This window comes from Lepidochelys olivacea (genome assembly GCF_965140295.1).
Source record: "Lepidochelys olivacea isolate rLepOli2 genome assembly, chromosome: 20".
Lineage (NCBI taxonomy): Eukaryota > Metazoa > Chordata > Testudines > Cheloniidae > Lepidochelys > Lepidochelys olivacea.
In genome coordinates, this window is record NC_140430.1 from 18,981,640 (window position 1) to 19,224,357 (window position 242,718).

At 59.9% G+C, this 242,718-nt stretch overlaps 14 protein-coding genes across 22 annotated transcripts; 9 read left to right on the forward strand and 5 right to left on the reverse strand.

Moving 5' to 3' along the window:
- Window positions 1–20,608: 20,608 nt before the first annotated feature.
- Window positions 20,609–31,553, forward strand: FARSA (phenylalanyl-tRNA synthetase subunit alpha). Of its 2 annotated transcripts, none has more exons than XM_084610407.1 (13): window positions 20,609–20,784; window positions 23,556–23,693; window positions 24,039–24,137; window positions 24,483–24,601; window positions 25,273–25,365; window positions 26,708–26,836; window positions 27,414–27,529; window positions 28,006–28,090; window positions 28,738–28,837; window positions 29,158–29,326; window positions 29,775–29,852; window positions 30,480–30,594; window positions 31,210–31,553. In XM_084610407.1, exons 1-13 carry the CDS (start codon window positions 20,653–20,655, stop codon window positions 31,313–31,315), a joined length of 1,479 nt encoding a protein of 492 aa, XP_084466533.1. In that variant the 5' UTR covers window positions 20,609–20,652; the 3' UTR covers window positions 31,316–31,553. The 2 variants fall into 2 exon arrangements, with proteins under 2 accessions (XP_084466533.1, XP_084466532.1); XM_084610406.1 differs by having other exon boundaries at window positions 20,610–20,820.
- A 522-nt stretch (window positions 31,554–32,075) lies between these two features.
- Window positions 32,076–34,226, reverse strand: LOC311510498 (uncharacterized protein). The gene is made up of 2 exons (XM_084610192.1): window positions 34,051–34,226; window positions 32,076–32,934 (listed from the first exon to the last, which is right to left on the reverse strand). Exons 1-2 carry the CDS (start codon window positions 34,127–34,129, stop codon window positions 32,771–32,773), a joined length of 243 nt encoding a protein of 80 aa, XP_084466318.1. The 5' UTR covers window positions 34,130–34,226; the 3' UTR covers window positions 32,076–32,770.
- Window positions 34,227–47,993: 13,767 nt separating this feature from the next.
- Window positions 47,994–56,161, forward strand: SYCE2 (synaptonemal complex central element protein 2). 2 transcript variants are annotated; one of them, XM_084610722.1, is made up of 4 exons: window positions 47,994–48,079; window positions 49,841–49,959; window positions 52,356–52,566; window positions 55,144–56,161. In XM_084610722.1, exons 2-4 carry the CDS (start codon window positions 49,847–49,849, stop codon window positions 55,336–55,338), a joined length of 519 nt encoding a protein of 172 aa, XP_084466848.1. In that variant the 5' UTR covers window positions 47,994–48,079; window positions 49,841–49,846; the 3' UTR covers window positions 55,339–56,161. The 2 variants fall into 2 exon arrangements, with proteins under 2 accessions (XP_084466848.1, XP_084466847.1); XM_084610721.1 differs by lacking the exon at window positions 47,994–48,079 and adding an exon at window positions 48,235–48,319.
- Window positions 56,162–57,475: 1,314 nt separating this feature from the next.
- Window positions 57,476–68,696, reverse strand: GCDH (glutaryl-CoA dehydrogenase). Of its 2 annotated transcripts, XM_084610719.1 has the most exons (12): window positions 68,559–68,696; window positions 67,586–67,846; window positions 67,175–67,210; window positions 66,504–66,647; window positions 65,796–65,858; window positions 64,740–64,910; window positions 63,696–63,825; window positions 63,017–63,233; window positions 62,175–62,278; window positions 61,285–61,410; window positions 59,525–59,685; window positions 57,476–58,527 (listed from the first exon to the last, which is right to left on the reverse strand). In XM_084610719.1, exons 2-12 carry the CDS (start codon window positions 67,686–67,688, stop codon window positions 58,454–58,456), a joined length of 1,329 nt encoding a protein of 442 aa, XP_084466845.1. In that variant the 5' UTR covers window positions 67,689–67,846; window positions 68,559–68,696; the 3' UTR covers window positions 57,476–58,453. The 2 variants fall into 2 exon arrangements, with proteins under 2 accessions (XP_084466845.1, XP_084466846.1); XM_084610720.1 differs by lacking the exon at window positions 66,504–66,647.
- A 6,172-nt stretch (window positions 68,697–74,868) lies between these two features.
- KLF1 (KLF transcription factor 1) lies at window positions 74,869–79,530 on the forward strand. Of its 2 annotated transcripts, XR_014709128.1 has the most exons (4): window positions 74,869–75,086; window positions 76,277–77,108; window positions 78,063–78,303; window positions 78,987–79,530. XR_014709128.1 is itself a non-coding variant. In XM_084610675.1 (3 exons), exons 1-3 carry the CDS (start codon window positions 75,000–75,002, stop codon window positions 78,236–78,238), a joined length of 1,095 nt encoding a protein of 364 aa, XP_084466801.1. In that variant the 5' UTR covers window positions 74,869–74,999; the 3' UTR covers window positions 78,239–78,650. The 2 variants fall into 2 exon arrangements, 1 of the variants encoding a protein (XP_084466801.1); XM_084610675.1 differs by lacking the exon at window positions 78,987–79,530 and having other exon boundaries at window positions 78,063–78,650.
- A 2,994-nt stretch (window positions 79,531–82,524) lies between these two features.
- On the forward strand, window positions 82,525–88,022 carry LOC311510464 (uncharacterized protein; the record flags this gene model as incomplete). Its single annotated transcript, XM_084610126.1, has 11 exons — window positions 82,525–82,559; window positions 83,129–83,263; window positions 83,420–83,531; window positions 83,874–83,984; window positions 84,240–84,317; window positions 84,819–84,875; window positions 85,528–85,587; window positions 86,269–86,333; window positions 86,932–87,013; window positions 87,450–87,508; window positions 87,808–88,022. The coding sequence occupies 11 exons, from the start codon at window positions 82,525–82,527 to the stop codon at window positions 87,974–87,976; spliced, it is 963 nt and encodes a 320-aa protein (XP_084466252.1). The 3' UTR covers window positions 87,977–88,022.
- A 1,095-nt stretch (window positions 88,023–89,117) lies between these two features.
- DNASE2 (deoxyribonuclease 2, lysosomal) lies at window positions 89,118–95,272 on the forward strand. 2 transcript variants are annotated; one of them, XM_084610861.1, is made up of 7 exons: window positions 89,118–89,211; window positions 91,760–91,898; window positions 92,223–92,397; window positions 92,906–92,990; window positions 93,364–93,525; window positions 94,129–94,326; window positions 94,656–95,272. In XM_084610861.1, the coding sequence occupies exons 2-7, from the start codon at window positions 91,807–91,809 to the stop codon at window positions 94,991–94,993; spliced, it is 1,050 nt and encodes a 349-aa protein (XP_084466987.1). In that variant the 5' UTR covers window positions 89,118–89,211; window positions 91,760–91,806; the 3' UTR covers window positions 94,994–95,272. The 2 variants fall into 2 exon arrangements, with proteins under 2 accessions (XP_084466987.1, XP_084466988.1); XM_084610862.1 differs by having other exon boundaries at window positions 89,135–89,211; window positions 91,702–91,898.
- Window positions 95,273–100,670: 5,398 nt separating this feature from the next.
- On the forward strand, window positions 100,671–106,948 carry LOC311510333 (uncharacterized protein). Its single transcript, XM_084609922.1, has 3 exons — window positions 100,671–100,726; window positions 101,520–101,703; window positions 105,682–106,948. Exons 1-3 carry the CDS (start codon window positions 100,724–100,726, stop codon window positions 106,695–106,697), a joined length of 1,203 nt encoding a protein of 400 aa, XP_084466048.1. The 5' UTR covers window positions 100,671–100,723; the 3' UTR covers window positions 106,698–106,948.
- Window positions 106,949–115,101: 8,153 nt separating this feature from the next.
- Window positions 115,102–126,912, forward strand: LOC311510610 (uncharacterized protein). 2 transcript variants are annotated; one of them, XM_084610408.1, is made up of 2 exons: window positions 115,102–115,258; window positions 123,705–126,912. In XM_084610408.1, the coding sequence occupies exon 2, from the start codon at window positions 124,894–124,896 to the stop codon at window positions 126,229–126,231; it is 1,338 nt and encodes a 445-aa protein (XP_084466534.1). In that variant the 5' UTR covers window positions 115,102–115,258; window positions 123,705–124,893; the 3' UTR covers window positions 126,232–126,912. The 2 variants fall into 2 exon arrangements, with proteins under 2 accessions (XP_084466534.1, XP_084466535.1); XM_084610409.1 differs by lacking the exon at window positions 115,102–115,258 and adding an exon at window positions 121,660–121,817.
- Window positions 126,913–131,504: 4,592 nt separating this feature from the next.
- On the reverse strand, window positions 131,505–174,965 carry MAST1 (microtubule associated serine/threonine kinase 1). Of its 2 annotated transcripts, XM_084609911.1 has the most exons (27): window positions 174,894–174,965; window positions 166,571–166,602; window positions 158,444–158,532; window positions 157,042–157,117; window positions 155,759–155,837; window positions 155,265–155,425; window positions 154,713–154,788; window positions 153,584–153,793; window positions 153,135–153,236; window positions 151,177–151,309; window positions 150,024–150,091; window positions 148,443–148,528; window positions 147,783–147,991; window positions 145,411–145,549; window positions 144,968–145,100; window positions 144,568–144,733; window positions 144,120–144,221; window positions 143,297–143,419; window positions 142,456–142,565; window positions 140,570–140,733; window positions 139,660–139,910; window positions 139,008–139,211; window positions 138,337–138,566; window positions 137,280–137,402; window positions 136,535–136,671; window positions 135,612–135,799; window positions 131,505–134,306 (listed from the first exon to the last, which is right to left on the reverse strand). In XM_084609911.1, the coding sequence occupies exons 1-27, from the start codon at window positions 174,930–174,932 to the stop codon at window positions 133,153–133,155; spliced, it is 4,584 nt and encodes a 1,527-aa protein (XP_084466037.1). In that variant the 5' UTR covers window positions 174,933–174,965; the 3' UTR covers window positions 131,505–133,152. The 2 variants fall into 2 exon arrangements, with proteins under 2 accessions (XP_084466037.1, XP_084466036.1); XM_084609910.1 differs by lacking the exons at window positions 166,571–166,602; window positions 174,894–174,965 and adding an exon at window positions 164,559–164,702.
- Window positions 174,966–182,457: 7,492 nt separating this feature from the next.
- On the forward strand, window positions 182,458–191,768 carry RTBDN (retbindin). Its single transcript, XM_084609923.1, has 6 exons — window positions 182,458–182,760; window positions 187,272–187,439; window positions 187,825–187,924; window positions 188,522–188,650; window positions 189,191–189,299; window positions 190,177–191,768. Exons 2-6 carry the CDS (start codon window positions 187,277–187,279, stop codon window positions 190,474–190,476), a joined length of 801 nt encoding a protein of 266 aa, XP_084466049.1. The 5' UTR covers window positions 182,458–182,760; window positions 187,272–187,276; the 3' UTR covers window positions 190,477–191,768.
- Window positions 191,769–191,923: 155 nt separating this feature from the next.
- On the reverse strand, window positions 191,924–196,604 carry RNASEH2A (ribonuclease H2 subunit A). Its single transcript, XM_084610723.1, has 8 exons — window positions 196,447–196,604; window positions 195,873–195,944; window positions 195,388–195,514; window positions 194,990–195,077; window positions 194,543–194,680; window positions 194,058–194,145; window positions 193,265–193,388; window positions 191,924–192,357 (listed from the first exon to the last, which is right to left on the reverse strand). The coding sequence occupies exons 1-8, from the start codon at window positions 196,571–196,573 to the stop codon at window positions 192,222–192,224; spliced, it is 900 nt and encodes a 299-aa protein (XP_084466849.1). The 5' UTR covers window positions 196,574–196,604; the 3' UTR covers window positions 191,924–192,221.
- A 1,172-nt stretch (window positions 196,605–197,776) lies between these two features.
- Window positions 197,777–204,905, forward strand: PRDX2 (peroxiredoxin 2). The gene is made up of 6 exons (XM_084609981.1): window positions 197,777–197,934; window positions 200,491–200,596; window positions 201,880–202,033; window positions 203,262–203,384; window positions 204,006–204,136; window positions 204,649–204,905. The coding sequence occupies exons 1-6, from the start codon at window positions 197,806–197,808 to the stop codon at window positions 204,732–204,734; spliced, it is 729 nt and encodes a 242-aa protein (XP_084466107.1). The 5' UTR covers window positions 197,777–197,805; the 3' UTR covers window positions 204,735–204,905.
- Window positions 204,906–212,464: 7,559 nt separating this feature from the next.
- Window positions 212,465–214,516, reverse strand: JUNB (JunB proto-oncogene, AP-1 transcription factor subunit). 2 transcript variants are annotated; one of them, XM_084610299.1, is made up of 2 exons: window positions 214,425–214,516; window positions 212,465–213,980 (listed from the first exon to the last, which is right to left on the reverse strand). In XM_084610299.1, the coding sequence occupies exon 2, from the start codon at window positions 213,937–213,939 to the stop codon at window positions 213,088–213,090; it is 852 nt and encodes a 283-aa protein (XP_084466425.1). In that variant the 5' UTR covers window positions 213,940–213,980; window positions 214,425–214,516; the 3' UTR covers window positions 212,465–213,087. The 2 variants fall into 2 exon arrangements, with proteins under 2 accessions (XP_084466425.1, XP_084466424.1); XM_084610298.1 differs by having other exon boundaries at window positions 212,465–214,513.
- Window positions 214,517–242,718: the final 28,202 nt, after the last annotated feature.

A 242,718-nucleotide genomic window follows, 5' to 3' on the forward strand; every position in this document is an offset into this window, starting at 1 on the left:
TCTTCCTGGAGCTCTAGGAGAAAACAGAATTAATAAGACACATGCACCTCTAGATACACTACTGATTACATACAAGTTAACAATATTTTCCACATTTCAGGGACGATTTTAACCAGTTGATTCTGGGAAACTTTCACAGGAGACGGCGTCAGCCACTTCGTTAGAAGCTCCTGAGATGTGCTGTATTTCAAAATCAAAATCTTGGAGAGCTAAACTCCACGAAAGAAGTTTTTTGTTATCATCCTTGATGGTAGGAAGCCACTTCAGCACAGCATGGTTGGTTTGTAGGTGGAAACGCTGTCCCCAAATGTATGGGCGTAGCTTTTCCGGAGCGTAGACAATGGCATAACATTCCTTTTTGCTGATTGACCAGGGGCTTTCCCTCTCAGACAGCTTCTTGCTGAGAAACACGATAGGATGGAATTCTTGATCCAGTCCTTCCTGCATTAAAACTGCCCTGTAAAGGTTTGGACTCACCCCTGCGGCGCCTCCTGCTGGTAGTCGTCGGGAATTAGCTCGTCCAGCCCCCAGAGCGCCCTCTGCAGACCAGTGATCTGCCTTACCGCCAGCCCCCATGTCCCTCCCAGGACCCGGTGACCCTTTCTTTGGGGTGCTGCCCCCCCTGGCAGGACCCCCACACTCTCAGGTTCTGGGTCTCCCCACCCAGGGGGACCCCCACTCTCTAACCCCCCCACACCTCACCTCAGTCTGGGCTACTGCCAGTCCCCACTTAGCCCTTTGTATTGGGGGCAGACTGCAGTGTGTATACCACTCATCACAGGCAAGGGGGTTTTGGACCTGCTGCCTCTGCCTACCCGTGGACTGCCCCTCTGCAACCCTGCGCCTATTCAGGCTGTAGTCAGGCCTGCAGCCTGAGGCTTTCCAGGCCGGAGCTCCCAGCTCCTCTGGCTCTTCCCCGGCCCTGGTACAATCTAGATGTCCTGCTCGGCACCTTGCAGCCAGGCCTTTTTCCCTCTTCAGGCAGAGGGAAACTGACTGGGCTCCTGGCTCACAGCCTCTTATAGGGGCCAGCTGGGCCTGATGGACCTGGCCACAGCTGCGGCTGTTCCCTTAATCCGGCTGGGCTTTGCCCCACAGCCCCAGCCCTCTCCCTGGGCTGGCATCAGCCCTGTCAGGGCTGGAGCGGGTAACCACCCCGCTACATGCCCCCACACCACGCTCAGACGCATCTGTGGTTACTAGGAACAGTTTGTCAAAGTCTGGGGCCCTTAGCACTGGGTCAGTCAGACATGAGTGTCGCTTTAAGCTGGTTAAAGGCCTTCTGACGCTCTTCAGCCCACTGCACTGCATTTGGCTGTTTCTTTTTGGTTAGGTCTGTCAGTGGGGCGGCGATTTAGCTGTAGTGTGGTACAAATCGCCTGTAATACCCGGCCAAGCCTAAGAAGGATAGGACCTGTTTCTTTGACTTTGGGACAGGCCACTTTTGGATAGCATCCACTTTGGCCTGTAGGGGGTTGATAGTTTCTTGACCCACCTGGTGTCCAAGGTAAGTCACTCTGTTTAGGCCTATTTGACGCTTTTTAGCCTTAACAGTTAGTCCCGCCTCCCTAATGTGCTCAAAGACTTTTTTCAGATGCTCCAGGTGTTCTTCCGATGAATCAGAAAAGATGGCCACATCATCAATGTAGGCGACTGCAGATTCTCCCAATCCCGCTAGGAGACTATCTAACAGTTTTTGGAAAGTGGCGGGTGCATTTCATAACCCGAAAGGGAGCTCATTAAATTCATACACCCCTACATGGGTGATGAAGGCTGACCTTTCCTTGGCAGATTCATCCAGCGGTACCTGCCAGTACCCCTTGGTTAAATCCAAGGTAGAGATGAACTAGGCACGTCCCAGTTTCTCTAATAGCTCATCTCTGCGTGGCATTGGATAGTTGTCTGGGCGAGTTACAGCATTTAACTTACGGTAGTCCATGCAAAAGCGTATCTCCCCATCTGGTTTGGGAACTAGAACCACTGGAGATGCCCATGCACTGTTAGAGGGGCGGATTACACCCATCTGTAGCATGTCCTGGATCTCCTATTCTATAGTAGTTTTGGCTTGAGGAGACATCCGGTAAGGTTGGGCTCTAATTGGGTGAGCATTACCTGTATCAATGGAGTGGTATGCCCATGGTCCGTCCTGGGGTGGCTGAGAACATTGGCGCAAAGCTAGTGCACAGCTCCTTGATCTGCTGTCACTGCATACGTCCAAGGGTCATGGAGAGGTTCACCTCTTCCACACCACCGTCACTTTTTCCTTTGTAGTAGACACCTTCAGGCCACTCAGGGTCATCTCCTCCCTGGGCTGTAAACTGACAAACCTTTAATTCTCTGGAATAAAAGGGCTTTAGAGAATTAACATAGTACACTTTAGGCTTTAGGTTTGAAGTGGGGGATGCTATGAGACAGTTAACAGCTCCCAGGTGCTCTTGGACCGTGAATGGCCCTTCCCACAACACTTCCATCTTCTGGGCCTGGAGCACCTTCAAGACCATGACCTGGTCCCCTACTTTGAAGGAACACTCTCTGGCATGTTTATCATACCAGGCTTTTTGCTCTTCCTGAGCATTTTTTAGGTTTTCTCTAGCAAGAGCTAAAGAGGTTTGGAGGGTGTTTTGTAGGTTGTTTACAAAGTCCAGAATGTTAGTTCCTGGAGAAGGCGTAAACCCCTCCCATTGCTGTTTCACCAACTGTAATGGCCCCTTAACCTCGCAGACATACACAAGTTCAAATGGTGAAAACCCTAAACTGGGATGTGGTACAGCTCTGTAGGGAAAGAGCAACTGCTGCAAAACTAGGTCCCAATCACTGGAGTGCTCATTTATGAATTTACATATCATGGCCCCCAAAGTTCCATTAAACTTCTCCACCAGGCCATTTGTTTGATGGTGGTAAGGGTTGGCAACCAAGTGGTTCACCCCATGAGCTTCCCACAGGCTTTTCATGGTCCCTGCCAGGAAATTAGTTCTCAAATCTGTAAGGATGTTGGAGGACCAACCTACCCTGGCAAAAATGTCTGTTAGTGCCTGGCACACACTTTTAGCTCTGGTGTTGCTTAGAGCTACTGCTTCCGGCCCTCGGATGGCAAAATACATGAAAGTCAGTATGTACTGCTTTCCTCTGGGTGTCTTTTTTGGAAAAGGACCCAGAATATCCACAACTACTTGCTGAAATGGGACCTCCATGATGGGGAGTGGCTGGAGAGGGGCTTTGATCTGGTCTTGGGGTTTTCCCACTCTTTGGCACACCTCACAAGTAGAAACATCCTTGCCCATTTCCTCCCAGTGGAATAACCTCCCCAAATGGTCTTTGGTCCTGTTCACCCCAGCATGGCCACTAGGGTGATCATGGGCTAAGCTCAAGAGCTTTTCCTGGTACTTAGTTGGAACTACCAACTGTCTCTGTGATTCCAGTTCTCCTGGTGCCTCCCAGAAAGAGTTTCCTTGTATAAAAGTCCTCTGTCTACCACAAACCGGGATTGGTTAGAAGAGTTGAGAGGGGGTGGGTTGCTCCATGCCGCCGTCCAAGCTCCCTGGAGGCTTTTATCTGCTTCCTGTTTGGCCTGGAACTGTTCCCTTGATGCTGGGGACATCAGTTCCTCACTGGATAGTGGACCTGGGCTTGGTCCCTTGGGAAGCAACGCGGGGGATGGGGATGGTTCCAGGGACAGTGACCCGCTCTCTGCGGGTGCGCTAGGTTGCGGTTCAGGCTCCAGTTGACCCTCTTGTGCAGGTTTAGCTGCTGCTGTCAAGGCAGGTTCGGTGGTGCCCTCTGGCGTTGGAGCTGCAGACGGGGTTGGAAGCGCTGGACTCAGGGCTGGCAACGGTTCTGGTGCTGGTTGCTCCGCCAGTTCTGGTTCTGGGACTGGCTCTGGCTGGATCTCTGCGACTGGATCCATGACCGCTGTCACAGACGTTGGCCTGGGGTCCGATTCCACCACCTCAGTCTGGGTCTCTGGTAACACAGACGGGGCCCTGGTAGAAGTTTCCAGAACAGAGCTAAGTGTGACAGCTTGCTTAGCCTGGCTGCGGGTGACCATTCTCACCCTCTTGGCTAGCTTTACATGGTTGGCCAAGTCTTCCTCCAGCAGCATGGGAATGGGATAATCGTCATAGACCGCAAAAGTCCACATTCCTGACCAGCCCTTGTACTGGACAGGCAACTTGGCTGTAGGCAAGTCAGAAGAGTTTGACTTGAAGGGTTGAATCATCACTTGTGCTTCTGGGTTGATGAATTTGGGGTCCACTAAGGAGTGGTGGATAGCTGACACCTGTGCTCCAGTGTCCCTCCATGTGATAACCTTCTTCCCGCCCACACTCACAGTGTCTCTTCGCTCTGAGGATATCTGGGAGGCATCTGGGCCTGAGGACCTTTGGTGGGACCTCGGTGCAATGAACTGTAATCTTTTGGGGTTCTTCGGGCAGCTGGCCTTTACATGCCCCAGATTATTACATTTAAAACATCGCCCAGCTGACTGGTTACTGGGGCGAGGTGGGTTGCTGGAGAATGGTGTGGTGGGACGATAAGGTGTTGGGGGTTTTCCTTGGGGTTTAGTTGGGGCTTTGGGCTGCCCCCGGTGGTACGGTGTGGTCTCAGGGTGTCCTTTCTGGTATCTGCCCAAACCGCGACCAGGGTTTTTCCTCTCTGCTACCTCTACCCGTTTGGTTCCGATTTGCCCCACCTCCCTGACGGTCTGGGACTGCTCATATTGATCAGCATAAGAAGTAAGACTTTCTGCTGAGTCCATTTTCTGATCCCATTAACACTGTTTTATATCATCGTTGGTCAAAATCAGGAACTGCTCTTGTATAACCAAATCACACATCCCTTCAAAGCTAGTTACACCCCTTCCTTTGACCCATTTATCTAACAGATGCTTCATCTGGTTTACATAAGCCGCATTACTTAGTCCAGGCCCTCTCTTAAGGGCTCTAAATTTTACTCTGTACGTTTCACGTGTAATTTGAAATTGTTTGAAAACCAAATCCTTAAATTTACCATAATCAGAAGCATCCTCAATAGGCATCTTGCTGAATATGCCAAGAGCTCTGCCAGTCAATTTTGCTACCAATGTGGTCATCTTGTGATCGTCAGGAATTGCATGGAGTGTGCACAGTCTCTCAAAGGTGATGAAATATTCAACAATATCACTGGATTCATCATACTGTGGACACAGTCACTCCCATTTGTGGATTTTTGGGGAAGGATTGTTAGGGTTATTGCTTCAGCGCTAACACTGCCTCCAAGCGTTTTGCTTCCATTTCCGTCTCCAAGCATTTTGTCTCTGCCTCCGCTTCCAAGCGCTTTAAGGCCATCTGCCTTTCATGTTCTTTCTGTCTCTCTTCAGCTTCAAATCTGGCTAATTCTAGTTTTCTCTGGACATCACTTTCTGTCATCCTAGCCTTCCTGTGCTTAGCCTAGCCTAAACCCGAGAGCTAAAAAGAAAAAAAAAAGAAAAGAAAAAAACAGCTTGTGAATTCCGTTGCTGTAACTCAACTCCTCTGCCTTCAGGCAAAATAAAAAAAAACTCCAGTTGCTTTCAGCTTTTAAAAAAAAAGAAAAAAGAATCACCTCTGTAAAGTCAGAATGGAAGGTAACTTTACAGGGTAACAAAAGATTTAAAACAGAGGAATTCCCCTCTAGGTTTAACTTCAAAAGTTACAAAAAACAGGAATACATCTCCCTCTAGCAAAAGGAAAATTCACAAACTAAAACAAAAGATAACCTAACGCGCTTTGCCTTGTTTACTTACACTTTTTGTAATATCAGAGACTTGTTTCAGGATTGTTTGGAGAAAATGGATTTCCCTGACCTGGTGCCTCTCTGCCTCCCCAGAGAACACAAAGAAACACAAAAACAAAAACCTTCTCCCACAGATTTGAAAGTATCTTCTCCCCTTATTGGTCCTTTTGGTCAGGTGCCAACCAGGTTATCTGAGCTTCTTAACCCTTTACAAATAAAGGAGGGATTTTATGATACCCTTAGCTGTATGTTTATGACAGCAGCTAAAACAGTTATATAACAAATAGAAGAAAGGGAAGTTGATAGTAATGTAAATCAGAAGCTAGGGATTGTAGAAAACTGATAAGGAAAGTCAAGGGGCACAAGGAGAAATCTATGGCTAGCAGAATTAAGAACAATAAGAAGGAGTTTTATTAAGTATGTTAGGAACAAAAATAATTCTATCAACAGTAATGGTCCACTACTAGATGGAAATGGTAGACGTGTCAATAATAATTAAGAAAAGGCAGAAGTGTTCAATAAATATTTCTGTTCTCTAATAGGGAAAAAACAGATGATGTATTCATCATATGATGATGATAACACTCTAACATCCTCAAGAGATACTAGTGGAATGGAAAAATAGCAGCTACTAACGTCAGACATTTTTAAATCAGCAGGTCCAGACAACTTGCATCCAAGAGTTTTAAAAGAGCTGGCTGAAGAGCTCACAGGACCATTGATATTGATTTTCATTTAGTCTTGGAACACTGGGGAAGTTCCAGAAGACTGGGGAAAAAAAGCTAATGTTGTGCCCACATTTTAAAAGGGCCAGCGGGATGACCTGGGTAATTATATTCCTGTCAGTCTGACATCAATCCCAGGCAAGATAATGGAGCGGCTGATATGGGACTTGATTAGTAAAGAATTAAAGGAGGGTAATACACTTAATGCCAATCAACATGAGTTAATGGAAAATAGACCCTGTCAAACTAAATGATTCTTTTTTATTCTATTACAAGTTTGGTTGATAAAGGTAATAATGTTGATGTAATATACTAGGCTTCTGTAAGGCACTGGACTTGGTATTGCACAACATTGTGATTAAAACCTAAGAATGATACAAAATTAATATGACACATTAAATAGACAAAAAGCTGGCTCAAAACTTAACTGTAAATGGAGAAGCATCGAGTAGGTATGTTTATAGTGGAGTCCCACACAGATCTGTTCTTGGTCCTACGCCATTAAACATTTCATCAATGACCTTGAAGAAAACATAAAATCACCTCGGATAACGTTTGCAGATGACACAAAAAGAGTGAGCGGTAAATAATGAAGAGGACAGGTCAGTAATACAGAGCCATCTCAAACGGTTGGTAAACTGTCACATCTCTACTCAAGTAGCAATAGAGAGGTTCTTTTATCTCTGTATTTGGCACAGGTGCAACCACTGCTGGACTCCAACGTCCAGTTCTGGTGTCCCCTGTTCAAGAAGGATGTTGATAAATTGGAGAGGGATCAGAAAAGAGCCACAAGAATGATGGAAGGATTAGAAAACCTGCCTTACAGTGAGAGACTCACGGAGCTCAATCTATTTATCCTAACACAGAGGTTAAGGGGGGACTTGATCACAGTCTATCAGTACCTACATGGGAAACAAATATTTAATAATAGGCTCTTCAGTCTAGCAGAGAAAGGTCTAACACAATCCAATGGCTGGGAGTTGAAGTTAGACAAATTTGGATTAGACATGAGGCATACATTTTTAACATTGAGGGTAATTAACCATTGGAACGATTTACCAAGGTTATGGTGGATTCTCCATCACTGGCCATTTTAAAATCCAGATTGGATCTTTTTTCTAAAAGATCTGCCCTAGGTATTATTTAGGGGAAGATCTCTGGCCTGTGTTATACAGGTCAGTCGAGGAGATCACAGCGGTCCCGTCTGGCCTTGGAATCTATGAAAAGCGTTATCTTCATTGCCGGTCAGGGATCTAGCTTCCCTGACTGTCTCTTTGCCTTTTGAACAGCCTGGCAAAGAACCCTAAACAAGAGAAATATCCAGCACCTGTGCTCTGTGCTGGATCATTGAGCTAAAAATACTAACATGGAGCTAGTAGTTCTAATAACAGGGCCTCCCCATTTCTACAGTCTCTTTCATCCTACAGAATCACAAAGGTTTTGCAAGCTGTGTGGACAGAGATCACTGAAATGCAGCCACCCTGGCCGTGGGTAACTGTTTATCCCGGATTCCTGCACCCACCACTAATATGCAGCACCTTCTGGGGTGGGGCACAGCAACTGTTTATACAGGGATCCTTCGCCCAATGCTGAGGTGTAGCTGTCTCTGGACTGGGGGAGGGACTGTCTCTGGACTGGGAGCACACAGGGGCTGTTTATACAAGGATCCCTCGCCGAGCGCAAAGATGCAGGCACCTTGTGGGTGGGGCTGGCTATCTGTTTAACAGCTCAGAACAACACTGTTCAAAATGTCTGATAAAAAAAACAACCCAAACGGAAACAGTTCTGGGATGTTATCCATACCCAGCAAATACTGAGGCACGTGGCTGGCCAACCTGTGCCCAGGCTACTAGTGAGGAGGGGGCCTGTGCGCCAGGCCAGTTCAGGACCCCACAATTAGGTAATTCTGAGGTAGTTACTCTATTAAAACCTTCTCTCTCCCCAAATACATGCTCTGTCCAGCCATCCCTTCACACACCCACTACCCATCCATCCCCATATACACCCTCCCATCCTCACACACCCCTCTATCCCCCTACACACCCCACTATCCAGCCATCCATTTATCCCATACACCCCCTCCATCCAAACGCATACACACCCCACTATTTATCCATCCATCCCTCCATCAATCCCCATATGCACCCCTCTCTCCTTCCACCTATCTCCATACACATCTTCCAGCCCCATACTCACCCGCCCATCCACCCAAACCCATACACACCCCACTAGTCATCCCTCCATTCCCATATGCACCCCTCCCCGATACTCATCGCTCCATCCACCCATCCTATACACGTGCATCCCTCTATCCATCCCCATATGTACCCCTCCATGCACCCCCCATACACACTCATCTATCTGTGGATTTTTGCTAGTGCCTATCACCTTGGGCACCTATGAACACAGATGTCCTTGCTATCTTACCATCCTATGGCTGGCATCATTTACAAAACAGACAGGCTATCCGACCTCACCCACCCTTGGAGTCTGTTGTGCCATAAGATGTCAATTACACAAGCTCCTGAGCCCATGAGGCGAGGTTGCCACACAAACGGATTTTATTTTGCAATCCAAACGGCTTCGCTGGCAACCAGGCCAGAGAAAGATGGCAGAGGGAAAAGGCAGGGCATCCCAGAGAGATAAGAAAGGGAGGAAAAGAAAGAGGGAAGTAGCTGGCGTATCTGGAAGGCTGGGCCAGCCAGGTGGTTGGACTCACTGAGTTTCTCATTATTACAAATCCCAAGCGCCTGGTCTCTCCCCTTACCCAGAGCACCTCGCAGGAGAGAATTCGAGATAAGCAGCAGCTGTCGTGTTCTGAGCTGGTGGGACCTTAACTTCCCCACAGGACTGCCCATGCCGACGCCGTGCCGCTGGTCTCAGTTCAGAGGCCGGGAGCTAGGCTGGGTGGGCAATCACTGAGCCAAATCCTAGGTCGCTTCTGCAAGGGGCTTTTGGCAACTCAGCAGTATGTGTCTCTCGAGTCAGGGCCGAGCCCCCGGCTCCATCGGGTGCCGCATTACAGGAGGGGTCTTAGGTCTTGCCAGGTTGTGGCCATTAAAGACCCCCCAGCCTTTTTCACAGGACTGGAGGTGGCAATGCCAGAGTCCTGCCCGGGGCAGAGCCAGGCTTTGCACCAGGCAGGGCGATGGGTCATTGGCAGGAAAGCAAGTCCACCCAGCACCCACCTAGCAGCGGCGGCTTCTGTCCTGTGGGGCTGGGCCCGGTTCCCCATTCCGGGTGTTGAGACCTGGCATTCTTCCTTTTGTCAATCAGATAATATGTTTGAAAAGGTGCCACACGTACACCAAAATGCTGCCGGGGGGTAGAGGTAGGGGAGGGGTTGTGACCCCTTGGTACAGCTAGCAGAGGGCACAGGCATGCATAGGATTACAGGGATCCCGTGGGTCTGATATCTACATTATAACGTGCCAGAGGGTGGCACGTGAGGTCTCTACCCACAGCCAGCAATGCATGGGGACGGCATGACGAAGGCAAAACGTACATACAGATGATATTTAAGGAGCTATGTCTCTATACTGAACATTATGGTCTTAGCCCTGGTCTACACTAGGACTTTAGGTCGAATTTAGCAGCGTTAAATCGATGTAAACCTGCACCCGTCCACACGATGAAGCCTTTTATTTCGACTTAAAGGGCTCTTAAAATCGATTTCCTTACTCCATCTCTGACAAGTGGATTGGCGCTTAAATCGGCCTTGCCGGGTCGAATTTGGGGTACTGTGGACACAATTCAACGGTATTGGCCTCCGGGAGCTATCCCAGAGTGTTCCATTGTGACCGCTCTGGACAGCACTCTCAACTCAGATGCACTGGCCAGGTAGACAGGAAAAGAACCGCGAACTTTTGAATCTCATTTCCTGTTTGGCAAGCTGCAGGTGACCATGCAGAGCTCATCAGCAGAGGTGACCATGCAGAGCTCATCAGCAGAGGTGACCATGATGGAATCTCAGAATCACAAAAGAGCTCCAGCATGGACTGAACGGGAGGTACGGGATCTGATTGCTGTATGGGGAGAGGAATCCGTGCTATCAGAACTCCGTTCCAGTTTTCGAAATGCCAAAACCTTTGTCAAAATCTCCCAGGGCATGAAGGACAAAGGCCATAACAGGGACCCGAAGCAGTACCGCGTGAAACTTAAGGAGCTGAGGCAAGCCTACCAGAAAACCAGAGAGGCGAACGGCCGCTCCGGGTCAGAGCCCCAAACATGCCGCTTCTGTGATGAGCTGCATGCCGTTTTAGGGGGTTCAGCCACACCTACCCCAGCCATGTTGTTTGACTCCTTCAATGGAGAGGGAGGCAACACGGAAGCAGGTTTTGGGGACGAAGAAGATGATGAGGAGGAGGAGGAGGTTGTAGATAGCTCATAGCAAGCAAGCGGAGAAACTGGTTTTCCCGACAGCCAGGAATGGTTTCTCACCCTGGACCTGGAGCCACTACCCCCCGAACCCACCCAAGGCTGCCTCCTGGACCCGGCAGGTGGAGAAGGGACCTCCAGTGAGTGTACCTTTTAAAATACTATACATGGTTTAAAAGCAAGCATGTGAAAGGATTAATTTGCCCTGGCATTTGCGGCTCTCCTGGATGTACTCCCAAAGCCTTTGCAAAAGGTTTCTGGGGAGGGCAGCCTTATTGCGTCCTCCATGGTAGGACACTTTACCACTCCAGGCCAGTAACACGTACTCGGGAATCATTGTATAACAAAGCATTGCAGTGTATGTTTGCTGGCGTTCAAACAACATCCATTCTTTATCTCTCTGTGTTATCCTCAGGAGAGTGAGATATCATTCATGGTCACCTGATTGAAATAGGGTGCTTTTCTTCAGGGGACACTCAGAGGTGCCCGTTCCTGCTGGGCTGTTTGCCTGTGGCTGAACAGAAATGTTCCCCGCTGTTAGCCACGGGGAGGGGGGAGGGTTGAGGGGGTAGCAACGCGGTGTGGGGTGGCAAAATGCGACCTTGGAACCAAAGCACATATGCTACGTATGTAATGTTAACAGCAAGGTTTACCCTGAAAGAGTGTAGCCACTGTTTTATAAAATGTGTCTTTTTAAATACCACTGTCCCTTTTTTTTTCTCCACCAGCTGCATGTGTTTCAATGATCACAGGATCTTCTCCTTCCCAGAGGCTAGTGAAGATTAGAAAGAAAAAAAAATGCACTCGTGATGAAATGTTCTCTGAGCTCATGCTGTCCTCCCACACTGACAGAGCACAGACGAATGCATGGAGGCAAATAATGTCAGAGTGCAGGAAAGCACAAAATGACCGGGAGGAGAGGTGGCGGGCTGAAGAGAGTAAGTGGCGGGCTGAAGACAGGGCTGAAGCTCAAATGTGGTGGCAGCGTGATGAGAGGAGCCAGGATTCAATGCTGAGGCTGCTGGAGGATCAAACCAGTATGCTCCAGTGTATGGCTGAGCTGCAGCAAAGGCAGCTGGAGCACAGACCCCCGCTACAGCCCCTGTGTAACCAACCACCCTCCTCCCCAAGTTCCATAGCCTCCACACCCAGATGCCCAAGAACGCGGTGGGGGGGCTCCAGCCAACCAGCCACTCCACCATAGAGGATTGCCCAAAAAACAGAAGGCTGGCATTCAATAAAATTTAAAGTTGTAAACTTTTAAAGTGCTGTGTGGCATTTTCCTTCCCTCCTCCACCACCCCTCCTGGGCTACCTTGGTAGTCATCCCCCTATTTGTGTGATGAATGAATAAAGAATGCATGAATGTGAAGCAACAATGACTTTATTGCCTCTGCAAGCGGTGATCGAAGGGAGGAGGGGAGAGTGGTTAGCTTACAGGGAAGTAGAGTGAACCAAGGGTTTCAAGGAGTTTCATCAAGGAGAAACAAACAGAACTTTCACACCGTAGCCTGGCCAGTCATGAAACTGGTTTTCAAAGCTTCTCTGATGCGCACCGAGCCCTCCTGTGCTCTTCTAACTGCCCTGGTGTCTGGATGCGTGTAACCAGCAGTCAGGTGATTTGCCTCAACCTCCCACCCCGCCATAAACGTCTCCCCCTTACTCTCACAGATATTGTGGAGCACACAGCAAGCAGTAATAACAATGGGAATATTGGTTTCGCTGAGGTCTAAGCGAGTCAGTAAACTGCGCCAGCGCGCCTTTAAACATCCAAATGCACATTCTTCCACCATTCTGCATTTGCTCAGCCTGTAGTTGAACAACTCCTGACTACTGTCCAGGCTGCCTGTGTATGGCTTCATGAGCCATGGCATTAAGGGGTAGGCTGGGTCCCCAAGGATAACTATAGGCATTTCAACATCCCCAACAGTTATTTTCTGGTCTGGGAATAAAGTCCCTTCCTGCAGCTTTTGAAACAGACCAGAGTTCCTGAAGATGCGAGTGTCATGTACCTTTCCCGGCCATCCCATGTTGACGTTGGTGAAATGTCCCTTGTTATCCACCAGAGCTTGCAGCACTATTGAAAAGTACCCCTTGCGATTTATGTACTCGCCGGCTTCGTGCTCCGGTGCCAAGATAGGGATATGGGTTCCGTCTATGGCCCCACCACAGTTAGGGAATCCCATTGCAGCAAAGCCATCCACTATGACCTGCACATTTCCTAGGATCACTACCCTTGATATCAGCAGATCTTTGATTGCGTGGGCTACTTGCATCGCAACTGACCGGTAGCTTTCTGGCGTTGCAAGCTTCCACAGGGCTGTCACCACTCGCTTCTCAACTGTGAGGGCTGCTCTCATCTTGGTATTCATGCGCTTCAGGGCAGGGGAAAGCGAGTCACAAAGTTCCATGAAAGTGCCCTTACGCATGCGAAAGTTTCGCAGCCACTGGGAATCGTCCCAGACCTGCAACACTATGCGGTCCCACCAGTCTGTGCTTGTTTCCCGAGCCCAGAATCGGCGTTCCAGAGCATGAACCTGCCCTATTAGCACCATGATACATGCATTGGCAGGGTCCATGCTTTCAGAGAAATCTGTGTCCATGTCCTGATCACTCACGTGACCGCGCTGACGTCGCTTCCTCGCCCGGTATCGCTCTGCCAGGTTCTGGTGCTGCATATACTGCTGGATAATGTGTGTGGTGTTTAATGTGCTCCTAATTGCCAAAGTGAGCTGAGCGGCCTCCATGCTTGCCTTGGTATGGCGTCCACACAGAAAAAAGGTGCGGAACGCTTGTCTGCCGTTGCTCTGACGGAGGGAGGGGCGACTGACGACATGGCTTACAGGGTTGGCTTACAGGGAATTAAAATCAACAAAGGGGGTGGCTTTACATCAATGAGTATTTCAGGCAGAACTTCACGGAGGGTTCCAATAAGAAATGGTGCACCTAAGTAATTGTTCTTATTGGAACAAGCAGGTTGGTCTGGCCTCTGATTGATACATGGCTAGATTTACCTTGCTGCACCTTGTCTGTGAGTGACTGCAGTGTGACCTAGAGGAATGAGTCCCCTAGACGGGGGACGGGGGGAAGCAAATGAGTACAAAACAAATCTGGTCTATTTCTTGTTTTGATCCACTCCATCTATCTTTTACATCTTTGGCTGGCAGCAGACGGTGCAGAAGGACTGCAAGCCATCCACATCTCATGGCTGCTCGGCAGAAGACGGTGCAGTAGGACTGCTAGCCATCCTCATCTCTTGCCTGCCTGGCAGAAGATAGTACAGTAGGACTGCTAGCAATCTGTATCGCCTGCCTGCTCACCATAAGATGGTTCAATAGGACTGACTGCAGGACTAAAGAGAATGACCTGGTCAAGTCACTCCGAATTTAGTCCCTGCGCCCATGTCTGCCCAGGCGCTCCTGGCCTGACGATGACGGCTACCAGTCGTACTGTACCGTCTGCTGCCACAAGGCAATGGGTTGATGCTGCTTGTAGCAATGCAGTACCACGTCTGCCAGCACCCAGGAGATATACGGTGACAGTTACCTGAGCGGGCTCCATGCTTGCCATGGTATGGCGTCTGCACAGGTAACTCAGGAAAAAAGGCGCGAAACGATTGTCTGCCCTTGCTTTCATGGAGGGAGGGAGGGAAGGGGGGCCTGACGATATGTACCCAGAACCACTCACGACAATGTTTTAGCCCCATCAGGCATTGGGATCTCAACCCAGAATTCCAATGGGCAGTGGAGACTGCAGGAACTGTGGGATAGCTACCCACAGTGCAACACTCCGGAAGTCGACTCTAGCCTCGGTACTGTGGAAGCACTCCGCCGAGTTAATGCACTTAATGCACTTAGAGCATTTTCTGTGGGGACACACACACTCGAATATATAAAACCGATTTCTAAAAAAACGACTTCTATAAATTCAACCTAATTTCGTACTGTAGACATACCCTTAAGGTCTGTGAGGTAAAGCAGGTCCCCAGGCAGAAGGGAACAGACACTTATCCCTGTCTGTCTGGGCTGGGCACATGTATATTGCATGCCCCAGGGCTAACTCAGTCAGCATATAAAACAACGGACACCCACAAGACAAGCTACCTTTGCTGTCCGGGCCAGGGGCGGGCTGGAGGATTTGCAAAGACAGAAGACCCCACGATGAGTCTCTGAAGGGGGGGCCTCTTGGGGGAAGGGATCTTATTCCATAGCTACATAACAGAAGAGGAGAGGGGATGAGGTTTGATCTTTCATTTAGGAACTAGGCTGCCAGCTCAGGGGTACCTATCGCTAACCTGTGGAGGGACAGTGGTTGAGAGGGGCTCTCAGCCCCACCTATAGCTAGTGGAGTTGGGGAGCCTGGCAGCCACAGACGCAGGCTTCCTCAAGCTAAGGGCAGGTGGTAGCGAGGGGCCTTGCAACTCTGGGTACCCCCGGGAGATTTACCCCCACGCTTCCCTATCAGCTCTGCCACTGGTCCCCACCAAATCCCAGTGGCCGTGATCTCCTTTTCACTCACTTGGTTTTTATACCGTTCCCATCTGATACCCTCTACTGGTACCAGAGTGCTTGGGGGATTCTTTGGAGGAGGAACGTTGCGGGACACTGACCAGCTGAGGTGTTCCACTCCAGAGGGGGCTTTGGCGTGTGACATGGTCCCTATATACGTGTACCAAGGCAAAGAAACCTAAATTAAGATGCGATTAAGATGAAGAGTCCAGATCAGTAACCGAAGGGTAAAAACAGGACAGGGATATTGTACACCAGGACTTTCATAGTGAAAGTGACACTTAAAAGACATCCAATCATGTTAAGGCTGGAAACCAACAGTTAAGGCACCCAAACAACCTTAACTCTGCCCATGCAATGACCAAAACTTTATCCATAGAGATTAAGGAGAGAAGGGACCACTATGAGTCTGACCTAATTGCGCAGGCCATCACGCTTCACCCAGTTACCCTGCACTGAGCCCAAGTGACTCGTGTTTGCCTAAAGCCGCTTCCAGAACAGGCCTCATGTGTGGACGGGAAGCCATCAAGTTCTGCGGATTCCATCCCTGCCCCTGGCCGTTTGTCCCATGGGCAAGCAGCCTGATTTAAACATTGGTGCCTCATTTCTCATTTGGGTTCAGCTTCCAGCCATTGTTGTTTGTTCTGCCTGTCTCTGCTAGAATGAAGAGCCAGGATTTTCTCCCTGAGATGCTGCTGAAACAGCCACCTCATCACCTCGCTAGCTTTCGGCTAAGCTCAACAGCTCCAGCTCTTTCAGCCTCACAGTCAGGCGTTTCCTCCAGCCTGGGGGTCCTTTTTGTGGCTCTCTAGGTGGGCTCTGGTCCTGGCCCCAGACTCCCCAGTTGTGACTTAACAATTCTGACCAAGGCACCTCAGGCTGTGCTCTGCGCAGAGTTTTCATGCAGTATAATTATTGCTAGACCTGTGACTTTGTACAGAGACAGTTCTACCTGTACAACGCCTGGTGTGAATGCACTTATATCAGCATACAGGTGCCTTATGGGACACCTCTCCCCTCCCAGAGCTGAGACTAGAACCCAGGAATCCTGCCTCCCAGTCCCCTCTAAACCTGCTCTAACTACTGGACCCTGCTACCAGTAGCCAGACGGGTCAGTTTTACCTCCTGGGACGGGAGTTGCAGGGGCTGGATTTTAAAGAGGGTGTGCCTTTAGTTTGTCGCTTTTACTGTGCAAGAGAGTTATAACCCATGAAAACACATGCCCTGAACATCCTGTTCTACAGGCAGAGTAAGGTGTTTTTGTTGAGACTCCAACTCAGCCCATACTTGGTTTGGGCTCAGGACAGGAATGATGGTGCAGGGGAGGGGGACAGTATCCAGGGAGAGGAGTGGCTAGTGGTCTGAGCAGACGCTCATGCGATGAACTCCGGGCCTCTCGTCCTTGGGAAGGAGTGGGGGCTAGCAGTCAGAGCAGGGGAAGGGAAATGGGAGTCAGGATATGGTTTTATTCCCAGTTGTGGCGGTGAGAGCAGAGGGGCAAAGCTAGGAATCAGGACTCCTGGCTTCAATTCCCAGCTCTAGGAGGGGACTAGGAGTCAGGTTCTACTCCCAGCTCTGAAAAGAGCCTGGGGGATAAGCAGGAATGGAGGACTCCTGGCTCTAGTCCCAGCCCTGGGAGAGGTCTACCTGTTCTGCCACTGACCTGTATATTTTATGTAGCTCCAGGAGAACAGAACATCCTCTATCGGCTGGTCCTGCTTTGCCACTAAAGCTCAAAGCCTCTTTCCGGGTAGCCAGCAAGTGTTACTGTCCATTCCTCTCGCTGGGGTTGCACTAAGGAAGTTACAGTGAATCCAGACCACCTGCCCCAGCTCCACACCCTGGTAGCAACCCAAAAGCAAGCACCTCCCAGGCTGTAATTAGTCCATTATCCCCCTTTAACAGATGGGAACCTGAAGCCCAGATCCTCAAAGGTATTTAGGCTCCTAACTTCCACTGAAATCAATGGAATGAGGGGAAGGGAAGTGAATCAAGAGAATGAATTCAGTGAGTCCTGATACCCTGTTCCTATCACTAGACCCCACTCCCCTCCCAAACCTGGAAATAGAACTCAGGAGTCCTGGGTCCCAGTACCCCTGCTCTAACGCTATACACGATTCCCTTCCCAGAGTCGTGGATTGAACCCAGTAGTGCTGGCTCCCTGCTCCACCCTTCTCTAATCCATTAGGCTCCTCTCTCCCCACAGTGCTGGGCATAGAACCCAGGAGTCCGGATTTCCAGCCCCCTGCTCTAATCTGTAGCCTCCCCTCCTAGAAAAGAGCTTGCACGCCCCCTGTTTTAAATCTAGTTACCAGAGAATCTGGAAATACAGGAGGGCAACTCCTAGAGCCAAAGAAACTGCAAGTGTGTAGGATGGGGACTCCTTGGCAGGTGGGACCTAATTACCAGGGTGTCAATTAATGCCCTGACTTTTAGGACAATACCGCAGCATCCGTGCTGACCACCAGGAGGCAGGGCCTCACTTCTCAAATACTGTATACCTTTTGCCGTTTACAGTCTCTTCCATTCATTCAGAGCTTCAGGGGGCTGCTCTTGAGATTCTTCTTGAAACCTTTTATCAGCTGGAAGGTGCCCAGCTGAGCCAGGGGAACTGCCCACTCGCTCCTCCACAGCGACCCCTCTCCTGCCCCCAGGATCCTGGAGAACAAAACATCACAGACCAACTGTCAATCGCAGTTGACTTCCCAGGCCCACCTGGGGGCTGATGGCTGTGTCTGGGCTGAGTGATTAGGGATCAAGCAAGGGGAGCCCTCAGCATCTTGCACCCAACTCACAAATCCAGGGAGGAGGCAAAATAAGCAGCTGGCATCTCAAATGAGTTTGGATGCCGTGCAGATGAGCTCTTGAGATCCAGAGTCCTCTGCTGGGGTCAGCTGCTCCACTAACGAGGAACGGAAAGGCTCATTAGATCCTGCACCCAGATTCCTGTCCCCTTGCAGTCTATTCTTGCCTGTTCCTAGCTTTAAGTGTCCTCTGAGTGATGGGGCTCCTACCGTTCTTTGGGGAGACTCCCCCCACACCCATCACTGCAGGGTTTAGGGGCAGTCTCCGCAGTCAGCCACTGTCAGCCCCCACAGGATCTCGCAGAGGACACACTGTTTGGGTTCATCTCTGGCAGCGCTGTAGATATGTCTTCATTGAGATATCAAGCGCTCTGTGACATGACTGAAGGGTTTTTTTTAGGGGTCTGTAAGGTTTAGGGCAGGTATTCCCAACCTTTCTGGGACCATTTCCACACACCCCTCCTGCTCAATATGGGAAGGGCAAGGTGGTCACAGCATCTCCACAGCCCCTGTCATGACCCCCAGCTGGAGAACCCCAGACTTAGGGGAAAGGCATTCAGAGCCTTTCACGTCTACGCTGCCACTTCAGATCCAGCCCAGTAGCGATCAGAACCCATTCCCATCTGATGCCCCCACCATGTGATACGAGTTTGCTGGGGCTCAGCCAAATTGCTAGTGGGACAGGTGCCCACAACACCCAAAAAGGCAGTCTATTTAGCACAAACCTGCTCCCAGTTTAGCAGTGTTGGCAGAGGGCATGGCGACCAAGTGAGCTCTCTTCCCTCTGAGATAGGGCAGCGGCACCTTGGTAGGGGGCACTGAATCGTGCCCTGCCAATGGCTGGGCTGCACCTGGTTTGTGGCTAAGAGGATTCACTTTCTATTGCTGGAACTCATTAGCTAGCTTTGCCCATAAGCAAACAAGCTGTGTTTAGCCAGCAGGAGGAAGTTGTAATTACAACTACCAGGAGGCCCCAGGTGGATTAAAAGTCCATGGAGCCTACATTGCATTGCTGCATGCTGCCCAGCTGTGGTTTCCATCTGTCACGGTGCGGTGGGGGGTGTCTGGCACACCCCCTGCCTGGTATTTAACAAACAGATTTTCTTTCCATGATGATCCAACACCCACCATTGTCCTGACAATTTCTAGGGCTACCCATAGAGAGGAACTGCTGTTCATCTTTGTGTCTGGGTTGCCGTTTTAGGTGATTTTATCACAAGTCTCATGATCTTTGGGGTTTGTCTTAAAGCGCCAGCTCCCAGAGTCGTGGGTTTACAGGAGAACTGCAGCTTTCGTTGAAAGAGAGTTTCTTGACCTTGTAGTTGTGGAGAAAAGCTTGAAAATGTGACCTGTATGCGGCCGAAAGGCTCAGACATGAGAAGGCAAAGGAAAAGAACCCAAAATGTATTATTTTTTTTAAAAAATATTATTTTTAAGCCAATCTCATGATTTTCGAGGCCTGACTCGTGATTTTTGGATGCTTGGAGTTGACAAAGCTGTGTTCCCCCTGCTGGCACACGTGAATAAGCAGCCCTCCGTTTTCAAGAGCACCTGATGTTTCGCACGCTTGGTGCACACACAGGGCCGCCGGAATGCAGCCACCTCTGGGCTGGAGAGCACCAGGCCGAGTTGCACAGCAGAAAGGGGAGGAGTCTCAGTCCAGATGCATGGTCACGTCCACCCATGGCAGCTGTGCTGTAATATCCTGAGGCAACAACCAGGGCGAATAGCCTGTGCCCATCGCCATGGTAACCAGGTGCCTTGGCATGGAACTTGGGCCCATCACCATGGCAATAGAGGGCGGCCTCACAGCATGGCCTCGTGGCGCCTCAGAAGGTGGGATACGCATGTTGTCATGGTAACCAAGCGCCTCATGCCATCCTCACAGGTGGGATGGGCCCATCGCCACGGTAACCAAATGCCGCCCCATGCCCCCACCTGATGTCACAGCCACCCAGGTGGGTGGGATGGGCCTGTTGCTGTGGTAGCCAAGCCCCTCATGACATCATCCTCAGGCCCTGTCATGTCTGGGGAGGCCCCAGTGACCCCCTGAATGCAGCCACCTGCACAAGCCTGCCCTGTCTTCCCCCTCCAGGCCCCACACCCACCCCACAGCTGGGGATGAGGCCTCATGGGAGAGGTGCTGCCACACTCAAGATGGCACCTCCTCCCACGTTCAGGGGTGGCGGCCGCGGGGCTTTAGCAGTCGCCCTTGTATGCCACACTCAAGATGGCAGACACTAGGCGGCCCTCCCGATGTTGCCCTTATTGCCACACTCAACATGGCGTCCGCCCGCTCGTCGATCGGTTCGTGCCACGCCCAAGATGACGCCCGCGTTGGGCCGCTCCTCGTGTGCCACACGAAAAATGGCGGCCACCGGGCGGTAATGAGAAAAATTCCATACCCCCGGAAGTGGGGGGTGGTTTTCGAGAGCACTTCCGGGGCGAGAGGTCACCCGGTGTTTTGCCCGCCCCGCCCCCTCCGGCAGGCATGTCCCCCGCCATGGCGACGGACGGGCCCGCGCTGGCCGAGCTGCTGCTGCAGCGGCTGGAGCGGGCCGGGGGCAGCGGCCTGGGCAGTCTGGAGGCGGCCGCGGCGCTGGGCCTGGAGCACCAGCAGCTGGTGGGGGCGGTGAAGAGCCTGCAGGCGCTGGGGGAGGTAGGGCCGGGGGTGGGGCAGTGGGGAGGTGGGGGTTCCCGGGGGACGGGCGTGGGGCAGTGGGGGCCAGCAGCGGCATGGGTGTGGGGCAGTGGGAGATGCAGGCTCCAGGGGGAGGGGCAGTAGGGCGTGGGGGCCAGCAGGGGGATGGGCGTGGGGAGGTGGGGGTTCCTGGGGGATGGGCGTGGGGCAGTGGGGGCCAGCAGCGGCATGGGTGTGGGGCAGTGGGAGATGCAGGCTCCAGGGGGAGGGGCAGTAGGGCGTGGGGGCCAGCAGGGGGAGGGGCAGTGGGGGATGGGGGTTCCCGGGGGATGGGCGTGGGGCAGTGGGGGCCAGCAGCGGCATGGGTGTGGGGCAGTGGGAGATGCAGGCTCCAGGGGGAGGGGCAGTAGGGCGTGGGGGCCAGCAGGGGGAGGGGCGTGGGGAGGTGGGGGTTCCTGGGGGATGGGCGTGGGGCAGTGGGGGCCAGCAGCGGCATGGGTGTGGGGCAGTGGGAGATGCAGGCTCCCGGGGGAGGGACAGTGGGGAGTGGGGGCCAGCAGGGGGATGGGCGTGGGGAGGTGGGGGCTCCCGGGGGAGGGGTGTGGGGGATGGGCGTGGGGCAGTGGGAGGTGGGGGTTCCCAGGGGAGGGGGCCTGCCGGGGGGTGGGGAACGGGACTGTTGAGCCTGAGGAGAGGTGAACAGATGGGCTGGAGGGAGCAGGGGGGAGGGGAGGCTCCTAGGGAAAAGGGAGTGGGGGTGTTGAGGGCCATGTTGAGGTGTCCTTCACGATAGCAGCTTCTCTCCCCCACCCTTACAAAAGGACCCCTTCTGTATCTCTCTTTACCCCGATACCCCTTCCACGCACCCACTGCTTCTGAAATCCCTCCTTGATCCTGTCTCCCCAAACTATTCTCCTTGTCCCCTGTCCCATCCCTTTGTGCCCCCAGTCTTTCCCAGTATCTCTTTGATCCTTGCAGGAGCTCCCTGTGCTTCTCACCCTGCCCTTCTGGAGCAGCCATGGAATTGTGCCAGTCCCGGCCGGCCTGGAGTAGGCTGAGCTGTGGCAGTTGAAGTATCCATGGTATCCCTATAATCACTCACTGTCTTTTTAATCTTGCTCTGTTGGTCTCAACGATGTCCGGTGGCAGCAAGTCCCACAGACTTTTCACTTGGTACATACATACATAACCTGTGGAACTCCCTGCTACAGGATGTTGAGATTGATGAGATTACTGGTTCCGTGGAAGAAGGTAAAGCAGTGGATGTATTGTATCTTGTATTGTATCTTGACTTTAGCAAAGCGTTTGACACGGTCTCCCACAGTATTCTTGTCAGCAAGTTAAAGAAGTATGGGCTGGATGAATGCACTATAAGGTGGGTAGAAAGTTGGCTAGATTGTCGGGCTCAACGGGTAGTGATCAATGGCTCCATGTCTAGTTGGCAGCCGGTGTCAAGTGGAGTGCCCCAGGGGTCGGTCCTGGGGCCGGTTTTGTTCAATATCTTCATAAACGATCTGGAGGATGGTGTGGATTGCACTCAGCAAATTTGCAGATGATACTAAACTGGGAGGAGTGGTAGATACGCTGGAGGGCAGGGATAGGATACAGAGGGACCTAGACAAATTGGAGGATTGGGCCAAAAGAAATCTGATGAGGTTCAACAAGGATAAGTGCAGGGTCCTGCACTTAGGACGGAAGAACCCAATGCACAGCTACAGACTAGGGACCGAATGGCTAGGCAGCAGTTCTGCGGAAAAGGACCTAGGGGTGACAGTGGACGAGAAGCTGGATATGAGTCAGCAGTGTGCCTTTGTTGCCAAGAAGGCCAATGGCATTTTGGGATGTATAAGTAGGGGCATAGCGAGCAGATCGAGGGACGTGATCATCCCCCTCTATTCGACATTGGTGAGGCCTCATCTGGAGTACTGTGTCCAGTTTTGGGCCCCACACTACAAGAAAGATGTGGATAAATTGGAAAGAGTCCAGCGAAGGGCAACAAAAATGATTAGGGGTCTGGAACACATGACTTATGAGGAGAGGTTGAGGGAACTGGGATTGTTTAGTCTGCGGAAGAGAAGAATGAGGGGGGATTTGATAGCTGCTTTCAACTACCTGAGAGGTGGTTTCAGAGAGGATGGTTCTCGACTATTCTCAGTGGTGGAAGAGGACAGGACAAGGAGTAATGGTCTCAAGTTGCAGTGGGGGAGGTTTAGGTTGGATATTAGGAAAAACTTTTTCACTAGGAGGGTGGTGAAACACTGGAATGCGTTGCCTAGAGAGGTGGTGGAATCTCCTTCCTTAGAAGTTTTTAAGATCAGGCTTGACAAAGCCCTGGCTGGGATGATTTAATTGGGAAAGGGTCCTGCTTTTGAGCAGGGGGTTGGACTAGATGACCTACTGAGGTCCCTTCCAACCCTGATATTCTATGATTCTATGTTGCTGTGTTCAAGAGCTCATCAAGATTCAAAGCGGAATAGCAGAAATATCCTGAATGGTGATTGCTGATGCTAAAATAAGAGTCCCAGAAGGGATAAAAACACTTCATTCTGCCCAATCAATCTATGAGGGAATAGGAGGAGACCTTCATGAGGGAAAATTATTCCTCCCTGCCTGCGGTGTGGCTTTCATGCCTTCCTCTGAAGCACTTGGTACTGATCACTGTCAGAGACAGGATACTGCACTTAAATGGGCCTTGGGTCTGATCCAGTGTGATGGTCCCTGTATTTCACAGCCCCCCTGTGTGTTCCCCTCAGGTCATCGAGGCTGAACAGCGATCCTCTAAACGCTGGGAGCTGACGTCCGAGGGGAAGGAGATCATCCAGGAGGGAAGCCATGAGGCGCGTGTCTTTGACAGCATCCCTGCTGAAGGGCTGCCCCAGAGCAAGCTGATGGTGAGGCTGGCTTCCCATCCCTCACATCTTCAGTGTCTCATCTCCTGCCAGAACTTCGCTGTTCTTCTACATTCTGCAGCCTGGGAGTCAGGACTCCTGGGTTCACTTCCTGACTCTGGGAGGGGAGTGGGGCTGGGAGTCAGGAAGCCAGGGTCCCGTTGTAAAATTGGGATAACTCTGGCCTTCCCCATGAGGGTGGTTGTGATGCTTGACCAAGTGCCTGTAAACATTTCTGAGCCCTGGGAGGGAGGGCAGAATATCCTGCTTGTCCCCCTTTCCCCTGCGGGTGTTTCTTTTCTTTTTTGCTCCGCCTGGATCTGAAATCTCCCTTGTCTCTTGTTGCAGAATCTGCCGAGTGGGAAAGTGGGGTTCAGCAAGGCCATGTCCAACAAGTGGGTGCGGCTGGACAAGAACGCGGATGGGGGTCCGCGCATCTTCCGGGCTGTGAGTGTTTTGTGGCGGGGCTTTCGTCAGAAGGGAGATTTCCAAGCTGGGCCCTCCTGGCCCCCGAATCCCCCTTTGAATCTCGCTGGGCCGAGCAGAGACCCTTTAGCTCTCGCAGGTCAGTCGGTGGGCACCGAGCGGGTGGTTGGACCCCTGAGGTGAAAGGCACTACGGAAATGAACAAGCTTATTCCACCCTCCACCATTAGGAATGGCACAGTGCTGTCACAGCTCGAGCTTACTGAGTCCCTGGCTTACTCTGGGTGAAGCTGCCTGGGGCACCTCAGGGGTGGGGGAATGCTCCCACACCCAGGGGGGTGCTCACTGCTGGTCTCCTGTCCCCCAGGTGGAGAGCGTGCAGGACTCTGTGCGGGAGAAGCTGCAGCTGGTGCAGCAGGGAGAGGCTGAGAGCCTGGAGGAAAAAGACAGGAACGAACTGAAGAAACGGAAACTCCTGACGGAAGTGTGAGTTGAGTGCCCCCCATCCCCTCCACCGGCTTGAATCCCTCTGCTGCTGCAGCACGGTCAGGAGTTAGGGATTCTCCCCAGCAGTAATGTGGGGTGCTGGGGCTCCCCTGTGCTCAGGAAGCAGGCATGGGTCTGATTGTACCTTTGGGGTGCACATTTTCCTCTCCCCACTAGAGGGCAGCAGCTGGTGGGTCCATTTCCCTGCTGCATCTGTGCAGTGTCCCCTGCTTCTGGTCTCTCCTTTGGTGGTGGGGAAGCTCCCATGTCTAACAGCCTGCGCGTGCGTGCACACCCACCCCCACACCCCTACCTCCCTGCCCCTCCAGGCTGTACTGCTTAGCCAGCCTGGCTGCCGGGCACCCAGCCGGGCCGTCCAGTCCCGCTGAGGGTCGTCGGTGTCCTGGCTCGTGGACTGGTGCAGCCGGCTCAGACTACAGCTCCCAGCATGCATGGCTTGGGTGAAGACAGACTGGGCCATGCTGGGATTTGTCGTCTAGATGAGCTGTGCCGCCACTGTAAAGGCCAGTAGAAGTCCCAAGGGCCCGATGTGGTTCGTTAGGCAAATGGGCTGCCTGGTTCTGCTGTGCCCTTCTCCCAGTCCCAAGCCATGATCTTTGGCACTAGGCTTCCCACTGGGGTCACCTCTCTGCCTCCCTTCTTGTGTACAGGGTCATCAAGACCTACTGGATCCGGAAAGGCAGCGCCTTCTCCACCACGGTCACCAAGCAGGAGACGGACCTCACGCCAGAGATGATCGCCAGGTGAGGCGCATGCTGCCTCCGGCAGAGTCTGCGTCCTTGCTCTCCGCCCTGCGCTAGGACCATGGGGGAGCCGCAGCCGCGCACATGTAAATGTGGCTCTTCGGAATCCCTCTGCAAACGGCCAAGGCCTGCCTGCCTGTGGACGCCCCTGCCCCCTGTCAGGGCTCTGTGGTTTCTGCGATGGCAGATGGGGGCACCCCCAGCGTGCGCGTATGCTATTTAAAAGGCCACGAACGAGGCTGTAAGAACATCGTGAGCTGTGGTTTTGTTGCAGAAACTTGGGCCGGTGGGGGGTTATGGCTTCCGCACATGTGAGTGGTGTGGCCCCGCGTGCCAGGTTTGGCCCAGCCTCCCCTTCAGGCCAGATTTGAGTGGCATTTTGTCCTGGCATGTGGGGTCACTACACCACTCAAAAAAATGCTTTTCTATGGTTTTGGGTGGGGGGGGTTAAACGTGGGGTTTTATGGTGCTGGAACCGACCTCACCAAAACTGCAACGTTAACAACCACGACCACAACTTTTGAACTAAAACCTCTCGGCTTCCTTACAGCCTTCGCTCTTACCCAATGTCTAGACCCTAGAGTCGCTCCTGGGTGGACAGGGGGCTGGAGGTGAGGGGATACTAGTGTCCTCTGAGCAGCTTGGAGTGCCGGTACTACAGGGCCCATGGGGCGGGTATCCCGATGAATAGGCAGCCATGGGTCAGCTGAGCAGGTGGGTGTGGGGGGTACAGAATGTGTGGGCATCTTCCCCAGTGCCTCAGGCAGAGCTTGTTTCCCCACTTGACGAGGTGGGTGGGGCTGGGGGCTGTTGGCTCAGGAAGCAGCTGGAGTTGCTCTGTGCTTGCTGACTGGTCATGAAGGGGTTGGGAGTGTGAAACGGATGACACCCGATTCTCCAGGCATCAGCTGGGACGGTAGGCCTCCTTCCTGCCTCGGCAGCTCCCACTTTACCTGCTTCCAGCTATGGCTGAAATGTCGACCCAGCCCCGATCTCTGGGCTCCAAGTGCCAGGTTTTCCTCCACGTTCACTGTGGGTTCATATCCCCCCTGGGGTCCCCTCCCTCCACCGGTAGATGTGTAAAGCCCATGTGGCTCAGCCTCGTGGGTCTTTCAGACGAGCCCTGCCCACTCTGCAGGGACAGTGACAGGCTTGTGGCCTGGGTCCTCTTGTCCCCACTGTTACGTACTGGCTGGCTGTTGCCCTCCACCCCAGAGGTGGCTGCATTTCAGTGGCACCATGGACTATAGGTGGGTGGAAGGTGCTGTACAAAGCCTGTTACTTGCTCAGTCAGTTCCACAGGGCTCGCCCCCTGTGACCTTTCCCCACCCTTCGTCCACAGCGGCTCGTGGCGTGACCTGAAGTTCAAGGCGTACAACTTCGAGGCGCTGGGGATCATGCCTGAGAGCGGGCACCTCCACCCGCTGCTCAAGGTCCGCACCCAGTTCAGACAGATCTTCCTCGAGATGGGGTGAGTAGCCACATGTGCCCCTGCAGTCTCTACCCTGGCGGTTGGCGGGGGCATCTGCCCGGGGGCCTGCGGTACAGAATGCAGACCATGTCCTGCAGTGGCGAGTACCGGCTGGGGTCTGCACAGCTGCTGCCAGCCCTCTTGTTTGGGAGGGGCAGGGAGACAGAGAGCACCCTAGGTTCCAGCCAGCCCGGCCCAAGGTTCTGGGATGGGACTGTTCCCTTCAGCATGATCTCCAGTGTTGGGAGCCAGGACTCCTGGGTTCTCTCCATGGTTCAGGGAGGGGAGGAGATGTAGGAGCTAGAGTGGGGGAGTTGGGAGTCCTGGCTCAGCTGTTCCTTTGCTGTGTAGCTTTGGGCAAGTCACTCCCCTCTCTGTGCCCAGTGGGGCTACCCGGTGCCGTCCCCCAGGGGGATGGGTGTGTGTGGAAGCTGCTCTGGGCTCCTCTTGTGACCTCTCCTCTCACCATCCAGAGGCCTTGTGCCCCTGCCCATGTGGATGGCAGTGCCCGCACAGTGCCAGGATTGCCCTGCGCTCTCTGGAACGGGGGTGCTCACTGGTCCCGTGTCTCGCTCAGTTTCACAGAAATGCCCACCAATAACTTCATCGAGAGCTCCTTCTGGAACTTCGATGCCCTCTTCCAGCCACAGCAGCACCCAGCCCGCGATCAGCACGACACCTTCTTCCTGCAGGGTCAGTCATCCGCCAGCCCCTGCTGCCAGCAGGCCTATCTGCTGCTGTGGGGAGCACAGCAAAGAGTGGGCCTTTCCCCTCTAGGGGGCGCCGCCTGCGCCCCAGGGCTGGCTCAGGGCGCGGGAATGGCTTCTGTGTGAGCTTGCAGGGTGTCCACCAGTCCCTACCTGGCCAGGTCTCCTTATCTCAATGGTGCTGGCAGAGGTGCTGTGGGGAGTGACCAGAGTCCCAACCCCCCGCTGGGCTGGGGTGCAGTGAGGGGTGGGTTGCTCACCCAGGCCTGTGGCTAAATGGGGGGCATCAGGCTGGGGGGGTGCAGCATCTTCTATGCACATTAGCCCCACTTGCCACCCCTGCTGCCCCTCTGGCTCCCCGCTGCTCCTTGGGCCCCCTCCCAGACCATTTAGCATCCCCGGGTTCCTGGTGGGTCAGGGGGAGTCACTCCAGCCCCCTTTGCACCCCCTGGATTCCCCCAGATCCTGCCAAAGCCACGGATTTCCCCATGGACTATCTGAAGAGAGTGAAGAAGATCCACTCGCAAGGAGGCTACGGTTCCCAGGGGTGAGTGTCCCCAGCTGTCGAGCTGGGCTTGGAGCCCAGAGGAACAGGCTGATCTCGGGGTGGGGGTGGGAAATAGGACATGGGGCCTTTCCCCACTTGGGGGCGCTAGCTCTGATCTGGACCGGGGGCTGGCTGGCTCAGGGTGGTGGGGAATGGGGACACGGGGCCTTTCCCCTGTAGAGGGCACTGGCTCCAAACCGGCCCCAGGGGTGGGGGGGACTGGCTGGCTCAGAGTGGCGGGGAAGGGGACATGAGGCCTTTCTTCCCTAGGGGACGCTGGCTCTGATCCAGCCCAGGCTGGGAGGGCTGCCTGGCTTGTGGGGGGGCAGGGAATGGGATTTGGGGCCCCTCCACTCTAGGCTGCTCCTTTGGTCTGGGGCAGCTCCTGTCCCCCATTGCTGCTTGGGGAACCTACCTGTTCCGGGGGCACCGCTTAACCCTTTGGCGCCTGGACTGGGGGGGACTTTGGGGTGTGTGGGGGGGATGTTCCACCCTCCCCTTCCCCCAGCGATTTGCCCGCAGCAGCCTGGTGCCATGGGGAGCTCTCCCCGCCCATCCGGGGATTGCTCTGCTGCGCTCCTGCCCCACCCCCATGCCCAGCGTGTGTCGGATCTCACACCTCCGTACCCCCCCCGCCCCCCCCCCAGGTACAAATACGACTGGACGCTGGAGGAGGCGCGGAAGAACATCCTGCGGACGCACACCACGGCTGTCAGCGCCCGCATGCTCTACCGGCTGGCCCAGCAGGTAGGAGGTGCCACGCCCCCCCCCCCCCAGCTGTGCTCCCCCCCACAACTCTGAGCCCTGGCTGCAGCTGCCCCTCAGCCAGACCCAGGGCCCCACCCTGACTGTGTGTGTGTGGGGAAGGGGAATGGGAGATGCCGGGGCGCAGGAGGAGCTGGGGGGCAGGGCTCTGCTGCCCCCAGTGGCTGGGGCTCAAGGGGCTGGGGGTGAATCTGGCCTGGGGCTGGGATCCCATGCTGCAGTGGCCTGGTGGGTGGAGTCCAGGGGATGGGCTGGGGCTATGATTGACACCTCTCTTCCCTGCCCCCCCCCCCCCCCCCCAGGAGAAGTTCACCCCAGCCAAGTATTTCTCCATTGACCGGGTCTTCCGGAACGAGACGCTGGACGCCACCCACCTGGCCGAGTTCCACCAGATCGAGGGGGTGGTGGCCGACTACGGGCTGACGCTGGGGGACCTCATGGGCACCCTCAGGGAGTTCTTCACCAAGCTGGGTACGTGCCAGCTGCCCGCCGACAGGGGGACAGACAGCGCCATGTGCGGAAGAGCGGGAAAGCCGACCTCTGCGAGGAGCTGGCAGGATGGGGGAAGCCGGGATGGAGGTCCCTGATAGGGGAGGATTTGGGGCGCTCTGCAGTATCTGCTGCCAGCAAACACCCTGGACAAAGCCCAATCCAGGGCTGAGCTTCTGCCACCAGCAGGCTCCAGAGGAGGGTCCTAGCAGGAAGGGGCGGGGGCCAGGCAGGGTGGGGGTGCAGGAGAGGACACAGGGTCTGGCAGGCTATGGGGTGGGTTCAGGATGGAGGGCCAGGCAGGGTGTGGGGTGCAGGAGGGGACATGGGTCTGGTAGGATGTGCAGGGAGGAGGGGGCCTGGCGGTCCATGGGGTGGCTGCAGGGGGCCTAGCAGGGCCGCATGCTCTCACTGGCCTGTGTCTCGGCAGGGATCAGCCAGCTGCGTTTCAAGCCGGCCTACAACCCCTACACGGAGCCCAGCATGGAGGTGTTCAGCTACCACCAAGGTGAGGGGGCGCCAGCCCCTCGCAGCCAGATCAGCCCCTTCTCCCCTGAGCAGCACACGCTGGGCCTGCCGGCTGCGGGGGGCAGGGCAGCTTCAGGGTCTCGGATGAGGGAGTTGCAGGTTGGGGTGGCATGTGCCCCCCAGCCAGGATTAGCTGTGGTGCCCGCTGCAGCGTCTGCCAGCCCCCCGGAAATCAAGGTGCTCCCTGATCCTGAGCCAGCACTGGGCGGCGAAAGACCTGAAGTCAGGCCCTGGGGTCAGCAGAGGGGGTCCCCTTCCCCCTGGCAGGCTGGCACTGCGGGGCTCCTGCTCTCCAGTCATGCCCTGCACATCCATGCCTGGCCGAGCAGCAGCAGCCAGGCCAGGGACCTGCTGGGTCCAGCCCAGGGATCCCCAAGCTCACAACGCCCCCATCCAATCCCATAGGGACAAAGGGGTCAGGGTTTGGGGTGGGGGCTGGCCCGGCAGTCCTGGCCCCATGGCAGGGCCTTGGATCCCACTCAGAACAGAACCGTCTGCTCCAGTCGCTTCTCTAGATGCCCGGAAGCGTCTCTCCCCCGGCTCCCTAGCCCTGCTTAGGGGTGCCCGACCGAGACTAACCGAGCTGCCATCTCCCTTCCCGTTGCAGGGCTCCAGAAGTGGGTGGAGGTGGGTAATTCGGGGATCTTCCGCCCAGAGATGCTGCTGCCGATGGGCCTGCCGGAGGGCGTGTCGGTCATCGCCTGGGGCCTCTCTCTGGAGCGGTGAGGAGGATGCTGTGGGAGGGGGTGGGCACACAGGCTCACAGGGGGTGGGCTCACAGGCGGCCTTGAGGGTGCCAGTGGAGGCAGTCAGGGCCCCTTACAGCTCCTGCTAATGTGGGGGGCCATAGGGCTGGCCATGCTGGGAAGGGGATGGAGACGCCCAGCGTGTGCCATGGCTGTAGGGCAGCTCCCAACTCCTCTTCCTGTGCCTGCCTGACACCCGGCACTGCCCGTAGATGGTAACGACTTGTGCTAATCCCCATGTAATCCTGCGCCTGTGGGAGGGGGTGTCTGCACAGCCCGGGCAGAGCTCTGGGGACCAGCACCCCTCTCAGCCGGGGTGACTCAGAGCCAGGGGGTTTCCAGCCAGCAACAGCCATGCTCTCTGGGTCTGGATTGAGGGGCACTGGCAGAGCTATGGGGCGGGAGCCCAGGGCTGGGCTAGCAGGGGGCTGCGGGTCGGGACTGAGGGGCACCGGCAGAGTTTGGGCAAGGGGTTGGCGACGTGGGGTTGGCGACGTGCTTGCCCTGTGCCCTCTGTTGCCCAGTGGAGGGTCCGTTACGGGTGGGTCAGCAGCAGGGCCGCACTCCCCTAACACCCGCCTTCTCCTCCAGCCCCACCATGATCAAATACGGCATCAACAACATCCGGGAGCTGGTTGGGCACAAGGTGAACCTGCAGATGGTGTACGACGGCCCGCTCTGCCGCCTCGACGCGTAGGGTCCTGCCGCTGGGCCAGCCCCGTATTTATTAGTGCCCTCTCCAGGGGGCTCCCCTCCCCCTCTGCAGCTGGGCTGGGGCTGCCCCGCTTCCTGGGCAGAGGGCTGGCAGGGCGCCCTTGGCCCCCTTCCGTCCAGCCCCCTGCTCTGCCCTCCCCGCTGGGGGACATGGCAGAGCTGCCCAGGCCAGTGCCGGCACCTGCAGCCTGTTGCGCCTCAATAAAGGGCTAGTGTCTGGGCTGGAGACTCTGCTCTGTTTGGAATGGGGAGGGGGTGGGGCGCACTCCTGGTGGGCTGTGGGCTTTGGGGGGGGGGGGAGGACTCCTGGGTCCTGTTCCAGGCTTGGGGGCGTGGTGGGGGTGGGAGTCATGACTATAGGTTCTTCCCCCAGCTGTGGGTGGGCAGTGGGGTGTAAAGGCTAGTGCAGAGACCTGGGTTCTCTCCCTCCCAGCCCTGTTCGTATGTGGGGTGACTGCACCCCATATGATGGGGGCGGGGCCTGCACCACAGCTGCGAAGAGAGGGGCAGCATGTTGGGGAGTGATTTCCTGACCCCCACCATCTGCTCGGGGTGTGTGCTGGGGGCTTTGTTCAAAGGGGGGTGGGGGCAGCACTGAGCCTGTGGCCCCAGGGCACAGAGCTGGGGGGAGCCTCATGGCCCCTTCCTCTGCAGGGCTGGATGGGGGGGAATGGGAGTGAAATCTCCACCTCAGCCCTGGGGCTGGGAGTGAGGGGGGCTGATCTTGGGGCTCTTTCAAGAGCCCCCTCTGGCACGTGGGGCTCGGGGCTCTGTGAACCAACGACTGGAGCCAGGGGAATTTTCTGAGTCCATATTTTATTTAACAAACCGATCCCAGTCCCTTGTGCTGCCAGAGCCCTGGGGGGGTCCCTCCTCCACAGGCACCTCGGGGCAGGGGCCGTGTCCAGAGCGAAGTGTTCCCTGTCCCTGTGGTGCAGCGGGGCTTCTGGCTGGGGCGGAGCACCCCTTCCAGCTGGGGGAAATGGCCCCCACTGTGACCCCCAGTCAGAGCAGCCCGTAGGCAGTAACTGCCCTTCCCTTCTCCAGGCCTCGGCTCGCTCAGCCCCCCAGCACAGACCCGCCCTCCTCGGTCCAGGCACTGTTGGCGCAGCCAGCCTCCTGGGGGGTTACAGCTGCAGGGCCAGGAGGAATCTCTGCTGGTGCGGGGGCTCGCTAGCCACTGGAGCTCCCCCCGTCACAGGGACCCCAGCCGGGATGCTGGCGTCGGGTGAAGGACGCGAAGTGACAGGGACGGGAGGGAACAGCAGTCCCCCCGATGTCTGCGGTGGGGGTCTTGCCTGCCCTCGGGCACCGTCCGTCCCGGCTGGGGCTCTGGGCTGTGCGGTGTGTTGGGCTGGTGGCCGGCACAGCCTGCTGGTGGTCTCTGGGTGCGCCCGCCGGCTCAGCCCCTCCTGTCCATGGCTGGGTGGGGCCTGCCCTACGTGGGCTGGGCCGCCCCCTGTAGCATGATGTGCACCTCGCCGGGGCTGTGGGGCTCGGCTATGGGGGGCTGCGCACGGTAGAACCCTGAGGGGGGTGCGGGTGCGGCGTCCGAGTTGTTCTCCTTGTTGGGCGCATCAGGCTGTGGCCCCAGCAGCCAATCTGGGGGGAGATGGGACAGCAGTGAGCGGGGGGACGTCGCCCTGACCCCCAGCTGCACCCCGTGTCATGACCCTCAACCATGCACTCTGAGCCTCTCAGGTGCTCTTGGTCTACATCTCTGTGGGGAAACTGAGGCACAGAAGCGACTGACCTGAGGTCACTCAAAGCTGGGAACAGAGGCGAGGAATTCTGACCCCACCCTGCTCCTATTTAGGACTCTTGGGTTCTAGCCTGGCTCTGGGAGGGGAGTGGAGTCTAGTGGTTAGAGCAAGGGCTTAGGTGCCCAGTTCTCCAAGTGTCTTCTCCTTCCCCTCTCTGGGGGCAGCTTGGATGGTTCTGAGCCTGTTGGGGGTTCCCCTGGGTCACAGCCAGGCAGGGTCCCCATCCCAGGGAGAAGGATTCTTCTCTCCCCAAGTGGGGGTAGAAATGGGGGGCTCCTAGCAGGAGGAGCGGGGGCTCATTCTCCATGGCCCAGTCATCCGCTGGCTTCAAGCTGCTGGCAATCAGCCCACCTGGCCACAGAAGGCTTTTTTTGGGGGGGGCCCACTGGAAACCTAAAAGCCTTCAACCTTCCCTCCCCCCCCTCTTTTTTCAAGTTTCTAAAAACTCTTGAGTTTTAACGGCAGCTTTTGGAAACTCGGCTGGTGGTTTTTCCAGGTGTGAATAACGCCCCGCCCTGAGTGACGTCCGTGCTGTTGCCAGCGCTGTCCACGCCGGCACTTCTGTCCGTGTGAGAGCTCCAGTCGCTTGTGGCGGTGGGTTTATTAAGCCGACGGGAGAACTCTCTCCCATCGGCCAGCCTGCAGTGTGACCTTGGACAGGTCGCTGCCCTGCTCTGTGCCTCGGTTTGCCCTTCTGTGAAATGGGGCTAATGCTGCTGCTCTTGTAGTGCTTAGGGGCTGCCTGAGGAGAAGCACGGGATAAGAGCGGTTATGACCTACAGGAATCGCCCTGCTGCTGCGCAGCCACCTCTGGGGTGGAACGTGGCTGCTGTTTAACACCCCACACCACCAGCATCGCAGGGAAGTCGCGGCTGCCCTAGTGCTCCAACCTGGCAGCAAGAGATGATGATTTACCGCTCGTGCCCCTCCGTCCATCTCTCCCACCCCGACTCACCTATGAGGTCATGGGCCAGGTCCTTGATGAGGTGCCCCACGATGGCGTAGGCCACGCCCACCACCACGAGGGCGGCCATGAGGAGGTAGAGCACGGCCTTGGGCAGGGGGATGAGGTCGCGGACGGGCGGCTTGTACTCGCTGTACAGGGGCTGCTCGTTGGCGGACGAGTGCGGGGACAGGAGCCCCACTGCTTCGGTGCGATTGAGGCTGGTCAAGTTCATGAGCTGCAGGGCGGACACGGCTTCCATGCCCTGGTGCGGGGGGCGGGGAGGCGCCCGGACGCCTGGGGCGGGAGCTTCAGGGTGGGTGGAGATGGCCTGCAGCATGGGGACAAAGGTCTCATCCCTGTTATGGATGGGGAAACTGAGGCAAGGGGCGGGGCTAGGCTCATGGGGTGAGTCAGTGATGGCTGGGAATTGAACCCTGGCATCCTACCTCCTACCCCCTCCTTTTATCTGCTTCATTGCAAAACTTCCTGCTTCAGGGAGAAAAATCCAGTCTCTGCCCCACTTCTAACACTCCCTTCAAGGAATTAGGATGGGAACCCAGGAGTCCTGGCTCCCAGCCCTCTCCTGCCGCTCTAACCCACTAGCTCCCACTCCTCTCCCAGAGCTTGGGATGGAACCCAGGAGTCCTGGCTTCCTGTCCTCTGCTCTAACCACCTGACCCTACTCCCCTCCCCAAGCTGGCAACAGAGGGAAGGTGAGTCATGACTCCTGGGTCTAACTGCTTCATTCTACAACTTCCAGGCTAAGAACCCAGGAGTCCTGATGCTCCATGTCTAACTGCTAGACAACACTCCCTTCCCAGAGGTGGGGTAAGAACCTGACCCCCAGTCCATTTCCTGACCCCCAGTCCATTTCCCTCCTGCCCTGCTGGAGCTGGGGATAGGACCCAGGAGTCCTGGCTCCTACTTCCCTGCTCTGACAAGGTGGTCGAACCCATGTATCCCGCTTCCATATGCCTCGCTGTAACCAGGGGGCCTGCTCCCCTCACCCAGCCTGGGGGCAGACAGGCGGAGGGAGGGGGGCTGAAGCTTCGGCCCTCTGGGCTCTGGTGTGGAGCAGGCAGAGTTTAACCCTGCACTTGCTGGTCGGGCCCTTTGTCATTTTCCTTGCACTCTGGATCTTAGTCTCACTAGGCGGAGCTGGAAATCACTCCAGGTTCCTGAGCCCTCCGCCCTGGCAGGACCGTTCCCCACGGCACTCCCCATGCCTACTGCAGGCTTCCCCTGCTGCACCCTGCGGTGTGCCGGCCAGGTGTGCTCGGGTCCGGGCTCAGCAGCTGGGCTTAAGCCTGACCTGTCACCCCTTTGGCTGATTCCCCACTTGCTGCTGGTTAGCCACAGAGCGATGTGGGGCAGGGGCTGGGAGCTCCGGAGGGCGGGCGTGGCTCAGAGGGGAAGCTCACACTCCCGCAGTGTGGCGGGGTTTGCCCATTGGGAGCTGAAGGGGCTAATTTGGAGCAATACATATTTTGCATTCTAGTCGTGACTGGAGTCCTCAGCCAAGGTCAGACTCTGTTGTGCCAGGGGCTGCACAGACCCGATCCCAAGATTGGGGTCCCCATGATGCTGGGGGCCAGACAGACCCCCTGAGATCTGGGCCCCCACTGGGGGCCACAGAGAGCCCCCCCAAGATTGAGGGCCCCATTAGGCCAGGCGCTGCCCACATGCAGAGCGAGAGCTCATGAGCTAATCGGCCAAGGCAGAACCGTTATCCTCACTTTACTGACGGGGGAAACTGAGGCCCAGATTGACCAAATGGCTTGCCTGAGGTCAGCCAGGCTGCTTGTGGGACTCTCCTCCCTGAGGGCAGCACAATCCAGTCACCAAGGCAAAGCTGGGTTCTGCTGTCAGCTCTGCCCCCGTGGCCAAACCTTTCCTCCCCATCCCCTCGGCTGCGGGTTCCCCTCCCAGTGTCCCTGGAGACAGCGAGCTCTGGGGCAGGGGCTGGCTCTCGGTTGGTTAGAACAGAGGACAGGGAGCCAGAGCAAACGGGGCCCCTGATCAATCTGTGCCTCCAGTGTTTCTGGAACACAAGCAGCCCTAACTCAAACCAGTTGTGTCCTGGGGGGAGGGTGCCTGCTGGGGGGGGCCAGCCCAGGCCCGCTTTCTAGGAAAGTCCAGTGACGTCAAAGCAGCTAAACCCCCACCCAGGCAATTGATCACGCTGCTCTGCTGGGGTCAGCCCCCCCCATCTCCCCCCTCCCCAGGAGCGTTACTGGGGTCTCAGGGCTTGTGTGGGGCCCTGGCCCTGTCCTGCTGGAAGAACCCAGCAGCTTTGTCCCTGGCACTAGGGTAATTTCACTTTTATTCCCTTTTGCTGCTCCAGGTCTCCCCTGGCTTCGGGGGGAGCCCCCACCCCAGTGGGTGGCCGCCAGGTCCCAGAACACCCCTCCCCTGTGCGGTTCTCCAGGCGATGCTTCTGCTAAAAGCAGCAGAACTACTCCCCCCTCACTAGCCATCCTGGGGGAACCAAGGGTTCAGCTCGGCCCCCTAGTGAGAGACCAGCCCTGCCCCTCAAAAACCTCCTTTACCAAACGTGGCTCCGATCCTGGCAGGACCCCTCCCCCATGAAGTGCACCCATCTGGCTCTGCCAGCCTCTGCCCTCTCTTGGGCTGTCTCAGGAGGGGTTTGCCTGCAGGTGCCAACCCCCAGGCTCAAAAATCATGAGCCCCCCAAATCTCGAGCCTGGGTCGCAAACCCTGAGCTCAGCCGACTACCGCACAGTGGGGGCTGGTTATCTGCCTCCGGGGGCATTTCGGGGTCGCAGTGCCCAGCTTGTCTCCACAGTAGAGAGTTCACAGCTCCCTCTTTGTGCAGCACTCTTGCCCTACGGCAAATAGCCCAACCCGAACTCCAGCTATTGCCAGCATTACCACCCTGACAACGGCGGGCACCCACCCAGGGCTGACATGGGGCTGTAGGACCTCCTGCAGCCAGAGCTGTGTTAAGTCTCCGGGGGGGCTCAGGTCTCGGCCCACGCAGTCAGTAGCAGGAGCGGGCCCTGCATGGTTCAGTTCAGTGGTGGGCCTGGCTGCCATCACTCTCCTGCTCCAAGGGGTTTCATCGGGGTTCAGAACTGAGCCCTACATTTGCACACGCCCTGCAGGCGAGGCAGCCCCTGGTCTCTGTGCATCTGCAAAGCAGGGAGAACAGGCCCAGCTTCCTTTGGCCCAGCTGGCTTCAGGACTGTCTCTCACCACATAGAATCATAGAATATCAGGGTTGGGAGGGACCTCAGGAGGTCATCTAGTCCAACCCCCTGCTCAAAGCAGGACCAATCCCCCATTTTTGCCCCCGATCCCTAAATGGCCCCCTCAAGGATTGAACTCACAACCGTGGGTTGAACAGGCCAATGCTCAAACCACTGAGCTATCCCTCCCCTGCAGCACCTGGCACCATGGGCATCCCCTGACCTCAGCCAGGGGTCTGTGCAGCTCCTGGCATCATGGGGGGCCCTGATCTCAGCTGGGGGATCCATACAGCCCCTGGTACCATGAGGGTCCTCCCCACCCCCAGGATTTCAGCTGGAGCCTCGTTGTGCTGCCATAATACAAATAATAGAAGTGTCCTTACTCTGACTTTTTTGGTCAACTCCAGGGTCTTGGCTGGGGCGAGCAAGCCCTAAGCCCAGAAAACAAGCCATGGGTGTTCGAGCAGGTCTGGGCTATAAAGGCCGGATGGGAGCACTGTGCCCTCTAGCCTGTCCTGCTCAGCCCAGCCCAGGGCTCCCTCCCAGCCAGTCCTGCATCCAGGCCAGTAACTTCCCAGCTAGAAAGTCGCCGAGGCTCGATTTGGTGACTCCCCAGTGCCACAGACCCCACCTTGGAGAGTCAGTTCAAGGGTCAATTCCCTGCCCTGTTAATGGGCTCCTTCCTAGGAGGGGCCCCCAGAAGAGCCAGAGGCGTGGGGGTTCCCCACTGGGCAGCAGGCTAATTCCCTTTGCGCAACAGTCTGGGCTGGGAGCCAAGGGCTTTGCCGAACGCTGAGACTGGGCCCAAGCTTTCCAAGGAGTCACAGATTTATGAGGCTTAAAATAACTCCCCTGTCGCACAGGGCATGGAGCTAACACCAGGGGCAGCAGAGGGGAAGGGGCAACACAGCCGCTGGGCAAGGACGTCTGGAGAGCTCTCGATTCAACTGTTAACTGTCCATCTGCTGCGACCCCGCCTCCAGGAACAGGATGTAGGAGTCCTGACTCCCAGTCTCCCTTGAGCCCCTTGCAGCTCTGAGCCCACTCCTGGGACCAGAGAGAGAACCCAGGAATCCTGGCTCCCAGTGCTCTAACCAATAGACCCAGCTCCCCTCCCTGAGCCATGGTTAGAACCCAGGAGTCCTGGCTCCCAGTGATCTAACCATTAGACCCCACTCCCTTCCCAGAGCCAGGGATAGAACCCAGGAGTCCTGACTCTCAGTGCTCTAACCACTCGACCCAGCTCCCCTTTCTCACCTGGGCTGCGTGGATTCTGTCTGCTCTGTTGCTTGATGGTGCATCTGTTCCCACTTGGTGGCTTCACCCAGGCGGTGAATGGGACAGGCCCAGCCAGGAGCGCTGTCCGGGAGGTGGGGAGCTGGGCGTCCCTGGAGCGATGAGCCACAGTCGGACCCTCTGGAACGATCAGAGCAGACAGCTGGAGGTGAGCATTAAGGGAGAGGCTCCACCCACACAGTTATGTCATTACCAGGGCTGTGGGTGATTGGCTGTCTGGGACTGTTCAATAGGGGGCATTGCAAAGGGGAGACCTAGGCTGTGGGGTTTGTTGTGTGAAATTATGCTCTGGACACCTGGGTTCTATTTCTAGCTCTTGGAGGGGAGCGGAGACTAGTGGTTAAAGCAGGAGGGCTGGGAGTCAAGACTCCTGGGTTGTATTCTGGGCCTGGGGAGGGGAGTGAGGACTAGTGGTTAGAGTAGGAGGGGGGAGGAAGGCTGTGGGTCAGGACTTCTGGGTTCTATCACCAATTCACACAAGGTCCTAAGCTGGCAGTTCTTAACCAGGACACAGGACAGAGCACAGACAGACTCCAGTCTGGGAAATCGTTAAATCTTGCTTTCCTAAAGGCCCTTGGCAGCTTCTGTTCCATACCGCGTTCTTCCTCACGTCCAGTTCCAAACTGCAGGTCAGCCGCGATCACCTTCCACCCGAGGCACAGCTGTGTTAGATGAAGTGATGAAAATGAGGAGGGATCCCCCCCAAGGTGTGATGTAACTATAAGGTAAAATACATTACAGTGAAATGGGATCCGTCCCTCAGGCCAAAGGATATCAGCATGCTTTGTGCTCTGAATCTGCTGTTCAAACGCTAACAAGTACAGGGATTATTTGCCCACCAGTGAAATGGAGCCACCTCTGGGGTGGACCGTGGCAGCTATTTATATGGGGGGATCGCTCACACAGCACTGAAATGCAGCCACTTCTGAGGTGTAGCGTGGCAGTTGTTTAACAGCACAGCAAGGCTGCAAAGCAGTTCAGGACAGGAGAATTTAGCTAGCTTGTGGTTTCTGGCTGTCTAGCCGCCATTCAAGGAAGCTAACCATGGGAGTCGTGGTCTGGGAGTTTTCTTTGCAACCCTAAGACCCTTCATTATTTATTTTAATGAAAGCCTGACATCTGCAAAGCCCGCTAATGCAGCTCTTGTGTTGCTCGTTTGGGTGCAGCCCCGCACCTCCATTCCAGTGAAGGGGACAGGGGATAAGTAGGTCTAGAAAGAGGTAGCCTGGTTTATTGGCTAGGGCACTGCACAAGGACTCAGGACTCCTGGGTTCTATTTCCCATCCTGCTGTCTGACCTTGAGCAAATCCGTTCCTCAGTTTCCCCTCCCAGTCGGTGTCTACTGAGACAGTGTACACCCAGCACCGTGCGACCCTGGACTCGGAGTGGGGCCTGAGGAATACAGGAATACACATAAGATGTGACTACAGGTGCGTGGGGTAATTTTCAGACTTGTCTTCCTACGATGAGCTGAATCTGGGAGTCGCTGCATAGGCAGAACACAGTGTGGGCAGGTTTCTATCTCCCAGCCCTTCCCCGAAAGGGGTGAAGCCGGGATCACTAGCTCCAGCGCACAATTTCCAGCTGGGAGCAGTAAGGAGCCTCTGTCCTTTGCCCTGGGGACACAGACTGTGAAGGCAAGGATGGCAATCTCCCAGGGCAATCTGTGAGGCCAGGGCAGTTGTGGGCACAGGATGGGCCCCGCTGTTCTTCCTCACTTCACCATTCCTCCTGCTTCCCCCCTCCGGCTGCTCAGGAAGATGACGAGCTGGGAGTGCGAAGAGCAAAGGGGTGTTAACAAGATAGTGTCAACGCCGGGTGGAGTGCTGGTGTGAAGCACTGAGTGCAGTGTGTCGGGCCTCTCTCTGCAGGCCTGGTGGCATGGAGCTCTCCTGGCAGGAGACGTGGGAGCTGACGTGATCCAGCACAGAATGAAGCAGGGGCCTGATCCTGGAGCTCTAGCCGATGTAGGGATTCGACGGGGCAGGGCCCAGTGGGCTGTGGGAGGGTGTTTGCTGCCGATTCACTCGGGTGCATTCCAGCTGCCAAGGTTCCACCCAACAGCGATTCCCACGGTGTCTAACTGTCCTGAGGAAAGTGGGAGGGAAGGAAACAGGGAAACCACAGGAGGTCTGATGATATGGAGGAGAAAGAGAGCCAGAGGGAACCGCCGGGTTGGCTCTGTCCAGCAGCCTCTTTGAAGTGTAGACCAAGCTTTTGCCACCAGGGTGGCAGAATTCCCTGCAAATAAAGGAGTGGGGCATATGAGAGAGAGAGAGCCATCTCGGGTCAACCAGAAGGCAATGGACTAGCTGATCAGATGGATCTGATCTGATTGGAGTCCAGCAGCCTGAACTGCAAGGGAACCGACCCTCTTGTCAATGTGACCTGGTTCTGCAGTGCTGAGGGCGACCTGCTGCTAATGGTATTTAGGTGACAAGGTGAGAAGCTGAGACATCAGATGTTGGCACCTCCACTACTATAAATATCACCCTGCTGCTCCCTGCACAGATGCCAGGCTCAGAAGAGAAGCTTCCGATCTGGATCCCCACACGTGGGACATTAGCCCTGGTACACTTGACATGAGGGAAATGAACACCTGCTGAACTTGACAAGTTCAAGAAAGGAGCTGATGGGAGGTGCCTCTAAACTTGAATCTTTCTCCTTCAGATTTGGGCCAAGAGCCTGTTGAGTGCCTGGACAAGCAAGGGGCTTGAGGTGCTGGAAAGCAGAGGGGGCAGAGAGAGCAAGACAGATCTTGATGTGGATACGGTCGTCCAGATGCAGAAGTGATGTGTAAAGTGGTGTGAGCCCCCCTTTCACTCAGACTCTAGCCATGTGTGAAAGGGTCTAATGCTGCTGCAATATACACACCTCGGGGCTGGAAGAAAGTTTACGTTAAACAAGGCCTTTTCCTACCTCAACTTACACCCTAGGGTTGGGCAGGACGGGGGCAGGAGAATTCCATGCAAAGCCAATGGCTCAAGAGGAGCTGATTACGACATTTCCCCTTCAATGCTGTGGGAAGTGACTAAGGCGGGTGCAGGGATCGGAATTGGCAGCAAGTTACTTCCCCATCCAGTCCTGCTGAGCAAGCCGATTGCACGGCCCTGTGAGACAAAGCAGGGCCTCAGTCTGGTCAGTCACTCATCATTCCTGCCTTGGTCGCTAAACCCATTTGCATGGAGCCCAGTTAGCCACAGCAGCATTGCTGTCAACTTTGAAACGGCATGTCTAAGAGAGAGGCTGATCCAAACACCCCACATCGTACACCGCGAAGCTCATCTCTGAACATGACTCCCCTCTCTGCCAACTCTTCGCTCAGATGCCCTGGCCTCCATCTCCAAGATTACCATGCTGCCATCCCACCCCGGTCTTTGTTGGGCCATTTGCTGCATTTCTCATGCTCTGCTCCTCCAGGGTCAATTTCAGCATATTCTTTCTGGCCCACGCATGCAGGCGGTGTGGATTTTTCATTCTTGAGTGGCACAGTTTCCAGATCTTAAATTCTCTCTGGGAAGGGGGAAAAAGCAACCAACCACCAAACCCTGTTTCATGAGGTGGAAGGTGCTGCTATTCCAGGCATCAATGGATTACAAGTGTAAAAATAACACGAGCTGGAAGAACTAGCCTGTGATGTCACCCAAATCCCAGATGGGAACCATTCACAAGTTCTCACAGAGCAGGGATCACACTGAACTTCTCAGTCCCAAACCTGTGAAATTCGATATTTGCCACAAAATGTTTGTTTACAAAATGTTCCTTTCTTGTCCAACAATCCCTGGAGTGAGATGAGCTGTCAGATAAGGTCAGGGGAAGTGTCTATTTTATGATCAGAAAGACAGTAAACGTTATTAGTCCTCTTGCTGCCATAGTTTCTTGTTGAGTCCCTAGAACTGTTAAAGCTGCCAGAATACCTGCTTCCTGTAAAACATCTGGACTTTTGTGGAGATTTTCGGAGGCTACTGACTACACTACAAGCACTACCGTGGCACTGGGATTTTTTTCTCATCAAAGTAGTTGGCTCACTATTCTGAGGTAGTAGCTAGATCAAGGGTGGTACATTGTGTCTACCCTGGAGGTTAGGTTGACCTAACTATGGCATCTTTGGGCGCAATTTTTTTCAGGGCCCTGAGCGACGTAACTAGGTCAATCTAATTTTTTTGTGTAGACCAGGCCTGAGTTGCCTTATTGGAAGAAGGCACTAGTCTCCTACTGAATTTCAGTGGGGTCTAAACACCTATTTGGAAATCCCAGCCTTCTTCAGTGGACTGTTTTTTAAATGGTTTCAGAGTAACAGCCGTGTTAGTCTGTATTCGCAAAAAGAAAAGGAGTACTTGTGGCACCTTAGAGACTAACCAATTTATTAGAGCATAAGCTTTCGTGAGCTACAGCTCACTTCCTCAGATGCATATCGTGGAAACTGCAGCAGGCTTTATATATACACAGAGAATATGAAACTATACCTACTCCCACCCCACTGTCCTGCTGGTAATAGCTTATCTAAAGTGATCATCAGGTGGGCCATTTCCAGCACAAATCCAGGTTTTCTCACCCTCCACCCCCCCACACAAATTCACTCTCCTGCTGGTGATAGCCCATCCAAAGTGACAACTCTTTACACAATGTGCATGACAATCAAGTTGGGCTATTTCCTGCACAAATCCAGGTTTTCTCACATCCCCCCCACCCCCATACACACACAAACTCACTCTCCTGCTGGTAATAGCTCATCCAAACTGACCACTCTTCAAGTTTAAATCCAAGTTAAACCAGAACATCTGGGGGGGGGGTAGGAAAAAACAAGAGGAAACAGGCTACCTTGCATAATGACTTAGCCACTCCCAGTCTCTATTTAAGCCTAAATTAATAGTATCCAATTTGCAAATGAATTCCAATTCAGCAGTTTCTCGCTGGAGTCTGGATTTGAAGTTTTTTTGTTTTAAGATAGCGACCTTCATGTCTGTGATCGCGTGACCAGAGAGATTGAAGTGTTCTCCGACTGGTTTATGAATGTTATAATTCTTGACATCTGATTTGTGTCCATTTATTCTTTTACGTAGAGACTGTCCAGTTTGACCAATGTATATGGCAGAGGGGCATTGCTGGCACATGATGGCATATATCACATTGGTGGATGTGCAGGTGAACGAGCCTCTGATAGTGTGGCTGATGTTATTAGGCCCTGTGATGGTGTCCCCTGAATAGATATGTGGGCACAATTGGCAACGGGCTTTGTTGCAAGGATAAGTTCCTGGGTTAGTGGTTCTGTTGTGTGGTATGTGGTTGTTGGTGAGTATTTGCTTCAGGTTGCGGGGCTGTCTGTAGGCAAGGACTGGCCTGTCTCCCAAGATTTGTGAGAGTGTTGGGTCATCCTTTAGGATAGGTTGTAGATCCTTAATAATGCGTTGGAGGGGTTTTAGTTGGGGGCTGAAGGTGACGGCTAGCGGCGTTCTGTTATTTTCTTTGTTAGGCCTGTCCTGTAGTAGGTAACTTCTGGGAACTCTTCTGGCTCTATCAATCTGTTTCTTTACTTCTGCAGGTGGGTATTGTAGTTGTAAGAAAGCTTGACAGAGATCTTGTAGGTGTTTGTCTCTGTCTGAGGGGTTGGAGCAAATGCGGTTGTATCGCAGAGCTTGGCTGTAGACGATGGATCGTGTGGTGTGGTCAGGGTGAAAGCTGGAGGCATGCAGGTAGGAATAGCGGTCAGTAGGTTTCCGGTATAGGGTGGTGTTTATGTGACCATTGTTTATTAGCACTGTAGTGTCCAGGAAGTGGATCTCTTGTGTGGACTGGACCAGGCTGAGGTTGGTGGTGGGATGGAAATTGTTGAAATCATGGTGGAATTCCTCAAGGGCTTCTTTTCCATGGGTCCAGATGATGAAGATGTCATCAATATAGCGCAAGTAGAGTAGGGGCTTTAGGGGACAAGAGCTGAGGAAGCGTTGTTCTAAATCAGCCATAAAAATGTTGGCATACTGTGGGGCCATGCGGGTACCCATAGCAGTGCCGCTGATCTGAAGGTATACATTGTCCCCAAATGTGAAGTAGTTATGGGTAAGGACAAAGTCACAAAGTTCAGCTACCAGGTTAGCCGTGACAGTATCGGGGATAGTGTTCTTGACGGCTTGTAGTCCATCTTTGTGTGGAATGTTGGTGTAGAGGGCTTCTACATCCATAGTGGCCAGGATGGTGTTATCAGGAAGATCACCGATGGATTGAAGTTTCCTCAGGAAGTCAGTGGTGTCTCGAAGGTAGCTGGGAGTGCTGGTAGCGTAGGGCCTGAGGAGGGAGTCTACATAGCCAGACAATCCTGCTGTCAGGGTGCCAATGCCTGAGATGATGGGGCGCCCAGGATTTCCAGGTTTATGGATCTTGGGTAGTAGATAGAATATCCCAGGTCAAGTACTCCTTTTGTTTTTTAAATGATTCTTATTAGAAGTGAAGTCATCAGGCAAACAGAATGAAGGCAATGACACATACATGTGAGGCATCCCTTGTTCTTAAATACTGGATCTTTGATCAATCTGAAATGGTTATTCCTGGACAGGGACTTCCTGTGTGGAACTGAGGATGGACTACCCTTAACAAGAGAGGAGCCAGGAAGTGACACAAGCCTTTTGTTCAGATGTCCATTTGTGTGTAGATAGCATGACGCCCGCGTGGCCATTCAATGGGGTCGATTCTCAGTCACACTAATGGTAGCATAAAGGAGGCTTAAGGTGGGTCAAAATGGTTCCAGAATACAGGCCCAGTGGGGGCCACTGGCAGCAGAGTATAAACTAGAGCAACCTCAAAGACACTGTAATTTACAGGGACCTGCACAGCCTCAGAATATGGAAAAAGAAAAGGAGTACTTGTGGCACCTTAGAGACTAACAAATTTATTTGAGCTTAAGCTTTCGTGAGCTGTAGTCTCTAAGGTGCCACAAGTACTCCTTTTCTTTTTGCAAATACAGACGAACACGGCTGCTACTCTGAAACCTGTCAGAATATGGAGACAGTCAAATTGTCTTAAAGGACCCATCCTCACAAAGGAAATGAGAATTATATCCCAAGTTCTAACTTTGACTCTGCTGCACATCACTCCAATTCCTTGTGTGTTTCCCCAGCTCTAAAATGGGATAGCACTTTTAGATCCAAGGATTAAAAGAGAAATGCATGGATCCCTCTGAGCAGGAGGATTAATATAATTTTAACTAGCCTTTGAAATGCAAGCATTGAATAATGTGAATCGCCGTAAATAGGAGAAGTTACGTAGAACAAATCTACGAATTTTTATTAAGCAGTTCCAGACAGCGGTGGGGAGGGCTGGGAATGCAACTTTGCTTCCTTAATACAAGAAGGCATTCAAAGCAAAGCCAAGATGGTTTAACCATCTCTTGCTGGTTTCCAGCTACTTCCCTTATACAAGATTGGATTGGGATAGGGGGAGAACCGGACTCTAAAAAGCAGCAGACAAATACATCTCTGAAGAAGTTGCATCCCCTGGTTGGACACAATCATGCAAATTTGTATTAAAGAGCCCTCTCGCCATGAAACCAAGAATGCCTCTGTCTGTAGTGTTTTCTTTAATAATTGTGTTTTCAACACCGCTGGCAACTACCAGTTTATTTTCATTTTTTACTGTTTGGAACCTGTTGCATTCACATAGGCATGAAGAACACCAGGGAGGTGCATACACAGTGAGATGAGGGGATGCTTTAGATCCTGCGCTTCTGAGCCACAGAAACCAAAATCTCCTAGGGGCTAAAGCAACAAGTGAGGGTAGATGATGTTCATGCTTCTCCAAATTGCTCTCCAGGTGCACCTGAAACCTGCCAGAAATCTGTGACTATCTAGGATTTCTTTGTCATTCCTGTCCTATGGCCACCTCGGATTGAATGGAGAAAATGGGGACGAGTGAGCAAAACCCTTCCACACCACGAGTAACCCATAGTTCTACAGCTATTTAGTCCTGGACTACCCATCCCCCAGAGCTCTGCTAATGTCCTTCAGTCTCAATCCCCACCTGCAACAGGAGTGTAAACAATGCTGGGGGGGGGGGGGCTAGCTTCTGTTCCAAACTCAGTGCTTCCTTTATTAATGCAAGCTCTAGATTTGGGGGGATGAAAATCCCCCCAACACTGCAGTGCTCTACACCCAGGCTCCCTGCTAGTCCAGCTGTCTTTTGTGCAACTAATTCTGCCAAACTATGTTGGATGTGCCGCCCCACCCCCCAGCCTGGACCCCTCAGCCCTGCCCCTTCCCCCAGCTTTGCCTCCCCCCCCCCCAGCCCGGTCCCCCCAGCTCAGCCCCCCTCCCCCAACCTGGAGCCCTCAGCCCTGTCCCCTTCCCCCAGCCTGGTTCCCACCACCTCCGCCTTCCCCAGCCTGGACTCCCCCTCACTCCCCGCTTTCATGCCCCCTCGACTTCTCATTGGAGGAGCTGAGGGCGGGGAGGGCGCTGATTGGCTAGCAGGGCTGGCATTCTCCGGCCCAGGCCCGGCCCACCCCTCTTCTCCGCGGGGCCGTTAAGGGGCAGGGAAGTGGCGGGAAAAGCTGCGGGGAGGGGGGAGGGGCGCTGGGAGCCCCGATCCAGCCCAATCTCTGGGGTGAGCCGCCCCCCAGGCCCCACCGAGAGGCTTGCAATAACAGAGGGGCCACATATATATGGGAGCCTTATACAGGCCTCCCCAGTTCTATATGGGCCCCCCTGGGAGCCCCAATACAGCCCCCCCAGTTCTGTAGGGTCCCCCTGAGAGCCCTAATATAGCGCCCCCAGTTCTATATGAAATCCACCTGGTGAGCCCTGATATCGGGTCCTCATCCATCTACAGGCTGCTCACCCCCCTATGGGGTCTCCCGCACTGTGAGCCTGGGTACAGCTGTCCCATGTGGGGGTCCTTTCCCCTAGGGGCTCCTCACACCGGCCCATTGGGGATCCCCCCAGCCTTGCTATAGGGCACCACATGCTCCTATGGGGCAATACAGGAGCCCCTTCACCCTTAGGAGGGAACAAAACAAGCACCCCACCCTACAGAATTAAATCAAATTAGAGGGGTTTATATACACACACACACACACTGGTAGGATTCACCGATCTATTTATCTAGCAGGCAAAACACACACCCATCTAGCTATCCATCTCCTCTAATTTGATTGAATTGACTAATTTCAATGTATTTAACGCTTACCATCAGTATTCAGACACAGTGGGAATTCTTTTAGGCCCTTTTTGAGCATGAGAAAATCTTTGATCAATTGATTTTTTTAAAGCAAATATTAAGAGTCATAATACTGCCAACCCAAAAAAATCCAACCCCAAATTCTAAAAAAATCATGGCTTAAAAATAATCAATAGACAAATAAATTTGGGTTGTCAGATTACGATGACAGATTATTTGCTATCTTTAGGGGGGTCATGATTTCAAGCATTTATTCTCATCCACAAAATTTAGGAATGACTTCTTTCATTTTTTGTTTTTAATGAAAACTGAGATGCTCACATGATCCCAGGAGCTGGGTCTTTAAGAAAAACAGCAATGTCTCAGAGGTGGGAATCCTGAAGTCAGATTTTTCCCAGTAAAATTTATCTAATTATATAAAAGAGGGAGGATGTGGAGTGGAATTGTAGTGATTGGTCAACAGCTAGCTTCCTGCAACATTTCAGTTTAGTAAATGATGTGAATTTAACAAACATTGTATGTACTTATCTCTCCTTTTCAAAATTAAATTCCTATAGAGTTTTGAAGATCTTGGTTGAGGTCAGACAAGGTTACACTTTCAAATCCAGGTAACCAGTGTAGGTTCTAGGTGTTTTATTATTAATTATTATTATCATTATTTCTATTTTAGTAATTGCTAGAACCTCTTGACTGGGGATAGAAAAGGAGTACTTATGGCACCTTAGAGACTAACCAATTTATTTGAACATAAGCTTTTGTGAGCTACAGCTCACTTCATCGGATGCATTCAGTGGAAAATACAGAAGATGTTTTTATACACACAAACCATGAAAAAATGGGTGTTTATCACTACAAAAGGTTTTCTCTCCCTCCACCCCACTCTCCTGCTGGTAATAGCTTATCTAAAGTGATCATTCTCCTTACAATGTGTATGATAATCAAGGTGGGCCATTTCCAGCACAAATCCAGTGGGGACAGTGTTAGATGTGGTACATACACACATAACAAAAAGACAGTCCTTATCTCACAGAATTTACAATCTAGGTAAATACAATTGACTTATACAGCTAGAAAGCTAAAAATGTTTCTAGATCGATGCAATTTTGTAGTTCTCTAACAGAGGTTAGAGTTGCAGTGTCTTTATATTTATATATATATCCTCAGTGTTTTAACAGTTTTTCTTAGCAAATTTTGTTCTATAGTACATCTAATAAAATACAGACTATTTCAAACTCTCCAAGCAAAATCAAGTCAGAGATAAAAATAGCGTATTTTGTCCAGCTCTCTAGGTAAATTGGGAGTAACTCCAGTGAAGTTATATCAGTGTAAAACTAGTGTAGAAGAGAAGCAGATTCAATATTAGAGCTGGTCAGGAAATGGATTTCCCATTCTATGACAAATTTTGAGAGTTTGACTTTTTTCCTGGTTCCAAATAGGGACGAAGAGCCAAAGTCTCAAAATTTTTCATAAACTGAAACACTGAAAAAAATGATTTGGGGTAAATTGAAATATTTCCTTTCCATTAATTCAATATGTTGTGTTTCAGTTTTGACCTTTTTTATTTTAAAAACATTTTAAAATATAAAATAACATAGATTTTTAAACAAAAAGTAGTTTTGAACTGAAAATTCCAAATGTTTAATTATGAAAATGTCAAAACTGGCTGTTTTGATATTTTTCAAAAAATTCTTTTTCAAAACAAAAAAATAATTGAAACTGACATGGTCCCATGGGAAGATTCAGTTAGGAGGAATCAGCATTTTCCAATCCCCCATAAATGTCATCAAAAGTTCCTATCAAGCTCTACTGGATATGAGTTTAAAACTCTCAGTTTGATTTGGTAGCTCATGTAGGTCAGTGATTATTCTGTTATTCTTATTAATTATATGTGTTACTATAGAGACTAGAGGCTGCAACAAGACCAGGGCCCCATTTTGCTAAGAGTTGTACAAATACTTTGTAAGAGACAGTCCCTGCCCTGGAGAGCTTCAACTCTAAATAGACAAGGTAGAAGGGAAGTGACTTGCTCAGGTCACACAGCAAATTAGTGGCAGAGCCAAAGGCTAGAATGAGTCCCAGTGGAGTGCCTGATCCATGCAGCCTCTGAAAAATCTCTCTAATTTTTAAAGGTTACAATGTCTAATCAGGAATGTGAAAGTCCAGAGCCAGAAGAGGAGCAGGCTAAACCGGACAGCCCGTTCTTTGATGATATAGAAAGACGTGAATTACATAGTGAGATCCTGTCCAGGTGAGGCGTTTTGCACAGACTTCTGTCTAATATTTGCTGAGAGCCAGAGAAAGGGGAGAAAATGCTTTGCCTTGTGCCAGGAATATGTCAACAGAAACTTCCCAAAGAAGAAATGTGTTTTTAATAAATATATAGTTGGGAATGCCTTGGTTGTTCATGTTAATTGTAGCAATTTCCCAGCCTGTATTCAGATTAGGTTTTCTAATTAATATAATTGGGTATGGACAATGTTTCTAATTGCATTCTTAAGTTAAAAAGTTAGTTTGGAGGCAGTATTTCCCAATGGATAGAGAACTGGAATGGCACTCAGGAGACCTAGGTTCAATTCCTGGCTCTGCCACTAGTTTGCTGGGTGACTTTGGGCAAGTAATGGCCCGTGCCTCAGTTTTCCCAGCTGTAAAATGAGGGTAATGATGCTGACCTCTTTTGTAAAGTGCTTTGAGATCTCCTGATGCAAAGTGCTGTCTAATTAATGACTCACACATTCTCTTGTGTTGAGCACAGGCAGAATTACTCATTTTAAGTCCTATAAAGTGGTTCCCAGGACATCTACTGCTTTTAAAGAGGTGGTGACAGGCAGTGCATTTACGCCTACTCTCAACATAGGCTTTGAACCAATGTAATTATTTCAGTTGGGGTATGATTAGATATTAGTTTAGTATAGTTACATTGGGATACCCCTAGTGTGTGAATACAATGACATATGCTACACTGAAAAAAAAAGACACTGTCCGACGAGACTAAGAGTTATAACCATATTGGTTTCATTTTCCCGAGACAAGACCTACATGTAGCTAACAGTGCCCACACTAGAGGGTTGTACTGCTTTATACTGGTTCATAGGTGCTGGAACTAGGGGTGATGTCGCACCCACTGGCTCGGAGTGGATTCCACTATATACAGGGTTTACAGTTTGGTTCGTGAGCTTTCGTGAGCTACAGCTCACTTCATCGGAGACAAATGCATCCGATGAAGTGAGCTGTAGCTCACGAAAGCTCACGCTCAAATCAATGGGTTCGTCTCTAAGGTGCCACAAGTCCTCCTGTTCTTTTTGCGAATACAGACTAACACGGCTGTTACTCTGAAACCAGTTTGGTTCAATGACTCTCAGCACTTCCACTATACAAATTGTTCCAGCACCCCTGTACTGGTTTGAAACTGATACAAAAGCTGTGTGCAGACAACCCTTTGGATGGGAGCAGTTATGCTAGGCAGTTTGTCTTTCAGCTCCTCTCTATAGGACTTAAATGGCCCCCCAGCACCTGACACTTCTAGTGTATTTATTTAGAACCCAGATCTCCTGCCTCCCAGGGCAGTGGCCAATCCAGCGGGCCACACTGCCTCTCTTGTAGTAGCTGTGTACATACAGCGCACTGACTGTATACAAAGCCACCTGGCATGGGGGTTGTTAACTTGTATTTCTGTATAAGAGGACAGAGCTAATCAACAGCAGGTGTCTCTGGCTTTTAATTCCATCACTGAGCTGCTTCACCTTGGCAGATGGCTTGGTTTATTTAGACCCATTTCCTCCACGCCTCCTCAGGACCAAATGCCAACATAAGGCAACATAAGGCAAGGTTAAGAAACATTGATGTAGGCGTGCCAGCCAATAGCATCAGGAGTTGAGCGGGAATCCTGATCAGTACAGTATATAATGTGCTAATGCAATAATGTACCCAGAAGGCTGATCCTAAGCACACTGCCTTCCATAGGCAAGGGTACTGATTTAGAACCTGAGGCTGCTCATCATGTGTGTCATTCCCCCCCACCCCCCCCATCAAATGGAATTAGATGTCAATTTTGCTAGCATTGCAGAAATAGTTTCACAAACAAGTCTGCCAACAGGGACTCTGTATTTCCTTTATAAAATAGAATTAGCTAACACAGGAGCTGTCAAGTTTGTGATTAATGGATTCTGGTTAATAAGCTGCTTTAATTATTGGATACACAAATGTAAAGGACTAAAATTCCCACAAGAGAGAAATTAACAAAATAGCTGGGACCAGTTTTCTTTGGCATCTGATTTTGCTCGATAACTTTGGCTCTAGTCTTTGTAATTTTTCTTCATGTATTGAATTGTGATGGTAGTTTTGTATAGCTGCAGCCTTCTTACATGCATACAGGCACCAGTGACCAGGGGAGGATCTGACCTTCGCTGTTTGGTTTTAAAATGCTCCCTTACTTTAGGAGTGACAGCAAGGGAAAGGATGGGAAGTTTACCTTTTCCACAGAGCAGGTAAACTTCCCCCCTTGCTTCAGATATGTCAGTTACTCTTATCTGGAAACAAAGTGAATGCTTTCACGAGTCCTCAAACTCACCTAAGTTTTGGCCTTTGAGTGTAAGTTGGGGTACAGGTGAATACAACACACGTTCATTTATTTCAATTTAAATGCAGGAAGGAATCGCCCAGCACATCTCTGCTCTGCCCCACTGCAGATGTACCTGTAACAGCATTGGATGGCAAGTCATCCAATTATTTCGCAGCCCTGGATTCAAACATTGAAAATCTGCAGAAAAGAACGCAGCAGCTGATTGAGAAGATCAACGAGAACCGGAAGAAAGACCACACTGTCATGAGCAATTTCAGGGAGAGCCTCCTGCTGAAGGTGAAGTGGATAGTGAGATGGCTATATGCAAGGGCTCGAGGGTGGAAGCCAAAGGAAGGAAGAGAAGTTAGCTAGCTTGGTGAAGGAGGAGGGGTTTTAATGCTGAGCAAAGGAAAATGTGTGTGTGGGGAAGTGCTATATATCGGGGGGGTGGATTGTCCCCTTCCATGGTATAAACCCCATGTCATTCCAGCACAGAGGCAGGGTTTGCCCCAGGCTGGAACAGGCAGCAGGACCCACCATATATCCCAGGGGATTGGCCTGAGACCGGAGACATCTGCATGAAAGCCCTTTGCTTCTGATGCATCGCCCCCTCTCACACACACCCTGGAGTCTCCCTAGAAGGCCCTCCCAAGCAGGAGCTGCACTAGGGCCCCTCCTCAGAGGGATAGGTCACACAGCACGGGCTGGGAAAGGTAATACAGCCCAGAACTGTGTTCTCTTTTCCTTTTGAACTTCACTGGGTGCAGCGTTCTCCAACCCACACGCCTCCTCCAACAGTCATGCTCCTATGCTCCTCTCCCCCACCACCCCCCCCAGATCCCAAGACAACTGGGCCAAGGGGAGGGATGGCTGAGCCCTCCATTTTCATGGGAGTGGGAAAAGCCGTGTGAGGAAGGTCTTCTTCTCGCATGGGTCTTCTTCCCAGGGACCCATACTGGGTTATGGAATCATCTCCCCAAGGAAAGTTGGGGGAGTTTCACCGTATAGAGCATTTAAAAGTAGATCGGACAGAACAAAAGAGGGGAGCAGCAGCTAGACTCTACTTGAAAGGAGATGGACTAGAGGGGCCCTGTCAGTCTCCATGTTCTCCAATTCTCTGCTACGTTGCAGCGAATCAGTACAGAGCTTGTTTTTAATGTAAAACCACTTTACCTGCCAACATCAGTGAAATCCCAACATCACGCCTCACCCACTAACTTGAATCCCTGTGACATGCAGCAACCCCCATTGCCTCGCTAATCTCCTCTCCACTCTGACTGCACACACATTAAAGATTGTGCACTCACAGAATGTTTATTTAAATGTATTTTAATCATGTTAATCAGTCACAGATCACCCGCCTGAATGTCCTCCTTGCCTCCAAGGCATTAAATCAGATGCTTTGGAGCATACTTTTACATACATGTAAAGAAAAATAATGCAACAGTGGGGCGCTTTCCATTATAAAATCAGCTACAGACGCTAACTTGTAATATATAGAACGCCTGGCTCTTATCTAGCACTTTTCATTCATAGATCTCAAAGCACCTTACAAAAAGTCAGAATTGTTGTAAAATGGGGAAACCGAGGCACAGCAGGTCAATATGACTTGTCCAAGCTCACCCAGCAGGCCCGTGGAAGATCTGGGAATAGAACCCAGGTCTCCCAAGTGCTATACGAGAGTGAGATATTTATTAATTATTATTAAGAGAGGCAGTGTGGCTTATAGGATACAGTACTGGACTAGGACCCAGGAGACCAAGGTTCTATTCTTGGCTCTGCAACTGGCTTGCTGGGTGACCTTGGACAAATCACTTCACCTCTTTGTGCCTCAATTTCCCCAGGGGGATAATGGTACTGACCTCCTTTGTGAAGTACTTTGAGATCTACTGATAAAAACTAGGGATTATTATGCAAAAGGAATAACAAACCAAAGCTTCATTTTATGCCAGTGACTTCAAAGCATGGAACTAAGTTAAGAGGAAAGTCATTCGAATTCTTTACCACCTTCTGATCGCTGTGGTCTAATGCACTCCAACTTGCCATAAGGCTTCCACTTCCATCTCCAACAGATGCAGAAACCAACATGTCTCCCATTTCACACTCGCCCTCGCAAAACCTTCATCATGGCCTCTACCAGGAGCAGCTCAGCACATCTCCGGTCACACATTCCATGCACTTGGGAAGTTATTTCCGCCTTACCATTGCTGAGGCGGTCATTAAAGCTTTGGGCCAGATTTTCAAAAGTATTTAGGAGCCCTAAAAATGCAGCTTGGGGCTTTTGAAAATCATGCTAGCCACCTAACTCCTGGGAGAGCTGGAAATAGAACCCAGGTGTCCTGAATTGCAGTCCAGTGCCCTGATCTCTGGGGCACATGGCCGCTAGTAGGCTAGAATCCTCTTGTGTGCCATATTGCTGTTTCCCATGAAGATCCCACTCCTGCATTCAGATCCATGCAGGCAGATCCTCATGGAGTTGCACTGAAGTGCTGCATGGACCAGTTGTAGGGCTGGGGTCTGCATAGGAATAAGGAATTGCCAGCCTGGCCCAGGCTAGCAGTCCCTGGAGTCAGTATCCTGGCTCCCACATGGCCAGCCCCAGATGCTTTCAGAAGATGGTATAAGAAGCCTGCAGTAAGCATTTACATTTATGCAGAGATCAGTTTTGGTCTACTCTGTCTAAAACTCATGAAAAAAGTCACACTTAGGGCAAGACTCAGCCCCATCCCAACATGGCAGAGCACCCACTGAAATCAATGATAGTTGCATCCCGTTACTCTGGGAGTGGGGGGATAATGCAACCCTTAATATTCAAGCCATCAGCCTCTGATCCATTTTAATTCCTAAGGCCTGTCTTTCCTTGCACTGCAAAAGGTTTCGAGTTTGGCAGAGAAGCTGGAGGAAATGATGTTTCTCATTTACGATCGCCATAACAAGCAAATGCAGGATAAGCTCCAAGAGCTCTCGGAGATAATGGAGAGGATCAGCCAGATCCAAACGGAGCTCAGACAAGTCTGCCACACTGTGGAGGCAGCTTATAAAGACTTGTGCGTGCAGCCAGAGGTGTGAGAACACTGGGAAGAAGGGCCAGCTGGAATCAAAAGCCCAAAGGAACCACTCAAACCATCGTGTAGCTACTATTCTGATGCAAAAGGAAAAATAAGACTACAGGTCAGATAAGGGCCCCTTTTTCTATTCCTGTTGCAGTTTGTTTAATTGTTAAAGTTGTTTTAAAAACTCCTAAACTTTCAAGCTCTGATAGTGTCCTAAAGGGCATGAAGCCAGACAGGTTAAAAACCACAGCTGGCAAGAGTCAGTCTTCATAAAAGTGGGAATAAGTCTTATCTACGTGGGAGGGAATGTTGAGATGTCATTAAAGCCCACTGAAGATACGAAAGGATCATGCAATGGCCAGTGGCTGTTGTCAAACTTCTGCACCCTGCTGCCTTTGAAATGTCTTTCTTCCAGTGTGGCAGGGGGAGATGGTTGTCGCTAACTCTCTCCTAGCGCTGTTTATTGTAAAAGGCATTTTATAAAGATCACATGAATGTTACATTCCACTTTGTTGGTTTATCAATAGCTGTAAACATGTCTCCTTCAGTGACTTGCCTGTTCGTTATTTCCAACCGCTGTCTGTGCTGATATGAAAAACACAATGGGATTTAAAGCAAAAACATAAGATTCTGTCGCTCAGTTTCTTTACAGGAGAACAGAGTTTAAGCTGCTGTTCCTGATAAGCCCTTATTATTCTCAAACGCAGAGAACAAAAAGACAACTTACACATGCAGGGGCTGAAAACAGAACCTGTTCTGCTGCACATCAGACCTACAGGAAAGGAACAAAAAGTCCTAGCCAAGCGGGGGTGTGTGGGGAAAAGGGCAGGGAGCACTGCACTTTCTGTCCTAAGAAGCCACTTCCACCCATCAGTCACAGCCAGCAGATCAGAAAACCGGCAAGTTATTTTTATATACCGTTCCTGTTGCCCAATGCTGGACACGGCTATTTTATAATTCCTGGGGCAGCCCCAATTGTCTTAGCACATGTAGGTGGGCTGGGACTTTTTGCCACAGTCATGGAACCTGAAGCGGTGTGGAGGAGAAGGGTCGTTTCAGGTGGATCAATCCAGAGAAACCACCCTGGTTGTTAAAGAGTTTTCAAGCAAGGATGGCTCAGCTGTCTAATCCCCTTGATAAGGGCACATCTCCTACTCTTGGTCTAATGTCCATTTCACATAACGAACAGTACAGACCAGATTGTCAAAGTTGGGTGTTGAGCACTTTGAAAAAAATCTGGAGCTACATGTAGTCATAGGCCATGGCAGTTGCCTGTATGAAACTTTGCTTTCTTGTAACCTATTTGCCAGAGATTAGGGGCTCAATCCACCTGCCTCAGCTAGGATTGAATTTAGCTCCAGCTGTTCAGCAAGTTGAACACTGCTGGCAGAGAGACTACAGTACAATTCTGGTATTGAACATACTGGTTCTTGTGCAGAGATGGACTGTGCACTGAAAACTCAACCGCCAGCACATCACTAGAGCTAGGGCAGCTATTCTGCGTAGGTTCTGATACCACCCCATCACTGTCATAGCTGAGTGCTTGAGCGAAACACCTTGGAAAAAAAGGCAGGCCCGAGGGCCAGAAGTTTCAAGAGAATTCAGCATCCACCATCGGACCTAGATCAAGGAAAGAGCTCAGGGCATCAGGCGTTGATATCTCTCGGAAATCTGGCTTCAATTGTGGGGGCCAAGCACTTGAAAAATCTGGCCCTGGTTTCTTTGGAAAACTTTTCCCTGAAGGAAGTCAAGTTGTGCACCCAGAGCTCCCATGACTGCATCTCACATACACAACCCAAGGGACACATTTCCAATCCTTCTGCCCTGATGATTGTGGGAGCATTACAGTGAGTTACTGAACATCTTGATCTGTGCTCAGCCACTCTTCAACTGCTCAGACTTCACCACTCACCCCCAAGCCCTACAATCCGAGAGGTTTCAACAACCTTCCCAAGTCAAGAAAGTTACCTTTGAGTGAAGGGATGTGAAATTTGAACACAGCCTATTGCTGGTCATTTTCTTCTGTTTTGCAATGGCCAGGGCAACCAGCCACCAAATGTTAACAGTTTACACAGTTCAGCGGCTCTGATTCTATCCAGCAGCGGGTTGCAAGGTACACAAACAACTAACCACCGCAAACCAAAAAAGCAAGATACCATATATTTTAAAATTTATTCATGTAAGTAACAGAAGGGATATGAGATCAGCTGGGTTCAACTGTGGGATACTGTGAAAGAGAAATTTGGTAACAGGAATGCTAAATGTGTCTTCTGTGGGTCTTACAGCTGGGGAAACTGAGGCATAGAGTTGCCTGCAGTAAGTCCGTGGCAGAACCAGGAATTTAACCCCATTCTGACCCCCAGCCCTGTACAGCATTGCTTCACCTTGGTAACAACGTTTAGCTCAGTAGCTACATTGTGCAGATGCCCGTTTGACACGTCCCATGACCTGGCTGTGTGAGAAGATTCAGGTTTTACGGCTTCAACACAGCTTTGTAAAGAGCAGAGAGTTCTCCCAGCATGCAATAGTGCCTCCATTCAGATAATTCTGAGAAGCAAGTTAGCTGAACTTGGACACCCAGTGGAAGGAGAGGTGAACCACTGATGATTGACAGTGCATTCCCGCCCTGTTGAAACAGGCGGGCTTTCCCACACAGCTCCTGAATTTACAATCAAGGAGAAAGCAAGCAAGCCAGCTCCATGCATCAAGCAGCCAATCCAACATCACAAATCCACTGACTTTTGTTACATGACAATCCACTTCACAGAAGTTTCGCTAATTGCACCCTCTCCCATACCCCCAAAATACAAATGCAATGCTGGCAAAGATGGTCCGCTACTGAGCCTCTCTCCTTGATCCTTTACGGCAAACAGAGTGGAAGATGACCTCCCAGATCCTTGAGCTTGAAAACCAACTAGCTGATTTGGGGGGGAAATTGTATTGCAAAGTAAGAGAGAATCTAGGAGTCAGCCCGAAGAACTACATTCAGATTCTGTATCACAGCAGCAGCCTCTGGCTTGTGACTTATTATCTTGAGAAAGAAAAATCAAAAATCTTTGTATACAAAACAATCATTCTTCTGATGTAGTGAATTTAAGGCAAAGGTGATATAGGCCTCCTCCATATTGGATTTATTTGCTGACGGTGAAGGATTGAAGTCCGGTGATTGCTCTGCCAAGGATGAGAGCATGGATATCATGCGTGCCTGTGGAGTGAAGAGAAACGGGAACAAAGATCTCACTGGGTGATGTTTAGGATAACCGGAAGTCACCAATTTGCATGCGGTATGTCTCAGTTCCATGGAACTGCCTCTCCGGAGCTAGCAAGGACAGATTTTGGCTGCTTTGTTGCAGAGAGGATGGTTTGCATCATAACAACCGTGGGAGAATATGGATCCCTTTGTAAGGAAACAAACCCCAAACCTTTCCCCCCAGCAGCATGGCTTTTGTAGCACGAAACCCAGGAGACTAGAAAAGGTAAAACTGAAATCCAGTGAAAGAGGAACGAATACAAGGTCTTGGCTACATACAGAAGTTTAACTAGACTGGCATGGCTAAAACGGTTCCAGTGGTACAACCATTATCTGTGTGGACACAGTTGTACTGGTGCTACATACCAGTGAAGTTCCTGACATATGGGAAGGGGAATATACCATATAAGGCACCTTTATTCCCCTTCTATCATGTCCACACCAGTGGTTGTAGTCATGTAACTATATTGGTAAATGAAAGTCACCCCCTGCCCCCCCAACAAACACCATTATCTGGGGGTAAAACCTGTGTATAGACCAGGCGTAAATCATCAGATGCTACAGGGATGAGCATGTTCCAAGATTATCCATCAAACAGTGGCAGGGGTTGCTTCCCCCGGAAGGTGAAAAAAGACTATATTAGCGACGAGCGAAGCAAATCACTAACATGCAGCCACCTCTGGGGTGGAACATGGCAGCTGTTTCAGCAGCATACAGCAAGAACATCATATTCAGTTGGAGCTCTAAGCCTCAACGTGACACAGGGAGATTAGATTGGAGGGGAGGATGCCTCCTACTGAGGCCCACCCTGCTCCCTGAAGCACAGCACCCCTGAGCATCCTGCTTTCTATCCCTTACCTCCACTGTCCCGAAGGAGCTGGGAAATCCTAGGAACCTTCATGACATTTGATACAGAGGTGTATGGAGTGGGGGGGGGGGGGGGGAGATTTACCTTCATAGGTGTTCACAGCCTCCAGGTTCATGACGTGTCGGATGACATGATATTCGTCGGCGATGCCGTTGCCCCCCAGCATGTCCCTGGCCTGGCGGGCAATATCCAGGGCTTTGCCGCAGGAGTTCCGCTTCAGCATGGAGATCATCTCGGGGGCAGCCCTGCAGCAACAGCAGCAATCAAGGGGACTAGGGTGGAAGGACGAGCTCCCCGGTAGAGCCAGGGTTTGTGCCATGTTGGCACCAGGCTTAGACCCAGCAGCCTCGTTTCATACTGGGGAGACCTAGCGGCTTGGTCAAAGGGGAACAGCCTGTTTTTCTCTAATCACGTGGTCTGGATCAGAACCAACGCTCCTAGAGGGGAATAGGACCCCCTTCCCCACCTGCATGAGCCAGGCAGTCCCCAAATTTGGGGCTGGATTGGAGCCATTGCCCCTTAGAAGGAAAAGGCCCTGTATGTCACACATACAAATTGGGGAATGACTGCCTAGGAAAGAGTACTGCGGAAAGGGATCTGGGGGTCACAGTGGATCATAAGCTAAATATGAGTCAACAGTGTAATCCTGTTGCAAAAAAAGCAAACAATTCTGGGCTGTATTAGCAGGAGTGTTGTAAGCAAGACACAAGAAGTAATTCTTCCACTCTACTCCGCACTGATTAGGCCTCAACTGGAGTATTGTGTCCAGTTCTGGGCGCCACATGTCAGGAAAGATGTGGACAAACTGGAGAGAGTCCAGAGAACAGCAACAAAAAATGATTAAAGGTCTAGAAAACATGACCTATGAGGGAAGATTGAAAAAAAAAATTGGGTTTGTTTAGTCTGGAGAAGAGAAGACTGAGAGGGGACATGAGAACAGTCTTCAAGTACATAAAAGGTTGTTACAAGGAGGCGGGAGAAGAATTGTTCTTCTTAATCTCTGTGGACAGGACAAGAAGCAATGGGCTTAAATTGCAGCAAGGGCGGTTTAGGTTGGACATTAGGAAAAACTTCCTAACTGTTAGGGCAGTTAAGCACTGGAATAAATTGCCTCGGGAGGTTGTGGAATCTCCATCATTGGGGATTTTTAAGAGCAGGTTGGACAAAACACCTGTCAGGGATGGTATAGATCAGGGACAACCAACCCGCGCCTGAGAAGGAGCCAGAATTGACCTATGTACGTTGCTGAAGAGCCACAGTAATACGTCAGCAGTCCCCCCGCCTGCCAGCAGCCCTGCTGATCAGTGCCTCCCCCTCCTTCCCCATGCCTCCTGCAGCATGCAGGAGGCTCTGGGAGGAGGGGGAGAAGTGAGGGCATGGCAGGCTCAGGGAAGGAGGCAGGAAGGAGAGGGGCCTTGGGTGAAGTAGGGGCAGGGCCTGTGGCAGAGCCAGGGGTTAAGCAGCGAGCACCCTCCCCCCCGGCACATTGGAAAGTCGGTGCTTGTAGCTTCAGCCCCAGAGCCGGTGTCTAGACAAGGAGCCGCATATTAACTTCTGAAGAGCCACATGAGGCTCCGGAGCCCCAGGTTGGCCACCCCTGGTCTAGAGAATACTGAGTCCTGCCTTGAGTGCAGGGGACTTCCAATTTTATGATTCTATGTCATTCCACAATGCCTTACGCCACCAGTCCCACCCCCCAGCCTGGGGCTGGATCAGAGCCTGTGTTCCCTGGAAGGATAAGACCCTGGATCCCATTCCCCACCCCTGAGCCAGCCAAACCCCTTCTAGCTTTGCAGTCTAACCCACAGAATAATATTTTTTAGTTAAGAAAGGCAGGTACATACTTGTCTTCATCCTTTAGCCTCCCCAGCTGCAGGCAAGCCTGTAAGCCAATGGTGATCTCGGTGAGCATATCAGCCAGCTTCTTCTGGACCAGCTGGTTCCTAGCCAGCGGCACCCCAAACTGGATCCTAGGGGTGGACAACTTAGTTAGGAGACTGAGGAGCAAAAGTCACTTAAAACTCCTGGGGCAGATCCGCCTCTGGTGACTGACTTTAACTGGCATGGAGTATTATACTAGGTGTATTAGGTAGAGCCTAAAGGCCCCATCCAAAATCCACATTGTGCTGGGTGCTCTCCTGATAAGCTCACGTGGTGGGAGGGGAAAACCAAGGCCCAGAGATAGGAAGGGACAGCAGAATCAGGGACAGAACCTAGGTGTCCAAGTCACAGTTCAGTGTCTTATGCACTACACCGTCCTTGCTTCTCATTTGACCTGATCTCTGCTCAGCGACAAAGAGTTCCATTGGACGCTCTACAACGGACAGTTCTTCTGAGAGCTAGAACGCTTCATATATACTGCATGTAATCGGCTGGCAGCACAACTGGACTGGAAAGAGCTAGTGAGCCCCATGAAAGCCCTTCACTGCTGGACTCCACCATGTTCTCCCACAGCTAACCGCTGGCATTCACCCTGGTGGGTTAGGGAAGGGGGCTGGGAGTCAGGACTCTTGGGTCCCATTCCCAGCTCTGCTACTGATCCACTCTGCGACCTTGGTCAAGTCCCTTCACCTCTCTCCCTCAGTTTCCCCTCCTGTCAAGGACTCTCCCATGAGGTCTGAATGAATCAGTGCCTTTAAGAAGAGGCAGGCAGGGATCCCCCAAACCTACGTGGGGCTTCCACCCACCCCAGGCACAAAGAATTCTTCCCCCCGACCCCACATGCAGTCATTACCTGTCCAAGGCATACTGCCTAGCTGTCTCCAAGCAGAATTCAGCAGCGCCGAGCGCTCCCCAGGCAATGCCATACCTGGCATTGTTCAGACAGCCAAACGGACCCTGGCAGGACACGAGACAGAGCCTTGATCATTAACCTCCAGGCAACGTTGCCAAGGAAGAGCACATGACCTCTGCTCCCGCCAGCCCCCTGCATTAACAGGGCAACAGGATCCTGGCTTCGTGCCATTGTCTCTCTCTGCCCAGAAGGATTTGGGGACCACATTTCTAAGCACAAGTTCATTGGCATTCATCAAAACTGACCACAGGAACGGCTCATCTCTCCAACGGAACGCCCCTGGACAGTGGGGGCTGTTTTATACAGCGATCACTCACCCCCTGAGGAAATGCAGTTGTCTCTGGAGTGGAGAACAGCAGCTACTTATCCAGGGATCACTTGGCCCTGTGCTGAAATGCAGCTGCTTCTGGGGTTGGGGCGGGGCACAGCAGCTGTTTTCATCAACCACACAGCAACCATACCCAAGACAGGAAGCAAAGAAGAATCCAGCAGTCGATTGCTTCCTATGGTTTGGGAAGCTGAAGGCAATTGCCAAGGTGAGGATCAGGCCAGGACACCTGGATTAACATCCCTTGGTTTAAAGGCCATTCTCCTGCAGCACAGTGCCCCCTAGCACCGCACTGGAATCAGCACTGGCTCTATGGGGAAAGCATCCGCTGCTGGCCCACCTCCCCACGGCAGCTGGAGTCTCTCCTCCTAGCAGTGTCCCCAGCCAACCCTGCTTAGGCTGTGAGATCATGGGGAACCGAAGAATCGGCTGGTGGGAAAGAGGCTGGACTTACCGCAAGCCCGGAGACATGTGGCAGCAGGTTCTCCTCCGGCACCTCCACATCCTCCATCAGGATCATGCCGGTGGTGGAGGCCCGCAGGGAGAACTTGCCCTCGATCCTGGGTGTCGACAGGCCCTTCATCCCCCTCTCCAGAAGGAAGCCCCGGATTCTCCCGTCCTCACACACAGCCCACACCACGCAGAGATCCGCCAGTGGGGAGTTGGTGATCCTGGGAGGAGGAGATGTGAGACCCCGCTCATTTCGGAGCCTCCCAGAGCTCCCTCCTCAAAGGAGGCAGGATGGTACCAACCAGACAGGGAAAACGAGCTAGAGGGGAGATGTGAAATGCTCCAGCAACTCAGTAACGGAGCCGGGGATAGAACCCAGGAGTCCTGGCTCCCTGCTCTAACCACTGGACCCCACTCCCACCCTAGAGCTTGGGATAGAACCCAGGAGTCCTGGAGAGGCCCAGGATTGGCTGAGCCATGGGGAGCAACAAGGCAGGGCCAAGGTTATCGGGGTACAGCAGTTGTCTGGGAAGAGGGGGCTTGCCCAGCTCTGGGGCCCCAGAGGATCTGGTCTCAGGACAGGGTTTCAGTGAGACCAAGGGCCTGGAGCGTGGGTGGCTGCTGAGAGCCGAGGGCAGGGCTAGCGGCCGGGCTGCCGGGGCCTGGCTCTGTCTCTGTCTCACCAGGTCTTGGAGCCGTTGAGCGTGTAGGTCTTGCTGGCCGGGTGGTAGCGAGCCCTTGTCTCCATGCCCCCGGGGTCGCTGCCGTGGTTGGGCTCAGTCAGCCCAAAGCAGCCCAGCAGCTCCCCTGTGGCTGAGGACAGGAAGCCAGTGGGCTTGGGCTTGAGCCACTGCCCCAACCCTCCCCCCAGGTCCTGCCCCCCCCCCCCAAGGTCCTGCCGCCTCCCCCACCTCCCATCCCCGAGACACCCTCCCCCACGGCCCAGGTCCTGCACCGACCCCTCCCTCCACCAATTCCCACCTCTCTTGTGACCCTCCCACCAGGTTCCTGCACCGCCTCTCCCCCATCAATTCCCACCCCCCATCTCATCCCTGCCCCAGCTCCTGCACTGCCCCTCAACCACCAGGCAGTGCCCGTCCCCCCGCCCATCTGCTGCCCCCAAGCACTTTTCTCCTAGGTTCCCCCCAGCTCCCAAGCCCCTACTCACCCCAATGCCCTCCCCCTGCCCACCCCACTGAAGGCCCCTCTCCCTCCCCCAATTCTGCCCCCAACACCCTCCCCATGGGTCCTGCCCCTCCAACCTAGTTCCCACCCTCCAGACAATACCCAATCCCACAGTTGCCACCCCTCCCGCCATGGCTCTCACGTCACCCAGGCCCAATACCTGCCCTGCCCCCGACTTCTGCATCCTCCCTCCCCCGACATTCTCCTCATGGCTCCTTCGCCACCAGTGGCCACCCCCCACTCCCTGTATGCCTGCCCCCACAGACCTTCCCCACCCTGTGCTCCCTCCCAGCAGCCCGCCTCAGGGGGGCAGGGGGCAGTTCCTTCCCCCTCCCGCCAACCCCCACTCCTTCCAGGTTATCCCAGCAGAGAGCATTGTGGGAAAGAACCATCCCAGCATCCTCCCTGCTCTGCCAGCTGGCCAGACAGCCGGGGCCTGGCTACAGGGGACGTCTACCAGCTCCGGAGCCAGCAGCCTCCCGGGTGGATCCACGCTCCCCGCTCCTAGCCAGGGAGAGCCCCCACCCGCGCCTCTCGCTCACCCAGACGGGGCAGGTATTTCTGCTTCTGCTGCTCCGTGCCGTAGGCGTTGATGGGGTGCATCACCAGGGACGACTGGACGCTCAGGACTGAACGGTAGCTGCTGTCCACTCGCTCGATCTCCCGAGCCAGCAGCCCGTAGGCCACATACGTGGTTCCGGCACAGCCATAACCTGAGATGGGCAGAGAATGTGGACAGGACACACATCAGCAGCAGCACGGGTCCGAACCCCGCCCTGGGTCGGTCAAGACAAGAACCCCCTCCCCACCTGAGGACAGCTGGGGAACGGCTCCCCTCAGCACCTGCTACCTCATGTGCCAAGGACTGATGGGGGCCATGCAGGCAGAGTGGATGGAGGAGCTCAGAAGGGCTGAGACATGCCAGTAGGGGGCATCGTGTGCACTGGGGATAGTCCATGGGCACCTGCCGCCTTCCCAAACGGAGCCACAGGGCCTGCATCGCCCGGGCACAAAGCCACAGGGTTTGAGATGCCACAGCAGCCACTGGAAAATTGGTCCCTAGATACCGGGGGGCCCAATTCAGCACAGCCGTGTGACCCCTTTTTGCCACCCAGGCTGGTGTAAAAGGGCCTTGGGACTGGTGTAACCCCTCCCCCTCACAGGACAGGAGCTGTTGTACCCCCCTCAGCCACAGGGGGCATCCCAGGTGGGGCAGAGGTGGGCATGGCCAAGGCAGGAGGCGGCATGACTGGGGTGATCTTGAAGGCAAGGAGGGGCATGTCAAAGGGGGGCCGTGGCCATTACACGGTCCCAGGTGAGCACAGGTCAGATCAGCTCTCAGGACTGTCCATAGGGGTATCCAGCGTGCTTCAGGAGAGCTCTCAGGGGCTTCACCACCCATGGTGCCCATCCGTCAGCTGCTGCTGCTCTCGCCCACCATCCCTCTGCCCCGTGTCAGCTGGTGAGATCCCTCCCCGTGGCGTGCCAGCCCCTCCCTCCATGGGACGCACTGTCCTCGAACTGAGATCCACTCCACGTCCCGGCCAGTGACCCTCCCAGCCATGGCCGGAGGGGAATCCCTCCTGGATCCAGCTCACCTTTGATGGTGGAGCCCAGGATTCCCAGCTCCCCCAGCTCCGACACGATGTCCCGGTGAAAGACTGGAAAGAGGAGACACCAAAGTGTGTCTGTGAGTGCAAAAGGCAGAGTCACTGCCCTCTGCCTCCTCCCCCGGACACGGGGATCCCCAAACCAGATCAGGACTGGAGCTCCAGCCATGCAGCCCACTTGGCTCTCCCCGACAGCAATGCACGATCTCTGCAGCCCCACCAGCGGGTTTAATCTGCAGTTCCCTCCCCCAAATGCCTTTAATTCAGGCATCCACCAGGCCCTGAAGGAGGCTACAGACATACAGGCACGTTCCGATCTCAGTGAGCCCTGGGTAAATCTGGAGTCACTCCCTGACTACAATGGGGTCAGGGCCGGATTCTGATCTCGGAGCCCCTGGGGCCAATTCCAGAGTCACCCACTGAATTTAAAAGAGGAAGCTGGAAGAACAGCGGGCGGCATCTGGGTCTGTAAATCACCCCCAAGCACCTCTGGTTTGCATGCAGCCATGGCACGTGGATCTCTGGGACGGGCGGGTCTGGGCAACGCTGCCGCAGACTGGACGCAATCGGACAGCTCCCGGTGCTAGCGGCTGCAGTCAGCATCTAAACCCGAAAGAGCTACTGGGGGCTCCGGGGACAGGGACATGGGTTTTTGGAACAGTCACGGGTTCTATCCCTGGTGCTGGCTTCAGGCACCTTCATTCCGGTTGGCCATGACAATTCGTGGCATCAACTTCTCCTGGCAGTAGGTGCGGAAGGAATCCCGGATCATGAGCTCCTCCTGGGTTAGCTGCCCCTCCAGCTGCAGGGGATCTCGCCAGTCAAACTGGGCTCCCGGGGCTGGAGGAAGACAGTCCGAGCTAGATGCACACCTCACAGCTTCGGCGCCAACCCCTACCCCTACCCACGCAGGGAGAGGGGAAATGACAAGCCAGGTACCTCGTCTTCTCAACCCAACCTCCCTCGGGCTGGAGGCAGATCACAAAGGGGAACATTAATCCCAAAAGTAAAGCGTGAGGGTATTGGCTGCGGGGTGGGGGGCCCAGGGCTGGAATAGCAGGGGCGGCGGGTCAGAATTGAGGGGCATGGGATGGAAGCCATTCATTAAAGCCGATTCCTGCCCAGCCTTTACTGGAATCTAATTAGTAATTAATAATAGACCTAGTTCAGGCCAATGCTTTAAACCCCTGATTTACAGACACTGGGAACCCCTTGTTGTAAAAAACCCCAAGCGCTGCCTTCTGGCTGTTTCACTTTCTGCTACTGATGGATTCGTAGAGGCACTCCGACCCTGTTCTCTTCAGTTTCTCCAGCTGTCCAAGGGTCAAAAAGTCATTTCCAATGGGAGCTGGAGGGCGGGCAGTTACCTTTCCGGGGCTTCTCTTGGGCCTTCGTTTCTTTTTCTAGAAAAGCAGAGAAGAAGCCGGGCAGGTGGGTTATTTTATCCCTGCTCTGCTGAGGACGCAAAGCGGGAATCACTGGATCAGATCTCTACCCTGTGCCACGCTGAAGGGACCCCTTCTGGGCATCCCATTACCCGTGCCAGCTTCTTAGCCCTGCGGAGCTAAAAAGCCAGGGATACGGAGGTGGGGCTGTGACAGACTCAGACCCTCCGTGGTTGGGGGACTTGTGACACCAGTGGGTCCATGGTGATGGAGGCCTGTACTTCCCCCATAGCTCCAGCCCTCCACCCCCACCCCCCCCTTTAAAAAAAACCCCAACATTTAGGGGGGCTGGCTTGGGGGGTGTTGGGAGGGGCCGCACCTGCTCCTACTCACCCTTCTGTGCCGCTATGGTGCCCTGGAGCCGGCTGGCGCCTATCCCTGCCGCACAGCAGCGGCTCCGTTTTAGCAGCCTGGTCGTGGTGAGTCTCAGAGCCATCTGGGGTTGCTGCTCGTCGGGAAGGGAGACGAGAGAGAGGCTGCTTGGGGGCGACCGCCAGACTCACTGATAAATCACTCTCACGATGCAGGGCGTAGACAGGCCCCGCTGATCTTGTAAGCCTGTTTCCCCGATGTGTCCCCTGGATGTTGTTCTGTCTACATGACAAGGCAGGGCGGCGTTTTAATGACACTAGGGAAGCTGTATTGCAGCCGGGACCCTCCCATGGGTTCTGCTGTGTAGACAAGACCCACAGCACCCTTTGTTGTTTGCGAAGGGGCAGGAATTGCCCAGACACACAGTCCACACTGGATCTCTGAGCCAAGCCCCACCTCTGGGTGGGGAGTGGGGTCTAGTAGTTAGAGCAGGGGGCTGGAAGCCAGGATTCCTGGGTTCTCTCCCGAGCTCCCGGTGGAGGGGGGAGGAAGGCAAGCGCAGCTGGGAGCCAGGACTCCTGGGTTCTATTCTTGGCTCTGAGTCTCCTCCCAGTGCAGCTCCCCACGGATTCGGGAGGGCTCTGCTAATGGACCCAACTCCAGGATCGGGGCCTTCGTTAGGTTACAAGCCCCGGTGGTTCAAAACCTTTATAAACCCGCCTTCCCGCGGCGGCACAAACCCCTGTGCATTAACCCCCTGGCTGCCAGCCCCTTTGCTTTAGCTGCCGGGGGAGGGGAGAGGGCCAGGCATCGCCCAGCTGCGGGAGCCCGACCAAGCCCAAGGCACCACGGGGGCCTCTGCAACTGGGCCCCGGGAGCGGAGCTGAGCTAAGCAACCCCCCCCCCCCACGGAGAGCCCCCCCTAGGCCTGCCGCTCCCCCAAGCTACCCCGAGCAAAGAGACCGACCCCCACCCCCAGCACAGAGCGACTCACCTGGGGGAGGTTCTGAAACTGACCCGGGGGCAACACGGGAGACCCTGGGGTGACGTCAGCAGGAATGGGGGCGGGGCGGCATTTTGAGTGTGGCGGAAGAGAGAGAGATTAACTCCTTGCTGTCCCTCTGGCTCAGCAGCGAGGCCGCAGCGGGGGGGGGGGGCATGCCACATGCCGGTACCGCGGTGCGGGCACATATTGCCTGTAACAGACCGCATCATGCGAGCTTGCACGTGGCTGCACGGGACACGCCAGTGGACGCTGCATGCAACCCCTGTGTGGCGGCCACTTCACCTTGCAGCTACGCGTGGGTGAATCATCTGTCTGGGTGTGCAAACGCTGCAAGCATGCAACCTCACGGCGCATGCAACGCTCACGCGCGGCATTTGCAGACACGCAGGGGGAGAAATCATGCATGCCTGCAGCAGGCGCATGCCGGCCCCCTCCGCCTGCAGCAGCCGCGCACTTGTGAAAGCGGCGTGCAACCCCTGGGTGCCTGCAGCGTTTGCATGCAGAATCTGCAAACACGGGGAGGAGGAGATTGTGCATGCATGCAACAGGCGCTCGCCGGCCGCCCCTGCCAGCCGTAACCGCCTGCTTGCAAAGGCCGCTTGCCACTATAAGAGGCACACTGCGTTTGTTTGCAATATCTGCATGCATGCAGCATCTCCTGGCTGCTAACTGCTCCTGCAAACGCTGGATCCTTCTCTGCCTGCAGCTGGGCTGCCCCGGGGGTGAAGAGATTTGGGGGTTAAAAAAACCGGTGAGAGAAATTATCAAAGGGGAGGAGGGACGAGAAAGGGAGCGCACCCCGCCTTTCACCGGGGGGGGCGTGGTTGACAAGCCTCCGTCCGTGATTGGCCACCGAGAGGGGGCGTGCGAAGGATCTTGAGCAACGCAGCCGGGGGGGGGGAGCCCGTGGTGCAGAAACAGCCCCGCCCCCGCTGTCAACGTGGGCCGCACACAGATAAAGTGCATGGGGGGGGATATCAATATTAAATGTCCCCCCAAACTCCGCCCCCCAGAGCAGGTGGGGGCTGTGATTGGGTGAATAGGCAGACCCCCCCCCAACCTCTGCAGTCAGGGCGGGTTAAGACAGCTTCGGAAATGGGACCCCACTTCCCTCAGTGGGGGCGGGGGTGTGACATTGGTAAAGTGGGGGGGGGGGGGAATGCCTGGCAACCCAAACCAGCCGGTCCCTTCCAGCCAGAGCGCCCCCCCCGCAGCTGGTCCCTTCCAACTAGAGCTCCCCCCCCCAGCCCCAGCTGCAGATTCTAGCCCGGGGCATCTGGCCCACTGGATCCCTGCATCAAATGGGTGGGGGCCCCATTGATGCTTTTCTCTCTCTCTCTCTCTGATACACACTCACACAGAGCCTGCCCCCCCCCCCCGGCGAGCCTGGACACCCCAGTCTGTGAAATGCAGTTGTCAGGACGCAGGCATGGGCTAGGTGCGGCCAGCAGAGGGCCCCACTGGCCATGGATTGTGGGCCCTCCCCCCAGCAAACACCTTGAGATCCCTGTGCTCCATGGGCCGGGGGTGGGAGCAAAATAGGAGAAAGGAGTCGGGAGGGGTTTGTGGTGCCCCTCACTCCCAAGCCGCAGCCCCCTGCTGTCCCAGCCCTGAGCTCCCCCCACCGCAGACAGCTGTGACAATGCACCTTGAGGAAGGGGCCTGGGAGTTAGCTCTCCCCCTGGGTTCTATTCCCAGTTCCAGGAGGGGAGAGGGGTCTAGTGATTACACCGCGGGGGCTGGGAGTCCTGGACTCCTGGGTTCTGCTACCACCTTTGCCACTGACTCACTGGGTGACCTTGGGCAAATGACTTTCCCCACTCTGTGCCTCAGTTTCCCCAGGGAGATGACACCAATCCCTCTCCTGGGAGCGCAGGGAAGGCATTTGGCAGTGGAAGCCCTGAGTGGGAGGGGAGCGGCCCTGGGTCTCCACCCCCGAGTGCAGAGGTAAGAAGGGGTTTCTCAGAAAAACCCTTGAGGTTGTAATGTGGAAAGAGCGCAACAGGCCCCACTTCCCCAAATTGCTGCGGGAGGATGGGCAGACGACGCAAACAGCTCGATAAGGGAGGTGAAAAGGTCCCTGTGACATGATGCCACCAGCCTGGGAGGTCACAGGCCGGGCAGGTCGTGCCCTAAACCACCCCAACTCTCTCCTTGTTTATTTACTATCTGTGAAATGGGCACATCTGCAACCAGCCCCATTGTACCAGGCTCTGCACAGACCGCAAGCAAGATTAGGGCCCCATTGTGCCAGATGCTGCCAGACCCTGACCGAGATCGGGGCCCCCTTGTGCCAGGCGTTGCACAGACACAGAATGAGCCACAGTCCTTGCCCCAAAGAGCTTACAAACTAAATATACAGAAGGTGGGAGGGGAAACTGAGGCACCAATGAGGGAAAGGGCCTTGCTCAGAGTCAGGAAGCACATCGGGGGCAGAGCTGGGAATAGAACCCAGGGGTCCCAGTCTCGGCTGAAGCCCTAGTCACTAAGCCAAACTGCCACCCTGCCAATCTTCCCACCCACTTTTTAAAAGACCCTTTACCTCTTTCTTGCACAGAATTTCTAAACCCAGCAGAATCCAGTTCGCCTGCTCAGAGGCCCATGCGCAGGGTTGCTCCTTCCGTCAAAGAGGGGGGCTTAAAGAGGGGGGGCTTTAAGAGGGGGGTCCAGCTGAGCTCTAATGCAGAGAGGTACAGGGAGGCGGGAGCTGCATGCAGTGGAGAAGGCTCTTGATCCCAGAGGGCAGAGCTGCATTAATGTCCAGGGGCTCTAGACCTGTGTTGAGGGCCTAGCTCCCAGTGTCACCATGAGGCTCAGAGAGGGATGTGTAACTGACACAGAGATGCTGCCTGAGTCAGATAAGAGCCTAAGCCCATTGCTCCCAGCAGGGGGAGCTGCCCTGTAGCAACTCAGTGAGGTGTTGACTGAGCCCCACAGCTCTGGTGGCCCTGTGTGGGGCAGGAGGGGGAGAGCCAAGGGATCATCTCCCAAGCAGAGACAGCCTGGCTGCGTTGGGAAGTCTGGGGGACCCCACTGCTACCACCAATGTCTCTCTGGGAGTGGAGGTGGGGACAGTGGGGGTGAGGTCAGAGGGGAGCTGGGTCCTTATGGGGCATGGGGAGATCTGTCGGGGGGCTGTATGGGAGGAGCTCTCCCTGCCACACACCACCCTCACTCTGCGGGCATCCAGAAGGCAAAAGGCCACAGGCAGGGCCAGCCCCAAGGGCTGGGCACGGGCTGCCTGCCGCATGGTCTGTGCCTGGCAGGGATCATGCCCTGGGCGGGGGTGGGGCTGTCACATGGCTCATTGTGGCAGCAGGGACATGGGCCAGAGGAGCCACAACGGGCCGAATTTGGGGAACGAATCACTTCCCCTTTTCTACCCGCTTGACCTCTGGCAGGGCCTGTGTGTGCAGGGGGCACAGTTCTGCCAGTGCCCCTCACTCCCGACCCGCAGCCCCCTGCTATCCCACCCTGGGCTCCCCCCAGCTCTGCCAGTGGCCCTCAGTCCCAATATGCAGCCCCCTGCTCTGGGAGAGCAGGGGGACTGGGAGTCAGGACTCCTGGGTTCTATTCCTGGCTCTGCCCTGACTCGCTGGGAGAGTTCTGGTTCAGTTTCCCGCTCTGCCTCGTGGGGATAAGGATCTCGGCCCTTTCCCCAGCATGGGGTCGGGGAGGGGGGGTGTGAGGCTGGTCCTTGCGGGCCGCCTAGTGCTCAGAGAGCCTGGTAGGGCTCTGATCTCACAGCTCTGCCCCCCCTTCCCCAGCACTAATCAGGGCTCACACATGGCCTGGTGCGACAGGAGCTGCAGATTAGGGCCCAGCAGCCCCTAACTGCCATCAGCCGCAGAAGCTGGGGGAGCTGGTGGGGGGGTCGGAGCAGCTAATGGGGGGGACGGACACCTGATCCCAGCTCTCCACCTCTGTGCAGCCATCGCCCTGGGGCTGGGATCCCCCCCCACACACGGACCTTTTGGGAGGCTGCAGGCTCCGTGGCCTGGTCTTGGGGGCGGGGCTGAGGCCTGGCGAGCTCGTCTCACGCAGGGGTCAGGCCATGGCTGCTGGGCAGGGAGGGAGCGAGGGCCTGGGGGAAACACTCAGTGCCCCTCCCCCCGGCTCATCTGCCCCCCTTCTCTGTGCCCAGTGGGGCAGGGGGAGAGATGCAATGGCTTCTGGGATCAGGGGTGAGAGCGAGGCTGGGGGTAGGCAGAGGGGACCCCCAGGGGAGGCGGGGGAGGGGGCTCCCCACTGCACTGGCAATCGGGTATGTTGTTCCCGCAGCACCTGGCAACCCCTGGGGCAGCCGGGTGGGTCAAAGCCCATCACCAAACTCCCAGAGGCCAAGGCGCCCCCAGACTCAGACCCAGGATTTGGGGACATGAAGCTGACCCAATCCCTCCCCCGCTCCACGTTATTCCCGTCCTGGGCCCCATCCCAGCTCTTTGGTGCCCCTCAATCCCGACCTGCAGCCCCGTTCTAGCCCAGCCTTCGCTCCCCTGCCCAACGGGGACTGCCTCCCCCATGTCTCAGCTGGAAAGGTCCCCGCTGCTGGAGCCGGGGTAGATCCTGGGGCTTAATCTCCAGCTCTGCCCCGGTATCAGGGCTGGGGCAGGTGGCCGAGCCGCTCTGGGGCAGTCCGATAAAGCTCAGGCGGATGGTGATCTACGTCCTCGTACTTCCCTGAGAGCGGCAGGCCGGGTATCTGGAAAGGGGGGTTGTCTCTGCAGGGAAGACCTGGCTCGAGGGGTCGGGGGGGGGGCAATGGGGAGACAGAGCCACCAGGGAACAGGAGAGAGTAAATAGCTGCTTCAGATAATCAGGATCAGAACCCAGGAGTCCTGGCTCCCAGCCCCCCCTACTCTAACCACTAGACTGTACTCCCTCCCTCGGCTGGGGTCAGGAGGGTGCGGTTCCCTGAATCTTGTTTTGTTTCTCAGGAAATTCTCAGCATTTCTGGTTCCTTGTTTCCTTTCATGAAATTCGAAAGGGGCCGAGGCCGGAAGAGAGAAAATAGTGCCATATAAAAATCCAGGACCAGCAGGGTTGGGGGGCAGAGAGTGAGAAATGGGACTCCCGGGTTCTCTCCCTAGCACGGGGTGGGCAGTGGGGTCTAGTGGTTAGAGCAGGGGGCTTGGGAGGCGGGACTCCTGGGTTCTCTCCCTAGCTCAGGGTGGGCAGTGGAGTCTAGTGGTTAGAGCAGGGGGCTTGTGAGCTGGGACTCCTGGGTTCTCTCCCTAGCTCAGGGTGGGCAGTGGAGTCTAGTGGTTAGAGCAGGGGGCTTGTGAGCTGGGACTCCTGGGTTCTCTCCCTAGCTCGGGGTGGGCAGTGGGGTCTAGTGCTTAGAGCAGGGGGCTTGGTAGGCAGGACTCCTGGGTCTCTCCCTAGCTCTGCCCCCATTCACTGTGTGACCTGCTCTGGGCCTCGTTTCACCCACTAGAACCTGCTTGTGGGCAAGACAATGATTTGTATTTAGGTGGCACCTTCCGTCCCCCAGATCTCCTGTGATTCCTACAGCCTCCTTCCCACCTGGAGGCCCCGGCCTTGTGCTGCGGTAAGGGAGTTGCCTTGCCTCTGACCAGTCAACCTTGAACCTTCTATGCTGCTCTAGTCGCTGGGCCCGTATCAGTACCCCCCATTTCACAGGAAGTGAAACTGAGGCACAAAGGTGGGGGCGGGGAGTGAGACTTGGCCGAAGGCACCCAGCAGGTGAGTGGCCGGGGGAGGAATAGTATGTAGAACCTCTGACTCCCAGCCCCCCCTGCCCTAACGACTAGACCCCACTCCCCTCCCATAGCTGGGGGGAGTCCCGACTCCCTGACAGGGTCTATCTGCCCCCCCAGCGGGAGGGGGCTGCCAACTGGCATCAATCATCCCCCCCATGGGCAACAGTGGCAGCTACTGATGGGCCCGCGGGAGGCACCTGGGGGCTGAGTCTAGCAGGTGCCAAGCCCTAGGCCTCTGCCCCCCCATAAATCAGCCCCTGAGTGGGGCAGAAACTGCAGCTGCTTTGAGATCCCTGGGCGGGGCGGGGCGGGATCGTTTCCCAGCCCTAAGCCACCTGGGACCCCCCCCCCATGCACTTAGAGTGAAATTATCCAAGTCCCCAGCTAGCCCCCCCTCCATACCTGATGGGCCACACCCCTCATTCTGATTGGCCTAGAGGCTCCCCTTATCACCTTAGTAAGCCAATGAGAGGGGAGCGGGAAAGAGGGAAATGTAGCGTTTGAAGGGAGGGGGGAAGCTCTGCTCAGAAAGTTGCTCGAGGGAGCCAACAGCTGGGGGGGGGGGTGAAGGAGAGACGAGCACGTGAGGGGGGCTAGGTGTGTGGAGGGGAAGGAGTTGGAAGGTTGGTCCCCCCCCCGGCCCTTGGGCTCTGATCTTCCATCCTCCCCCACCCTGACCTGGCTCCGGATTGGGGCCCGGCTGGCCATGGCATTCGCTGATGCCGTCCTGCCCTCCATCAGCAGCCTGGCCGGCTTCTGCCACTTCCAGGAGAAGCAGTCGGAGATTCTCAAGGTAAGGGGGGGCTGGGGGGTACCCTGGCTGCCTGCCTGCTGCAGCGTGTGTGGTGTCCCTCCTCTGTGGCGTGAAGGCGCAGCCCTGCGGCTCCCCAGAGGTGGCTGCATTTCCAGGCTCCGTGTTCTTGGGGGCAGGGAGGTTTGGGAGCTTGGTTGGCAGGGAATGGGTTGGGGGGGGGGGAAGGACTGTACCCTGCCCCCCAACCCCGCCGCAGCTCTGCTGAATTGCATGGGCCCAGCAATGGAGGCAGAGTCCTGCTCTGAGCCCATGAGGGCCCTGGGGTAAGACAGACGGCAGGCAGGAGGCACCTGGTTGCTGGAGGAGGGGGTGGGGAGCCCCTTCCCTAGGGGGAGGCTTCACTGGGTGGGTGGGGTCCTGCTAAGCCATGGGGCTGTGGGGGCAGGATGCCTGGGTTCCATTCCTAGCTCGGGGGGGAGGAATCCCAGAGCTCGCCTTAAAGGAGCTTCCAGCTGACGGTGCCCCTCAATCCCTGCAGTGCCCCCCCACTATCCAACCCTGGGGGTCCCCGCAGCTCTGCCAGTGCCCCTCAATCCTGACCTGCAGCCCCCTGCTAGCCCAGCCCTATCTAGTCAGCTGAGCCTCTGATCTGGGGTTTTTGCTGAGCCTGGAGGGGGGCTGGGCTGAGAGCAGACAAACTCACTTCACTTGCGAGATGAATGTGCACCCGGAGGGGGCCCCCACCTCTCCTTTAACCTATCCTGCCTGTGAGCCCCATCCTGGGGCACTCTCCCCTCCGGGCTCTGCCGGGCAGCCGGGATGGCCCCGTCCCTCTCCTCGGCCAGCAGCTGGTGCGGGGTCCTGATAACAGGTTCTCTTATCTCTGGGTCCCAGCACGGCAGTGTTGGAGCCAGTCCCATGGGCCGTGCTCCCAGCCCCACAGGGTGATGGGGGCTGGGCTGGGGGGAGGTTTGTGGCCAGTTGGGGCTGGCTGCTCTCTGGAATTTCGCTCAGTAAAACAAAATTTAGCTGGAAAAGGGGGGTGCTTCATGTATATGTGAGCTGAGGTTAGAACCCAGGAGTCCTGGCTCCCATCCCCCTGCTCTAACCACTAGCCCCCACTCCCCTCCCAGAGCTAGGGATGGAACCAGGGGGTCCTGGCTCTAACCACTAGTCCGTTCTCCTAATGTCTCCTCTGGCCTGATGCTGCCTGTTGGTTTCCTCTCCAGTGGTGGAAGGTGGAAGATGACCCGGACCCCCCAGTGCCCAGCCCCATGGACCTGCCCAAGCCCCACGGCTCCCTGCAGCTCAAGCAAGAGGATGAGGAATCCTGCTGGGACCTAGACTTCCTGCTCAGCAATTTCCCCAGCACGGAGGCCGGTGGCCCCGGCCCAGGCAGGGGGTTCGAGGCAGGGCTTGGGCTGTGCCAGCCAGAGGGCTATGAGGGGCAGAGCCCAGGCGGGTACACATCGGGGGATGGGCTCCCGGGCCCCACCAGCCTGGTGGCTGAGCTCCTGTCGGGGGACGAGCCCCTGGGCTGCAGCTCGGTGCCTCCCGGCTATGCCCACGGGCAAGAAAAGGGGGGAGCGGGCACCTTTGTGGCCCATCTGCCGGCATACCCCTCCAGGCCGGACTGTGAGGCCCAGCCCCCTGGCGAATACAGGGATCCCCGGCCCGTGGCCCTGCGGCATGGCTACCAGCTGACGTACGGGGGCTATGCCCCGCTGGCCCCCACCCTGCTGGCCCGGGGCGCCCCCTACTGCCAGCTGCCCCCCTACAGTCTGGGGGGCAGCTGCCAGGCCTTCTGTCACAGCCAGTACCAAGCCCGGTTCCAGCTGTACCGGGGCAGCCCAGCTCTGCTGCCCTCCCCAGCCCCTGCGGGCTACCTCGGCCTCCTGGCGCCGCCCCACCCGCCGGCCAGGGAGCTCCAAGCCAAGCCCAAGAAGAGCCGCAAGGCCTGTGCCCACAAGCGCCCCACCAGCCACACCTGCAGCCACCCCAGCTGTGGCAAGACCTACACCAAGAGCTCCCACCTCAAGGCCCATCTCCGCACCCACACAGGTGAGGGGGTGAGTGCTGGGGGGGGCCCTCTGACTGCACAGCCTGCGCTGGCGGGGGCGGGGAGGGCTCTGATCTTGTTGTTAGGGCATTAGGGGGTGGCTTGGTGGGAGGCTGTGGGGGCAATGCTGTGGGGAGTAGAGGTTTGGGGTGGTGCTGTGGGGAGGATTTGGGGGGGGTCAGGAGGGGGGCAGTGCACTGTGGGGGAGTGTCGGGGGCACTGTGCTGCAGGGAGCAGGGGAAGCTCTGGGGGGGACACTGCATTGTGGGGGGCACCAGGCTGAGGGATGGGAGGGCCTCGTGATGCAGGAGGTGCTGGCTCTCTGAGACGTGAAAGGTCCCGTCCATTTTGGGTTGTGGAAAATGCCGGAGCACCGATGCCCTGGGCTCTGGTCCTTGCATCCCGACCAGGCCCTGAGCCTGGGGCTTTCGGTCAGCCTCCCTGCACTTCCCCCGCAGTAGGTACAAGTGCTGTCACTTCCTGTCCTAAATGTTTGATGGGGGTTACTGTGTGGCTGCTAAACAGCCCGTGTGTTCCACCCCAGAGGTGGCTGCATCTCCGTGCTGGATCCCTGTATAGCCAGCCGTCGGGCTCCACCCCAGAGGTGGCTGCATCTCCGTGCTGGATCCCTGTATAGCCAGCCGTCGGGCTCCACCCCAGAGGTGGCTGCATCTCCGTGCTGGATCCCTGTATAGCCAGCCGTCGGGCTCCACCCCAGAGGTGGCTGCATCTCCGTGCTGGATCCCTGTATAGCCAGCCGTCGGGCTCCACCCCAGAGGTGGCTGCATCTCCGTGCTGGATCCCTGTATAGCCAGCCGTCGGGCTCCACCCCAGAGGTGGCTGCATCTCCGTGCTGGATCCCTGTATAGCCAGCCGTCGGGCTCCACCCCAGAGGTGGCTGCGCGGGCTAGGGCGGGCCAGCTGGGCTGGGGTGACGTTCCCTCTGTCCCTGGCAGGCGAGAAGCCGTACCACTGCACCTGGGAGGGCTGCGGCTGGAAGTTCGCCCGCTCGGACGAGCTGACGCGCCACTACCGGAAGCACACAGGGCAGCGCCCATTCCAGTGCCGGCTGTGCCAACGAGCCTTCTCCCGCTCCGACCACCTGGCCCTGCACATGAAGAGACACGTGTAGGGGCTGCGGCCGCGCCGTGCCCCGCTCTGCCGGCGCCACGGACTGGTAGCGAGCCGTTTCAGCAGGTTCTGTTCTTGTCTTTCCCCCTCAGCAGCGACAAGCAGCAAGTGCCTCCTTGTTAAATGTCAGAAGGGGGAAGAGCTACTCTGGCGTTATAAACTGCAGGAGACGGGGTCCAGCATCTTTCCCCTCCAGGGGGTGCCGGCTTCGCTTTGCTGCTGGGGTGGGGAACGGGCTGGTTCAGGGGCTGGGGACTGGGACATGAGGCCTTTCCCCTCTAGAGGGTGCTGGCTCTGACTTCAATGATTAAAGAACCAGATGTAGTTTCCAGCTCCATGAAATGAGTTTGAGAGCTCCTGCCACCCCCTGGGTAGGGGTGGGGATTGGGCCAGGCCCATGGGAGAAGGGTGAGGAGAAGCAGGGGGTGGGGGCGGGAGACTTCTCTGAATGAACTGACTCCATTCAGAACAGCTGCTGGCCCTGGCCTCATCTCACAGCGGTAGCAACCAGACCTCACTGCTCAGCATACACAAGTTGTGGGACTCTTTGAAGGATTAAATTTACCCTGTGAGTAACTCTTTGCAGCTTTGGGGACCCAGTTCTTCTCTCTCCATCCATCAGTTCTGGTCGCAGGCATCAGAATTACAGATTCTCTTTGTTTTCAGTATGTTTCTCCCCCCGTGCAGTGTCTCATGCCCCATACTGTTATCAGTGAATGGGGATTCCTCTTGCTGTGTCTTCTATGCAGAATCTACACCCCACTGTGTTTGAACCTCTCTAAGCCAGGAGAGGATTGAAATGAAGTTATTCCTTCTCCCCTGGCTCTTTGAAAGTGTGTCCTGGTGGATTGAAAAGTAAGAGCTGCAAGGGACAACTCTGCGGAAGTATCACAGAAACGTTTACCCAGCTTGTGACCTCTGTCAGGCTGGGTGCTGCACAGTGAGGGCCAGCTCCTGCTCTACATTGCCTCAGTTTCCCCTTCACCTTGTGTCTCTGAATGTGAAAGGGACTTGCCCTAGCTCAGAGAGCGGGTCTGTGGCCGAGTCGGGAGGAGAACCTAGGAGTCCTGACTCCTGGTAGGGGGCCCTGGCTATTCAGCCAGGTTGCCTCCCCGAGCCTAGTGAATAAGAGTGGATTTTGTTTAATGACTGCAGGAGGGTCAGTGCCCAGCCCAAGGGGTCCCGCCCTGGGATTAGGGCCCCTGGCTGCTACTGTAATGCACCTAATAAATCATGTACAGTGCCCAGCATAAGGGGGTCCTGAGCACTACTGTAATGCACCTAATAAATTGTGTACAGTGCCCAGCACAACGCAGTCCTGATTTATGACTGGGGCTCCTGGGTGCTATGGTAGGTCCCTTTCCACAAGCGGCTTCTACCCTGAATTCCCAACCTGCCATTTTAACTGAAACATCATAACCTCCCTGCGACCTGTTCTCCTGCCAGCGGTCAGAGAGGCTCTCTGGCTATATATAAGCCCCGCCAGCGGAGAGGTAGGTTTCGGAGCCCCAGGGGAAGGCAGTGCCTACTGCCACGCTTGTCTCAGTTCAGGAAAAGACCCCACGTTTTCCCTGCTGTATTAATGAAAAACAACCCTACGGGCTACACCTGTCCCAGCCGTGAGTCTTTCCAGGCCTCGGCCCTAGTGGGTGGAGCCAGCCCTTCACTTGGTGCGTTTTGCCTTCACGTACTTTAAAAAAAAGAATTAAAAATAAATCTCGGAGCGCATTGAAAGGGATGGGGGTTCAGAGGGTGAGCAGGCTGTCATGCAGAGCCTTTGAACAGAGGGGGTTTAGTTCCCTCTGCCAGGAGATCTCGAAGTGGGACCTCAGGCTATCAAAAGACAGGGCTAGGGTTGGAGGATCTTTCTCTGCTCCCTGCCTTGTAATGCGAGCTCAGGAGCCAGTCAGGGGCAGGGAGCAGTAGCAAATTCAAATCCAATCCAAGGAATGATACCCACAGGGTTAGCCAATGGAACTCACTGCTACTGGATGGTGCTGAGACCAGGGCCTCAGGAAGAGCGCTGGGAGGGTGATCTGGACACTGAAACTAGCCCAAGGTAGCATGAATGCTGATGACAATTCAGGAAGGGGTATTAACCTCGTATGTCGATGTGCCAGGGCTGAAGGTGATCTTCAGCAGAGCGCACAGCGTGACCTATGGCTGCAGGGGGTCTTACATCTTCCCCTGTGGCAGCAGATACTGGGCTAGATGGGCCTCGGGTCTGACCCCACCTAGCAGGCCCAGTTCCTCCTCTAATTGCGAATGAGTGTTTTCCAAACAGCGTGGCTGGGTTCTCTGGGGGGCCCAGCAGGGGGGCCCACAAGGGCCCCGATCCAGGGATCGAATCAATTACCTTTTTACCAGCAGAAACAGGCATCTGGGGGAGGACTGAGTAGGGTCGCTGCTCCCCCTGGTGGTGTGAAGGTGCAGCTGCAGCGTCACCCTTCAGCCTGCCTGGTTTAGGGGGTCATCTTGCAGGAAAGCACCCCAAATCCAGCCCTACCCCCAGCCGCTTCTGTGCCAAGCCGAGTTGGCCTGCGGATCTGGGAGCGTGTGGCCGACGCATCTGTGAAACACGAAGGGACACGCGCCCTTTCCAGCAGTGGAGGGGTCAGAGAAGAGCCATAGGATTTGATTAAAGGGGTAGGAGACAAACCTACAAACCTCAGGCTGCCCCCTGGGCTCCTGGGGGGAGGTCAGTGCCTGGAGCCCGGACGGCTGCTGGGCTCCCAACGGGGAGCTGGGAGCTGGGACCCCAGGGGCAGCAGGGCTCCCAGCAGGTAGCGGGGAGCTGGGGCAGCAGTTCAGCTAGAAGCAGGAGCCCAGGGGGCAGCCGGGCTCCAGCTGGAGGTTCCCACCCACCCCTGGGGTTCACCGCAGGGAACCTTCCACCAGCCTTTCTCCTCAATTTCAGGCCTGTAGCCCAGGAGCTGTGAAATTGACAAGAAGGGCAGCCAGCAGCCCCTGTAAGTAATGCAGGGTCCGCAGGGACACAGTCACCCTAACTGCACTGACATTAGCCCTACGCCTCTCCCGGAGGGGGAGTAATGATCTCGGGGCAGCCGGGCACCGGCATCGGCGGGAGCACGGCCCTAGTGTGGACGCTGACGTAGTAAGCTGCCCTACGTCAATCTAGCATTGGACTGGCCTTGTCTACACTTGCAAGTTAAAGCGCATTAAATCAGCCCCGGGCACGCAAATAGCTCCCTGGATTTTGGGTAACGCAGAGAAGGAGAAGGGTTGGCTCGGTCCCAGGCTGAACGTACTGCCATGGGGAACAACTCGGTAATCGTGGGGTCTTCAGGCGAGCAGAGGAAGGACGACCATGAACCAACGGCTGAAAGCTGAAGCGAGGCAAAATGAGGCTGGAAATAAGGTGTGAATGTTCAGGGTGTGAGAACTACCCACTGGGGCAGGTCACTGAGGGGCGTGGTGGATTCTCCGTCACTTTGACAGCTTGTCTAGCTGGCCGATTTTTCCAGGAGAACCGCACGAGTTCAGACAGGGATTAATTGGGGGACGGCTGATGGCCTGAGTCATGCAAGGGAATCGGCACATGGGGCCTTGAAGCAATGGGAGCGGGCGGGCCATCGAGCGCCCTGGGGAACGCCAGCTCTTCACGAGAGCTCAGCTCGGCCTCAGCTGCACCGAGGCAGCCCCTGCTCAGGGAAGAGTCTGAAGTCTCTCAAAGAGATTGAGAACCCTGGTGCCAGGCGCTGCTGAGACCCCGACGGAGATCAGGGTCCCCTTGTGCCAGGTGCTGCCCAGACCCTTCGCCTGAGATCAGGGCCCGCACTGGGCCAGGCGCTGCACAGACCCTGACTGTGGTGCAGTCCCTACCCCGAAGAGCTCACACGCTGAATAGACACAGGGTGTGGAGGGGAAACTGAGGCACAGCGCGGGGACGCAACATGCCCAAGGTCAGAGGTAGAGTTTGGGAACGGAGCCCGGGCGTCCAGACTCCCAGTTGAATGCTGAAGCCTTTGGGCCAGGCTGCCATGCTCAGACTAGGCAGGGGGGGAGAGCGCCCTCTGCTGTGCCCTCTGGGGACAGTCGCCCCAAGGCCAAGGGGTTGCCCTGCCCCTCCTCCCTCCGGTGGGGGCTGGTGAACTGGCTGCCACCCCAGTCTGGGGAAGGGGATGCCCAGTAGCCATGGTTACAGGGACCTCCCACACACACATTCCCGGCTCTCTCCCAGGCCTGGGGGGGGGTTATGGAGATACAGCCCCCCCCCGCCCAACCCTTGTGTTGTATCCCATGTGTTCCAGCTGGTTGCTAAGCAACATGTGGTATGGCGATGGCAACCGTAACCGGGCAATGTGGGGTGGTTACCGGCCCAGTCGGGGAGGAGGGGCTGTGTCACATCAGACCCCCCCCATAAGAGAAGGATGGATGCTGTGTGAGTGCAGCCTACTATGGGTCTGACTTCCAGTACTGCTGCCCCCTGTAGGGGGATTCCCCATCCGCTCAGGTGTCCTGTCCTGGCTGCTGCGTACTGGGGGGGTGACCGGGGGAGGGGGAGCACTCAGCCCTGGCTTTTCTGGCTGTGTCAGGCATTGCTCCCCCCCCGCACCGCTGTGCCATAGACCAGCCAGGGCCTGTCCCTCCCCTTCACTCCCAGCCACTCCGCAGGCCCTCCTCTTTGGGGAGAGGGGGCTCCCCTCCGAGATCCACACCCCCCCGTCCATTCCCCTCAGCCCCCCCCCCGGGAGCCCTCCCCGGGCCTTATTCTGTATGGGGACCTCTGTAACGACGGGTGCGGGGGGCAGCATGTGGGGCTGAGCGGACCTAGGTGCCGGAGCGGCGGTGGGTGGGCGTGGGGGGCACCCCCTCGCGGGGGGGGGGACTGGCTGGCGCCGGGGGGGCCCTGACACCCGCTGCGCTGCAGGAGCGTGGCGGAGGAGAACGCCCGGCTGCAGGAGCTCATTGCGGAGGAGCTGGCCCAGGCCGAGCGCTGGCAGGGGCACTATGAGGGGCTGCTGGGGCGCCAGGCCCGGCTCCGCGCCCTGCTGCAGGCCCAGAGGTGAGACCCCCCCCCACCAGGTGTAGGGGGGGCCAGGCAGGGAACCTTGGCGGAGGAGGTGCGTGGGGGTGGAGCCTGTGCTGTGGTCCCTGGGGGGCAGGGAGGGCCAGGCCCTGGGCGTGCCCCCCCCCGCCTGATGCCCCCTTGTCCCCGCAGCCTGGAGTCGCTGGAGCAGGCCACCCGGGTGCTGCGGGAGGAGCTGGAGGAGGCTCAGGGCGCCTTGCGGGAGTGGCAAGAGCAGAACCGCCAGAGCCACATCCCCCAGTGGGTGAGAGCGCCACGGCAACCGGTGCCACGGCAACCGGCGTCACGGCAACCGGCGCCATGGCACCATGGGGACCAGCGCCATAGCAACCACGGGCCGGATTGGATGCCCCACCCCCCCCCGAGCCAGCCGGGCCCCTGCCCTGGGGCTGGATTGGCGCTGGTGCCCCCTGGGGGGCCAGGTCGCATGTGTCATTCCCGCGAGCCATCTGGTCTCCCTGGACAGGCCAGCAGCAGGGGGATGTGGCTTCAGACTGGCGAGCGGGGTAGTGGCTGGGCAGGGTTGGTGGGGGGGTCTGCATGGAGGCAAAGGCTGGGCTTGGCAGGAGGCTTAGCATGGGGCTAGGAGCCAGGTCCCCCCCCCCGCCCTGCTTTGCAACAGCAATTTCCCCTCATTGCCCAGCAGGAAAAAGAAAACCAGAGACTGGCTGAGACCATCCAAGAGCTGGAGGGAAAGGTGGGTCTGGGGGGTGGCGGCGGTCAGGACTGGGGTTCTATCCCCAGCTCTGTCACTGTCTGTGTGACCTTGGGCCTCAGTTTCCCCATATGGCCTTTGAGGTGCTCTGGGATCCACATCCGGATAGGGTCATTGTCCACAACTGGGGGCCTCCGTTCCTTGCGAGCGGGCGCCCTGCAGGTCCCACCCAGTCCTTCCCACTGCCATTATCCCCACCACCACCCGTGTGCTCACTGCCTGCCGCTCCCCACACAGGTCTCCAAGCAGAGAGAGTGGGAGAAGACCCACAAGCAGGCCCTGCAGCAGCTGCGGGTGCAGGAGGACGAGCTGCAGGTGAACTGGGGGGTGGAGGGGGAAGGTCTGAGGCTGGGGTGTGTCACTGAGTATGGGGGACAGCTGGGCAGAGACCGACTCCCCCGTGGACTCCTGGGGCAGGGAGGGGCAGGGAGAGCCCCTCCTCATACACACCAGCCCCCCACCCCATGATGCTCCCCCTGCACCCCAGAGTGAGGGCAGCTGGGGCACCAACAAAGAGACCCCCGCGCAGCTTGCCTCCTTCTCAGATCCCATCTAGGGAAACTGAGTCACAGAGGTGTGTTCCGTCCGGGTGGGACGATGGCTTCTGAACCATGGACGTCCACCCAGCCTGGGTCCACTGGGGAATCCAGACCCTACAGGAACTATTCCTGAGACACAAGGGAGTGTCTTGGGGGGGTCTCTGACAACCCTTCTCCCCAGCCATGGGCAGCAGCTCCTGTTGTGGGCGAGGGGAGTGGGGAACCCAACTGTTGGACAGGGGCTAAGGGAAACCCTGTGTTTTTCCTCTCCCACCAGAGGCACCTGTGGGACATGGAGGCCAAACGTCGGGCCAAGGCTGACAGGATCCGGGAGGTAAGGCCAGGCCCCAGCTCCGGGTCTCAGCACAGGCCCCTCACTCCTGTCCCACAGACCCCTGCTAGCCCAGCCCCTCTAGTCAGTTCATGCCTTCCCTGGAAGTCTCCTATTGCTTGGTTTGAGCAGGGGCATGACAGGCTCACAGTGTTTTCCAGATGGGATGGGACCAAAGAATTCCCTCACATCTTGGGCCAAGGGGCTGATCTCCTGGCCCTGCCCCCTCCTCCCTCCCCCAGCCCCAGTCAGCCCCCCTGCATCCTCCTCCCTCAACCTGTGCTCCCGTCACCTCCTCAGAATCACACACCCCAGCCTGTGCTCCCTAGAACCCCCTCCCAACCTTCCCCCTCTGCGCCCTGTTCCCCCCCCAGCCTGCAGTCTCCAGACCCATCCAGCTTTTCCCAGGGGCGCCCCTTTGTGGCGGTGGCTGGCTGGGGAGATCTGTGGGCTCAGGCCCAGCCCGGATGCCCCAGTGTTTTGTAGCTCTGAGGTGGCTGCCCCCACCCACAGCCTGGTCTGCACCCACCCCGCCCGGGTTGCCAGAGATCACCACAGCTCTCTGGTTGGTTTCACGGGCTGTAATTAACGAGCTGTGCCCTTCTGGGCCCAGAACCAAAGCCACATTCCTGTCTGGGGGTGGGGGTGGGTTTAGAAGCAGCGACACATGGAAGAGCTGAGTGGGACCATCCAGGGACTTTCTCGAAGAACCCAGGTACGTCCTGTCCTGTCCTGTCCTGTCCCACCCCCGGGTTTCAGGGAGCTTCATTTGGGTCAGAGCAATCCGCCTTATCCTGCAGGGCCCAGATCCTTCCTAGGCTCCTAACTTCCCCTGATTTTGGTGGAGGATCCTGAGCCTGGGAAAGCAGCTGGTTCCATGCTTGCAAAACCCAAATTCCTTCCTCTGCCAGAGAGAGTGGTCCTCCAGTGAGTGTGGGCTGGGCTGGGGACACTGGGGCCCTGTTCCCTGATGGGAGACCTTGGGCACAAGGGGGCCTTGATCTCAGTCGGGGTCTGGGCAGCGCCTGGCACAAGGGGGCCCTGATCTCAGTTGGGGTCTGGGCAGCACCGGGCACAAAGGGGCCCTGATCTCAGTCGGGATCTGGGCAGCGCCCGATTTCAGTGGGACCATCTCACCATAGAACCGTTAGCCTCTGGGTTGCCAGTGCGAATCCAGCGGGTGGTGGCTGGAAGCTGTTCCCATCTATGGTGTGGGATGAGCTCGCTGGGGCTCAGCCTAACACCGGAGCATCCTGTCACACGTACACACCAGCCCCATAGGCTGGGGACTGACTGGCCCACAGAGACCAAATTCCCCTCTGCCCGGGCTGGGGGTGGGGCTGTTGCAGCCAATCGGATTGTAACCAGGGTAGGGGCACGATCCTGTCCCTCCAAGGTCCTGCACAGGAATATCAGCTGCTGGGGTGATCTGGTGCTGGAGGCTCAGCAGGAGGCAGAGCTGTGAGTGATTGGCCACCCAAGGCTCCTTGTGACTGTACCAGCCTCTCCGGTGGGGGAGGGGGGCTGACAGGTAGCAATGGGCATCGCTTGCAGGGCCTGGGGCGGTTCTGGGGGCAGCCACTCGCGGGAGCTGTGAGATATTGTCAGCAAGTCGCAACCCCTCCTGCCTAGGATGGGGGTGGAGAGGGCTTGATTTTGGGGGGGGAGACCCTGATGTCATGGTCACCCCACCCCCAGGCCTCAGACACTGGTCACAGACGGTGGGGTAGCACCCTGGGGTGCCTGGGGTGGGGCTACGCTTGAGGAGGCAATGCCTGTAGCAACCCCCGCCCCCTGCTTCAGCCTGTGGCCCCCCGACCTCCAACACAGGCAGGGCCGAACAACAGAGGGACTGCCTGGACTAAGGGGACCCCAGGACTCAGACATGGCCCCTGGCTGGCGCTGGGTGGGGGGGCTCAGAGGGGGGGCCCGGGGATCCCAACGGGGGGGTGATGCCTGGGGCTCATCCCCCCTGGGGGGGAGAAGCTGCATTGTCATACCCCATTCCTTCCAGAGTATGGGGGTGTCTTGGGGGCACTAATGTTGTATTCTGCCTCAGCTTCCAAAGGAAGGCGCTATACAGACTCCCTGGGACCCCAGCCAGCAACCTCCTGTGGGAGGAGAGATTGCGTGACCAGACGGTATGGGGGAGACGGGGGGCAGGATTGGAGGGCTGTGGGCTCAGCTGTACTGGGTGTGGGGGGGTGTCAGAAGGCTGGGAGGAGGTGGGGGTCAGGCTGCGGGGGGCAAGGGGGCTAGTAGGAGACAGGGGCCAGTCTACAGGGAGATGGGGGAGGGGGAGGGGAGTGGAGACAGGGGGCCGTCTATGGGGAGGTATGGTTGGGCAGCAGGGGGGTGAGTGTTTCCAGTGGGGGGGTTGGATGCAGACAGCCAGTCTCTGAAGTTTGGGGGGCATATAGGGGGGCCATTTGGGCAAGGAACCCCACCGGGATGGGGATGCTGAATGGGGGTCCCCTCCCAGAAGCGCTTGCTGCCATTGGGCCCCTCACCCTGACTCCCTGTGAAGTGTGTGTGTGGGGGGGCTCCAACTCACTGGGTTTGCTGTTCCCCCCACAGGAGAAGCTGCTTTGTCAGGAGTCGGGGGCCTCAGGGCCAAGGGGGCGACTCCCCCTAAGGTGAGGAGCCCCAGCAACCATGGAGGGGCTGGGGGAGTTTGCGGGGGGGACCAGGGGGGATGAGGGGGACCAGGGCTCTGGAGCTGGGGGGCCAGGACCTGGGAGGACCTCTGGGGGAAGGGGTCTTTGGGGAGCGGGGGGGAGGGGTCTCTGGGGGGAGAGGACATGGGGACAGGGCAAGGGCGGTGTCTGGAAGGGTATGGGTCCAGGGGGGCAGGCCAGAGGAAGGTCTGTGTGTCTGGGGGGTGCATGGGGGTTCCCCCCAGGCCCCCATCTTATGCTGCCCCCCGTCTCCCCAGGCTGCGGCTGGCCGGGCAGCTGTTCTGGGCCCTGGCCAAGGCCCTGTTCTTGGCCCTGCTGGGCCCCCTGGTGCTGGGTCCCCTCTGTGCCCTGCTGTCACGCCAGCCCTGCCCCCCGCCCGCCGGACCCTGGCTCTACATGCGCCCCAAGGAGATGCGGCCCCCCTGAGCCATGCGGGGCTCAACGACAACTGCTAATAAACAAATAAACCACAGGAACTTGTCTCTGGGGTCATTTCCCCACCACCCAGCCCCCCAGATCAGACTCATGGGCCATCCATCCTGGGACCCCCCCGAGCTCCCAGATCAGACCCATGGACCAGCCTGGTCTCCCCCTCCTCCCTTGCTACCACCTCTGATGGGCCCATCTAGTCTGGTATCTGGTACCCTCTCCCACCCCAGCCAGTTCAGTGGCTCAACACCCTGCCAGCCCAAGGGGGCGGGGGGAAGTGGGTCAGGACATGGGGGCTGGTTCCCTGAATCCCAGGGAGCTGGGGTTCTTCTCTTGCCAAAGTGGCAGCTGCTGTTCAGAATCCCTCCCCCCCAGGAGGCAGATAAGCTAGTGTCAGGCTCCACAGCCCAGCAGCGAGGAGTTCCACAGGGACCATGGGATGAATTAGCAGCGCCACCTAGTGGTGCTGAAGGGATCTGCCTTTTAGTGAGGGGCAGAGCTAGGGAATCACATTCCCTTGGAAGGAACAATTGGGCACTTGGGGCTGGAGTAATTAATAATTGGTAATTAATAACCCCTAATTCAGAAAACTGTCCCCCTGGTCTCCAAGCCCCTACCAGTGATGAACTAACTGGCCCTCACAGCCAGGCTGCATTCGTGAGGCCATTATCCACGTTGTGTGGATGGAGAAACTGAGGCACAGAGCACACACTGATTAGAGCCAGGACTAGAACCCAGGAGTCCTGACTCCCAGCAATGCCCCTCCCCAAACATGACCCCACTCCCACAGCTGAGAGTGGAACCCAGGAGTTCTGGTTCCCAACCTCACCCCCTAGCTCTAACCACTAGACCTCACTCCCCTCCCCTCCCAGAGCCAGGAATAGAACCCAGGAGTCCTGGCTCCCAGCCCCGCACTCCCTGTAATTAATAATCCCCACCGGGCCCACAGGACTCATTAAATCCTTAAAAGACAATTAAGTCGTTAACTGGCAGGAAACCCTCCCCTAAGCCATCTCTGGTGGGACCCACATCCCCCCCCCCCCACCGTGCGTGCCCCACAGACCGGCCCTGGGGGTGTGGGAGCTGGCTGGGAGCCGGGGGGGCGTGGCGGAGGAGGGGCCCCAGGGGTCACGTGCTGCTCAGCTGGGGAAGGGGAAGTGGGGCTGGCGCAGTGGGGCAGGCAAAGAGGGCAGGTCCGGGCGCTCCCGGGACGTGGCGCTCCCCCGTGTCAGGTAACCCCCGGCCCCGGCCCAGAACAAGCCCAACCGCAGCTGGGCTGGACCCCCTCCAGCTTCTAGCCCCGGCGAACGGCCCCACGCCCACCCCAGAGGCGGCTGCATCTCCGCGCCGGGCTCGGGGAGCCTGTATAAACAGCCCCCGTGCCCCACCCCAGCGGCAGCTGCATCTCCGCCCCGGGCCGGGTCCCAGGGCTCAGGCCACTGCAAGGTATCTGCTGGGTAGCCCCCAGGGACCCCAGAATCCAGCCCCCCCCATCCAGCCCCACAGCGACAAAGGCTCTATGTGTTTGTGTGGGGTCAGCGCAAGGGGAAGGAGCCAGCTTGGCAGCCCCCAGAAACCGACTTTGTACAGCAGCAAGGAGAGACACCCCCCCCTCCGCAAAAACCCCGCCTGCTGTGGAAGGACCCCACTGTGGGGGGACAAAGCCCTGGAGCTGTGACCAGTTCAGCTCCACATCATTTTGGGGAAGAAGACCTTGGGGGTGGGGGGATGATCCAAGAATCGAATTGGGAGCCAGGACTCCTGGGTTCTGTCCCCAGCTCTGGGAGGGGAGTGGGGGCTAGTGGTTTGAGCAGAGGGGGGTGTCTGAGAGTCAGGACTCCTGGGTTCTGTCCCCAGCTCTGGGAGGGGTGTAGGGGCTAGTGGTTTGAGCAGGGGTGTCTGAGAGTCAGGACTCCTGGGTTCTGTCCCCAGCTCTGGGAGGGGAGTGGGGGCTAGTGGTTCGAGCAGAGGGGGGTGTCTGGGAGCTAGGACTCCTGGGTTCTGTCCCCAGCTCTGGGAGGGGAGTGGGGGCTAGTGGTTCGAGCAGAGGGGGGTGTCTGGGAGCTAGGACTCCTGGGTTCTGTCCCCAGCTCTGGGAGGGGAGTGGGGGCTAGTGGTTCGAGCAGAGGGGGGTGTCTGGGAGCTAGGACTCCTGGGTTCTGTCCCCAGCTCTGGGAGGGGAGTGGGGGCTAGTGGTTCGAGCAGGGGTGTCTGGGAGCTAGGACTCCTGGGTTCTGTCCCCAGCTCTGGGGTGGGGCACGGGTCCCCAAATAAACAGCCCCCCCTGCCCAGCGCTGAGATGCAACTGCCTCTGGGGCGGGGTACAGAATGGGATCACCCGCACTGGCTGAATGCCGGGCCCTGCCTGTGGCCTGCGTTGCTCTGTCCGGTCCCCTCCCCCCGAGCCGTTGGCACAGAAAGAGGAATTGGTCCGAGGAACTCGGGGTTGGGACTGGAGTGTGTGTGCTGGAACAGGGCCGCCCCCCCGTGCCTTCGGTTTGTGATACCGGCCCCTGGCGCGTCATCCCCGGAAGGACGTCGGCCCCACCGAGGGGCCCGGGGACAAGCCACACAAATGATTCAGGGCTGGAGGGGTGGGGGAGGGGGGGCAACGAGCCCCGGCCTGAGCTCCCCTCTGATTCTGGACACCTCCAGTTTGGAAGCCCCCTTCCCGGAGCCCAAGTCATGGACTAGCTGGGCACCCCTGGCTCACCCAGACATCAGTGGATGTGAGGAGCAGCTGGTGCATAGAACCCAGGAGTCCTGGCTCCCAGCCCTGCCCCTGGCTCTCACCCACCAGATCCCACTCCCCTCCCAGCCCCAGGAGTCCTGGGTCCCAGCTTCCCATCTAACCACTAGGCCCTCCCAACCCTCCAAGAGACCCCCCAGAGTCCTGGTTCCCAGCCTCTGCCTTGCTTTGACCCACCAGCCCCTCATCCCTGGCTGGGGATGCCCTGGTGGGAATTGGTTGTTTTTGTAGGGCAGGGGTGGGCAAACTACGACCCGGGGGCCACATCTGGCCCTTCAGAAGTTTTAATCTGGCCCTTGAGCTCCCGCTGGGGAGCACGGTCTGGTTTTTGCCCCGCTCTGAGCATGCTGTGGCTCTGCACGGCTCCCGGAAGCAGCGGCATGTCCCCTCGCTGGCCCCTATGTGTAGAGGCAGCCACGGGGCCCTATATGCTGCCCCGCCCCAAGCGCCGGCTCTGCAGCTTCCATTGGCCAGGAACTGCAGCCAATGGGAGCTGCAGAGGCATCACCTGTGGACGGGGCAGTGCGTAGAGCCGCCTGGCTGACCCTCCGCATAGGAGCCAGATGAGGGGAAACGCCGCTGTTTCTGGGAGCTGCTTGAGGTAAGCGCCACCCGGAGCCTGCACCCCTGACCCCCTCCTGCACCCCAACCCCCTGCCCTAGCCCTGATCCCCCTCCTGCCCTCTGAGCCTCTTGGTCCCAGCCCAGAGGACCCTCTTGCACCCCAACCTCTCATCCCCAGCCCCACCCCATCACCTGCACCTCCAGCTGGAGCTCTCACCCCCCTACACCCCAACCCCCTGCCCCAGTCCAGAGCCCCCTCCCACAACTTGAACTCCTCATTTCTGGCCCCACCTCAGAGCCCTCACCCTCTCACACCCCCCAATTTCATGAGCCTTCATGGCCCCCCCCCATACAATTTCCATACCCAGATGTGGGCCTCAGGCCAAAAAATTTTCCCACCCCTGTTGTAGGGCCGACATGCATGTGTGACTCGTGTGCGCCTCACGGTGGTACCTGTGTGCATTGCAGGGGCTGTTCCCCTCAGATCCGGCTTGGTGTCTTCCCCCCTCCCCAGGATGCTGCCCCTCTTCCTCCTGGCCGTGGCCCTGCCCCATGTGGCTGGGGGCGGCATCTCCTGCTATGATGATGCCGGGCAGCCCGTGGACTGGTGAGTTCCCCCCTTCCCCTATGTCAGCCCCCCCCAGCCCGTGTGACTTGTTCACCCCATAAAGGGACAGCGTGTGCCCCTGGGGCCCCGGAGTGGGGCTTAAATGAGGCGGGGGTGTCCCTGGTTCTCATAGCACATCTTTCCCCCCCCCCACCCCGAGCCACAGGCTGGGTGAGTGGGTATCGCAGTGAGCCATGGCATCCGTGCCAGGATACCCTTGCTCCTGGCATCAGGGGGAGGCACCGGGGCTCCCTGTGTATGGCTCCCCCACCCCCTAGGCAGGGTCTGGCCCCAAAGGGTTAAAAGGGTCTGGTTTCCCCCCAGGTTCCTGGCCTACAAGCTGCCCTGGCCCCGGCACAGCCCCCCGGCCGAAGGCATGCGTTACATGTACCAGGATGCCCGCTCCGGCGGCTGGGTGCCCGGCCACACCCTCATGAACAGCACCCAGAGCGCCGTGGGCAGGACCCTGCTGCAGCTCTACCAGGGGGCAAACAGGAGGGTGAGTTGGCAGGAGGGGGACAACTGGATCCGGGCTGCTGGGGGAGGGACAGTGCGGGGAGGGAGGAGCTGGGGATAAGCTGGGACAGACAAGGGGTCAGGGGAGGTGGAGCTGGGCAAAGGGGTGGGGAGGCTGTGTGGGGGGAGATGGGGCAGCCGGAGGGCAGAGCAGGGGCAGGGCAATGGGGGAGGCAGAAACTGGGGAGGGGGAAGTAGGTGAGAAGCTGGGGAAAGAAGGGGGCACTGAGGGTACGGGCAGGAGAGGGAGCAATGGCTGGGGGAGGGGCTGTGCTGTGGGAAGAGACAGTGGGGCAGGAGAGTGGGCAGTGGGGGGCACTGGGGCAGAGGGGCGGGGGAGGGGCAGTGGGGGGAACTGGGGCAGGGGAGTGGGCAAAGGGGTGGGGAAGGGGCAGTGGGGGGCACTGGGGCAGGGAAGTGGGGAGAGGGGTGGGGGGCCAGGGGGCAGCGGGGCAGGGCCTCCCAGAACTCAGCCCCCATTTCTGTTGCAGACGGAGGACACGGCCTATGTCCTGTACAACGACCAGCCCCCAAAGAACGTCCCCTCCTCCACCAGCCCTAGGGGGCACACCAAGGGTAACCCCCTCTGCCCCCCGCCACGACCAGCCTGAGCCCAGCCGCCCCCAGGGGGGCCCAGAGCAGCTCTGGGCAGCACCTCCCCATGCTGGGGAGGCAGCGAGTCTGCCCCAAGGGAGGGAGAGAGACAAGGGACTGCCCCAGACAGCGACCCTGGCTCCCAGAGGGGAGTGGGGGCTGGTGGTTAGAGCGGGGTGTGAGGGGGGTCTGGGAGCCAGGACTCCTGGGTTCTTTCCCCAGCTCCAGGAGGGGAGTGGGGTCTAGTGTTTAGAGCCGAGGGGGGTGGAGGGGGGAGGCTGGGAGCCAGGACTTCTGGGTTCTCTCCCTGGCCATCTGGACCCTGACTCTCCTCCCTTGTGTCCCCGTCTCCCAGGCGTGGTCCTGCTGGACAGAGCCCAGGGCTTCTGGCTGCTGCACAGCACCCCCCACTACCCGCCCCCTGTGACGGAGACCTACGCCTGGCCCCACAGCGGCCTGCACAACGGCCAGTCCTTCCTGTGCGTCACCTTCCCCTATGCCCAGTTCAAGGAGATCGGTAGGTGCTCCATCTGCCCGGACGCCTGGGTCCTCTCCCAGCCCGGGGTGGGGAGTGGGGTCTAGTGGTTAGAGCAGGGGCTGGGAGCTGGGACTCTTGGGTTCTATCCTGGATTTGAGTGGGAAGTAGGGGTCTAGTGGCTATAGCCGCAGGGGAGCGGGGAGCCAGGACTCCTGGGTTCTATCCCAGCTCTGTCAGGGGAGTGGGGTCTAGTAGTGGCTACAGCTGCGGGGGAGGGGAGAGCCAGGACTCCTGGGTTCTATCCCAGCTCTGTCAGGGGAGTGGGGTCTAGTAGTGGCTACAGCTGCAGGGGAGGGGAGAGCCAGGACTCCTGGGTTCTATCCCAGCTCTGGGGACTGACTCTGTGTCTACCCTAGTGAGGGTGCAGCCTAGTCGTGGCAGAGTGACCCCCGCCCCTGTGTGCCCCCCCCACCCCCCATGACTCAGCGGGGCTCACTCTCCATGGCTTGTTGCTGGGGCAGAGTCTGTGATGGGGGCACCTGGGGCTGGGCTGAGCCCTGGCCAACCCGTTTCACCCGGGGAGGGGGGGCTGCAGGTCTTGTCCCGCTGCCCCCCAACGCCCCCTCCCCCATCTCACTCTAGGCACCCAGCTGAGGTTCGACGACCCCGCGGTGTTCGATGCCCGGGTGCAGGGGGCCTTCGCCCAGGCCCTGCCCGACCTGCACCTGGCCTCCGAGATGCAGCATGTGCGGGAGCCCCCCTGGAACCGCAGCGTGGCCCTGACCTCGCTGGGGGGGCGTCGCTTCCTGAGCCTGGCCAAGTTCCGGCTCTTCCACGACGGTGAGAACAGGGGCGGGGGGAGCCGTGTTACGGGGCGGGGGGAGTATCTGGGGACTGGCAGGTCCCAGACCCACACTCATGCATGGGGGGGGATAAACCCCAACCCCCCCCATGGCCTTATAACCGCCCCAAGTGGTGCTACCCCCCCAACACCTTGGCTGCCCCAGATCTCTACTCCAGCTGGCTCCCCCTGGGGTCTTCTACCCCCCAACCTTCCATCTTCCCTCTGATGTGTTCCCCCCAGATCAGCCCCACAGTGCCTCTGACTCCCCGCCCCCATTTCCCCTCCCTCCAGCTTGCTAACCCCTCCCCTGCTCTTTGCCCCCTAGATCTCTACTCCGGCTGGGTGGCCCAGGCACTCTCCAGTGACCTCTACGTCCAGTTCTGGCCCAACTCGCGGGGTGTCCTGCCCTCCAACTGCTCGGGGCCCTACCGGGTCTATAACATCGAGGAGCTGGGCTTCCCAGCCCCGGGGCCCGACTTCCCAGCCACTGTCGACCACTCCAAGTGGTGCGTGAGCACCGAGAGCACACCCGGCTGGGCCTGCGTGGGCGACATGAACCGCAACCTGGAGGAGGAGCAGCGGGGAGGGGGGACCCTGTGCCAGCAGGATCCGGCCGTCTGGAAATCCTATTATGCCCTGGTGCAGAAGTATAGCAAGTGCTAGAAGGGGAGCGGGGTCTAGTGGGTAGAGCCGGGATGGGGAGTCAGGAGTCCTGGGTTCTCTGCCCTGGTGACTCTCTGGGGGACCTTGAGCACTTCATTTGCTGGTTCAGTGCCTCAGTTTCCCCATCAGTGATGTAGGGACAATTGCACTTACCTACCTCTCTGGGGCTGTGGGGCAGAGTGGATTCAATGGTGTCTGCAAAGCTGGGGGGGTCTCCATGCCCCTGTATAAATGCAGCCACTGCACTGGTTCTTTCAATAATAATCTCCTGATTTCTAAGTCAGTCTTGCAATTTTCTTGGCCCGACACCTGATGGTGGTGCTCTGGGGGCAGCCAGAACTGGGGCAGGGGGACATCCCTTCAATAACCTAGGGGTGCTAGAGGAGAGAGGTCAGTGCCAACCAGGGACAGAGGACATCTGGGTTCAACTCTCTGCGCTGCCTTCCTGCCTCAGTTTCCCCAAGGGAATAGCCCTTCCTTACAGCGGGGTGTGTGTGAGAATGGATGTTGTACAGGCCAGGAGCTGCCCAGACACTAGGGTGACTTGGATGTGATCAGTGAGTCCCCGGCCCAGCAAGGGGAGGAGTTTAGGGGGTCCCACTCTGCCCCAAGAGGCAATCAGGGCAGGGTCGGGGGGGAAGGAGGGTTCCCAGGGTCACCTGCAGGCTGCTGCTGTGGAAAGTTTCAGCACCAGTGAGGCTGGGGGGCCCAGTCATGGGCCCTGATACTAGCCAGGATCCGCTGGGGAGGGCAAATCTCTGCTTTGGTTAACAGTGAAGGTGGCGGGGGGGCTGTTGACATTGACCGGACCCCTGAGGTAGATTCCCATCCCCATACATCCCCCAGCTATCTGTCCATCCCCAGGCCCAACCCTGCAGTGCCTGGCGCTGGGTGCTTGCCTGTTGCTGGGCTGCGTGCCTCAGTTTCCCTCCCCTGGCTTCTCCATCCCAGTGCCCTGCCCTCAGTTAGTGTCTATTTAGTGTTAATGTTGTTCTCCCTGGGGAGGGGAGGTTGGAGCATCCCTCACCCCCCCCAGCCCCGGGTAAGCAGGGGGTCGGAGTGGAGCCTGGGGTGCGACAAGGGAGTGGGCCCAGGGCAGGTTATTCCATCAGTGCCCACGAGGGGGAGTGTTGAACCTTCCTCTGCAACCCCTCGTCCTCGCCACTGCGGGAGGTGGGATGCCAGGGTAGATGGGCCCATGGGTCTGATCTGGGGTGGATCTCTTCCGACCAGCCGGCTGGCCTGTCCCCAGTAGCCCCACCGGGAGTGGCCCAGGCTTGCAGGGCAGCCGAACGCTCCAGTCCCTATGGCCGGCGTTCGGGGTGGCTCTGGGCGTGTCTGTCAGTGGGGTGAGGGCGTGTATGGGGATTGTGGGGTGTGTTGCCTACAAGCTGTGTGTATCTGTGGCGGAGTGCATGGGACTCTGTGTTGGTGTTGCAGGGTGTGGGGGTTGCGGTGTGTGGGTTGGACTGTGCAGGCTGTGTGCAGGGTGTGTGTTTGGGGTGGGGTGAGGGGGGTCCCCAATGGAGTGTGTGTGTCTTGGGCTGTTTGGTGGGAGTGTTGTGGGGAGTGTGGGTGTTGTGTGTGTGTGTGTGGGGGGGGGCATCATGTCTTTACAATCTCTGCCAGCAGGGGGCGCCCTGTGCTCCGGTCTCTCCTCGCCCCCCCCGCCCCCCCCCCCGCCGCCGCCCCTTGCCCAAGCTGCTGCCTTGAGATCTGCTGTCGAAGGTCCCGTTTGGCTTCCCGTGTTTTGATAGGGCCTACTCTTCCCCCAAGGCTCAACAGGGGTCCTTGGTGGGGGCGCAGCGGTGTCATCATCCCTGCCTAGTCCCTGTCAGGCTGAGCCCGCAGCCCCCCCCGACCTGTGTCTTCCCCCCCCTCCATCGGGCCATGGGGCGGATCCAGCCCCACCGGCCATGGGAGGGAATGGGAAACCAGGCTGGGCTGCCCACTGGGCCCTGCTAGTACCCCCAGAGGAGGGGTGTGATCTCACTGCTCCCCTGCTACAAGCCACTGACACCCCAACAAGAGTGGGGGGGCCCTGCCCACCTCCTGCAGCCTGGGACAGGGGGCAATCGCCGCCTGTCTGCCCCAGGCCTCAGTCAGAGGCTGGGCAAAGGGCCCCGGCCCCAACCTCTAGGGCAGGAAACAGCAGCACCAGAGGTTTTGGGGGTGGGGGTGGAGAACTCTGGGACCCCTGGGGAAGGGGGGCTGGGACAGACTCTGGCCTGTCAGAGGTGGCAGAGTCCAGAACCCGGCCGGGTCACAGGGCAGAAATGAGTTTGCTGGATGGTGCCCAAAGGTCCTAGGGGGCAGGTGCCCCCGTCACAGAACCGCCAGCTGGACCAAGACCCCCCGCCGCCCCCTGGCAGGGGGAAATGGGACTGTCTGTGTTACCTAAGAGCCCAGGGGGCTGCAGGTCAGGGTTGAGGGGCACCTGCAGAAGTGGGGGGGTGGGCAGCCCAGGGCTGGGTTAGCAGGGGGCTGCGGGTCAGGAATGAGGGGCACCGGCAGAGCTACAGCAGTTCGCGCCCCCCCACCCCCCATGGATGGGGAAGGTTCTGCCAGCGGCCCCCCAGGGCTGCTATCTCCCCCCATCCTTCAGAACCTTCCCCATCGTAGGCTGCAGCCAAGGGGGCACAGACTTCTGGCCCCGGCCCCCGGCTCCGGCCCCGCCTCTGGGGGTGGGAGCTTGGGCTGGGATTCTAGGAACTGGCCAGAGCCTCATGGGGAGGGAAGAGACGCCCTACCCCCGCCCCCCCACTTACTGCTAGACCTTCCCTCCCAGGGAAGGAACCCAGGAGTCCTGCCTCCCACCCCCTTCTCCACCCCCTCCCCTCCCAAGGAACCCAGGAGTTCTGCCTCCCAACCCCCTTCCCTGCCCAAGCTGCATACGCAGGTAATGGGGGGGGGGGCGGGCACTATAAATAGGCAGCCTGGGAACATGATGTCCCAGCTGGGAGCCGCATTACACAACTCGCCTGCCCTGACCCAGCTGGCGCCAGGGGGGTGGGGGTGGGGGTGCAACCCAGCTTCCTTCCCCTTCAGTCCCACCCCCTTTCTAACCACTAGGCCCCTTCCTCCAGATCCAGGGATAGAACTTCAGTCCAAGCCCCCCTGATATAACCACTAGCCCCCACTCCCCTGCTAGAGCTGGGAACAGAACCCAGGAGTCCTGGCTCCCAGCCACCCCCCCACCCCCGCTCTAACCACCAGCTCCACTCCCCAGGTCCCATGAGCGCTTCCCTGATGGGCACCTTCCCAAACCATCCCCTCCCTGGCCAAGCGCCGCCAGCCATGGTGGGTGGGGGCTGGGCTGGCTCCGATACTTCCCAGCTCAGCCCAGCCACTGGCCCATTGAGCCCCCTGGAAGAAAGCCCACCCCCACCCATCCTATGAGGAGCCAGCCCTCCTGACGTTTTAATCCGGCCCTCGAGCTCCAGCCAGGGAGCGGGGTTGGGGGTTTGCGCTGCACGGCTCCCGGAAGCAGCGGCATGTCCCCGCTCTGGCTCCTACGCATAGGGGCAGCCAGGGGGCTCCGCACGCTGCCCCTATCCCAAGCGTGGCCCCCACAGCTCCCATTGGCTGGGTTCATTAACATCTGGAGGAGAGATCCCCCCATCATGCCGCGTTTCCCTGCTTTTCTGGTCCCAGAGTTCCCTGTGGTTCTTGCCTTGGAAGCGCCGTTCTCCATTCTGGATGCTCATGGAGATGCCTCCTTGTCCCCTCCTCGATGCAAATGAGGCCAGGGGAGTTTCCTTAATCCCGTCCCCCTTATCCTAGGGGTTTAGGGGGGTCTCCCACGGCCTTGGCACTGCTTTTTGTCAGTCTTTCTTCTGATCGGTTTTGGTTCAAGCAGAGGCGGGGGGGGGGGGTGAGGGGAAGGTCTTTTGTGAGTCAAGACGGGCTGAGTCCTGCGCCCTGGTTCCCCAAGAACACAGAGCTGCAAGGTAACAAGCCCCCCGCGCCCGCCAGGGGTCCTCCTGCGGCCTTGGCTGGTCCCGCCTGATTATGTAACTGGATCCAGGCCCCCAGGCTGAGCAGCTGGGCTGGGGCCAGGCCCTTACATAACAGTCTCCGGCTTGCGTAACCTCCTTCCCCGCCCCCTGGATCCCTTTCCTCCGGGCCTGGGTGTGGGGCCCGCTGGGAGGGAGGGGGCAGCATGTGTGCAGATCAGGCCCCTGGGGTCACCGCTCTGTGCCTCTCTCCCAGCCTGACCCCTTGATGTCACCTAGGGGGTGCATCTCCTCCCCTACCCCCCCATGGGGCTGCTGCCTGCCCCCAGATTGGAGCCAGTACCCCTTAGAGGAGAAAGACCCCATGTGCCATTCCCTGCCCCCTCAGCTAGCCAGTCCCTCCCCTCAAGTGTGTCCTGATGCCGGTTGTTGAGAGACCACAGTATAACACACACACACAGAGCAAAGATCGAGATATGGGACTCACAGACACACCCCTCCCAGACTCTCAAAATGGGGCAAAGGGCCAGGTGCCAAAATACAGTGTAGGACAAACACTCCCCCTCTACGCACTCACACACGCTCTGCCCACTCACCACTTGCCGCAGCTCGGGCAAAGGGCTTGTGCTAAATTCACGAGCTGCACAAAGCCACCCCTCGCACTGCACACAAACACCTGACTCCTGCACACCACCACCAACACACACACACACACACACACACACAATGGCTCACATGCCCCCCTGCACTCCCAATGCACAACACTCAGAATACCCTCAGACCTCGTAAACTGTGTCACTCCCACATACAAAGATACCCTCGGCAACAAACACACTGTACAGCCACTCCCTCCAACACCCACACCCTGTACACAGCTCGCACACACACACACTCACTCACACCCCCTCCCCTGTACGCTGTATACTTCCACATAAAGCCACACTTCCCTTACACACGCACACACCGCCCTCATACACCCTGGCCCACTCAATGGACACACATGCAGCCCATACGCACTGTGTGTCCACTTTGCAACACACACTCAGGCACACACGTGTGTGCATACACACACACACAGCATACACACGGTGGTTTGCTGAGACTGGTTCCTAGAAGGACAAAATGAAACGTAACCAGCAAAGATCCCAAGGGCGATGGACACGGGCCAGGAGGCAGCTTAGGGGAGGACGGATCGGGGGGCAGAAGGTGGCTTGGCTGGGGGGGACAGGGTCATTCGGGGTCGCGGAGAGCAGGCCCTGGCCCCGCTCCCAAGGGGGCGGGTTTGAAATCACCTGCGTGTTTAAGCAAAGAGGCAGCCTGGGTTAGTGGCCAATGCACCCGGCTGGGCCTCAGGGCACCGGGATTCTCGCCCCAGCTCTGGGAGGGCAGTGGGGGCTACTAGCTGGAGGTTGGAGGATGGGAGTCAGGACTCCTGGGTTCTAGTCCCAGTTCTGCCACTGACCTTAGGCAAGTCCCTTTCCTTCCCTGTGCCTCAGTGTCCCCTCCCAACCTATGCAGATGGCGAGCTCTCTGGGGCAGGGTCTGCCGCTGCAGCACCCGCCATGGTGGGGCCCCGAGCTCAGCTGGGGGGCCTCTAGGCATTGCCGTAATTCACCTAAGGAGCAGGACTCCATCAGGCCCCCTTGGTCGGGTCCCCCGGCTCCAGGCATCTGCCGGATCCTGCCCCAGTTATTCCGGGCCCTTTGACATCAGTGGGTTGCCATGGCAGCGTCTGGTTGCCACAAGCTCCGGCCCAGAGGAGAGGACTGTTACTATGGTGAGAAAACGGGGATGCCGGAGGTAGGGGCTGGGTGGGTGGCGAGCTAGGGATAGAAACCAGGAGTCCTGAATCCCAGCCGCCCCCCCACTCGCCCCCCTAGACCCCCCCACTCCCCTCCCAGAGCTGGTGAGAGACCCAGGAGTCCTGAATCCCAGCCGCCCCCCCACTCGCCCCCCTAGACCCTCCCCCACTCCCCTCCCAGAGCTGGTGAGAGACCCAGAAGTCCTGACTCCCAGATCTGGGAGGGGAGTGGGGTCTGGGGGTTGTGTGTGTGTGTGTGTGGGGGGGGGGGGGTTCTGGGAGCCAGGACTCCTGGGTTCTATCCTCAGTTCTGGAAGGGGAGTGGGGTCTGGGGGTTGTGTGTGTGTGTGTAGGGGGGGGTTCTGGGAGCCAGGACTCCTGGGTTCTATCCCCAGTTCTGGGAGGGGAGTGGGGGCTAGGGGTTAGAGCGGGGGGGCGGGCTGGGAGCCAGGACTATCCCCGGCTTGACTGGGAGGGGAGAGGGGTCTAATGGCTGGGGACCAGGACGCCTGGGTTCCACGTCGGGCTCTGGGAGGCGGGGGGGGGGGCCCACTGGCTTGGAGCCAGGGGTCCTGGGGGTGCCCCTCAGTGGCTCTGCCACCCCCCTTCTTAGCCCGGCTCCCCCGGAGCATCCCAGCCCGTTGCCAGGGGGCTGTCCCTGTTGCCATGGCGCGCGGTTGCCAGGGGGACGGGAGGGGGGAGGGCGGCGGTGACGTCCCGGGGTTACCCGAGGTGAGGCTGGGACCCGGGCTGAACTTGGCACAAATAGGGGCCGGAGCGGGCGGGCGCGGCAGACGCGGAGGCAGCGGCGAAGGGGCGCCGGGCCCTACTGCAGCGTAGCGACCGCCGGGCGGGAGGACTCGGAGCAGCGCCCAGCCCCGGCGCGGGAGAGGGGGCTGCGGGCGCCACCGGGACGCCGGGGGGACACGGGCACCGTCCGCACCGACACCTGCGTGAGTGGGGAAGGGGCTGTGTGTGTGTGTCTGCGGGTGGGGGCTGGGGGGGCGTGCATGGCTCTGGGTGTGTGCAGAAGTGTGTGTGCAAACATGTCTGGCTCCGGGTGTGTGCAGAAGTGTGTGTGCAAACATGCCTGGCTCTGTGTGTGCATGTGTGTCACAGCTCTGGGTGTGTGTGTGTAGCTGTGTGTCTGTCTCTGTGTGTCCGGGCGTGGGGGTGTGTGTATGGCTCTGTGTGTGTGTGTGTGCAATTGTGTGTGTGCAAACATGCCTGGCTCCGTGTGTGTGCATGTGTGTCACGGCTCTGGGTGTGTGTGTGTAGCTGTGTGTCTGTCTCTGTGTGTCCGGGCGTGGGGGGTGTGTGTGTGTGCATGGCTCTGTGTGTGTGTGTGCGTGCAATTGTGTGTGTGCAAACATGCCTGGCTCCGTGTGTGTGCATGTGTGTCACGGCTCTGGGTGTGTGTGTGTAGCTGTGTGTCTGTCTCTGTGTGTCCGGGCGTGTGTGTGTGTGTGTGCAATTGTGTGTGTGCAAACATGCCTGGCTCTGTGTGTGTGTCACGGCTCTGGGTGTGTGCCTAGCTCTGGGTGTGCTCGTAAGCCTGACTTTGTGTGTGTAGCTATGTCTGTGAGCGTGCGCACGGCTCTCTGTGTGTTTCTCTCTGTGTACGCAAAGCTCCGTGTGATTGTGTGTGCTGGTGTGGCTCTAGGTGTTACTATGCTTCCTTAACTTTGTGGGTGTTTTATTATTCGTTTGCATTTCTGGCTGCCTACGCGTGTCTATGTTCATGTGGTGGGGTGTGTTTGCAGGTCTGTGTGTGTAGAGGGATGTGGTATTTGTGAGGGCATGGTAACATGGCTTTGTGTGTATGACTACATGTTTAGCATGTGTGTATTTGTGGTCTCTATGTGTGTAGCTTTGTTCTTTGAATCCCTCTATACTTTGCATTTGGGCTTGTGTGTCTAGAGGGGTTGTGTATTTGTTGGGCTATTGTATGTGGGTTTCTTTGCAGGTGTAATGTATTGTGTGTGTGTGCAGATGGGGGTGTTGATGTGGCATGGATGGCGAGGTGTTTGTATAGGCATTTTGTGGCTGAGAGTGCAGCTTCCTAGCTCTGTGTGTGTAGATGTGGGTGTGTACACTTGTGTGTTAACCGTTTACATATACAGGTGTGTGTACATGTTTGTGCCAGTGTGTTTCTGCGTGGGGTATATGTCCATATATGGGTGTGCAGAAATGGTGGTATATTTGTATACTTGTATGTGTGTTCACATAGATGTGTGTGTTTTGTGTTTGCATATGTGGCTGTGTGTATTTTGTGCTTGTGTGTACAGCTGGGTGCATTTATATGACTATTTCTTTGCATTCCTGTTTGTGTGCTTAGAAGGATTTGTGTATTTGTGTATTTGTGCGTGAGACTGTGTGTAGTATATAAATAGTGGTGTGCATTTCTTTGCAGCTGTGTTTGTGTGACTGTGTGTGTTTGTAAGAGTGCATGCCTGTATGGATGTGTGTGTGTGTGTGTAAATGTGTATCGTTGTGTACATTTATTTCAATTTGTGTGGATATATATATGTGTAAACAAGTGTGATTGTGTGTGCTTGTGTGCTAGAGGTATGTGTGTGTGATTATGTGTACCTCTGTGTATGTGATTGTGTTTCTGGCTGGTTGTGTGCGATTGTGTGGCTGGCTCTGTGTGTGTGATTGTGATTGTGTGGCTGGCTGGCTGTGTTTCTGGCTGTGTGTGATTCTGGGTGCGATTGCTTCACTTTCTCTTTCCTAAATAAAATATCAACCACCCCCCCATCTCTGGTCCCCGGAAAATTAACCCCTTCATGGCTTGTGCAGTTTTGTGCAATGCCCCCCCCACCCCCTGTAGCAGCCAAAAATAGCAGCTGGTTCAGAGCAAGTTTGTTTATCCTGTTGGGGGGGGGGAAGGGCAGCACGTCCTGTCCCAGGGCTGGAATGTTCCCAGTGAAGGGCGGGGGGGACGGGGGAGGTCACGGGGGGGGGTCTGAATTGCCTGGAGCAGGGACAGCAGGTCTGGGATGAGGGATTGGGCCCCCAGCCCAGGCTTTGGGGGAGGGGAGGATGTCAGGGCTTGATTCTGAGCTCAGCCCCCCACAGGGGTTTTACACAACTGTGAGTCCCCCGGCTGTGCGCTGCACAATACACAGCAGGCCAGAGCAGGGAGGAGTCCCAGAGTGAGGCCTGCCTGCGCCAGAGGGTGGGTGGGGTGAGGCCTGGCGGATCTATCCCTGTTCATGTAAGCATGTGTGTGCGGCGGTGGGGGGGGGTGCATCTGTTACGAGGGTTGTGTATGTCTGTGTGACCGTATGGGACAGTGTTAGAGTGTGACTATGTGTTGTGTTTGAGAGAGAGGTGAGGTGCTGTTGATCTGTGTGGGTTGTGTTAGGCTGATTTGTGTTTTGTGTGTGTGTGATTGTGATTGTGTGTGGGAGTATGTGCATGCACTTACCTGGGTGTGGAGCCCAAACCCTACTCCAAAGAGCTCCCAACCTGAGAGACAAGGGGGGAGGAGGCCAGGGGGGCAGGAGGAGCTGTGCAGTCCCATAAGTGACATTTATGCAAATTACATATGGACTTAATTTGGACATATAAAATAATTTACTGTGACAGGGTCGGGTCAGATGGCTATAGGAGAGTAATTTTTTTTTTTTTTTTTTTGCGGCATTCCTCAGCTTGGCCGTTTTTCTGAACCCACAGTCCAGGTCGACTCCTCCTGTGTCTGACCAGGAGTTGGGAGGTTTGGGGGGAACCCGGGCCCGCCCTCTATTCCGGGTTCCAGCCCAGGGCCCTGGGGAATGCAGCTGTCTAGAGTGCCTCCTGGAACAGCTGTGCAACAGATACAACTCCCTGGGCTACTTCCCCATGGCCTCCTCCCAACACCTTCTTTATCCTCACCACAGGACCTTCCTCCTGGTGTCTGATAATGCTTGTACACCTCAGTCCTCCAACAGTCGGCGTTCTCACTCTCAGCTCCTAGCGCCTCAGAGAAGGCAGATATATTAGCCCCAGGCTAAGTAGGTCCCTTTTCCCCGGGGTAAGGTAACAGGGAAGGTTCCAGAATAATCAGGAACCTTCTGGAGACAATGAAGACAGACAGGCTGATTAGAACACCTGCAGCCAATCAAGAATCTGCTAGAATCAATTAAGGCAGGGTAATCAGGGTACCTGGGTTTTAAAAAGGAGCTCACTTTGGTTTGTGGTGTGCGTGTGAGGAGCTGGGAGCAAGAGGCACGAGGAGCTGAGAGTGAGAACGAGAACGTGGACTGTTGGAGGACTGAGGAGTACAAGCATGATCAGACACCAGGAGGAAGGTCCTGTGGTGAGGATAAAGAAGTCGTTGGGAGGAGGCCATGGGGAAGTAGCCCAGGGAGTTGTCGCCGTCGCACAGCTGTTCCAGGAGGCACTCTAAACAGCTGCATCCCACAGGGCCCTGGGCTGGAACCCGGAGTAGAGGGCGGGCCCGGGTTCCCCCCAAACCTCCCAACTCCTGGTCAGACACAGGAGGAGTCGACCTGGACTGCGGGTTCAGAAAAACGGCCAAGCTGAGGGCTGCCGTGAAGCTCCAAGGCGAGCAAATCCGCCAAGAAGCGCAAGACCCACCAAGGGAGAGCAGGAACTTTGTCACATTACTTATGCCACAAACTTCAGCTTCCGGCCAAGTGTGCGCACGCACACACAACACACACACAACACACACACACACCGGCAGATACACCCCCACTAGTACAGCTACACTCACTGTCGCCCACCCAGATACAGTCACAAGTGTGCGTTCACAAGCACAGAGACTGTCACACACACACACGTTGTCTCACACGCCAGTGCCTGCTCACCAACACTTGCACACGCCCTCTTGCACACCCACAGGGACGTCCGCCACGTTCCCCTCCCATCAGCCTCCGGGCATCGCCTGCCACACGCTAACCCCCCGCCTTTCCCCCCCGCAGCCGGGTGCGGCCTGTCCCCTGGCGCCATGAGCTCATCCCCAGAGGAGCCACCTCGCCCGCCCTCGCCAGGCCCAGCCAAGCTCTGCATCGCCGGGTCCTGCTTCGCCGAGGATCCCCCGTCCCTGCTGACGGGCAGCGGGCTGCTGGCGGGGGGGCCCAGGCCCCAGGACCCGGCCAGCGCCACCCGGCGCAAGCGGGAGTTCACCCCGGAGGAGAAGAAGGACGACGGCTACTGGGACAAGCGCAAGAAGAACAACGAGGCGGCCAAGCGCTCGCGGGAGAAGCGGCGCGTCAACGACCTGGCGCTGGAGAGCCGGGTGCTGGCCCTGCTGGAGGAGAACGCCCGGCTCAAGGCCGAGCTCCTGGCCCTCAAGTTCCGCTTCAGCCTCGTCCGCGAGCCGGCCGAGCCCCCACGGCCGGCTGCAGCGCCCGCCCCCTACCTGTACCCGCTGGGCCCCGAGCCCCTGCCACCGCCACGCTGTGGCCACCCCTTCCAGCCGGAGCTGGGCGCAGGGTACTCCGAGGACTCCGGGTTCTCCACGCCCGGCAGCTCCAGCATGGGCAGCCCTGTCTTCTTTGAGGAGCGGGACGGGTTCGAGGGGCACTGCCTGGTGCCCGAGGCCCCCGGGGAGGCTGGGGAGGCAGGCCGGGGGGGGCGCTACGACCCGGCGGGGGATGCCATCAAGAGCCTGCCCCACAAGCTGCGCTTCAAGATGGCTGGGGGGCCCGAGGAGATGGGGGGCGAGGCCCAGGCCCCCTATGCCCCGTCGCCACCCGCCGGCGACTGGCGGGGGGGCGCTGCCGGAGGGGAGGACCAAACGAATGGGGCATCAGGGGTGGGGGCTGCGTCGTTTGGGGGGTGCTACGGCACTGGGGGGTCGTCCCCCCTCCAACTCCAGGAGCCCGGGTACCAGACGGAGAACGGTGCCCTCCGGAGCCAGCTGGCATCACTGTCGGCTGAGGTGGCTCAGTTGAAGAAGTTCTTCTCCGAACAGATCCTGGTCAAGATGAACTGAGGGGTGCTGCGGGGGGGAGGGAAGGGGGTGGCTGGGAGCAGGTGTGGGTTATCATCTCCCCGCCCTAGGGCCCTTCCCCCCATGTTAATTTACCCCCTCCCCATGTATATTTGTACAGATTTCTGCCCCTTGGGGCGCGTGGGAGGTTTTTCTATCATGTATCCATTGCCGGAGACTTTTAAAATAATAAACATGTTTCTTGGGGGATGCACCCCTGTTTGTTTGGGTGGCTCCCCCAAGATCCTAAGGAGCACAGACAAGATCAGACCTGGGGGCCCATCTACCCCGGTCTCCCTCCTTCCTGGCCACCCTGGATCAGAGCCGTGGGCCCATCTACCCCGGTCTCCCTCCTTCCCCTCCTCCGCCATGTGCAGCTGGGAGTGATCTGACATCCCTCACAGATGCTTGCCCCTCCCACAGCCCCGGGTGCTGTGGCTGGATTTGAACCCTGATCCCACCTCCCTCCCCCTCTAACCCCGCATGGTAGCAGCATGGCACCAACGCCAAACACCGCCCTGCCACTGGGCTCGCACACCCTGAGATGCAGCCGCTGCTGGGGTGGGGCCCAGGGGCTGCTTAGACTAGGATCCCCCCCCAGGGTCAGCTGATGGCCCAAGACGCTCCACCTCTCCGGCCCTGATCTCAGAGTCGCAGCATGCTGGGGCTTGGGTCCCCGCCTGCCCCGGCCCCCTGGCGTTTGTAACTGGGCCTTTGCCCTGCAAGGCAGGCTCAACACCATCCAGCCGGGCCATCTCCGACCCGTGCGCTGCAAACTTCTCTGCACACTGGGGCACCGCCCCGTCCCTTGCTTCGTGCCCTGCCCTGGCACCAGGTGGCAGGACCTGTTGCCCCCTGAAGAGGGCAGGTTGCCCTAGTGGCCAGCCTGTACTCTGCCCTAGTCCCGCCGCCCTCCGGTGACCTCCTCTGGCGGCTTCTCCGTGGGCCCACGAGCGCAGGCGGGGGGTTGGCGCGGTTCACCCAGAATCCTGCCACCCTCTGTTTCTGCTGAGCACGTGGGGTGCCAGCCAGGCGGCAACCCCGTTTCCGGCTCATCAGGTGCCTCCCGCTGAGGTTCTGGCCGGACTCTTCCTCCATTGTGTTTGCAGGTCCCGTCTGCGACCCCCTCATGACCTAGCACTGCCCATGACAGCCAAGCCACCGGGCCAGGAGTGTGCAGCTGGGCAGGGGGTGCCCTGTGACTGTGGGGCCCGGACCCGGTCCCTTCGTGGATCCCAGCTCCGGACAGCATTCCTCTGGGCAGTGTCCAGGGTTCTCTGCTCGGGGTCCTCCGCTGAAGCTCTGCGACCTTCCCTCCCATCCCGCCTCTCCCAGTTTTTGTCCCGCACATTCAGTTGTGGCCTGGACTTTGTGGTCCCTTCGTCTGGAGGGTGGGGGGCTGGGGGGACTTAAGTCTTAGGCTGGCCTCTGCCAGCCCATGCCAGTACCTGTAACCGGTCCCTGGGGAGGGGCTGGGCGGTCAGTCACTCTTCCAGATGCCACAGCTACAGGGGGGGAAGGAAGAGGGGGGCACCTGATAGGGAGCGTTGATGGGGGTCCCCAGGAGGCCAGGCCTCTGCAGTTCCAGCTCACATGGGGGAAGGGGGCCTACTTGAAGGGTGGGGGGGTCTGATGGGTGAGGAGCCTTTCGCTCAGGGGTGGGGGAAGAAGAACAAAACACAACAGGACCCCTCCTTTGAGGGGGGGCTAAGCTGACACCCCAGACTGCTCCCCTATGCAAACCAACGTAGCCAGGATGCGTTGGGCCGCCACAAACTACATTTCCCAGAAAAGAAAAGGAGGACTTGTGGCACCTTAGAGACTAGAATCATAGAATATCAGGGTTGGAAGGGACCTCAGGAGGTCATCTAGTCCAACTCCCCGCTCAAAGCAGGATCAATCCCCAATTTTTGTCCCAAATGGCCCCCTCCAGGATTGAACTCACAACCCTGGGTTTAACAGGCCAATGCTCAAACCACTGAACTAACCAATTTATTTGTGAGCTGTAGCTCACGAAAGCTTATGCTCAAATAAATTGGTTAGTCTCTAAGGTGCCACAAATACTCCTTTTCTTTTTGCGAATACCGACCAACACGGCTGTTACTCTGAAACCTGATTTCCCAGAATGCACTGAGGTCACAAAACTACACGTCCCAGGGTGCTGTGAGACTTATAAAAACTACACCCCCCAGGATGCCCTGGGACCTTAAAAACTACATTTCCCAGGATGCTCTTGGGAATGGAGCTGAATTTTCCAGGACTGTCTTTGCCCCTGTCATGCGGCCGCTTCTGGTGTGGGTTGTGGCAGTTGTTCGGGGCCAGAAGTGGCAGGGACTCCCAGACCCGCATGAAAGTTGCACTGGGAGTTAAGGATGCCGGGTGCAAACCTCCAGGCTGGCACTTGGCCAGGATTAGCTTGTTATTGCAGTGGGAACTGAGCGAAGATACCTGGCTTCTGTTCCTAGCAGTGGGGTGGGAATGGGGTCTAGTGGTTAGACTGTGTGTGGGGGTGCTGGAAACCAGGATGCCTCCATTCTATCCCAGCTTCCAGGGTGGGAGTGGGGTCTAGTGGTTAGAGAAGGGGGGGATGGGAAGATTGGAGCAGGGGGATGGGCGCCAGGACTCCTGGGTTCTATGGCTGACTCACTGATTCCGTGTGTGACCATGGGACACCCATGTCCCTCGCTTTCTCCCGGTACGACGAGGAGGGGCTGTGAGGCCAGTCAGAGCTGTAATGCCCCAGATACACAACTGGGCTGAAATCCTGCCCCATACTCTCCTGACCCCATGGCTGGCCTGAGCTGGCCAGCCCCCTTGGTCCAGGCTGCCCCATATCAATCCTGTTGGAGATGAACCTGCCTCTGAGGAGCAGCACTTCCTATAGGTCCTATGTAAACAACAGGGTGGTGAGTGGCCCAGGTGCCTGCTGATGGGGCAGGGAGTGCGGGAGGGCCCTCACCTCTTCGCGGGGGGAAGCCCCTTGGGGTGTTTGTGCTGGGGGCATGTCACTGGGGGGGCTGTGTGTGTGTTGGGGGGGGGGCTTGTCCCACCTAGGGAGACACAGAGACCCCCCGTCCCAGGAGACGGCCGAGACGGCCCACGCCCCGTCTCTGGGGACGGGGGGTCTCTGATTTACAGATCCGCTGTAAATACCCCCATGACCTGCATTGTCACCGGTACCCTCCTTTAGTGGTAGGGTGGGGCTGGCTGTCACACGCAGCCCAGTCCACAGGCGGCCCTGCAGACGTGGTTATTGACCGTGACACAGATTCCGGGTCCTGGCACCTTGACGCATTGTCTCTCTCTCCCCCCATAGGCCTCCGCCCAATCTGTCTGAGCACCAAGGAGGGCGAGATCATATCTTTTATTGGACCAACTCCTCCCGGTGAGAGAGAGAGAGAGAGATGAGCATTCGAGCTTCTTCTCCAGGCCTGGGAAGGGTGCTCTGAGCATCACAGCCAAATGCAACGGGGGACGGATTGTTTAGCATAAGGAGGTTGCATGTTTTCTAAGGGACCCTTCAAGGGGAAGTGGCTTCTTAACACTCCTGCAGCCGTAGGCCAGAAAAGGGGGGTTAGTGGGCTACAGATGGTTGGAATCGCCCTAACTCCAGTGTCTTTATTAAGCCCATGATTTTTAGCGTTTTAGTAAAGTTATCCATTTAAGCTCCCCAGCTTGGCTTGTGAAGGGGTTGCGCGGGTTTCCTTTGAGGATGAGGATGGAGAGGTCAGATATGGAGTGACCACTTTGTGAAAAGTGCCCACCCGCAGGTGACAGGGTGGTTTTGTCTTTTGTCCTTGTCCCGTGCGAGTCCGTTCAAGGGTGCCACGATTGTCTGGTTTCACCCACATGGCTGCTCTTGGGGCACTGGCTGAAGGCCAGCGCACATTGCCATAGGCATGTGCTGGTCCCACGGGTCTTGAAAGGTGTGTTGTGTCGAGATATGTCTGCAGGTTTTGCATCTGTTGTTCTGGCAGGGTCTGACGTTGCTTTGAGTTGGTGGGTCCTGCTCTGTGGGGAACTGGCTTATGAGGATAAATTTGGCAAGATTGGAGGGTTATTTGAAGGCCAGAAGAGGGGGTTCAGGAAAGCTTTCTTTCAGGATGTAGTCCCCATCAAATCTGGGTTGTAATTGCTGAATGACACTCCGTTTGGGTACCAGTGTGGGGTAGTCAGTGACAACTAGGGGCGAGTGGGCAGAGGGGGTTTTATTTCCATATTAAAGCAGGTTCTCTCGGGGTATTTGGGTGGCCCGTTCCATGATGTGATCTACTTCCCTGGTGGAGTGTCCCTGTTTGGTGAAGGCGGTTTTACATGCGTCAAGGACTTTCTCCTCGGAGTATGTTCTGTGGTACCTGAGGGCCAGGCGGTAGGTAGGAGATTTCTGGGAGTGCCTGCGGTGGTTACTAGATCTGCGGAGGTAGGAGTGGTGATGAGCTGTGGGTTTCTTGCAGATAGTTGTTGGAGCTGATGGTGGTGTTCAGGAAGCTGATGCTGGTGAGGGTGTGTTCCAGAGAGAGTTTGATGGATGGGGCAGTGGTGGTGGAAGTTGGTGGAAATCTGTGAGGGAGTTGAGGTTGTCTCTCCAGAGGAGGAAAATATCCTCACTGTGTATCATGGGTTTCATGGTGCATTTGTCCAGCAATTCTTCCTCAAGGTGGCCCTTGAAGATGTTGGCTTATTGGGGAGCCATCCTCAAGCCCAGGGCTGTTCCCAAGGTTTGGACAAAGTGTTTGTTGTGGAATCTAAAAGGGTCTGTCTGTTTGACACCCCCTCAGCCCCTCCTCTCATTTTCTACCCCATTGGCTCTGGGAGGAAGCGCCAAGGGGCTGGTTTGAAATGTACCAGGTGGGCACTGGAGGCCGCCGTCAGAAACTGGAGTGGAGATGTCGATAGCCAGTGAGAGATGATTGGGCGGGGGAAGCCAGAAAGGGCTGTGATAACACATGTCCCAGATTCAGGGTAGCTGCACCCGTGTTCCCACTCTGCAGTCTACCGAGGGCACCCACATCCGGCCGTCACAGACCCGCGTCTCACTCCCTCCTGACCAGGGTTTTGAGGCTGCCCCGCTCCCTGCATTACACTCTAATACCCCCAGCAAGCCAGAGTGTAACCCCGGCTTCACCCCCACCTGGCCCTCTGGATATCCTTATATATGGCCCAGCCACCCCATCCCATGCCTGTCAGAACTGAGCCTGTACCTGGGGAGTAGCACTTCCTGTAGGCCCTACATAAACAACAGCGTATGCTTTGCTTTCTTTCCAGTGACTGTGGCCAGTGTGTTGCCTGCCCTTGTAAGCAGGCTCGACAGAATTCTAGGTTTATTTTTGTATAATTTCAATGGATAAAATCGATGTTTATTTTTAAGCCTTTTTGTCTCTTTGTATCTCTCTAAATGTTCACGGTTGTGGGAAATTGTGAGGGCATCAGACCATGGGATGGGGGAGCCCGACAATAATGATTTAATTACAGCAGCCACCGAAGAGGCAGAAAGTTAAAACTTTATAACCACTCAAACCACAGCTCATATGTCAAATCAAATCATCTGTCAAACTTTTAGCCTGAAAGCCAGCTCGAATACGTTCTCGAGCAGCGTTTTGCTTCCTTTGCCTGTCTATAAATGTCGATGATTATCAGTGGAAATAACTTTTCATCCATTTGCGTGTACTGCAAAATCGATGTTTCTCGACACTTACCGATCGAAATCTAATCCTTCCCAGCTTAGTTATAAATTACCACACAGCTGCTTCTAAGCAAGTCCATTTGCTAACGTTAAAACAATCGAAAAACCTACATGCATGCTAAGTAGCTTACCGGAGCTCACCCCCATCTCCAGTCTAGGGCTCTGGTAGATTTCAGTCCTTAAAATCCCACAACTGGGTTTTCCCCAGGGTTACAAGTTCATATAGCCACCATTTCATAATATGTCTCAGGCCTTTTATCTTGGCCTTCTATAGAAGTGATCACCAGACAAAGATCCCTCTCTCCAGAGCATAGCTTCCAAAGGCTGGGGTTTTGCATAACTGGATTTGGGGAATTTGTATTCACCTCCCCGGAGAGATTCCCTAGGAAATTCGCTTCTTGGTCCAAAAACGCCATGCTTGTCTGACACATTTTCAAGACAGTCTTCTGAGCTTCCAGGTCTCACATCTCTTTATACGATCCCGGCCTACAAGAATCCATAAATTCAATACAGGAAGGTCTTTGAAGGATATTGCGTGAAATTGGCATACCTGTTGCAGAAACAAGTTGGGGGAGGAAATATCTTGGACTAACTTCTGTAGGTGGAAAATACAGGCTTTCGAGCTTGTCTCTTTCACCCACAGATGTTGGCCCAATCCAGGATATTACCCCACAGACCTTGCGGTCTCTAATATCCTGGGACCAACAGCACCATTGCAAACGACATCTCCATCACAGGACGCAGTGGCAGGGTCGTTGTCACCGTGGTGCGCAGAGCTGCTTGGTATATTGGAGTTGTAGGTGGTGGTTGGAGAGGGGGAGACCCGTTTTGTTCCTTGCAATTGGCTTGGGGCACAGATGTGGCTGTTAAGTTTGGCTTCCTTTTCCTCCACGTGCTGATGTTTCCATCTGAGACGGCAACGTGCGATAGCAACAGCTGCTTCTGTTGGTGGTGCGAGAGAAGGGGGAGCCAGCAGAGGGCTGCACAGAGAGCCAGGGACATGGTCACCGCGACGGGCTGGAAGAACGTACAAGTCTGAACAAATCTTAAGAACATAAGAACGGATTTATTAGTCAGCTGGAACATGGCAGCGGAAAGTCCTTAAGTTAGCACAAGACAAAGTCCAGCTGGGCTCAAACCAGGCCTCCACCCGGCCATGCTGCTGTGGAAACCACCTTGGCTCTGGCTCGCACTGTCCTTGTCCATCCCGGCATGTGGCAAAAACCCAGCTCTTGTCTTGCCTCCTGTCACCTCTCGGTCCCTCGTCCTCCTCTGGCAGGATCCTGATGAGCTCCGGGCTCCTGCTTTGTTCCAGGAGCAGATGTGACCCTTCTGCAGCCCCCAGGGAATGGTCCCAGGGCAAGTCAGTCACTTCGTAGCAACACTATGGGAAATTCCCCCACTGCCACTCCTCCTTTGTAAAGTGCTTTGGGATCTGTGGAGCCTAAAAGCTTGAGAAAGGGCTCTGGCCCTCTGCCTCCTTTCCAGCACTTGTAACCCCCTTTGGGATAGATTTTCCCCAGCTTAAATGGGACTGTTTATATAGGGGTCCCTTGCCCGGTGCTGAAGTGCAGCCACCTCTGGGATGGAGTGTTTCATCTAGGGTCAGTTTAAGGCCTGGACTGGGGGGCCTGGTTCCATGGGCCCAGAGCACCCCCTGGCCTGGGCTTGGATGCAAGCAGATCTTTTCTCCGCTCCTCATCCCCCACCCCAGGTCTAATGCATCCCCAAGCCAGCGCCAGGTAACGATGGCGCCATCCCAAGTCAAATCCTGGTGGGTGGAGGAGGCAGGGAAGTGGCAGAGACAGAAGCGGGGTGTGGGGAGGGCAGACCAGAGGACCCCCTCCTGGCTCCTACTGGTCCGACTTCAACAGTCAGTCCCCATTTATGCCTGGGGTGGGGGTCAGCGGTGAGCTAGCAAGAGGCGGAAGAAGAAAGATCAGGGAAAGGGGAACTGGATCCGACAGGAACCCCCCATCTCTTCTGTGGGGGGGGGTGTCCAGGCACCTCCCCCCACCGTGCCAGGGGGAGCATTTAGACAAACCCCACCCCAGCCCATCTCTTCTGGGGGGGTGGTGTCCAGGCACCTCCCCCCACTGTGCCAGGGGGAACATTTAGACAAACCCCACCCCTAGCCCATCTCCTCGGGGGGGGGTCCAGGCACGTCCCCCCATCCCTGCCAGGGGGAGCATTTAGACAAACCCCATCCTTAGCCCATCTCTTCTGTGTGTGTGTGGGGGGGGTGTCCAGGCACCTCCCCCCAACCCTGCCAGGGGGAGCATTTAGACAAACCCCACCCCTAGCCCATCTCTTTTGTGGGGGGTGGGGGTGTCCAGGTACCTCCCCCCACTGTGCCAGGGGGAGCATTTAGACAACCCCACCCCTAGCCCATCTCCTGGGGAGGGTGTCCAGGCACCTCCCCCCATTCCAGCCAGTGGGAGCATTTAGACAAACCCCACCCCTAGCCCATCTCCTCTGTGGGGGGGATCCCGACAGGCCACCCCCCTCACGCCCCTCCCATCCCTGCCATGGGCGGAGCCGGGCAGACCCCACCTCCCCAGCAGCCAGCCCTGCCCCCGGTGGGGGGCGGGGCGCGCCCATCCCCGCTGCCCAGCCTCTGGGCTGGGCTCCGATCGCTGCTGGTGGTTTCGCCTTCTGGGTGGATTAAATATCCCCGCCCCCCCCCCCCCCCCCCGCCGCTCGTTGGCTCCCGGCCCAGCCCCCCCCGTTTTGTGTGTTGCGAAGCAGAACGTGACTGAGGCGCCAAGCGGCTGTTATGCAACCGGGTGACCCAGTAACACACATTCCGTGCGCCGGCTGCAGGGACCGGCCGCCACCGCCCGCAGGGACCGGCCCGGCTCGGCCCGGCCCGGCCCGAGAGGTACCGAGCCCTGCCCGCGGTGGGGGGCCGGGGGGTGTCGGGTACCGCGCGCGCGCATGGAGGGGGGCGCGTGTGTTTGCCGGGGTGTCGTGTGTGTGTGTGTGTGTGTGAGAAGTGTGTTGGGTGGCTAAGAGTGTTATGTTTTGTGTATTTCGGGTGTGCATTGTGTTTCTTCTGTGTGCAGTGTGTATTGTATTGCCTCGTGTGTGGGGGGAGTGTCGTGTGTGTGTTTAAGCTTGTTGTGATTGTATGATGTGTTTCGTATGGTTGGGGGGGGGGGTTGTGTTGTGTTTTCCGTGTTATGTATTGTATTTTGTGTGTATTGCATGTTGTCTGTGTAATGTGTTGTCAGTCTAAGCATGTTGTGTTGGTATGATGCGTTGTGTATGTTTTTAGGGGGTGGGTATGATGTATGTATTCTGCTGTGTGTGTTGCAGGTTGTCTGTATATTGTGTATGTCCTGTGTTGTGTGTTCTGTGCATAAGCATGTTGTCTGTGTAGTGTGTGTGTGATGTGTTTTTTTGTGGTTGAAGGTGTGTACGTATTGTGGTTTGTGTTGTGGGTGTATGTATGATGTGTTGTGTATATTTGGGGGTGCATTGTGTATGTGTTGTGTGGTGTGTGTATATGGTGTGTATGTAGTGTATACATATCATGTTCTGTGTATATGTTTGTCTTGTGTGGTTATGTAACTGTGTTGTGGCTGTGTGTATTCCTGTTGTATTTCTTGTCATGTATATATGTTGCATGTATGTAAAGCAGTATACGTGCATTGTGTATATCTCGAGTGTGTTTCATGTGTGCTTGTAGGTATGATTCACTGGTGCTCTGTTGTGTGTGTATCTATTGTGTGTTGTGTCTGGATACACTGTGTGCACATGTTCTCTGTGTTCTGTGTGCGTGTAATTATGTGTGTGTGCATCTGTTTGTGGTGTATATGTGTGTTCCCTGGAGTATCCTTCCCACAACGCTCCCCGAACTCTCCTGTATCAGGGAATCGGCCCTGCTGGATCAAAGCCCTGACAACACACACACACACACACACGCTCTCTGCCTGTTCATTCCCAGTCACACCCCTCAATCCTGACCTACTTTTGCTGGGTGTGTGTAGCAGGCACAGCCAAGCCAAAAGGAGCCAGGGTGGGGTGGGTGTGTGAGGGAGGGAGAAGGTTTTGGCACTCTCTGCTGAGGGTGAATTTGGCCCTTTGGAGGACACCCATAAATTTGGGGTGCAGGGGTGTATTGTGAAGCAGCAAAGTTGGGGTCCCGGCATCTCAAACCAGGGGAACGCTGCCTGGGAAGTGTGGAGTGAAGTTTGTGCGTGAACACACACACACTTTCTGTGTACGCAGAACTCCCCCTTCTACACACACACACACACACACACACGAGACATCCTCCAGTACACCCACTTCCTCACACCTCCATCTACGCACACATACAGACACCCCCCCCACACCCATTGTCTATGTACACACAGACATTCCCCAGTATCCTCACACCCCCATCTACACACACACACCCCCACATCCTCCAGTACACGCACACTGTCTATGTACACACAGACATCCCCCCAGTATCCTCACACCCCCATCTACACAGATATCCCCAGTACACCCACACCCTCACACCCCCATCTACACACACACAGACACCCCCTCCCTACACACACACTCTCCATATTACACCCCTCTCCCCAGATTTACATGGTGGTTTTCCCTCCCTGCTCCGATCCCAGCTAGCAGGGGCGGATGAGGTCGTGAGGGCCAGGTCTGTGGGGCAGATGAAGCTGGAGGCACTGTTGTGTTGGGGGTGGGCATAGGGACAGGGTCTGATGCAGCAGCAGAGGGAAATGGGGTGGGGGGCGTGTGCCCATCTGGTACCAGCCTGAGATAGCTCAAATCTGCCCCCCAGTCCTGCTCTTTCCTCCTCTCCCCTCACAGAGTCAAACCAAAGAGCAGTGGGGCAGCGACCCACCTTGACTCTCCCCACCTGGCTGGGCTGAGCCCTTTGGGGCAGTCTCTGGATGAGGGGCCCCGATCCTGGCTAGTGTGCGATGACGTTACATTAGCTAGCTGGGCTCATACTCCACCAAGGTGACGGGCGAGCCCCAGGCTGCCACCAGGCTTTGTATGGGGGGTGGGGCACGGTCTACACACCCATGGGGGCCTCAGATTTATAGCCACAGGTCCCATGGGCCATGCAGGGATCCCAGCTTTATCTCGGGGGTTGTCTCTGAGCACCAAATGCTGCTGAGCGGGAGATGGGGTTGGGAAGAGTCTCCGGGTAGCTGGTTAGGGGAAGATTGACCAGTGGAACTCCCCACCACAGGATCAGCTCGGCTCAAAGGCCAGGGCCGGGGTTGACTTGAGTCCGATCTTCCTGTGATGCTAGGGAGAGCCTATCACCGTGGTATCTGGGCAGATGAAGGGGCAGGTAAATTGGATATCCTCTTCCTGAGGCCTTTAAGCAACCAATGCCCACCCCACTCTAACCACTTGACCCTACTGCCCTCCTGGAGCTGGGAACAGAAGCCAGGAGTCCTGACCCCCTTGTTCTCTCCTGCTTTAAGCAGTAGACCCCACTCCTGCCCCCCAAGCTGGAACAAAACCCTGGAGTCCTAACTCCCAGCCCCCGGCTCTAACCACTTGTCCCCATTCCCCTCCCCGAGCTGGGAACAGAACCCAGGAGTCCTGGCTCCCATGCAGCTAGCACTGAAAGCTTCCCCTCCCCATTGTCTCATGGGGTGACTGTCCCACCCCCATCCCCATGGAGTGAGGGTAGCTCAGCGCTGGGGGGGTGGCGGGATCCTGGCCGGCCGGGACGTGTGGCTCGCGCTCTGTGCTGTTCCCAGAGCAGGGGACAGGCTGGGTGTGGGGCTGATAACAGCACAGGGCGGGCGGGGCCAGGGCTGGGATCAAAGGGTTCAGAGCGTTTCATGGCTGGGAAGGTGGCCTAGGGCTGCTGGCTCTGGGAGGGCAGTGAGACTGGTGGTTCAAGCTGGGGCCTGGGACTCCTGGGTTCTCTCCCTGGCTGTGGGAGGAGTGGGGCCTGGTGGATTAGGGTGGGGGGCATACAGGGCTAGGTGGGCCCATGGGCCTGATCCTGATCCCAGGCACAGGGAGGGGTCAGGCAAATATAGGCTGTATGGGCCCGTTGCTTGGCTGGGTCCAGGTCCTGGCGAGGGGTGAGGAGCCAGGGCTGGCCCAGAGGCCTCACCAGCCAGGGGGATGGTGCCATGGGGAGCGATGGTGCCTCTCCAGCCCCGCCAGGGACAGAACATCCCTGCGTGGCAAGCGAGTGGGGCGCTCTATAAAGTTACATCGGGAGGCGCTGGAAGCCTGGGGGAAGGGGCTGTGCTCCTGGGGGCCGGTGCTGCGAGCCCTGGGCCCAGCCATGGGCTGGCAGGCAGGACTGACTCCCCGGGGGCAGGATGGATCCAGCCACAGCCTTGTCTCCTCAAGGGACTCACCCAGGGGCCCCAGAGTTTGGGGGGTGTACGGTCCTTCGGGGGGGGACACATGGACTGTGGAGAAGGATCCTGGCCAAGCTGGGATGCCCAGGGCTTCCCTGAGTCAAGAGGGTGGTGTGCGGCTGGGAATCCAGACTCCCCGATTCTATCCCTAGCTCAGGGAGGGGAGTGGGGTCTAGTGGTTAGAGCTGGGGGGCCAGGACACCTGGGTTCTGTTCCCAGCTTGGGAGGGGAGTGGGGTCTAGTGGTTAGAGCTGGGGGCCAGGACACTTGGGTTCTGTTCCCAGCTCGGGAGGGGAGTGGGGTCTAGTGGTTAGAGTAGGGGGGCTGGGAGCCAGGACGTCTGGGTTCTGTTCCCAGCTCTGGGAAGGGAGTGGGGTCTAGTGGTTAGAGTACAGGTGGCTTTGGGAACCAGGACTCCTGTGTCTCTACGTTGCATTATACCAGCTGAGGATCTGTCCCCTTGTACTAAAAAGCCCCTCCTTTGTTAGCAGCAGGCCGTGGAGGGGTGCACGGGGGATTCTGTGTGTGGGTTTGACACCCCCTAACACCTCCGCAATCTCTCTCACACACACCGCCACACGGCAGGGTCCCTGTAGGAGGCATTGGGTGTTGCTCAAGCTGTGGCAGCATAGGCTCCTAGCTCTGGAGAAGACTGGTGTGATCCTGGGAGGGCAGTTGCTGTGACAACACACTTCTCCCATCGCCTGGGATCTGATTCTCCTGTGGCTTGCCCCCATTGACCTTGGGAGAGTCACTCCAGAGTCACACCCGAGCTGGGGATAGTTCCTTTTCAAACCCAGCTGGGGCCTTGGCAAGCAGAGATCCGCCCCATTCCTGACCCACTCCCTCACCTTCTGCAGCTCGGGTGATGTAACCCCCGGCCCACGCTGGCTGCCATGGGAACGCCCCGGTTGGCCAAGGCAGATGCTGAGTTGGTTCCTTAGCTCTGGTTTCATGGGTTAGTAGGGCAGAGCCGCGAGGGCCGAGCCTGAGCAGAACGCAGCGGTGGGTGGGCGGACTGCATGCAGCTACCTCCTGAGAGGTACCTGGGGGCACGTATAGGCATCGAGAAGGAACGTGAGGGGGTAGGGAGACAGGCGGACCTGTCACCAGCTCACCCAAAATATGGTGTGTGTTTTTCTAACGCACCAGCTCCTGGAGTCATGTGACATAAGAGGACCTTAGTTTTTGTTTACCTTTTGGTAGACTGCTGTTTATTAGGTGTAATATAGTGAATGAGCATTTCATGTGCTGGGTGCTGCGCATTATGTATTAGGTGTATTACGGTAGCACCCCGGACCCCGTTGTGCTAGGGATGGATGGATGAATGTGTATGGGGATAGATGGATGGATGGAGGATGTGTATGGGGAGGGAGGGATAGGAGGGATAGATGGATGATGATGGGGTGTATGGGGAAAGAAGGGTGAATGGACAGACAGACTGACCAAAGTAGCCCAGACAGACTCCCTGGGAGCCGACTTTGCCGGAGGGGGCTGGTCTCTGCCTTTAGGTAACCCGGTAGCCCAGGGTGACGACACAGAGCTGGGAAGTAGGTCAGCAGTGCCCTTCATACCAGTGCAGCCAGGCGATGCCCAGACTTGCCCTCACCTGGAGTATGCACCCGGACCAGCCCACCAAGGGCTCCATGTGCCATGAGGACACGGGGCCAGTGCCTGGGGCGGATCGTCCCTGTTTGGGTGGAAATTCTCTTACAGCCTTGACCTAAAAAGAGAAGAAAACAGAGTAGGTGGTGGGAAGTGCAGGGAGAGACTCAGTGGAGAATGCCATGCTGCAGGCAGTTCAGTAGGGGGCGCTGTGGAGCAGGGAGCAGGATGGGGGCTTAGCAGGGGGAGCTTGTGGCTTGGGCACCGGACACCTGGGTTCTCTTCCCAGCTTTGTTACTGACCCGCTGTGTCACCTGGTGTCCCTGCCGCTCTCTCTGACTCAGTTTCCTCTGCTCCCCTGTGTCTACAACGTATATTGTAAACTCCGTGTGGCAGGGACTCTCTCTGATGCTCTTTGTGCAGCACCTAGCGCAGTGGGGCCCTGCTCCATGACTGGGGCACCTAGGTGCTACCGTAATACACCAAATAAATGACAAGTAAAGGAGGGAGGATTATCCCCCCGTTTACAGATGGGGAAACTGAGGCCCAGAGCGATTTAAGGGGCAGCAGGCTGGATGGTGGAACCTGGTGGCTTGGTGAGGGGCAGACGCTTTTGCAAACTGGGCCCTAAATAAGTTCTTAAAAATCTGGCCCCGGTCTTCCAAGGGCATGAGATACCTAACTCCCATTGGTCCCAAAGGTACCTAAACCCCTTTGGTGATCTTGGGCCTTGCCCCAGATCTCTCAGCACACCTGAGGATGGAGGCTGCATCTCCTGAATCTGCCGTCCACAGCTTCCACCTCCCGTTTTTCTCCCCTCCTGGCTCAGCTCCTGCTTAGATCATCTCTCCGGGCGGCATGGGACCCAGCAGCATGGAGCTAAGCCACCCAGGCCCCTTTGCTGCTTCCAATCCCCCCACTTCCTCCCCGCCCCATAGCCCCATTGTTCCTCTGACTTTCGCACAGAACTGCTTTCTAGGCTAGTAGGTTGCTGGCGACGTGCCCGGGCCTAAGCAGCGGCGTTGTGCAATATGCCAGCAGCGGACCTGTTTTGACTGCCGGGGCTGATAAATATTCAATGTTTACTGACCTATATTCCTAGTGCTCACATCTGCCGGCCTGGCTCGCGCGGGCGGGGGCGGACAGGCCGAGCGTGCTGCTCCACACACACACCCCGGCTCGGCCCAGGGGGTTGGAAATATTCCTCCCCGGGACTGGGTCAGTTGCACAACGGGCTCTTGTGACCCACTGGGCGTCCTGCCTTGTGCAACCCACCTCCCCGCTCCAGCCCCACTGGCCTCCTTCCGGGAAAGAGCCAGGCCAGGGGAGGAAGGAGAGTGGGAAGCCGCCTCGCTCTTTTCGTCTGGCTTTCAGGGCTCCCCTCTGCCCAGGGTGGACGCGCCCGGGCCGGCTGCCCTGCCACTGCTCGGACGTGCCACATTACAGCCGCCCTGGCAGTCAAAGCAGGGGCGCTGCAAGGTGGGGGTGTAGTGTGTGTGTGTGTGTGGCACTGTGTGATGTTGTGTGCATGGGGTACTGTGTGTGGCGGGTGCCTGGTGGGTAGGGGGTGTGGTGTGTAGTGTGGTGTTAGCTGTATGGTGTGTGTTGGGCGGTGTGTGATGTCTGTGTGGGGGGCAAGGTGTAATTGGATCCTTGTGCCGTGTGTGATGCGTACACGGTGTGCAATGTGTGTTGGGCCGTGTGTGTGTGTGGTGTCTCTGTGGGGTGTGTAATGGTAAGTGTGCAGTGTGGGGGTGTGGTGCTGTGTGTAGTTGTGTAATGTGTGCCATGTGTATGGTACAGTGTGGGTGTTGGGCAGTGTTTGTGTCAGGTCTATGTGGGGTGCAGTGTGTAATTGTGTGGTGTGTGCGTGCGTGTGGCTGTGCAGTGTAGTGTCAGATGTGTGATGTACACCGTGTTCAGTGCGTGTTGTGTGTTGTGCAGTGTCTGTGTGGGGTGCAGTGTGTAATTGTGTGGGGTGCAGTGTGTGATCGGTGTGCGCTGTGTGTGTGCAGCGTGTGCGGGGTGCAGCATGTACAGTGCGCTGTGTGTGATGTGTTTGCGGTGTGTGGTGTGGCGTGCGTGTTGGATAGTTGTTGGCAATGTGTGGCAGGCATTATACAGTGTGCGTCTGTGGGCAGTGTGTGGCGTGCATGCGGTGTGTTCACCCAGTGGGCAGTGTGTGCGTGCCGGTAGGTGCACGTGTGGTGCGCAGTGTGTAGCTGCGGGTACTGTCGTGTGGGCATGGTGTGTAGCTGGGCGCAGGGTGTGTGCATATGTAGTGTGTGTGCGTGCAGTGCGATGGGTGTAGCTGTGTGGTGTGCAGTTTGTACTGGTGCGGTGTGCAGTGTCTAGTGTGTGTGTGCAATGTGCACTGGGTGTGCACCATGTATAGTGTGTGTGTGTGCGGTGTGCAGCTGTGTGGTGTGCAGTGTCTGCACAGTGTGTAGCTGTGTGGTGTGTGTGTATGCCTGGTGTGTGGTGTGTCTCTGTGTGTGTGTGTGTGTGTGGTGTCTGTAGCTGTTGGTGTGTGTGTATGCCTGGTGTGTGGTGTGTGTGTGTGTGTATGCCTGGTGTGTGGTGTGTCTCTGTGTGTGTGGTGTGTGTATGCCTGGTGCGCGGTGTGTCTCTGTGTGTGTGTGTCTGTGTGTGTGTGTGGTGTCTGTAGCTGTGTGGTGCGCGGTGTGTGTGTGTCTGTGTGTCTCTGTGTGTGTGTGTGCCTGTAGCTGTGTGGTGTGTGTGTATGCCTGGTGTGTGTCTGTGTGTGTGTGTCTGTGTGTGTGTACGGTGTGTGTGTGTCTGTAGCTGTGTGGTGTGTGTGTATGCCTGGTGCGCGGTGTGTATCTGTGTGTGTGTGTGTCTGTGTGTGTGTACGGTGTGTGTGTGTCTGTAGCTGTGTGGTGTGTGTGAATGCCTGGTGTGTGGTGTGTCTCTGTGTGTGTGTGTGTACGGTGTGTGTGTTTCTGTAGCTGTGTGGTGTGTGTGAATGTCTGGTGCGCGGTGTGTATCTGTGTGTGTGTGTACGGTGTGTGTGTGTCTGTAGCTGTGTGGTGTGTGTGAATGCCTGGTGTGTGGTGTGTCTCTGTGTGTGTGTGTGTGTGTGTGTACGGTGTGTGTATTTCTGTAGCTGTGTGGTGTGTGTGTGTATGCCTGGTGCGCGGTGTGTAGCTGGGGCAGCCCTGGCACCCGGCAGGCCATGGCACACGCGTCGCCGTAGCGGGGCGGAATGTGGGGCACGCTGCCCGCTGGGCCCAGAGGCCTCTCCCGCCCTGCCCAGACCTGCTCGCCTGTGGCTTATGTAAGCGGCGGAGAGGGGTGTGACGTGCTGGGCCGTGCTCCAACCGCCCTCCGTGTCCTTCCTCCTAGGTGTTCCCTCCTCCTCCTCCTCCCGGACCTGACACAGCTCCCGCCCCCTGCCCGCCTCACATCCCACAACACCCGCAGCCCAGCCGCGTCTCCGCAGCCAGCCTCCTGGAGCAGGACGCGGGGGCCGGGGGCCAGCCCCTTCCCAGCGCGGCCAGCAGGCACTGAAGGGACCCAGCCGAGCCTGAACCGCCCCCAACAGCGGCTCCTCCAGGCACCCAGAAGATGGTCCACAGGTCCCCAATGTACCTGCTGGCACCCGAAGGTGCCCATCGTGGCTTGTCGGTCGCAGCTGGAGGGCCATTCACGGCAGCAGCTTGCCTGGCCACCGGGCTTGTTAACTGCTTGGGCTGAGGAGCTAGTGAGAATCGTCTGTTCCAGTGGCAGAGATCTGGAGCGCGTTTTCCCTGTGGCAGAGATTCAGGGTGCAGTGTCCTGGTGGCAGACGTCTGTGGACCTATATCCCCGTGGCAGAGATCTGGGACACGTTATCCCCGTGGCAGAGATCCAGGGCACAGTGTCCCGGTGACAGAGATCCAGGGCGCAGTGTCCTGGTGGCAGACGTCTGTGGACCCATATCCCAGTGGCAAAGAGATCCAGGGTGCAGTGTCCCTGTGGCAGACATCTGTGGACCTATATCCCCGTGGCAGAGATCTGGGGTGTGTTAACCCCGTGGCAGAGAGTGCAGTGTCCCAGTGGCAGACGTCTGTGGACCTATATCCCCGTGGCAGAGAACTGAGGCGTGTTATCCCCGTGGCAGAGATCCAGGGTGCAGTGTCCCAGTGGCAGACGTCTGTGGACCCATATCCCCGTGGCAGAGATCTGAGGCGTGTTATCCCCGTGGCAGAGATCCAGGGCACAGTGTCCCGGTGGCAGACGTCTGTGGACCCATATCCCCGTGGCAGAGATCTAGGGCGCAGTGTCCCAGTGGCAGATGTCTGTGGACCCATATCCCTGTGGCAGAGATCTGGGGTGTGTTAACCCCGTGGCAGAGATCCAGGGCGCAGTGTCCTGGTGACAGACGTCTGTGGACCTATATCCCGCTGGCGGAGACCCACGGGTGAGTTCTTGAGCCATCTCTAACCTCAGCGTCCTGACCCTTCGCCGGCGACCGTCCTGGGCTCTTTGAGGGCGCCGAAGGAGTGTCGAGGGTCAGAGCAGGGGTGCCCTGGGTTCTATTTCTGGCCCTGCGATGGAGGGTCTCCGCTCGCCTGCCCAGTGCGTGGCAGGGGGCGTCCCCCCGGAGGGCGCGACGCCCCGGGCTCGGGCGCTGAAGGGCAAAGCCAGCGCCAGCTGCCGGCGCAAGCGGGAGTTCATCTCGGATGAGAAGAAGGACGCCAGCTACTGGGAGAAGCGCCGGAAGAACAACGAGGCGGCCAAGCGCTCGCGGGAGAAGCGGCGCTTCAACGACCTGGTGCTGGAGAGCCGGGTGCTGGCGCTCAACGAGGAGAACCTGCGCCTCAAGACGGAGCTGCTCCAGCTCAAGCTGCGCTTTGGGCTCCTCAGCACCGCCGCCTTCGTGGAGAAGAGCCAGCAGCTCAGCGCCGCCAGCCGGGAGCGCTGCGGGGGCAGCAGTGGCTACTCCAGCGCCTCCTCCCGGGCCCAGCACTCGGAGGACTCGTCCGAGACGGAGCAGCCCGGCCGGGACGCCGCCGGAGCCAAATACTCGCCGCGGGGCTCCCTCTCCGACATGTCCGATGGCTCCTCCCGGGACAGCCCGCTGCCGCGGACGCCGGGGGAGGCGCAGGCCGTGAGCCGGGCCCGGGGGGATGACGGGGCGCTGCGCCCCCCCGACCCCCAGGCCCCGGCCTCCCGGGGCGTCATCCTCTTCAGCGCCAACGGCTTCACCGCGGTGGAGCCGCCCCGAGCCTGGGGGGTGCCGGAGCAGGGGGACGGGGCAGAGGAGGAAGAAGAGGAGAAGGCCCTGGGGAGCTATGCCCAGCAGATACCCGGGGGTCGCCATGGCGACTGTGAGGCCTATTGCCAGCAGGGGGAGCTGCAGGGCCCCCCCGAGCCGTATGGCTGCCCACGGGCTGAGGGCTATGGCGCCCCTGCCGGCTTCCTTGGGGAGGAGGCGGCGCGGGAGGCCAGGCCGGAGCCCACGGAGATGGTGGTCGAGCTGAGTTCCCCCTTCGCAGGTTACTCCAGCGAGGAGAGTGGGGAGGAGCCCGGCTGGGGGTGCCCGCCCGCCCCCTACCCGCCCGCCCCGGACGTCAAGCTGGCTGCTCTGCCCCACAAGCTGCGCCTCAAGTGCCGGGCCCACAGCAGTGGTGGCCAGGACCTGGGCCCTGAGCCTGGCGCCACCGGCTGCCAGCAGGAGGCGCCAGCCGACTGGGAGAGCGAGAGGCACGAGGAGATGGCGGCCCTGGTGCGGCAGGCACTGCTCCTCAACGGGCACCCCCCCGCCGCTGGCGCCCTGGACAGACTGCTCTACTGCAGCCCCCTGCCCCCCTCAAACAGGCTGGAGCCCGGGGACTTTGCCGGCGGGTGGAGGGGCAGTTGCCACAATGAGGGTGCCAGGCCCATATGACGGTGCCCTCTAGCGGGGCACAGCCCTTGAACAGCGACTGCCTGGGCAGGTGACGTGGACAAAGCCAACACTGACTGTCCTGCTGGGCCTGGAGATCTGCCCGGCTGGGATCCGGTGAGCAGAGAGATCCCTGTTCTGCTGGGCCCGGGGATCTGCCCGGCTGGGATCCAGTGAGCAGAGAGATCCCTGTTCTGCTGGGCCCGGGGATCTGCCCGGCTGGGATCCAGTGAGCAGAGAGATCCCTGTTCTGCTGGGCCCGGGGATCTGCCCGGCTGGGATCCGGTGAGAAGCAAAATCCCCGTCCTGCTAGGTCTGGGGATCTGGAGAGCAGCAGGTTCCACTTGGCTGAGCTCACAGATTTGGGAGCTGTCAGACGGTTCCCACCAAGCTGAGGTCTGAGCCCCATGTGCTGGGTGGGGCTGGCCTTGAAGGGGGAGGACAAAGCAGGATCTCCTCATCCCCCCCACCCCCTTGGCTTTGGAGCCCCCAGGATGGTGACAGCGGGGTGCAGCCAGGGCCTGGGACCAGCAGCCTCCCTCGTCCTGGGACTGTCTCACCAGCAACGCCGCCAGCCAGCTCTCTTGATGCCAGTGGGATTCAGTGGGGGTGGGGGATTTTCTGAGTCGGGGAACATTTGATGAAAATAAAACTGTATCTTTTAAAAAAAAAAATCCAAATAAATGTCCCCAAAAGATTTTCCGAAGTGTTGTGGAGCCACTGTGGGGGGAGGGTGTGGAATGAGAGAAGGGAAGAAGGTTGAATGGATGGATGGATGTGTACGGAGGGAGGAAAATAGATAGACAGAGGGGGTGCGTGGGGATGGATGGATAGATAGAGGGGAGTGTGGCGATAGGCTGTACGGGATGGATAGATAGAGGGGTGTATGTGGATGGATGGATAGGTAGGTGTGTACGGCATTGGATAGATAGATAGATTGCAGGGGTGCATGGGGATCGACAGAGAGGAAAGTGTATGGGGATGGATGGATGGATGGGTATGTGGGGGCATGGATGGATGGTTACATAGGGGAGGAATGGTACAAGCTGCACCCCCTTGGCTGCTGGAGGGGTTGGGGTGGAGCCAGGAGGGGGCGCTGTGCTTGCAGGTGGTGGCTGGTCCATACGAGGTGCGTCTCGGACACCATGCCTCCCCCTATTTTCAGAAGAGGGGGTCTGGGTCTGGTTTTTGCTCCCCATCCCCTTTTGAGGCTTCAGATAAGGGGGCTCCATGTTAAGAATCGAGGGGCTCTGCGGCCTGAACCCCTGGTGATGGGGGGGTGTTAGAGCAACTGTACCTTGGGGTATACCCCAATACCCCCCCCCAGTACCCAGGGGACAGCATGGAGCTGTGCCCTGGGACTCAGACACCCACCGCAGCGAGAAGGGTGTAACCAGGAGACATGGGAGGAAGCACAGCAGTGCTGCCTAATAGTCTGAGTGCAGCCCAAAGAGCCAGGACTCCTGGGTTCTATCCTTGGCTCAGGAAGTAGAACCCAGGAGTCCTGGCTCCCAGCTCCCCTTCTGCTCTAACCACTAGACCCCGCTCCCCTCCCAGAGCCAGGAGTCTCCCCATGGCAGCCTCAGCAGGCGGGGGAGGAGGGGTGCTGGCAGGGGCAATGTGTGGTGCGTGGGGGGGGCAGGTACGGGGGCATCTCTCCCTGCCGCTGCTCCCCTGGTACTGTGGTTACTATTTGGGCCAGCACGGGGCCTGGCTGGCATCTCAGCATTAGTAGGTCAGGCAGCTAAAGTAGGGCAGCACCAGCACCCAGAGGGCACCCACATCAGCAGCCATAATTGACAGCGCGGGGGAGGGAGCGTCCGGTGCAAGCCCCAGGGGTTGGGGTGGGGGGTGAGTGCCTGTGTGGGTCAAGGGAGCATCCCAGTTCTCCAGGGGAAGGAGGGGTGGTGAGGGCCTGGGGATAGATGGCGGGGTACGTTCCACACAACATACACAACATCTCCCACAGAAACACAAAATACAGATAACAAAACTCACAGATCCAACGATCCCCTACGCAAAACAGCACAGAGACAAAACACCGTGCACACACGCACAAAACAACACACAAAAGCACCAAACACCATGCTCACAAATACACAACACACACACACACACACACAAAACGACACACTTTATGTAAAATACAGACACACACACCACAGACAAAATAAATCACTGCAAAAAACACACATGCTCATGAAAATAATACATGTAGACACACACACAAATTCAACCAAACACACAGCACAGACAAAAACAATACCCATGAAACACATTCATGTGAAAAAACACGCAGATGCACACACACACATGCATGCAGTGCGCACAATGTAACACAACCAACCTCCCACACATGACACACAGCACCCATACCCCCTCTCCAGCTCTTGGAGGAGGTGGGTGTGCTGGGGGTGGATACAGCCCTGGGGACCCCCCCCTTGCAGGGACATTGCACCCCAAATCCTGCTCACTCCGGGAGGTCAGCTAGGAAGCTGGGGGGGGGAACCCCAATCCCACTGGACTGGGTCTAAGGGAGAGGGCCAGGCCAGGGCCTAATCCAGCTTCCTGGCTAGGCCTGGGGCAGAGGCTGTGGCCCAGCCCCACACACATAAGAACTTGGGTGAGGGGCAGGGGGACAGCCCAAGGGATCCAGGAGATAAGTGCTCCCTTCCCAGAGCTGGGGATAGAACCCAGGAGTCCTGCTCCTAGACACCCCCCGCCCAACCCCAAGAACACAGACAGGCTCAGAGCTGCCTGTGTCCCCACATTGCTCCTGCCCTGGAAAAGCCGAGTCCCGTCCCCCCCACAGTCAGGGCAGGATAATCCCCGATTAACGTGGGCCGGAAGAAAGCACCAGAGAAAGTAGGTCATGAGCTCCCCCAAGCCCCGGCGGCTGGGCTCCAGCTTGGCACCACCAGTGCCCGTCCTGTTGCCATGGCAGTCCCTTCACATCCTAGCCACTGGGAGGGAGGTTTCATGGTGGGGGGCTCATCGGTGCGGGGTGGAGAGACGGGTGGGGTGGGGATCAGTGATGGGGAGAGCCTGTGACAGCCCGGGGCAGGGGGCTGGGGAGGCTGGGAATGGGTGGGGGGAGCCCAAGCAATGCTACAGGGCTGGGACCGCTGCGGGGAGGGACCCGTAATGCTGCGGTGGGAGATGGGGCACCGGGGTCCCATAGGATGCAATAGTGGGATTGTGATTGTGGGGTGCAGAGCAGGCATCCCCTATGCCACTGTGGGGAGCTGGGGGCCCATGGGATGCTATAGCGGGCAGGGGCCCCCCTGTGATGCTGCAGGGTGGATGGGGGGGCGCTACCATAATCCCGCTCTGGTGCCCCAATGCACCCTGGGAGGGTCCCCTCGTGGCCTCCCCAGCTGCTGGGGCTGTTGGTTCTGAGCTCCTAGCCATTGATGGGGCAGGGGGGATGCATGCGGGGGAGGGGGCACTGGGCTCATGGGACCCCACTCCCCTCCACAAGCTGGGCTGGAACCCAGGAGTCCTGCCTCCCACCCCACCCCACCACTGTCTCTCTCCTCTAACGGCTAGTCTCCACGGCCTTCCCAGACCTGGGGATAGAACCCAGGAGTCCTGGCCCCGCTCTGTTTAACCTTGGCCCCTCAGGTCCTGGGCTCAGAGAAGGAGGGGGACAGCCCTGGGGGTGGGGGGAGTCCTCAGCACTAGGGTGGGAACAGAGATGCCACCTCTGGGCTGAGGCTGAAGAGGGGAATGTGCCCCCAACCGACCACCCCACAGATATTCTATGAGCTGGGAGAGGACAGGAGTGTCTAGTGGTTAGAGCGTATGTGTGTGGTGGGGGGGATAGGCTGGGAGTCAGGACTCCTGGTATCTAGTCCAGGCTCTGGGAGGGGAGTGGGGGTTAGTGGTCAGAGTGGGGGTGGGGGATAGATTGGGGGAGCCCCCAGGACTCAGGGAGACAATGGCCTGGATGCCTGCCCCACTGCCCCCCCAGGCATTGGAGGGAGACACTGGTTCATGGGCCACACAAATGCCCAGTTCTGGCCCCTCTGCCCCATGGCAGGTTCATCCTGGGGCGGGCGGAGCCAGTGGAGGAGGCTGCAGGGTTTGTGCCAGAAGGCCCTCGCCAAGGGATAGGTGACACAGAGCTCGCCAGCCACCCCGGAGCAGCGCCCACCCTGACCTGGAAAGGGGCACAAGGTCTGGGGCAGCCCCACAGCGGAGCTGTTGGCGGGGGGGGGGTTCCCACTGGTGCCAAGGAGGCTGGGGATCCTCTTTGGGCCATCTCAGCTGGGGGGTGGTGGTTCTCAGGAAGGGGAGTTTGGGGCAGCAAGGGAGTGTGTATGGGGGGGGTTTCAGTTGGGGGGGATTTGGGATGTTGGGATGACAGATGGTGTTGGGGGGGCCTACAGCTGGATCCAGACCCTCAGGCCTCAAATGGGCTGAACCAGAACCCCCATGCTGGGCTGGGTGGCGGATCAAAACCCCACGGCCGCTGCCCCATGGGTGGGTGGGGGTGACGCCGCCATGACACCTTTGGCCTGTTTCCTCCGGCCTGGCCCGTGTGAGCCCAGCCTCACGTGAACGCAGCTGGTCACACCAGCCTGTACAGAACTGGCAACGCCCGGCCCCGTGGGCAGCTGGATCGGGGCCAGGGCTGCGCAGGAGGCCTGGCGTGGGGCCGGAGCAGAACCAGGAGTCAATGGGGCATGCGATCCAGGTGGCACGTGGCGGCTGGGGGAGAGGGTCTGATCTGGGAGGCGAGGGGGGGGCTCAGAACTTGCACCTGCAATAGTGATTAATGCTGTTTATGGGTGGGGGTGTCCCTCGATTTCACCCAGCCAGGCTGATGGGTTCCCCCGCCCGATCACCAAACCACGACACCCTCCCACTGTCCAAGTGCAGGGAGGAGCCGAATGCCCTGGGGGGTGAAGCACCTGAAAAACTGGAGGCCCGCACGTGGGGGGTGCAGTTGGGGGGGGTGTCATCTCAAGTGGGGTGTGGCTGTAGGTGCTGACCCCCACCCCAATTCAATCTTCCAGTTAGTGCCCCCATTCTGTGTTATGGGGGGGCACAGGGCAAGCAGGCTGAGCCCCGTCCAGTCAGTGCAGCAGATGGTGGTGGGGGGCATGTTTGGGATGCCCCCCCCGATCATGCAGGGAGGAGGGTTGTGGGGGGGAACAGGATGCTGCTACAGGTGCGGGGGGAACAATCGACCCCAGATAATGCAGCAGGGGAGGGCTGACTATGTAGACAACCCCCCCCCCACAATGAGACACCACACCGGGGGAGTGATATGTGCTGTACAGTCTTTATTATTACATGAGCACACGGTTGCTTTAGGACCCACTTGAGGGCTGGACACAGTGTGTCCCTGTTCCCCTGCCCCCCCCCCCGCCAACATCTCCTGGGCAGCCAATGCCCCCACCTGTGGGGCCCTCTCATATACATGGGGGGCTCTGGAGTAGGAGGGGGCGGGAATTCACCCCCCCATAGCCAGCGTGATTAGGGGTTATAGCACCTTTCTTTGGGGGGGGGTTATAAGGGATAATTTTCCCCCCCCACCATCCACCCTCCTTGGTTATCACCTGGCCCAGCCTGCGGAGGCACGGTTGCTGGGGACCCCCCCCCAACTCTCATTCTCCTATCTGACCCCCAGGCTGGAGCGGGGCTTGGGGACCCCGTTCCATGAGGAACCCCCCCATGGCCTGAGTGGGAGGGGGGGGGCTGTCTCCCACTGGGAAAGGCGCCCCCTGCTGGTCCCTCTGCGGCGGGGGGGGGTGTGTGTGCACAGGCCATGGGGCAGGCGTGTGAATGTGTTTGAGCAGGGTGCCCACGGCATGCAGGGTCCATTAAGGCTTGGTTGGTGGGGAAATATTTGGGGTGGGGGTGAGACAGCGATGCCCCCCCCGCCCCCTCCCCCATGGGCTGTGTGAGGCCCCCAACAGCTCGATTTGCTCTCAGGGCAGCACCGGGCATTTGCATAGCGAGAACCGTGCCCATGGGGGACGCCCCCACCAGGGCACATGACGGGGGGGGGGCACTGCCATGATGATGTCCAAGATCACCAACACCCAGTAGGGAGGCGCGGTGCCCAAGGGTGGAGCTTGATGACATCACCAGGGCACTAGGCACCTTGATGACATCACACAAGCACCTTGATGACATCACACAAGCAGCCACGGCTTGACAACATCATCATGCCAGCACGGGGAGGCCGGGGGTGGGGGTGGGGGGGTGTTGAGCTCCCCAGGCTGGACCATGCCCTTGCAGCACCATTGGCTGCCTGTTGATGACATCACCGGACACCTGATGATGCTACAAGGGCTGCTCAGTGACCTCAGCAAGCCAGGCCCCGGATTGGCTCAGGCCAGCTGGTTGCCATGGCGAAGTATAAACCAGGTGTGGCGGGGGGGGGGGGGTGACAGGCCAGGAACTGCCCCCCCCCAAATCCCTGGAAGGCTCCAGAGCAAGCTCCCCACCCCCAGGGAATCTGGGGTCCAGTTAACCCTTTCCTGACTGGGGCCATGGCAAGGAACCTGGTGGGGGGAGGGGGAAATCACAGTATTAACCCTTCAGTGTACGTGGTATTCTTGCGCGTATATATTATATATATATATATGTATAGATACTTTACACAGGACATGCCATTCACTGGGGGGATTACAATGGGGCACTGCCTTCACTCCCCCATGAACTGGGGGGGGTTCCTCCTGGCTCGGTGCCCCTCACCCCACCGATGGAAGCAGCTATTACGGGGGGGGGGGCTTTGTGTAACCCCCATACCCACCCACCGCCCCGCACAAAAACAGACGAGAGTCCTTTTGGGGGCACGGCCGAGGGGCCCCCGACCATGTCTCCCAAAATTCAGGGGTGTCCCCCTGTTTTCCTGCAGGGCGTGTACACTCCGGGGGGGGCATCCTGCCCCCCCCACACCCATTCTTCTCAGTGTCCCGCCCCATTTTTCTCCACAGCGGCAGGGGGTGGGACTTGCGGGGCAGGGGCCGCTCCCGCCGGCAGCATCACTCCCAGCGTCTTTGCCTCAATCAGGCCCTTCCGGGGGGGGGCCAGCCCATTCTTGGAGGCCTCAGGGCAGGGGACTTTGGGGGAGGGGGGCTTGGCTCGGGGCCCCAGGGTGGTGTGCTCCTCCACCACCTCCAGGATCAACTTCTCCTTGGGGGAGCCAGCCTGGTTCTGGGGGCACTTGGGGGGCTGCCGGCCCTGGGGCCCCTCGGCCTTCCTCTCCCACAGCCCCTGCCCGGCGGCGCCCCCCTGGGGCTCCACCACCAGAGGCAGAGGCCCGCGCGGCACCCCCTCTGCCTCGCCCCTCCTGCCCAGCTCATGCTCCTGCACCGGGCTCAACGCTTTGGCCGGGGGCCGGGCGGGAGCGGCAAAGGCTTCTTCGGTCTGAACCCCCTGGTGTCTCCTGACGCCCCCCGCCGGGTCGCGGGGACTGCCGGCCACCTCGGCGCAGGCCAGGCCTTCCTTGGGGCACGTCTGGCCCCCGCCGGCCGTGCCTGCCGCCTCCCCGGCTCCGAAGCTGAGGGCCAACTCCTGCCGGCCCAGCCGCCGGGCGGCTACCTGCCTGCCGGCCCCGTCGCCGGCCCCCGGGCTCTCGCCGTCCGACTCGGCCAGGCTCTGCAGGCCGGCCTCGGGGTGGAAGTCCTTGCGGTAGTCAGCATGCGTCACCTCCAGGCTGTGTTTGCGCACGGCCCCCTTCTTCTCCGAGCCCAGGGGCGAGCCCAGCTTCTCGGCCGACTGCACCCGCTTGAGCAGGGGTGAGCGGGGCGGCTCGGCGCTCTTGGGCCGGGGCCGGCCCACGGGCGGGGAGGAGTGCAGCTTGGCGGGGAAGCTCTGGGTGGTGTGGGAGCTGCCCACCGTGTGGCCGGGCAGCGGGGGGGGCGAGGCCTGGGTGGGCGAGGGGGTGTGGGCCAGGGGCGAGAGCGGGATGTTGCCGGCCGACTTGCAGCGGGCCGACCGGTACTGGCGGTGCAGCTTGGGCGACAGGCCGTGCAGGGTGCTGGGCCGGATGTGGTGGGAGGAGGTGGCCGGGGAGTTGGGGGTGCTGGAGGCTGGGGAGCTGCTCTGGGACGAGGCGCCTGCAGAGAGAGGAGACCGGGATGGGGGGTGAGATCCCGGAGTGGGGCGGCTCGGACCCCTGGAGACCAGGACCTCTGAACGCCCTGGGGGGGCAGCCCGGGGGAGAACCCGTCACACAGCCCTCCCTCCCACAGCCTGATCCCCCCTACTTCCTGGGGGGGAAGTCCTGAAGGAGCCCCCCCATGGCATACAGGCTGTGTTTCAGCCTGCTCTGGATCAGCAGAAGTGGGGAGAGCCCTGCCCCCACCATCGCTGGATTGACAGATGAGTGGGATGGGGCTCCCCCCGAATGGATGGATGGTTGGATGGATGGACAGACAGACAAGTGGGATGGGGCTGCCCCCCCGATGGATGGATGGATGGATGGGCAGACAGACAAGTGAGATAGGGCTGCCCCCCGATGGATAGATGGATGGACAGATGAGTGGGATGGGGCTGCCCCCCCCCATGGATGGACAGACGAGTGGGATAGGGCTGCCCCCCGAAGGATGGATGGACGGACAGACGAGTGGAATAGGGCTGGCCCCCGATGGATGGATGGACAGACAGACGAGTGGGATGGGGCTGCCCCCCCGATGGATGGATGGACAGACAGACGAGTGGGATGGGGCTGCCCCCCAGATGGATGGATGGACAGACAGACGAGTGGGATGGGGCTGCCCCCCGGATGGATGGATGGACAGACAGATGAGTGGGATGGGCCCCCCCAGTTCTCTTGGAGCACTCAGCTCACCCCATATCTCTAGTTGCTGGAGCTTTGGGCCTGGATCCCCCTCGCCCTTCTGCCCCCCTGCCCATGGGCACCGCCTGACGTGGGGGCACAGTGCCCGGGCAGGGGAGATGCCCCTTGACAGAGTCAGGGCGTGGAGTGGCTTGAACGGGGTTGGGGCACCACCTGGTGGAGGGAGAAGCCCGTGCAGCCCAAGGACGCCCCAGATGTTCCACCACCCCTAAATCCAGCCCCACACCTGCTCCCCCCACCCCCATGAGTGGGGCAGAACCTGACTCACGGACGCAGGAAGGCGGCTCTGACGCCCCCCACCTCACCTGCACCATGCCTTTTGGCATGGGGGGCAGGGATGAGGCAGTAACAGAGATCCCGCCATGTCCCTGTCTCCCCCGCTCCCCCCTGGTGATCCCTTGCAGCTGTGCCCTCCCGCCGTGCCGCCAGCCCCCACCTGCTGTGCCCCCTCAGCCATGCTCCCTGCTCACCCCATAGTGCCGCCCCATGGTGCCCCACCCCCAGCCCACCCCAGGGTGTCCCCTGTCCCCCAGTGCCCCCCATGGTGCCCCACACCCAGTACCGAGGTAGGCAGAGTCGGGGGTGGCGCGCAGGCTCTGGGTGGGCGAGCGGGCACTCAGGCTGTGGGTGGGCGAGCCGGGCAGGCTGTCGCTGGAGGAGAGCGAGCGGCTGAGCGAGGAGAGGCTGCGGCTGGTGTGGAGCAGGTTGGCTTGTTTGGTGATTTTCCGGAAGAGCGAGCTGCGCTTCTTGCTGTGGGGAGAGGGTCAGTGCAGGGGGGGGATCCCCCGGCACCCCTCCTTCCCCCAGATCCCCCTCCTGTCCCCCCCGCACCCTTCTTCCCCTGCCTCGGCACCCCCTCCTGTCCCCCCCACCCCAGTACCCTTTCCTGCCCCCAACCCCAAGACCCCTCCCCCACACCCCGGCATCCCCTCCTGTCCCTCCCATCCCAGCACCCGTCCTTCCCCCCTGCCCAGGCACCCGCCCCTTCCCTCTGCCCCAGCCCCCCCTCCTGTGCTCCCCCGGCACCCCTCCTTCGCCTGCCTCGGCACGGCCTCCTGTCCCCCCCACTGTGGCACCCCTTCCTGCCCTCTGCCGCCACGGCTCCCCCTTCTGTGCCCCCCCACCCCAGCACCTCTCCTTCCCCCGGCCCCGGTATGCCCTCCTATCCCCCCCCACCCCTGTACCCCTTCCTGCCCCCTGACACCCCAGCACCCCTTCCTGCCCCCAACCCCAGGACCTCTCCCCCCGGCCCCAGCACCCACTCCTGTCCCCCCTGCCCAGGCACCCCTTCCTGACCCCCACCCCAGCACCCTTCCCCCCCACTGCCCCAGCACACCCTCTTGTCCCCCCTAGCCCAGCACCCCTTTCTGTCCCTCCCACCCTGGCACCCACCTCCTTCCCCTGGCCCCAGCGCCCCTTCCTGTTCCGGGCCCTGCCCCCCCCATCCTCCCCACTGCCCCAGCACCCCCTCCTGTCCCCCCCCACCTCTCCTGCCCCTCCTTGCTGACACTCCTCTTGTTCCTCCGCGCCATCTTGGATTTGTAGCTGCTCTTGCGGGCCGGCCCGACGCGGATGGACGTGTTCTCGAAGGGTGTTGTGGTCACCATCACTTTGTTCCCGCTCTGCCATGAGAGACGGGCCACGTGAGGGGGGGGGGCAGGAAACAACCTCCTGCTCCATCCCCGTTAGCCAAGGCCTGCCTCTGGCCCGGGGCCGTGTGGGCGGCACCTGGGGGCACAGTTGGGCTCCATGCGCAACGGTGGGGCAGGGGCTTGGCATCAGGCTCCTGTCCCAGCGTGCACTGATCCCCGGCGGGGCGCGAGGCCCCTGTCCCAGCATGCACTGCTTCCAGGAAGGTGTGTGAGGCCTCTTTCCCAGCATGCACCGCTCCCCAATGGGGCACAAGGCCCCTGTCCCAGCATGCACCGCTCCCCGACGGGGCGCAAGGCCCCTGTCCCAGCATGCACCGCTCCCCGACAGGGTGTGAGGCTCCTTTCCCAGCATGCACCGGTCCCCGACGGGGCGCAAGGCCCCTGTCCCAGCATGCACCGCTCCCCAACAGGGTGTGAGGCTCCTTTCCCAGCATGCACCGGTCCCCGACGGGGCGCAAGGCCCCTGTCCCAGCATGCACCGCTCCCCAACAGGGTGTGAGGCTCCTTTCCCAGCATGCACCGGTCCCCGACGGGGCGCAAGGCCCCTGTCCCAGCATGCACCGGTCCCCGACACTTACCTTCAGGATGAGCTCTACCACCTCCGTGTGCACCAGCCCGTGCACCGGCTCCCCGTTGACGTGGGTGATGAGGTCCCCGGCGCAGAGACCTGCCTCGTGGGCGGGGCCCCCCTCCTCCACGTGCTGCCGGGCAGGGGGCAGGTGTCAGGGCTGGCCCGTGCTCCTTACCCACAATGCAACGCCCCAACCAAAGGCGCAGGGCCCCACCCAGAATGCAACGCTCCACCCAGCGCTGTAGAGCCTTTACCCACAATGCACCTCCCCGCCCAAGGATGGTGTGAGGACCGTACCCAGAATGCCCTGCCCCCAGCCTTTCCCAGCATGCACCGCACCCTCAGGAAAGTGTGAAGTCCTTTACCCAGCATGCCCTGCCCCCAAGTGGGCACAAGACCCCTCTCCCAGTATGCCCTGCTCCCCTGTGGGGTGTAAGATCCCTTTCACAGCATGCACTGTCCCCCTTGGGGCACGGGGCTCCTCGCCCGGCCCGCACTGCCCCCCATGGGGCACGGGGCCCGTCGCCCGGCCTGCACTGCCCCCCATGGGTGCGGGGCCCCGTCGCCCAGCCCGCACTACCCCCCCCATGGGTGCGGGGCCCCGTCGCCCAGCCCGCACTACCCCCCCCATGGGTGTGGGGCCCCTCGCCCGGCCCGCACTACCCCCCCATGGGTGTGGGGCCCCTCGCCCGGCCCGCACTGCCCCCCATGGGTGCGGGGCCCCTTGCCCGGCCCGCACTGCCCCCCATGGGTGCGGGGCCCCTCGCCCGGCACGCACTGCCCCCCATGGGTGCGGGGCCCCTCGCCCGGCCCGCACTGCCCCACCCAGCAGTGCGGGGCCCCTCGCCCGGCCCGCACTGCCCCACCCAGCAGTGCGGGGCCCCTAGCCCGGCCCGCACTGCCCCACCCATGGGGCACAGGGCCCGTCACCCAGCCCGCACTGCGCCACCCATGGGTGCGGGGCCCGTCGCCCAGCCCGCACTGCCCCCCATGGGTGCGGGGCCCCTCGCCCAGCCCGCACTGCCCCCCATGGGTGTGGGGCCCCTCGCCCGGCCGGGCCGTACCCAGACGATGTGGTGCACGCTGTAGACGTTGCTGTCGCCCATGTAGACGCGGATGGCACGCAGCGTGAAGCCGTACTTCTTGCCGGAGCGCTGGATGGTGATGGGCGAGCGCAGGATGGTGACGGCGGGTGAGTAGTCGCGGCTCGGCGAGGAGTCCCGCGAGGACGGGTTGGAGGAGAGGGAGCGGGGCGACATGGGGCTGGCCAGGGGGGAGCTGCCGTGCTGTTCCACTGCAGAGAGACGGGGTGAGTGAGACCAGCACGGCACGCCTGGGGCCTTGCCAAGAGAACCCAGGAGTCCTGAGCCCCAGCCTCCCCGCTCTAACCAATAGGTCCCACTCCCATCCGAGAGCCGGGGATTGAACCCAGGAGTCCTGCTCTCCAGGGCGCAGGACCTCTGGGGATCATGACAGGCAGCTTGGTGGGGTTAGGAGATATCAGTGAGGGGTACCTGTGGGGATCATGGCGGACAGGGCGGGAGCCCGGGGATACCTGTGGGGATCATGACGGACAGGGCAGGGGGGGCTGGGGGGTACCTGTGGGGATCGCGACGGACAGGGCAGGGGGGGCTGGGGGGTACCTGTGGGGATCGCGATGGACAGGGCAGGGGGGTTAGGAGGTATCAGTGCGGGGGTACCTGTGGGGATCGTGACAGACAGGGCTGGGGGGTACCTGTGGGGATCATGACGGATAGGGCGGTGGCCGAGGCAGACTTGATGACCTTGCCCCCCGCCCGGGCGCTGCGCCTCTCGCCCGCCGACTCCCCGGACAGCTGCTGGTGCCGGGCGCGCCGCAGAACCAGGTCGCTGGTGGCCTTGGGGGTCTGGGGGTCCACGTCCTTCGGGGCCTGGGCTTCGCCCCCCTTCACTCTATCGCCTGCGGGGAGAGACAGAGCAACAGGGTGGGGGGGCACTGGAGGGTCTCAGCCTCCTCCCTGACCCCCCTGCCACCTGGGGCGGGGCCATGGGGCAGGGCAGCCCATGGTTCCTTACCCAGAATGCACCTCTCCACCCCACACAATGGTGGCACCATTACCCAGCATGCACTGCTCCCTCAGCATGGACTTCAGGGCCCTTTCCCAGAATGCACCTCTCTCTGCCCCCCCATTACATAGAGCTGGTACCCACAATATACTGCCCCCCCAAAGCTTTCCAGCCTGTTACCCAGAATGCACCTCCCCCTGCTCTGCCTAGTGGGGCCAATTAACGGGGGCAATTACCCACGGCGAGGGGGAAGTTACCCCGGTTGGGGGGGGGGTGATGCCACATTTAACCCTTTGCCTGGCTCCCCTCCCTCCTTGCTGGGAGCCCCAGGTCCTACCCACCAGCCTCGGCGTCCCTGGGGGCAGCGGGGTCCCTGGCTCCCCCCGTGGTCCCGTCCTTGCCCTCGGCCTGGGGGGCAGCCACGGGGCCCCCGTTCTCCCTGGCGGGGCCCCTGGCCCGGGGCTCGTCATCGTCCTCCAGCGGCGCGGCGAAGCGGCTGGTGTCCATGAGCGCGGAGAAGCGACGCCGGGCGCCCAGCGGGGGGCTCGACTCACTCTCCAGGCAGGTGTACTCCGAGGCCGAGAGACGCTTCCTGCAGCACACGCATGGGGTGGGCGGGTGAGGCCCCAAGGCCCTCCCGGAGCCGGGAGAGAACCCAGGAGTCCTGGCTCCCAGCTCCCCCCCCCAACCACTAGACCCCCCCGCCTTCCCGGAGCCGGGAGAGAACCCAGGAGTCCCGGCTCCCAGTCCCCCGCTCTAACCATTAGACCCCACTCCCCTCCCAGAGCTGGGAATAGAACCCAGGAGTCCTGGCTCCCAGCTCCCCCCCCCAACCATTAGACCCCCCCCGCCCTCCCGGAGCCGGGAGAGAACCCAGGAGTCCCGGCTCCCAGCCCCCCGCTCTAACCATTAGACCCCACTCCCCTCCCAAAGCTGGGAATAGAACCCAGGAGTCCTGGCTCCCAGCCCCCTGCTCTAACCACTAGACCCCCCCCGCCCTCCCAGAGCTGGGAATAGAACCCAGGAGTCCTGGCTCCCAGCCCCCCCTGCTCTAACCACTAGACCTCCCCCCCGCCCTCTCGGAACCAGCCTCTGCCAGAAGGTCTCTGGGACTGTCCCAGCAGGGGGCGCTGCAGGCTGGGATGAACTGCGGTTTCTGGGGGAGAGCCTGCCCAGCCCCCTCCTGTCCCCCTTCACCTCTCTGGGGAGCCCCCCCCACGCACAGCTCTGGGGAGCCCCCCCCCGACTCACAGCTCCGGGGAGCCGCTGCGCCAGCTCTTGTCCCGCAGGGTGAAGCTGCCCAGGCCTTCGCGCTTGCTGAGCTTCTCGTCCTTGTGCTTGTTGCTCTGGTCCCGCTTGGGGACGCCCGGGCCCTTGGGCTCGTGCTGGGAGAGGTGCTCCATGCTGCTGTACACCTGGGGGGGGCGAGGGTCAGGGCAGGCGTCGCCGGCCCCCTGGATCGCACACGCTCCCCCGGCCCCCTGGATCGCACACGCATCGCCGGCCCCACTGATCGCACACGCTCCCCCGGCCCCCTGGATCGCACACGCTCCCCCTGCCCCCTGGATCGCACACGCTCCCCCGGCCCCCTGGATTGCACACGCTCCCCCGGCCCCCTGGATCGCACACGCATCGCCGGCCCCACTGATCGCACACGCTCCCCCGGCCCCCTGGATCGCACACGCGCCGCCGGCCCCCTGGATCGCACACGCTCCCCCGGCCCCACTGATCGCACACGCTCCCCCGGCCCCCTGGATCGCACACGCGCCGCCAGCCGCACAGCTCGCACACGCTCCCCCGGCCCCCTGGATCGCACACGCGCCGCCGGCCCCCTGGATCGCACACGCGCCGCCGGCCCCCTGGATCGCACACGCTCCCCCGGCCCCACTGATCGCACACGCTCCCCCAGCCCCCTGGATCGCACACGCGCCGCCGGCCCCCTGGATCGCACACGCTCCCCCGGCCCCACTGATCGCACACGCTCCCCCAGCCCCCTGGATCGCACACGCGCCGCCAGCCCCCTGGATCGCACACGCGCCGCCGGACGCACTGATCACACACGCACCGCCGGCCCCCTGGATCGCACACGCTCCCCCAGCCCCCTGGATCGCACACGCGCCGCCGGCCCCCTGGATCGCACACGCGCCGCCAGCCCCCTGGATCGCACACGCACCGCCGGCCCCCTGGATCGCACACGCTCCCCCGGCCCCCTGGATCGCACACGCGCCGCCAGCCCCCTGGATCGCACACGCTCCCCCGGCCCCCTGGATCGCACACGCGCCGCCGGCCCCCTGGATCGCACACACACAGCTGGCCGCACGGCTCGTACATGCACTGCCGGCCGCATGGCTCGCACGCACTCCCCCAGCCCCCTGGATCACACATGCTCCTCCAGCCCCCTGGATCACACACGCTCCCCCGGATCACACATGCACTGCTGGCTCCATGGCTCGCACACACACCACCGGCCCCACTGATCGCACATGCACTGTTGGCCCCACGGATCACACACACGCTGCCAGCCCCCTGGATCGCACACACACCGCCGGCCGCACGGCTTGCACACGCACTGCCGGCCCCCTGGATCGTGCACACACCGCTGGCTGCATGGCTCGCACACGCACCGCCGGCCCCCTGGATCGCACACACACCGCCGGCCGCACGGCTTGCACACGCACTGCCGGCCCCCTGGATCACACACACCGCCGGGCAAACGGATCGCACACGCTCTCCCAGCCCCACGGATCACACAAGCTGCCAGCCCCACGGATCGCATGCGCTCCCCCAGCCCCACGGATCACACACACCGCCACCCCCACAGCTTACACACATGCTCCCAGTCCCACAGATCTTCTATGTGCCCCCAGACCCATGGCTCGCACACACGCCTCTGGCCCCACGGATCACACACACGGCCCCACGGATCGCACATGTGCCACGGATCACACACGCGTCCCTAGCCCACGGACCTGGCCCCACAGGTACAGCTCCCATGTCTCCAAGTCCAACAGCTCACACAGGTCCCATGCATCACACACACCACATAGGGCTCACACACACAAACTCCTCCTGCACAGCCACAGCCGCAGGGGCCCCAGACGGGGCAGCCCTTTGCCCTCGAAGTTACGGGGTCCCACCTTGCTGAACCTGGGGGAGCAGGACGAGAACTGCCGGATTTCCACCGGCTCATCCTCCGTTGTGTCGTCGTCGTCGTAGGAGTTGATGTGGTGATACTTGTCCGAACGAGCTGGAGGGGGAAGGGAGATATAAACAGCCCCTGCGCCCCACCCCAGAGGTGGCTGCATCTCAACACCAGATGTGGGGTCCCCGTATACACAGCCCCCCACCCCACAGGTGGCTGCATCTCAGTGTTGGACGAGGGGTGCCTGATCCTGCTTCATTCCCTGCTGCTGAAATGCCCCCCCCAGCACAATGAGTTTGCAGGCTCTCGGCACGGCTCCCAGCAGGCTGGGCGCCCATGGCACAGAACTCCTCTCCCCCGACTGACGTTAATGGGACCCCAGAGGGACTAGGGATTGAACAGGCCATGGAGACCGAGGTCCCTTCTGCCCCCGGCCAGACACGCTGCCCGTGGGCATGGAGCGTGGGCAGCTTGCCAAGCCACTGACTAGGCAGAGAACACCAGACCCAAAACCCCTTCAAAAGAAATGGGAATGTAGAGTGCCCTGGTGGCAGCATGGAGGATTGACAACCTCCCCGCCCTGCCAGAGCTGGGGATAGAACCCAGGAGTCCTGGCTCCCAGCCCCCCTGCTCTAACCACTAGACCCCACTCCCCTCCCAGAGCCGGGATAGAACCTGAGCCCCCAGGCCCATGGCTCTAGATACACGAGTCTCTTGAGTCCCCATTCCCTGAGCTCCGGACCCCAGGCTGGCTCATGCTTCGGACATGGCGGGCTGCCCGGGCAGTGCCCTTGGTGGGGGGGGCAGGAGCGGGGGTTATGGGGGGTGGCACTTGCTGTCGAAGTAGCTGGTGTCCTCCTCCGACTCCAGGTGGGGGATGAACTCGGCTTTCTGGCGCAGCAGCCCCGCCCAGTCGAGCTCCTTGAAGAAGTTGTGTTGCTTCACCTCAAAGGCGCCACCTGCAGAGACCGACCCCCGCCGGGGCGGGGTGTCAGGGGGGGAAGCCCTGGGGGCAGGGCCCTGGGCTGGGGGCAGGCAAGGGGGAGACCGGGGAGCAGGGCCCTTGGCTGGGGGCAGGCAGGGGGGAGCCTGGGGAGCAGGGCCCTTGGCTGGGGGCAGGCAATGGGGAGACCGGGGAGCAGGGCCCTTGGCTGGGGGCAGGCAGGGGGGAGCCTGGGGAGCAGGGCCCTTGGCTGGGGGCAGGCAATGGGGAGACCGGGGAGCAGGGCCCTTGGCTGGGGGCAGGCAAGGGGGAGACCGGGGAGCAGGGCCCTTGGCTGGGGCAGGCAAGGGGGAGCCCGGGGAGCAGGGCCCTTGGCTGGGGGCAGGCAGCGCTGCTCGGGCCCATGGCTGCTGGGCACCAGCCCGGCTATAGTGGCCAAAGCCCGCCATCAGCACGGGGTCACTGGGGTCGGGTGTGGGCACCTGGGGCGGGAGGGGCTCTGGGGCGTCAGAGATGCGGGGGGCACAAGGCTGGGGGGAAGGGGCTCTGGGGCATCAGAGAAGCGGGGGGCACAAGGCTGGGGGGTTACACCACGGCATTAGCTGAGCGGGACCCATGGCTGCAGCAGGTCCATGGTGCAATGGTCCTGGCCCCGGGCCCGAGAGCCCGTCCCCAGCTGGGCCCTGTGGGGGGAGCCAGGGGGGGCAGCGTCTTACCGGCCCCCAGGCGGACGAGCGGGTCGGTCTGCAGCAGGCAGGAGACGAGGTGTTGGACGTCCATGGGCAGGGCCTCCTCCCCGTCCGGCCACAGGATGTCATCTGGGGGGGGTTAGATGGGGGCAGGGTCAAAGCTGGACCCCAAACTCAGCCCCACCCCCAAACTCAACCCCACTCCAACCCTTCCCCAAACTCAGCCCCACCCCCGACCCTTCCCCCCCAACTCAGCCCATCCCCAAACTCAGCCCCACCCCCAACCCTTCCCCCCCAAACTCAGCCCCCACCCCCAACCCTTCCCCCCAAACTCAGCCCCACCCCCAACTCTTCCCCCCCAATCTCAGCCCCATCCCCAACACTTCCCACCAAATTTACACTGTCCCCTCCATGAACCTGCCCTCACACTTTCCCCGAGCCTGAGGATGTCTATGTCCCCCGCGCCCCCACCTACCACTGATGACCTGCCCGAAGAGCTCCTCGGGGGTGTCCCCGAAGAAGGGCACACAGCCCACCAGGAACTCGTACAGGATGATGCCCATGGCCCACCAGTCCACCGGCTTCCCGTAGCCCTGCCGCAGGATCACCTCGGGTGCGATGTACTCGGGGGTCCCACACACCTGCCCGGGAGCGCCCGTCAGTCCTCGGCTAGTGCCCCCAGCCCCCCACTGAGCCCCCCACCCCGTCAGCCCTCAGCTAGTGCCCCCAGCTCCCCATATACACTAAGCCCCATCGGCCCTGGCCTAATGCCCATCCCCTGCCTGATCCCCCCCATCCCCCATCAGGGGCCCCTGTAGCCCCACCCACTGCAGCCCATCCCCCATGGCCCCCCATCCCCTGCCCCATGGCCTCACCTGCTTGTCCAGGAACTCGCGGGCATCCTTCTCGATGTGGCCCTCGTATAGGTTGGTCGTGAGGCTCATCAGCCCCATCTTGGAGAGGCCGAAGTCCGTCAGCTTGATGTGCCCCATGGAGGTGATGAGTAGGCTGGTGGGACAGTGACAGGGAGCCCCTGAGAGTGGAAGCTGGGGAGGGGGGATTCTGGGGCCCCCACCCCGCTCCTGGGTCCCAGATCACCACATTGCATGGCCCACCCCATCCTTGGGAGGAGCTGGGGGGCCCCAGATGGGGCTGAGGGAGGGGGATGAAAGAGCAATGGAAGAAGCTGCCTCCTTTCGCGAATAGAACCCAGGAGTACTGCCTCCCAGCCTCCCGCTCTAGCCACTAGGCCCCACTCCCCTCCCAGAGCTGGGAATAGAACCCAGGCGTTCTGCTCCCCGCCCCACAGGCTCCGTACTTGTCGGGTTTGAGGTCACGGTGGACAATGCCATAGTTGTGCAGATACTCCAGGGCCAGCACGGTCTCAGCGAAGTACATCCGTGCCAGCTCCACGGGCAGGGCCCCAATGTTCTTCAGCAGCGTGGCGCAGTCCCCACCTGCCAGGGGAGCCAGGGAGACCCTGTTTATTCTGGGAGGAGGGTTCCCCTCGTACTCCTAGAGCAGGGAGCATTCTCGAGCCCTGTTGATGGTGGGGTGCATGGAGCCCCAGACCCTCTCCAGAAATCTCAGCTTCCAGCCCCAATGTACTTAGATACTCCTGGGGGAATTCTGCACCACTGCGCACTAACTTAATTCATGTGCCATGCATACTTTTATTGTTTTCCGCAGAAAATAACTTCTGCTGGAAAGTTGCTGCAGTTCCACCTTTTGCCCACCAGAGGGCGCTGTGGTGCTAGAACAGAGCAGCTGCTCCCAGCCAGCCCCAGCTGCAGATGGGGAAGAGAAAGAGCCTGCAGTGCCTTCTTCACCACACCTGTCGGGCCAGGTCAGGAGACAGGGGATATGGGCAGACAGACAGTGTTGGGCACATGGGGCTGCTGGGAGGTCACAGTTAGGGAATCATAAGGACTAGTGGGGGAGGACCAGCTGGGGCAGGGGCTGAATGGGAGTGGAGGCACAGGGCCACAGGAGGAGGGGATGCAGGGCCACGTGGGGGAAGAGGGTTGGCTGAGTGGGGGCACGGAAACACATGGGGACAGGAGTGGTGCAGAGACACATGGGGATGGGGGGAAGGGGTATCCGAGTGGGGGGTGGAGGGTCACATGGGGACAGGGGCTGATGAGCTTGATGAATGGGAGAAGCTAAGGGTCAGCCAGGGTCTGCATGGGGGAAGCTCCCCAACAATCCCCCCCCAAAAAAACACCATTTCATACTTTTCCCACCCATATCCAACAACCCTCCAAGTTCACACCCAGGCTCCTTCCCAGTAATGACTTCCCTCTCCCTCAGCTTCTTCGTTACCCCTGACTCCTCCAAGCCTTTTGCACTGCTTCTAAGAGGTGTGGGAAATACGGTTCTGTACTGTAGTTAAAATGAATTATTACTCAGAGTTCTGTATTAATATGCCTAGTAAGGAATCTATTTGTCAAAAAACATTTCCTGACTCCTTTTTGTTGCCTGTATTGTTACAGACATACACGCTGAGAGGTATTTTGAAATAACTTACCAAAATAATTGAAACTGGTGTGATTATATTGTGTTATTTTGACAAATGAAATATGCAGAATTTTGTAGAATTTTAAAATATTGTGTGCAGAATTTTATTTTTTTGGCGCAGAATTCCCCCAGAAGTAACTAAAATAGCCTCTTGGTGATGTTGGGTTCTCACCATGGGATGCCTGTGCCAAGAGGATGTGAGGCAACCCATGCACGTGCAGCTTGGCATGTCACAACTTCACCCCAGTAAAACGCAACACGGTGCTGTCACAACACACCACTGTCCTGTCCCAAGAGAATGGCAGGCACCCTGGCACGCCACAGTGCTGTCCCATCACAATACCACACAAATCCACCCCGTTGGGACACGACACTGCCCCATGATGCCACAATGCCACCCTGCCGCTCTAAACCACGGCGCCATTAGGACAGAACATGGCCCTGTCGTGACACAGCAATGCCATGTCCTGCCACGAGTGTTCCCTGGCCTGATAAGGTGCTGCCCTGTCATGATGCAACATCTCCCCATCACATCCCCTCATTACAATACAACTCCACCCCATCGAGATGCAACGCAGACCCTGCTCCGTCATGACCCAATGTCACCCTGTCCCAACACCCACCCTCCAGCCATGACATGGCATCACCCCGCTGAGCAGTCAGCACATCATGCCACGCCACCATGTCATGCTGCACCACCCTGCAGAGGCCGAATGGCCCAACACGCCACCACGTCACGACATGTCCCATCATGCAGAGACAGCCCAGCCCGACACACCACCACCATGTCGTGGCCACATCACTGCACAGAGAGGGCAGGTCACAAGATGACACCACCATGCCGGGACGTGTCACATTGCTATGCAGAAGGGGCACCTCACAACACAACGCCACTGTGTTGTGACACGACACGCTGCTAAGGAGCCCTACCACATCACAGCACACCACCACCATGTTGTGACACAACACACTGCTAGGCAGCCCCACCGTATCACAACGCAACGCCATCAGGTTGTGACACGACACGTGCTCGCCAGCCCCACCAACGTGCAACAGTGCTGGATGGGCAGCAGAGCCAGTTTCAGGGCTGCCGTTGGTGTCCCCTCCCCAGGTGGGCCGGGCCGTGGCCCCCCACCCCAGGCGTGCCCCCCCCCGCCCTCCAGCCCGCCGTACCTTCCACGTACTCCATGACCATGCAGAGGTGGCGCTTGGTCTCAAAGGAGCAGAACATGCTGACCACGAAGGGGTTCTCGGCGAAGGTGAGGATGTCCCGCTCCACGAAGGCCTGCTGGATCTGGTTCCGCAGGATCAGGTTCTGCTTGTTGATCCTCTTCATGGCAAAGCGCTGCCGGGTCTCCTTGTGCCGCACCAAGTACACGGCCCTGAAACACAGAGCAGCGCTCGGCTCCGGCCCCAGCCACTGGTGCCAGGTGCGGACCCAGGAGTCCTGGCGCCAACCCCCCCACTCCCCAACTCTAACTGCTCCCCTCCTGGGGCTGGCGCAAGAACCCAGGAGTCCTGGAGCCAACCCCCCATTCCCCAACTCTAACCGCTCCCCTCCCAAGGCTGGCGCGAGAACCCAGGCTGACTCCCAGTCCTCCCCCACTCTAACCACTCAACCTCACTGCTGGCTCGGAGCTGGGATAGAACCCAGGAGTCCAGTGTTCTCCCTTCCCCGCTCCAAGTCTCTGTGAGGCTGGGGGCGGGTTTGGGGGTGCTGATCCCTTCCAGAGAGATCTCTCCTGCCTCCCCCCCAACCCCCAAGGGGTGCAGGCCACTGCCGCAGGAGGGGCATCAGGTCAGGGGTCAACCCCTCCCCCAACACTCTCTCACCCATAGGCTCCGTTGCTAATAAGTTTGATGGTTTCAAAGTCCCCTTCTCCGGGTGGTTTCTTGTGTTTCAGGGCAGCTCCCCGGCCCTGGAATAAATCACATGCATCACTGAGGGTGGGGGTGGGAAAGGGGGAGCCCCCATCCCCCAGATCCACCCCCATGTCAGCCCTCAGGCCCCACCAGCTCCCAGCCCCCTGCTCTAACCACTAGACCCCAACCTGCCAGAGCACCAGGTACCTGGTGCTCCCATGCTGGGCTACCGCCAGTCGGGGCAGACTCGGCTTAGCGCCCGGGCACAGGGGGCTGGGGGTTGTGTTTGTGCGTGTAGCTGTGGGGCTGGGTGTCCCTGGTGGAGTGGGTCTGTGGGGTGTGTTGGGTTCTGGGTCTTTGTATCTGTGTGTGCGTGTCTGGGTCCAGAGTGTGTGTTGCTTCTGGGGTTGTGTATCTGTGTGTCTCTCTCTGGGTGGGTAGGTGTTTCTGGAGCTCTGTGTGTGTGTGTGTGTGTCTCTGGGGAGCGTGTGTGTTATTTCCAGGTTGTGCCCCTGTAGGGGGTGTGATTGTGGAGGGGGGATGGCTCTGTGGGGAGTGCTGTGTTTCAGGTGTGGTGTGTCTATGAGGGAGTGTGAGTGTCTGTATGTGTGTGTCTGGGGTGGGTTGTGTTGTTCCTGAGGTTGGGGGAAGTGTGCGTCTCTGTATGGGAGGATGTTGTTTCTCAGGCTGTGTCCTCCCGGGGTGTGTGACTGTCGGCAGCGTTAGGTGTTGTTTGTTTCTGGGGCTGTGACATGTGTGCTCATGGGGAGTGTGTTTCTGGAGTTGTGTGTCTCAGCAGGGGTGTTGTTTGGGGGGTCGTTTCTCTGGAGCTGTGTCTCTCCAGGATAGGTTGTGTGGGTTGATTCTGGGGTTGTGTCCCTCTAGGTTTGTGTGATTGTGCTGCATGCTGGTCTGTGTGTGTCTGGGGTGGACTGTGTTGTTTTGAGGGTTGGTTCTCAGACGGTGTGTGACAGGGAGGGATGTGTGTGTCTCCTGAGTGAGTTGTGTGTGTTGTTTCTGCGGTTGCCTGTGTGCGTGTTGTTTCTGGGGCTGTGTCCCTCTCGGTGTGTGTGATTGTGTTGCACACCAGTCTGTGTGTGTTTCTCTGTAAACATGTACAGGAGCGTGCGGGTGTCTGGGCATTGTGTGGCTGTGTGGGCGTGCAGTTGTGTTGCCTCTGTTGTGTGTCTGTATCTCTGGGTGGGCAAATGCATTTGTGTGTTAACAAAATGCCCCAGATGGGGCAGCGGGGACCTACCCCAAGCCCTTTGCCATACTGCCACCCAGTGGGACCCAGCGGGATTGCGCCCATTACAGCACCTCGGGCCAGGGCTCCCCCAGGGGACTGGGGCGGTTCTGACACACAGAAGGGCTGTTCCAATCCCCTCCAGTAGGCGGCAGCGGAATGGCGAGTCCCCCACATTATTATGGCCCCATCAGTAGAGATCCAGAGCTGTGGGGCACCAGACCCAGCCCTCAGACACCGCCCACCGCCCACAGCTCGGAGCCCTGATGGCCATGTGCTGTATGTATCCCGGGGTGGGGACTTACCTCCGTGAACTCATCCGTCTCGGGCGTGTTGGATCCACCACTGTCATGTTCCTCCAGATGCACCATGTCTGGGGGGGGACATCAACTGAGGAGAGGGGCCACGGGAGCCAACGAAGGCAGGGCGACGCGGGCAGCCACACACACTCACTCACACACACACGCACACCCATGGACATACGCACGGGGATATACACGCACATTCAGTCCCAGGCGAGGCAGCTGCGTACACACGTGTGCATGCCAACATGAATGTAATCACGTATAGGCCCACACACAGACACATGCATGCAGTCATACAGGCACCCGCCCGCGGCTGCAAACGCACATGCCGTCATACATACACATATGCAGTCACACATATGCATGTAGACACATGCGCCGAGTTGCAAATGTTTTCAGACCCCCACGTGAATGCTAACACACACGCAGTCATAGAAATGCAAGTGCAGACGCATGCCTGCTAACGCACAGAGTCACACACCCACGTGCAATCACACACACACGTATGATAACACACATGTAGTCGCACACGTGCAATAACACACCCACGTGCACACTAACGCACAGAGTCACACACCCACATGCAATCACACACACACGTATGATAACACACATGTAGTCGCACACGTGCAACACACCCACGTGCACGCTAATGCACAGAGTCACACACCCACGTGCAATCACACACACACGTATGATAACACACATGTAGTCGCACACGTGCAATAACACACCCACGTGCACGCTAACACATGTGCAGTCACACACCCACGTGCAATCACACACACACGTATGATAACACACATGTAGTCGCACACCTGCAATAACACACCCACGTGCATGCTAACACACGTGCAGTCACACACCCACGTGCAATCACACACACACGTATGATAACACACATGTAGTCGCACACGTGCAATAACACACCCACGTGCACGCTAACACACGTGCAGTCACACACCCACGTGCAATCTTACACACTAAATGCTAACACGCACAGTCACACACGCACCCGCAATCACGCACACATGCATGCTAAGACACACATGCCATCACTCACACTTGTGCAATGGCAACCCGCCCGCTCGCTAGCACAGGCCTGGCTGCAGTGGGCACCAGTCCCCATGCCCCCCTCCCCTGCTGGGGTTACCTGTGAAGGGGTCGCGGGTGAGGCCCAGCTGGCTGATGATGTAGCGGGGGATGTCCGTCTTCATCAGGTGTCCCTCCTTGGCGTGATCCTCAGCCGCCTCCAACAGGTGGTAAAACTCCTCGGGATTAAACTCCTGCAAGACACCGGCAGGGCCACCCAGCCCCGTCACTAATGGGCAGGCAGGGGGGCCACACCCCCAGATAGGGACCCTGCAGGCTGGGGAAACACCCCAGGGCTCCCCTTGTGTCCGAGAGCAGGCACTGGGGAGAGGTGCCCCAACTACGGATCTGCACACGAGGAGGGCGGTTACTAGGTCAGCGAGCAGGGTGGGGGTGGGAGCAGGGCACTGGGGCTCTGCCTACACACCTGTTCCTGCTGGCAGACCAGGGACTGCCAGCCGGGGGCACAGGGACCAGGGACTGCCAGCCAGGGGCACAGGGACCAGGGACTGCCAGCAGTCTGTATGGGCGTATCAGGGGTGGGTATGTGAGTGAGTGTGTGTCAGGCAGTTCTGTGCACGTGTGTAACAGGCGTTTGTGCCTTTGTGTGTTTCAGAGGTGTGGGTGTGTCAGGTCAGGCCTTGCAGGCATTTGTACACACTTGTGTTGGGTGGGGGGTGTTGGCGTGGCTCTGTATCTGTTTCAGGTATTAGTGCGTGTCTGTTTCAGGTGTGTGTGTGGGGGGTGTATTTGTGTTTCAGGGATTTGGACGTGTGTTGGTGTGTGTCTGTTTCAGGTGTGTGTGTGGGGGGTGTCACGTGTGCGTGGGGTGTACTTGTGTTTCAGGGGTGTATGTGTGTTGGGGTGTGTAGCATGACAAGGTGGGTGAGGAAATATCCTTTTTTGGACCAACTTCTCTTGGTGAGAAAGACAAGCTTTCGAGCTACACGGAGCTCTTCTTGTGTGTCTGATGTTGGGGGGGGGTGTGGTGGTGTTTCAGGTGTCTTTGTGCGGGGGTGTTAGTGGGTGTATTTTGGGTGTTTGTAAGGGGACTCTCTCTCACACACACACACGGCTGTGTCCTTTGTCACCGTCTCAGAAGCTGCCAGACCCTCCCCCTGGCTCTCCCCGCCCCACGTCCCCGGGTGAAGCGGGGGTCACACACTGACTGGCGAGGTAGACGGCTGGGGCTCTTGGGGTGCAGGGCAGAGGGGCTAGTTACATGCCCTCCCCCTATTCCCAGCATCAAAACCCCATGGCGGGGTGAGGGGGGGAAGATCCCCGTTGGAGGATGCCTCTGCCTGTCTCTGTTGCCATGACGGCCCTCTAGCAACTGGGCAGCGATGGCTGTTGCCACAGCAACAGGCCGCATCAGCAACCTGCCTTGGCCAATGCCACACCGCCCCCTGCTGCCAGCTTGCTCGCCATTGGGCCAAGGCAGCAGCCCAGTCACTGGCTAGCTCGTTGTTGTCAGGGTAACCGGCTGGGTGCCCTCGGATTGGCTGGCATGGGTGCCAGGTTTGGGGATGGCTATGGGGCAACATAGACAGGTAGGGGCAGGCATAGGGGTGTGAGTGGGGGAGCTGGGGGGCAGGCACAGAATGGAGTCAGAGGGGTGGGTAGAGTGGGGGTGGGACTGGGAAAAAGGACTCCTGGGTTCTCCCCTGGCTCTGGGGGACGAGCAGGGGGGTCTAGTGTTTAGAGCAGGGGCCTGGAGACCAGGACTCCTGGGTTCTCTCCCAGCTCCGGGAGGAGAGCGGGGGTTAGTAGGCAGAGTAGCGGAGCTGGGAGCCAGGACTCCTGGGTTCTCTCCCAGCTCCGGGAGGACAGCGGGGGCTAGCAGTTAGAGCTGGGGCTTGGCATAGGATTTAGGGTCAGAGCAGGGATGGTAGCAGCATGTCACTCTGACGGGCAGCAGGGCTGGGAGCTGGGTGTCCCAGAGCAGAGCCCCAGACCCTAGCGCTGGGGGCAGCAGAGTGGGGGGCAGCTGCCCCCCCACCATGCTCCCACCCCCCTCACCAGGCACTCCAGGAGCCGCGCCGGGCGAGAGATGATGATCAGAAGCTTCTTCACCAGCTGGGTCACGAAGGCGACTTCCAGGCTCTCCGAGCGCTCGTAGGCCTGGGGACGGGGGAGAGGGGAGGTGAGAGGCAGCCCATGCCGGCCCTATGTCCTCGGCCTGCCCCAGAGAGCCTGCCCTCCTGCCCCGCCCCCATCACCCTACAATGCCCCTAGCCACCACCCCCCACGCCACTCGCTTCACCCCCAGGGCCCTCATCATGTTCCCCAGCACCCTCCTGCTCCCATCGCATCCCTGTGACCCCCATCACAGCCCCACTGCCCCATCACCCCCCACCCCGCTCCTGTCACAGCCCCGCTGCCCCACCCCGGTCCCGTCACCCCCCATCACCCTGCTCCCCTCACCCCACTGCTCCACACCCCCTGGCAGCCCCCCACCCCCCGCTCACGTCCTGCAGCAGCTTCTCCATGTTCTCCTGCAGCTCGTAGAAGTAGATGCTGGAGATGAGTCCCTCGCGGGCCTTGGCCAGACAGTCCCGGGCCAGCTCGATCACCTGGTGGTGGATGAAGCTGAGGGCCCCGTCGGCCAGGGGAAGGACGCTGTCTGGCTCGAAGGCCGTGACGAAATCCTGCAGCTTCTCCTCCATCTGCGCCGTGGCCTGGCCGGGTGGGAGATGGGGAGATTCTACTGAGCCGGCACCGGGGGTCAGGGGGAGTTTACCCCAGAGACCAGGCTGCTCTGAATGGGAACCCCACTGCCCTCCCTGAACCAGAGCAGAACCCAGGAGTCCTGGCTCCCAGCCCCCTGCTCTAACCACTGGACCCCACTGCCCTCCCTAAGCCAGGGCAGAACCCAGGAGTCCTGGCCGCCAGTCCCCGGCTCTAACCACTACACTTCCCCCCCCACCCCCACCCCCAAGCCAAGATGGAACCCAAGAGTTGGGAAGGCGTCACCTGGCCTGTCGCAACCGAACCTTGGCTAGACCCCCCCAGACCTCTGTCCCTTGGTCCCAGGGGTGAACGAGACACTGAGGGGAATGTGGGGCAGGGTCCCCATGGAATCCCCGGAGGGAGCAGGCAGCGGTTGTGCAACATATCACCACTAGAGGGCTCCCTTCCCAAAGGAACCCCCAGAGGGTTCATCTGGACACCCCCACCTCCCCATGGGGACCCCAGGGTCCTGCTCAGCCCGTCCTGCCCGATCCCCCTCACCCAGAGACTCACAGCTGGGAGCTTCACCCACAGGCACTGCAGGGACCTCGGAGGCCTCTCCCTGGCCAGGCCCTGTCAGCCCTTCGTTGGTGAATCCCACACCAGGGCACAGGGCTTCCCTGCTGTGCCCCTGGGCCCCCGCCCACTGGACTCTGCCAGGTCCCTGGGCCCCCACCCCTGCTCCCTGGGCCACCGCCCGCTGGACTCTGCCAGGCCCACAGACCCCACCCCTGCTGTACCACTGGGCCCCTGCCCGCTGGACTCTGCAAGGCCCCCGGGCTCCCACCCCTGCTGTGCCCCTGAGCCCTTGTCTCCTGCGCTGCCCTCAGGGCCTGTTCTCCCCCCACACACACACCCGGGCCATACCTTGGGGAACCGTTCCTTGTACACATGGTTCATCATCACTATCTCATTGTCGTGAGAGGAGGGGGAGCGGCCCGGGCTGCACGGCAGGGAAGAAGGGAGGAGTCACATGGTGTTACATCTCCGTGCCCCCTACTGTGTTCCCCCCAGAGCCTCCCACCTCCCAGAAACCACCCACCCGGCGCTGAGATGCAGCCACCTCTGGGGTGGAGACCTGGTAGCTGTTACACCAGAAAGGCTTTGCACAAGGGAGGGCGCCCCCTGCTAAGCCCTCGATCGCTCTCCCTATCACCCTACTGCGGCTCTGGGGTCAGCACTAGCTACGAAAGGAGAGCGCCCCCTACTGAGACCCCACTTCCCGCAGCACAGCACCCACTAGCATCACACTGGGGCCAGCACCGACTGCCGGGGGGAGGGCGCCCCGCTGCTGAGCCCCCTGCCCCTACAGCAGACAGATTTCCGTGGCAAGTCTCCTATGTGACCCCAGCCCAAGGGGCTCGGGGGAAGGGAACAGGGGCTGGGGAGATGGGGGCGTCCCCTCTGCTCCTGCAGTACCTGAGGCTCCGGGACCGGGGGCGCACGGCGGGGGAGCGCCGCCCTCCATCGTCGTCCGTGATGCTCTCGGTGCTGCCAAAGTGCTTGGAGAGGAAATGCAGCTCGTCCATGGTGGGCTGGTAGGGCAGCTGGTGCAGCCGCTCCTGGGACGAGCAGGACGACTAGGGAGGGAGAGAAAGAGGAGGGTTCGACAGGGACCCGTCACCGAGGTGCAGCCACCTCTGGGGTGGGGCGTGTCAGTAATTAACCGCCGCTTAGGAGAGGAAGTGAACGAGGCTCCAACGTCCTATTGTAACTGCAGCACAGCGCCCCCTAGTGCTGCACGCAAACCGGCCCTGACAGAGTGAGGAGAGCGCCCCCTGCTGACTCCCTGCCCCGTTCCCTGCCGCACAGGCCCCCAAGCACCTCACGGGGCCAGCACTGACCGCCAGGGGCCAGCATTGTCTGGACGCGCCGGCCGGCCCTACCCGCCCGTCTGGGGTCACGACACTCACCGACACGGTGGAGCTGGGGGTGTTGGTTCCATATCCGGACGAGGGAAGGGAAGCCAGAGACCAGCGGCGTCCGTCTGCCCTGAGGGGACCAAACAGGGGAGCGTGAGGGGATCCAGTCTAGGGGGATCCAGCCCTTCCGGGGGATCCAGTCTTCAGAGAGCAGCGAGGACCTCAGCCCCGTCCAGCCCGGCCACCCCCAGTGCCAGGGGCTTGGAGCTGCTGCCTGGCATGTGGGATGTGGGAGAACGGGGCTGAGCAGAGGTGGCAGGCAATGCCCCGTCGCAACAGCTACATGGGGACCCCTGAGGGCTCGGGGCTCACACAAGGGGCCACTGGGAAAGATAGAGGTGTTAATTAACCATTGGGAGATGGAGGATTAGCAGAGCCAGGTAGAGAAGGCAGGAGTCCCGGTTCCCAGACCCCAGCTCTAACCACTAGACCCCACTCCCCTCCCAGAGCTGGGCAGAGAACCCAGGAGTCCCAGCTCCCAGACCCCAGCTCTAACCACTAGACCCCACTCTCCTCCCAGAGCTGGGCACAGAACCCAGGAGTCCTGGCTCCCAGGCCCTGTCCTGCTCTCACTCCCTTCCTGGATTTGGCCCAAGCAGGCTCCACCAGTCCCTCGCCCCGTCCCAGTGCCAAGGCCATGCAGAGGGACAGACCTCACACCCCATGGGCCAGAATGGGGAAGGGAACGGCACTTCCCACCAGTCGGTTCGTCCGAGGGACGCCAGGACCCCACAGCCAGGGACCCGCCAGCCGGGTGAGCCCAGCTGCTCCAGGAGGAGACGGTGCCATTTCTCCCGGGCTCTTGGCAGGGGCTGGTGTGGGCGGGCAGGGCTGTAATCAGAGCAGGGAGCAGATGGGGCGTAGGCTTCTACGTTCCCAACTGCTGCATGGGCCAGGGGATCGGATGGGAGTCAGGATTCCTGGGTTCTATCCCCAGCTCTGGGAGGGGCATGGGGTCTAGTGGTTAGAGCATGGAGGGGGGCTGGGAGCTAGGACTCCTGGGTTCTTTTACCAGCTATAGGAGGGGAGTAGGGTGTAATGGGTAGAGCAGGGGGGAGGGGATGGGAGTCAGGACTCCTGGGTTCTCTCCCCAGCTCTAGAGCCAGTTGAGGCCTCAGTCTCAGTGCTGAGGCTGCTGGCAAGGTGGGAGGGTGTCAGCTAGCTGTGGAGGGAGAGGGTTGTTTATGGTGAAGACTCCTGGGAACTGGGCTGAGGCCCGGTAAACTCATTCCACTCCCCAGAGACTGGCATCAAGGGGGCGGCGCAGCCCTTACCTGCGTGAGGAGGTGAAGGAGAAGTGGGCAGGTGCATTGGGGGAGAAGTTCCTTGGGCTGTCCAGGGGGCTGCTGCCTGCGAGGGAGAGGGAGCAGGGGATAACAGACAGATATAGAGTATGTTAGGATCCCCCAACAGATAGCATCCCACCTCTGCCACCAACACCACATGCTGCCCCCATGGAGCCACTCATCCTCCAAGACCCCTCCCAAGAGGGCAGAGCCACAGGGGGGTGGACTGGATTGCTACTGGCTGCTGTTCCCACTTCCTCCCAAGAGCAGCCAATGGATTGGGAGGCACTAATGCCAGGCAAAGGAGCCTGGATGTGTTGGCTGTTGGAGAAAGTGGTGATGGGGGCATGAGAAAGAGATGGATGGATGGAGACTCTGTCAATGGACAGACAGCTGTATTAGCAGATAGGTAAATGGATGGATGGACTGACAGAAGAATGGACAAATGGATAGACTGGTAGATAGATGGGCAGAAGGCTAGATGGAGAGATGGATGAATGGATGGACTCATGAATGGATGAATGATCTGAAAGACAGAAGAATGGATGGATGGACTGTAGCGAGGTGGACAGTGGATGGAAGAATGGAGAGTTGGATTGGTAAAAAGATGGATGAGTGGATGGACAAAAGGATGGCAACACTGCTTAAGTGATGGATGGATGGATGGATGGATGGATGGATGGATGGATGGAAAGAGACGGATTGAAAGAGATGGATGGATGGATTGAAAGAGATGGATGGATGGATGAATGGATGGATGGATGGATGGATGGATTGAAAGAGAAGGATGGATGGAGGGATGGTTGGATGGATGAATGGATTGAAAGAGATGGTTGGATGGATGGATTGAAAGAGATGGATGGATGGATGGATTGAAAGAGATGGATGGATGGATGGATGGATGGATGGATGGATGGATGGATTGAAAGAGAAGGATGGATGGAGGGATGGTTGGATGGATGAATGGATTGAAAGAGATGGTTGGATGGATGGATTGAAAGACATGATTGGATGGATGGACTCATGAGTGGATGGATGGATCGATGGATGGATTGAAAGAGATGGATGGATGGATGGATGGATGGATACACTGATGAATGGATCAATGGATGCTGTGATAAATGGATAGACAGGCAGCCAGACAGACGGATGGGAAGCCAGACACTAGGCTCCAGAGATGGAGCTAGACGAAGAGCTGAGCAGCCGTTGGGTGATGGGCGCAGCCCCAGGCCCAGCTGGGGCCTTGGCAGGGCTGGCTTAGTGCGGGAAGGGAGCTGCCCTTGGTGGGGGCAAGTTGTGATGCCTCGAACAAGAGCTCCCCCTGCTGGCTACGGAGCAGCATGGCTGGGGCGACGCTGGATGGATGGCGTCCCAGGCTGGGGGAACTCACCGATGTGACCCGGGATGGGGGAGTGGGGCCGCGGCAGCGTCGGGGACGTGCTGGTCAGGATCAGGCTCTTCCTGTTACTGGTTCGGCAGCTGCAGAGAAGGGAAGGAACAAGAGAAGGGGGGACCGGACTCAGTGGGCCAGCTCGGGGGCTAGGGGGAAATGGGGTCTGATCCCAGTCCCAAAGCCAGCATGGGATCAAGGGAGTTTCAAGAGACAGCTCCCCTTCAGGGTCTTCTCTACTCCCTCAGGCCCAGGACTAGAAACCCTGAGCTCTGCTTTGCTCCCAGCACCAGGGATAGAACCCAGGAGTCCTGGCTCCCAGCCCCCCGCTCCCACACTAAGCAGTAGGGCCCCTCCCAGCCGTTCCCATCTCGATTTCTTCTGGGCTCTGGAGTTTTTTCGTGTGCTATTTCCAGTGCGGGAATGGACAAAATGAATCGAGACCAGCTGGGGGTGGGGCAGTGATGGGGACGGACGCCACTCCCAATTCCCCCAACGCCGCACCAAGGCAAGTGCTGCTGGGCTCCCAGTCCCGCCCTGCGCTAACCACTAGACATCACTCTTCTCCCAGGGTCAGGCTCCCCATCGACTTACATCCTTCACTTCAGCTTCAGGAAGGGGGACTGCATCCGGTCCCAGCTCTGTGAGGGGAGGGGGGCCAGGACTTCTGGGTTCTATCTCCGGCTCTGTGAGTGGAGGGGGGTGTAGTGGGGGGAGGGGCTGGGTGCCAGGACTCCTGGGTTCTATCTCTGGCTCTGTGAGGGGAGTGGGGCCTACTGGGGGTGGGCAGGACTCCTGGGTTCTATTCCCTCACTCTTGTGCTGTGTTTTCATGCCCTGTCATGAACAGACTCCAGGACGTCTCTCACAAGCTGACCCCAGGGTCCTGCCTAAATTATCTGGCCCTGACATTCCCCCCTCCCCCAGCCCCATCACGCACATTCTACTGCTGGTCCTGCCTTGCTCTGGGCTCCTACCCAGCTGCCAGGCTCCACCCCAGAGCTGGCTCACGGCCGAGGTGACGAACGAGGTAACTCGCCCAAGATCACACAGGGAGTCAGTGACAGAGCTGGGAATGGAACCCAGGAGTCCTGACCTCCCCCTTTCCCCCCCCACAAAAAAACACCCCAGAGATAAATCAGGATTGAGGTGCAATAAACAGAGATGGAGAAAGGGAGTGCCAGGAATGAGGGGCATTGGCAGAGCTGGGGGGGCAGGGCTGGAATAGCAGGGGGCTGCAGGTCGGGAGCGAGGGGGACCGGCAGAGCTGGGGGGGCAGGGCTGGAACAGCAGGGGGCTGCGGGTCAGGAGCGAGGGGCACTGGCAGAGCTGGGGGGGCAGGGGGCTGCGGGTCGGGAGCGAGGGGGACCGGCAGAGCTGGGGGGGCAGGGCTGGAATAGCAGGGGGCTGCTATTCGGGAGTGAGGGGGACCGGCAGAGCTGGGGGGGCAGGGCTGGAATAGCAGGGGGCTGCGGGTCGGGAGCGAGGGGCACTGGCAGAGCTGGGGGGGCAGGGGGCTGCGGGTCTGGAGCAAGGTGCACCGGCAGAGCCATGGCCCTACCAGTCTCTCACTGACAGTTTGCTCGCCCACCATCAGCTCCGGCGGCTGTCGCTGCTTCGGCCCACGGGGCCCTGCAGAGTTCTAGCCGCTGCCTCTTCTGGGGTAATTCATCTGCCCCACTGAGGATCATTTATAGCGGCTGGGCTCTGATGCCCATTGGCTGGGCGGGCAGCAACCCCTGGCCCGTACACAGAGCTCAGAGCCTCTCTGATACCGCACTGGCAGGGACCTAGATCTGTCCCCACTCCTTGCTGGGTGCTGAGAGGCAGCTGTCTCTGGGGTGGGGGCTGTTGAACGGCTCACAGCACGGGGACAGACTGGGGACAATAAAATAGACGTGTTCTCCTAAGCCAACCACCCACCCACATCCCTGAAGCAAGAGCATGCCCAGCTAATTGTGCCAGTCCCCCGACACTCACTCTCCTTTCTCCTCTGCTCTGTTCAGTCGTGAAACCCTTAACGGCGCTGACATGTAACTGGCTATCAGTAGTGTTCAGAGTCAACAATGCATGGAGGGGAAAAGCGGGCCGGGAGAGCCAGGGAGAGCAGGGGATTATGGGAATGCTGGCTGCTCCCCTCTGCTGTGATACAGCCAGGTTGGGATGAGCATCCTCAGTCATGTGTCATACACCCTACACTGCTCTTCGCAGAGGCGACCCCTCCCCCCAGCTCTGGACCGGGGAACCATGTCTAGGCCATGATGTGGCAACTGCCAAACCCTAGACTGTCCCATCCCCTAAGCACCCTGGCCTCAGCCCCCTTGGTTCCTGTGCCCTGCTCCTCCCTTGGCTCGTGACTTTGGTGCCAGCCTGGGACCAAGGGGGGCAGCCTGGACACAGAGCCCCCAGGACTGGGGCCTGCGCCGCCATCTTGAAACAACCATCAGCCATTGTTCTGTGGTCGGTTAGCAGCAGCCTGCTCGTTAACAACGGCATTAGTGTGAGCACTGGTAGGTCTGGGATTTGCCATCCTGGCCCCTGGGCTCCCCCACCCCCACCGGTGCCCCTCAATCCCGACCCACAGCCCCTGCTAGCCCAGCCCTGGGCTCCCCTCATCCGTAGCCCAGCCGGTGCCCTTCCGTCCCGACCCACAGCCCCCTCTCAGGGTCACATATTCCCACTGTGTCTGCGTTGTGTGTGCGTGCTTGATGGAGTCTGAGTCTGCCTGGTGTCTCAGTGTGTTTGAGTGTGTAGGTGTCTGTGTTTGTCTGAAACCAGGGTGAGCGAGATCTGTTGGGTGTCAGAGCGTGTGTGGCTGTGTGTTTGCCTCCCCTCTGGTTGGCCAGGTGTGCGTGAGAAGATCTGTCTGGTGTGACGGGGTGCGAGGTGGGCGTCGGGGGGAGGGAGGGGGGAGCTCTTGCACCTGAGTGTGAGCGGCTGTGTGTGTTGTGTCCGGGTCAGGTCTGGCTGTGAGTGTGGCTAAGGATGTGTGTGTGTCTTTCTGTGAATGTATTGTGTCCTAGTGGATGTGTAGCTGGTGTCTGCCTGTCTCCATGCCCTGTCTCCCTGGAGATGCCCTGTCTGTCTGTCTCCTGTCTCCATGGTGATGCCCTGTCCATCTGTCTCCATGACGATGCAGTCAGTCAAGAAGCTCATTAAACCCAACAATGGGTGGAAGCTGGGGCGGTGGCTCTCAGTCAGAACAAGCCCTGCCGGCAAAGGCCATGTCGGTGCATGTGCAAGTGTGTCAGTGTGTGCACGTGTGTCAGTGTGTGTGCACAAACATGTCAGCACGCACACAAGTGTGTCAGTGTGTGCATTAGTGTGTGCACGCGTGTCGGTGCGTGTGAGTGTGTCGGTGAGTGTGTGCAAACGTGTCAGCGGGCACAAGTGTGTCAGTGTGCGCATTAGTGTGTGAACGTGTGTCGGTGTGTGCGCGTGTCAGTTTGTGTGTGCAAACGTGTCAGCACGTGCACAAGTGTGTCAGTGTGCGCATTAGTGTGTGCACATGTGTCGGCGTGTGTGAGTGTGTCAGTGTGTGTGCAAACGTGTCAGCTTGTGCACAAGTGTGTCAGTGTGTGCATTAGTGTGTGCACGCATGTCGGTGCGCGTGTGTCAGTGTGTGTGCAAATGTGTCAGCATGTGCTCAAGTGTGTCAGTGTGTGCATTAGTTTGTGCACATGTGTCAGTGTGCATGAGTGTGTCAGTGTGTGTGTACAAACGTGTCAGCGTGCGCACAAGTGTGTCAGTGTGTGCATTAGTGTGTGCACGCATGTCGGTGTGCATGAGTGTGTCAGTGTGTGTGTGCAAACGTGTCGGCGTGTGCTCAAGTGTGTCAGTGTGTGCATTAGTGTGTGCACACGTGTCGGTGTGCGTGACTGTGTCAGTATGTGTGCAAACATGTCAGCGTGTGCACAAGTGTGTCAGTGTGTGCATGAGTGTGTGCACGCGTGTCAGTGTGCATGAGTGTGTCAGTGTGTGTGCGTGAACGGGGCAGGGTGTGCATCAGGGTGTGCACATGTGTCAGTGAATGCACAAGCATGTATCAGCCCTTCCCCCACCACACATACTATCACAAAAACACCAATTACACTGCACAACACCACATACCGGGGGTAACACACGCTCTCTCAAGGGACCAGTAGCTGTTCCTCTCGCACACGCGCACACACAGTGTAACTCCCCCAAAGGTGCCCACCTCACCAACCAGAACCCAACTCGGCTCCACACCCGTCTCCCCCCATGCTCCCCAGACTGATCCCAAAGGGCCCTGCCCCCCACTCCCACCCCAGCCCCTCCAAGCAGCCAAGCAGCACGTGGCAGGTGAGGGAGGTGCCTGGGGGGTGGATGGAGACAGGGTGGCTGGGGGGCAGATGGCTGGGGCTGGGGGGCAGAAGACTAGAGCTGGCTGGGGAAGGCGGCTGTCTTTTGCTGTGATTCCAATGTATGTCTCCAGCCCCCTCCCCCCCATACACTATTCAGCCCCTAAGACAGGAGGCGCCATGGGGCAGGGGCTGGAAATATTGAACAACCCTCAGACCCCAGAGCTGGGTCCCCCCCCCGCAGGCCTAGCGGGGTGCAGAGCTTGGAGGGCCAAGGAGATGGGTGGATCTGGGGTGTTACTGAGAAAGAGCAGAGTATGTGAGATAGATAGATAGATAGATAGATAGATAGATAGATAGATAGATAGATAGATAGAGGGGGTAGGAGGCATAGATAGATAGATAGATACATAGATAGATAGATAGATAGTGTATGGGGAGGGAGGGAGGGTGTGTCATAGGATGGAGGGGGAGGGAGGGTTTGTATGGGGAGGGAGAAGTGTATCTGGGGAGGGAGGGGGAGGATGGATGTGTCAGGGGAGGGAGGGGGGAGGGAGGGGTGTGTCAAGGGACCCTCCCCCATCACCAGCATAACCCCAGCCTCCCCCCCCGGCTCTGAATCCCCCCACTCCAAATCTGCCCCCCTCCAGCTTTGAACATGCCCCCCCAGCCAAAGACATTGCACCCCCATCCCCACATCAGCTCTGAACGCATCATTGTCCCCCCCATCATTGTTGGTCACTGTGGGGGGGGGCAAAATGAAGCTGGATCCTTGGCACCCCCCAACAAAAATATCCCCAAGACATCAGAGAAAGAGACGGAAAAGCCCGGCAGGGGAAGGCGAGTGGGATGGAGGGATGGGGCCAGGGGGCAGGATGGAGGGAAGGAGGTGCAGATGGAGGGATAGTGAGGAGGAGGAGGGCGGCGGAGGGATGAAGGATGGCGGGACAGAGGGGCTGGAGAGGGGGATGACAGGGATGGAGTGGTGAGAACGGAGGGGGATAGGGATGGAGGGATGATGGGGGAAAAGGATGAGGAGGGAGAGGATGGGGGAGGGGATGGGAATGGAGGATCAGGACAGAGGGGATGGAGGGATGATGGGGGGATGGGGGATGAGGAGGGGAGATGGAGGGAGGGGGATGATGGGGGAGGGGATGGAGGAAGAGGAGAATGGGGAGGGGGGATGAGGAGGGGAAAGGAACAAGGATGGAAGGATCAGGACAGAGGGGATGGAGGGATGGTGGATGGGGGGGAAGGGGGATGAGGAGGGAGGGGGAAGGGAGGATGGAGGCGGATGCGGGAGGGGGAATGATGGGGGGATGGAGGATGACGGGGGGCTGAGGAAGCAGGAGGAGGAAGGAGGATGGGGGCTGAGGAAGGAGGGGGGAGGAAGGGAGGGGAGGGGATGGAGTGGGGGCTGAGGAAGCAGGAGGATGGGGGGAGGAAGGGAGGGGCAGGGGGATGGGGGAGCAGGAGGGGGATGATGGGGGGATGGAGGACGATGGGGCGCTGAGGAAGCAGGAGGAGGGAGGGGCTGGGGGGCTGAGGAAGGGGGAAGGGAGGGGCAGGGGGATGGAGGACGATGGGGCGCTGAGGAAGCAGGAGGAGGGAGGGGCTGGGGGGCTGAGGAAGGGGGAAGGGAGGGGCAGGGGGATGGAGGACGATGGGGCGCTGAGGAAGCAGGAGGAGGGAGGGGCAGGGGGGCTGGGGGGCTGAGGAAGGGGGAAGGGAGGGGCAGGGGGATGGAGGAGGATGGGGGAGCGGGGACGGGGGCAGGTGTCTCGGACCCGGTACCTCTTGGTGCGGCGGAACATGCTGCCGTCCAGGCTCCGGGGCCGCGGGGGCTCGGCCGGGGCCGCTCGCGGGGGCTCAGACATCGCCCCCCGGGGCCGCCATGGGGCCGAGCCCAGCGCGCCGAGCGGCTGCCGAGAAGCCGGAGCGGGGAGCCGGGGGGCGGCGCTGTGAGCGGGGAGGGGCCGGGCTGGGGGTGTGTCGGGGGGGGGCGGCGCTGGGAGCGGGGGGAGCTGCGGGTGTGTCTGGCGGGGGGGGCGCTGGAAGCGGGGGGGACTGGGGAGGTGTCGGGGGGCGCTGGGAGCGGAGGGGGGCTGGGGGTGTGTCTGGCGGGGGGGGCGCTGGAAGCGGGGCGAGCGGGCCGGGGATGTGTCTGCCGTGGGGGGGGGGGCGGGCTCTGGTCCCGGGGCCGCTGCGATGATGCAGCTGGAAATGCTGTTTGGGGCAAAGGGACCATGGCGGGGGCAGGGGCGGGATCAGAGATAGATACACAGACGCACACACTCCAGCAACCCCCCCCATATAACACAACACACACACACACACACACACAACCTCTCCAGAAACACACACACTCCAGCAACCCCCCCATATAACACAACACACACACACACACACAACCTCTCCAGAAACACACACACTCCAGCAACCCCCCCATATAACACAACACACACACACACACACATACAACCTCTCCAGAAACACACACATTCCAGTAACACACACACAACCTCTCCAGAAACACACACACTCCAGCAACCCCCCCATATAACACGCATGCACCCCATGGAATCCCCCCCAAACAGACACGCACACCGATAGACCCTAGGAACACACACACACGTGCACTCTCCGGGCTGTGACACACACATGACACCGGTACCCCACACACAGACAGACGCAGCCCCAGCTGCCTGGAGCGAGCTCCCAGCTGATCCCTGGCCCCTGCGGTGGGTGTAGGGAGACAGGGGGCTGCTGGGTGCAGGCGGCTGGCATGGATTTCAGAGCTGTGATCTCTGCGAGGACACATCTCTGAGCGGGGGTGTGTGTCTATTTGTGTGTGTGGTATATTACTGGCTGGAGAATGCCTGTGTGGGTGTTACTAGAGTGTATCTGTGTGTGTTTCTGTTTGGGTGGGGGCCACGGGGTGCGTGCGTGTGTTACACAGTATGTGTTATAGGGTGAGTGTTACTGTGTGTTAGTGGAGTGTGTGTGTATAGGCCCCTCTTCCCCAAAACACGGATAGTGTGTATCTGTAGTGTATGTATGTGCCGTGCGGTTGTGCACATTTTGTATGAGTGTATATTTGTGTATATAGGGTGTATTTATGTGGCTGGGTGCATGATTGTCTATATGGGAAGTGGGTCTATATATGGGGCTCTATCTGTGGGGGAGGTGGGTATGTACATGGGGTGGTGTCTGTGATTGAGTTTGTAGGTGGTGTGTGGTTTCGCGTGGACTGTTTGTCTGGGTGCCTACCTGGTGTGGTTATGCGTGAAGTACACGTGGGACTCCGCGTAGCCTGGTGTGGATGCGGGTGTGTAGGGTGTGGTTGTACACACAGCATAGGTATGCGATTGCACGTGTGGGTGTCTCCGTGGCTGGTTGTGTGCACAGCCTGGTGTGCATTCCCAGACCTCACCCCCGCACCCAAAACACAGGAGAGGAGGAAAGACCCTGAAGAGCCCAGCACAGGCCCTGGGATGTGCCAGGCTGGAATCCGGGCAAAGCCCCAAGGTGACCCAGGAGGGGCAGATTAACCCCTGCCCCACGGCCACGTCGCCGGGTCCTTGCCTGGGATTGATTCGTAGCTCCCCTCTGCCCCAGCCAGCCAGCGAGGGAATCGCCTGGATCAGTCCCGTGCGAAGTCTGTAGCGGGACACTGACCACTGGCTCACAAGGCGGGGAGTGAACCCCCCATCTCAGGCCTGCAAGGCTGCTGCAGGGAGGTCTGGGATGGGGGGGTGACCACCCGAATCCTGGGACACACAAACACTGCAGCGGAAGGGGCTTACCTGCTGCTTTTCCGTGGCAAGGGCAGGTCCTTCTGCAAAACAAGACAGGGGACGGGAAGTTAGCCCCTGGGGGGGGAAGGGGGACAGAGGGGATTTTGCCCCCTGGATCATCGTCAGAAGGTGATGGAGTCCCAGGGCTGATCTCTTTTCTACAATCCCTTTTGTCTGAACAGACTGGAGCATTTTTACTGGGTTAGTGCAACACAAGGCACAATGGGGTCCTGGCCCATCCCCGGGGGATGCTAGATACCACCGCAGTACAAATAATTAATAGTAGTTCACACACACAGGGATCTCTCACCTGGCACTAACAGGCAGCCACCTCTGGGGTGGGGCACAGCAGCTGTTCATACAGGGATCCCTCGCCAGACGCTGATATGCAGCCACCTCTGGGGTGGGGCACGGCGGCTGTGTATACAGGGACCCTTGGCCTGCTACTGAGATGCAGTTGCCACTGGGGTGGGGCAAGGGGGCTGTTTATACAAAAAAAAACCTGTGTCCTCCTGTGTCAGCAGGGGGCAGGGTAGGGTACAAGCAAGCGTGAACCCAGTTAGAACCAATCCAGGACCTGGGTATCAAAACCCCGCCTCTCGCGAACAAGCCACTGACGATGGTCATGGAGGCGGGGCCTTGGGGTTACAGCGCATCTGAAAGGCAACAGCCTGGCGCTGGGGCATTGGGGTCAGCACTGCCAGGCAGGGGAGAGCGCCCCCTACTGAGTCCCCCCAGCCAGCTCCCTGCAGCTCAGCGCCCCCTAGTGCTGCACTGGGCAGACTGCGAGGGAAAGTGCCACGCGCTGACCCCCACATCGCGCTCCCTGTAGGGCACCCTTCCCTAGCACCACCCGGAGATCAGGACAGCGGGGAGAGCGCCCCCTGCTGAGCCTCCCGCCCTGCACCCTTGGACTCTCCCCTCCAAGCTCAGACTCCACTTGGCCAGCAGCAGCTGCAGCAGGCAGGGGGGCATTTGGCCGCTAAGGGCCTGATTGCATTAGCAAGCCGTAGCAACTCTCCCTGTCTGTCTGACTCTGTCTGCCCGTCTGTCTGAGTCCCCTCCTGGCTGCAGCCGGGGCCAGCGGGGCGGCAGTCTGTCCTGGGAGCCCAGGTTGTCTGTAGGGCACTGTGCCCAGCAGCCGGCATGCCAGGGGCTCCGCAGACGACACATTCTGGGATGCTCCCATCCTGGAAGGAATCCGGGAATCTGTTCCCTGCTCCCCCCCCCACTCCTAATGCAAAGTTCACTTGCCCCCCTCCCCAAACCCCCTAAGGCCCAGATCCTCGAAGATATGTCGGCACATTGGAGGATCTGGACCCAAGTGTCTCAAGCTCGGATCCAGGAGGAAAAAATTAATCAAATCTCTCAAAGAGCCTCGATTGAGGCCATCGGACACTTCGCTCAACAGACGTGCAAGGGGCTGATGCGGCCAACTGCACCAGATGCTGAACCCCTCCCTGCCCTAAGCACTACACCCCACTCCCCTCTCAGAGCTGGGGGTAGAACCCAGGAGTCCTGGCTCCTAGCCCCCCCCCCAACCACTAGGCCCTACTTCCCTCCCTGAGCCAAGACTTGAAAGAACAGCTCTCTCCCCACAACCACTCACCCACCCTGTGTAACTTCCAGCTGCGAGCCCTGGAATTGGTGCGGCTCTGGGAAGGGCAGTGCCAGGGCGTCTCTGCCTGCTGGCTGCAGGGCCCGGGGCCCAGGAGGGAATCTCAGCAGGAGACACACGGGGCAGGGCAGAGGGGATGGACTCACTCCAGGCCCCTTTCCTGTACTCTGCCCCCCAGGGAGACAGAAAATAGCTCTGTGTGCTGATGGCCGTGCACGTGTGTGTTTGCATATGTGCGTGTTTGTGCGTGCAGGTGTGGGTCTGTGCATGTGTGCATTTGCATGTGTGTGCATGCGTGTGTGTACGTGTATCTGTTCAAGTGTGCATATGTGTGTGGTGTGCCTTTCTATGTGTGTGTTCGTGTGTATGTTTGTGTGTTGGTGGGCATGTGTGTGTAGGTGTGTGAGCATGTGTGCCTATGTGGGTGTGGGTGCCTTTATGAGTGTAATCGTGTGTGTGAGTGTGAAAACAAGGGTGGGTGAGCATTTGCCCATGTACGTGAGAGCGTGAGGATGTGAGAGTGGATGTGTGAGAATGAGGGTGTGAGAATGTGTACACACAAGTGGGTGTGCGAGAGCAGGTGTGTGGATGAGAGGGCGTGAGAAGAGGAAGCCGTCGTGTTAGTGTGTGTCCCCCCTGTGGGGTGGGCACATGAGTATGAAGTGTACAAAGTGCACATGGGAGAAGGTGGAAGTGGGAAATCCGTGTCACACCCCATGTGGGTCTGTCTATGGGGAACACTCCCTGGGGTGTGTCATGTGTACAATTCCCCAGTTACCTTCCTTCCTCATCTTCGGTGGGTCATATTTCTGACCGTGTGTGTGCAGCGTTTCCCTTTGTGTGTAACGTTTCCCTAGGCGCGTCACACCCCAGGACCGTGGCTTGCGTGTATCCGGGTGTGCGTGGAAAAATGCCGTGTCCGGGTGCGTGAGATATTTCAGTGGATCTGTGTGGAGAACAATTCTGTGTGTCTGTGTGTAACATTTCTCTGTGTTTGCGCGTAGAACAAACCCCTCTGGGTGTACAACACCCCCAGACACGTGTGCCCCGCTCCCCCACCCCAGGGTGCTCCTTCCCACCAGCCCACTCCAGCTGGGAGAAGAAAGCCCCACCCACGTCTCTGACACCCCCCCCCACTGATCCCCACAGCTGAGACCATTTTGGGGAGGGGGGCATCAGCCGCAGGACCCCAAGATAGCACCGCAGGGGTTAATTCGCTCCCTGGGGTCCAGGCCTCCAGGGAGCCGGGGCCAGCGGGGTGCGGGGAAGATGCTCAGCCCCCAGCAGGATCGGGCCCTGGCGCTGCTTCCCGGCTCCTCCAGTCGCATTGCAGCACCCGTGGGCTCCCCTCCCCCGCAGTGTGCGGACAGCACAGGCCTTAAAGGGACAGGCGCCCCCCACCCCCCACACAAGGATGGAGGGGGGGCGTTGCTGGGACCTGGTCATTATCCGAAATATGGGGCCCCCGCCCTAAATCCAGACCCCCACAGCACCCCCTGCTGGGAGAGACCAGGACTGGAGTAGCCAGGAGACACCCCCACCCCACAGCCAGAGCTCCTGCCCCACTCCCCACAGAGCCCCCTGCTGGGAGCCCGAGGACTTCCTCGGGATGGAGGCAGATTTCTCCCTCCCCCACCACTCCAGAGCAGGGGGGGCGGGGGGGGACTGGGCTTCCCTCCAGCACCAGCAGCTGCTGTGCCCGCAAGTTCCCAAAACCGCGCCCGCTGCCGGGAACTTGCCCCCCGCCATCTGATCCCTCCCCCCAGGGCGGGAGACACAGCTGGGCAGGGAGGGGGGTGTAGGGCTGCACTGGCATCTGATTCCCCACCCTCCAGCAATGGGATAATACCTCCCCCAAATGTCCCTGCCCAGCGCCCCTAGACTTCTCGCACTGCACCCACAGACACTCTGAGTACTCCTCAGCCCTGCCCCACATCTCACATCGCCCCCTCACAACCTCCTCAAATGCCCCACAGCCCCCCACTCCCTGCACAGCCCCCCACAACCCCTTCAAATGCCCCATAGCCCCCCCGAAACCCTGAACAGCCCCCCACAACCTCCTCAAATGCCCCACAGCCCACTGCCATCCTGCACAGTCCCCCACACCTCCTCAAATGCCCCACAGTCTCCCCACACCCTGAAGAGCCCCCCACAACCCCCTCAAATGCCCCACAGCCCACCACCACCCCGCACATCCCCCCATGACCCCTCAAATTCCCCACAGCCCCCATGCTCTGCACTGTCCCCACCCCCTTAAATGACCCACAGCCCCCCATGACCCCCTCAACTGCCCCACAGTTCCCCAATGCCCCACACAGCCCCCCAGAACTGCATACAATCTGCTTGTGCCACCAACAGCCAGCAGCCTTGGGGCTCCCAGTCCACAAAGCCACTACTTATGGGTCTGCCGTTCCCCCCACCAGCCACCGGCAATGGGGCTCACACCTCCTGATGTCCCCTTGGACCCCCCCTCCCATGTCCTGCCACCCCCACCCCCACTCCAACTTCCCAGGCCTGTAACTGACCCCCCAGCGCTGCCTGTGGCCAGTGGGGTAGGTTTGGGCAAGCCCCACCCTGTGCCTCAGTTTCCCCATCTACTAAATGGGAATAATGACACAGCTGTCCTTTGTCGAACACGTTGTGATCCATGTATGCTAAGAGCGAAGTGTGACTCCTCAGGCTCTATATAGATACGCATCCCCAGGGATTGCTCATTCAGTGATGAGAGGCAGTTGCCTCTGGGGTGGGGCTGTTTATATAGGGAGCCCTCACCCAGCACCAAAATCCAGTCACCTCTGGAGTAAGAGTTGAGGTTTGGTTATACGGTGATCCCTTGCCCATACTGAGATGCAGCCACTTCTGGGGTGGGGCACAGGGGTTGTTTATACTGGGATCCATCAGCCGGGGCTGAGAAGCAGACACTTTTGGGGTGGGGTGCAGGGGCTGTTTATACAGGGATCCCTCGCCCGGTGCTGAAATGCAGCCGCCTCTGGAGGCGAGGTGTGGCAGTTTTTTCACAGCCCCACGAGACAGGCGTTCAGCACAGGAAATGTATTAAAATCCTTCACACAACTGGGGGAATCGTGACTAGAATTTGCCCTGCTCCAATCTGGCCAGGACCCTGGAGCTGACACTTCCCCCTGCTCTCTTACAAAAAATGCCAAGGGACCTAAATCACCAAAACGTGTGTGTCACCCATCCACAAAACAAACAGGGCCAGGCCCAGCTTAGGCTGTGGCCCTGCAGACTCTCCCCCGCGCACAGGCCCACTGCTGCAAGCCCAGACCTGCTTGCCCTATGGGGCAGAGCAGTCTACAGCCAAGAGGGGCAGAACCCCTCCTCCCCCGCAGCTTAGCCCTGCAACGAAAGAGGCACCGAGCTAAAGATCCCTGTCACGCCAGATGAACAGCCGCACATTTCCGGTGCGGCTCATCTCCGGCCCCCAACCCGGCCCCTCCTGGCTCCGGCAGAAGGCAGGCAGCCATGGAAATTGAACCGTGCCAATGATGCATCTGGGATCTCTCCCGGCACCAGGAGCTCTGCCCCCAGAGATGGAACCCGGGTGCAACACTGAGAACCCTTTTCCCTGGGGGCTCCCTCGTCCGTCTGAATCCACCTGTTGTTCTTTGTCTTCTACTTTGCTGGGAAGCTCCCCAGGGCAGGGCCTGTCCGTCTGGTCTGTGTCTGTACAGCGCCAAGCACGATGGGGTTCTGAGCCACGACTGGGTTCCTAGGTGCTACCATAGTGCTCCTAATAAATAGCATACAGCGCCCAGCTCAGTGGGGTTCTGGGCCACGACTGGGCTCCCGGGCACTACCGTAATGCACCTAATAATAATAAAAACAACATGGATCCGAATTTCCAACATCCCACGTTTAGTCAGAGCAGCTCCACCTTGTGCTCTGAGACTCTGGAGACTGATCAAGATAATTTGGTGCTCAAGGCAAAGGGCTAAGAGTCCTTGGTTCAGTTCTCGGGACGGCCTTAGGCAAAGCACTTTGCCGCTCCATTCCTCGGTTTCCCCAGATTGTTAGGCCAAGCAAGGCAGGGCCCTGATCTCAAAAGGCAGAGCCCCTTTTAACTGCTCTCTTCCTGATCAAGTATTGTTGAACTGGAAAGAGGCCCAGAGAAAAGCAAAGTAAACTCATGAGGGGAGGGCGGGGGGAGGGAGGGAATGGGTTATGAAGGGAGACTTTTTTAAAAATCCAGCAGAGCCACCTGATTCCGCAGGAGCGAAGTAATCACCACTCACAGTAAGGGCAATTTTAGGAGGGCTGGTCACCATCATGCTTCAGGGCTTAAAGCCACCAGGGGTCAGGAGGCGAGGTCACGGGGGCAGATTACCCTGTGTGCTGCAGGGTTCTCACAGCTCCTGTGGACCCTGCCCAGCAGCCCCCTGTAGCATTTGTCACTTGTTTGCCCTGCACTTGGCACCCTGGCCTGGGGTTCCTGGGCTCCGCTGTTACACCAATCCATCGTGAGCAGCCTCCCTACCCCTCTCCAGGGCTGGCTCCGGTTTGGGGAGAACCTAACACCCCAAACCAGGGGCCGCTTTTGGAAATTTCTGGGCCTGAATCTGCCGGGGAAGAAATGGCGGAAGCCTCCGTGTGAGGGGGGTGGGGGTTTCCCCCGCCAATGGCTGCACAAGTGGCCATGAGTTCCACAGGTCAGTTTCAGCCCAGAGGCATTCTGGGGATTGTCATCCTGGAGGAGGAGGGGAAGAGGATGTCTTGGACCCCCTGCCATTAACTTCCCGGGGTCAGCTCAGTGCAGTTGGTGCCGTGGGTTCTGATCTCCAGAGGGTTCGGCGTTGTCCAGTGATGGGGGGAGGGGGCAGGGGGGTGATTCTGGGGATCCCAGAAGCAGGTCCCGCAGTGGGGGCAGGTGGGTGTTGTCCCCACTGCAGCCGTGTCACTCCCGCTCTCTCTAGGCCCAACTCTCCTTGATACTCTTCTAGGCCTCTCCGGCAGCCCAAAGGAGTCTGAAAGTCGGGGGAATGGCCCCCCAAGGATCATCCCTGAGCAGGGGGGCATCTCCAGCTGGCAGCCCTGCAGTCCAGCTGACCGCTCTGGCTGTTCGCAGCCCAGCAGCAAGGGGAAGATGTTAGAGTAGCCCCGAGGCTGCTCTGGATTGCACAAGGGGGTGGGACATGGCCCAGGACTATGGGGAATGCAAAGAGGGAGCCTAAAGTGGGGCATGGCGGGGGGCTTTTTTAACAGTTCTAGACAGAAAGTGAAGAATACGAGCTCTGAGTGCAACTCAGAGTGTGGGGTGGGGATTTGGGGGAGCTGGAGTGACTTCCCCCGCTCTGGAATTGGGCCAGAATCAGGCTCAAGACTCACACCCCCAACTGCAGAGGATCTTGACTGGGCCGGACTGGGCCAGCAGTTCTGATCCCCACTGTGTGTCACAGCCCAGCCCAGTGTGGGATCCACAGGCACTGAAATGAAACAAACATGTTTACCGCCTTGGCAGAGCTGCCGACAGGCCGGTCCCGAGGGCCCTGCGAGCCCCACGGCGGGAGGGAGGTTTCCATCCCAGGTGCTAGCAGGGTGGGGAGGATCGTGATGCTGCACACTGGGCCTGGGGACAGGGGGGTGGGCCTCTGGCCCCTCCCCCATTCCCCCCGCATATATAATAACAGATGGGGGCTGCGCTTGCCCCACCGAGATCAATGCACTTTACAGACATTACTCAGATCAGCTCCATGACTCTCACCCACCCCGGGGTGTTGGGGTCATTATCCCCCCTGTACAGACGGGGAAACTGAGGCATGGAGGAGGGGAAAAGATCTGGGAATAGAACTCAGGAGTCCTGACTCCCATCCCAGCCCTAGCTCTAACCACTAGGCCCCATTCCCCTCTCAGTGGCCAGACAGAGACCATTTGCGCATGTTGCCACCTAGCTGTCCTATGCCAACACCTCCCACACACACACTCCCAGCTGACCTGGCATCAGAACCCACCAGCCAAACACCAGAGTCAGAATGGACCGCATCGCCCGCTCATGGCAGGCAGGGAGCGCCTTGCCCCGTTCGGTGCCAGACCTCTCGACATCGCTCGACGCGGCCCACCCCGAACAGCCAGCTCCGCCCAGGCACCCCGAGGTGCAGTGGGGAGCTCAGAGCAGCTGTGCCCCCTCATTTCACCCTTTGCCACTCCCTCGCTTTCTGTCTCCACCAGCCTGCCATGCCCGACTCTGACAGTGCCCACCCCCCAGAGCCCCATTCACACACCCCACGCCCTGCAGCACCCGCCCCCTGCTCCACAGCCCCTGTGCACCCTAGAAAGTTCCCAGGGTCGGGGGGTTCATGGCCTTGGATGGGGGAGGGTCTCTCAAAGTGGGGGACACCTGGAAAACAGACTGGAGAGACCCCCGGATACCACAGCACCCCACCACAGGAGGGGATGCATGGGTGGGGTGACCCCAAACAGCACCCTCACCCCAAGGATGCCCACCAAACGTGGTCCCGGGGCCCAATGTCCCCATTTAAGCGTGGGGGGGGGGCAGGGAGGGGATCTATGGGAGGGCGGCACCCAGACAGACCCACACGGCTGTACTGCAGGGAGCATTAGCAGCGGGGGGAGGGGGTGGCACCCTGGATCCGTCAGGGCTCCTCCCCCGTCCGTGAGCCAGCAGGGGAGGGGGACCAGACACCCACAAAACCACAGCACCCCCTCCCATGCCAGGCGCGGGGTCCCAGCCCCCCTTACCTGGAGCCGTCGCCTGCGGATAATCCCCGAGTCGTCCATCTCCCCCCAGCCAGCAGGCCCCGGGCGCCCCCGAGCCAGCGATGGAGCCGAGGGAGGGGTGGTGGCTGCGGGGGGGGGAAGCTGGCTGCGGGGGGGGGGGAGCGAGGATCCTTCACTCGCGTCTCCTGCCACAAAACTTGGCAGCCACCAGGCCCCTGGAAGCGGCGGCGCCCGGCCCAGCTGCCCAGCGCGGGGGGGGGGGGGAGCAGGGCGGGGCGGCTCAGGTGTGCCCCCCCCACCACGCCTGGGGGTCTCAGCCCCCCCGAGGCTTCGCGAGACGCCGCGCAGCCCCCCGCGGGGATCAGCCCAGGTGCGCCCCCGGCTCCATCCTCGCCAGCCACCGCCGCCTGCGCCCGACCGCCCGGCCCCGGCGAGCTCCCGCTTCCCGCTTAGCTGGGGGGTCCCGGGGCCCCGGGGCCTCCCGCCCCCCCCATGCTGCCCCCGCCTGCCCGGCTCCCGGGGATGCAGCCGCCTCTGCGCGTCGCCGGCTCCGCTCCCGCGCGGCGGCGAGGGGGGGCCGAGATCCCGGCTGGGCGGCCCGGCCTCGCCAGCCCATGGCCCCCGGGGACGGGGGGCTGCTCCGCCCGGCTCCCCGCTGCTGCGGCAACCGCGGGACACCCCCCCTCCCCGCCCGGGGCCGGGGGTTTAACCCTTCCAGCCCCGCAGCCCCCAGGGCCCAGCTCCGCTGAGCTCCGCTTCAGCCCCTGCCCCCACCCCATGTGCCTCCCACCACCTGCTGCCCCCGTTCCCCTGTCACCCCCCACCATCCACTGCCCCATCAACCCGCTCCCCCAATGTGCCCCCCTGCCCACACACCCATGAGCCCCCCTGCGGCTGCCCCCCAACCCCACACGCCCCCATCACATCCACTGCTCCCTGCCCGTGTGCCCCCCGTACCACCCACTGCCCCCCCTTCCCTCAGACCCTGTCCCTAGAGTCCCCTTAACTCTGGCCCTCTCTCCATGCAATTTTCACACACACCCCTCCCATGCTGGCAATCCTGCGGCCTCTCCCTCTGCACCAGCCTGTTTCCCTCCCTCTACACTGTTGCAAGCACGAGTGTAGACAGCAGTCTGGGGGGGTTAGCTCCTGGGTTAGCGAGGGCCCAGCAGGGCTCGACGACCCCGGGGTTATTGTTGTTTGTATTGCGGAGTTTCCAATCTATATGGGCCCCCTTGTGCCAGGCAATGCACAAACCCCGACTGGGATCAGGCCCTCATTGGGCCGGGCACGGCACAGACGCCCACCCGAGATCAGGGCCCCCTATGAGAGACAGTCCCTCTCCTGAACAGCTCAATAACCCATGCAGCCAAAGGAAGAATTATTATCCCTGCTGTACAGAAAGGGAAACTGAGGCACGGAGTGATTAAGTGGCTCACCCATGGAGTCGGTGGTGGTGCTGGGAATAGAACCCAGGAGTCCTGGGTTCCCAGCCCCTTCCTCCCCTGGTGCAGGATGGGTCCCCATAGGACCCCAGGAAGCTCCAGGGGGCTGGGGGTGGGGAGCCAGGTCCTCCCAAGGCTAATTGCTTTTGGATTAAGGGCAGGATTAATTGTTAACCCTTTCCCTCCAGGAGTCCACAGCATCTGGTGCCCTGAGCTGGGCTGACTGCATCAGCTGACAGCGCAGGGAACCTGGGGGGGCAGAAAGACTGACAGGGAGTCAGTAACGCTAGCTCAGCTCTTCCCAGCCCCCCTCCCCTGGCAGCTTCCTCCCACCCCTTCCCCCCCGCCCTTCCTCTGCAGCCCTCCGGCCTCCTCCCCCTGCCTCTAAGCCCTTCCCCGAGGGGGCCTCCCCTTCCCCCCTCCTGCAGCCACCCCCTCTTCCCCCACCTCTCTCTCCTCCCCTCCCCCCCGTGGCCTCGCTCCCGGTCTCCACTTGCCTCGACCCCCCCTCCCGCCTGCCCGTCTCTCCCCTCCCCCGCCAGCCCTGACATATGTTAAGAGCCGGATGCATTATTGATCAGGCAGTGTCTGGTCCCGGGGGGCCGGGGCGGGGGGGCTGTCATTGCTCTTAGAAGAGCTGCCAAGCTGTTGCTTCTGCCCCCCTCCCCCACAACGGGGGCTCGTCCAGGAATTTCCACCTGGCTGGGGAAGGGGCGAGGGGGCCTGGGGTAAGGGGCTGGGGTCCCCAGTATTGGGCAGTTCTGGGGCTGGGTTAAGGGGCTGGCGGTCTGCATCATTGAGTAGTTGGGGGGCAGGGATAAGGGGCAGGGGGTCCCCAGCATCGGGCAGTTGTGGGGCTGGAATAAGGGGCTGGGGTTCCCCAGCATTGGGCAGTTGGGGGGCTGCGATAAGGGTCTGGGGTCCCCAGCACTGGGCAGTTGGGGGCCTGAATAAGGGGCTGGGGTTCCCCAGCATTGGGCAGTTGGGGGGCAGGGATAAGGGGCAGGGGGTCCCCAGCACTGGGCAGTTGGGGGCCTGAATAAGGGGCTGGGAGTCGCCAGCATTGGGCAGTTGGGGGGCTGCGATAAGGGTCTGGGGTCCCCAGCACTGGGCATTTGGGGGCCTGAATAAGGGGCTGGTGGTCTCCAGCATTGGGCAGTTGGGGGGCTGGAATAAGAGGCTGGGGGGTGAGTCCTTGATGCCTGGCAGTGGGGAATTTGGGCTCTGGCGATGCCCAGAGGGGTCAGTTTCTGTGGGGAGGGGGAGCATAACCCTCCTGCTCGTCCCCATTCCCCCCTCCCTCCCCAAGGCCTAGAAAAATCCAGGCTCCAGAGCTCATGGAGCTGTGTCCGCGGCCACGTCAGGGAAATGAGCAGGGATGAAATATTCATGGGGGCGACGGAGCGGTGTGGTGGGGGCTGCTCCAGGGGAGGCGGCTGGGCGCATGGCCTGGGGTGGGCAGGGGGGTGCTCCTGGGGAGGGGGGCTCTGCTCAATGGCGGTCTGGCTCTGGTCTGCCCCCTTTCCCCCTGCCCCATGTTCTGAATTCACAAACCACACTGCAGAGGAGGTTGCTGCTTCAGGATGGGGCTCAGCAGGGGGCGCTCTCCCCGGGCAGTCAGGGCTGACCCCAGTTCGGCACTAGGGGGCGCTGGGCTGCAGGGAGCAGGGTGGGGGCTCAGCAGGGGGCGCTCTGCCCTGGCAGTCAGGGCTGACCCCAGTTCGGCACTAGGGGGCGCTGAGCTGCAGGGAGCAGGGTGGGGGCTCAGCAGGGGGCGCTCTCCCCGGGCAGTCAGGGCTGACCCCAGTGCGGCACTAGGGGGCGCTGGGCTGCAGGGAGTTGCTGCATTTCAGAGGAGCTGTAAAGCGGAGGGCCTGGCCCGTAACAATCCCCTGGTAGTTTTTGTAAGCCAGGGAGATTTGCAAAGGTGGGTCGCCTGCTGCCGGGGGGGTTGGAGACCATGGGACTCTCATCGTCAAGTAGATCCATCAACATGGGGCCTGGGTTCTGGGGAGACGCAAGCCCGGGGTGACTCTGGTCTCCGCGGCGATTGGCGCAGGCAGCTGTCGGGGGTGACGGGTGGCGTCTGGTCTCCAGGGCAGTTCGTGGCTTGGGCCAGCGCCCGGCCCCGTCCTGCACCAGCCTCAGCACGGACGGCCAGGCAGCATCGGGTCGATAGGCTGGGCCAGCGCCGTAACTGCACTTGATGGGCGGCCAGGGCGATCCACAGCCTAATGGGGCAGTTAAAGGAAATCAATAGCTAGGGCTGGGCCCAGCCGGCAGAGCAGGGCCTGGAGGCGGGTGTCTGTGTGTGGGTGTGGGGGGGTGTTGCCTGCAGGGGCAGGTGTCTGGCTGGTGGTGGGGAGTGTGGGCGCGTGAAGCTGTGTTTGTGTGCACTGGTGTGTGACGAGGGAGTGGCCGTGGTGTGCGGTAACGGATGGTGTGCAGGGAGCCACAGAGAGGGAGAGAGAAACGGGGCCACTGATGCAGAAGGCCCAATCTCGGAGTCTTGGAGGCCATGGGCCTGCCCCCCGGAACCACATGGGCCCAGTAACAGGGTCACTTCCAGAAGACCGGTTACCGGATGGGGCAGAGAGCAGACCTGGGCCAGGGTGCACGGCGAGCGTGCGAGCCTGGCGTGCGAGCCTGGGTGACGCGTGTTCCCACCCGGACGCGGGCAGTGGCAGGGTTAGCTTGGGAGGAGGCCGCCACAGCCCAGAACTCTGCCCGGGGTGATGGAGAGGGAGGGCCTGGGACAGGCAGAGGAGGGAGAGGCATGTAACACGCTCACACCCACACACACACTCACCCACACACAGTTGCAGCCAGTCACAGCGGCGGGACATGCCCTGCTCTGGACCCTGCGCTGTCCATGGTGCTGGTGCTGAAGGACGGGGGCTGGGAGCGATACAAGGGCCGGACTCCTGGGTTCTCTCGCCTCCCCCGGGCTGCCGGGGTGGAAAGACCCCACCGCGCTGTGTTTCTGGGCCCGGGGGTGCGAACAGCGGAGCCGCTCAGAGCCCGGACCTCCCCCCACCCCCGCTGGGCCCCTTCCAGACACAGCACTTTAAGAATCATCCCTGGGGACACGTGAAATATTGGTGGGCCCCACAGAAATGCCGCGGGGCTCTGTCGCTCTCTAGTGGCCAGTCCCTGTACTACAGCCTGGGGGACCGGGGTTCTCTGACACTTCTGCTTCAAGAACTTCTGTTCAGTCCCCACGGCGAGCGCAAGGGACGGGGGACGGGGAGGGAGGCAGGACTCCTGGGTTCTATTTCTGGCTCTGGGAGGGGAGGGGGGTCCTAGTGGCTTAAAGCAAGGGCGGGGCTGGGCCGCGGGAGAAGGCAGCCCATGAACCCAGCTTTTGCCTGCTCGCTGACAATCCAGAACAGGTGAAGGCCCTTGCCTTGGGCCCACGCCCTCAGGTGCTGGCCCCAGCCAGATGGCAGAAGCTGGTCTAATACCCCTACCCACAGCGGCCCCTAACCCCTACCTGCTAATCCCATCCGGCGCTTAGTGGAGGTCAATTCCCTGCCGGGAGCACTGAGGTCACAGCAGTGAAGACACCTGTCTGGAGCAAGCCAGGCAGAGCCCCCCGGTCCCCAGGGCATGGGCCAACCCTGCGGCCATGGAGGACAGAAGGAGCAATTCCCCCCAGCCTATGCCAAACAGCCGTTGGCAAAGCCCTGGTAATACCATGCAGTTTGCTAGCCCTGCCCAGCTATGGATCCCATTGGGGAAACTGAGGCATGGAGCAAGGGCATGAGACTCAGACTCACTGTGACTCAGCCCTGAAGCAGAACCTGGGAAACCTGGTTTTGTGTTCCTCTGTCCCTACCACTAGACTCCACTCCGCTCCCAGAGCTCAGCAGAGAACCCAGGAGTCCTGACTCCCAGCCTCCCCTGCTCTAACCACTAGACTCCACTCTCTTATCCGATCTCATAATTGAACCCAGGAGACTTGAGTCCCTCTCCCTGACTCAGAGCAGACCCCAGGAACCTGCCTCCCAGTCCCATGTGTTCTCGAGTCCCACTTTCACCCCCAACACAAGAGCCATTTAACCCACCCGTAACGTGGGGGGATGCGGCTCCTGCCCTATCTCAGGGGTAGTGGCCATGTCCCCAGAGCTGCCCTGGGGACCCCTGAAGTGCAGGCTGGGATTGTTCCGTCATGGCACATGTAGGACACAACTCCTGCCCCCGCCATGGGCACCCCAGAGCCTGGCACCCACCAGAGCACGCAGCCCACTAGGTGGCAGTAGTGATCCGCAGCCAGGGCCCCCCAGTGCCCGGCAGCTCCCAGAAAGGCCACTGGGCTCAAGGCCACACGGGGCTTTAGCCATGCCCCTGCCAGAGCTTGAGCAGGACACAGGAGTCCTGACTCTCATCCCAGCACCCCCATCCCACCCCACCCCACCCCACTCTAACCACTAGACCTCACGCCCCTCCCAGAGCCAGGAGTCCCCATGTGGTGGGGTGAGGGTTAGTGCATTGAACCAAAAGGCTCTTCCAAAACCATTGTGGCCCAGTGGCTCGGACTGGGGCAGTGTGACGAAGTGGGCCTGTTCTTAATGTGTTCTCCGAATATTGTGGGGGTGCCTCAGTTTCCCCTATGCAGTTCTTAAGTATCTAGGTGGTGGGGTAAGGGTGTATGATCATTGCAGAGCCCTAGAGGGCAGGTGTGTGCAGGGGGTCTGGACACAGAGAATGGCCGACACCCTGTTTCCTGGCAACTGATGGCCTGGGCCCTTCCCCCCCTGCAAGGTGAAAGCTGAAGGGTTGGAGAACAAAGGAATCAGGTGACCACCTGGCCCAGGAAAGGAACAAAGCCCAGGGGAGGAGGGGCTGGAGGGGGTTTTCAGTTTGGGGCTGGCTGGGACATGGAGTGAAGGGCAGACGGGGTTGTCTGGCTCACTGCCCCCAAAATGGACCCGGCTGAGGGGTCCCGTTCTCTGCACCTACAAGCTCTGTGTTAGACCATGTCCCTGTCATCTAATAAACCTTCTGTTTTACTGGCTGGCTGAGAGTCCCGTCTGATTGCGGAGCTGGGGGGCAGGACCCTCTGGCTTCCCCAGGAGCCCCGCCTGAGTGGACTCACTGGGGGGAAGCGCACGGAGGGGCAGAGGATGCTGAATGCTCCGAGGTCAGACCCAGGAAGGTGGAAGCTGGGTGAGCTGTGTGTCCTGCAGACAGGCTGCTCACAGAAAGGCGACTGCCCCAGAGTCCTGACTGGCTTCATGGGGAGCAGTTCCAGAGCATCGCCCAGGGACTCCGTGACAGGCAGGTTCTGGCTTTGTAAGTTACGCAGCTCGGGCTGCAAGGTCCCACCCTGGGGCTGGGGCTGTCCGTCCGTCTGTCTGTGCTGATCCCTGACTCGTCCCCCCTGGAGACTCCCTTGCAAATCAGACTCCATGGCTGGAAGGCAGCTCCTCGGGTGGGCCATGCAGCCCCCAGTGATCCCCGGGGGACCCGAAAAGACAAGGGGGAGTTAATCACCATTACAAGGGCAGAAGGAACCCAGAGATCACCTCATGTGGTGTGTGTGCGGGGAGTAAGATGGGGGTCTCAGGGTCCCCTACTTCCCTGGATGCACTGGTGGAGGGCATTCCCCTTCCGTCTGTGCCAGGGTGGCCCATGCCCCAGGCACATGGGGAAGGAGATTGTGGCAGTGAGAAAGCCCTGTGTGCCTGTCTCCAGGATGCCTCCCTAACCAGCACCCCCTGCTGGTTCAGTTGGATACAGGCTGGCATTTCACTGTTAAATAGCCGCCATGCCCCACCCCAGAGACAGCTGCATCACAGCACTGGCTGAGAAACCCCTGTATAAACGGGCCCCCGCACCCACCCCAGAGGTGGCTGCATCTCAGCGCCAGGCGAATAAGCTGCGTCCTGCCCGACCACCGGGGGGAGCGCAAGACATTGGCTTTAGGGGGCTCCCACGGAAAGAGTCGCTCGCCATTACCCGTGCAACGTTCCCAGCTGGAGGGATTCATGCTTCAAACACTGGCCCGAGCCCGGCCCCTCCCGCGCACGCTGGGTCACGTCCCCGCCTGGGGCAGTTTTTGGCCCTGGGGAAAAACCTGATGGAAGCTTCCCCCGGATTTGCCTTGTTAATTTACATCAGCTGACCACGTCCCTCCCTGGGCCCGGCCCAGAGCAGGCCCCAGACGATGTGATGTGGGAGGAAGGAGCGGGAGAGACAGAGCGCCCCCCACAGCCCCTCCCGGGCGTACACCAGTGTGACGCGGGCAACTCCGGATTCACCCCAGCGCCGCTCCGGCGGGCGAGCGGCTGCTGCAGGGATTTGCTTTGCAGCAGCCGGAGCAGGAGGAGGCGAGCTGAGGCGCCGCTCCCCTGCCCAGCGGCGGCAGTGGGGTGGAAGAAGGGGGGAGATCGCCCCCCCGGTCACCCAGGCAAGACCCCCCAATCCAGCAGCCAGCCCAGGTAGGCACAAGGGGTGGGGTGGGGAGGGTCGATTTCCCCCCTGGTTTATTATAGCAGGCGCGGGGGGCGGGGTCTGGTGGCCCAGTTCCACCCTCCTGCAGCCACTAGGGAAAAGGGGGTGCGGGGGTCCCCCATCCCCTGGCGGTAACACATCCACTCTGGGGCGCTGCAGACGCAGAGGAGCCCGACGCCCCCAATCCTGCGGGCTTGGTTCTGCCCCTGAGAGTCGCCCGTGGCCGGGGGGGCTGGGAAGTGGAGATGGGGGGCTCCACCCCCCCATAGAAATCCCAGCGGCTGCTGTGCGGGTGGGGGGTTATCACATCAGAACATGGGGCTATAAGGGGGGCTCCTGGGTCACGGAGTTCAGCTCCTTGCTAGCGCAGGCCGCCCCTATAACTTGGGGGGGGCACGGCTTGGGTGGGGGAGGGAGAGAATCAGGGACACGGAGTGAGAACCGGACTCTGTCCCTCCCGTGGGTCGCAAGTTTGAAATCACCCGAAGAACTATTCACTCCACCCCCCCTCCTCGATTCACTCCGCCCCCCCCCCCCATCTACCCCTCCCCCGGCAGCCGGGCTCCCTCCCCACCCGGGTCAAAGCCAGACGGGTCCAGAGCAGGAGAAGGAAAACCTCGCCCCGGCGGAAGAGCTGCCGGGTAAATCAAAGCAGCGGAGAGTTTGGGGTGAGTGGGGGGGGCAGGGGAGAAGGTCCTGCCCCATCGAGGGGTGGTGGCTTTGATTTTATTGGGGGGAGAAAGCGTGATTTCAGGGCTATGGAAATCGTGACTTGGGGGGGAGGTTAAGGAGCTGGCTGGGGTGTCAGGACTCCTGGGTTCAGAGCCCTGTTCTAGCACAGGGTTCCCCTGGGAGCTGGGACCAGTCACTTTAATTTCTCCCTGCCTCAGTTTCCTTCCTCTATAACCCCCCCACCACCGCCACTCAGCTCCCCGGCAGTGCCCCGGTTCTCAGCCAGGGGTCCGGGGAGCCCTGCCAGGTTTATAACAGGGGACATGAAACTGGCCCAGTCAGTACACAGGACAATGCTTTGTTTCTACCCCTGGACAGACTAGCCACGGAAATGGAAGCAGGATATTTCTGTCCCAGTGGATTGATTTTACCACCATCTGGTTAAAAGGAGAAAGTCGGCAGTTGCTCAGTAATGGTCTGGCTGGGGCACTTGTATTCTGATGTCTGATTCTGTAAGCAAGTGGTTTTTAGGTGAGGTGAAACTTGGGGTACGCGAGGCCAATCAGGCTCCTGAAAGGGGGCGGGTGGTCTGGAAAGGCCGGGAGCGGCTGCCGTAGGGCACCTTGAGTGCTGAGAGGGCTGCAGAAAGGCATTTGACACATGAGGAAAGGGGGGCACGGAGTAGGGAAATGACTCCCCAAAAGTCGTGCAGCACAGCTCGGAAGGGAACCCAGGCGTCCTGACTTCCAGTTCCCCCTGCTCTAACCCACCAGGTCCCACTCCCCACCCAGAACTGGAAATAGAACTGACTGCCAGCCCCACCCCCTTCAAATGCAACCAAGATGCCTGCAAAGTGCTTGGTTCACAATTGCACAGTGGGGACGAGCGGCCTAGGGGGTAGCAGGGCTGAACAGGGGCTGGTGTTACAGTGGGTCACAAACTGACTATGAGTCAACAGCCGGAAGTGGTTCCAGTTGCAAAGGTGGCGAGCACCCTCCGGGGTGCGTTAGCGAGACACGGGGGGGGTCACTGTCTGGCTCTGCTCAGCCCCTGTGAGTCCTGGGCCCACTTCAGGGCGCCGCATTCTAGGAGTCCTGCTTGTTGGTCCTCTGCTCTAACCACTAGACCTCCCTCCCCTTGCAGAGCAGGGGATAGAATCCAGGCCTCCTGCTTCCACTCTTTGCACCCCGCTGCAGCCGGGGCACAATCAGCTGCTGGAGCCTGTCGAAAGGCTGCTCTAGATTGAGCGGTTTGATCTATGGTCCTTGGGGCCGTGTGAGCATGGTGCTGCCTGGGTGAGGGGGCTCCTCAGGGGGGCTCAGATGGGATTGCTGCCCCAGATCAGACCTGGGCCCATCCAGCCCCTTACCCTATCAATTGCAGGGCCCAAGTCCAGCTGCTTCATAGGAAGGTGCAAGAAATGCCCTAGTAGATGATCCGGGAGTAACCTGCCGGGGGCGGGGGGGGGCGGGGAAATGGTCCCTCCAGCCTCAGGTGGAGAAATTGTCTCTACATAGTCACATGCAACTTGCCTGGCCCCCACTGGCTCCCAGCAGGACCTGGGGGGTGGGGGAGACAGGAAGGAGGGAGGCTGTTAGCTCTCAATAGCACCTGCTGGCTCTCCTCCTTTGCTCTCCTGGCCCCCAGCTCTAACCACTAAACCATTCCCCCTTCCCGAGCTGGGGATAGAACCCAGGAGTCCTGATTCACAGCCCTGCCCCTCCTCACTCTAACTACTAGACACCACTCCTCACTGGGACTAGCAGTCAGGAGTCCTGGCTCCTGGGGTCAATCCTTTGATTGCCTTGTGCCTCAGTTTCCCCCATCTGACTGGGGATAATGATCCTTCCTTGGTCTAGTTAGACTGAGATCAGCTTGGGGCAGGGACTGCCTCAGAGATGTCTGCAGCGCCCGGCACAATGGGGCCCTGATCGTGGGGGGGGGGGGTCTCCAGGTGCTATCGTAATGCTGCTAATGCTAAGGCCGCACACACCATAATGGGACCCTGACTTGGCTGAAATTGTATCAGTTTAAAAAAACAGAACAAAACCAAAAGTGCCACCCGAGGGGTGTGTCAATAATTCCCGTTCACCGGCGGTTCCGGGGGTCAGGACAGGAGCAGAGAGATGCTGACTCCGGCACGGTGTGCAGTACGGCTCGGAGCCTCATCCTCTTCCTGCAAGCCCCAGCTCCTGGGGGGGCGGGGGGGCACTCTGCTCCTGTTTGTTTTCCTCAAAAGCCAGAATCCAGCCCTCACGCTGCCAACGAAAAGCAGGAAAATGCAACTCCCCAAAGACTCAACCTACCCCCCCAGGTCAAAAAATGACTCCCTGGTTTTTCTAAATTTCTCGTGGTTTTTTTGGAGGGGGGGCGACACATTGCTGGGGCTGGTAACATGGCACCCCTCCCCCACCCATGCAGGCATTTGTCCTTCTGGGAAGGAAAACCAGTCCTTTCTGATGTGACTCAGAGCCAGGACTCCTGGGTTCTTTCCCGAGCTCTGGGATGAGGGGAGCAGGGTCTAGTGGTTAGAGCAGGGGGAGCTGGGGAGCTGGGGAGCCAGGTCTCCTGGGTTCCGTTCCCTGCTCTGGAATGAGGGGAGCGGGGTCTAGTGGTTACAGCAGGGGCTGGAAGCCAGGTTGGGTTTGGTCCCTAGCTGCACTTTTACCAGCTGCCCTTGGGGAGAGCAGGGAGTTGGGTTTCTCCTAGGCAAGCAACACGGGGTGTGTGTGTGGGTGGGGGGGGAAATCTGATCTCCCAGTGGGGAGGATGCTGCCAGAGCCAGGTGCCCCCCCCCATACCTGTCTTGTCTAATTTCACCCCGTCGGCCTAATTCACTGGGGAAGGCAGGATCTGGCTCTGTAAGTAGGAGTCACCTTGGGCCTTGGGGGCAGAAGCTGCCAAGTCCAACTTAGAGTCAGGTCTTTAATTCAAATCCAATTAGGGGGCATGGATCAGATGCACTGAGCCTCTCCCAAGGCACCTTCCCCAGCATGTGAGCCGCCCAGCTCCTTGCAGGGGATGAGGGTCTAACGTCACCCACAGGAATGAGCCCCTCTGCCAAGGAAGGATCTGAGGCTGGAACCCAGGAGTCCTGGCTCACAGCCTCCCCTGCTCCAACCCCTGATATAGTCTCCACTGGAAGTCAAGTAGACCCTGGAAAGATGCAGTTCATCCAGCATAGTGGGAATTACAGCAGAGATAGAGCCCAGGGGCTAGGGCAGCCAGTGAGAGCTTAGATGTGAGGACTGAGGCTGGTTGGATCCTTTCCTGGCCTAGGGGATGGTCTATGGTTACTGGGGAAATTCTGGTCAGTCACTGTGATGCTCCAGGGCACTGATCACTGCAGGGGTCAGGAAGGACTCTGTGCAGCTTCCCAGCCAGCCCAGTGCCAGAGGGCAAAGCGGCTGGGGGTCAACGACTGACTGTCCCTGCTGAGCGTCAGCAGCCCCCAGTCTCCAGCCCTGTGGGTGCTGAATAATGCCCAAAGGAGCCGTGCCAGAGGGGACTTGGGCTGTCAGAGAGAGACCCAGATGGGGCAGGGGGTGGGGAGGTAGAGAGAGACAGCACTGTACACTGCCTCCCCCCGTCCCTGGACTCAGTATTACCCCTGCCCTTCCCCAAGCCAAGCTGGTCCCAGAGTGGGGACCTCCCAACCCCCACAGCCAGCCTTACTGTCCCCCCCACCGTCCCCAACCCATCCCCCTCCTAACCCCACTCCCACCCCCCAGGGCAGGCCGGTCTGTCCGGTTCAGGGGCAGGCTACCGGGGGAGCCCCCAGTCTTTCCCTTCTGACCAACCCCCCCTGCTTTGATTCTGTTCCCAGGTGCCATGAGTGGTGGGGGCAGCGTGTGGGCACTGGCCATCGGCTGGGTGCTGGCCATGCTGTGCGGAGGCGCTGGGGGCCTGGACAGCCGCTGCCTGGCTGGAGGGAAGCACAAGGTGGCCCCTAGCCCCGAGGGGCAGCTGGGCGTTTGCCAGCTCTACGCTGCCAGTGAGTGATGGGCATGGGGTGGCCTGGGATGGGGTGGGGTGTGCAGCGGGTAGGCCACAAAATCCGAGGTTTGGGGAGGACGAAACTGGGTCAGAGCAGGTGGGTTCTCCAGTCCCAGCCCCCCTGCTCTAACCACTAGACCCCACTCCCCTCCCAGAGCTGGGGCTAGAAGACCTGACTCCACAGCCCACCCCTCGCTCTATCCACTAGACCCCAGTGAGCAGTAGCTTTGCCCCCGTGTTGCTGGGGATCCCTGTGCTTTGGAGAACGAGAAGGGCCCAGCACCCCTCACATGCCAGGCCCTGCCCTGGGGAGCCGGGTCAGTGGGGGGTCAGGGCCCTGGGTGAGGAGTCAAGGGTGGCGCTGATGGACGGTCTCTTCCCAGACGCCTGCTGCTCCCCCAAAGTGGCCCAGGAGATCTCCAGCGCCCCACTCGCCAAGGTCAATGACATCTCCTGGAATCGCTGCAGGAGCCTCAGCCCCAGGTAGGACTGCCTGACCCCGCCCTCTGCCTGCCTCGGCTGTGAGCTTCTCCGCAGCAGTGCCCTGCTAGCACCCAGCTATCCCCCGGCTGTGAGCTTCCCTGCAGCAGTGCCATGCCCATGTCTTGTTTCCCCTGACTCTGAGCTTCCCCGCAGCAGTGCCCTGGTGGTGGATGATGACACACACTCAGTTTGAAATTCTAGCCTAGAAGCCGAGGGTTACACAAAGACCTAAGTTATAGCCCAACCTAAACAGATGGGACCAGCAGGGCAGAGCGCCCCCTAGTGCCCCCGCCCCACTCCCTGCAGCACAGTGCCCCCTAGTGCCGCCCTGGGGCATTGGGGCCAGCGCTGCCTGCTTGGGGGATAGCGCCCCCTAGTGCCGCCCTGGGGCATTGGGGCCAGCGCTGTCTGCTTGGGGGATAGCGCCCCCTAGTGCCACCCTGGGGCATTGGGGCCAGCGCTGCCTGCTTGGGGGATAGCGCCCCCTGCTGAGCCCCTGCCCCACTCCCTGCAGCATCCTGCCAGTGCGCAGCTCAAGGTGCAACCACTGTGGGCCTCCCCACTCTAATGCCCCCTCTCCCCGCTCTCCCTCCCCAGGTGCAAGCGCTACCTCCAGAGGGTTGAATGCTTCTACCGCTGCTCCCCCAGCGCCGCCCGCTGGCCCCACCCCCAGCGCCCCACAGCTGTCCTGGAGGTGCCCCTCTGCCTGAGCTTCTGTGAGGCGTGGTAAGTCAATGCACCTTCCTGGCCGGGTTAGAGCAGAGGGGGCTGGGAACCGGGACTCCTGGGTTCTATCCCTGGCTCTGGGAGGGGAGTGGGGCCCAGCGGTTAGAAGGGAGGGGGAGCCAGGACCCCTGGGTCTATCCCTGGCTCTGGGAGGGAAGCAGGGTCTAGTGGTTGGTAGGGGGAGGGGCTGGGAGCCAGGCTATTCCTAGGGAGGGTGTGAATTCACCTGTGACTCCAGGCAGCAATGGCCAAGGGGAAAAGAGAATCCAGGCCCCATGACAAGCTCCAGGATGGGCTGGTCGGAAGGTCTCTTCCACCTGTGGGGAACTGCCCCTTTAATGCAGCCCAATGGACTGGTGGAACTCCCTGCTGCAAGGAGCTGGAGTGCAGCAGCAAAGCTGGGCTACTGGGCTGGATGGACCCTGGGGTCTGATGTGGGGCAATACGGGGATAGATTGGCCCTGGAACACCCCAGCTGAACAGCCCCGTAGTCTGTCTCAATTCTCCTGTTCCCCCTTCTCACCCCTCCCCCCCCACCAGGTATGAAGCCTGCAAGGATGACCTGACTTGTGCCCGCAACTGGGTGAGTGACTGGCAGTGGGGTCCCCAGGGAAACAACTGCAGCCGGGACTGTGTGCCCTACAGCCAGGTGAGGGGGCTCTGCTGCTGGGGGAGGGGGTTGGCTCAGCCCTGCTGGGGGAAGGCCGGGGGGGGGAAGTGGGGGACTGGGACTCCGTGGCTGAGCTGCCCTGCTCAGGCTGCTGGGTTGGCACCAACTGGGCAGGGCGGATTCTGTAGCACAGACACCTCAGAGCTGGGCTGAGACCCGTCCAACTCCTGGCATGCAATGGGACACGGGGCCTCTCCCCTCTAGAGGGCGCCGGCGCCGATCCAGCCCCAGGGCGGGGTGCTGCCTGGCTCAGAGGGACAAACCCGCAGGGTGCTGTCCTACTTGGGATGGATAGAGGGGGCTGGGTGAATTGGGCGGGGGGATAGAGATCCCCACTCCTGATCCCCATGTGCCCACAGCCTGGGCAGCAGCTCAGGGGGCTGGGGGGGGAGCTGCCAGCAGCTGGCACCACCCCAGCCATCGCCAGGAGATCTCCCCGCGCCCAGCCCAACAGGCTGCTGCCTTGGCCCACATGCGGCTCCCAGACACTGAGCCAGCTAGCGCCTGCCGGGGGCAGCAAAGCTGCAAACGCTGGCAGGGCCCCCTGCCTGGCAGCCCCCACCACCAAGGGGGTGCCCATCAGGCCCAGCACCTGTACTTGGGGACGGAGAATGAGCGTCCCTGCCCTCTCTGTGCTCCGAGACTGGCAGAGGGATTTGGTCTGAGACTCAACCTCTCCTCCCCCTGCCCTGGATCCGAGTGGCACCCCCTAGAGGGGAAAGGCCCCATGCCCCATTCCCCACCCCCCTGAGCCAGCCAGTTCCCCTGCCCTGGGGCTGGATTGGAGCCAGCGCCCCCTAGAGGGGAAAGGCCCCAGGTCTCACCCCCTAACCTCTCCCCTCTCTCTGCCCCCCAGATGTACCGGGATGGCAGGGAGCTCTGCGAGAACATCTGGGGCGACTCCTTCGTGGCCGCCCAGGAGCCCTGCCCCTGCCTGAGCCTGACAGGCTCCGACACCGACCCGTTGCCCGAGGACAGGGACAGCTCGGAGGAGCCTGACTCCACCAAAGCCGGCAGCCCCCGGGGGCCCTGCCCGGCCAGCGGCCTCCTCCGGCACGGCCTGCGCAAGCGCTCAGTCTTCATGGAGGACGTGGAGGGGAGCGGGAGCGGCTCTAGAGCCGCTGGCCCCTCCCACCCGAGCTCCCCCACTCCCTAGGAGAGCTCCTCCCGCACCAGGTGTCAGGGGTGGGAGGGCGGGAAATGCTTGTAATCTATGCAAACCCCTGACTGTCCCCTCCACGCAAACTGTGACTGCTTCTCTAGCTCCTCTTGCACCCCATCCAGCCACCTACAGGAGGGGGGGACCCACATAGCCCTCCTCCCACTGCAGCCATAGGGCCTAGCTCAAAGGGGTGTTAGCTTCCCCCTCCCCAAGCACCCAACTTCCCAGAGAGGGCGTCCCTGCTCGCCACCAGCTCCCCCCATGCCCCAGTCACATAGGGATGCAGCTGTATTATCCTCTTGCTATACTACAGGGGGGAAACTGAGGCACAGAGTGGGGACACCTGAGAGTAACTCAGTGTAGTGGCTCGGCTCTCTCGTGCAGGCCAGGACCTGGAGTGGCTGCTGGCCAAAGGCTCAGGGGCAAGGGAGGATGCTGCGCAGGTTCCAGGTTGACACCCCCCACCAACGGGGATCGACCCCTTGACACGGAGGAGCTGACAATAAGCCAGGTCCCTTTGCTTCATGCTGGGCCGACTCCTTAACTGCTCTACGAGAGTCAGACAGCAGGGGGTGACAAAGAGCCCACTGACACCACGGGGGCAGCAAAGGGCGCTCTCCCCACTAGTCACTGCTGACCCCAATGCCAGGCTCGGGGACACTCTGTAGGGGCCCCCCTCTGTCGATTCCACTCAGCCCAAGCAACAGCGTTTGCACCTAGCCTGCACGCTAAAGCTTGTTGCAACCCCTCACACGCTAGTGTAGACAGAACCTGCCATGTCTTTGCTGCGGCTAGCGGGCGGGAATTTAGCTGGGCAGGGTGACGGCATGCCCACCCAGGACAGCGCTAGGGGACGCTGGGCTGCGAGGTGGGGGCTCTCTCCCCGAGCAGTCTGTGCTGACCTCAGGGCCCCAGCACAGCAGTAGGGGGCGCTGTGCAGACAGATTGGTGGGGCAAACCATGGACACTCATTCCACACTGCAAGAGCCCAGGGAGCCAGAGGCTTCTGTCTCAAAGCAAGGATCTGCCCCCCCTGCAGGGGGAGAAGGGGAATCGGCGGTGTAGGGGGAAGATCGTGCCAGTGTTTTAAGCCAGCCCCCCCTCAAAGCAGCCCCAAATCTTCTGAAATATACCCCGCCCCCGGACTCAACCCCCTTGCTCTGAGCATCAGTTCCCACGGGGCCACCCCTGCCCCTTACTTATCCATTTGCTCCCCAGAACTGGGATTACAAGGGAAAAATGCTGTTTGAAAAGCAGATGAAACTGTGGAAAGAAATAAACTAAAATAAAAACCTTTCAAATTTGGTCCATGGGATTTTTTTGGCCCCTCCCCTTTTTTCTAGTCAGCTCCACCGCAGAGGTGGCTGCAGGGCTCAGGGACACAGCGGGACACACCGCATTGGGGGCGGGGGGGAGAAACACACCTATTACAAACTCCAGAGATGTTTCAAAATGTTTTATTAACTAAAATGAATTGGGGGGGGGGATTCACTGTGGGTGGAAAATCCACAGCAAGGAGGCGCCGGCGAGACTGGGGCAGCTGGTTCCTAAAAGCCCCTTTTATGGCTGGGCTCCTCCCAGCCCCTGGAGAGGGGGGCTCAGATCAGCTGGCACCACGATTAAATACAACCCCAGACACCGTGAGTCGAAAGTTCTCGCTCTAAGTCAAGCTGGGCCGACTTGAGGGGGCCATGGGGCTGAGGGGGGGCATGGGGCCAGTCCTCCGCCCCAGGTGCCCACTACAGCCCAGTCACTGTGTCCAGTTTGCGCTCGTGGAAGAAGCGGTGGGGCTGGTGCTTGGAGGACTCTTTGCGGGCAAAGAAGGACAGGACGGAGCGGGTGCCCTTCTGAGCAGGGTCGTCCTCACTGTCGTCCCTGGGGAGGGAATAAGAAGTTAACGGGGCCCTGGCACCCCCCGTTAACGCTCAGCTCTCTCCAACACACACACACAGGGTGCCAGGGCGGAGGTAGGCGCCAGATCAAGCGGAAAGAGGTGGGATGGGTAGAGCCAGCAGGTGTGCTGGGCTCAGCTGGTGTCTACTCCGGACGGATGTATCTAGGGACCCCTTGCCTGGCGCCGAGATGTGACCACCTCTGGGGTGGGGCGCAGGGGCTGTTTATACAGGGATCCCTCACCCAGGGCTGAGATGCAGCCACCTCTGGGGTGGGATGTGGGGGCTGTGACCCGGCACAGGAAGATAATGAAACAGCATGAGGCAGGGCCCCTCTGAGCCCCTCTACGCCCACGGTGGACCCCCCGCGTCTGAAGGGGTGCAGAGTCCCATAACCCCCCCATCTCCTCTGCCCTCTCTCCCCTCGGGATGGATCCACACCCAGCTGCCAAGGTCATACCTGGGAAGGGGAGGGGCCAGGCCTGGGAGGCACTGAACCATGCTGCTCTCAGTACAGCCCCCTGGGCTCCCCAATCCCACACACGGGTGCAGGACGAGCCGGTGGGTGGCGAGGGGACCCCAGAGGGGGAGAGGAGCTGCGCCCAGCACCCTCCACGCATGCCGGGGGGAGGTCAGCAGAAGGGCCCCGTTAGCAGCATGCGGTGCTGCCCTTCCCCCCAGCAGGGCCCTGGTGGCAGCCGGGGCATAATCGGGGGTGGCAGGGCTGTCGCTTGGCATCAGAGCCGGCTCTTCTGAGCTGCTATGGACGGCGCCCGCGGGAGCTTGTTCGGGCCCATCAATGCCAAGTGGGGGTCAGACTGAGGTCAGGCCCCTTGCAGGGATCTAACAGATTGGTACCCTCAGTCCTGTCCCGGCCCCCCCTCACCTACCAGCGCACGGGCACTGCCTTGCTCTCCAGGATGGTCTGGGCCGTGCTCCAGCTGAAGCGCACGAACTGGGGGTACCCGAACACAGGGTCCAGGCACTGCGCCAGCCACTCCTTGGTCTTGGGATCTGGGGGCCAGGGAGTGGGGGGAGGGGTGGGGGAGAGATGAGAGTCAGGGAGGGGGCTAAATGCACCAGCCCCACCTCCCTGACTGCAAACGGGGGTACCTGCCAGCTTTCAAACCAGTCAGGACTCCTGGGTTCTATCCCTGGCTCTGGGAGGGTGGGGGAGTCTAGTGGTTAGAGCAGGGGGGCTGGGAGCCCGGACTCCTGGCTTCTATCCCCAGTTCCACCACTGCCATCCCCCATGCCCTCAGCACGTCACTTAGCTTCCGTCTCGGTCTCTGGAAGGCAGATCAGAAATCCAGCCTGATGCAGCCGAGGGGGTTAAAGGAAGCCCAAGGGGCTGGGAGGGGGCTCGAAGCCTGGCACCACAGCCCGCACCCCTAGGCAATGCAAGAGCCAGGGCGGGAGGATCCAGTGAAAGACGGGAGCAGATCCCAGGTCACATGCGCCCTCTGGTGCGTGAAACCAAACACAGCTGGCCAGTAGGAGCTGGGTGAGAGACGGAGTCGGTGCAATCTAGGAACCGGGTGGAAGGCAGGATACCGGGCTAGATGGGCCCATGGGGCAGCCTCGGTTTATCTTCAGCTCCTATATATGCAAATAGCTCCACGTTGTGATCAAACCTATCACTGCCCCTGAGAATTACACAGGGGGGAAGGGGGGTCCATTTACCATTGGGGTACCCAGACCCATACTCCACGCTCACGTCCCCCAGATCCTCCAGGAACGTCCAGTTCTTCACAGCACGATCCCGCGCCACCTGCCAACACATCAGGAGTTGGCTTGGGTCGGCGCCTCTAGGAACATGGTCTCCTAGCGCTGGGCTGTTTTGACAGGGATCTGTCGCCCGGGGCTGAGATGCAGCCGCCTCTGGGGAGGGGCGCAAGAGCTGTCGAACTGCCGTGCAGCATTTGGGATAGGAAGTGAGGATGAATCTGCTAGTGTGGAGCCGATTGAGGGACACCCAATGGAACCCCCTTATTAATTCACCCAGGAGATCCCAATAACAGGACGGTAAGTGAAGCTGGGGTGTCTCCATATTCCACAAACCCGCCCTGGTCCATTGCTCCAGGGAGCCTGGTGACTCCTAAGCACACAGTAAGATCCAGCCCGTCCCCCACCAGGCCCCCTGAAGAGGGGGGACCCCAGAGGCTCACCTTGGCACAGATGCTGGCTGCGCTGACGATGGGGAAGAGGGAATCGGCCTTCGGCCTCACAGTCACCTCGAGCTCCGGAAAATGCCGTTTTAGCTTCTCCTGGTACTTCTCCGCCGGCCCCACCGTGTCCACGAAGACCTGCCAGGGTTGGGGGGACCCCGCAAGAGGTGTGGGGGGGTGGTGTCAGATCCCCTCCCACCCTCCCCCGCTACACCTTGTGCTGGGATCAGGGCACCACATGGGGAGGCAGCTGCCCTGTTGCCGTATAGAGAAACTGAGGCACGGGGAGGCTGGCTGGAAGTGGGGGGAGCAAGGGTGCCTGTCAGCACTATGCCCACAGTGGTCCCCTTTGCCAACCCTGGCTGAGTCTGTGATCGGGGCACCCCGTGGACAGAAATCTGCCCCACAGAGAAACTGAGGTGCGGGGGAAAACTGCAGCCGGCTCACCTCTGCCACATGCACTCCCGCGTCCAGCACGTGCTGTATCAGCCCGATGGCTGTGTCGTGGGACAGGGCATTGAGGTTGTATTTCGCCCTGGCCGGGAGAGGAGAGGGGTTAGTATTTACCAGCCAGAGACCTGGGCCCCACTGTGCCAGGCGTTGCACAGACACAGAGCAACCCCCTAGAAACTCTCCAGCTGCCTCACCCACCCAGCGATCTGGCTCCTAGGGTTAACAGGAGCAGGGAAGGGGGACACATAGCCTTTCCCCTCTAGGGAGCGCTGGCTGATTCGGCCCCAGGCTGGGGGGCCTGGCTGGCTCAGGGGGGAAATGGGACACTGGGCCTTTCCCCACTAGGGGGCACCTGTGACCCCCGTGCGAATCGAGTTCCCTGGGGCTCTCACCGCTGCTGCATGCTGGTGGAGATGAGGTTGGGAGAGAGGATGTGCACGGCCCAGCCGACGAAGTCCCTGGCCCGGTCCAGTGTCCCAAACAGCTGCTCCCGCTCGGCCTCCGTCAGTGTCTTTGAGTCTGGGGGGCAGACGGGGGGGGGGACGACACTAGGGTTGGCCACCAGAGGAAGCCTCGGCCTTCCTCAAGATCTTGGGGGGGGGGCCCCCTCATGATCCAGCATTCCCTCTGTGGGGCCCTTCCCCACTGCTGTCCCTATCCCCTGTCCCCACTTTGCTCCCCCCACGGAGATCCATATCCCCCCTGCCTCCCCCATTCCCCAAGCCTCAGTTCTCCTGACCCCCCTCCCAGAACTCTGGAATTCCACCCCCTGACCCCCCTCACTGAGATCCCTGGGCCCCTTCTCTGGCGGGGGGGAAATCACAGGAGGCCCGGGTGGAAGTTGAGCCCCCCACCCCCACGATGCCCTTGTCCTTACCGGCCATCTTCAGAGCTCCCAGCTCCTCCTGCTTTGCCAGCGGGCAGTAGCAAACACCATAGACCATGGGACCTGGACGGGGAGACAGAGGCACATATGGCGGGGGGCAAGGGCACAGATGGGGGGGCAGCCGAGCCCGATCCAGCTGGTGCAAGAGCCTCCTACTCCGCAACTCCCACCCACAGCACCGGGGGGTGGGGAAATCAGCCCTGCCCGCACTATGTGGAGAGGGGTAACTGGGCAGGGCCCGTCTAACCCCCCTGCCAGCTACAGGGCTCCAAGCTCTTCTCCCCCAGGGCGGGTGGACCCACCTCCCTGGCAGGGAGTTGGGGGGGGGATCCTGTGAGATGCCTTGTGCTCCCCCACCCATCACCCCCTCCTCACTGTACCAGGGGCTCCCCCTTCAGGAGCACAGACAGGGAGGGCCCTACCCCTATCATTCAGTATGGGGGGCCTCCTATCCCCACCCCTAAGCAACGCTGGGGGGGTCCCTGCTCTGTGCAATGCTGGGGGCTCTCCCCTTGCAATGCGGGGGGGTCTCCCCTTGCAATGCGGGGGGTCCCCCCCCCCGTACCCAGCACGGGCCCCCGGCCGGCCTCATCGATGCCCAGGCAGCAGGGCCCGGCCCGGCACAGCTCGGGCACGGGGGAGCCCAGGCGGCAGCTGCCCGCGTTATCCCGCTCGAACTCCCCCAGCTCCATGTTCCGCGCGCGAGCGAGCGCGAGACCCCGAGCCCGGCCCAGGGGGCGGGGCCGGCCTCGCACAGACACCTGGGAGTTGTAGTTCTAGGGGAGGGGCAGCCCCATGCTTGAGCTCTGGGGTTGGGGGGGGTCAGAGGTGAGGTCTCCTGGGTTCTATCCCAGCTCTAGGAGGGGAATGGGGTCCAGTGGTTAGAGCAGGAAGAGGTTGGTGGGTGGGGGGCAGGACTCCTGGGTTCTGCCCCTGCCTTGTGTGTGTGTCAGGACTCCTGGGTCCATTTACACCAGATTCATTGCATTAGCTTGGAATTAGTCATTCATCGCCACTTTCTAAGAGCAGCCACTGATTGTGGGGCCCAACTTGGGACCCCTCCCCGAGCTCCACAGATCCCATTAGGAGTCTCTAAGAGCCAGGCTCTGAAGTCCCTGGGATTGGATCAGAGCTCATGTCCCTTGGAGGGGAAAGGCCCTATCCATGTCCCTCTGCTTCCCACATCCCCAACCTGTGGTTGTGCGTGGCACGGGGTAGCATTTAGGAGTGAAGGGGGGGGGCTGTATGTGGTGGTAACTTAGGGGGGGATCATGTGTTTGGTGGGGGTTCTGTGGGCTCAGGGGCATGTACGTGGGTAAAATCCTGTGCATCACAAGGCCATTCATAAAGCCATAAACAAACCCTAGGGGACAGTCCTAACAATTATGCTCTAATTCCCCAGCTCCGCCGACCCTCTGGAAGTCTCAGAGGCTTGGGATCATTGCACCAGTGGGGAAACTGAGGCACAGGGGCTGGGGTGAAATTCCCCATAAACAAACGGACTCAGCAGAGTCATGAGTGATAAATAAATAAACCCAGCTCGGTCCAAAGCTTGGCCCCAGACCCCTAGGGAGCCTCCCCCTCCTGGGCTGTGGGGTTCCTCCAGGGCAGCATTGCAACCCCACCTGGCCTGCACTGTAACGGGGAGCACGGGAGGGTTAGCCCCACCCCCCTATGTGCAATGCTGGGGGGGCTCATAGCCCCGCCCCCGTCTGCAACGCAGGGGTCCCCATACATGGCCCTGTCCCCCCTCTGTGCAAGGCAGAGAGAGCCCATAACCCCGCTCACCTCTGTGCAATGCTAGGGGGCCCCCCCGAACCTCGCCCTCCACGTGCAATGCGGGGAGTCCCCTTGGAGGTCTAAGCCCTGCCCCACCCCTGGCTTTATCTCTCTCGTCTTCACCTCCCCCCTCTCTCTGCTCCAAATGGAGCAGCCCAGCCCGGACGGGGGCGTGGAGGGGGCGGCTATAAGACCCGGCTGCAGGCGGGCCGCGAGCTGTGCACGCGCCGCGGAGGTCGAGGGTGTCTTTGCTGTGGTAGGGCGCAGCGAGGAGGTGGGTGCTTTTGTGTTGCACGCTCCTGGTTGTGCATTGCAGGCCGGGTTTGCTTTTGTGGGCCCTGGAGCGGGGGGGCATTTCCAGCCCCCGGGCCTGGAGCAGCCACATGCAGGAGGGAGCGTCTCTTTTGCAAAGTGGCTGCTCGGAGTGGGGAAGGTGACTGGGCCCCCCCTGGAATCGCTGCCTTCAGCGGTAGATGTCGGCTCTGGGTTCCTGTAGCCCTCGTGCAAATCCCGCAGGAGGAGCCAGGCGGGGTATTGTTTCCAGCCAGGGCCTGGCAATGCTAAAGGGGCCTTTCGTCCTCCTCATCCCCCCCTCCCTCCCCCCGGTCTCTGCTCCTATGTTTGGAGGGCCCTGACCTAGGCTGCAGCCTCCATGTTTCACTGTCTCGCGTGCCCTGGCGGCTCCCTGCTTCGTGGCTTCGAAAGCAACTGCGGGGGGGGGGGCGTGGATCCTGAATCGCCCTGGGCCCCTCTCTGGCCCTCACTTACGTACCAGCTCCTCACTTCTTCCAGCAGGTGCCAACCGCTGTAAGGGTGCATCAGGGTTTTCCTGGGTGGTGCCGGTGGGCTGACACCGGAGAGCTGGGGAATGTGCAACTTTCTCAAGTGGCTGCATAGGGAAGAAACTATGGCAGAGTGTCTCTGTTCCCCCCCCGGAAACAATTGGGGGGGCTGGAAGAGGGGCTGATCCATCAGTGGGGCCCTAGCTGGGTGAATTCTAGGCTGCTAATTCCCCGCTGTCCTGGTGCGTGAACCGCTGCCTCCCCTCCCTGCGGTGGGAGCATTTCGCCTTCGCTTTGTGCCGTTAAGGACTCTCCAAGACGGGAGCACAGAGGTGACTTGGCTTGTGGGTCTTAATTCATGCTTGGGTTTTGTCCAGTGAGTTTCCCCTGTGTCCTGCTTCTGGACGGTTAGGCGAAGCTTCTAAGGGGGCAGGGAACCGAGCGACTTCAGGTGGCTAGTGAAAATGGCAGCTGGAGGCCTGTTATTTTTATATGCCCCTTTGCTGGGAGGTGGCCCCCGCTTCTGCTAAGGTGGCTTTAAGATCCTGTTGTGTCCGGTGCGCCACAGACACCGAGTGAGAAGTGGTCCCTGCCCTGAAGAGCTTACAGGACAAAGGGCAGGAGGGGAAACCAAGGCATGAAGCTGAAAGTGACTTGCCCAAGATAACTCACCAGGCCAGCCGGGGACAGAACCCAGGTCTTTAGACCACAACCTGCCTTCAGCTCTAAAGACTCTTGTGCTGACCGCGAGCTTTTGCCCCATGATGGCAAATCCTGGATGCCGTGCCAGCTACCTTGCAGTGGGGCTGCCTCTGGGGTGGCGGCTCACAATGCAGGGGGAGAGAGTGCTTTTTGCCCTAGTGTCACTGGGGGAACTCCCTATTGCTTGGTATCCTTTGGGGCCATTCTGCCCACCCCGAGTAGGGCGGTTCTTATCTGAAGGAACCCCCCCCAGCAGAGTTGCATGTCCTGCAACGGCTCCGCACTCTTGCTTGTGGTATCTGTTGGTCTGTCATGGTAGCGAGCGGGGGCCCCCCAGGCTTGGTGAGGTACAGCCACAGAAGAAAACCCCAATAAAATTCTTGCTAGCCCATATCTCTTCCCCGCCGGCTTAGCCGGCCTCATCCCGCAGCAAAGCCATATGTTTTTCAGGTCTCTGAGCCGAAATGAGACAAGGTCTGCTCCAAATAATGGGAGCTTTGGGGGTCCTTTCCTTGCACTTTCAGATAGAATAGATTGAGAGCAGGACTGTTACTTTTAATGCTGTTGGTGTGGGGTGCTGGGAGGCAGGACTCCTAGGTTCTGTCCCCAGCTGTGGGAAGGGAGAGGGGTCTAGTGCTTAGGGGGCTAGGAGTCGGAACTCTTGGGTTCCCTATCCCCAGCTTTGCACTGACCCAGTTTGTGGAATCACCGATTATTGGTGTTGGTTTGCACGATTTTGGGAATGAAAAGTGCTTTGTGTGTGCAAAATAGCCTCCTGTATGCAAGCTGTAAGAGGGGTGAGCTGGTTAATTGTGATTGATTGGTGGGTTCACACTAGCACAGCTGTGCCTGGCTGCACATGGGGAGGAGATGCCACCAGCCTTTTGCCCTCCCCCAAAGATCTCTCTAGCCTGCATTAGCTTGGCAGTCCCTGGGTTGTACCTGTGCCGGGGAGTGGGGTGCCCGCTGGGTCTAGCATTCCCAGTGCCAACCCAGAATAGCTAGTGTGCTCTGAGCTGTGAGATGTGAGTGATGCTCCTGTGACTGGGGGCTCGGAGCTGGGATTGTCTGCTCATGCAGACCAGCGCTGGGAAGATGATTGGGGTGGGCTGGAAGGGGGAGTTGAGATTGGGACTGGTCTGGAAGCTGGTATCGTCTCAGAAATCCAGGCACTGGTGCAGTGAGACCTCCTGGAAGTCAGGGCCCCCCTGCCAGCTCATCTGGTCCATCTCCAAGCTGCCCCTGTGCAGTGTTGCTTCCTGCAGAGAACGGGAGAAACTCCTCACAGTTGCTGGCCAGACCCGCTAACTAGTGCCACCTGTCCTGAGCCCCAGCTTCTCTTGCAGGACATGGCTTCTGGTAACGCTCACATCGGCAAGCCAGCCCCAGGCTTCCACGCCATGGCCGTGGTGGACGGAGCCTTCAAAGAGATCAAACTTTCCGACTACAGAGGTGAGAGGAACCTGCTGACGGCTCTGCACTGAGCCTGTGCTAATAGGGAGGTCTTTACAGCTTCCCCAGACACTGGGAGTGGGGCTGCTGGGAGCTCCCCCCATAGCCAGTGCTCCTGCCCCGCTCCCCGCAGCGCCCCCTGCTGGTACTGGATTAGCTGGATGTTCTGCGCATGAGCGAATGCTGGGAATACTGGGGGCACTCTACAGGGGTGTCTGCCTGCATGGGGAACAGGGTCACCACCTCTAGGGCAGGGGTGGGCAAACCTGGCCCGGGGGCCACATCCAGCGCTTCAGACATTTTAATCCAGCCCTTGAGCTCCCGTTGGGGAGCAGGGTCCGGGGCTTGCCCCACTCTGCGTGTGCTGCGGCTGCATGCGATTCCTGGAAGCATCAGCATATTCCCCCCCCAGCTCCTACAGCCAGGGGGCTCCATATGCTGCCCCTGCCCCAAGCGCCAGCTCTGCAGCTCCCATTGGCCAGGAACTGCAGTCAATAGGAGCTGTAGAGGCGGTGCCTGCGGACGGGGCAGCCTGCAGAGCTGCCTGCCGCGCCTCCGCATAGGAGCCACAGCGGGGACACGCCACAGCTTCCAGGAGCCACTTGAGGTAAGCGCCACCTGGAGCCTGCTCCCCTGACCCCCTCCTGCACCCCAACCCCTGCCCTAGCCCTGATCCCCCTCTGAGCACCTCAGTCCCAGCCCAGAGCACCCTCCTGCACCCCAACCCCTCACCCTGTGCCCCAGCCTGGAGCCTCCTTCCCACACCCTGAACTCCTCATTTCTGGCCCCACCCCAGAGCCCGCACTCCCCTCCCACACCCCAACCCCAATTTTCTGAGCCTTCATGGCCTGCCATACAATTTCCATACCCAGATGTGGCCCTTAGACCAAAAAGTTTGCCCACCCCTGCCCTAAAGGAAGTGTGGGGGGGTCCCTTGTGGGGCAGGATTAAGGTCCTGTGGAGAGTGGGGGACCTTGCAGTTTTACCATCCTGCCTCTGGGCAGGCAAGTGTGCAGTGCTGTCTCTTTAAAAGATAAATGGGGACCCTGTGTATAATCCAATCGGCTGGCTTGCGATTGGCTGAGCCTGGGCTTGAGGGGGACATTCCCAGTGCCTCCTGGGGGAGACGCTGTAACCAGATCAGCTGGCTGGCAAGCAAGGCCTCCAGCCATGCAACTGGGTCTGGGGGGGACTTGGGTCTCTGCCCATGGCTCCACCTCTTGACACCCCATCCTATGGCAGCTCCCCCTGCTGACTGGTTCTCTCCCCCTCCCATCCCCCAGGCAAGTACGTGGTGCTGTTCTTCTACCCACTGGACTTCACCTTCGTCTGCCCCACCGAGATCATCGCCTTCAGCGAGCACGCCGAGGCTTTCCGCAAGCTGCGCTGTGAAGTCCTGGGGGCCTCCGTGGACTCGCACTTCACCCACCTGGCCTGGTGCGGGGGGGGCGGGGGGCAGGAGGGGGACATGGGTGAGGTCTCGCCGCCCTCTAGGGGGTGCCAGCTCCAATCAAGCCCTGGGCTGTGGGGACTGGCAGGGTTGGGGGGCCCATCTCTGATCTGGCCCTAGGGGTGGGGTGGGGAGAAGCTGGCTCAGGGGGGCAGGGAATGAGACATTGCTATGATTGCAACCCAAGCTAAAGCATCAGGAACCATGGTTTCCACCTGGAAGGAGACTGAGACCCACAGCATGTGACAGTGTCTCAGGCCAGTGACCAAAATGCCCTCTAGACACCCCTCTGCTCTCCACTTGTGATGGGTGTGAGGTCAGGATCTTGCCAGCCCTACACAAGAGGCCTGGCGCTGCTGGCTTGCTCTGCCCCAGATGCCCCAATGCAATCGGTACATGAGATCTGGAGCAAAACCTGTGTGGGGAGGGGGGGCTGGGAAGCCTGCCTGTCTAGTCCCTTAACCCATCTGGACCTGGTACCAGGCCTCTAGGGAGGGGAGGGGTCAGAGCCCCTGGGTGCCAGGGGTTGGAATCTCCCCACAGACCAGTTCCAATGCGCCTCAAGCTATCAAAAAGCCCCATGCTCCCTGGTTAGATAGGGGGCAGGGGTGGGGCCCATCCCTCCCTTGCTGTGGGGAAGACACTGGGCTAGAATCCAGCAGACATTACCAGCTGTCCCAGAGGGGTGGGGCAGGGTGGGCCCCTACTGGCTTTATCTGGGCACACTCTGAGAGAAGCCTTATCACCCCTAGCCACGGGGGGTGGGGAGTGGATGGCTAAACTGGCATGATCTTCTAGGGTGGGGGTGTTCTTCTCTCCCCCTTCCAGAATAGGGCTCTCATCAGCATGCCCCCCCAGTCTGAGCACTGTATCAGATCCTCTGATTTAGTGTCTAACCTGGGTGTCTGTCTTCTGGTGGTTTGTGGGAGGAGGGGAAATTCCCCCCCCCTCACTAGCAGCTCTGTGGGAGTCTGGCTGGACCAGCTGCCCCCCAGCCCCCGATGCTGCAAGCCAGGATGAGAGCCATGCTGCTGCAGGCTGGGGTCTGCCCCATGGGCCCCCTGAGTGGGAGACAGGGCCTGATGCACTAGGGCCAGGTGGCCTCATTCCCTGGGTGGGAGGTGGTGCCGGGGGGACAGATCTAGATGTGGGGTCCCTGTGGCTGGGATTAGGGGCATACCACAGCATGAGACTAACCCTCTTGTCTCCCTGTAGGGTCAACACCCCGCGGAAGGAGGGGGGGCTGGGCACCATAAAGATCCCTCTGCTGTCAGATCTCACCCGCAGCATGGCCATGGACTATGGGGTGCTGAAGGAGGATGAGGGAATCGCCTACAGGTGTGGGGGTTGACTGACTGCCCTTGTGTGTGAGCTTCTGGGGTCTGCTCTGGCTGGGGGAGGGGGTGGGGGGAATGGTGGTCACTTGTGCTGAGGTCCCCACTCCAGTCTCCCTGTGGCAGTTTTGGGGCCCCATTGGAGTTCTGCCCCTTAACTTCACAGCAGTGCCAGCTAATGTCGAACGACACCCCCACCCCCATGGCTGGTGAAGGGTGGGTGCATCTGGCGAACGGGACGCTGACTGGGGAGCCGGGGCAGTGTGTGGGGAACACCAGGGTGGGTATATGGGGGGGGTGGAAGGAGCCCCATGGGATGCCAGGCTGAGGGTGTCACTCTGGTATCCCCACAGCCAGTCTTGCCCTGACTGAGGCTAGAGATTTCCAATCTATGGAGCTGATGTACTCCCCACCCCACTGAATCTCTGGGTGTCTCCACTAAGCAACAGCTGGCTCTGAGCATCCAGGTGTCGGGTGGGGGTGCCCCACATCCCATGGGGGGAAGGCTGCAGGCTCCATGATCCCCTGGGATCCCCACCGTGACAGATCTGGGCTGGGGGCGGGGGGGTGCACCCCCCCATTGGTTCCCACTGGGGTGTGATCCCTCTCCCTCCTCCCCCCGCAGGGGCCTGTTTATCATCGACAGCAAGGGTGTCCTGCGCCAGATCACAGTCAACGACCTGCCGGTGGGGCGCTCGGTGGAGGAGGTGCTGCGCCTGGTGCAGGCATTCCAGTACACGGACACGCATGGGGAAGGTGAGGCTGGGCCCAGCTCACGGGGGGGAGCTCTGGGGGGGGGGGGGGCAGGGTAAAGGCCAACCCCAGGTTAGGGGGAAGGCAGGGCCCAAGTGCAGCAGTGTATCTAGACGGGGTGGGACAGCAGGTCTGAGTTTGTTCCTGGGGGGGCAAAGTGGTGGGGGGGCTCTCAATCCCAGCTGTTTCCAGCTGGCTGCAGACTCTGCTTGTACTAGGAGGTTTCTCTTGAAGGGTTAGAGACGCATGCACACGCCCACCCCCATGCCAGGCAGGAGAGGTGGGGTAGAGCCCCATGCATGGACCTACAGTGCTTGCTCCATCCAGCCTTGGGCAGACCTCCAAGCTGGAGGGGAAGGGTTGCCTAGTGGTTACAGCACCAGCCTAGGACTTGGCATCAAACCCAGGTTTTCTGTACTCTGCCTCAGTTTCCCCATCTGCAAAGGGCAGGGGGTGGGGGGAATACAAAGCTCCTGCCTCTGGTCTCCTAACCCCCCCACCCCCACTTTCTCCAGTGTGCCCAGCAGGCTGGCAACCTGGGAGCGACACCATCAAGCCCACAGTGAAGGACAGCAAGGACTACTTTGCCAAGCAGCACTGAGCCGGGGGGGGGGGGGGGGGGGGGGGCAGCAGCAGCTGACCGAGAATCAGGTCTACTGTGAAGGAGCCCCTCCCTCTGCCCCACCCCACCCATTGGATGGGGATATTTTGGGGCAGGGGGAATCCGAGAAGATGCTTGTGACCTAAAGTAAAAGGGTTTGTTTGAAAAGGAGCTGGCTTGTCTCTGATCCTGAATGGGGGGGGGGGGGGTCGGGGCAACCCTGCTGGGGGTGGGGGGGGGTGTCCTATCCAAGCCCTGGGGATCCAGTCAACCTCTGATCGACCCCAGATGTCTCTTGGTGCCAGTGGGTGCTGTAGCACTTTGCACCACTAGGTGGTGCTGTTGGCTGCATCTAGCTAGCTCCCTGGTGTGCATCCAGCTCTGGGGAGGCGAATCCAGGTCTCCTAGAACATCAACTGGCTCCCCACTAGGGCAGCTGACTCTGAAGGGCCTGGGGTTCTCTGCTGGGGGACACCCCTTGTGGGCTCTTGGCTTCTCTCCCTCCCCCACTCACAGCACAGCTGCCCCCAGGCTGGAAGGAGCAGGGATTCCTGGTCCCAGAGGGTCCTGGCTCAGGGTTGCCAGATTCTGAGGGGGCTGGGATCCCAGGGGGCGGGGGGGGAGCTGGATGGGGCATTGAGGAGTGTCGGACTTGGAGGGGGTGGGGGCAGGGCCCAGCTCCTGCTATGAGCAGTGTGCTCATCTCCCTTCCCTTAAAGCCAGCCCCCTGCTGCTTGGGGAGGAGGGGGCTCTCCAGGCATGTCCAGCTTCTGCCACTCCCCCACCATGCCCAGTCATCATTCAGGCTGGTGCTGTGCCAGCAGGGGGTGCTACCTGCCCCCCAACAGCCTGGCTTGCAGCTACTGCCCCAGAGAGCTCTAACTACACCGGGGGGACACACCCAGGAGTCCTGACACCCCCTTCCTCTGACAGTTGGTGCTGGGGGCTCCAGCCTGCCCTGGTACATAATAGGGGGGGCACCTTGCCCTGGTCAGCCCCAGACACTGTGTGCCAGGAGCGGTGCATGAGCCAGACATGTCCCTTCCCCTCCCACACCAGCCAGCGCTGGGCCTGGAGGAGGCGAGCTGGGATCTGCCTGTGACTTCATCAGCCCCTGGGAGTGTGGCCTGGCAGCTTCCCTGAGGCCAGAGGGGAGCCAGGGCCCCTTGCAGGGGAAAGGCCCCTTTTCCTGCACCCTGAGCTGGCCTCCCTGGGGGCTATTCCTAAGGGCTGAGCTGTCTGTGTAGAGGGGCCAGGGAGATGGGGACATTGTGGCTCAGAGTGGGGTCAGGGGGTGTAGGGGCAATGGCTGGGTAGGTCACTGCTGGCCTTAATGGGGAGGGAGGGAATGGGGGTGGGTGCTGCAGGGGTTAGGCTGACCTGGGTGTGCTTTCCTGGCTGGGACATCATGTTCCCCAGCTGCTCCCAGACGCTAGCCAAGCTCCCTGTGCTCCTGCTTCCCTCCCGCAGGCTGGGCCCAGCCCTCCTGGCCCCTGCTCTGTTCCCCGGCTGGGCTTGGCTGGTTCCAGTCTTGGCCTGAGGACGAGGGCTGGGCTCCCCCTGGGGCCAGAGGGCTGGGAGGCGGCCTGGCAGCCTGCATGCCCGGACAGGGCTGTGCAGAATTACCACACACAGCTGTGTCCACAGCCACCCCATGCAGGCATGCACGCAGCCCTGGGTGCACCCAGGTGCCGCTGCACCTCTCCGCCCATGGCCCTGGGCTTAAGCACTGGCCTTTGCACCCAGCCCCTCTTGTGCCCTGCACCCCCCCGCAGCTGCACACTCTTCCCCTCCCCCCCATCCACACACCTGATTGCACCCACAGCCACCCTGTGCACATGGCCACACCCTTCTCCTGGGGGCTGTTGGGGTCCATCCCTTGGCCAGGTCTGGTCTGGCACCATCAGCCTGGCATGCAGGGGGGAGGGGGAGCCTGCCTGCCCTGCCTCCCCTTCTTTTCTCTTTCCTCCCCTCCCCCCCCCCCCAGGGAATTCTGCCCTGCTTGAGTTGCTCAGCTGGGGGGGGGCTGCAACTCAGACATAAAATGAGTCAAAGCAAGGGGGGGCAGGGGAGGGTACCCTGTGGGCATCAGTCTGCAGAGGGGGTGCTGGGAGAGAAGCATGCGGTGGGGGGGTGTATGGGAAATGGGTTTGTATGGGAAGTGTGCACAGGGGGGTGCTGCAGTGTGTGTACAGAAGGGGTGTATGGGGGGGATGCAATGTGCTCACAGGAGCGGTGTGGGGGGAGGGGTGTTGAAGTTGTACCGGGCAGTGCATGCAGGGGGGAAAATGGTGCATGGAATTGGTGTATGGGGGAAGGTGGATGCTGGGGTGTGTGTACAGGACAGGTGGATGCAGGAGGGTGTGCAGTGGGGTGGATGGGGGAGAGTGGCTGCGGGGGGGGGGGTGTATGGAGGTGGATGGGGGGAGAGTGGCTGTGGGGGGGTGTTTAGGGGGGAGGGGTGTGTACAGGGTGGAGGGGTGGCAGGGGGATGGGGGAGAGTGTGGGGGGGAAGGGGGGGGATGGGGGGAGAGTGGCTGCAGGGGGGGTGTTTGGAGGGGGTGGGGTGTGTACAGGGTGGAGGGGTGGCAGGAGGAGGGTGGATGGGGGGAGAGTGGCTGCAGGGGGGTGTTTGAGGGGGGAGGGATGTATACAGGGCAGAGGGGTGGCAGTGGGAGGGTGTATGGGGGGACGGGGGGTGGATGGGGGGAGAGTGGCTGCAGGGGGGTGTTTGGAGGGGGAGGGGTGTGTACAGGGCGGAGGGGTGGCAGGAGGAGGGTGGATGGGGGGAGAGTGGCTGCAGGGGGGTGTTTGAGGGGGGAGGGATGTATACAGGGCAGAGGGGTGGCAGTGGGAGGGTGTATGGGGGGACGGGGGGTGGATGGGGGGAGAGTGGCTGCAGGGGGGTGTTTGGAGGGGGAGGGGTGTGTACAGGGTGGAGGGGTGGCAGTGGAAGGGTGGATGGGGGGACGGGGGGGGGAGAGTGGCTGCAGGGGGGTGTTTGAGGGGGGAGGGATGTGTACGGGGTGGCAGGGGGATGGGGGGAGAGTGGCTGCAGGGGGGTGTTTGAGGGGGGAGGGATGTGTACAGGGTGGAGGGGTGGCAGTGGGAGGGTGTATGGGGGGATGGGGGGTGGATGGGGGGAGAGTGGCTGCAGGGGGGCGTTTGGAGGGGGAGGGATGTGTACAGGGTGGAGGGGTGGCAGGAGGAGGGTGGAGGGGGGGAGAGTGGCTGCAGGGGGGTGTTTGAGGGGGGAGGGATGTGTACGGGGTGGCAGGGGCACGGGGGGTGGATGCGGGGAGAGTGGCTGCAGGGGGGTGTTTGGAGGGGGAGGGGTGTGTACAGGGCGGAGGGGTGGCAGGGGGATGGGGGAGAGTGTGGGGGGGACGGGGGGTGGATGGGGGGAGAGTGGCTGCAGGGGGGGTGTTTGGAGGGGGAGGGGTGTGTACAGGGCGGAGGGGTGGCAGGGGGATGGGGGAGAGTGTGGGGGGGACGGGGGGTGGATGGGGGGAGAGTGGCTGCAGGGGGGGTGTTTGGAGGGGGAGGGGTGTGTACAGGGCGGAGGGGTGGCAGGAGGAGGGTGGATGGGGGGAGAGTGGCTGCAGGGGGGGTGTTTGGAGGGGGAGGGGTGTGTACAGGGCGGAGGGGTGGCAGGAGGAGGGTGGATGGGGGGAGAGTGGCTGCAGGGGGGGTGTTTGGAGGGGGAGGGGTGTGTACAGGGCGGAGGGGTGGCAGGAGGAGGGTGGATGGGGGGAGAGTGGCTGCAGGGGGGGTGTTTGGAGGGGGAGGGGTGTGTACAGGGCGGAGGGGTGGCAGGAGGAGGGTGGATGGGGGGAGAGTGGCTGCAGGGGAGTGTTTGAGGGGGGAGGGGTGTGTACAGGGCGGAGGGGTGGCAGTGGGAGGGTGGATGGGGGGAGAGTGGCTGCAGGGGGGGTGTTTGGAGGGGGAGGGGTGTGTACAGGGCGGAGGGGTGGCAGGAGGAGGGTGGATGGGGGGAGAGTGGCTGCAGGGGAGTGTTTGAGGGGGGAGGGGTGTGTACAGGGCGGAGGGGTGGCAGGGGGATGGGGGAGAGTGTGGGGGGGACGGGGGGTGGATGGGGGGAGAGTGGCTGCAGGGGGGGTGTTTGGAGGGGGAGGGGGAGGGGTGTGTACAGGGCGGAGGGGTGGCAGGAGGAGGGTGGAGGGGGGGAGAGTGGCTGCAGGGGGGCGTTTGGAGGGGGAGGGATGTGTACAGGGCGGATGTGGGGGGGGGCCGGAGGGATGCGGGGGAGGGGCGCGTGCAGCTGCCGCCCGTGTGTTCCTGCTCACGTCCCTGGGCGCTGCTCCCACCCCCGCGCTGGCCGGAGCTCCCGGCACAGGCTGTTCCCGGCCCCGGCACGCCCAGCGCGTCTGCAGGCAGCCGGGGCTGGGTTAGTGGCGGTGACTCAGGGGCATCAGCTGGGGGGAGCCCAGGGCTGACACAGCAGAGGGGGCTGCGGGTCTGGAGTGGGGGGCAGCGGCGGGGCTGCGGGTCGGGAGTGAGGGGGACGGTAGAGCTGGGGGGGCTGCGGGTCTGGAGTGGGGGCAGCGGCAGAGCGTGTGGGGCTGGGGGTCGGGAGTGGGGGGCAGCGGCAGCGCTGGGGGGGTTGTGGGTCGGGAGTGGGGGGCAGCGGCAGCGCTGGGGGGGCTGCGGGTCGGGAGTGGGGGGCAGCGCTGGGGGGCTGCGGGTCGGGAGTGGGGGGCAGCGGCAGAGCGTGTGGGGCTGGGGGTCGGGAGTGGGGGGCAGCGGCAGCGCTGGGGGGGTTGTGGGTCGGGAGTGGGGGGCAGCGGCAGCGCTGGGGGGCTGCGGGTCGGGAGTGGGCGGCAGCGCTGGGGGGCTGCGGGTCGGGAGTGGGGGGCAGCGGCAGCGCTGGGGGGGTTGTGGGTCGGGAGTGGGGGGCAGCGGCAGAGCTGGGGGGGCTGCGGGTCGGGAGTGGGGGGCAGCGCTGGGGGGCTGCGGGTCGGGAGTGGGGGGCAGAGCTGGGTGGGTTGTGGGTCGGGAGTGGGCGGCAGCGCTGGGGGGGCTGCGGGTCGGGAGTGGGGGGCAGCGGCAGCGCTGGGGGGGTTGTGGGTCGGGAGTGGGGGGCAGCGGCAGAGCTGGGGGGGCTGCGGGTCGGGAGTGGGGGGCAGCGCTGGGGGGCTGCGGGTCGGGAGTGGGGGGCAGAGCTGGGTGGGTTGTGGGTCGGGAGTGGGCGGCAGCGCTGGGGGGCTGCGGGTCGGGAGTGAGTTTTGCTGTGTGGGGGAAGCTGGCGCAGCAGCTGCCTGTGTCATCCGTGACTCACGCCAGCCCCACTGATCTCCCTCGCGTCCCCCCAGGAGCTCGCCCACCGCACGCTCCGTGGGCCCCGGGGACCAGCGGCTGCCAAGGAACCGCTTTGAAGCTGCCTCGCGCCCTCACGCAGCAGGGGGCTACTCTGAGAACACCCCAAGCTGGGAAATAAAGGGTGACCGTCCCCCAGGCCTGCCCCACCCCAGAGCTGGAGAGGCAGGGACCCCCCCCCCCAATCTGCCCCAAAGCACCTGCCAGGCCTCTACCTTGATTCCTCCTCACACCCATGCGTGTAGCCTGCTAGGTCAGCTGGCAGCCCCCACTCAAACACACCCCAACCCACACCCCTTGGTGTATTCTCGGTGCCCCCCTTTGCCGTCACATCCTGCCAGCCCCCTGTGGGTGTGGGGTTTCTAAGAGGCTGGTGGCACATGGCAGGGCCAGGCTTGGTCAGGGGGTCCCCAAGTGCTCCCTTAAGGCCACGGGGGGCCCACCTCTAGGCCCATCTCTAGGCATTCGCCTGGAAAGGGGCTTGCGCAGCTGGTGAGCATCTGCTCACCCCCAGGATGAACAGACTGCCCCCCACAAGTGCTCAGCCAGGGCCCAGGCCTAGGGGAGCTCACTGGGATTCCGCAGGGCATCACTCCGGTCTCTTGGGTCCAACTCTCAGCTTTGCCACCATGTCCCTGAATGACCTTGGTTCAGTCATTTCACCATCTCGTGCCTCAGTTCCCCACTCTGCGGAATGGGAGGTGAGAATCCCTTCCTGCATCTGTCTTGTCTGTTATCTGTGGGGCAGGGGCTGCCTCTCACTCCCCTGCTGTCCCGTCTCCAACAGGGGAGCAGGAGCTGCTTTGGAGAGAGGTGTAAGAACCCTGCAGCAGACAGATGTAGGGGAAACAGCCCCCCCCCCCCTGAAGATTGCCTCATTCCTGCTAGACAGGGGCCTGGCCACTGCCCTAGACTTTACCTCCCAGCACTAATTGTCACCTCTGGGGTCCAGAGGCTCATCCTCTCCCTCTTTGACTCTTGCTCAGTTCTTGGCCCCAACAACGTCCTGTGGCAGGGAGTTCCACAGGCTGATGCCACAGCACCTGGAACCGTTTTTCCTCGGATCCCGTGCAGCGTTCTGGTGGGACCCCACTCTCACACGGGGGTGCTACCATTATACACCTAATATCCCGCCCCCAAGCAGGGTGCTACAGTAAGGCACCTACTAGATCCCCCTCTCAAAAGGTGGGTGCTTCTATCGGCTCCCTTGACCCCCGGACCAACACCTCCAACTTCCAGCGTGAGGAAAACATTCTCTTTGCCTTTGATCTGAGCGGTGGGAACGTGGCAGGGTCTTTCCGGCCTCCGCTGAGAGAAACGTCCAATGCCCCCGTGGGCTCGTCCTGCCCCCTCCCCACCAAGGGGGGGGGGGATTTTGCAGATGCCCCGGCCTGGAAATGAACGGGCTGGTTTCGAGCCAGCGGCCTCCAACTCCGCTCCCCCGCGGCCCCTGGGAAAAACCCCTCCCTGGTGCCTGCCGCCCTGGCTGGAAATGAAGCCAGGCCAAGCCCCCTCTGCCCGGCAGCCGGCGTGGGCGGGGGTTCCCGGAACGGGGCCGGGCACGTCACTAGCCAGCCCGGGCCCATATATGGGCATCTTCCCCTGCGTCACTGGGAAAACCCTTCCCCTCGCCTGCCGCCCGCCCCCTTCCCGTGCGCCGGAGCCGGGCGGGGGAAGCAGCGCAGCGCCGCGCAGGGGGAATTTTTAACCCTGGCCTGGGGCGAAAAACAGCCGCGCAGGGCCTCCAGGGCGTTGCGGTCTGCCATCAGAGCTAGGGGGAGGGGGGAGAAACACAGATCTCTTCCCCCCCCCCCCCCCGCCAAGAAGTCAGACCCCCTGGGAAAGAGCCAGGCCGTAGGGGTTGCAGGAGGGGACAAGCTAGAGAGAGATTCCGAGCTGTGGAAGCCCCAAGGCCCCGTGTGATGAGCCCGGCTGAGCTCTTAGCTACCACAGGCCCTGGAGCCAGACGGGGAGGAAAAACACAGATCAGCTGAGAGCCATCAAATCCACTCCGGCTGGGGGGGGTGGGGGAGTCGCCAGAAACGCCTCCTCCAAGCTGGGGCAGGAGGTAAAGATTTTGTACAGCACCCTAAGGTCCCAGCCCCTGACACAGGCCCAGAAGCTGCCACCCCAGAAACAAAAGGGGTGATGAAGAATCAGGGATCCGTTAACAATATATTCAGAGGGAGTCCTGTAGAAAGAGGTGAAGGAAACGGACAGCAAAAATTTCTAGTTTAGACCTTTCAACTGTAAAAGTCTCACCTAAAAAATACAGAACAGATCCTGTTTTATGACCAGACACAGTCCCCTCCCCCCCACCTGAAATAATGTCCGGGCCAAAAAGGATTTGAAACCAAGCCAAACCTCAGACAGGAGATCAGAGAACTTTTTTTTTTTTAAAACTTAAATAAAGGTCAATATAAAGTCAAAAACACAAATACAATCAACTTTTTAAAAACACAACAAATTCAAGGACTTTTGTTTTTTAAAAAACAAAACTAAAACACCACAAAAAAAGTAAAGTAAATAAGCCATATTTCCTTTCATGGGCAAGGCAATTCTATGGTGTGGCACTCAGTTTCTCTTATCAGATTTTTTTGTTTGTTCGGTTTTAAGTTAAGGAAAGTCCTGGCCCCTTAATTCAGACACACAGTTCCCTTATTACATGGTTTCCTTGCCAAAGTACCTCTTGCCGCACTGTCCAGCTATGCAACAAGTTTGTTGGTTTGTTCCATTTTTAAATACACTCACACAACATACACAAATTTTAGGCAATATGCACATATTCTGAATCCAGCAGAGAGCAAAATACAACCCCCTCCCATCCAAAAAAATAAAATAAAAATACAACCATCAGCAAACAGGAGGAGGCCAAGAATCATCTTCAAAGTCGCATGCAGAGGTTGGTCCGACTCATGAGAACGCTACAGAAGTCCAGCTAAAGTTCATGTAAACTTTCCAACAGGGAGTCCAGTTACACACAAGTCTCTTAAATAAGATGGGGCTCAGGGGGGTTTCAGAAGGATTGCATTTTAACAGTCAAAAGCAACTGGCAACCATTGTTCACGTGATTCATGACTTTCTGCTTGAGTTGGGCCACCTGATCTCTCAGGACACTAGCCGTGTTGGACAGTCCCGCATTCTCAGTCTTCAGCGTCTTGACTTTGTCCTCCAGCCGGGCTATCCTTTCCAGCTTCCTCTTCCGGCACTTGGTAGCCGCCAGCCGGTTCCTCAGCCGCTTCCTTTCCACCTTGATCCTCTCCTGATCTTCCATGTTGATGGGGGACACAGGGGGCGACTGGACATCTGGCACAGTCTGAGGCTCTTCCTTGAACACCTGCACCCTGGACGGGAGGGAGGTGGCCAAGGAGTGACCCCCATAGGCATGGGTCTGGGGCAGGTAGCTGAGGTTGGCGGTGGGGTAGCTGGAGGAGGTGGTCATGGTGCCGGGGTTGTAGCTGGTCAGGTTGGTGTAGACGGGGGGCGGCTCTTGATGGAGGGAGGCCCCGTAGACACTGCTGGCCACTGAGGCAGCTGCGCCGATGGAAACGTTGGGCGGGGTCATGTGGTTCATTTTGTGCAAGTCGTCCAGGGCCTTCACAAAGCCGTCAGCAAAGCCCTCCTGCTCCTCCGTGGCCCCCCGGGGGTAGAAATAGGGGCCCGGGGTGGGCGTGGTGGTGATCACCCCATTGCTGTTCTGGATGATGAGCCGCTCCAGCTCCGGCGAGGCCAGCTTGAGCGAAGAGTTGGCCCCCGCCTCAGCAAGGCCGGCGGGGGCGTAGAACGCGCCTCCTTCCTCGGCCGCCTGGCCCCGGAGGTGCAGCTGTGCCTTGAGGCCCCGGTAGGGCTCGGAGAGGTTGACAGCCATGTTCTGCTTCAGCGCCTTGTAGTCCGGGGGCCCGCTCAGCTCTGCACGCCCGTAGCCGGAAAGAAAGGAGTCGTCATGATAGAACGGCTGTTCCATTTTGGTACACATCAGCCACGCGACCCCAGATCAGCACACGGCGCCCCGGCCTAGACAGATAGAGGGGGCACCAGGGAGAGGGGGATGCAGATCCCAGAGGCAGGAAAGCTGGTTTCACTGGGCAGGGCAGGAGGGTGAGGGGGGGGTTAAGGCAGATCCAACGCACACCCCTCCCAGGACGCCCGGAGACCAGTCCACGGCTCGGTTTCACTTCCAGAAACGCTCCCGCTTCCTCGCCCCCTCGCTCCTCTTCCTCCTGGCTGTGTAGCGGGGGGTCCCCGGCCAGGCTCTTGTCCCCGAGCGCAGCCCCCACGCGTGGCGGGCGATCGGCCCGGCTCCCTGCTCTCTAGCCCCGTGGGAAGCGACAGGCGGCGGGTACCGTACCGTACCGTACCGGGCGGGGGCTCCGCGGCTGGGCTAGGCTCGGCGCTACGGGGATGGGCGCAGCAGGCGGCTCCGATCGCGCTCCGGCTCTGTCCTCTTCTGAGTCAGCTGCTGGCGGCGCCGCGCGAGCCTTTATAGGGCCCGTCGGGCGGAAACGCGCCGCCATTGGGCCGCGCCGGAGCCCCACGCGCGGGGCGTGGCCGCGGCGCCGCCTGCCGGGCAGCCCCGTGTCTGCTGGGAAGGGCCCGCGCGGCGCGGGGCCGGGCTGCGCGTCACCGGGGGCGGGGCCAGAGAGACTGACGGAGACAGACAGACACACGCCCACACACAGCGACACAACAACACACCCGAACCTCCTGACACAACCACACACACCGATGGGCACGTCCATAGAGACACACGCACAGAGAGAGACACACGACAACACACCCAAATGTACAGACACACAACCACACTCAGAGAGACGACAACACACCCAAATGAACGGTCGCACAACCACACATAGAGGTGGGCATGCAGCCCCAGACAGCCACAGAAACACGGTCATAGAGCCAGACCGACACACAGGGACACACAACCACAGACAGAGACAGACACACAACAACACACCCAACCATATGGACCCACAACCACACAGAGACACACAGCCCGCGAGACAGCCGCACACAGCGGCACACACAAACACACACACAGACACACACATGCGGCCATAGAGACAGCCACACACAGACAGACACACAGCCACACAGCAGCAGCACACAACCACACAGAGACACACAGCTGCTCACAGAGACAGACACAGAGCAACACAGAGACACGCAACCACACACAATAAGAGACACACACAAACATACAGACACAGCAACACACAACCACACAACCAGGCACACAGCAATGCAGACGTGTCGAAACACAAGAGACGCACACACTGCCATACTCAGAGACACGCCACACACACATCAGGCCCCCGCGTGTGTGCACAGACATGAACTCACTGACAAAACACACTTGTGAACATTTGCGTGCCTGAAGACCTCCATCCGCACACACTCACCCAAGACCTCCCCGCCAGCCCCGGGGCCCCCTATCTGCCGGCAGACACCCCTAAAAAGGGCAGGGCCGTGGGGGGGGGGGTGGCTCTCAACAATGCCCCCCTGCTAGCCCAGACAGCTCCCCCTTGTGGTCCCCACCCTGCTCCCTGTGCCCCCCCCCCACATGTGAATTCAGCCATGATCATGTGGGGGGAGGGGATACAGAACCTGGAGTGGGACCTGGGGATGGGCTGGGGGGATGGGGATCAGGGCCCTGGGGGGGCCCTTGGGGAGGGGGATCAAGGCCCTATGGGCTGGGGGGCAGCTGGAGCTATAGGGAAGGTGGCTAGACTGGATCCCACCCTTCACATGAACTGATCCCTCCAGCTGGAGAGGGGCGGGGGAGCTGCTCCATCTCTCCAGCCCAGGAAGAGCCCATCCCGAGCTGGCAAGCCTTTAACCACCGCCTGTTTGCCCAGCTCACTCCAGACGGGGCAGGGTGCCGGGGTGAAGGTAGGGTGGGGTGGGGACCACACCCTCTGTGGGTCAGGGACCTGGCTTGTGTGATGGGAGAGGCCTTAGGTCATGGGCGATCCTGCAGCAGCCTGTCAGTGCAGCACCCTGGGACTCCTCCTACAGCACCGGGCCCCTGGCCCCTGAGGACTGCAGGGGCCCCTTACTCTCGGCTGGGCCGGCTGGCAGATTAAATGCTGCAGTGTCTGATCAGTAAATACCCCACTCACCAGCAGGCCGGGGGACAGAACTATGCAGCGTGTGGAGAACAGACAGCAGCTGCTGAGCAGTGTCTCTGCAGTACTCGGCAGTGTGTGCGGACAGACGGCAGCGGCTGGGCAGTGTGCACTGCAGTACTCGGCAGTGTGCAGAGCGACGGCAGCCGCTGAGTGGGGTGATCTGCAGTACTCGGCAGTGTGTGCGGAGCGACGGCAGCCGCTGAGCGGGGTGCACTGCAGTACTCAGCAGTGTGCGGAGCGACGGCAGCTGCTGAGCGGGGTGCACTGCAGTACTCGGCAGTGTGCGGAGCGACGGTGGCTGCTGAGCGGGGTGCTCTGCAGTACTCGGCAGTGTGCAGAGAGATGGCAGCCTCTGAGCAGTGTGCACTGCAGAACTCTGCAGTGTGCGGAGCGACGGCAGCGGCTGAGCGGGGTGCACTGCAGTACTCGGCAGTGTGCGGAGCGACGGCAGCTGCTGAGCGGGGTGCACTGCAGTACTCGGCAGTGTGCAGACAGATGGCAGCCTCTGAGCAGTGTGCACTGCAGAACTCTGCAGTGTGCGGAGAGACGGCAGCTTATGAGCGGGGTGCTCTGCAGTACTCGGCAGTGTGCGGAGCGACGGCAGCCGCTGAGCAGGGTGCACTGCAGTACTCGGCAGTGTGCGGAGAGATGGCGGCTGCTGAGCGGGGTGCACTGCAGTACTCGGCAGTGTGCGGAGCGACGGCAGCGGCTGAGCGGGGTGCACTGCAGTACTCCGCAGTGTGTGGAGAGACGGCAGCGGCTGGGCAGTGTGCACTGCAGTACTCGGCAGTGTGCGGAGCGACGGCAGCCGCTGAGCGGGGTGCTCAGCAGTACTCGGCAGTGTGCGGAGCGACGGCAGCCGCTGAGCGGGGTGCTCAGAAGTACTCGGCAGTGTGTGCGGAGAGATGGTAGCGGCTGGGCAGTGTGCACTGCAGTACTCGGCAGTGTGCGGAGCGACGGCAGCTGCTGAGCGGGGTGCACTGCAGTACTCGGCAGTGTGCGGAGCGACGGCAGCTGCTGAGCGGGGTGCACTGCAGTACCCGGCAGTGTGTGCGGAGAGACGGCAGCGGCTGAGCGGGGTGCACTGCAGTACTCGGCAGTGTGTGCGGAGAGACGGCAGCGGCTGGGCAGTGTGCACTGCAGTACTCAGCAGTGTGCGAAGCGACGGCAGCTGCTGAGCGGGGTGCTCAGCAGTACTCGGCAGTGTGCGGAGAGACGGCAGCGGCTGAGCGGGGTGCACTGCAGTACTCGGCAGTGTGTGGAGCGACGGCAGCTGCTGAGCGGGGTGCTCTGCAGTACTCGGCAGTGTGCGGAGAGACGGCAGCTGCTGAGCGGGGTGCTCTGCAGTACTCGGCAGTGTGCGGAGAGACGGCAGCTGCTGAGCGGGGTGCACTGCAGTACTCGGCAGTGTGCGGAGCGACGGCGGCTGCTGAGCGGGGTGCTCTGCAGTACTCGGCAGTGTGCAGAGAGATGGCAGCCTCTGAGCAGTGTGCACTGCAGAACTCTGCAGTGTGCGGAGAGACGGCAGCTTCTGAGCGGGGTGCTCTGCAGTACTCGGCAGTGTGCGGAGCGACGGCAGCGGCTGAGCGGGGTGCACTGCAGTACTCGGCAGTGTGCGGAGAGACGGCAGCGGCTGGGCAGTGTGCACTGCAGTACTCAGCAGTGTGCGGAGCGATGGTAGCCGCTGAGCGGGGTGCACTGCAGAACTCGGCAGTGTGTGCGGAGCGACGGCAGCTGCTGAGCGGGGTGCACTGCAGTACTCGGCAGTGTGTGGAGAGACGGCGGCTGCTGAGCAGGGTGCTCTGCAGTACTCGGCAGTGTGCGGAGAGACGGCAGCTGCTGAGCGGGGTGCACTGCAGTACTCGGCAGTGTGCGGAGCGACGGCAGCTGCTGAGCGGGGTGCTCTGCAGTACTCGGCAGTGTGCGGAGAGACGGCAGCTGCTGAGCGGGGTGCTCTGCAGTACTCGGCAGTGTGCGGAGAGACGGCAGCTGCTGAGCGGGGTGCACTGCAGTACTCGGCAGTGTGCGGAGCGACGGCGGCTGCTGAGCGGGGTGCTCTGCAGTATTCGGCAGTGTGCGGAGCGACGGCAGCGGCTGAGCGGGGTGCACTGCAGTACTCGGCAGTGTGCGGAGAGACGGCAGCGGCTGGGCAGTGTGCACTGCAGTACTCAGCAGTGTGCGGAGCGATGGCAGCCGCTGAGCGGGGTGCTCTGCAGTACTCAGCAGTGTGCGGAGCGACGGCAGCGGCTGAGCGGGGTGCACTGCAGTACTCGGCAGTGTGCGGAGAGACGGCGGCTGCTGAGCGGGGTGCACTGCAGTACTCGGCAGTGTGTGGAGCGACGGCAGCCGCTGAGCGGGGTGCACTGCAGAACTCGGCAGTGTGTGCGGAGCGACGGCAGCGGCTGAGCGGGGTGCTCTGCAGTACTCGGCAGTGTGCGGAGCGACGGCAGCGGCTGAGCGGGGTGCACTGCAGTACTCGGCAGTGTGTGGAGAGACGGCGGCTGCTGAGCGGGGTGCTCTGCAGTACTCGGCAGTGTGCGGAGAGACGGCAGCTGCTGAGCGGGGTGCACTGCAGTACTCGGCAGTGTGCGGAGCGACGGCGGCTGCTGAGCGGGGTGCTCTGCAGTATTCGGCAGTGTGCGGAGCGACGGCAGCGGCTGAGCGGGGTGCACTGCAGTACTCGGCAGTGTGCGGAGAGACGGCAGCGGCTGGGCAGTGTGCACTGCAGTACTCAGCAGTGTGCGGAGCGATGGCAGCCGCTGAGCGGGGTGCTCTGCAGTACTCAGCAGTGTGCGGAGCGACGGCAGCGGCTGAGCGGGGTGCACTGCAGTACTCGGCAGTGTGCGGAGAGACGGCGGCTGCTGAGCGGGGTGCACTGCAGTACTCGGCAGTGTGTGGAGCGACGGCAGCCGCTGAGCGGGGTGCACTGCAGAACTCGGCAGTGTGTGCGGAGCGACGGCAGCGGCTGAGCGGGGTGCTCTGCAGTACTCGGCAGTGTGCGGAGCGACGGCAGCGGCTGAGCGGGGTGCACTGCAGTACTCGGCAGTGTGTGGAGAGACGGCGGCTGCTGAGCGGGGTGCTCTGCAGTACTCGGCAGTGTGCGGAGAGACGGCGGCTGCTGAGCGGGGTGCACTGCAGAACTCTGCCAGCTCTGGTACAGCACCCAGCAGCAGGCTGGGAACGTACTACAGGACCTGATACCTTCCTGTGCACCAATATTCTTCAATATATACCGCAGCACCGTACAATATTCTAATCAAGCCCTCTGCAGTTTGTTACGCTCATCTCCGCTATACGCTGGAGTGCCCTGCAGGGCTCTCACGACGGGCTGGGGCCCTGCTGATCGTACACACTCCAGTGTGTTTACCCCAATACTACAGTATGGGAGTGTGTATGTCCAGCATTTTAATAAAGTACCATCCTGTTGTACTCGACAGCTCAGACAGTGCTGCAGGACCTGACAGGATGTAATGCTGGTGGGCAGGATCCTGGCTTCCGATCCCAGTTTTGGGAAGAGAGTGGGGTCTAGGGGTTAGAGCATGGGAGCCAGGACTCCTGGGTTCTATTCCTGTCCCTGGGGGGGACGAGGTCTAGTGGTTAGAGCAGGGAGGACTGGGAACCAGAACTCCTGGGTTCGATCCCCAGCTCTGGGAGGCAGGTGATGGGGTCTCGGGGGTTAGAGCACGGGGGTGGGGCTGGGAGCCAGGACTCCTGGATTCTACTCCTGGCCCTGCCACTGACTCACAGTGTGAAGTGAGGTGAGTCACTTCTCCACGCTGTGCCTCAGCTTCCCCATGTGGGAAAGGGCCTTTGCTGCCTTCGTTTGGGAAGTGCTCTGGGCTCGCGGGTGACAGGAACAGCCCTGACAGCGCCGGGTCCCCCAGGGGCTGGTCAACCTTCTCCTTAAAACCTGCTCACTCCCACGCTCCTCCCTGCTCCAAGTGATGTACCATTTGTATCACAGACACTGAAAGGCAGCCACCTCTGGGGTGGGGCGCAGGGGCTGTTTGTACAGGGATCCCTCATCTGGAGCTGGGATGCAGCCACCTCTGGGGTGGGGCTTGTGTAGCTCTTCAGGCCCTTCCCTAGGGTTAAGGCTAGGGAAATCTGCTCTGCAGGAGACCACACAGTATTATGACCCTCTCTGGGCCCAGCTCTGCTCGGGGATCTACTCTGGCTTCTCCCACAGGGCTCACAGGACCGAGGATCCACTTTGGTGCCCATCATGCAGGGGATCCACTTGCCTGGGCGGTGCCCTCTAGGGGCGGGCCGTGCCCAGAGGAGGCCTCGCTGCTGGGATTGTTTGGACAGGAAATAAACAGCCCAGGCAGGTTTGGTTTGCAAACAGCCCCAAGTGGCAGGATGGGCTGGGCCGTTATCAGGGAGTGGCAATGGCAGAGCCAGGCACAGAGCAAGGAGCAGAGTCTGAGAGCCATGCCCACGCCCAGCTGGGAGCTCTGCCAGGACGTGGCCCTGACCCAGAGCACGGGCAGGCCGGAGCTGGGGCGAGGAATGGGTGACACAGCGGGGGGCTCCTGTCCAAGTCGCAGGCTGGTTCCAGTTCAGCCCAAATTGGTTCCCCCCTCCAGCCTGCATGTATTATTATCCCCATGTTACAGAGGGGAAACTGAGGCAGGAGAGGCCGAGCTGGGGATAGAACCCAGGAGTCCTGACTCCCAGCCAGCCTCCCAGAGCCAGTGACAGAGCCCTGGATTTATTTGCTGCTTCTGGTGTCAGACATAGCCTGATTTCCCCCTGCAGAGTGCCCCAAACTCCCCCCAGGGACTCCCTCCTCTGGGCCTGTCAGGAGGGTCTGCAGGGAAGGGGCCAGGGCAGGTGGGTTTGGGGTCACAGGGCAGGAGTGATATTGAAGCCACTAGGAGGAGCTTTACAATCGGATGCTTCCTGTCTCCACTTGTCCCCGGGCAGGGCCGGGCCGCGCCCTCCTGCCCCTGCCTGGGCTCCTGTACACCTCTGAAGGGAAGGGGGAGGGGCTGCCCCCCCAAGGCGAAAGGGGGTTAACCTGCAGCCACATGTATGGAAATGCACAGATACACACGTGTGCCCGTGATCACCTTCACGCACGCACTTACACACCCCGTGCACACACGTGTGCACACCAGCACACACTCCTATGTACATCCACACGCACCGGTGCACGCTTGGGGACACACCCACGCCCACATGGAGCCGCTCACCTGTGCTGTGCCCAGCCGTCCACAGAGACACTCGTGTACTCACGCACCCGCCCCTCCGTGGCCTCTTGCACACCCACCCCGCTTGCACGAGGATGCTCATCCCGGAGCTGCTCCATGGGTGACTCAGGCCCATATAAGGCAGCGGAAGGAGCCGGTGTGCCCCCCCGCCCCCCCCACCTCCCCCACACGCCGGGGCACGTCTCTGCCTGCTGCAGCTGGGCACCAAGCCCAGGCTCCCAGACACACCCCAGCTCATGGGGTCCCCCATCCCCTCCCCCGCCCGCCAGGCCAGGGCACGTCCCAGTGCTGGGGACAGATGGTGGGGGAGGGCAGGGGGCATGAGGAACAGTGGGGGGGGGACTCAGGGGTCATGGCCCCACAGGTCCCCGATTGACCCCACATTGGAACCAGGCACCAATGAAATGAATTTCCCCTCCCCCTACTGAGTCGCCTTCCCCCCCTCCCCTGTTGCTCAACCCCCCTTCTACCCCTCCCCCCATCGACCCCTCTCCCAAGCCCCCCTAAACACCATCCCCACACTGAGCCCCCCCCACCAAACCCATTGCCCTCTACAGCCCCCCGGTATGTCCCCACTTCTGCCCCCCCCCACACACTAATATTCCTTCCCCTCCCTCCCTGCAGGGCAGCATCAGGGCCTGGCGTCTGAGCCCAGTGGCTCTGTCTCCCCATGCTAATGAGGGGATGAGTCGGCAGCACCTGGCCCAGTCCCTGGGGATCGGTGGGGGGGAGGCGGGGACGGGACAGGGGTGGGGGATGGGACTTTCCCGGCACAGGAGCAGCTGGGTGGGGAGGCCCAGGCGTTCTCGCTCGGGGTCAGGGCTCGGGGTCAGGGACAGCCCCGTAGAGCGGGGCTGGGGTCGCAGGGGGCTGCGGGTCGGGAGTGAGGGGCACCGGCAGAGCTGGGGAAGGGGGGAGCCCAGGGCTGGGGTCGCAGGGGGCTGCGGGTCGGGAGTGAGGGGCACCGGCAGAGCTGGGGGAGGGGGGAGCCCAGGGCTGGGGTCGCAGGGGGCTGCGGGTCGGAAGTGAGGGGCACCGGCAGAGCTGGGGGAGGGGGGAGCCCAGGGCTGGGGTCGCAGGGGGCTGCGGGTCGGGAGTGAGGGGCACCGGCAGAGCTGGGGGAGGGGGGAGCCCAGGGCTGGGGTCGCAGGGGGCTGCGGGTCGGGAGTGAGGGGCACCGGCAGAGCTGGGGGAGGGGGGAGCCCAGGGCTGGGGTCGCAGGGGGCTGCGGGTCGGGAGTGAGGGGCACCGGCAGAGCTGGGGGAGGGGGGAGCCCAGGGCTGGGGTCGCAGGGGGCTGCGGGTCGGGAGTGAGGGGCACCGGCAGAGCTGGGGGAGGGGGGAGCCCAGGGCTGGGGTCGCAGGGGGCTGCGGGTCGGGAGTGAGGGGCACCGGCAGAGCTGGGTGAGGGGGGAGCCCAGGGCTGGGGTCGCAGGGGGCTGCGGGTCGGGAGTGAGGGGCACCGGCAGAGCTGGGGGAGGGGGGAGCCCAGGGCTGGGGTCGCAGGGGGCTGCGGGTCGGGAGTGAGGGGCACCGGCAGAGCTGGGGGAGGGGGAGCCCAGGGCTGGGGTCGCAGGGGGCTGCGGGTCGGGAGTGAGGGGCACCGGCAGAGCTGGGGGAGGGGGGAGCCCAGGGCTGGGGTCGCAGGGGGCTGCGGGTCGGGAGTGAGGGGCACCGGCAGAGCTGGGGGAGGGGGGAGCCCAGGGCAGGGGTCGCAGGGGGCTGCGGGTCGGGAGTGAGGGGGGCAAGGGCTCTTGCTGTCTCAGTGGCTCCTGCGGGAAGCAGCGCCAGGCGTGGCCGGCGAAAGGGTCGAGCTCTTCCCCCTGCATCCCGCGTGGCACCAGCCCAGCCAGTTCGGGGGCCCCTTGCCCGGCCTGGCAGCTGGCAACGCCAGGTTGGCACCACGCTGGGCCCAGCCCGGCCAGGCAGCACCCCAGCCTGGGCCCTCTGCACGGGCAGGTTCTCGCCAGGGCTGGGCCGGGCACCCAGCGGGAAAGATCCCGTGTCCTGGTGCCGCTGGGAAACCAGACAGATGTCTGCGGCCCCCTCCCTGCCTCCCCAGCTCTGCCGGTGCCCCTCACTCCCGACCCGCAGCCCCCTCCTCGCCCAGCCCTGGGCTCCCCCCTCCCCCAGCTCTGCTGGTGCCCCTCACTCCCGACCCGCAGCCCCCCGCTACCCCAGCCCTGGGCTCCCCCCACCCCCAGCCCTGCCGGTGCCCCTCACTCCCGACCCGCAGCCCCCTCCTCGCCCAGCCCTGGGCTCCCCCCTCCCCCAGCTCTGCCGGTGCCCCTCACTCCCGACCCGCAGCCCCCCGCTACCCCAGCCCTGGGCTCCCCCCACCCGCAGCTCTGCCGGTGCCCCTCACTCCCGACCCGCAGCCCCCTCCTCGCCCAGCCCTGGGCTCCCCCCAACCCCAGCCCTGCCGGTGCTCCTCACTCCCGACCCGCAGCCCCCTCCTCGCCCAGCCCTGGGCTCCCCCCAACCCCAGCCCTGCCGGTGCTCCTCACTCCCGACCCGCAGCCCCCTCCTCGCCCAGCCCTGGGCTCCCCCCAACCCCAGCCCTGCCGGTGCCCCTCACTCCCGACCCGCAGCCCCCCACTACCCAAGCCCTGGGCTCCCCCCACCCCCAGCCCTGCCGGTGCCCCTCACTCCCAACCCGCCGCCCCCTCTTCGCCCAGCCCTGGGCTCCCTCCTCCCCCAGCTCTGCTGGTGCCCCTCACTCCCGACCCGCAGCCCCCTCCTCGCCCAACCCTGGGCTCCCCCCGTCCCCAGCCCTGCCGGTGCCCCTCACTCTCAACCCCCTCTGCTAGCCCAGTCCTGGGCTCCCCCCACCCGCCAATCCCCGCAAGCTGTGCTTGTGCTGATGGGATCTCACAACTATCCAGGTGTCCCCTCCCCCAGGAGGCATAGGACGTGGGGGGGAGGGGGAATGTGGCACCCACCCTGCTCCATCCTGGGCTCCCTGCAGCGAGCCCTGGGCTAGGATGAGGGGAGGGAGGGGGTTTACAGCTGCCCATGGCTATGGAGCTTCAGCCCCCCCATCCCATTCCCTGCTCCCCAACCTCCACTCTGGATTCTAGGGGCTTTTGGGCCATGTGTTTTTCCCTCCCGCCTGACTTCTCCTTCCCTATAAATATCCCGTGAGTCAGTGCCAGGAGCCAGGATCTCAGCCTTGCGGTGGTGGGGGTGGGGGGAAGGTTGGGGGCAGGGAGGGGCTCCTGGCTGGCAGTGACCCTGGGGGGCCCAGGGAGAGGGTTTTGCCTTGGGCTAATGTCATTTCAAAGAGGGGCTCCGGGTGCCGATAAGGGGAGTTGGGTTTGTTATAACTGGGGGAAACTGAGGCAGGGAGCTGGGACAAGACTTACCTGCCTCCTGTTTGCAACACAGTGAGCCAGGGGCGGGGCTGGAGATAGAACCCAGGAGTCCTGGCTCCCAGCCCCCCACCACCACGCCAGACTCTAACCACTAGACACCGCTCCCCTCCCAGAGCTGGGGATAGAACCCAGGTGTCCTGAGACACCATAACTGATAGCAAGGGGGCTGGGGAGCCCTGCCAGATTTGCACCCAGTGCTGCTCCCGTCTGGCCAAACGTCTGGCCAAACCCCCAGGCCCCTGGAAGAGCCCTGGCCATGGGGAGCCTGCTGACTTCTGAGCTGGGTGGCAGCCAGAGCCCCTCCCTCATGGGGTTCATGACCACTCCCCCCATCCCTGCTGGGCCAATGGGCTGGGGAGTCCGGGCGAGGGGCCTTCGAGGCATCAGGGTTTATGGGGTGTCGCCCCCCACCATGAGGCGGGAGGGTCAAAGCCCAGACAGATATCTCCAGCCTGGGTGGTAGGGCAGGATATCCTGGACTGAGGCAGGGGAGGAACTGGGAATTGGGGGACCCATCCTGTGTGCCCCCCTGTGGGACTGGTTCCGCCTGCTCCTTTTCCATGGGGTGCCCAGGGTCCCCCACCCCCACCCCAGAGCTGGCCAGAAGCACTTCTGCCTTTCTCCCTGAGGTCTTTACTCCTCCCATCCCCAGCGATGCCAACTAATTCCCCCCCCCCACGCCATCCCCAGCTCTGCCCCTACTATGGGGCCAGACATCACTACGTTCAATTGCCCATCCCTTCAGCCTCATCCTGGGGCTAGGGAATCTGAGGCACTGAGCAGGGGAGGGACATAAATGAAGTCACACAGGGAGTCAGAGTCAGAGCTGGGGATAGAACCCAGGAGTCCTGGTTCCCAGCTCCCGCTTTAACCACTAGCCTGCACTCCCCTCACATACAGCAGCCTGTGTGGTGAAATGAGTTACTAGGTCTCAGCCCAGTCCAGCCCATCAGGCAGCCCCAGTGGAAGGGCCAGAGGCTGACTGGAGTGTGGGGACACCCCTTCGTCCCTAGGGGGAAGCAGGTGGGGCAGGCAGCTCCCACTCTGGGGGTGCCCAGGGGAGTTGGGATCCCAGGGCTGCTGCCCCTGCCCGCTCCAGGAGGCAAAAAAGGTGGATGCAGAATCCCCGGTGTGGAGCCCCCCCGGCCTCCTCCACCAGCATGTGTCGCTGTTTGTCTCTGGCAAGGGAGCGGGGTCTTTCCGTTAGAGTGGGAAGGGGGGCTGGGAGCCAGGATTCCTGGGTTCTCTCCCCAGCCCTGGGTGGGAAGTGGGGTTTTGTGGTTGTGGGGAGGGGCAGGGAAGGGAGTCAGGATTCCTGGGTTCTCTCCCCAGTCCTGGGAGGGGGGTGGAGTCCTGTGGTAGGATGTGGGGGGCAGGGGAGTGGGATCTAGTGGTTAGAGCGGCGGGGGAGGGGGAAGCATCAGGACTCCGGGGTTCTCTCCCTGACTCAGCCAGCTGCCCTGGCATGCTGCCCCCTTGCTGTCTCTCCCCCCCACGCCCCCTTCCCTGCCAGCCCGTGCCCAGGAAGCACTGGGGGTGGGTGACGGAGTCATTTCCCGTGAAGCGCCCAGGCTGGCGGGCAGGGGCAGAGGCAGCTGGTTCAGAGCCAGCGGGCGGGGAAGGGGGGTTGGTCTCCCCAGCTGCCCTGGCCCAGCTTCCCCCCACCCCGGCAGATGAGGAACGACCCCCCCTCCCTTGCACCGGAGTCAAATACTGACTGGAACCAAGAGGAAGTTGGGGGTGGGAACGTCGCCTCATGGCTCAGACTCAAGGTCAGGGCCCATCAACCCCCAGTTCAGCCGGTGCCCCTCACTCCTGACCCACAGCCCCCTGCTAGCCCAGGCCTGGCTCCCCACCCCCACAGCTCAGCCGGTGCCCCTCACTCCTGACCCGCAGCCCCCTGCTAGCCCAGGCCTGGCTCCCCACCCCCACAGCTCAGCCGGTGCCCCTCACTCCTGACCCGCAGCCCCCTGCTAGCCCAGGCCTGGCTCCCCCAAAATCTGAATGGATTGATCCGATCACATCACTTCTTCTCTTAACCCCTCCCACTCCACCGGGTCCCCCCCACTAGGTCCCTGCCCCACCTGGAGCCCAGCTACTGAGACATGAGGCCGGGTTACTGTCCAGCCCCTCCCCTCACAGGATGCCCCCCAGACATCCTTCCCGCACCCCTGGGGACCCCAGATCCTCCCAGAGTAGACCTGGAACCGCTTCTTGGATGCAGTGTTGGGGCCAGGCTGGGGAGGACACCTGGGTCCCACCCGGCCACTGCTCTGACCATTAGACCCCACTCCCACCCCAGAGCCAGGATGGAACCCAGGAGTCCGAGCCCCCATGAGCTTCAGCCCTGGCGTGATGGGCTCAGATCCCCTGGTGGTCCCAGATCAAAGGGCCTTGGCGAATCCCTGCTGGGGGGCTATGCCCTCCCACTGCCCCATAAGGGCCAGAGGCAGGGGTCTCCCCAAGGCCAGGACCCACACTCCAGACTGGCTGCCCCCTGCCCCATCCCCCCATCCTCTGGGGATCCCCGGCCCCAATGTCCCAGGCTCGGCCCCAGCCGGCTCAGAACTTGGGAATGAAGTTCCGGGGCCAGGGGGCAGGGACTGGCCCAACGGGTTCAGCCTCATTCCTGGGGCTCTGCTCACATCCGCGGGGGGCGGGAGAGCTAGGGGCGGATCCCAGGACTCCCCGTGCTGGGAGCCAGCCTGGGTGAACCCGCTGCCCTCTGCAGGGAAAGGAGTCCCGGGGCAGGTCGCGGGGTGCATGGCAGGGAGACTCACTGAGGTGCTGAATCAGCAGCAGGGAACTGCTGGGCGGGGGTGGGGGTGACGCTCAGTGCAGGGAGATGGGGCAGTGGAGGATGCTCAGTGCAGTGAGATGAGGCAGTGGGGGGGTGCTCAGTGCAGGGAGAAGTGGCAGTGGGGGGTGCTCAGTGCAGGGAGATGGGGCAGTGGGGGGGTGCTCAGTGCAGGGAGATGGGGCAGTGGAGGATGCTCAGTGCAGGGAGATGGGGCAGTGGGGTGCTCAGTGCAGTGAGATGAGGCAGTGGGGGGGTGCTCAGTGCAGGGAGAAGGGACAGTGGGGGGTGCTCAGTGCAGGGAGATGGGGCAGTGGGGGCACTCAGTGCAGGGGGATGGGGCAGTGGGGGGGTGCTCAGTGCAGGGAGATGGGGCAGTGGAGGATGCTCAGTGCAGGGAGAAGGGGCAGTGGGGGGTGCTCAGTGCAGGGAGAAGGGACAGTGGGGGGTGCTCAGTGCAGGGAGATGGGGCAGTGGGGGGTGCTCAGTGCAGGGAGAAGGGGCAGGGGGGTGCTCAGTGCAGGGAGATGGGGCAGTGGGGGGTGCTCAGCGTGGGGAGATGGGGCAGTGGGGGGTGCTCAGTGCAGGGAGAAGGGGCAGTGGGGTGCTCAGTGCAGGGAGAAGGGGCAGTGGGGGGTGCTCAGTGCGGGGAGAAGGGGCAGTGGGGGGTGCTCAGTGCAGGGAGATGGGGCAGGGGGGTGCTCAGTGCAGGGAGAAGGGGCAGGGGGTGCTCAGTGCAGGGAGATGGGGCAGTGGGGGGTGCTCAGTGCAGGGAGAAGGGGCAGGGGGGGTGCTCAGTGCAGGGAGATGGGGCAGTGGGGGGTGCTCAGTGCAGGGAGAAGGGGCAGTGGGGGGTGCTCAGTGCGGGGAGATGGGGCAGGGGGGTGCTCAGTGCAGGGAGAAGGGGCAGTGGGGGGTGCTCAGTGCGGGGAGATGGGGCAGGGGGTTGCTCAGTGCAGGGAGAAGGGGCAGTGGGGGGTGCTCAGTGCGGGGAGATGGGGCAGTGAGGGGTGCTCAGTGCGGGGAGATGGGGCAGGGGGGTGCTCAGTGCAGAGGGAAGGGGCAGTGGGGGGTGCTCAGTGCGGGGAGATGGGGCAGGGGGGTGCTCAGTGCAGGGAGAAGGGGCAGTGGGGGGTGCTCAGTGCGGGGAGATGGGGCAGGGGGGGTGCTCAGTGCGGGGAGAAGGGGCAGTGGGGGGTGCTCAGTGCGGGGAGATGGGGCAGGGAGGTGCTCAGTGCAGGGAGAAGGGGCAGTGGGGGGTGCTCAGTGCAGGGAGATGGGGCGGGGGGGGCGCTCAGTGCGGGGAGATGGGGCAGTGGGGGGTGCTCAGTGCGGGGAGATGGTGCAGGGGGGTGCTCAGTGCAGGGAGAAGGGGCAGGGGGGGTGCTCAGTGCGGGGAGAAGGGGCAGTGGGGGGTGCTCAGTGCGGGGAGATGGGGCAGTGGGGGGTGCTCAGTGCGGGGAGATAGGGCGGGGGGGGCGCTCAGTGCGGGGAGATGGGGCGGGGGGGTGCTCAGTGCAGGGAGATGGGGCGGGGGGGGGCGCTCAGTGCGGGGAGATGGGGCAGTGGGGGGTGCTCAGTGTGGGGAGATGGGGCAGGGGGTGCTCAGTGCAGGGAGAAGGGGCAGTGGGGGGTGCTCAGTGCGGGGAGATGGGGCAGGGGGGTGCTCAGTGCCGGGAGATGGGGCAGTGGGGGGTGCTCAGTGCAGGGAGATGGGGCAGGGGGGTGCTCAGTGCGGGGAGATGGGGCAGGGGGGTGCTCAGTGCAGGGAGAAGGGGCAGTGGGGGGTGCTCAGTGCGGGGAGATGGGGCAGTGGGGGGTGCTCAGTGCAGGGAGATGGGGCGGGGGGGGCGCTCAGTGCGGGGAGATGGGGCGGGGGGGTGCTCAGTTCAGGGAGAAGGGGCAGTGGGGGGTGCTCAGTGCAGGGAGAAGGGGCAGGGGGGTGCTCAGTGCAGGGAGAAGGGGCAGTGGGGGGTGCTCAGTGCGGGGAGATGGGGCAGTGGGGGGTGCTCAGTGCAGGGAGATGGGGCGGGGGGGGCATTCAGTGCAGTGACATTGGATCTCCACAGAGCTGCTCCTGTGTCCTCCGCCCCGAGTCCACCCACCCCGTCACCCCAGAAGTGCTGGTTCCAGGGCTCTCTTTCTTTCACTCATCCGTCGCTTTTGGGGGTAACCCTCAGCCCCCCATGGGAATCTTTTTGCTCCCAACCCTCCTCTCGCTCTTGACCACAAGCGAGCCCCGAGCGGACTTCGCCGGGGCCGGGCTGAGTCATCAGGGGAATGGGGAACAGGGCCCGCCAGCCGCAGCCCCCCTGCGCCTCTCGCTTCGTGTCACCCGCGGCGGGCGAGAAAACGGATTTAACCGTTTGGGCGCCACCCGGGCTTTCGGTGCACGAACTTCCGGCCTCTGGTGACATGTGGGGATGGAGGTGGGGGGGGTCCCAGAGACAGGGAGGAGAGTCAGAGGACTGCAGCCCTCGGGGAGCATGGGGGAGCCCTGCCAGAGAGGATTGGGTGTGCCCTGCACGTCTGCTGTTCATATGTGCATTGCATGTCCGCTGAATGTATGTGTGCTGCATGCATGCCCGTTGCCTGCCCTCTGTGTGCTGCATCCATGTGCATTGCATGTGTTCCATGTACGCTGTGTGATCGTCTGTTACGTGCCCTGCATGTGGACTGCATGCATGTGCATTGCATGTTGCAGGGGTCTGTACCAGAGGCTCTGTGCTTCGTGGCGTGGCTGAATTGTGTGCCAGGCACAGCATGTGTGTTGCACAGCTCTCTAGTTCTCTTCGGGCGTGGCGAAGCGTGTGTCAAAATGATCTGCCTTGCACACGTGTTGCGTGAATCTTCGGCACGCCACCCACATGCATGCGACATGCATGTTCCTTGCAATACATCCCTGTCTCCATGTTTCACTGCCGGCACGCTTCCCCGGGGCATGCTCTGCGTGTGCATTGCGTGTCACACACATGTGTACTGTCATCCCTCCGTGTGCGTCCTGCGGATGGGTACTGTGGGTGCAGGATCGTCTAACGGGGGTCAGCCTTTGCCCCTCACCCTCCCAGGAATTCAGGGCCTCCGCCGCCTCCCCACACACCGGGAAGTGTCGCTGCCAGGCAGGGCTCTGATCTGTGTCCCAGCCTCACCCCTCACCCCACTGCTCCCAGCTGAGTCACGCACCCGGCCAGCTCCCACGACAGGAGGTGGCCGACCTGGGGCGAACCTGGCTCTCCTGCCTGCCAGACAAGCCTCCTGGGAATCCTGCAGCGGCACCTCCTGCTGGGCAGAGCTGGGAGCAGCCCAGGCTTCTGGAACAGGGCAGGGATGGGAGCAGGGGAAGTAACTCAGAAGTGGTGCATTGTGGGAATATCTCCCACAGGAAGGAAAGAGGGGCGAAGGGGGAAAAGGAGCAAAACAGGACGGACACCCACACCCCCCAAATATAGCTGCCTCCCCTGTGTTTGGGGGCACAGAGAGCCCTCAGTTGCTCACCCTGCAGCATAGTACCCCACCAGCAGTGGGCCCGAGCCCCCCCCCCGCCAAACCCCCTTCCCCCACTCCCCGCAGCACGGCACCCCCTGCTGAGCCCCCCCACACACACACTCCCCGCAGCACGGCACCCCCTGCTGAGCCCCCCCCCACACTCCCTGCAGCCCAGCGCCCCCTGCTGAGCCCCCGCCCCATTCCCCCGCAGCCCGACACCCCCTAGCACTGGTGGGGGCTGCATGCGGCACAGGGCCGGGTTTGGAGGTAGGGCTGGGCCCCGCAGCGTCTCCTGGAAGCTCGCTCTTTCTCTGAATGCGGCTGAGGCTTGGGGCACAGGAAGGCGGCTATGAATGGCTGAGGTCAGGCTGCCTTTGTGGGTTTCGAGCCTTCGCTCAGATCCCTGGCTGTGTGCACCTCCCCCCCCCCGGCCACAGCTAGCTTCTCTCCCTCCTCTCCCGCACAGGGTTTCACCCCACATTGGCCATCCTCCCCCCCACCCCCAGACACAGCAGGCCAGCGAGGGGGAAGGAGCAGCCATTGCTGAAAGGACAGGGCGTCCCCCCACCCCGCCCTATGGGGCACTGGTGGGGCACAGGGATGAGGCAGCCAGGCTATGTCAGTGATAGAGCTGGGGAGAGAACCCAAGAGTCCTGACTCCCCCCTTCCCCCGCTTCTCTAACCACTAGCCTCGGGAATGCTGCCGCGGAAGCCTGTATGGGACAGGTTCCCCCGAACAGGCACTGATGAAATTTCCCGCTGTGTAGAAAGAGGAATAGAAAGAGGCAGATGGGGACGGTTTGGAAGGCAGCGGAGGGGGTGGGGGATCTGCGTGTGCAGAGGGGGGAAACTGAGGCACTGGGCTTGGTCCCTGGGATTGACGTCAGCATTGACCATACTCCAGCCGTTCCCGTCTCAAAATTGGGTAACTAGAAAAGACTCCCTTGCCGGTCCCTGGGATGCAGCTGCTTCTGGGATAGGCCGCAAGGGCGGATGATTCCGGGCTCCCTCCCCCAGTGCAGGGCGATGCAGCCGCCTCTGGGATGGGGCGTGGCCAGCTGTTTGCTAGTTGCCCAGCAATAAGACACAACAGTTTAGGACAGGAAGTGAAGCAGCTGCCTGTGTCCAATTGAACCCACAGGGAGGATTTAGGAAGGGGTCTAGAATTTCCCAACCTGCCACTTGGCCAGGACACGGAGTCACACCCCAGCACTTACGAAACAGACTCTGAGGTCGGCTGGAACCAATAGACCCCCCAAGTGCGCAGTGGGGCATTGGGGTTAGCCCCACTGCACAGAGTGGGTGTCCTCTGCTGAGCCCCCTACCCTGCTCCCCTTCCCCTCTAGGGGGGTGCCATCTTTGCTCCAGCCCCAGAGCCTGTGCCCAGGGGCTGAAAGCGTCCCAGCCCTCCACGGGGTGTCCATGTGGGGCAGGGGGAGTCCAAGCGCCGTGGGGCTGGCCCTGGCCAGAGGAGTGGGGCTCCAGACCCAGAGTCGCCCAGCTGCCCTGCAGCTGGGGCCCTCTGGGCAGCAGGCCCCGCATGGGGTGTGGATCAGAGGCCAGGCAGCATCTTGCCCAGGGAAGAGCTACGCGCGCGTGGGCCCAGGGCCAAGGCCAGCCTCTGGCAGCGTCAGCTCCGCGCCCTTTCCCAGCAGCAGCGGGGGGGCACCTCAGCAGGGAGGGGGGCGTGCGGGGTTCTCTGAGTTCAGCCCCCAGAGCTGGGAGCCGGCGCATCCTGTGGGCTGACCGCAGCGGGGAAGTGGATCCGGGCGGAGGCGGGGTGAACTGGGACGATAGGCCAACACCCCCCGCCCCAGCCCTGCACCTACACACGCTGCTCCCCACACCCCAGGCTTCTCCCCCCATCCTACAGCCCTGCAGGGCTCCTGCCTGGAGCCAGGGGTACCAAGCTGAGGGGGGTAATCTGGGAGGGCAGAGGGGTACCAGGCTGGATGGGCACCTGGGTTTGATGGGGGTGGGAAATACAGGACTGGCTGGGCTCAATGGTCTGATGTGGGGAGGGGGCGAGGGGGGATATGGGGCTGGATGGACCCATTGGACTTCTCTGTAGTTGCTGCTATGATCTTGAGCTGGGGGGGGGAGCAGACCCCAGTTTAGCAGTGGGGAAGGGTAGAGGGGTGTGTGGGGTGACCCCATCCCGCCCCCTGAGTCACGCCGACCTGGGGGAAGCTGAGAGTTATGGGTCACACGAGAAAGGGCTCGTCCCCTCTTGTCATCCCCCCTCTGCCTGAGTAACGGGGGGGGGTTGCGGGGGGGACAGCAAGGGGGTCTCGGGGCTTCCCCAGCCCTGGTGACCGGCTTGGCCAGAAATGGGCCAGGGGTGAGTCAGCCCCCAAGGGGGTGGCCAGACAGACGGCCGGGGGGGTGGGGAAGGCAGGCAGGGGCCAGCCCAGGGACACGCAGCCCCCCACCCACCGGCGCCTCCTCCCCCCGCCTGGGGAGAAGGGGGGGTGGCTGACCCCTCCGACCCCTGACCTGGGCTGAGACCTGGCAAACTCAGGTCACGGACTGGGGGGGGCACTGAATGGGACCCCCCCCAGCCAGCCCCCCCCCGGGACGGGGGGATCAGCCCCCCCTTGCAGGGAACGGGAAGTGTCTTTGTTCCATGTGGGCGGAAGCTCTTGGAAGCTGCCAGACAAAGCAGGAAGCAGCTGCTGCCATGGTGACGGCGCGTGACACCCCCTTGCGCCATCGCCGGGGGCGGGGGGGCGGTCTCCGCGCCCCGGACGCCTGGGTCCTCAAGTCGCCCTTGCAGCCCTGGGGCGGGCAGGGGGTGATAAATGCACGGATGTGGGGGGCAGGATGGCTGGGGGAGCTCCCCCCCCAAGCCTGGGACCCCTCCCCGCCCCCCGGGAGGTGCGTCAGGCCGGGATTGCGCAGGCCCCCGCAGGGGAGGCGCCCAGGCCCCGGGCCGCGAAGGGTTAAGCAACAGGAGTCACTGGGGTGGTTGCCTACGTCAGAGAAGGTTTGTTAACCAATCCCAGCCCGGAGGGGGAGACACCCCCCCCCCGCTGACACGCACGCACGGAGCCAGGTCCACACGCACACGCGGGCCGCCGGCACACACGGGTCCGCACACGGACCCGGAGCCAGACACAGCCCCGGACGCAGGGTGCGGACCCACAACACAGACCCGCCGGCCGACACACACGCGGACACAGACCCACACCCAGGCTGTAGCACAGCACACACCAGCAACGCATATACCAGCAGGGCACACACACGGCCAGCCGGGCGTGTAGTGCGGTGCACACAGGCCACGCACACGCACGGCCAGCCGGGCGTGTAGTGCGGTGCACACAGGCCACGCACACGCACGGCCAGCTGGGCGTGTAGTGCGGTGCACACAGGCCACGCACACGCACGGCCAGCCGGGCGTGTAGTGCGGTGCACACAGGCCACGCACACGCACGGCCAGCCGGGCGTGTAGTGCGGTGCACACAGGCCACGCACACGCACGGCCAGCCGGGCGTGTAGTGCGGTGCACACAGGCCACGCACACGCACGGCCAGCCGGGCGTGTAGTGCGGTGCACACAGGCCACGCACACGCACGGCCAGCCGGGCGTGTAGTGCGGTGCACACAGGCCACGCACACGCACGGCCAGCCGGGCCTGACAACAGACATACACGGATACACGGGGCACAACACACACACTCACACGCACCAGCCCTGCAGACCCGCAGAACACGTGCACGCGCGCCACGCCCCCCCCAGCATGCACGCGCAATGGCAGTGCACACACTGACAACACACCAGCAACACCCCCCCCCCCATGCCAGCAGCACAGGCCTCGCCATCCCTCACCATGAGCACAGGCCCTTCCCCCCCCCCGCCTGCCCTGGCTCCCGCCCCCCCTCCAGCCAGAGCCCCCCCTGGACACGTGCCCCGCCCCCCCCAGGGCCAGAGAAGGAACTGGGCAGGACGGGGCATCCAGCTGGGGTTTACCCAGGGTTGGGGCTGGGATTGGAAGTGGGTCCTTCCAGGTCCGCTCTGGAGATCCGGGGCTGAGTCCAGCTGGCCCCATAACCCCCACCCCGCACTGGTCCTGCTCACCTCCAGACCCACACGTCCCCCCATGGGTCCCCTCTCATATGGGCTCCTGGCATCCCGCCCAGATGATGTAAACACGCACACACACACACACACCCCCAGCCTCCCGGGCTCCCATTGCCACCACTTCAAAGGCAGCCTGGGCCTGGCCAGCTGCCCAGCTGCGGCTGGGTCTGGGGGAAAGCAGCTTTGTACCCCCTCCCGCCAGTCTCTGGGGAACGGAACAAGGCTGAGGGGGGGGCAGCGTGTGAGTCACGGCTCCCAGACTTCCCAGCAGCCGGGGCAGGAGGCCCAGCTGCCTTCCTGGAATCCGCTAGCTGGGCCAGCCGGGGCAGCACCGGGTCGCTGCAGCTCTCCAGTGGCCTCAGCCTGCTGGGGGGTGGGGGGAGGCATTATCCCAGGGTGGGAATTTCCAGGGGAAACAGCTGTGAGTCGGGGAAGAGGAGGGAGAACCCCCCCACTCCATTAACCCCTGGGCCTGGATCCCCCAAACACGCCCCCCCTCCCCAGCCAGCCACCGGCATGGGCCCCGGGGTCCCAGTCAGCCAGCACCCTCTGCTGCAGACACCACCATCTAGCCAGCCAGACACCCCTCTGTCTGTCTGTTCATCCCCATACACACCCCTCTGTATGTCTGTCCATCCAACTTACAAACTCCTCTGTCTATCTGACTATCCCCATACACACCCCTCTGTCTGTCTTACTATCCCCATACACACCCCTCTGTATGTCTGTCCATCCAACTTACAAACCCCGCTGTCTGTCTGTCCATCCCTATACACACCCCTCTGTCTGTCTGTTCCCATATCTATCTACCTATGTATCTATCTATCCCCACACACACCCTCTATCTATCTATCTATCCCCACACACCCCTCTATCTCCCCAATCTCCCCCATTCCTGGTCCTCTCCCCAGCCCCTTGGGGGTGTGAGGCCTGCGGCGTTCAGGGAGGCTGATGGGCCCGTGGGGCCAGGGCCGGTGCCCCCCTCCCAGCAGGATCTGCCCGTGCCAGCAGCTCGCTCAGAGGTCGGTCCCGACACACAGGGCAAAGTGCGGCCACTTCCCCAGCCTGGCGTCTCCGCGGCCACCCCCACCCTGATCCCTGCCGCTCGGGAGAGAGGATGCTGGGATACTTGGCTGCGGTCCTGCAGCCCCACCTCTGGACAAGGGGCAAGGCCACTGGCTCTCCCCATCCCCAGTGTGGTTGTCAGCATCCCCCTGGGTGTCCTGCTGGCAGCTAGGCTGAGGCCCAGCGAACTCATTCCACACGCAGGCACTCGGGGGGTGTAGGGGGATGAAGAGGGAGCAGGGAGGGTGCAGGGGGAGGGAGGGGGTGCTTATGGGGAGCAGGGGGCTCATCCCAGAGCAGCAGCCGGGTACAGAGCCCAATCCCCCCCCCAGCTCTCCAAGGCATGAGCAGCTCCCCCTGACTTGTGGGGGGGCATCACCTCGCCCCCTGGGTCCGGAGGTTAGTCTGGGATCTCAGGCCAGCTGGGCTGGAAATGCCCGGATGTGGGACAGGGGATGTGTCTGCGTCTCTGTGGGGGTGTGCGCCTGTGGGCAGCTACACCCCCAGAGTCTGGCCCTGCACTGGGCTGGCCAGTTCCTCCACCCCTCCCCGTCTCTGAGTCCCCCCCCAGATTCGCCCCCCGCCCCAGCCCCACCAGATATCCCATGCGGGGCTCGTGCGAGCTGCTGGATCCCTGCCTGGTTCTCGCCCCAGCCTGGGCTGTAATTAGAGGCAATTCAAGGTCATTATGGAGCCAGAGCTAATGAGCAGGTAGGAGCCCAGCCGCCCCGACAGCCCCGTCCGGCTCCTTGGCGGCATCACCTGGGCGTTGGCCGACTGGGGCTGCAGCACCCGTTGCTCCGACGCCTGCCACCCTGGCCTGCACCCCTCAGCACAGACTGGCTGGGCCGTCCCAAGGGAGACCTGCTGCAGGGAGCGGGGCAAGGGCTGAGCAGGGGGCGCTCTCCCCTACAGTCAGGGCATGCCTCCCTGGGGCACTAGGGGGTGCTGTGCAGCAGGGGGCGCTCTCCCCTTTCATCCCCCCCCCCCCCCGCGCATGAGGGGTTCCTCTCCCCTAGCAGTCAATGCTAACCGCCAATGCCCCAGCATGGCACAAGGGGGCGCTGTGGGGGTGAACCTGAGGGCCTGACGCTGCATCTTTGTAAGTGCTGGGGTGTGAACCCCGCTGTCCTGGCCACACACTGACTGAGCTAATTCTGTTCTTCCTGTTCCCTGAAATTCCTCCCCGGGCTTCGAACTGGACCCAGGGTTATTCACTTCCTGTCCCCAGCTGTCGCGTGTTGTTGCCACACTTCTGTCAACCAGTTGCTGTGCCCCACCCCAGAGGTGGCTGCCTCTCATTGCTGGGTGATAGGGCCCTGTAGGATGTCAGGTGGCGAATACCTCATTTGGCCCACTGGGCCTCAGCCCTACAGGGATCTTCTCCAGGGCTGAGAGGGGGCCAGTCACATGGGGCTGCTGGTGAAGGGGCCGGGGGCTGCTGATTTATCCCTCACCAGGCCCAGTCCATATCCCCGCCTTACAGCCCACCCTGTGCTGAGCCCTATCACTGGGGGGGAGGGGACGGACCCAGCCATGCCCCCTGGTGCTGGAGCGGCTAACCCCGCACTGCCCAAGCAGGGAAGGGGAAGCTGGAAGCAGACGGTCACTGAGTCGCCTGTGAGTCACGGCACCCGATAACACGTCCCGCCCTGGGAGAAGCCGAAATAGCCCCAGCCAACGCGCCCCCCGTGGAGTTTGTTTTCCATCCTCAGCGGCTGAGAGCTGGGGCAGAGGGGTATCTAACACACCAGGTTCCCATTTGGGGGGCTGCAGGTTAGGACTGAGGTGCTTTGGCAGAGCTGGGAGGAGAGGGCTGCGGGTTGGGAGTGAGGGGCACCGGCAGAGCTGGGGTGTGGGGCAGCCCAGGGGTGGGGTAGCAGGACGGGGTGGGGTCCAGCAGAGCTCTCTCCAGGCTGACGGACACGGTTTCTGCCTCAGCCAGACTTTAAAGTTTCATCTGTCCAGAGCCAAAGGGAACCAGCCCAGCCAGGACGGGCCACCTCTCCCTTCCCCCTGCTCCCAGGCCTGGCAAGCACGGAATCAGGTGGGGTGTGTCAGGGAACAGGACACGGGGCCTTTCCCCTCCCAGGGGGTGCCAGCCCAAACCGGCCCCAGGTCAGTAGTGTGGATGAAGCTGCTGGATCTCAGCTCGGCCCCCAGTGGGAGAGGCCCCCATGTCACTAAAAATCCCCTAGGGCCATACAGGCCCCAGGGACCAAGCCCCCGTCTTCACCCCAGCTCTGCAGAGCCCTCCCCCATGCAGGCAGGCAAAGCTGGAGTCCCTTGTACCCCAGGGCGGGGATCCTGATACAGAGACAACCCCTCCCACATTCCTGCAAGTGGAGAGGGGTGTTACAGGGTGTCACGGAGTGTGGGGGACTCCGGGCCCTGCACCCCTGACTTCCTGCGATTCACCGGGACTCTCAGCCAGCCAGTTATACAGAAGGTTTATTGGATGACAGGAACACGGTCAAAAACAGAGCTTGTAGGTACAGAGAACAGGACCCCTCAGTCAGGTCCACCTTGGGGGGTAGGGAGCCCAGACCCCGGTTCTGCGCCTCCCTCCGTTTCCCCAGCCAGCTCTAAACTGAATCCCCCTCCAGCCCCTCCTCTGGCCTTTGTCTCTTTCCTGGGCAAGGAGGGCACCTGATCGCTTTGTTCTCCAACACCTTCAGTTGGCACCTTGCAGGGGAGGGGCCCAGGCCACGGCCATTCTCTGTGCAGACACCATCACACTGGCCCTCTAGGGCTCTGCAACAATTACACCCCCTTATCCCACCACCTAGATACTTAAGAACTGCATAGGGGAAACTGAGGCACACATGCAGTATTCAGAGAGAACATTAAGAACATATCCACTTCGTCACCTCTCTCCCCGCTTCGAGACTGAACTGAGCGGGGTCACTTTAGCCAGGAAGTTCAAACCCACCAAAGTTCCCATGGATGCCCCGGCATCTCTCCCATTCCTTGGTGGGAGTTACACCAGGCCCTTCCAGTTTCATGCCCACCCTTAGGTCGGGTGTGCTCGATGGCACTCCCAGGCCGCATGTGGGAAGGTTTATGCGGCTCGTGCCCTTTTGCCACCCCAAAACCCCTGGGGTTCAAACTGGGATCGGGCCTTCTCCCAGCGCTCCAGTCTGGAGGGCTCATTCGGGTTCTCTTGGTTAAGAGCCCCCATCTTGACCTTGGCCACCCTCTAACCAGGTGTCTCTGTCCCCCGCCACTCAGCATCAGCCCCTTTCATTGGATGCAGCCGCGTCGGGGCAGAGGGGTCAGTGTACCCAGTGAAGCGCTGCCCAATAGATACGGCTGCAGCTTTTTAAGGGCCTCCCCCATGACCAGGGATTTCTTCTCTATGGCCACATAGTTCTGCTCCCGGGGCAGCCGCTTCTTGCTCAGGTACCCGATGGGGTGTCTCTCCCCCTTAGCATCGGCCTGCATCAGCACCGCATCCAGCCCTGCGTCAGAGGCGTCGGTGACACTGAAAAGGGCCTGGCACTGTCCGAGTTTACCAGATTTACCGGGCCCTGGATTAGAGCGTCCTTCAGCGACAGAGAGCCCTCTGGCACGGCTCGGTCCAGACCACCTTGTCTGGCTTCCCCGTCTTACACAGCTCAGTGATGGGGGCAGCTAGGGAGCTAGAGTGGGGTACAAACCTCCGGTAGTACCCCGCCACCCCGATAAAGGTCAATCTCTGATCATCTCCACCTTAGCCGGCTCTGGGCTTGGGCAGCTGCTCCCCACCTTGTGGCCCAGGTACAACACCTCTGCCATCCCCACCTTAAACTTTCCAGCTTTTACTGGCAGTCCTGCCTCCTTGAGGCAGCCCAGCCCCCTCTTCACCTGGGACGGGTGTTCCTCCCAGGCCTGGCTAAAGACACAGATGTCATCAATGGACGCCAGGGCCAAGTTCTCCATCCCCCTCAGTAAAAGATCCACCCGGCGCTGGGAGGTGGCTGACGCTCACTTGAGGTCGAAAGGCAGGACCAGGAACGCAAAGAGCCCCAGGGCGGTGGTGAAGGCAGATTTCAACCTGGCATCTGGGTCCAAAGGCACCTGCCAGTCACCCTTGGTGAGATCCGTAGTACAGAGGTAATGAGCCCCCCTCCACCAGCTTGTCTAGAATCTCACCAGGCCTAGGCATGGAGTAGGCATCGGACACGGTGATGGCATTAAGCTTCTGATAGTCCCCACAGAATCAGATCGACCCGTCTTACTTGAGGACCAGCCCATGTGAGGCCCATGGGCTGTTGAACAGCTGGATCACCTCAAAGCCAGCATGTCCTTGACCTCTTGCTCCGGGTTCTGGGCTGTTTTCCCAGTGACTCTGGATGGGGGACACCTGATGGGAGGATTGGCTCCCACCTCAGGGAAAAGAAAAGGAGGACTTGTGGCACCTTAGAGACTAACCCATTTATTTGAGCATGAGCTTTCGTGAGCTACAGCTCACTTCATCGGATGCACACCATCTGTAGCTCACGAAAGCTCATGCTCAAATAAATGGGTTAGTCTCTAAGGTGCCCCAAGTCCTCCTTTTCTTTTTGCGAATACTGTCTAACACCTCAGGGAAGAGATCCACCAGGGGGTCTTCCCCCTTCTCCTCCCAATCGTCCCTTTCCAGGTCCAGGGGCCCCCTCACTCTCCTCCCACACAGCAGCTCGAAAGGGAAGAACCCTGTGGATTCCTGGGGCACTTCCCTGTACCGCAGGTGGGGCAGGTCCTTGTCCCAGTCCTGTGGAGCATCATCCTCAGGGTCCCATAAACTCTCTCCACCTGCCTGTTGGACGGAGGGTGATATGCAGGAGCCCAGATCCCCCATTTCTCCCACAAGCCCCGGAGCAGGGCTGGCATGACATTGGACCCCTGGTCTGTAAGGGCCTCGCTGGGACCCCCCCTCTGCTGAAGATGGTCAGCAGCCCGTCTGCCACGGTGTTTGCCTTGGTGGAGGACAGAGCCCCTGCCCCTGGGTAGCAGGTGGCAAAATCCATCCCCACCAGGATGTATTTCTTCCCCGTCCAGGTCACCTTGCTGAGGGGCCCCACTATGTCCATGGCCACCTTCTGGAAAGGCTCCTCTATGATGGGCAGGGGTCTCAAGGGGGCTTCACACTTATCCTGGCCTTCCCCCCTCCTCTGGCCGGGGTCGCAGGATCTGCCGTGCCGCTGGGCCATGACCCAGACTCCGGGCCAGTCACGGTTCTGCAGCAGCCACTGCCTGGGGCCTGGATCCCCTGGTGTCCCGAGAGAGGGACATCGTGGGCCAGGTACGACAGCCTGCGGTGACACTTCTGGGGCATCCCCAGCTGACTCCTGATCCCCCACAGTTCTACTTCCCCTGGAGGAGCCCCTTCCCGGTACAGGAATCCCTTCTCCCACGGGAATCTGTCCCTGCAGCCTTCCCCAAGGGGGTTTGCAGCGCTGTGGCCAGCAAGGCCCCTCAGCTCCTCCAAGGAGGGATCCTTCTGCGGCTCGGTCTGGAATTGAGCTGCTGGGGGAGGGAGTGGGACCTGTTCCCTCTCGCGGGCTGGGCCTGGGGTCACAGCCCCGCTGAGCCCTGTCCCTGGTCACTCCCTCCCTGCCATGGACTCACTTCCCAGCAGCGCCTCTGGACCAGGCAAACCTCATTGGCAGCCGACCTGCCCTGCCTGTGGGTCCCCCACTCAGCTGGGGTCTCAGCGCCCCCCTGGCTCAACGCTGCCCTTGCTGTCCCAGGTGTGCAAGGGGGCGGGGAGCATCTCTCTGTCCCACTAAGCCCCAGGGGTCTGGTTACAGGAAGGCTGGTATCTCGAGCTTAGCAGGTCATCCCTGCCAGCCAGGTCATTTGCATTTTCACTGGCAATTTCCGTCTTAGTTGATTGGTTCCCTGGATTCAAATTCAAACCCTCAGCCTATAGAGGAGCAGGGCCTGGATCCTGTCCCAGAGAGACACAGTCATCCTCCAACAGGACCTCACAGCCGATATCCTGGAGAACCCCAAAGACCAGCCAGTCTGACCCCTCCTGTGTCTGCACAGGGATCTGGGCCATAGGCAGGGGGAGGGGCGTCATCCCTGGGACCTTCACCCAGCTCACAGCCCCTCAGCATCTGGTGAGGCTGCACCACACAGGGCCTGACAACAGTTCTCTCTGTTCCAGGGTCTCGCCACCCCAGGAATGTCTCCCCATCGACCATCACCTTCCGCTCCCACTGGGAGTCCGAGGGGCTTGAGCCCAGGAGACTCCATGCAGACATATAGGCTGGGTCAGGAGTGGGAGCCTGTCCACCTCCCCACCCATCTGGCTGATGTGGCCTTGGGACCCAGCAAGGGAGCTAGACATCGGGGCTTTTCCGCAGGGTCCCCCTGGTTCAAATCACCAGGCTGCTCAATGGCAGTGAGGTGGCATCCACACACACCCCTCCTTAACCAAGGGCAGCAATTTAGCATCGAGGTTCCCTGCGGAACTGGCCCGCAGTGGGGTCTATCCCCACTCACCCCAGGGAGGTCCCCTAGGCCTCTCC

What these genes read in the sequence shown, in the direction of transcription:
- DNASE2 (XM_084610861.1), top strand. Translation starts at nt 91,807, where the DNA reads ATGCTGCCCCTCTTCCTCCTGGCCGTGGCCCTGCCCCATGTGGCTGGG. An exon ending in ACCAGGGGGCAAACAGGAGG is followed by an intron (nt 92,398 to 92,905) that starts GTGAGTTGGCAG and finishes TTTCTGTTGCAG; the next exon opens with ACGGAGGACACGGCCTATGT. An exon ending in TGCCCAGTTCAAGGAGATCG is followed by an intron (nt 93,526 to 94,128) that starts GTAGGTGCTCCA and finishes ATCTCACTCTAG; the next exon opens with GCACCCAGCTGAGGTTCGAC.
- FARSA (XM_084610406.1), top strand. Translation starts at nt 20,653, where the DNA reads ATGTCCCCCGCCATGGCGACGGACGGGCCCGCGCTGGCCGAGCTGCTG. An exon ending in GCCTGCAGGCGCTGGGGGAG is followed by an intron (nt 20,821 to 23,555) that starts GTAGGGCCGGGG and finishes TGTTCCCCTCAG; the next exon opens with GTCATCGAGGCTGAACAGCG. An exon ending in GTCCGCGCATCTTCCGGGCT is followed by an intron (nt 24,138 to 24,482) that starts GTGAGTGTTTTG and finishes CCTGTCCCCCAG; the next exon opens with GTGGAGAGCGTGCAGGACTC.
- PRDX2 (XM_084609981.1), top strand. Translation starts at nt 197,806, where the DNA reads ATGGAGCAGCCCAGCCCGGACGGGGGCGTGGAGGGGGCGGCTATAAGA. An exon ending in TGGTAGGGCGCAGCGAGGAG is followed by an intron (nt 197,935 to 200,490) that starts GTGGGTGCTTTT and finishes CTTCTCTTGCAG; the next exon opens with GACATGGCTTCTGGTAACGC. An exon ending in GATGAGGGAATCGCCTACAG is followed by an intron (nt 203,385 to 204,005) that starts GTGTGGGGGTTG and finishes CTCCCCCCGCAG; the next exon opens with GGGCCTGTTTATCATCGACA.
- MAST1 (XM_084609910.1), bottom strand. Translation starts at nt 164,641, where the DNA reads ATGTCTGAGCCCCCGCGAGCGGCCCCGGCCGAGCCCCCGCGGCCCCGG. An exon ending in GGACACCAGCTACTTCGACA is followed by an intron (nt 142,566 to 143,296) that starts GCAAGTGCCACC and finishes TTCCCCCTCCAG; the next exon opens with CTCGTTCGGACAAGTATCAC. An exon ending in CCCCGACTCTGCCTACCTCG is followed by an intron (nt 134,307 to 135,611) that starts GTACTGGGTGTG and finishes CTCTCTCTGCAG; the next exon opens with GCGCCTCGTCCCAGAGCAGC.
- LOC311510498 (XM_084610192.1), bottom strand. Translation starts at nt 34,129, where the DNA reads ATGGCCGCCCTCGTGGTGGTGGGCGTGGCCTACGCCATCGTGGGGCAC. An exon ending in CCTGGCCCATGACCTCATAG is followed by an intron (nt 32,935 to 34,050) that starts GTGAGTCGGGGT and finishes ATCTCCCCCCAG; the next exon opens with ATTGGCTGCTGGGGCCACAG.
- RTBDN (XM_084609923.1), top strand. Translation starts at nt 187,277, where the DNA reads ATGAGTGGTGGGGGCAGCGTGTGGGCACTGGCCATCGGCTGGGTGCTG. An exon ending in TGCAGGAGCCTCAGCCCCAG is followed by an intron (nt 187,925 to 188,521) that starts GTAGGACTGCCT and finishes CTCCCTCCCCAG; the next exon opens with GTGCAAGCGCTACCTCCAGA. An exon ending in ACTGTGTGCCCTACAGCCAG is followed by an intron (nt 189,300 to 190,176) that starts GTGAGGGGGCTC and finishes TCTGCCCCCCAG; the next exon opens with ATGTACCGGGATGGCAGGGA.
- GCDH (XM_084610719.1), bottom strand. Translation starts at nt 67,688, where the DNA reads ATGGCTCTGAGACTCACCACGACCAGGCTGCTAAAACGGAGCCGCTGC. An exon ending in CATGGCCAACCGGAATGAAG is followed by an intron (nt 65,859 to 66,503) that starts GTGCCTGAAGCC and finishes TCCTCTTTCCAG; the next exon opens with TCTTTCACCGGGACATCGTG. An exon ending in CCTGGGCTCCACCATCAAAG is followed by an intron (nt 64,911 to 65,795) that starts GTGAGCTGGATC and finishes TGCCCATCTCAG; the next exon opens with GTTATGGCTGTGCCGGAACC.
- SYCE2 (XM_084610722.1), top strand. Translation starts at nt 49,847, where the DNA reads ATGTCTAATCAGGAATGTGAAAGTCCAGAGCCAGAAGAGGAGCAGGCT. An exon ending in CATAGTGAGATCCTGTCCAG is followed by an intron (nt 49,960 to 52,355) that starts GTGAGGCGTTTT and finishes ATTTAAATGCAG; the next exon opens with GAAGGAATCGCCCAGCACAT. An exon ending in GGGAGAGCCTCCTGCTGAAG is followed by an intron (nt 52,567 to 55,143) that starts GTGAAGTGGATA and finishes GCACTGCAAAAG; the next exon opens with GTTTCGAGTTTGGCAGAGAA.
- RNASEH2A (XM_084610723.1), bottom strand. Translation starts at nt 196,573, where the DNA reads ATGGAGCTGGGGGAGTTCGAGCGGGATAACGCGGGCAGCTGCCGCCTG. An exon ending in CGGCCGGGGGCCCGTGCTGG is followed by an intron (nt 195,945 to 196,446) that starts GTACGGGGGGGG and finishes CTCCCCGTCCAG; the next exon opens with GTCCCATGGTCTATGGTGTT. An exon ending in CGGGAGTGCATGTGGCAGAG is followed by an intron (nt 194,681 to 194,989) that starts GTGAGCCGGCTG and finishes CAACCCTGGCAG; the next exon opens with GTCTTCGTGGACACGGTGGG.
- JUNB (XM_084610298.1), bottom strand. Translation starts at nt 214,047, where the DNA reads ATGTGTACCAAAATGGAACAGCCGTTCTATCATGACGACTCCTTTCTT.
- LOC311510610 (XM_084610408.1), top strand. Translation starts at nt 124,894, where the DNA reads ATGGAGGGTCTCCGCTCGCCTGCCCAGTGCGTGGCAGGGGGCGTCCCC.
- LOC311510333 (XM_084609922.1), top strand. An exon ending in CCGTCCGCACCGACACCTGC is followed by an intron (nt 101,704 to 105,681) that starts GTGAGTGGGGAA and finishes TCCCCCCCGCAG; the next exon opens with CCGGGTGCGGCCTGTCCCCT.
- KLF1 (XM_084610675.1), top strand. Translation starts at nt 75,000, where the DNA reads ATGGCATTCGCTGATGCCGTCCTGCCCTCCATCAGCAGCCTGGCCGGC. An exon ending in AGCAGTCGGAGATTCTCAAG is followed by an intron (nt 75,087 to 76,276) that starts GTAAGGGGGGGC and finishes TTTCCTCTCCAG; the next exon opens with TGGTGGAAGGTGGAAGATGA. An exon ending in CCATCTCCGCACCCACACAG is followed by an intron (nt 77,109 to 78,062) that starts GTGAGGGGGTGA and finishes TGTCCCTGGCAG; the next exon opens with GCGAGAAGCCGTACCACTGC.